This window comes from Dipodomys spectabilis, unplaced genomic scaffold, assembly GCF_019054845.1.
Source record: "Dipodomys spectabilis isolate Male_0828 unplaced genomic scaffold, ASM1905484v1 ptg000113l, whole genome shotgun sequence".
Classification (NCBI taxonomy): Eukaryota; Metazoa; Chordata; class Mammalia; order Rodentia; family Heteromyidae; genus Dipodomys; species Dipodomys spectabilis.
The window spans coordinates 2,586,333-2,874,690 of NW_024870790.1; the positions used below are offsets into that span (position 1 = coordinate 2,586,333).

General features: G+C 36.4%; 4 protein-coding genes across 4 annotated transcripts; 3 read left to right on the plus strand and 1 right to left on the minus strand.

Moving 5' to 3' along the window:
- Window positions 1-40,086: 40,086 nt before the first annotated feature.
- Nrk (Nik related kinase) lies at window positions 40,087-176,838 on the plus strand. The gene is made up of 27 exons (XM_042688214.1): window positions 40,087-40,219; window positions 48,027-48,092; window positions 104,367-104,423; window positions 106,924-106,995; window positions 109,459-109,584; window positions 111,495-111,605; window positions 113,381-113,471; window positions 116,391-116,521; window positions 118,120-118,174; window positions 123,147-123,225; window positions 124,238-124,413; window positions 125,202-125,262; window positions 125,683-126,985; window positions 136,622-136,689; window positions 138,865-138,947; window positions 141,517-141,614; window positions 142,769-143,130; window positions 144,440-144,758; window positions 146,751-146,928; window positions 148,055-148,210; window positions 150,266-150,409; window positions 155,081-155,239; window positions 158,012-158,112; window positions 160,594-160,743; window positions 164,754-164,889; window positions 170,123-170,262; window positions 173,645-176,838. The coding sequence occupies exons 1-27, from the start codon at window positions 40,163-40,165 to the stop codon at window positions 173,738-173,740; spliced, it is 4,575 nt and encodes a 1,524-aa protein (XP_042544148.1). The 5' UTR covers window positions 40,087-40,162; the 3' UTR covers window positions 173,741-176,838.
- Window positions 176,839-202,352: 25,514 nt separating this feature from the next.
- Window positions 202,353-207,447, minus strand: Serpina7 (serpin family A member 7). The gene is made up of 5 exons (XM_042688207.1): window positions 207,426-207,447; window positions 205,022-205,669; window positions 203,785-204,058; window positions 202,971-203,118; window positions 202,353-202,556 (listed from the first exon to the last, which is right to left on the minus strand). The coding sequence occupies exons 1-5, from the start codon at window positions 207,430-207,432 to the stop codon at window positions 202,353-202,355; spliced, it is 1,281 nt and encodes a 426-aa protein (XP_042544141.1). The 5' UTR covers window positions 207,433-207,447.
- A 19,419-nt stretch (window positions 207,448-226,866) lies between these two features.
- On the plus strand, window positions 226,867-227,411 carry LOC122114938 (golgin subfamily A member 6-like protein 6). The gene is made up of 2 exons (XM_042688208.1): window positions 226,867-227,302; window positions 227,407-227,411. The coding sequence occupies exons 1-2, from the start codon at window positions 226,867-226,869 to the stop codon at window positions 227,409-227,411; spliced, it is 441 nt and encodes a 146-aa protein (XP_042544142.1).
- A 52,104-nt stretch (window positions 227,412-279,515) lies between these two features.
- Pwwp3b (PWWP domain containing 3B) lies at window positions 279,516-288,032 on the plus strand. Its single transcript, XM_042688175.1, has 3 exons — window positions 279,516-279,640; window positions 283,192-283,358; window positions 284,339-288,032. The coding sequence occupies exon 3, from the start codon at window positions 284,547-284,549 to the stop codon at window positions 286,605-286,607; it is 2,061 nt and encodes a 686-aa protein (XP_042544109.1). The 5' UTR covers window positions 279,516-279,640; window positions 283,192-283,358; window positions 284,339-284,546; the 3' UTR covers window positions 286,608-288,032.
- The last annotated feature ends 326 nt before the right edge of the window (window positions 288,033-288,358 follow it).

The following is a 288,358-nucleotide window of genomic DNA, read 5'->3' on the forward strand; positions in this document are numbered from 1 at the left end:
ACTAGTCATGTCTATTCATTAAGGCTAGCCAAGCATATCTTTTACTTGAAAACCTTACCATAATCTTTATATCTACTATTTTATATCAAACAGAATTCTTTATGTTTCAAATTAGAATATGATTGAGGCATTTCACAAATTCAGCAAATAGATCTGATAACTCCTCCAAGTTAGGGCTGTATGACTGCACTTCAACACTCACTTCTCTCCTCAGATTAAACCAACTCAGGACATTTTTAAGAAAGTAGTTTTTCACCCTACCAAACTCCCCAAGTTTTCCACTCGTAAAGACTCCAACAAGTTTTAAAGGACAAAATAATAAAGATGAAGTTCACCAGGTCAATAAGCCATTGGGTTTTAGCTGTGAGTTTTAGGCAATCTCCAGTTAGATTGAGTCAATAGTATGATGTAGCTTAGAAACAACATGCAGCGATAAGATACAGCAATATGAGTAGAATGCCCAGTCCCAGGGAGCAACTCAGCACTCGTCAGATCACATCTGGTAGGCTTTGTGCATTTCTGGGCATCCACATTCTAATCAGAAGTTCATCAGTCTTCAGAGATTTAAGAAGAAGATGGTCCAGATGTTAAAGTTTCTCAAATGACAAAAGGGATGATTGAATGAATTGGAAATGTTTTCCTGAAAAAGAAGAAATTTAGCCAGAATGTGACATGGAAGCAAAGCTAGACATATTCAGTATAGTCCCAAAGGGAGAAGGAAAATAATAAGTACAACTCATGAGGAAGCAAATTTAGGCTCAGGATCAGAAAGCTCTGTCTAAGGATATAAACTACCTATAAACACAATGTACTTCCTTGCAAAACACTAAACTTTGTCCTTGCAAATCCTTGGGGACTAGAAAAGTACAGAAAGAATTTCTGTGTCAGGTTCAAATAGCTGATATCTAAGAATATTTCCCAATCAGTCCCATGATTAAATCTTCAGATTGTTGAACTATCTAGCTGGATTGGCTTCTAATTGAGTCTCACATTAATGCTACCCTAATCTTTCTACTTAGCTTTTACTGGCCTCTCCCTCTCCTTTTTGTCTTCTTTCCTATCCCCTCATCTCATCTTTCCTCCCTTTCTCACTTGTCTTTTCTTCGCATGCACAATCACATACATGCATACATACTTTATACATAACTGCATTAGGTTGAAATCTCTTTTCTGACTTTGCAAATGGTACTACCTGAAATTCTCCCTCTTGGCAAATTTATTCTTCCCTCTTATCCAAAGCATATTCTCTGTTGTCAATATCTTCCTAGCTACATCAAGCTTATATTTCAGCTGATGCAGTTCTATATGCACTTTTCCCTGAAATACTCCCAGCCCTTTGCTCCACAAAGTTCAATGGTACTCATCCTTTGAAGTCAAATTATAGTCCAGCTTTATCAGACAATTTGACTATTATTGCCCATTATCTTTTGTTCATCCTCGAAGTTTTTGTAATTTATAGATTTCCAAATGAAAAACTGGTAATGCTCCCAAATACAGTATCTTGTTCAACCTAACCTAGGAAAGTAGAATAATACCAAGTGATTAACATCTTCCTGTCCTCACTGTAGATACTGCCGAATGCAACAGTTTTTTAACCTGTTCACTTTCTCATGCTAAATTCTAAACTCATGAATAATAAAGATTGCTTCATTTTCAAAACTTTCTTTGTATCTTTGGGAAACTTCTTGTTTTGTTAGGCACATGGTCACTGCTCAGCAAGAGCTTGGAAAGTTTTGTTGAGTTCCTTTTCTGGAAACACTGTTTTAGTTACCAGGATACCAAAACAAATAAAATAAATATGAGTACGTGCCCCCATCGAGCTTATACTCTAACATATAATCAATAAACTACTAAAAATACTGACTTTTTTTTAAAAAAAGGAGTCTATATAAATTGCCTTTCTGTAAACCTCTTATACACCACCAAAGTCACTTGAGTGAAGCAACACTCACTTTACTACATGGAACAATTTCAGAAATAGCACTCTGGTCCTTGTGTTTTAATGTACCCATCAGAAGAGTCACATGACACCATGGTTAATGAAAGTAAATCTTGGAAGGTTGAAGCCTTGTCCAGTCTACTTAGATCCAAACTGAGTTAACAGTAAAATCAGAATGCCTTGAATTCAACTTTTCTAAGCAATATCTAACCAATAAGACCTAATCCTAGGCTTTTATACCTTTAAGTGAATATCCAACCCACCTGCCTCTTGGAGTTAGAGATAACATTTTAAGTTTCTAAAGGCCAGAAATCATTCATTAACATAAATATTTATATAATCAATAGATGTTGAGTATTCTATGTTCAACATCAGGTAAGCCAGAGTTAAGTCATGGTTCCTGATTTCACTAACTAGACAAGGAATACTATGTAGGGAAGCAGAAAGTTTGCTGAGTGAATGGTGAACAAAGATACAAGAATACCAAGAATGAACAATAAGGACTTCATATATAACTCCCCACACACAAGCTAACCCAAGTGTATGCACTGGGAGAAGTGCCAAGAGAGGTGATGACTTAAGAGCAGAAATGAAAGTTCCAAGTTGACAAAACAGAGTAGCTTGAACAGTTGAAGGAGCTCTTTTTCTCCCCACTCTTCACTTCCCCCACAGACCAATGCAGACTATGGAATGTAAGTCCACAAACCGCCACATCTCCTCTCTTTACCTTGTGAGGAGGCCAAAAATGTTTAGCTATGTCAGTGGGTCCAATAGCCAAACCTCATATTTTTATGCATAAATAATTGGGAGTATGTGTAACACTCTGTCCTCAGGGTTTTCAGGGACTAGGAGGGTGTAAATCATTTTAGCATGCTGAATAAATGCAGATTGATAAAGAAATGTACACAAGTTTACACATATAAATTCACAGATATTAATATGCTGGAACATTTTCTCCAGCAACCTACAAATAACAACTGGACCTCAAATATTCGAAAAAAAGATTTATAAGTCCAGCAACAGTTCCTTTGCTGTTTCTCCTTTAGGAGCTACAACTGGTGACTTTTCTGTGACTTCCAACAGCTCAGTTAGTGGTCTGTAAGCTTCAGCTGCTTGGTATGTTGATCAATATAATCACAACATAATCTAGAAAGTTCTAGACTCCTTTTATGACAACACCTTGAAGAAAGAGAAATCCTTAAAGGAAACTTCTTCTTCTATCAGACACCTTTATTTTGTTTTTTGGAGAATTGCACGTAAAGCATTTGATAATGTTTCTGAATATACTTTAGGGCTACTTTGAGAATTTAGTGGAAATTAAGGGCCCTATTTCTCATTAAAGAAGTGTACAGGAAGTGGCACTGTGGCTCAAGAGATAGAGTGCTCACCTTGAGCTGAAGAGCGCAGGGATAGCGCCCAAGCCCAGAGTTTAAGCCCCACAACTGACAAAAAAAATTTTAAAAAAGAAGTGTACATAGTTTTCCTCAGGTCACAACCTGAAATCTTCCATCACAATTTGAAGCCCATCTATAAATGTCATTACTAAAAGCCACTGATAAGCAAATTAAATGTGCTTCTTTCAGGCATAGAAAACAGAATATTGGTGAAGAGGTACATAGACAGAGGGAAAGGTAGGTGACAGAGCTCCATACTTTGAAATGAAGCTAAATTCCAAATAATGTGAGCTTTGTATAGTAACAGCTGTGTTAACCCTCTCATCCAAGGATCTAAACAAAAGCTAACATAAAAAACAAGGATCATTTGAGGAGTTGCAACAAGGTTATGAGCTTTTTTTATACTCTGCAAAAATAAAAGCAGAATATGCTTAAAGATATTCCTTCAGAATGTAGAAACTGTGACCCTTGGCTGCTATCATTTTTTTTCTATTTTTCCTGCCAAACAAATGTTATGAAAGAATATCTCCAGGCATTCACTCTACCCTGAGGGTTAAAAACATGTACAGGATGGAAACTGGCAGTGTACTAAAGTTGGCGGCCTCATCTGCCTTGCTAAAGCTTCTAGAGACTTTCAAGGACCCTGGGGATGAGGGAGTTGTCTTTTTTGAAGGAAATCAGGTCACAAAAAGTATCCAAGTCTTCAGAACAATTGAGCCATGGCAAGAGATACAAGTAGAAAAAAAGTTCTTCAGTGTAGATCCCATGATCTCAGAATGCTGTATTTTACATTAAGAACATCTACAGGAAATACTTTTGCCAGTACAAATAATCAGGAACCGTTCTTAAATGGAGAATCTGGGAACAAAACAGCAGAGACATTATATTTTTGGAAGAGATAAATGATTGAGGCTTGGAGATAGTATTTCTTGTGGCAAAAATTCTCAAAAAGAATGCTATGGCAGCTGAAAATACCTTCAGATATCACGAGGTTGCCAATGATATTTTTATTATTATTTTGCTTCCATGTAATCCAATATCATACTGTCATTTGTATTATTTATATAATTAACTGGGTAGGCTAATGTTTCTGAGCTCCTCTTGTAGGGTCTGCACTTTATTAGCCACTAGAAACATAGTCAAGAGCAAAACGGATATGGATTGTGTTCCAAAGAAGCTCACAGACTAGTGGTCAATATAGACATGAAAGCATGTCTTTGGAAATGTTCTAAGTGTAGTGAAAGATTTATGTGAGCCAGGTGTGGTGATAAATGCCTGTAGTTGTAGCAGTCAGGAGGATGAGGCATGAGGTTCATAAGTTCAAGGGCAGCCTGGAGCTACTGTCTCAAGTCAACAACAATGAAAGAGATATAGGTACAAGGTATCAAGTACAAAGAAGAAAGCTATACTAGGTTTGAGAAAATTACATATTGACATAGGTCATAAAAGAACAGTAATATTCAATCTAAAACTGTGAAACTACTACTAAGAAGCCTCAAAGACATAGATATAGGTAATTATTTTCTGAATACAACTCTAATTGTCCATGAAATAACAGCATGTATGGCTAAGTTGGACTGCGTTAAATGAAAAAAAAGTTTCTACACATGAAAAGAATAATTAGAACCAAGTAACAATACACAGAAAGAGAAAAATCTTTGCCAGCTACTCAGTGGATAAAGAATTCAGATAAAAAATATACAAAAAGCTCAAACAAATTAAACAGCATAAATAATCTATTAATAGGTGAGCAAATTACTCATTCTCTAAAGAAGAAATCCAAGTTGCTAATAAACACAAAAATGCTCGACATAAAGAAAATACAAATCAAATCTATGCTAAGATTTCATCTCACCAGTCAGAATGACAATCATTAGGAAAATAAACAAGAACAAATTATAATAAGGTTGCGGGGGGGGGGGGGGGGGAAGGATCCTTCATTCTTGTTGGTGTCAATGTTAACTAATGCAGCCACTTTGGAAATCAGTTTGATGGTTCTCCCCTCCAAAACTAAAAAAAGACTTTGTGACTTTGCATGCTATTCCTTGGGCAAAAATCCAAAAAAGTAGTAAATCAATATATCAGAAAGATACCTGTGTTTATTGCAGCTCTGTTTACAGTAGCCAAATAATAGAATCAACCAAGGTGACCCAACATCAGATGAATGGATAAAAATATCTATGGTATATTACTGTTCCATAAAAGATGAGATGATGTCATTTGCAGAGAAAATAACTAGACTTAGAGATGCCCATGTTGAGCAAACCATGCCAAGCTCAAAAATTTCATGCTTTTGATAAATATATTAATGACAATGGATCATGAGGTTATGATGATATACATATATAACAGCATAATATCCACCAAATAACATTTTAAAAAGAGGAGAAAGTGAGAAAAATGAAAATATGGTGGAAGAAATAAACATGTTCAGGTCCATTGTGTTCATGTATGTAAATGCCTCAATAATACATCCTCTTATATTACAAATATATCTAATTTTTAAAAGTTAAAAACTGGAATAATTTTTCTGGCTAGCCATGAGTAAAAAAGACATTGCAAGAACATTGACCAGGACAACATTTTAAAAAATAAATTTTTAATAACATGATTTTCTAAAGAACTAAACACAGTATATTATTATTATTAGAGTATAATGTGACAAATACAAAGAATTTTTCCCATTAAATCCATTGATTTTTAAAGGTCATGAACTTTTACACTGAGCAAGGGATTAGATTGATCTAGATAACCATTAAGGAAACATTTCACTTCATATCAGGACTGTCAAATAGCTATAAATACTTTATTTAATTAATGTACTTTTACTATAGGAAGGTCATTTTGTATTTCTTCTATTCCCTACAGAAATTTAGAACCCTCATTGCTGAAACAAACAGCATGAATGGTGTTTGTCCATTGTCTTTTAAACAAGTCAGTAGGCATCCATGATAAACAAGTAAGATCGATTTTTGAGTAATGTTTTTCTTTTGTGGTAGTGAGAATTGAACCTATGGTGTTGCAGTTGTTATAAGGGCTTTGCCACTGAACTATATTCCATCACTATTTCATACTTCTAAGATGAAATTAACCATTGTAGAATATACAACGAGGGTGCATTACATACATCTCTGCAATGTGTACGCTTAATATTTCTATCTAGTTTCTAAACATTTTTGTCACACCAATAGGTAACTTCATATACAAATTATTACAAATAGGAAATATGTTTCTTTAGGTCTTACTTAATATAATTTTTTCCCAAGACTTTCCATTTCCTAACAAATTGGGCAATGCCATTCTTTCTGAAGGAGCACAGAATTCCATTGTGTATATGTACGACATTTGTCTAGGATAGTCCTAGCAGATGAGCAGAATAGCTCAGTAGCTATGTACATATGACCACATAAGATGATATTAAGCAAAATGAACTCCAAGATAAGGAAACAAGAGTTTTTTCTTTGTCTTGTTATTTTTACTGTACTATGTGATTTCTTTTTTCTTTTTTTTTATTGTGAAAATACCATACAGAGGGGTTACAATTACAAGCGCAAAGAGTGATTGCTTTTTTCTTTTACGTTTTTCTTCCCATGGTTTATCTCCTGCAGTTACTGTATTTGATTTTGGTACCCTGGGTATTGATTGTATATAAGTTCATCTGAATTAGGGAAGGGAAGGGAAAAAACAAAATGGTGAGACAAAGGCCAAAGGGCAAAACAATGACACAGCGATACTCATAAGACAATATGTCAGAAATGAATTGCAAAATGTGGGGGTTAGGAGGAGGGAGAGTAGGAGAAAACTGAGGGAGGGGGGTAACAAGTTTGACAAGAAATGTACTGTAACCCCTCTGTACATCACCTTGACAATAAAATTAAATTTTTAAAAAAAAGAAAACTTCATAACCATTAGATGATTACTCATACTTCCAGCCCTTGTCGACTTCCAATCTTCATTTATATGAATTTGCCTATTCTGGATAGTACATATAAATAATACAATATGTGACCTTTGCTGTCTGTCTCATTCTATCTAGATCACATTTTTGTGCCTGTCCTGGGGCGTAAACTCAGGATTTGGATTCTGTCCTTGAGCATTTTAGCTTAAGGCTAGCACTTTAACACTTGAGACACAGCTACATTTCCAGCTTTTTGTGCTTAATTGGAAATTTTTAAAGTCTCAGACTTAATTGCCAGGGCTAGCTTTGAACATGATCCTCAGAACTTAGCCTACAAGTACCTAAGAATACAAGTGTGATACACTGATGCCCCACATTTTTGAAGTTCATAAATGTAGCATGGATTAGAATTTCATTTCTTTCTATGATTGATTAATATTTAATTGTGTACATATACATTGTTTAGTCTACTGATTAGTTAATAGACTTTGCAATATTTCCACCTTTGGTTAGTGTGTTACTGATAAGGAACGGATTTATTTCAATACTTTTAAAAAATATCTTTAAGTTGCCAGGTCCCAGTGGCTCACACCTGTAATCCTGGCTACTCAGGAGGCTGAGATCTGAGGATCATGATTCAAAGCAAACCAGATAGATGTGGCATTGTGGCTCAAGTGATAGAGCGCTGGCCTTGAGCTGAAGAGCTGAGGGATAGTGCCCAAGCCCAGAGTTCAAGCCCCACGACTGACAAAATAAAAAAAGTATCTTTAAGTCTTTAGCCCACTCATTAATGGGGAGGTTGTTTCTTTGAGGATTTGTTTTTGGGTGATTTAATTTTTTGAGTTTTTAGTGCATTTTAGATATGAGACCCTTGTCTGTTGTATGGCTAGTGAAGATTTTCTCTCAATCCGTGGGCTTTGTATTGATCTTGCTAGCTATGTCCTTTACTGTGCAGAAGCTCTGCAGTTTATGCAATCCCATTTGTCCAACCTTTCTTTGTTGTGTTTCTGAGTCTTTATTCAGAAAATTTCGTTCTGTGCCAAGGAACTCTAGTGTTTTCTCCCATTCTTTCCTGTAATGATTTCAGGGTGTCTGCTTTTACCTTGAGGTCTTTGATCCATTTGAAATTGATTCTGGTGCAAGGTGATATATAAGGATCAAACTTTTCCACAGGTGTTTAACCCATTTTGCCAGCACTACTAAAGGGGCTGTCTTTCACCCTGTGTTTTGTTTGTTGAGGGTTTTTTTGCTCACTTATTCAAGAATAGGTGGCCATAGGTCTTCGGGTTCATTTCTGGGTTTTCAATTCTATTCCATTGGTCATCAAGTCTGTACATGTGCCAGTACCAAGCTTTTTTTTTTTTTTTATTACTATAGCTTTGTAATAGAGTTTGAAGTTTGGTACTGATATTCTTCCAGCACTGTTTTTTTCTGCTAAGAATTGTTTTTGCTACCCAGAGTGTTTTGTTGTTCCATATGAATTTTTGGATTACTTCCTCTATTTCATTAAAAAATGAGGTTGGGATATTCATGGGTATTATGTTGAATTTGTAGATAGCTTTTGGCAGTATTGCTATTTTCATTATGTTAATCCTCCAATCCAGGAGTATGGGAGGTTTTTCCACTTCCTTAGTTCTGCTTTAATTTCCTTAGCATACATCCAGGATAATCTTAGCAGAATAGCTCAATAGTTATGTACATATGATCATATAAAATGATGCTAAGTGAAACAAACTCCAAGATATGGACACAAGAGGTATTACTTTGTTGTTGTTCTCAATGTACTGCGTTATTTCTTTTTGCCTTTGTGTTTTCCCCCTATGGTATATCCCCTGTTGTTACTGTATTTGATTTTGGTATCCTGGGTATTGTGCATATATTAATCTGAACTAGGGAAAGGAAGAGGAACAACAAAATGGTGAGACAAAGGACAACGGGGGAACCTGTGCAACAGCGATACTCACAAGAGAATGTTGGAAATGTTCTGTACAACTTGGGGGAAGGTGTTGAGGGGAGGGAAAGAGGGAGAAAAGAGAAGGGAAGGGGTAACAAGTTAGACAGGAAATGTAACCACTACCTTACTTATGTAACTGTAACCCCACTGTACATCACATTGACAATAAAATAAAAAATAAAAATCTTTTTGGATGAAAAACTCATTAGTGCAATTTCTGGGTTACTTGGTAACTTTTTAACTCAAATTTTTTGTAAATTTTTAAATTGTTTAAGTAAGATGGACTGAGGGATTACAGTTACGTAAGTCAGGTAAAGAGTACATTGCTTCTTGGACAATGTCACCCTTTCCCTCATTCATCTTAACTATTTGAGAAAAACAAAATGCCTTCCCCAGTACCTACGTGCACTGCTGAATACTCCTACCAGCAATGTATGAGAGTTCAAAATTCTCCAGATTCCTTATCTTCAGTCTTCTTTTTAAACCTAGTGTGCATGAATAAGATGGAATTTTCCACACAGCACAGACAGACAAAAGACTGATTTTGTGGAGGACAGTATCAATTGGAGTAAGGAGTGTCTACCTAGTTTTATTTATTTTTGTTGTAAGGGGGTTTGAACTCAGGAAATTTAGCCAATCACTCTACCACATAAGCTAACCTCCAGAGTTTAAAGGTTTGCTGTTGTGTTTCTGTTTTGTTGTCATAAGACTTGAATTCAGGACCACATGCTTGCTCCCTGGGGCTCTACAACTTCAGCAATGCTTTCAGCCCAGCTCTTTACCTATTATTTTAAAGATAGAGTCTCACAGCTTTTCTTCTCGGGTTGGCTTTAAACCATGATCCTCTGGATTTCAGTTTACTAAGTATCTAGGAGAAGAGGCATAAGCCATTGAATTATAGACAGTGCCCTTGATCAAAACCATATTCATCAATAATTTATCTAAATTAGTTTTTAAATGAGTTAACTTCATTCTGGTGTGTGTGTGTGTGTGTGTGTGTGTGTGTGTGTGTGTGTGTGTGTGTGTGTGTGTGTGTGTGTGTGTACACAAAGGAGAAATTAAGGGTGAAATATGCAGCAAGTTCTAAATTCATAACCAAAAATAGAAAGAAAATCACATTAAAAGCTCATTATGACAAGCCTGAACACCTTTCTCCTCTATGAAAAATATATTTCATCATTAACCTTAGGGTCTATAAATGCTTTTTGTTCTGTCAAAGTCTCATTTGTATAAAATATCTGAGCCTGCTAAACCCTGAGGCTAGTTCAGGATTTCTTTATCAACAATTAGAGCTACAATAATTTTCCAGTGATTTCCAATCTGATCACATCCCTGAGGGAAAAACCTTCTTGGGTGGGGTGAAGAGAAAAAAAGCTTTGTATGAATTTTGTTCTATTGAGCAGTCTCTGGCAAGCTAAAGCAGCTGGGTGAACAACATCCAGTGCTCATATGAACCTGAGACCAAATTATATGACTAGCTTGGCTTCCAGAAAACTAAGCCATTAAATGTTTGCCAAAATTATTTTAAAAATGAACCATAGCAAAACACAACATAAAATCCAGAGACAAAAATTTGAGTAGTATTTTCTCTTTAAATATATAAATTTTGTAACACGCCTGTAATCCTAGCTACTCGGCAAGCTGAGATCTGAGGATTGCAGTTTGAATCCAGCACAGGAAGGAAAGTCCATGAGATTCTTATCTCCAATTAACCACCAAAAAGCCAAAATGGATGTATGACACAAGTAGTAGAGCAATAGCCTTGAGCACAAAAGCTCTGGGAGAGCACCCAGACCCTGGGTTCAAGCCCAGGACTAACGTACAAACACACACACAAAGACACACACACAGATGTGTGTGTACATATACGTACATGTATATGCATATATATTCTACAAATAAGATAAGAAACATCTGTATATCTAGTTATTACCATATATCAAAATAAACAGTTATACTTAATAAACATAAATTTAAAAAAGAGCTTTATTTTGAGACAGAGTCTCACTTTCTAGCTCAGGCTGGACTCAAATTTGCAATTCTCCTGCTTTCACATCTCAAATACTGAGATTACAGAGACACAGTATAATGCTGTTAAGAAAAAAGTTAACTAAAACACAAGACACTGTAAATAGAAAACAGAAAAAAGGTGAGGTAGAATAGGGAGAGATTTTACTTGTGAGGTCTTCCAAAAAAGAAAACAAAATCTTGAAATATATATATATATATATATATATATATATATATATATATATATCTGCATATATATGAAGATACTCTCTGTGGATAGAAATATAAAGAACATTTCTTTTATTTTTTTGGGGGGGGGTCCGGTCGTGGGGCCTGAACTCTGGGCCTGGGCGCTGTCCCTCAGCTCTTCGGCTCAAGGCTAGCACTCTACCACTTGAGCCACAACGCCACTTACGGCTTTTTTTTTCTGCTTATGTGGTGCTGAGGAATCTAACCCAGGGCCTCATGCATGCAAGGCAAGCGCTCTACCGCTGAGCCACCTTCCCAGCCCAGCATTATTTACCATAGCTAAGATCTGGAACCAACCCAGATGCCCCTCAGTAGATGAATGGATCAAGAAAATGTGGTATATATACACAATGGAATTATATGCCTCCATCAGAAAGAATGACATTGCCCCATTTGTTAGGAAATGAAAAGACTTGGAAAAAATTATATTAAGTGAAGTAAGCCAAGCCCATAGAAACATAAGTCCCATGATTTCCCTTATTTGCAATATCTAGTATATGTATGAGTCAAGCAGAAAAGGTCAGATAAGGTGATGTTAGGAAAATGAACCCTAAGATATGTATTTTAAATGTTTTTTTTTCATGCATTTGTTTCTAACGCAATTATAAGATTATTTCTTTGTTGCTTTGTATGTCCCTCCCCCACAGTATAACCCCTGCTTTCACTATATTTGATGTCGGTATAATTTGTGGAGGGGAAGGGGAAAAACAAGTCGTTTAAATAAGGATACAGGTGGACCTGTTGTAACAATGAGAAGTACAAGTTGTCATGTCAAAAACGAACTTTACATTTGGGGGAGGGAAGATTGGGTGGGGGGGAGGGAGGATGGGAAGGGATGGGAAGGGGAAACAAGGGAGGAGGCTACAATGCTTGATAAGAAATGTACTCACTATCTTGCCCATGTAATTGTAACCCATCTGTACAGTATTTTCACAATAAAAACTAATAAAACATTAAAAAAATATAAAGAACAATGGGATGGTCTGGTACCTGAAAAATTATCTGTTTTCTTTATTTTCGTATTTTCTTTTTTTTATTGTGAAAATAACATAGAGAGGGGTTACAATTACATGGGCATGATAATGAGTACATTTCTTATCAAGCATTGTTGCCTCCTCCTTTGTTTCCCCTTACCATCCCTTCCCATCTCCCCCCTCCCCGCCCCCCACCAAAGTTAATCTGCCTCAGTGCCTGAGAATTTCAATGTTAGATTTAGTCTTTCAGTTTGTGTTTTTACAGAGAACCCCAAAGCCATCATATGACCATAGTCAAACCAGAGAAGGCCAGGATGGACACAAAATCTTTCTTTTAGAGAAATACACTAAGAATAACCTGTTGAACAATATGATAATTTTAGTTATCATATAATGTCAATTATATAGTGTTTATTTGTGTGGAACACTGTAATTCATAGTTTAGATGTCATTTAACTGAATCTAAAAGAAAGGAGCTTTTGTAATTCCTCTCATAATTTCCATTGTAATTTCTTTCAGGGACTAAGGCCCTGAGGTGGTAAAGAGTTTGACCAAGAACTAGGTGCCGGTGGCTCATGACTATAATCTTAACTAAGACCTGAGGGTCATAGTTCAAAGCCAGCCCAGAGAGGAAAGTCCATGAGACTCTTTTCTCCAATAAACCACCAAAAAGCCAGAAGTAGATCTATTGCTCAGGTGGTATTGCACTAAACTTGAGCAAAAATCACTAAGGGACAGTGTCCAAGCCCTGAGTTCAAACCCCAAGACTGCCATAGAAATAAGAACCTAGGCAAGTTCATACTGATAGCTAACAGCATGTTTACACATGTACATATAATATGTATCTTATTAATGTGAATATTAATGCTGTATTTTACCATTATATATGTGAAATTCACTGTACATAATGTTTTATATGATATAATGATCCTTACTTAAAGTGGAAGAAAAATGTTAAAACACCAATGTTTTTGACCAACAGAATTCAAAGTGAATATTGTTATAATAAAATAAATGTTTCCAAAAAAAAAAAAGAGGAGTCAATTTGACACTCTGCCAAGAAACTGGTATATTTATAAAGGAAAATGGAGAGTCTACTAAGAATGGTGCTATGTGAAAAAAATTAGATCAGCCACTAAAACCATTTTTAAAATCAAATACAATACACAGCCTTGAAAATACAAGAGAAACATCCAAGTTATTTTGTATTTATTCATTTTTGATGTAGGGTAAAATGACAACTAATGGTATTTTCTTTTTTGTTCTAATAATAGCACAATAATACAATGATCTAGTGTATATAAATGTTATATATGACATTTATTGTATATGATATTGTAAATATTCCATATAATATTCATGTGTAATTGATTATTATTTTTTGTCAGGTTTGGGGCTTGAACTCAAGCCCTGGGCACTGTCCCTGAGCTTTTTGCTCAGAGCTAGCACTCTACCACTTGAGCCACAAAGCCACTTCTGGCTTTTTCTGTTTATGTGTTACTGAGCAATCAAACCCAGGGCTTCATGCATGCTAGGTAAGCACTCTACCACTAAACCACATTCCTATACTATTTTTATTTTATTGTAAAGTTGATGTACTGAAGGGTTCCAGTTACATAATCCAGCTACTGTGTACATTTCTTTTTGAGTAATGTCATCTCTTCCTTCATTTTCTCCCAGGTTTTCCTTAACTTCCCACCCCTAAGTGTATATTTCATTTTCAACACAGTACCTAGTGTGTATCAGAACTACATTTGTTTACACTTTGTCTCACCATTTCTGTGCTATCTCTTACCCTCCCCCAAACAGATAAACGTATGTTCAGTACAAAATGTACAGAAAACAAAAACAAGGACAAAGGAGAAAAAAGCAAAATAACAAAAATACCTCTTGTTTCCATTTCTTGGCATTCATGTCATTGAAAACATCATTTTATATGAACATATTCACATAGCCATTGACCCTCTGACCCAGCAATTCCACTCCTGGGCATTTATCTAATAGACCACAAACAAGGTTACACTAAAGATACCAGCACAACCATGTTAACTCAGCATTATTTATCATAGCCAAGATACAGAATCAAAACATAAACCCCTCAGTGGATGAATAGATCAAGAAAATGTGGTGTATATACACAATGGAATTCTACTCATCCATCAGGAAGAATGATATTGGACCATTCATAAGGAAATGGAAGGACTTGGAAAAAATTATATTACTCAAAGTAAGTCAGACCCAAAGAAATCTAAGTTGAATGGCTTCTCTCATTTGTTGTAACTAGAATGTGCCTATAAATCAACAAGTAAACACACTGAATGGTAAAAGACAAGAAAATACACTTGGACATGATAAACTATGCAGGACCTTAGACATTCACACAGTGAGACCAAAGGAGGATATCTTAGGAGAGGATCACAAGGGCTCAATGACTAACGGTATTTCTTAAATACTCACCGAGTGTTAAGATTAGAACAAAAAAAGTTCTAGTCATTATATCCTTCATTCAGTTACCAAAAGAAATGTCACTTTGGGGAACACAAATGTTCCATACCTTGTATTCATTACCCATTACTACATTATAAGTCACATCAAAATTGAGTAGTTTTAAACAACTTTCAGTTGCATAGATCAAGCAGCTAGACATGATGTACCTGCTTCCTCACCTCACAGTCCTACAATGTTCTAATCAAGACGTCTGCTAAGTCAGAGGGCTCATGTCAAAGTCTACCCCTCACTAGAAGCAAACTTGCTTCTATATTGCATGACAGATAGCAGGGTTCAGTTCTTTACTAGTAATTGACCAGAGGTTGCCCATAGTTTCCTGCCTGCTCCATCTTATTTTGTTGTTCATAAATTAGGCAGACAGTTACACTCAGACACAAAACAGCATGGGAAATGAAGTCCTTGTTCCACCTGGCTATACAATATGCTAGGATAAAATTAATTATTCTATTATACAGGAAGGAAGTTAGTGCATAATAATGGCAACTGATCCACAATTTCTGGCAGATCTTTTATACATTTTGTCTGATCAGTTATTTTTGGTTTGGGGTAGGGAGGTGGAGGGTCCTGGCATTTTAACCTGGGGATGCACACTTGTTATGCAAGTGCTCTGCCATTTGAGCCATGCCTCTAGCCTTTTTGGCTTCATTTTTCAGGTAAGGTTTTAGGGTTTGCCTGTGACAGGCCATATACCACAATACTTCTATTTACATTAGAATCACAGGTAACAATCACTGCCCTTAGCTTCCTGGTTGAGTTGGTAATCTCACTAACATTTTCTGAAGCTGGCTTTGAATCATGGACCCAATAATCTCCACCCTTTCAGAGTTGGTAAAACATTCGTGAGACACCACATCCAGCTCTCATCAATTCTAATAAATGCTCTTTAAGGTAAATAATTATATCATAGTAATAATGAATCATGATATGAAATCATGATGTGGGTGAGGATTTTGAGGGCTAAAACATTAACATTACTCTGGTTTCTCAAAGTTCTGGTTCCAATCAATTTTCCTCCTTGGTACCAAAACCCTTTCATGACACTATAATTTTGGCTCCACACTCTTCTCCATTCTGCTTCCTGTTTCATTGATATTTTATTTACTTTATCTTCCTCTTATTTTTGTCATCTGCGTGACAATGAGTAACAGCCCATGACTGGTAATAGGAGAGGAAAATGGGAGAAAATTCTCTCCGGTGCTATTTTGATCTATAACAAATCTAGTACAAGAAGAATGTCCATTGTTACACCTATGAATATTGGATGGTGGAAAGAATTACCCAGTTCTGTTTAAATACAACATGATCTTTAGAGAATACATACTTTTGTGAATTCCTTGGGCTGTTTTATTTATTTTATTTTTTTAATTGTAAAGATACTGTACAGAGGTGTTACAGTTACATGAATAAGGTAATGAGTATATTTCTTTTTTTAGAAGGGGTGTCAGTCATGGGGCTTGAACTCTGGGCCTGGGTGCTGTCTCTCAGCTCTTCAGCTCAAGGCTAGCGCTCTACCCCTTGAACCACAGCATCACTTCCAGTTTTCTGGTGGTTTATTGGAGATAAGAGTCTCATGGACTTTCTTGCCTGCGCTGGCTTTTAACAGTGATCCTCAGATCTCAGCCTTCTAAGTAGCTGGGATTACAGGTGTGAGCACTGGCAACGGCAATAAGTACATTTCTTATCGAGCATTGTTACCCCCTCCTTTGTTTTTCTCCTACTATCCCTTCCTTTCCCACTTGCTTGACTGCTTGGGTTGTTTTAATGGTAACAAATTCAAAGGCTCCCATAATTAATCTTTTATACTCCAACATATTGTTACCACCACTAGTGACATACTTTTCAAAATCCCTCAAATTTATGTTTAATATTTGTTAGACATATAAGATCCTAGTATTTATAAGGCATCACAGAAAACTGTTCCTAACTGCTATGATGAAAGAAGGCTTAGATTGTAACTTCTGAGATATATTCTCATGTCAACAATGAAGCTATGTTTGTAAAATTTTGACAACCCCTTAGTTCTGGCAGAGTTTCCATGAGTACCTGAAAAGACAAAAGAAATCTGGAGTATCTGGAATACTTGCAAGTTTTTTCCCTAGTTAGAATGGCAAGGACAACATGGTGATATGAAAAATTGCACCTGTAAAGCAGTCTAAAAAGAAATTTTGAAAGATAATTCCTGTATTAAGGTCCACAATGCCCTATTGTACCGAAATACTGCTTTTCTAAGAAATGACCTATCAATTTTGCCTACATATATTAAAATATCAGGAGTTATTTGAAGCCAGCAGAAATGTCAATATACTGTGAAAAGGTTTTCAGAAATGCCTATTTGGAAGCTTTACACAGAGATTCCCAGCTGTCACAACCTAAAGCATGGGCCTCTGTCTTTGAAGGTCAACTTCTTTCAATAAGAGAACAGTTACAAAAGTGACCCATGATCAGGACTGAGCAATTGCTTCAGAGTCTGTTATTCTGGATTCCAGTAAAAGTTTACCAGCTTTTATGACCATGACCATAGTCAAAATACAAAATCTAGAAGAAGATACTTAGAAGATCTTTTCATTTTTAAAAGAGAGATTCAATACTGAATTGCATCCCATCTATGAATGAAGATGGCAAATGAAACTCACCAAAAACCATTGAATAATAATGAGTAGGGAAATGAGGAAAGGGAGAATAAAAAAGGTCAGTCTGACTAAAATACTGTGTATGCATATGAAAAATACCATGGTGAAACCCCTTTGAACAGTTAACATGCAGTAGAAAATAATGAATGACAGGAACGTAAAACAGGTCCTGTCCATGAGCTGGTAACTAATGGAAGAGAAGAAAGCAAAAATAGAGGGTGAAGGAAGTTTGAGTATGGTCAAAATACTTCATGTACATGATGAGAATGAAACTATGAAGCTATTGAGATGGGTTTGGAAACGCGAGGATAAGGGAAACTGATTGAGGAAGAGTTTGAACAAGATATAGTGTGTGCATATATGGACATGTCAAAATGAAAATCCCTGTACAGATAATTGACATTAATAAAAAATGTGGGAAAAATAAGTATAGAAAACTAAATATTCTACTTGAACAAAGTTTTCTTTGTGATTTAAATAGTTGCCTACAATGAGACTAGTACATAATGTACTGAGTACCTACTGTGTACCAAGAACTATAGTTATGTTTTTCATGCAGCACCTCATTTCATCATTTCAGCACTTAATATCACATGAATATTATTACCTATTTTATCCTAGAAATCAAGAACCATAGACGTGATTGTTCAATGACAACACAGAGTTAGATAGTGACAGGATTTGGAACCAAATGCAAGAAAATCCCACTCAGGAACCAGTACCTAACCTGAGAAATCCTCAGCCAAAAAGAAAATAAAACATTTTTTTCTTTTCTTTTCAGAGAGAATACCTGGAGAAAAACAGAGAGGCAGAGGCAGTGACAGAGGGGAGAGTGGCTTAATATCTTTCAGAATAGCATTTGTGTGGTTATTCATTGCCAAATGATTTTTAAAGTTTTTTTATTGCGAAAATACTGTACAGATGGGTTACAGTTACATGAGCAAGGTAATGAGTGCATTTCCTATCAAGCATTGTTGCCTTCTCCTTTGTTTTTCCCCTACCGTCCCTTCCTTCCCACCTCCACAACTACACTCCCCCCCCCCCCCACACACACACCTAAATTGTATAGTTCGTTGTTCAACAGTATCTTGTAGATCTCATTGTTACAATGGGTCAAACTGTATCCCTATTTAAATATTTTGGGTTTTTTTGGGGGGGGGTTCTGGTCGTGGGACCTGAACTCTGGGCCTGGGCGCTGTCCCTCAGCTCTTCAGCTCAAGGCTAGCACTCTACCACTTGAGCCACAGTGCCACTTTCAGCTTTTTTTCTGCTTATGTGGTGCTGAGGAATCGAACCCAGGGCCTCATGCATGCAAGGCAAGAGCTCCACCACTGAGCCACCTTCCCAGCCCCATTTTGGGTTTTTTTACTACAGTTCCGTTGAACCCATATGGTAACGCATGAAGCAAGTATATTGCCAACATGAAACTCAGAGTTAAATATAACATTACTTAGAAGATATCTCTACAGTGTTCACACCCTTGCCTATTAGTGTTATACTACACCTTCTGAAAAGTACTGCTCCCGGTTAGCATTTGAGCTTGCTTCTTTTTCTTATAACCACTTATTTCATTTCTAAACCATCATTAAAATGACCCCCAGGAAGATAGAAAGAAGACCACAATGTTATGAATAGTGAGAAATTGGAACTACAATACAAAACCAGTTATTGTAAGTTCCACTGGATGGAGGAAATACATGCACCTTTGAGGAGCGATATACTCTCCTGGTAGCTTTTGATTTCAATGAGATAAAAAGATAGAGCGGATTTTTTTCCCCCTGTGTGCTAGAGAAATTGTAAAATTAAGAAAATACATTGTTAGAAACTGAATGCCTCAAAATGGCAAAAGATAACCAACATTGTAATGCAAACCTATTTCCTAATTTTTTCTCAGAATGTCTTATCCCATCAGTAAACAAATTCCAACCTCATTGCCCTATATAAAATTTGTTTAGTTGACCTGTCTTAGAAGAGAATAGGATATTAATGTCTCACTAATATTGTGTTGGAGTCTATCAGTTCTTGTAAGTCTGAAAATGTTTAATGTATTTATGTGTGCCATTACTTGGTGCATATATATTGCCCACTGTAATTTCTTCTTCATGAATAATTCCCTTTATTAACGTGCAGTTACTGTCTTTATCTCTTTCTACTAATTTTAATTTGAAGTCTATTTTATTAGATATCAATGTGATTATTCCTGCATTCTTGAAGGATGCATTTTCCACCTCTTCACTCAGAATTTGACAATCTTTGATATTGAGGTGTGTTTCTTGGAGACAAAAAAAGAAATGGCTGGACCTTGCTGTTTTATCCAGGCTACTGCTCTAAATCTTTTGATTAGATAGTTGGGCCCATAAATAGTTAATGTTACTATGGAGAAATATGCCTTGTTTCATTCCACTTAGTTATTTTTGGGCTTCTTGCTTCTTTCCTCTTCCTATTTTATCAATCTAATTTTCTACTAGTATTTATTAATTGCTGTATTTGATTGTCTTTTTCTAAGACTACATTGTCTTTAGTATCCTTTGTAGTGCTGGTTTAGTGTCATGAATTCTAGTTTTTGTTTATCATGGAAAGGTTTTTATTTCTATAGCAATTGTGAATGATAGACTCATTGGGTATACTAGACTAGGTTGACAGTTGTGTTCAGAGGTGGAATTGCATCTACTCAGCCACTCCTTGCATTTAGAGTTTGCACTGAGAAATACACAGCTGTTCCAATCTTCTTTCCATTTTTATAAAATTCCCTCTTTGATTTTGCCACCTTTAAAATTAACTCTTTATTTTTTAAGTCCAGAGTTTTCACAACAATGTTTCTAGCAGTGTTTCTTCTCTGGTTATGCCTCTGTCCGATGTGTGGAAAGTTTACTACTATTGTTTTGTTGAATAGATTCTCAACACCTCTAGTTTTTAATTCTTCTACCTCAACTATTCCCATTATACATAGATTTTCTCTTTTTGGCAGAATGAACTATAGGAATATAATAGAGGAGATAAACATTCACAGAATCATATATGTGTGTGTGTGTGTGTGTGTGTGTGTGTGTGTGTGTGTGTGTGTGTGTGTATACCATGAACTTATCACAGTGAATCCCTCTATGTATTATTATTATATGCAAAAATAGTTTTTAAAATGATCATGGGATAAATGTGTATATCCATAATTGACTAGTCATTTAATAAGCAAGCTTCTTAACCTTAATTTAGTTGAATATAGAGTGCATTAGTAGTTCCTCCAGTAATCAATTAAATATTAAGTGAAATAATGCTTCCAAAAACAGTGTATTATAATAGTAATTAGTATGCTTGGCAAACCAATCTACATGTCAGGGTAGAGGTGCTTGTCAGTGACAAGCATATGGCCTTCAGAAGCAAAGGTTTCTTGAATTTCATTCTATTCATCTACAAAAACTGAAAAAATAGCATAGATCTCATAGAGCTATTATAAGAATGAAATAGTCTGGTTCAGGACAAATAATAAATGTCAGTTTCCTTCCTGTACTAGGAAAGAGTTACTTAGAAAACTTCTCTACCTCCATGTAAGAGAACTGAGTTTAAAGTAGGACAAAATGAATAGTAAAGTATAATTAGTAGGTAGAATACTCAGATAACTGTCGCCTTTTCTTTGAGACTTTTATCTGATTACCTTGAATGAGGTCGGTTTCTTTTCTTCCTCTTCTTGAATATGTTATTAGATTCTTTGTTCTGTTATTATCTTTGTAAGCCTGAGGGTAGATCTTAGTTTTTGCACTGATCTCCTTGAAACATCTTTTCCACTAATCTTGCTATGATTTTCTTGACATTGTTGTGTTTGTCTAATTGGTATATAAAATGTTCCATAAATGATCTTTAAGTGTTTGACTTCCATTTCCTGCAAAGTCAAGTAGTATCTTGTAATATTTTCCTACTTGACTTGATAATCTAGACTCTAGAATACTATAGGTAACTTTCTTGTTTTGCTTACTGATATAACAATCCCCCCCTCCGCTCCCTACTTATATTTTCTTTTCCATTATTTTTCCAAGCTAACAAAAACTTCTAACTTACCACTATAATTTTTGAACTTATCATAAGGTTTGCATTGAACTATTCACAAACTCTGATTGCCTTGCAGTGAGACATATTTACAACCAAAAGTTGATCATGGTTAGTACCAAAGTCTTAAGTTCTGGAATACAGCAAAAGCTAAAAGTCCCGCATGAAAACTATATTCAAAATATCAATCTTCACCTCCTTCTCTACATTTATTCCTACAACAGACCTCACAGGACACAAAGCAAAGCCTACAGTTCCTGAAAAATAATTGCTTTGCCATTCCTATTGCCAGAGTCAATTCTAGGTCATGCCTGATCTTCAAAGTATAAAGTAGCTTACAGGAGCCTCCACCATATCAGCAATCTGACTTCAGGTAAACAAGGCAATACCTCTCTCCAGTAGTTTCCTGGCCTACAAAACATTTCCCTTACAAAAAAATAGAATCCTTGTGTATTCATAAATTGCTTTGTTAAATGGCAGCTCCTTTACATAAAGATAATAGGGAGAAAATATATTATAAAACCATAAAAAATAGAATCATAGAAAATCTCTCATTTTTCTTCCACCCAGAGCTTCAGAAAATCTTTGATTTTATAGCTTTGTGAGGACCTATAAATCCTTTTTGAAGAGACTATTCTGATTAAATAAAAATATCAGGGTGTATGATTTCTAATGCCTGTGAACAGTTTCCAGCTAGCATGGGAGAGTTAAAGATGTATTCATTCAACAATGAATGATTACTGTACATCAGGCAATATGCTAGGCACTGCAGAGCAAGAACGGATAAAATTGTCCTGGATCTCACTGTTTCTATGTTGAAGATACAGGACAAAGGATAATGTTGACAAAGATCAGAAAAGAGCTAAAGGGCATCTCTTGGAATGTACTGCAATATCTCAGAGCTTTTAAGTAAAAATTTCTCTTGTGAAAATCACTGAAAATAGTATTATCCTCAATCACTGTAATATTTCAAAAGTTACATATTTGTTATATGATGAGAATCATATTGTGTAAGTGAGGACACCAGGCTGCTTCCATAAATATATTATGGAGAAATGTTGGCAAAGTGGGCCAATCTTGGGTGGGATGTGTGAAATAATGAAGAGCCAGGTTGGAAAAACATGGAAAGAATTCAATAAATAAGGGAAGGGGTAACAGTGATCAACAATAATGTACTCATTATCTCATTCATGTAACTGTAACCCCTCTGTACAACATCTTTACAATAAATAAAAATTTAAAAAGTATATTCAGTGAATGCTTGAATATTTGAATAGATCTTTAGAAAATGATTACTTTGTGTTACATAAAATCAGTGCCTATATGGCACTAAATTGAAAAATAGCTCCAAAAAAGGCTTAGATGTATGACTGGACTGACCTATATTGAGTTATTAAGAAGAAATAAGGGTGTTTAATGAAATCCTTCAGTGTTGTAGTTGATAATTTACATTAGGAATTGGCAAATTAAGGCTGCACAAACTAAATCTGTCTTGGTACCTGTTTTATGTTCATTTGTTTTTTCGATCCCATACTTTAAAAATAAATGTTCATTGTGCATTTTCAAATGGCTGAAAAAAATAATATTTCATGACATAGTAGTCCTGTGACATTCAAATTTCAGTACCTGCAAATAAAGCATCACTGGAACACAGTTGTCTTCATGTGTTTGCGAAATTTTTCTGGTTGCTTGTGTGCTATAATGGCACAGTGTATGCACACTGCAACAGAGCCTGTGCGGCCTGTAAAACCTGAAATATCACTATCTGGCCATTTGAACAAAAAGTTTGCCAAACCTCTGCTGCAGACCATTGTAACTTTGAAGTTTCACAGAATAAGGCCCAAATCCTCACTCTTATCTTAAACAAATCACTTAATGTCTGTGAGCTTGTTTTCTTCCGTAGCAGGGAAAATTCTAAGATAGCCATGTAGAATTAGTAGGCGATAACTAATGCAAAATATAAACGAACTGTCAAGATTAAAGCATTGAATAATTTAAGATTATTACAAGTGATATTATCTGGGTTTGTGATATAATACAGGAAAACAGGACAATGACAGAGTCCTAAGTGACAGTTCTGGTGATTTTTTTCTAGACTATATGTAGCCAAGAGGCTCTCAGTTGAACTGTCAATACTTGCTTTTCTTTCCTTTAGCCCAAATTTAAAATCAGATACGTTGAGCATTTCTTCATGTGTCTATTGGCCATTTTTAGTTCTTTTGAGAAGTCTCTGGCTCACTTCTCCATTTATCAACTGAGTTGTTGATTCATTGAGGATTTAGGTTCTTGAGCTCTTTGTGTGTTCTGGATATTAGGCTATTGTCTGACATTTGGCTAGCAAAGATCTCTCATTCTGCATGCTGTTTTTTAGGTTGCTAATTATGTCCTTTGCCATGCAAAAACTTCTTAATTTGATGCAATCTCATTTGTCAATTTTCTCTCTTTGATTTGCTGAGCCCCTGGAACTTTACTCAGAAAGTTCTTGCCTACACTAGAAGTTTTTATGTTTCTCCTACCTACTCTTTCATGTAATAGTGACAAGATTTCAGATTTTGCATTGAGGTCTTTGATCTATTTTTAATTGATATTAGTATAAGCTGACAGATAGGGATCCAGTTTCAGTTTTCTGCGTGTAGATATCCAGTTTTCCCAACATCACTTATTGAAGAGGCTTTTTACCCCATTCTGTGATTCTGGCTCCCTCATCAAATATTAGATGGCTGTACACCTGTGGGTTTATTTTGGGGTCTTCTATTCTATTGGTCTTCAGTCTGTTTTAGTACCAGTACCAAGCTGGTTCCATTACTACAGTTCTGTAGTAGTTTAGAAGTGGATTTGTTGCACTTCCAGCACTACCTTTTTGGATATTGTTTTTGTTTTTTCGTCAGAATTACATATGTGATTTGAAGATTTTGTGGTTACATATGAGTTTCTGAGGTGTTTTGTCTATCTCAATGAAGACTGACATTGATATTTTCATGAGTATTGCATTGAATTTGTAGTGCCTTAAGCAGGATTGCCATTTTCATATCAATTCTGCCAATTCAAGAACACAGGAGGTCTTTCCACTTTCTAATATCTTCTTCAATTTCTTTCTTCAAAATTTTGCAGGTTTTGCTCTAGAAGTCCTTCACTTCTTTGGTTAGGTTGATTTCTAGAATTCTATTTTTTATTTTTGAAACTACTGCAAATTGAATTGCTTTCCTAATTTCACACTCAATCTTCTCATTGTTGACATACAAAAAAAGCTACTGATTTTTGTGGTTTGACTTTTTTTGTCAGATGTGAGGTTTGAACTCTGGGCCTGCATGCTTTCCCTGAGCACTTCAGTTTAAGGCAAGTGCTCTACCACTTGAGCCGCAGTACCACTTCTGGTTTTCTGGTGGTTAATTGGAGATAAGAGTCTCATGGACTTTCCTTCCCAGGCTGGCTTTGAACCGCAATCCTCAGATCTCAGCCTTCTGAGTAGCTAGGATTACAGGCGTGAGCTACTGGCACCCAGCTGTGGTTTGAATTTATACTCTGCTACGTTGCCAAAGTTATTTATCAGCTCTAGAATATTAGGAGTGGAGTCTCTAGCTTCCTTTAGAAATAGGATTATGTTATCTGCAAACAGGGATTGTTTTACTTTATTCGTCCTTATTTGGATACCCTTTATGTCTTTTTCTTAACTTATTGCTCTCAAAAAACATTGAGATTCCATCTCACTCCAGTTATAATGGCCATCATCAAGAATACAATCTATAGATGGTGTCATGGGTGTGGGGAGAAAGGAGCCATAATATACTTCTGACAGGATTGTAAACTTGTTCAACCACTCTGAAAAGCAATTTGGAGGTTCCTCAAAAAACTAAACATAGAACTACCGTATGATCCAACAATATCACTTTTGGGCATATATCCAAAAGGCTACAAATCTGGATCCAGTAAAGCTACTTATACAACCATGTTCAGTGCAGCACTATTCGCCATAACCAAAGTGTGGAAATAGCTCCGGTGCCCCTCAATAGATGAATGGATTGAGAAAATGAGGTACATGTACACAATAGAAATTTATTTATCTATTAGGAAGGATGATGTTACTTCATTTCAAAAGAAAGAGATGGACTTGGAAAATATTTTAAGTAAATCAGGCCCAGAGAGACAAAGGACACATGTTTTTTCTCATGTGGAAGCTAGGTGTGATTTATAAATATACAAGCACAGACAGGGTTTTATGCAAGTATACATATTTTAACAAAAGTATATTATTCGCAGGGAGAATTCAAATAAATTAATTTCTCACAGTCAAAAATATGAATGCTAGGAAACGCACTTGAAAAGTATAGAGAGAGGTCAAATGGAGGTGGATAAACAAATGAACACAAGTATAACATTCAATACATATCCTATGAAACTAGGAAAATTGGGTAGAGGGGTTGGGTTGGGAGGGATAGGAGAGAATGAGGAAAGGGGTGACATTGAACAAGATGCATTATATTCATAAACATATTTATTGAATGGTAACCTCTTTTCACACTTTTGTGAAAAAATAAAGATGTAATTTAAAAAAGATTATTTTTAATAGGTTGCTAGCCTCCACAATAAACTTCATAAAGGCATGCTGCTTTAATAACAGCTTAATTCTTGATGATGCCCCAATCCTATGTGGCTGGGGAATGTGTGGCTGAGGAATGATGGCTTTGAATTTTATTTGGCATACTCCAGTGCTAATCAAAAGTCTTTTCATCAGCCTACTATAGATCTAAGATCAGATCATTCACTAAAGAACAAAGTGAAAGCAAGAATGCTGAAGGTAAAGTTGAGTGCCAGTGGCCTGTAATACTAACGACTCTAGAGGCTAAGATCTGAGGATCACAGTTGAAAGACAGCCCAGGCAGGAAAGTTCATCAGATTCTTATCTGCAATTAACCCACAAAAGCCAGAAGTGGAGCTATGGTTCAAGTGGTAGAGTATTAACCTTAAGCAAAATAAGCTAAGTGACAGTGCCCAGGCCCTGAGTTCAAGCATTAAAACCTGGGTACACACCCACCCCCCAACACCCCCACCCAGAATGCTGCAGGTAGATAAAATGAATGCATGATAGGTCTTGGTGTAATAAAGCATTCACTATGGTCATATCTCACATAAACTCATATACTTGAAGTTAAAAATATCACAATTGAAGATTATGTAGAATAATTTAAGCACATACAGTTGAATGGCATAGATTTGTCATGATCCTTGTTTTAAAATAGCCAATTGGTACATTTAAAATTATTCACCATAATCAAGTAGGCTTGTAGTTCTTCTGAATCCAGCAGCACACAAATAATTTTCATTAGAATTTTGAAACAGAAATGTGTTTTGATACAGAAATTTTAGTTTTGAAAATCCATCTATACTAAATAATATGAGCATTAGTGCATAGGTTATATCTATAATGATTTTTGGAAGTATTTGTAATGAAATGAAATCAGAAAGTAATTAAAAGTCAATCAATAATTTAAGTAAGTCATGGCAGATCCAGTCTGTGGAATATTATTCAGCTACTTAAAACAATGTATTGGATCTTTCCACAATGACCAAGAAAAATGCTCATAAAATTCAGTAAGTAAAAAAACAATTTTGAGCATATGTGTGTATGTAAATTTTATTTTAACTATCACTTACGCATTTATATATATTAATGCATAAATAATTTTACATTAAATATTATGGTTATCTCACAGGGAGCAAGAATACCAGTGTGAAAATTAGCCTGTTAAGTTTTTCTGTATAACCTTTATAATGTTTGACTGCTACTGTTTGTTTCATGAAGTTTGTTTGGTAATTTTTATTGAAATTAGCTTTGTCTGTGTCTGAATTTCCTTGACTATTAAGTTGAGTAAGTTTTCATATATTTATTGAGTATACATTTTTTGTGAATTGACTCTTTTTAGTTTAGGTACATTACCCATTCTGTGGTTTAATTTTTCAATTAATTTATAGGTGCTTTTGTTTATTAAGGACAATAATCATTTGTTAATCACATTGTTGCAAAGATTTTTCCATGTCCACTATTTTAGTTTTATGTAATCAAATCAGTCAACCTTTCCTTACAACTTAAAACAATAAGTTATCCATCTTATATCTGTAGCATACGAAGTAAAATAAAGCAAGCTGTTAAATAAGTTATACTATTATCCTGTCCTCCAACTCGTGAAAAATATAGAATATATATATGTTTCTGTTTTCATTTATATAAGCAATAAAGAAAAATCCTAAACAATTAATGTTGATTATCTTAGCAGGATGAGATGAGAAAAGGAAGAAACCTGCTTTTGTTGACAAATCTCTGTATGATCTAGCTTGTTACAAAAATATGTATGAATATGATATTGTCTCAAAATGCAATAAAGGGGAAAGCATAAAGAATACCACTAGTGTGCCTTCAATATCCCTGTTGGAGAACTCAAAACATGTGGATCAATCCCTGTCATAAATTCCCCTTGCAAACCCAGCTAGATAAATCATGTAATCATAACTGGATATGTCCCATAACTTATGCTTGGATGAGTATCGCAATCACTCAGACTTTCTCCGAAGTGATGCTCTACCCACCTCCTTCACACTGGCTTAACTGACCTTGAAGACCCTCCTTAATGCTCCCTCACTAGAAAGAGAAAAACACAGAAAATGGAAGCAGATATTTGCAAATTGTGATAAGAGTGCACTTAGCAAGGTAATTCCTTGGAGTGGGAGGAGGTTAAGGAGAGAAAGAAGGATAGAGGGAGGGAGGGAAGAAGCAGGGAGGGAGGGAAGGAGGGAGTGGTGGCAATGTCTGCATTGCTTGGCACTTGCTCCAAGTGTAAAAATAGCTAGTTATGCCTTTGCATTCTAATCAAGTGTAGCATTTGTTCTGTGACCTTATATAAAATGTAATCTTGAGGGTGTGACTTCAGGATAGTACATGTGCCTACATTAGAAACAGAATAGCCTTGCTTTCTGGCTAACTAGCCTGGGACTACAGTACATGGAGGGAAAGAATAATTATCCACAGTTTCTCAGAAACAGAAAATGAGTTGCTTTAGTTCAGTCTATCTTCTAACTCAGATCCTTGTACAAATCTGGAGTAGATGATTTATCCTCTACTTGAAATATTTCCAAGAGATCTATCCTTTAGAAAGCAACTACTTATATATAACAATTGTTGTCAGTGCATTCTTTAATTTCTCTGAATTTTACCTGTTTATAGCCTCTATCTACTGGTTCTTTTTCCTTATGGCTTCCCATTAAAGTATATAAAGATGACTTCTGTTTATTCCTAAGTCTTTTCTTCTAAATAGCATATACCCCAGTCCTTCAACTTTGACAAATACATCCATATTTCCAAATTATTCACTATCCTAATTCCCCTAATGTGGAGACTCTTTTAGTTTTTTAAAATGCAATGCTCTACAATAGTCACCTCCTTAGCAGTCTTTACTTGGGTTAAGGGGTAATTCATACAATTGCCCTTGATTTGAGTATTTTTTGAATTGTTATCTATTCAAGCTGGATTAATATTATCTGTTTACTTTCAGTTTCTCACATACCATGTTTATGGACTTGGTTACTTGTTTGTTTTTTTAAGTTCAGCTGCAATGTTTCTCATTTCTCTCTGTAAAATGTTGTCTGGCTGGTTTAGGCCAATAATTCCAAGCTCTTGTATGCTATGATTCACTCCAGAACAGACTAAAGTCTAATACTCCAGCTGAAACCCAGAGGAAATTTAAAAAAGGCCATGAGTAAAAACAACAAGAGGAACAAGAAGAAGAAAACCAGAATGAGCTACTCTTCCTCTGTTATTCTCTGCTCCATTTCAATTTGCCCTTGCATCCCTTGTCTAAGCCTTGCTCATTCATCATTCTAGCTTCCTGTCAACTCCAGTCTCATCTCTAGTTTTATCTTCTCAGCTTTTCTGCTTCACTGTGTTCCAAACCTGGGTTCAATTTATTGCTTGTCTCCTCTACCCTCTTCTGGCCTTGGAACCCTTTCCTTTAACTAACCCTAAAGACTACTTCATGTCTCAGTTCAATTACTTCTCTAACTCTACTCCCTTCTTTCTCTGACCCTGGTTAGAAAAATACCATCAACCTATAAATTAGTATTTCTTCGAAGTTTGGGCTCTATAAATTAGTATTTCTTTGAAGTTTGGGCTCATCAACAAAAGTTATATCCATGTCTTTTATATTGTCACTCAGAACATCAGTAATTTAATTGAAAACTGGATCAAGAATTTAAACTCTGAGCCATGTCTATTTTTTTCTTTCCATATATATTTTTATTGTAAAAATACTGTACAGAGGGGTTACAGCTACATGAGAAGGGTAATGAGTACATTTCCTATCGGGCATTGTTACCTCCTCCTTTGTTTTTCCCCTAACATCCCTTCCCTCCCCATTTGCCCAACTCCTCCCTCCCCACCCCGAAATTGTAAAGTTCATTTTCAATATAGTGTCTTGTAGATCTCATTGTTACAATGGGTCAACCTGTGTCCATTTTTTAAGAACATCTTTCTTTAGGTTTCTATTTACTTTTTTCACTAAAATGTAACAAGTTTGCTTTCTTAACTATAGAAAGTTTCACTGATCAATACAGTAGCCTACTAAAGGCATGTGTTTGTGTAAATTTATGTTCACTTTAATTAATGTAAGATAAATTAACTTGCAGTTCCTAACTTTGTCACATGACAAGCATTTGACCACATATTTCTAGTGGCTATCTCATTCATATATATATATATATATATATATATATATATATATATATATATATATATATTAACAGACCAAAAAGTTCCGTTGGTCCATTGGACAATACTATTCTAAAATGTGTATTTGATTATTCCCAGCGTAATCATATGTTAATATTTAAGTTCTCTTCATGTTGCTTTAATTAGTGAACTGCTTTTTTATCTTTAACAAATCATGAATATGCTTATTTTTACTTTAGCCAAATTCTTTTTATCTGACAGGATATAATAAAAAAAAACCCTTTGGTGAAATAAAAAAAATATGTATTAACAACAATAATAATACCCTGGTCTATTTGATGATCAGTTTATTTAGTTATATATTGTCTTGTAACAATTTATCTTCCCGAATTTTGATAGCTTAAAACAATAACAGCTCTTTGTCTCTGATTCTTTCTATGGGTCAGAAATTTGGGGATGGCTTGAGTCAAGGTGTGTCATTTCAGACATTGTCCCTCATAGCTTCAGTGGAAGGAGAAATTCACCTACAAAGGGATTCATTCCCACGACTCGTAAGTTGGTGGTATCTCTTATAGGCATTAGTTAGTTTTTTGTGTTTGTTTGTTTGTTTGTTTTTACATAAGACTCACCACGGTACAAGTAAAGTGTTCTCGAGGCCTGGCAAATAGTTTCTCTCATACTGTGCAACCTGGCAAACCTAGCTAGAAATGTCAGTGTTTTTGACGATCTAACCTTGTAAGTCATACATGATTTCTTACATATTCTGTTAGCCACAGAGGGACAGCCAGAATTGATTCAACTTAGATGGAGAGTACACAAGGGGAATTCCACGATGCTTGGTTCATTGGGGGTTACAATGAATGTTTACTATTATGTCATTGGAAACAGGAAGTGAACTAGTTTGTCATGGCTCATTATTAGTAAACCTTTAGGTGCCATTGTTATAATATTATGTTGTCGTTACCCCTACCTAGAGTCAACATCAAATTCCTAAGTTATACTTTCTTAAGCCTACGTCTTACCTCCTTTTAAAATTTGCCCATCTCTAAATTTGTGGCTGTGCTTCAAATATTACCATAATCACATGTACAAAATTCTTGCTACTTTTTAAATTTTGGGGAGGGGGGAACTGGATTTGAACTCGGGTCATTGTGCTTGCTAGGCTGACTAACTCTAACTCTGTCTGTACTATTTATTATTAGGATAGTGTCTCACTTCCTGTTAGAGTACACTATCTCTTGAATCTTCATGTAGTTCCTCACAGTAACTTCTATGTAGGATGGCTTTTTATTCAGATCTTGAGCTTTGGTTCTTCTTCACAATGTTTGGTATTTTATAACTTGAATATCATTCCTAAGGATAAAAAGGAAGTATATTAGGAATTAAGTCACTTTATTATTTCATAAAATACTCAATTATCACTATATCATATAATTACACCAAGCAGTGTGATTCTTGGTTATATTTCTGTTTTATAGAGAGCACATGTACACTCACACATAACCAAAACCATTTATGTTAATTTCTTAGCATTTTAATATTTTGAAGAAAATTAAGTTTCTTTTTCACCCAAGGAAAATTATTTATCTGAGGGTTTTGTGTGTGTGTGTGTGTGTGTGTGTGTGTGTGTGTGTGTGTGTGTAATAGATCAAGACTTCTATCACTTTTATATATTACGTTAAAGAGTATCAATTCAATATAGGATGGATGAAATTCTCACATGCACATATGCAGGCATGAATACATTCTGAATTATTTTTAGAACCATTTATTTCTTAAAGCCCTTTATATATATTTGGCTATGCTTAGAATTCATTTATTTATTAAAATATTCAAAATCATATGGAAAATTTACTCACATATCCAGATGCCAGATCACCATCCTGTTTTTTCCCTTCTAAGCAGAATGAAATCTAGAGTAACAGTTTTCCTCATTTTCTTCCTTTAACTTCAAAGATGAGATACTATAGAAATTTACAAACTTCATACATTTTCATATTTTTTAAATCTAGGCACAGAAGTTAAATTTATATATTTTAGTAGGGAATACATTGTTGAAACATTAAATTGAAAAGTAAAATGAGTGTATCAGATAACTTTTGTTGACAAGTACAAAGAGAATGAAAGAAGAGAGAAACAACTCTTCATGGTTGCCACTGTACCTATTGAGCCACACCTCTACTTTTTGCTGGCTATGAGGAGATGAAAATCTCTCTAATTTGTTTGCCCAGGCAGGCTTCCAACTGCATTTGTGAGATCTTAGTCATCTGAGTAGCTAGGATTTCTATGTGTGTGTTTTTTTTTGGGGGGGTGCGTGGTCCGGCCTTGGGGCCTGAACTCTGGGCCTGGGCGCTGTCCCCCAGCTCTTCAGCTCAAGGCTAGCACTCTACCACTTGAGCCACAGCACCACTTCCAGCTTTTTTCTTTTTGCTTATGTGGTGCTGAGGAATCAAACCCCGGGCCTCATGCATGCAAGGCAAACACTCTACCACTGAGCCACCTTCCCAGCCCCTTTCTATGTGTTTTATACATAGAATTGTGTAGAAGCAAATTGCTAACATTGTTTGGGAGAAAGGCATTGGTGATGGTCATATAGGATGGAGTAGAGAGGTTGAGATTATACCTAGTTATCAGTTGAAATTTTTTATTTATTGCAATAAGAACATGTTCATTGTGTAGGGCTTTTTAATTCAATAATGTAAAATGTTAAGAAAAACATACTCTTCAGTCATTGTTCCTTTTTCCCACCAGTGGGATGATTTGGATTTAGAAGTTTCTCCATGTAGTTCCTGTCATCAGTGTGCAGCATGAAACATAACATTAGGTCTGTTTCTGTTTCCAATCTTTTTTATCCCCAGTCAAAAGGATCTCCATTTTGTTTATGTAATATATTCTTTTTCTACATAGATGGGTGGTTTCTTGAAGTCCTGTACTAAGGCTCTTTTCTTCTCTGGGATTATTCTATTTTAAAAATATACAGTCTCTATTCTGTATTACTAAATTGTGACTTTTTAAGCCTACATGGTGTTATGGATCTATCCTTCCATCCCTCTCTCCCTCCCTACCCCCCTCCTCTCCCTCTCTCTTTTTCTCAATTTCTCTCTCTCTCAGTATCACACACATAAACACTTTTGAAGCTTAAGGTGCTTTCAGTATTTAACCCTGAATAGGGCTATATCCAAGTCTTATTGGATCTGATGTTTATATAATTTAGAGAAACTATTTAAAGGAAGAATATAAAATTATCAATATCTAATTCTTAAGCCATTCCCAAGGATTTGGAAGTACAAGTGGGGGGCACTGAAGCTTAAGATTAGTATTGCAGTAAATATGTTCCCGTGTATATCTATGGCAGGTGAGAGCAGGCTGAGAGCCTGAACATGCTGGGCTAGGAATTCAAGTATTTGGATGAGACTTCTGAAGACAAAAAACTAGGAAAATAAGGAAGCCACATAAGCAATCTCAGAAATCTCTCTGACCTTTGTTTTTAAAAATTCTCTTTATAAAACAATTGTCTTTTTTTAGAGGAGCATTCCAGTTTGCAAGAGCAATGAGACCCGTGTTCATACAGGATCAGGTTTCCTGGGCCCCATTTTAGAAACAGGCATAGCTCAAATCATGCCGAGCTTAAGAGCATTCCTTGAGAAGGAACAGAAGCTTTGCAAACTCCAGTCAGGAGATACATTTCATAACCTGTAGCTTGTTGCTTTGTTCCCAGGGGAGTAGCACAGAGGAAATATCAAAAGGTATGGTGTCAAGATTGCTAAGAACTGCTGCCCAAGTCTTACATTTGCTAACATGTTTTCAAAAGGAAAGAAAATTTCAAGGAAGGTCCTTAGCAAAATGGTTCCCAAAGAAATGTCCTCCCTCTGGCAAAACTACTTGAGTCTCTTATTTTCCCTCCCTGGGGGTACTAGAGTTTAAATTAAGGGTTTTGAACTTGCTGGTATTCCACTTGAGCCACACTCCCAGCCTGACTTTTTCCTTCTGATTTTGAAAATGAAATCTCCAGCACTCTTCTGCCCTGGCTGGTTCGAACACTGATCTTCCAGATCTGAGCCTCTTGAGTAGCTAGGATTACAGTCATGAGCCAAAGGAGCCTGTTTGGGACCCTCTTTCACATAGGCTACCTCAGCCACCTATAGTTGTATTAAAAACTATAAGATCTAGAGTGTTTGAATCAGATATAAAGGAATAAGGAAGAGTTCACTATCACTTTATTTCCCCATTCCTACCCACAATCCAGTGTTGTAAATAGAAAACTTGTATTAATAGACATTGATTTACTTTGACCTAAGAAATGTCAGAAAAGAAGTAATAAATGAGAGATATTTTATGTAAAAGTCCTTCCTAGTCCTCAGTAGTTGTCCATGGCTTTGGTTACGTAGGGTGATCTATGTTCTGAAAAATTAAGTGGATAGTTCTGGGAATAAATGATTTATGAATTTTTTTAAAAATTTGCTACTAAAGCTTTATGTGGGTGGCTCACACCTACAATCCTAGGTACTTCAGAGGCTGAGTTTGGGAGGATTGCAGGTTCAGTTCAGCCCAGACAGAAAAGCCCATACTTTATTTCTTTTCACTGGAAAAATCTAGGCATGGTAGAACATGTCTGTAATTCCAGCCTGAAATAGGAGGATCAGGGTTCAGTAGCTTGTTTTAGCAGGAAGTAAGATCGTATCTCAAAAATACCTATTGCCAAACAGGCCTGGAGGCATGACTCACTTGTAGAATACTTACCTAACAAGTATAAGCCCCTGAGTTCAAATGTAAGAACCAACATGAAAAACATTTTCATTTCAGTGTCAAATCTGCTGGCTCACACCTGTAATGCCAGCTACTTGGAAGGTGAAGATTTGGAGGTTCTCCCTTCAAATTTAGCCCCAGAAATAAGAAGACATCTTATTAACAAACCATGCAATCATGATAGTTCATATCTGTAATCCCAGCTATGCAGGAGGTGGTATGAATAGCTAGGAAGATTGTAGTTCAGGCTGACTCCAGGCAAAAACATCATAAGAACCTATCTGAAAAATAATTAAATCCAAAAGGTCTCAAGGTATGGCTCAAATGGTAGAGCATTTGCATAGCAAGTTCAAGATCTACAATTTAAACATCAATACTAAATAAAACTTACATTGCAGAATGCAATTATAATTATTCTATTTTATTATTCCTTATTGTTGTGAATCTCTTATCATGCCTAGTTTTCTTATAATGTATTGCCTCAATAATATAGGGAAGATACTGCATTTAAAAATTTTTGTATTACTAGGGATTGAATCTAGGGCATTGAATATGCTTAAGCAAGTGCCCTACCAATTGAGCCATACTCCTAATCCTTTTGTTTCTATATTACTGTTTTTAGAAAGAAATCCCTATTATTGCCTTAGCTGACTATGACTTGCTATCCCTCTGCCTCTACATGTTGAGTAGGTAGGATAACAGGCATTTGCCATCAGACTCACCATTGTACTTGAAAATTCTAATAAAGCATTTGGATTTGAATTTTAAAATAAATACATATTAAAATATATTTCATCACTATCAAATGTATACATGAAAATGGGTGAAAAAGTAAAAATGAAAACTTTATTGGTTGTTTTTTGTTGGATTTTTGTTGGTGATGGTGGTGGTCATGGCTTGAACTCAGGGACCTGGAGCGGTCCCTGAGTTTTTTCTCTCAAGGATAGTGCTCTTCCAATTTGAGCCACAAGGTCACTTCCAGTTTTCTGGTAGTTAATTGGAGATAAGAGTTTCATGGAGTTTCCTGCCCTGTCTGGCTTTGAACCATGATCCTCAGATCTCAGCCTCCTAAGTAGTTAGGATTATAGGCGTGAGCCACTACCAGCACCTTGCTGGTTGGTTGTTTTGGAGTCTGGCCTTGAACTCATGATCATCCTGCCTCACAGTACCAGAGCATCTTTTCAGAACATAGTTTTCATGACACATACATAATTTTGCAATATAATTTTTTCATTAGTCCTCCATTGGAAAAAAATAACATATATGTTGTTGTAGGTAAACAAAGATAGAAGTACTATCTTTGAAGCTGTTTTTCTAGTAAAAGTTATAATGTGACTGTCAAGAGAATATAGGTTTCAAGGGACAAGGAGGGGAGAGCTGCCAACTGTCCTCCTGGAGAATCAAACCTATGCTCCTCGCACCAAATTTACAGTATTCCTACCAACTAAGCTCTAACCTTGTCATTTACTATCTCAAGTGTGTTAAGTGTTATTGCTATTGCTCACAGACACTCCCTTCTTCAAATTCTCCCTGAATAGGATTTGCTCCCAAAGATCTCTCTAAATGAAATGGGAATAGATATTAACTTTTAAACACTGATTTTTTTTCTGGAAGTTTCTTAAGTTGCAAATTCATGAATTCCTTGGGAAATGATCTGCTCAGGCTGTCACTGACTACTTTTCAGCAGTCAGTGGGTTCCATTTCTTTTTATAAAGCTCATGTTATTTCTGTTGAGAAGGCTTGAGGTCTGAAAAGGGGGTAGGGGGAACTGGATAGCTCAGGGGCCTAAGGAATGTTATCTGATCTCTCTTACCCTTAGGCTTTTTTGAATTTGGCTCCTCTTCATACATTCTGAAAATATGCACTGGCCCTTCAGCAGTCATTGACAAGTGGGCTCTGGAGCCAGACAGCCTGAGTTGAAAGCCCAGGATGCTCCAATTACTACCTGTGAAGCTTTAGGCAAGTTAGTTCATCTCTTTGCCCCACTTCACTGACCTATGTAATGAATAGCTTAGAATTTTAGACAAAATTAAATAAGATGATACAGGTGAAGTACTCAGTCTGCTGTATGTAACAAGCAATAAGTTTTAGCTATTAAAATACTAACAACCAACAATTAAAAAATAACTTCTGCTTTTATGATAACAGAATGGATTGGAAGAGACAAGGATGGAATGAAGATGAAACATATAATATTGAAAGATAATTTCTGGGTAAAACACAATCTGACCAATTTTGGGGACGTAGACAAATCAGGATTATTTTTGTAGAGCTCAAGGTTGGGAACAAAACGGAGGGAAAAAAAGAACATGTCCAAAGGGAGTACTGGAATTGCTGCTTTTGGTGTGAAGGGAAAAGTAGTTCTGAAATTAGAAAACAAATGCTATATTTTAAGATTCTGCTCAGAAGTGAGCCTACCCTATTTGCTTTCTGGTCTTGTAGCTCCACCGACCTTCTCCTAGACAAGCATAAAATTTCCCATAGTTCCAGGTTATAAGGTAAAGTTTTCATCCTCTTCTATGCTTCCTTTTTCCTGAAAATAACATTTCAAAATGTATAGATTCACTGTCAAGTTCTGGTTAAACACCTACCTTCTCCCTCCCCCTATCCCAGGACAAGGTCCCACCAAGCAATGTGACTAATCCCTGTGGAGTCCTGAAGCCACTAGCCTCCCACCAAGTCTTGCAACTAGAGACCCCAATGATCAAGCCGGGATTCTTTTTCCTGGTCTGGACTTGTCCCCTTAAACAGACTGAAACAGTTTTCTATAGGGTCCATGGGATATTTCCCCACATTCTACGTTCAGCAAACTATATCGTCTTAAAATGGTATATCTGTAAACACTTCTCTCTTATAGTAAAGATTATTTTCACAGTGCATTTAACTATATGTCTTGACTCTGACTCGATTTCTAGAAACAAGATGTGTATATGAAACTTTAAATTTCTGTACGCTAACTACCCTTCTTAGTTAGGAAACGTTCCTTTTCAGACTCACATTTGAGAAGATAGGAAAGAGTTTTACTGATCCTCCAGAAATGTTGATATAGTTTAAAAGTGGCAAGATTTCGTGAGATGGAGCCATGAACATTTGAATTCATGGAAAATGTAGTTTCGGAAATGGTATATATAACACTTAGTTTGACGAGAAAATTCGATCCAGAGCGCCTAAGTTTGTATTTTGGGGCGACTTGGTGGCGGATTTTTCTCCGCAGTCCTTAAAAGAGAATTTTCTTTGTGTAACAAGCCTAAGTTCCTCAGGCAGACTGTGGCCATTACTGAGCTCACCGAAGGTTAAGGAATGTAAAAAGGTCAAACTCTGGCACTGAAACAGACACGAAATAAACAAAATCCAACACCATATACGGACAATAATTCCAAAAGCGAGAAGAGGGAGTCAGAAATGATGAACTCGAATTCAGTGGGCAGAATTATTCGTATAAATCTTGTCAGAGGAGGTTTTAAAAAGTAATTAAAAAAAACAACAACAAGGAAAACAAATCCCCTAATACGTCGCGACTAGGCGTTTGTTCGGGTGTGCGATCTCAGTCTGAGAGGTTCAAGCAAAATAAGCAGCTTTGGAACTTTTTGGAAAGTGTTCTTTGTAATGCAAGTGTTTCGTACGCGGTTCGTTTTACGCACGGACTCCTTTTTCCTATAAATGTTTCCAGGAGTGCCTTTCCTGAAGGCTAAAATCACATTTGTCCGATTTCAAGCCAGTGTAAGTCCCAGTGCGCTTTGTTGGATAAACGGAGATGGAGGTCTGGGGCGCCCGGGAACGTTTTGCAATGAATGGGAGAATGAATGAAACCCGGCCCGAACGTTGGAAACTGGGAAGCAGGCAATAACTTTTCTCTGCATTTTGCAACCAGAGCATCTGCAAACCTAGGAGTCTTGCCCGCCAGGGTCGCAGCCACTCTCTCAGGCTGCCTTAATACCAAGCACCTGTGAGCAGGTGCGATTCCAATGGAGTACCCAGATCCTAGTACCAACTCAGCCCCTGGGGCTACAAGCTATGCTGTGTGTGTGAAGGGGCGCTCAGGGCGACTCTGTCCCTGTTGCTCTGCTCAGTCCTCCGCTAGTCTAGGAGCTTCGCAGGCCAACCTGTGGCAGCCCCTGAGCTCCATTCCTCTGCTCCTACAAGGATTGCCTATTTCTGATCTCTAATCCGGTAGTAAGTAGTTTCTTCTCTAGCTTGATGATTGTGCGTGCGTGCAAGCCTGTGGTGGTGGTGGTGGTGTGTGTGCGTGCATGTGTGTGTGTGTGTGTGTGTGTGTGTATGCATGCAATAAACGGAGCAAGAAAATGAGAGGGGCATAAAAAGAAAATAAGACAACTAGAAAACTTAGCAAGTGTTTCTTGGGAAAAAGCGACGGTGCGGGCTGTTCAGACTGTGGCTGAGCTGTGGGGCCCAGGCTGGGAGCGGCGCGGAGCGGGACCGGTTTTCCGGGGCTGGCAGCTGCCTAGAAAAAGTTTCCTGTGGAACACTGGCCAGCGGGGGCGGGGGCGGGAGCGGGGGCGGGGGCGCTGGGCTCAGCCATGAAGCTCGGGGGAGGGGGCCGAGAGGGCGGGGGAAAGAGAGGAGGGCTGCAAAAGGCCAGTTTGCAAACCGTTAGAGTCCAAGAGCACCTCCCTCGGCCAATCCCCCCCCCCCCCTCCCTCAGCTTGCTTCCCCGCTGCGCGGCTGCCCACCTGGCGACGTGACGCTGGACCAATCGCCTTCGAGTTACTCCCCGGCCCCTTCTTGCACCGCCCCCCTCCTCACCCAGAAAGAGGCGCACCCTGCCGGGACAGACGCTGCGCTCTCGCCGCGGAGCACCCTTCTAGCGTCTTCCTCTCCAGGAAAGACGCTGGAACTCTCTCTCTTGCCTTAGCCTAACTTGATTTCCCGCCTCTCCAACTCCAGCTTCTTCACTTCACTCCCAACTTTTTCTCTCCACATTTCCCTCCTCCCCCACGCCACAAACCCTGTTCCCTTTTCCTTTCTCCCTCCCTCTCCCTTTCCTTCAGCTCCCTTCCACTCCACAACCTCCCTCCACCTCCTAACTCCCTAGCGCTCACCGCACTTGGTCGCCTAGTCGCCCGCTCCCGTTTGACTCTCGAAGCCATGGCGGGACCAGGGGGCTGGAGGGACAAGGAGGTCACAGATCTGGGCCACTTGCCGGTAAGTAGACGATGCCTGTCACCCTCTAAGTGCTCTCTTTTTGTGGGTTCTAAACTCCAGGGAAGAGACAGAACTCACGGTACCCGGGCTAGGCCAGGACTTCGATGGGACCACGGGCGGGTCGGCGGGCGCAAAGAATGAACCCAGGAAACGGGCACGCGGAATAGGTTCCTCTGGGAATCCGGGCTACAGCAAAATCCTGGGAAAACCAAAGGGATCTTGTGAGAGGCATTGGAGGTGGGGGCGGAGATGTACAAGGGGACCCCAAACAGTGGGACATTGCCTAATGTAGCAGACTTTGTCTGGAGCTGCTTGCATACCTGTCCTAGAGGAGTCCCAGGAGAAGCCACAAGGGCAAGGTCGCATGGCTTCTAAAGAGCATTAGCTGTTAACCCACTGCCCATGTTGTTCTTTTGTCAGAAGAGATGTCTACTCTTCGCGTGGGGGGGGGCATTCACTTTTAGACGGTAAAGGTTAAAAAAACTAATCAATTCTCAACTCTCTCGCTTTCTAACAGCGGTTTCTAAAACTTTATCCTCATCAGGACAATGTTCTTGATTTAATCATGAGGGAGCAGAAAGAACTCGACGCCACTTGGGAAAGAAGTGAATTTCACACACCCGCTCTAATAAAAAATTGCACACCTTAATTAACTAGATTTAGCCTACTCTCCTGGTTACCCGGTGCGGATTCTCCTTTTGCCTGGTACTTAACTTTTTTCAACAGTGGTAATCAATGGGTGAGATATTATCACTATCTTTATTAGCAGAATTCTTATTGTAGCAACGCCATTTATTTCATTGGCATCTGGTTTCTAGCTGATATTGGACACCACCCAAATCCATTTTTCAAGTTCCCTTTTTAGACTGGCATTTCACTTGCACCCTCTCTTGAATGCGAAGGCCCCCTGGACTCTACAAAAGGGAAATATGCAGGCACACTGCTGGAATGATCACCAGGCATCTGTAGTTCAGGGCAGTGGCTAGCCTGCTTTGGGAAAAGCTAAATATTAACCTCGAGGTTATAGGACTATTCAAAATCGCCTTGCCTTAATTTTACCCATATTTGATATTTACAGATTATATTTTTTATAATGACAAACACCTGTCTCCCTCACTTCTACTCATAATTTTACACCAGAGTGGTCTGTGTGAATAGGTGATGAACATGGGTAACATTTGGGCATATGGTTCTTAGCCATTAAAAAAACAAACCTCAATACAAATGAGTCGAATTACAAATTACTAGTGTTTCTTTTATTAATGCAGCTTCATAAAGTCTGGTAACAGGACTTTGTGTTTTAATGAAACCATTTTCCAGGTCGCATGCACTCGAATTCGTTTGCTTCCAATGAGATTTCTAGAATATGGAGGCCTCAATTGGTGGTTTCCTTTCTGAACAGAATTATTATATTCAAACTAAACTTGCTTCCAAGTAAGAGTGTAAAACCAAAGAATGAAATGTTACCCTCCTAGAACATTATATGAATATAATGGGGAGAAAGGAAGGGGAAGCAACCAGGGCAGATATGTGAAACCACACATGGGCAAACTGAAATAAACTGCTTTCTAAAAATGACTTAACAGGAATGGGAAAGACCTCATAGAAATAATAGGGCAGGGAATTCCAAGCCCAAGAAGAAAAATAAGTAAAAATTTTATTGCCACAAAAAAAGTGGTGGGAAATGGCCCAGACTCACTAACTGAGCCATAGCCTGGGTCATAAAAATTTGGTGAGAGCCTATGAGATAATCAAAAAACCCTCACCATTTACAATGCAGTTCAGTTGGGGGGGGGGGGGGCAAGGAGAGAAAGATAAAACTAGTCTGCAATGTAGAGTGAATCAGAGAAATCAAACCAATGATATTTATCCTTCTTTTACAAATATCATAAAAGTCGCATGAAGTCCTTAGCTTCTGAAAATTCTTAAATTTCTTATATTTAATTCAGGAACCATTTTGTCTTCACTCTCTAAGGAAATCATGCGTAATTCTTACCCCCTGTGTCCAAAAATGCAAATCTTAACCCCCAAAGGGCAAAAGATTAGCATATGCTTTAGAATTTTCTTTAAGTCTAATATTTACAGATGTTGAAAGTCCTGTTTGCTTTTGTCACTGAGGTATAGTTCAGTAATTTGGGATTTCTTTACATTTAACTTACTTCCTGAGCCTTTGAAGAAGTAAAAGTAAATGAGATGAATATACATCTAAGTTGGGTAGAAGTTTGCCTTTTGGAGAGATAATATAGCAAATGAAAATTGCATAGGAAGTTGTTCCTTACAATAATTATTCTCAATAGGACAAATGTGAAGGTCAGAATATTGGCATCTGTCACTACTAACTGTAACAAGTTGACAGCAGCCAGATAATGAGTGGAGATTCAAACTTTGAGCTGTCAAACTGATTAAAAAGCATTTTATAGAGCTAATGTTATTGCTCAGTGGTGGTAGGGCACTTCCCTAGCATATGCAAGCTCCTAGGTTTGATTCCCAGCTCTGGAAGGGACTGGGGGACCTTGTGGTGTATGGAGGTATAATTAAATATGGATCTAATTTAACATTGATGCATTGTGTTCTCTTCACTAGCCAGTTAAATGAGTGTAAGACTAAAAAAAATAAGTAAAAGTCTTTATAGAAAGCAAGTTCACTATGCTAATTTGAGTTTAGAAAAAGCAGTGGTGGGTTGAAACAGGAGGAACATAAGTTCAAGGCCAAACTGGCTACATAATAAATTCCAGGCCAGTGTAGATATAGCAAAACCCTATCTCATGAAAGTGGTGGAAAATTGTGATATTTTAAAATTACATAGATAATGCAATAAATATCAAGCAAGAATGAAAGCTGAAGAAGCAAAAAAGGTGGAAAATTGTATCATTTAACAATTTAAATTTTATTTTTGAATAATTATAAAACATTGCTTAATGCTCTAAAATTAGAGGCACAAAAGAACAGATCCAACATAATTATTAACAAACTGGGTAAATTCCAGCAAGCTAACTAATAGGTTGCTATAATTTTTCCTGATTTTCAGCTGAATAAATATTTCCTATAGGTGAAAAACAAAGAAATGTTGAGATTCATGGTTTCTACTTCGTTTTTGACAACAGAATTGCAAATTTTTATGCTTTTATATATCTCTTTAATTGTAAGTGTGTATATTGTATGTGTATATTTTTCACCTTATCTGTCAGCCATATCTAGGAGGTATCTGTGATCATACACATATACACATTTAAATGTATGCATATATAAATACATAAATACACTATATTTATATATATAATTTATATATCACATATACTTTATATAGTTTATATGTGTTAGATATGTAATTTCTAAATATATATTATACATATATAACATACAAAATATCTAAATATATATTATACATATATAAGATGTAAAATATTCTGAATGTATATTATACATCTATAAAATATATACATATCATTATATAATTGTATATAAGTCCCTCATGCAAGCCTGTGTCACACAATTTCTGAGACTGGAAACTATTTCTTCCCTCTCTAAATCTGGTATTTTTTCACTATGAATGTTCCTTTTGCCTTATGTGTCCAATATGACAGTGACATTCCTCACGACTGTGGCCATGATATTTGACACCTCCATGTATAGTTTTAATCTATATTGGGGTCAGGATTAGACAGGCTTTGAGGACAGTAGTGGCAGAGGTGGTCTGAAATAGTACTTGATCCCAAAAACTATATTTGAATTACATTAGGTTTGTATTTAAATTTAACTGCCAGCTTTCCTAATCTTCCACAACTAGAATGAAATCAGATTTCCGCATTCAGACACGGGAAACTTCCCACTTTACCAAGTTTTTAGCTTGTTTAAAAGCAGTTTTTACCTTCAAGTCCACCAAGACAGTAATACTCACCATGTCTTCCATTATAAGAAGACTATCTCCTCAGGTTGACATTGTACTTCAATCTGTTGTTTTAAAATTATTTTCCCCCAGTTTTTAAGAGTAGTGTTTTTCATGTTAGTGCAGGAAGAAAAGAGTACACGAGAATCAAGAATCATCTGGAGATCTTAGAGATTTATCTCAGGAAATTTTGATTTCACAATTTTATGTGAGGCCCAAGAAATCTGGAGATTTTTAATTTTTTGTTGTTTGTTTGCTTTAAAAAAAAAAAACAAACAGGATTCCCCAGATCATTCTCATGTATGGAGAAAGGGATTTTCTAAACTTTCTATTTTTAAGCCCATTTCTGCTCTGGATCTCATTCTAGCTTTTCTACTACCATTTCTACCATTCTGAGTGTCTTTCTCCATAAATTCTTTTATTCTAATATTAAAAAAAAGAGAAAAGCCTCTGCAAAATCCTCTTCAAGGTACTGTGCTATGTAATCTTTCCTTCCTTTTGTTGTCTGACTCTCACCCTTTTGTTCCCTCATTCTTAACATCCTAAATTTGAAGTTTATTACTGGTTAAGTATTTATTAATTCCTTTTTCTCCTCAACATCTGCCATATTTGCTTTTGTGGATCAGACAGCTTTTGAAGATCTTTCACTTGACCAGTAAACACTGCCTTCTAGTGGTTCTTTTTCTTCCTGTTACCCCCACCCTTACTAAAATTAGTCATCCAGGTGCTCATTCTTTCCCTCTCCTCCTGAATTCAGAAGACAGAAATAGTTCTGGATTCTGAGACTAGGGCTTTAAAATTGTAGGAAACAATTTAGATGCGTAAGAAGTTAGGACAAATGAAGAAATATTTTCTTAGCAGTTCTTGGTTCCATAATATTTTATCACTAACTTTTTTATTAATTTTTTGAAAATCTTTCAAAATTGGAGTTTCTTATTTACCAACTATTTTGTTTACCCAAATATGATACCAAAATGTAATAAATCTTAAATAATGTCCACATTTTTAGAACAGTTAGAGAAACCCTTTCTCCCTTTTCGTTTCCTGATCTCAGGTGAGCAAGGCATTAGAGAAGACAGAGATATATGGAGACATCTCTGATTTGAACCTTTAGTTTCATGGTAACCAAAGAGTCCTTTTCAATGCTTCCTCCCTTGGGAACTCAGAATAGACTTGCTCTGAATAAAAATGGAAAATGTAAGAAATCAGATGTCATTAACTTATTAATTAGCAAACCCCTTCCTAGTGTCTCTATTTGATAATAATTTATTCTTGAAATATAGTAACATGGAATGAGAAATTAAAAATAGCACAGAAAATGAAAACAATGAGTATATGGATACTAAGGTGAGTTGCATTTACAAAGAGGAAATATTTTCTAAGAACATGTGTCTGTTAAATGTGAGCATGACAATAATTAAGACGGCTGATTATTTGAAATAAGATAATTTGATTATTATTGAAGCTAATTTTCTTAACAATAAGAATGCATATCAATTATGACATCTATAATTTGCACAGGCATTTCATTATCCCAATATTGCGTGCCTAAGTTCAAATCTCAGTGAAGGATTAAAAAACAAGATTAAAGACATTTAAGACTGTGCGGAGAAATAAAGCTTGTATAACACTACAGTAAATCCCTAATCTGTCTTTTTCACCTGAATGCAGTGCAAACTATACTTTCCAGTAGGAATCAGCTAACATATTTGATTGTTTTCAATGTAACTGGAGGCTGTTTCTCCTTAATTACTACTGTATAAAATAAATCTACCAGTGGTATTCTTCAAAGAAATGTGCTAAAATTATGAGGTCTTTAGGGTAGACCTTCGTGGCTCCTTTATTGACTGACATTTTCACAAGTCATTCAATGAGTTATATAAAAAATGGTAGGCATAGTAGCAAGGGCACTCAACCTACTTTAATTCCCTAGATTTTAAAACTGTCATTTTAAATAACTTTCACATTTTAATTGGAAGTGTATTTCTTGACCTATTTGCTTATAATTATACCTTTATCTATTGTGACATTAACTTTCTAGAGCATTTTAAGAAAGCAAGTTGCTGGGTGGCTGGCTGCTTTACTAATAGTTCTATTGGCCTAGTGGGAACACTTGATTTTTAGACTGGTAGAATCTGATATTTTCCTACAGAATTTTGGAGCTCGCAAATCACCAACACAATTGCTTCATTTCATACAAGTGAAAAATGAATTCCAGAGAAAGTTTATAACTTACCTAGAGTCATATAGTTAATTAATGGCAGAGCTGGAGGTAACAATCAAGTCTCCTGACTTTCCACCCAGTTAACACTTGTTGACTGACGTAATCCCTGATGTGTCATTTTCCTATGACAGATTTGCTAGATTAAACCAACTATCATGCCATTTTAAAAGAATGTACAGTTTTACCCATACATGTTACAAATATTTAATATTTTTTCTGTTTAGCTTGCAGTTGTCAGAGTGATAAAAATGTTTCTTGACATTAAGCATTTGTGTTCTATAAATAATGTGAATTGCCAACTATTTGCCACTGTTTGTGCCATCTGGTATATTCATGCCTCATATAAGTGTTGCTAAAATTATGAAAATTCATTATGAAATAATAAAGAAAAGTGTCTGAGGTCAAACAGTGATACAATTCAAGAAATGATGTTTTGTGAAAAACAGAAAAATAATTTCTCTATATAAAGGTAAGGAAATAATGCTTGGGGATGAATATGGAAGCCTTAGGATTCCATAAATATATGTGTTTATTAAGATGTCATTTGTGCTTAAGTGTCAAGAAAGATCAACTCATGCCATGCAAAGGCCAATGCAAAGATTATGTTTAATTGAAGATAAATGTTTAAGAAATAAATGAGAATCTCATTTATATTTATGCTTTACATGTGCATGCTTTATGTGTACTACTGTGAAGTCTTCATATGTACATATGAAGTATATATAAAATATGTACATATAAATTATATATACATATATGCACATATAAAAAGAACATAATTACCCAGGCATAGGTAGCTCACAGCTGTAATCCTAACTACTCAGGAGGCTTCAATCTGAGGATCCCATTTCAAAGCTAGCCTAAGCAGGAAAGTCCATGAGACTCTTATTTCCAATAAATTACTAAAAATACCAGAAGTGAAGGTATGACTCAAAAGTGGTGGAGTGCTAGTCTTGAGCAATAGAAGCTCAGGGACAGCACCCAGACCCTGTGGTCAAGCCCCAGGACCAGCACAACAAAAAGAAAAGGAAAAAGGAAAAGGACATAATGAAATCATATTAAAATTTGTAATAACATTTTAGAAAATAGGAATTGGGATGATTAAAAAACAGTAATAAAGAGGGTAGCTATGATCAAAGTACATTTTATACATACATACATATTACAATCAGTATCTTCACTGTGAGTAATCAATATACATTAATCACAAAAATAATAAAGGCCTTTGGAAAAAAGACTCCAGTTCTGAAAACAATAAATCCAACACTATCTTACTTTTTAATGATGTTTTTCATGCCATTATCTGTGCTTTGTGATTCATACATAGAGTCAACATCTCTTTAAGAGTTTCTGTAATATAAACAAGGTATCTAGGTTTTAGATGCAATATCTAGTCCTCATTGTTGAATGTTGAACTTCCTGCCTGTCTGGTTAGCACTGGAAAATGAATATTAAAAAAGTACTTCAATAGAAAGTAAGTGAATTTATTTCTATTTTAATTATCTTTTAAATTGCATGAGTTTGTGTAATCATATGTGTTTTATAGTATTGAGATCATTGAATACACAATATTTAATGCCCATTCCACCATTTCTGATGATTGTAACATTTCAATTCTTTTCAGAAATGACACATACTTTCTAAGGCAAATTGGTATTTTCTCAAGTAAGATAATAGCTTTTATTCTACTTTTGCAGGATCCAACTGGAATATTCTCACTAGACAAAACCATTGGCCTTGGTACTTATGGAAGAATCTATTTGGTAAGTGATTTAGAAGATTTCTTCATTCTTCATTTTCTAGTAACAATAATTGTAAGTCAGAAATCCCACACTGCAAATCAAAAAATGCCAAAACGTGGCTTTTCACTTTGAGATACTAAATAAATTAAAATAGCTCATTAACATCTGTAAAAATTATTGTTGATTATTGCGAAAGGAATTCATGTAAGATCTAAAAATTATTAGTGAAAAACTAATGAAGGGACAGAGTGAATGCAATTAATGAAAAGAAAACTAATCCAAGTAAGATATACTCAAATAAAAATGTAACTTAATATATAATATACTATATAATATATACTATATAGTATATCAGTATATACTATAAATTATATCCAAACGATTCTAATTGTCCATGTTCAACTTACACTGAATGCTATAAAAAGGAAAAGTTTCTAAATGTTCTATATCTTACTCTGTATATGAATATATGATGGTTTGTTGAAGAATCTAACAAAAGATCAATGTCTCTATGTACTGATTATATATTAAACACTAATGGTATGTCAGGCACTGGAAATAAAGTGATGAATAAAACACACTAGATTCCAGCTCTTCCAAAGTTAGAATCTAGAAATATATAAGCGTTTAAGTATGCATTACATAAGAGCACATGTAGTTATATTATTTCAGTTATATTATCCTTACCAACACTCGATAATAAAAAAACACAGAATAGGGAGAGCTTTATTTAGATTGTAAGGTTTATGTTAATTTCCTGCTCTGTGGAAAGTAACAGTAAAACTGATACCCTGAAGATAAGTATGAAATAATCAAGCAATGGCATGATAGAAGAAAATGTTAGTATACTTTAGACAGAGGTCAGGGCTGGTATGGGATAAAGGTGCTTCAGTAGACTTATCACCCTTCACAAGCAATCTGACATTTTCTCAATCTGATATAGTATAAAGTTCTATACAAGTGTAGTGTTCCTCATTCCCCAGTCTGATCTGTAAAACTAAGTTTACTGTCCCTAGTCTGACCTTACTGTCCATCAATCATAATATATACACCTATGTATGTACATATATATGTGTGCATTTTGTGTTATATATAATACATACCATATATGTTACATGTTTTATATATACATATATGTTATATAAAATATAAAAACGTGCATAAAATACACAAGGATGTTTCTGCTTGCCAAGAATGGCACCTTTGAGGCTACAGATTCCAAGAGCTGTTTTCCTAATTTATCTACCCAGATTGGAGTGATGAGGCATTTTTTAAAACATTGAATATAAGGGCATATAACATAGAATTTAACAATACAAATAGTATGGAGATAGTTTGTATTAGCAGAAAGGTTTTCAAAAAGAATATGAATATTAATGAGGAAACTTTGTCAAACCATTTTGGCCTTACCTATTAATAGAATTAAGAAGCTATAAATAGTGATATTTGTCAAATATATTTTTACAGTATCTCAGGTACATTCCATACTGTTTAGTTAACATTGGTCAACTTTGCTAACTTGTTATTGATAACTACATCTTATGCATAGTCTTAGAATAAAGTTTCACTTCTTTAAGACAGATAAATTTATAATCTCAATTCCTGATGTGTGTGTATATATCTGTGTGTATTTATTGTGAGTTGAAGGTATAAAACTTTCACCATCATTAAATTCTGGAAAAAACCTCAGAAATAAGGTAAGATGCCAAAATAAGATTAGACAATGAAAGAAGGTGATTTCTCACCATCATTAATCAGTACTTTTGATGCCATAAAAAGAAGAAAATCAGGAGGAAAAAAGGTAAGTTATGCATGAAACGTTCCTTTTTTAAAATTCAGGGTTTTATTTAGGTATAGTATGTAGTTGGCAAAATTCACTTTTAAATTTTTTGAATTTTAACAAATACATAAAGTCATATAACTGCTATCAAATAAAGATTTTTCCAGATATATCATAAATTAATGTCAGTTTACCTTCAAAGAACATTCTTCCACTACCATATGTGACATTCCAGCTGGTGTGTTTTGGTTCTGATTTGCTTCAGTGTCACTGAATTTTCCTATATTTACTACAGTTATTTTTTTCCCTGTTCTCACTTACTATGTTTAAAGAAAGGTTGGACAAATAGGATTGCATGAAGCTGCAGAGCTTCTGCATGGCAAAGGACATAGCTAGCAAGATCAATAGAAAGCCCACGGGTTGGGAGAAGATCTTCACTAGCCATACAACAGATAAGGATCTTATATCTAAAATATACTTGGAACTCAAAAAATTAAAACTCCCAACAACAAATCTTCAAAGAAACAACAGCCTGATAAATAAGTGGGCTATAGACTTAAAGAAAAACTTCTCTGAAGAGGAAATAAGAATGACCAATAGACATATGAAAAAATGCTCAACCTCTCTAGCCATAAAAGAAATGCAAATCAAAACAACATTGAGATTCTACCTCACCCCAGTTAGAATGGCAATAACCAAGACCTCTAATAACAACAGATGCTGGAGGGGATGTGGCCAGAAGGGAACCCTACTGCATTGTTGGTGGAAGTATAAACTTATTTACTTACTCTTTTAGAGAAATTTAAAGTTAGTCTTCAACAATTTCTTGAATTTTCTTTTCTTTATGTAGATACAACTTTCTGTAATAAAGAACTTAAGCTTGAAGAGCTTTTTTTAATATTCCCATAGTCCAAAGTTTCTAGTAATGGGTTATCTGGCTTTGTGTTAAAAGCCAATATTTCTCCCTCATTCTTGCACAATATTTGCACTGCGTGTAGATCTTGGTTGACAATTATTTTTTTCTTTCAGCACTATAAAGATTATACTTCATTATCCTCTGACATGGTTTCTGAAATCTATATTTTTGTATTTTTAATCTAGCAGCCTTTACAAATTTTTCTTTGTTTTTTAGAACTTTAAATATGAAATATAGATGATTTCTTATTCTGATTGTATGTTTTCATGGAGCATTTATCTCACATTAGGATATAAGATCTTTGGGTTTCTATGATGCTTTTTGATACTGAGTTGATACATTTCACCAGCTTTTGGTATTCTTCACCTTTTATCTTTTCTGATATTTATTCTGCCATATTCTATTTCTTCTCCTTTTGTAAACTCAATTCCGTGTGTGTAAGAAAATTTGATATTATCTCTCAAGTCTTAGATGCTCTGGAGTGTGTGTGGGGGTATGGGGGTGAGTATACACACTTGTGTGTCCGTCATTTTTACTGTGTTTTAGTATGGAACATATTTTCTCATCCTCATCTTCACTGTCTCCTCTCTCACCTGTTTCAAGACTAATAAAAATTAACGGGACTCCCAAAGACATTACAGATTTTCCACTTGACTTTTTTTTTGGGGGGGGGTCGGTCATAAGGCCTGAACTCTGGGCTTGGATGCTGTCCCTCAGCTTTTCAGCTCAAAGCTAGCGCTCTACCACTTGAGCCACAGAGCCACTTCCAGCTTGTTCTGCTAATGTGGTACTGAGGAATAGAACCCAGGGCTTCATGAATGCTAGACAAGCACTCTACCACTGAGCCACCTTCCTAGCACTCCAATGGGCTTGTTAAAATATTTAACAATTTTATTGAAATTTCATTTGTTCATGTATGTTTCCCATATTTTTCACTAAAGACTACCATGTATCATTCCTAGTTCTGCTAAACCCTCTTTCTTATAATTGCAACAGCTAATTCATGTGTGAAGCAGATTATGTTGATTTTTTGTCGCTTGAAAATTGGCTATATTTATTGTTTTTATATGCAACATGGAATTTCTATTTGAATGCTAGACATATATAATAGTAAAGATTGAGATAATTAATATTTGCGCCTTGAAATAATAACATTCGTTCTCTGAGTTGATAATATGGAGGAGAGAAACAAGAGAGGAGGGAGAGAGGAAGAGAGAGAGAGAGGGAAAGAGAGGAGAGACTTTTGTCTGTTGTTTCTAGAGATTCTGTACTCTTATGCTACATCACAGAAGGCCTTTAGAAATTTATTTTTAAAGTTATTGATTTTCTTTTGCTGGCAGTCCTGGAACTTGAACCCAGGGCCTGAGTGCTGTCCCTGAGCTTCTTTGCTCAAGGCTAGTGCCAGACTACTTGAACCACAGCTCCACTTCTAATTTTTTGGTGCTTAATTGGAGGAGTATCATGGGTTTTCTTGATGGGACTGGCTTTGAAGTCCTCTGATCTCAGCCTCCTGAGTAGCTAGGATTACAGATGTGAGCCACCAGCACCCAGTTAAAGTCATTGAATTTTTGATATCCAATTTTATGATTACTTTGTCTTCTCCTTGCAGCTATAGTGATCTACTTTTCATGTCCCATCTACCTTTATAGGTGCTTGACTTCTTTTTAGCTTATTGGTTATTGTCTAGACTGAAAAGTTGTGGTTATTTGTGTATTAATTTTTTCCTGTTAGGGTGGCAGAAGTACTCTTTTCACCATTCCCATCCTCACCAGAAGTAAGAACTTTATCCAAATTCTTTTTAATTGAGTCTTCAAGAGCTATCTACTGCATGCAAGAGTCTGTACATATCTATAATTACTAAGAATTTTATGTGACACCTATTCAGATTCAAAGGAAAATGCAGATTTTTCAAAAGTAGATTCCTGTATTAGAGAGAACAGATGCTTGGAGCTTTATTTACACCATAAAGATTTCTCTTCAGCACTCATTGACTTGACCCCCTTTTATTGTGCCTCAAATTAATTTCCTTCTGTTAAAGGGCTGGGGATGGTGGTGCTGTACATTGACTCCACTATCAGAGAACATTCAAGAATATATAATAAACGTTTGAAAAATGTTCATCTTCTTTACACCAATACTTCCACTTTGGAAATCAATGAAATACATTTTAAATATAGGGAAAACTTACAGAGATATACATTGCATAAGAAGCATAACATACTGTGGCGGAGAATGACTGCTTTGAACCACGCAGATTTAATTCAGTCCTTACTTGGCCATTAATGAGTATGACCTTGACCAAGTCATTTAACCTCTCAGTATCCTTATTTATAAGGCGCTATTAATGCTTAACCTCATGATTTTTTTATTAAGATTTAGATGTATCAGAGATACATCTTAAAAGGTAGTTTCTACTATAATTACTGCTGCTATTTTAAAAAAGAAGTCAGTAACACTCTCTAAGTAAAGCAGTGCTCATGAAGTTATATAGCAGCACACAACTATGTTTTATGTGTTATTAAGTATTCCTTTTTCTGTATATACATACTGATTATAGTTATGTTTAAATATGCAAATAATTCTTGATGAATTTAATGGTCAGAATAGTAATGGTATTTTTTAATTCTGTGATTTACTGGCCTATTTTTTTAATATCTATATTATATTACTTAAAGAACATATGTGTATATTATGCATTATATATAACAGTACCAGATGCTGTATAAATAATGTATACAACAAAATGGAAGCATGATTCCATTCAAAATAGATGTCAGAGTGACTCACAGAGTCTTTTGCTTTCTCAGTGCTGGTAACCACACCCTCTGCTGGGGTTTATTTTGGTTAAAAGTCTCTCCTATATCTTCCAGCTTGTTTCCAAGGCTTGGTTCTTTTGCAAGTTTCCAGCTATCTGCTTATGTCTGTGCACATTGAAATGAGGACTGAGTCTCCCTCCACATTGCAAACCTTTTTGTTCTAATAAGACACCTATCCTCTGCCACCCTCTTACAATTCCTGCTAATCCAAACTCCATTTGAAATTGTGGGGATTTTTCTCTCCTTTTTCAGAGAGAGAAATACTACTTTTCCTTTTTTCCTCAGTAGAGTTAGAAAATATTGCTTCCTCTTTACTAGTCTCATAGCTCATGAGTAGTAATTTGAATTGGAGGACATTTTAGTATTGGGCCATGCAAGGCCATATTTGCAAAAAGAACCTAGGTGGGAGCTCATTTTTCAGTAATATGAGGGAAAACAACGTATTTCTCAAGGAGTGATATACAGAAAGACTGGCAAATTGTGAAATATTAAGAAAAAGATCAGTACTCTTTAGGTGGCACAGTGGGAGCTGGCAAATTGACTCTTCCACTAAGTGACCCTACACATGCCACTTGACATGCCTAGGCCATTTTCTTAACTATAACATGAACATAGTAGAGGAGATAAATTCCAAAGATAAAGTACTTCACATAGTGCCTGGCACTCAATAAAATGTTCTTCGTATACTTAACTCTCAACAGCATGATAATTCCTTTCATTGTATTTCACAGTGAAAGTTGATTATTACTTATCAGCTGCTACTAAATGGAGTAATAGCCCATTTCACCAAATAAATGAATTGCATCATATTCTTCTATTTTCCCTGTATCTCACCATTGGATAGCCAGACATGATATTTAGCTTAATACCTATTACTATGACATCCAATGCTAAAGTTGGGAAGCAGCTGTGCTCCATTCTATTTATTATTTATCTAACACTAGTTTGTTAAACATAATATTAATGAAGTGAAGCAAGGAACTAGGCTTTCAGTATGAACAAGTTTGCCTTGACCTTAGTAAGGTCTTCTCTGTATCACTAACATTAGTCACCTGCTCTTAATTGCCATATGCAGGAAGTGAGGACAAAAAAGCGAACTGGACAAGGTGCAAGGAAAGGAAAATTTTAAGCAAAGGAAAAATCCACCTGCAATATAGTAAACATATGGATGGCACTAAAGTTTAGCACATGTGATGCTTAGTTGGTATGGAATGCAATGAAATGTTTGTAGAAGAGTGCATCCCCAATATCATTTTGTTTCAAAACTTAGAAAAGTTCTGACTTGAGAGATTAGAGGAGTCATCTGTCCCTGAGTTGTCAACTGATTCATCTAGATATATGAAGGCTTGGCATTTCATTCATAAGCAAATTCCTAAATTGTGTACTCTCTGGATGGACACCATCAAACACTATGCAGTACATCACCCTTAAATTTGATTTTTTGAAAAATCACTTCTTGGTATATTGCTTTTACTTGCAAACCTCACCAGGCAGGTGAGATTTTGGTTTATTAGCTAAATTTTCTGAATTTAAAGTTTGGGCGGGGAATGAGAACAGAAAGGAAGGAAAGAAATGTCTTCAAAGTTGATGACATCCAATTTATGATATTTTAAATTAAGTTTTAGAAACATGGTGCTGACATTTGGGTTGCCCTAGCCACCAGGCCTATTGAAAGGGGGTTGAGTATTTTTCCTTTTAGTCTGAAATTATACTGTTTATTTGCCTACCAAATGTCTAGCACTGTGAATGCTTTCTTTTTAGGTAGGAAAGTTTCCTCACATCCTTGCCATTTTGCAAATATAGCTCAATTAAGTCAGCCAACAAATATTGCTTGAGTGCCCATAAAGCACATAACACTGTGTATTTCATTATATATTTTAAGCCGCTGAAGCTGGAAGCTTAAATGAAGCCATAGGCATCCTAGATGGTTGTGTCTTCATCATGTAACCCCACAAGCCTAAAGCTTTCTCTTGCTCCAACCTTCTTCTGTGACATTGCTTCTTTGTGAAAATGTGCCTCAAAAGTAAAGATTGATGTTTCTTCTGAAACCTCAGGCTGCTCTAGCATAGGAAACATTGATTTTATCCTTTGAATAAAGAACATTGTCTTGAATCTTTCCATAACAAATTTGAAAATATTTCCTGAATACATAGTGTCCCAAGTACTGTTAGTTATGAGGTGCTAGTTATGATAATCAGATTATTATCTCACATTTGAGAAAGGAGTAATGGGATATAAATAAAGAGAGAGAACTGGGTGAGATTAGGGAAAAGAAAGGAAGAAATAGGGATGTTATTTTTTCCTGGATACACAGAAACTAATGAAGCTTCTGATGGATGAGACTCCAAAAAAAGTTTTATTTTTTATCAATAACAAATCCGGGGTTGAATTATTTGTAGTGAGGTTGAGAAAAAACTGCATAGACTAAATAAATTGATACTCAGGGGACCAAATTAGTGGAAAGTGCTGAGTCTTAAAGGCCTTGGAGAAAAAGGGAATATTTCTACCTTGGCAATGACATATCTCCAACAGTGGAATAGAACCAAAGACTCTGAATGAGACTTCATTTTGCATCTGAATAAATCTTGAGGGAAGAAGAAACATTCTGTAGAAAGAGGAATGAAAGGTGAAAGCTCAAATTATATGTGGGCTTTCTGCTCCCAAGATTCCATAATTAAACTTTCCTAACAATTGATTGATAAGTTCTCAGATATAGATGTGGAACAATTCAACTTCTATATTTGATACATTGGGGTGACAAAAAATCATTTTCTGATTTCCCCAGATACACAGTCCAGTTGATTATAGAAAGTAGTTCCAGGAACAAAAAAAAACAAATTTAATGTTTGGAAACAAATACATACTTTTAAGCAAAAGTCCAAAACTAATAAATTTGTATAGCATAGGAGTTTTGAATAATAAGATAAATGTACTCCAATTAAGAAAATATTTATTAAATATAAGCATAAATCTCTACATAGGAATAATAGTTACTTAAAATACATATTAAAGCTTACCTAATTGATGCTTAGCGAGTTTTCCTTTGCTTCTGCATATATATGTAACACATGTATAGATAGATACACAATTCTGGCCATATTCTCAGAGCAAATTCTGTGGAAGTGGTTTAAGTATCAAGTGTCTTGCTTTCCTTTATCCTACAGTACTTTATTACGGATATTTAGTTATCTGTGTCCTCATCACAAATAGACACTTTGCAAAATAGCCTTTAGGAGGTTGAAATAAGATTCCTGAAATGAGAATGAGTTGTAATTTGATTTTGGAACTTTCCAACATTCTATCATATTTGCGTATCTATATCTAAAATAATTTTATGGTTGATGTCAAATCTGTATTCAGAAAGTATCACTATAGATCTCTTCGGTATCAAAGGAAAAGTGGCAGTTCTTAGAATTTTATCTCTCTGGAGCAACTTTAAAGCCAGGCTCTTCCAAAGAAACCTATTAGCAAAATAAAATTTAAAATATCAAAAAATATGAAAAGACATAAGTAATCCCTTATCCCACAGTCTTATTTTTTCCTTGATCACCTACATCTAGCTTATAATATGTTTCTCTTCTTCAAAGCATAAAGAGGAAGTGAGATATGAGATGAATTGTGTGTTATTTCAATTGGCGAAGTAATGTGGTGGTGGTGGATGGTGGCTTATATGCACTTTGTGTTAGAAAAATAGAAAGCTTCTTTTGAGTTTGTTCTTACGCAGAGTACCTTTATGACTAGGAAAAGAAGGTTGGATTGTTCTAAGTCCCCTTGGGGGGAAAAAGATTGATTATATTCTAAGCACTGCCAGTAACATTTTGTATAAATCATTAACTCTGAAGAGCAAAAAAAAAAAAAAACATAAACACCACCATAATCAAAAAGGACAAGTGTAGGAGTCCTCAAAGAAGGACAGCTTTTCTTGACTTAGGAAAAAATTAAGTTACTTAGTATATACATTGATGGAAGAAAAAAATGGGACTTATATAATAATCATTTTGGGAGTTAGTAATATCAGGGACCTAACACTTACTGAGTAACAACTTAGTGGGTAATATTTACTGAGTGTTTACAATGACTTGAGTGTTTAATTTTCATTGTTGCCTTTACTTCTAAATGTGACCTTAAGACTCAGACACCATTGTATTCACATCTTCCCATTCACAAATTAGGAAACTGAAGATTTAACAGCTTGAGTTACTGAACAAATTCACAAAACTAGGAAATTCCCAGGTTCACAGTCAAACCCAAATTTGCCTGGTCTGTAAATATGTGTCCTAAACCCTAGCATACTGTATTCGTCTCAAAAATTATGACCCAGAATGCAAAAACATTCAACAAAAATCACTGAGAATAAAAACGCCTCCCCATACATGCAGATTTGCCCAGCCTTACCATGCTTGGTGGGCTGAGGTCGGTGATGAAGATGTTCAATGTTTTTGCCTTCTAGAAAATTTCTGTGAGGCAGAAACAATATAGTCTTGAGTGCTCTTTTTCACAACTTAATAGAATTTCCAAAGTGGCTGGGAAAAAGCACATTGGCTCTAGAGTATATAAACACTTACACATTGCTACTTAGATTTCTGTAAGACATTATGGGAAGATAAAGAAATGCTTTCTGTCACCTATCTGTAGTTGTCTAGCAGACAAGGTACCATCTCCATTGCTAGGGACACTTTTCCTCAGTTACTGCTACCTCTGGGAGACACTGAAGGATCAGTGAAAAGAATTTTAAAATTTAAACACGTTTAAAATAAATTTAAAAATTATGTATTTTAGCTGGGCACCAGTGGCTCATGCCTGTAATCCTAGCTATGCAGGAGACTGAGATTTGAGGATCGTTGTTCAAAACCAGCCTGGGCAAGAAAGTCCGTGAAACTCATATCTCCAGTAAACCAACAGAAAACCAGAAGTGATGCTGTAGCTCAAGTGGTAGAGCGCTAGCCTTGAGCTGAAGACCTGAGGGACAGCTCTTCAGGCCCAGAGTTCAAGCCCCATGACCGACAAAAACAATAAATAAAATAAAATAATGTATTTTATAACGCTTTCTCATAACATGGGTGAAAATTAGTCTATATAAAACTTAGAGAGGACTTTGTTTTCTCCCAAAACACTGGAATAAATTTTGTATGGAAGCTAAGTGGCTATAACTTAGAAGGTTTAGATAGCAGCCATGGAAAGGAGTTGAGGAGGTAGATGGGTGTAGATGGTAAGTAAGACTTTGACATTGAGATGAGAAGAATCCCAGGTGTACTGTGTAAGTACAATTCTCCTTATATTGATCTGATCACACGGGGATGCAGGTTTTAACAGAACTAGACTTTGAGTTTTACCTAGTGGTTAACCTCTACAATAGTTTTGCAAGCAGCCAATTTCCTCTCACCTTGTCAGAAAAAAATGAATGTTACAATGATATTAGAAAACTCAATTATAAGGTTCATAGTGGATACCTAATGAATTAATTAGTCTTTAAAAGAACCACGCAAATTTCCTTAGCAACAAGGGACTCAGATATTTCTATTTCAACTATACCCCCAGATGCCTAGTAAAGTACATTGCACATATACGCACAAGGGTATTGAGGATACATTAGAAGCAATAATTTCAATGTACATTCCTTAATGTATCTTCTGTTACTACATTCACGTTCTCCTTTTATTGTAATTATTTGAGTAGAAATTAGGATAAAGATAGGTCTATCCAGAAAAAAATCTGTCATAATACCCTACACACATATGATATATATGGGGGTATAAAAGTGATATATATCGCATATATCGCATGCTTTATACTGGAACAAACAAAAACCATGCAAAAGCGATTTCCTCCCAAATGACATATTTTAATAGGAGCTGTCTGCAATATACCTTGATGGAAAGGGTTGACTAATGACACTCTATTAAGCCAATACTGGAGACAGATTAGGCTTTCAAAATTATACTACCTAAGTAACATTCTATTCTGACCATTTTAAAAAGGTGGCACTGTGTAGAGATAAATATTTCCAAAGGATGGAAATATTAGCCATTTTATTACTTTCTGCTGAATGAGTCATTTAGGAAGCTTGAAAGAGTATATTTTTTCTCAGGGTACTGTAGTTTGCTGTAGCGTTATTGGCATTGCCAAGTATAAGGATAGCTTCAAGAGAGCTTCATACCTTCAGGAAGATGTCTAGAACATGTACAAATATTTCCTGACTTGGAAAATTGGCAGCCATTGGAAAGAAAAACACATATAAATAAATAAAAGTCTACAAATGCCCTTGCTTCTCTGAGCCTTTTACCCACACTTTTCAGCCGCTGTAATGGTTTTTTTTAATTAACTTAAATTTTATTTTCAGAAGAAATTAAATGGCCTAAAATGTTAAACGCTGAACATTTTTAGTAATGCGCATATTGTAGGTTTGGCCCTGTCTGTTAATGTCTCTCTACTAGTCCCTATCTCTCTCCTTTCCCTCCACTCCCTCTCCCTCCCTATCACACACACACACACACACACACACACACACACACACACACACACACACACACACACACACACACACACACTCACTCACACGAACTTTTCCCGTTTTTGGAGGCCAATCAATCCAGGATAGTTGATCACCACATGAAGATGATGGATTTATGCCCTTTCATGCTTGAAAACTGCATCATGCTTGGTAAGAGGCAGAAGGGTCTGCTCTTCAAATGCACTCAAGGAAGAAGTAATAAACATGAATAGAAAGGTGAAAGCAGTGTAAAATAGTTTGGTGATATTTGTAGTGAGCAGAGCCTGTGTTTATTCCAGCCAGTACAATGTGAAAACTGGTTTTATTGATTACCACCACCACCATCATTCCCCCCACCCTAAAATATATAGCCAGAATTAAATGACTGGCTATTTGATGAATATTACCAAAAATGTATGGGTTTCTGGTATATTCAACCTTACTAAAATAGAAAATGAATCTCTTGCATTGCATTCACTATACTGGTAAAGACTTCTCAAACATATCTAAATGCCTAGACTCAAGGGAGGGAGATTAGAGAAATATAACTCACTGTCAACCTCCTGCCCTAAGGCTTTTCAGATAGGATACTATGGTATGAGGCCAGAACTTTTTAGAAAAACCTCCACCAGTTGCCTCTACTTTTTGGGATTTGGCAGTGTTGTGAGTGATAGTTAAGTTGAGTTTGGAGAGTTTACAGAAATCCTCTAGAATATTGCCAGTTAATTTACACAAGGTAAAATTTCTTTAGAGAAAAATAGCTGCTGTACTAACATTAAGGTTGGTTTGTAAACCCTTCCTCACTCTGCATAAATTAGGAGACTTTTGTGATTTAAGAGGCAAAATCTGCTTCTCTAGCTAGGACTTTTACATGGTTGTGTGCATTCAACTCCATTTGGAAATACTCATATCTTTGGATTCTGTTGGTGTTGTGAATTATCTTTCAATCACTTGAATTTTATGTATTATTACACACTTGGTAGAAAACTACAACCCATTCATTTTGTATGTTATAGAAATAGAGAGCCTAAAGAGATAGATGTCTCTAGGCTTATATAACTTGCCTTACATTGTCATTAATTTATTCAGAAAGAGATATGGGCCCATGAATGACACAAAGCTTCAGTTGAAACTTTCATTGTAACAATGCTATGAGGAGAAGACAATGTATATTACTTTGTTTATGTCCTATGCAAAAGATTGGTTGAATCAAGTTTTGCTGGTTAATTCTATATCATATGGTTTCGTCTATTCAAATCTTACAGTGCAAGCTCTTGATTATCAGTAAGTGAAGAAAATATGACATGGTAGGAAGGAGAAATAGAAATGAGAGCTGACAGATTTGGCAAATAAAAAATAGGATATCTAGTTGCGAATGAATTTTGATGAAGAGCAAATAACTTTTCAGCTTAAGTATATTCTAAAGTGTATAACTATGCTAAATACTCATTTTACCTACAATTCATATTTTACTGTGTAGGTTCCATACTTTCTCTGCCAACTTTATATGGAATCAACTTTACTCCAGTTATAGATTTACTCCTTCCATCCTGTTTGTAGAAAGGATACTTTCTCACCCACCTGCTATCCTGTGGCAGGGAATGCTATATCAGCTTATCTAAAAGGCTGCCAATGGGTGGGGAGAATTGGTCTTCTGGTCTTAGAACAGCTGCTACTCCTCCCTGTTTCTTCTAGCAAATGTTGTCTTTGCTTCTTTCACAGCTCCATAGCAAAGCTGCTTTATTAGCAGCTGTAGGGGTCACTAAGTCCAGGTAAGTAATTCTCTCCTCACTGAGAGACTGTGTCAAGGAGAGGACAGTTTTTTGTTATTCCAAGGAGATTTGCCTGCTCAGTCATCTAGGCTTAATAACAGTATCAAAGTTACTCTGGAATTTTTTCTGCACAATTAAAAGGGATCTAGACAAGCAAAATAACTGGATATTCTCCAGCTTATTTGTACTTAAAATAGGTCCAAACATTCAGTTTAATTGCAATGAATATCAATTAGCATTGATATACTGGCCCAAGATCATATATTCTGTCTCACTATTCAGACTGTTACTGGCTTTAGTCTACAACTGGTTACTGAAATACTTAATTGTATAATACAACATCAAAAGTGTTCCATTTCTGTGAATTGTATCATAAATCACTCATATTACCTTTACAAAAGTGCATAAGCCATGACTCAAAACTGGACTATATTCTTTATTTTGTAAATAATGCTGTCTCAAGTATAAATGACAATCTCTAAAGAAATAATGCCTCATGATTATTCTAAATTCTGAGATTCCAATAGAAACAATACTCAATTGGGAGTCTCTACTTGATATAGTATTGTTTTCTATGATCTTTCTGAATGTTGTAAGGGAACCAGGGGAGGGATATTGAGAGCTATATAGATGGATAGGCCACAGATCTATCAACAGCGTTACTTTCTCCAAGCCCTCTCATTGACTTTAATGTATAATCTCTCATCAATCATTCTCTAGTAGTTTGGAGAAAGTAATTCTTGGTTAAAAAATGGATAAGCCATATGCTGTAATAGATGTCTGTTTGTTATCTATCTATCTCTGTAATCTATCATCTATCTTCACAAACACATATAGAAAGTTAAATAGTGAATTCCGGCTAATTAAAAATTAAAGATAAAGTTGAATGATTACTACATATGGGATGCTCTTTTGTATACTTTGTAAGAATTAAATCATTTTCTCCTCATATCAATTCAATGAGGTAGATTTTATAACTTCTAAAGTCATGCAGTTGAGTGTCTGAGCCAACTTTGAAACCAACTTTCATTGGCCTGCAAACCCCTCCCTTTTTCTATGCTAATTACAAAATGTAGAAGATTGTGAAGTATGAAAAGAGTACTTCTATGCATAATATAGATCAGTGAAGACCTGGAAAATAAGTCCTACCAAACCCGGAGGAGTGTTTATAATGAGACTCCAAGGTATATAACTCTCCTAGTTTCAATAATATTATTGGTTTACTTCAGTATGGCTCAAACAGCCCTTCCAATAAAGATAGAACTCAAGAACTGTCTTGTTTAGTGAATTGACAAAGCCAATTTATATGGTACATTTTATAGAGAACATTAGAAACTATGTTGAAAATTTAATCATGCATGAAGTACCTATTCTGAATGCTAAATATTCAAAATTGGTCCAATTGAGTTTTCTTATTGAGAGCTAGCCTTTTTTTTTTCCTGTCATGGAGCTTGAACTCTGGGCCTGGGTGCTGTCCCTGAGCTCTTCAGCTCAAGGCTAATACTCTACTACTTGAGCCACAGCTCCATTTCTGGTTTTCTGACTGGTTTATTGGAGATAAGAGTCTCATGGACTTTCCTGCCCGGGCTGGCTTTTAACTGCAATCCTCAGATCTCAGACTCCTCTCAGTAGCTAGGATTACAGGTATGAGCCACCGGCACCGGGCTGAGCTAGCCTTTTTTAAAGAAAACTTTTATGTGAAAATTTTCAGCAGCAAAGTGTCCACTGCATAATGTACATTTTGGGACCAGCCAGAAACAACATAAGTTGGACATGCTATTGATATTGTGCTATACAATTTCAAGAGGGAATGCTCTTCTCGCAAAAGACTTAAACAGGAGACATATACTATTAAAATATTAATCCATTTGATGAGAGCCCAGCTAGGAAGGTATCAGCCTAGGTTCATGGAATACATTCTATATAGTTAGGTAAAAACTTATGTAGAAACTTATTTTGTCCTAAGTCTGTAGTATTCACCTTCTATCCTGTAATCAAGTTACCTTTACCATTGGCCATGCCAAAGTGATTGATAACCTGTATTTTGGTGTCTTGTGGGTCTGACCTTAATTCAGGGTTCCAGGAGGTGAATGATCTGAGGGTGGGGCACCCTCTTGGGCTCTGTTTCACAAAAATAATGGAGATAGTCAATCTATTATGTATTTCCAATGTTATCACCCCTATGACTTGCTTAAGGTCAGATAATTAAAAATGAAAAGCCTCTAAGTGCGATAGAAATGCCATGTTTTTTCCTTTCAAGATTTCCCAGATATTAACTAGTACTCTAATTTTAGATAGCAATGCCCTAAGTAGTGTCTTGTTCAAAGAAGTTGAAGGCAGAATATTTATATTTCTCTTTTATACCCCTAAAATGATGATGACAAAGGTTGATCATAATAGTTACTCTTTTTATGTCAATGAAAATATTTTTGATATTAGAGATGATAATTCAAATGTACTTCCAGAATCTTTTGAGTGAAAGCTGACTAAAAATATTTTTACAGGGCTGGGAGGGTGGCTCAGTGGTAGAGCGCTTGCCTTGCATGCATGAGGCCCTGGGTTTGATTCCTCAGCACCACATAAGCAGAAAAAAAAAGCCGGAAGTGGCGCTGTGGCTCAAGTGATAGAGTGCTAGCTTTGAGCTGAAGAGCTGAGGGACAGCGCCCAGGCCCAGAGTTCAGGCCCACGACCGGACCCAAAAAAATATATTTTTACAGGGATGAGATGCCTATAATCCCAGTTACTCCAGAGGCTGAGATCTAGAAGATCAGTTCAAAGCCAGCCTATGCACAGTGCAAGATTGGAGGTGTACCATTTCACATTTCTTTCCCTTGACAAGTTTTTTTATTTTTATTTTTAAAATATTTAATTTGGGGGCATGATACTTAGGCATGAACTTCAGCCCAGTCTCTAACTCTTTTTGTTTTGAGGTATTTTTATTTATAGTCTTGTATTGAGGCTGGAGTAGCTGGGATGCCAACTCTGCTTGTTTGTTAAGATGAGAGTCTCACTAATTTTTTCTCCAGGTTGGCCTAGAACTAGAAATCTCCCAATCTCTACCTCTCCTATAGTTGGAATTACAGATGTTACCTGCTGTGACCAGCCAAGTTCTTTCATTTTTTTAAACCTTCTCTCCCAATTCTTTTCTTTAGATAATAGTAGTTGTATGTGATTCAAAACTTGAGTGGGAGGAGTTTCTTCAGATTTTTGGACAGAATATGAGTAAATTATCACTTGACTATGTAAGTCAATTTCCACTCCCTACCAGTCCCCATGCTTACCTCCATATACTTTGTATTATTATATCAAAATGTCAATACTTAGTCCCAAGTATTGCCAATGATCTTTTGCAAGTATTCAGTCTAATGAAGGTCTGACCTACCTTGTGTCTTAAAATACCTCTCAGGATTGCTCTTCATATGTTTCTGAGCAGGTCAAATAAAGGCTAACACTAGATATGTGGTAATAGAGGAGAAATAAATGAAGAAATATAAAATGGCTTATAGATTTCAATATTACATTCTTTCCAGGAAAATTCACAATATTATATGAACTGAGAAAATATGTTTGAGAAACATTGTGTGAAGGGGAAATAGCAGGCCTGGACTTGCTGCCACTGGATAGAGCAGAGAATTTTTTTATTTTGCTAATTCCAAGGTTCTTGAGTAGGGGTACCTGACAAAATTCTCTGGAAGAATCAACATGCATGTACTTAAAACCAACCTGACAATTTTTTGATTGGGAAGCACTAATCAGCTGAGTTGAGATTTAAAGTATAAGCTAGACATCCCAGAGGGAGTTTATTACTTCAGAAGCTGAAAAAGTTAAGCATATGTGTTAAGGAGGCTGAGATTCAACTGAATATAGTATAGTTTGCAGGAAAGATCTCAGACAAAAATTGTTTCCCACAGACCAGCCTGCTACCTTACTCCAAATTCCTGTTGTTAGAGAGTGGCTCATTTGGACTTCTTAGGAGAAATCACCTGTTCATATGCATATTATAAATTAAGCAATGCATTAAGCCACTGATTAACACTTTAACACAGATGAGATTACTTCTCACCTTAATCCCAAGGGAAATGAGGCCCATGGCAGGTAAATTATTTCTGATGGCTGTGTAAGAGTTGAGAGAGAGTTTTGTAACAAGGGGTGTTGTTCCCAAGGAAAGCAAAGCCAGATGTAGCACCTTTGTAAAAGGAAAGAGCCTTAAGGGCTATGTGGGAGGGGTGAGGGATGAAGGCAAAGTACACTTTTGCCAGAGGTTATCCAATTGCCCTTGATGGAGGGAGCCTGCTTCTCTCATTCTTACAGGCTCAAGTCTCCCTTGCTTAGAATGACCCTCTACTGACCCTGGCTCATTTAAATGCAAAGCAACAGAAGGAGAAAGGCTGGAGGGACATAGTCCTATAATTTAGGTTACACAGTATTAAACAGCTGATTGATTTAGCCCATTCAGAGAAGACAAAACACACAGGCTATATATTCAAAGCGACTGAATTTTATTTGTCAATTCAGGAAAAAACAGTTAAACCATATTAAACCAATGAAGAGAAAAGTTTTTCAATCTGCTTGAAATACCATTTTATTTGTTAACCTGAAGTTCTTCCACAGTGGTGGGGCTATCTAATTCCTGTGGTGGGAAGAAAAATTGACCTTTGGTCAAAAATTATGTCCCCCTTGGTTGAAAACGTAGATGGAGAGGCAAGCCAGGGACCTAGACTGAAGGAAGGAGAGAAGGAGGGGGAAATGGTTATATTTGTCTAAGTTATTTGACAACTAAAGATATGGAGAAAGTTCTGGTAATGGATATTAATAAAATATCTTGATCTTGGGACATTGATAATGATGAATGCCATACTTTCTTAATTTATTTTTTCAAGATATCAGTAAGGTCTATTTCTCCAGATGGCTTAGAGTTAGCATGTAATATAGAGACAATGTTCCCTTTAACCCGTGGTTTTGATTCTTCTGTTGTTGGATCATTCATTTGGTATTTGGTCAATTAACTTGACCCTTGGGTTTTAATTTTTTTCTTTTTTTGTATTTGGCCCTGTGAACAGGAGATTAAAGCACATCTCAAATCTAAGCAGCAGACTGTAAACTAAGCTGACTGCATGGACTCTCCTAACTTCTCCCTTCAGAAGTTAGCATCCAGTCCATAAAGCAGTACCAGTGTTTTCAATTATGGAAGCCAGTTGAAGTGGCATGAGTGTGGACAACTTTCTTAAGGGAAGCCCAGAAGCCAGGACTTAAATCTTGGCAGATAATAAACTGGAATTAAAATCTAGTGACTATTCATTAACTGGAAATCTGCTCAAACTTCTTCAAGACTAACATTACAGTCTTGGTAGCACAGAAAGTGGAAATGCTCTGTCTTTTTAAATTTTTTGAATGACCTTATTACCCTCTAATGAACTTCAAACATGTCAATCAGATATTGAAACTGCTATCACGCTATATCTTTTCTCTTTTTACTGGCTTACTAGTTTCTTCCTGTAAAGCTCAGTGCAAAGTCCCAGTCATCCTTGGAATGATTCTTGAGTCTTTATGGCCTTTCAGAGTGGTTGATTCTCAAGAGTCTACATTAATTCTTTTCATATATTAATTCTCAAAGTAGACCTCTGTAATGGGATCAGAATCACCCAGAAACTTGTCAGAATGCAAAAGTCTTGTGGGTTATCCCAGAAATAATGAATCAAAAACTCAAATTCTGAGGCAAGAATGCCAAGTGGGGAAGAAAATCTGTTTTAACAGATTAGATCATTCTGGGCACTAACCAAGTTAGATAGTCATCACTTCAGTGCATTTCTTAGCTATATTCCTTTTTGAAGGTGATGTCTTCTACACCAATTACACATACTTTTACTTAGAATAAGGTACTAATAAAATATTGCATTTTTTAAGTTTCAATATGTTTTCACAACACTCAATTCATTCCTTTGCTAATCTCGTAAACAAGCATTTCTTGTATCTGTGAACATGCATAAAAGAAGATAGGAGACAAAAATATTCATTATTATTTAAATATTCTTGGAAGTGGAAAGTGAAATATCTCTTTTCCATTTGGGAAATCTCAGGCGAAGAGTGATATAGGCAAAATTCCCTCATACCAAGCATATCAACTTATGTAGATTATCTTCTAGATTAAGTTATTAGAATATATAGATTTAACATTTCCATTTTCATCTCTTAACTTTTCTGAGTTAAATTCTGTGTGACAATGAAGACATGAATCCTCCAACATCAGCTGAATTGAGTGCTGTTCCAGTGCTAGATGATAGTTTATAAAAATAAACTATCAACTATGAAAACATGTATTTGTGCACTGATAAAAGCAAATACCTTGACCAACTGTGCTCCCACACCACAGATCCCTAGAAGTTTAACAATACTTATGACCCTGGTTTTGATTATAGAATTAGTTACTTTTTTCTTGCTTTGCATATGTATCCCGTTAGTTAATTGGAAACTTTAGCAACTTGTTCCTTACATCTTAATACACAGTAGACTATCTCTGGGGCTGTTTTTACAAAGTTCTATCTTGGCAAGTGAGTGATGGAAGCTTAGTGGAGTAGTATAACAGATTTCTGCAGTAAATTTCCTCATGATGATGGCTTAAAATTCACTAAATGTTTCTGCAGAACTTTCAGATCTGGAAACCAGGGCAGGAGTTTTCAGAAAGGGCAGAAGTTGACAATAGTGATATAGAAAGCTGTAAGATCACCTTTCCTGATAGGCATTACGGAGTGACATACCTTGAGTTGAAGAATTTTGTTCTTTACCTGACAAACAGATTGATCTTTTATTCTAGTCAGCTTGGTTTCTCAATGTAATAGCAAAAAGATAGTGAATACATTTCACTTGTATTTCTTGCACTATGTTGACTAAATCCAGATTCTCTATGTTCTGGTATATAACATTTTAAGTGGGCATGTCAGGTGATGAGTGTTCTACTGTTTGTGGGCTTGGGTTTTAGTACTTCCTTTGGAACTAAGATCTGCTACCTATTTTGTTCTTAAATAAAACATAGGCTGACCTAGAATGTTGGAATCTCTTAGTCTTAAACTGTAGAGCCAGTCATAGACGAACTGTAATGTTAATACTACCACTTTATATGTGACCTTTACTGAATTACTTAACCTACTTGTAAATTTAAGGATGAAAATACTCACCTTATAAAATATAGTCCCTGATACTGAAGTAGTGTTCAGTAAATGTTAGTTTCTCCTATTCAGGGCAAAAAACTGAAATTGCACTTGAGAAGCTAATTAAGAGGCATAAACACTGAGCTATGCCAGTGACTTGGAGGAAGCATAATGTGTGTCATCCTGCTGGGTCATGAGCTATGGATATGGATAATAAATAAGCTATTGCACAGAGACTAAGAGAAAGTCCTAGGGTAAAGAAAAAAGTCAAAAGGAAAAGACCTACAGTTTTTGTCGACAGTAATATTTTTCAAGTTTGCTCCGAATGCCAGAAATCAGGTATCATGAGAACCATTGAACCACGTCTCTGTTTTGGGGAAATGATAATTATGGTGTGAAAATGTGTTTCACACCATAATTTTCAGTGTTTTTAATGCCATTGTAACATACCTAGCTAGCCTTAAGGGAATAACAAATTAAGCAAATAAATTAAGGATCATTAGGATGTATTAATTGTAACTCTAATTATTAAGTCTACCAACAGTATAGTTTTCCTATGAGCCATTTGATTTATGAAAATAATATTTTCTACCTATCCTATTTATTTTCAAGTTTACTGTTGTCAGACACACTCAAAGTGAAAGTTTGGGTTGGAAACACTTTCTGCTTTCTACTCATCTATTAAAACAAAAAATTTGGATAGCTTGCTAAAGCCTAGAAATAATACATTATGGAAATATGTCTGAATATGTTGTTTAGATTATTTAGTTACATTAATAGTTACTTGCAACAAATTTGAAGCACAATACATTTATGAGAAAGTTGTTCTGTGGAGGTCAATTGGTACATAATATATAATTCTCAGTATAATCTTTGTCCTTAAAGGAATTCACAATTGCGGGGCTGTGTTCATTCTTTGCTTTTGCCACTTGATCTTCAATGGTATGTAAACAGTCTGTAATAAAGTAACACTAATACTCTTGGAATGCCATGAAAATCTCATTTTAGCCCATTGTGTCATAGGGTCAGTGCCCTCTGTACCTAAGATGCTAAACATCTGTATATTTGACAACATTATAGCACTGCACTGATATTATCAATGTGCATGCTAGTTGTTTAAGAATATCCATAAGTACAAAAGTAATAGAGAAAAAGCCATTATACTTACATGGCATTGCAATTTCAGTAAAGAAGATCAAAATATACTGGACTACATTCCAACAGTTTCAACATGGTTCTGTCATTTTCATTTTCCAAATAAAGCTTCTTTTAATTTACTGAGAAGAAATATATATACACCTGACTAAGGACACCATTATCACAGGACTGTTGACTGTTTAGGAGAGAAAAAAGGGACTTTGGTGCTTGATTTTCTTGGAGTACACAAAGTTTAATATCATCATAGGAGACTGTTTCAAACAGATGCTAAATCAGATATAGTCAGTAAATAGACTCTTGGGGGTCAGTGAAGAATTTTTTTTTTATTTGAATAAACAGTGAAAGAATGTCTTGTACAATGGTTAAAAGCATGCGATCAGGAGTCTTGAGTTTATAGATTTATATCCTGCCACATGTACCTATGTGATCTGCTGCATGTGCCTCTTAGTCTTCTAATCTGCAAAGTGGGTATAGTATCTATATTCCATAGAATAGTGGTGAGGGTTGACTGAGTATAAATAATCATTTTAGAGTGATCTGTTATATAATAAACCATCATAACATTTCAGATAGTTTTATCAGTAGCAGCTATTTCAGTTCTAACAACTTGGACCTGGAATAGTTATGAGACAATGACTAGCATTTTAAATAAATCCTAGGACGTATGAATAATCAACATTTTACTGCAATCACCCTCTCCCACTTCTGTTGTTTCCCTCCTCTTCTCCCTTCCCTATAGTTTTGGAGGTTTTTAACCCCTTGGCCTCTTTCTGTTCTCTCCTTAACAAGGCAGCGAATGCACTGTGGCATTTTTAGAAATATTTTCAACAAAAATGGGATAGAAAAATGGGATTTTTCTTGCCTTTTGTTTAAGCCAATCATTTAGGCAACTGCTGTGTCAATATATCACTAAAGGATGTCAGTATAATTACTAAACTCACATTAAGGGATTTGTTTCCATATAGAACTAGGGGATTTCCTGATTGTCCTGGTTGTTACATGACTACATACGTTAAAACTCATAGAAATGGACTAATCATACTGATATATATCCCAGGAAGGCTAATCAAAGAAATGTGCACTATCTCTACATTTCGTATTAGAAAGTAGAGGTTTGAAGTATATATGGATTGATGACTGGCTAGACAAGCAAAATGCTATAGAGGTAAAATGCTCAAGGCAGCTGTGGTCATGTGCCCCTGTAGTCCACACTTCTGAGGCCCAGGAGTTTGAGGCCAATTTTCACAACAATAGCAATACCTTCTCTCTCTCTCTCTCTCTCTCTCTCTCTCTCTCTCTCTCTCTCTCTCTCTCTCTCTCTCTCTCTCTCTCTCTCTCTCTCTCTCTCTCCAGAGAGAGAGAGATGGGGGGGATTCTGTATGAAAACAGTTGATAGTGATGAGACTCCACAGCCATACAGGCTACACTCACAAGTACACTACTCCTCCAAATGACACCAATGAGGTTCCTTTCCCTTTCTGGAATTTGCCTCTCCCTCTATAAAGTGAAGGGACAGAACTAGAATTTCAATACACTCAGGCAGTTCTCTGCCGAGGTGGCCTAATTTTTTTTTGGGGGGGGGTGTGGGGACTGGAAGAAAGATTTGCTCAAGTGTCAGAAAGTAAATCATCTGTCACAAAACAGGTGGAAGGAATAATGTCATGTGAAACTGGAGAAACATCTGTTCGCCTATAGCAATGTCTGGGTCAAGATGGAGCCACCTGGGTTGAAATGATGTATCAGGTTGCTGAAATCAGAATCTAGTTGACCTAAAACATTTTGGCAAGTGTTAAAAAAGAAAAGACTATAATCATTCTTACAGTTTTGAAATCGTTTCAACTTCAATTTCTGGGGAACTTTTTAGGAAATAGTCGAGGAAGAGAGAAAATAAATTAGTGAAAGTTACTCTCAATGTGAGAGAATATGCTAAAAAACAAAGATGGTGCCTAAGATAGGTACATATTATTTTCTGCAACTGAATTTTTTATCTCTCTTTTCTCTTACACTTGCTCAAATAGATATCTTTTAATTGGAGAAGGGAGACCAAAGCATATTATTTATGTCATCAATATAGAACGTTAAAGAATAATTCAGTAGTACAGAATATTTAATTTAGTAATATATAATGTGAAAGGGGTTATATAGAATGTGAAATTATTTCCTTTTTTTTTTGGGTCTGGTTGTTGGGCCTGCACTCTGGGCCTGGGCGCTGTCCCTCAGCTCTTCAGCTCAAGGCTAGCGCTCTACCACTTGAGCCACAGCGCCACTTCCAGCTTTTTTCTTTTTGCTTATGTGGTGCTGAGGAATCGAACCCAGGGCCTCATGCATGCAAGGCAAGCGCTCTACCACTGAGCCACCTTCCCAGCCCCTGTGAAATTATTTCTTTCAGCAGGCTTGATATGTAGTGTATAATGTAGCTTGATTATGATGTGGGGAAATGGATTAACATTTCTAAGCACCAACAGATCTACTCAAAATAGTAAACTTCATGAAATTGTGGTTTTGAAAAAAAACAATAAAAAGATCCAATGCAAAGTTTGTTCGCTAGTAGATCTTGGCTTTCTTGGACAGATAAGGAACTTGTTTTTAATAAATGATACAACTTAAATGCAATATAAATTAAATCTTCCAGTGATAAAACAGAAACTGTCAGTGACTTTTCAAATGATGGTACATAGTAAGTATCAGTATTTTAGTGGCTCATAACCTACCAAGGTTGTGGTTAACATCATATGTATGATGAACAGGTGAGAGATGGGCATGCTTCTCAGAAATACATTGAAATATGTTCTCAACACATTCCACATCTACAGTAAAATATTTGCAAGAAATGTGCCAAAGCTATTCCCTTCTTTATGATGTTCATTAGCCACATATAAATGGAATTCTTTGTAGGACATCACCTCACCCCAGTTAGAATGGCTATAATCAAGAACTCTAATAACAACAGATGCTGGAGGGGATGTGGACAGAAGGGAACCCTACTGCATTGTTGGTGGGAGTGTAAACTTCTTCAACCACTTTGGAATGGAGGTTGCTCAAAAGATTCCACATAGAGCTCCCCTATGACCCAGCAATCCCACTTTTGGGCATTTACCAAATGTTCACAAACAAGACCATGCTAAAGCCACCAGCACAACTATGTTTATTGCAGCATTATTTACCATAGCTAAGATATGGAACCAACCCAGATGCCCCTCAGTAGATGAATGGATCAAGAAAATGTGGTATATATACATAATGGAATTCTATGCCTCCATCAGAAAGAATGACATTGCCCCATTTGTTAGGAAATGGAAAGGCTTCGAAAAAATTATATTAAGTGAAGTAAGCCAGGCCCAAAGAAACATAGGTCCCATGGTTTCCCTTATTTGCAATATCTAGTATATGTCTGAGTCAAGCAGAAAAGGTCAGATAAGTTGATGTTAAGGAAATGAACCCTAAGATATGTATTCAAATGTTTTTTTTTCTTTCATGCAATTGTTTCTAACATATTTATAAGATGATTTCTTTGTTGCTTTGTATGTCCCTCCTCCACAGTATAACCCCTGTTTTCACTGTATTTGATGTTGGTATAATTTGTGGAGGGGAAGGAAAAAAAAACAAATCGTTTAAATAGGGATACAGGTGGACTCATTGCAACAATGAGATGTACAAGTTGTTATGTCGAAAAATGAACTTTACAACTTTGGTGGGGGGGATGGGAAGGTATGGGAAGGGGAAACAAAGAAGGAGGCAACAATGCTTGATAAGAAATGTACTCGTTATCTTGCCCATGTAATTGTAACCCCTCTGTACAGTATTTTCACAATAGAAAAAGAAATGTTTCCCTAGTCATATATGGATAGCAGGGGAAGGGGTGCAAAAGAGGAAGACTTTTGAGAGTGAACTCCTTGACTGAATTTGTGCCTTGCATTGAATGAATTAGTTTTATTTGGCTTTGCCATTATTTTGGTGCTTAGTATGTGACAGGCATTATGTTACCCACATCCATACATACATAATACATACACACATACATACATACACACATAATCTCTAAAGCAATTCTTTGACTAAAGAATCATAATTCCACTTAATACTTGGGAAAACTGAGACTGAGAAATCTAGTAATTTGCCTAACAAGTCCATAATCAAGTAATAGTTAACAGCTAGGATTCAAAGACCAAATTGACTTTTCTATCATACCAGAACTTGTTTCAGTACCCAGATATTTTATTGTTTTTCTTAAATATATAGGTATTGTTATTAAAATGTGTTCATGATCTGGTCTGGGGAAAATTCATTCTGAATATCCCACACTTCTTAAATTTACAAAAAAAAATCCAGGTTTATTGAACTATAACTCCCATAACAAGTGCCCTTCAAAGTGTACAATTTGGTACTTTGTTTTTTTACTATATTCACCAACAGGATAACCATGAGCACTATTCAGTTGCAGAGCATTTTCATCATCTGAAAAGGAAACCCAGTATTCTTTAGAAACACTGTATTCATTTACTATCTTTCCCGGCCACTGTTAATAAATAATCCATTATCTGTCTTTATGGATTTGCATAATTTGAACATTTCACATAAAGTCAATCAAAATGTGACATTTTTTGAATGATTACCTCACATAACATTATTTTCAAGGTTTATCCGTGGTGTAATTTTGTATCAAGACATTGTTCTTTGCTTACAGCTGAATAGAATTTTGTTCTCACAAATAGACTACATCTTTCTCCAGTCACCATTTACTGGGAAAATTTGGGTTTTCAACTATATTTTTATTTATTTTTAATATATATTTTTATTGTAAAGGTACTGTACAGAGGGATTACAGTTATATGAGCAAGGTAATGAGTACATTTCCTATCGAGCATTGTTACCCCCTCCTTTGTTTTACGTCTACCAGACTTTCCCTCCCCAGCTCCCCAACTCCTCCCTCCCTGCCCCAAGTTGTAAAGTTCGTTTTTAACATAATGTCTTGTACGTCTCATTGTTGCAATGGATCAACCTGTATCCTTGTTTCAGCCTTTGGTTATGTCCCTTCTCCACCCTAAATTAGAAAAATGTATATACAAGGTGGAGTAAGCCAGGCCCAAAGAAACATAGGTCCCATGGTTTCCCTTATTTGCAATAACTAGTATATGTCTAGGATAATCTTACCAGGCAAGCAGAAAAGGTCAAAAGCTATGCACATATGAGCATATAAGATGATGCTAAGAGAAATGAACCCCAAGATAGGGACACAAGAGATTTTATCTTTGTTGTTGTTGTTTAACAAATGTACTTAAAATGTGCTATGTGATTTTTTTGTTTCTTTTGTATGTTCTTCCCCCATGGTTTAACCCCTTGTTTTCACTGTATTTGATTCTGGTACCCTCCATCTTGTATATACATTTTTCAAACTTATATACAAAATTTTGTGGGTGTGTATGTATGTTTTCAGCCCTTTAGCTATACACCTCAGAATGGTATTACTGGATCATATGTACTTTTTTTTTTTTATTGTACTGGGGCTTTGAATTTAGGGCTTCACGCTTTCTAGGCAGGTACTCTGTGATTTGAGCTACAGCTCAGCCCTCACTATAATTTTTTAAGGAACTCAAGACTTTTCTTTTATAGATACATCATTTTGCATTCTCATGAATGGTATATGAAATTTCTTATTCTTCCATTATTAAAAATTACTATGGCAATCTTAATGGATATGGGTTGGTATCTTGTGGTTTTGAGTTGAGTTTCCCTGATGTCTAATGATAGCATCTTTGATTTAGAAGTATCTCATTCCATAGGTTTTCTTTTCATGCTACTTTTGATAAAGTCATGTGTTTTCTTTGGTTGTTTGGGCTTTCTTGTCATATGTGAAACTGAATTTTTATTGTCTTTGTCTTTTGGTGCTTCCCCTAAGCTATTTTGTTGAAGGCTAGCATTCTACCACTTGAGCCACAGTTCCACTTGCAACTAATAAAACTGATATGTGATGAAGATTTACTCCTATGTTTTCTAATACTTAACAATCCGATCTTTGCTGTTTGTCTCAACATCATTTATTAAAATTATTTAATCCATTTCTATTGAGCTGTATTTGTGCTTTTGTCAAAAAATCAATGGAATATAAATGTAACTTAGAATATATTAAATATAAATGTAACTTAGAATATATTAAATGCATTTTATCTAAAATTAGAGGCTTATTATTAGTTATGTTTACTATGAATTTAGACATTTGAGCATTACACAATATGAGATAGCAGAAAGGTACAAATTGTGCTTACTTGCTGTAAAATAGTTTTGAAAGTACTTTATCATCAAAGAAGCAAGAGAAAACTGCTTCTAATCTTGAAAATAAATATAATTGAGTCTTTGTTGTAATAAATTATTATTCTCTATAATAGTTTTTCCCAAACTGTGAAATACATTTGTCAAGAGCTAGATTGGAATAATGTAATATATAAATGTTATCATTGGCCGCCTTCTATAAAATCCAAGACTTTCTCACTGATTAGCAACTAAAACTTCAATCAGGAAAAGTAAAGCAAGCCAGATAATTATCTGGCACAGTTTAAGCCTAATCATAGTATACTTTGGGAAAGAAGAATAGCAGAAAAGTCATTACTCATCTGTAAAATGCCAAAGAAAGAAAATTTCAAGGCTCAGAAGTACTTTCTTCCTCTTGGTTTTCCTTTGAGATTATCCAGAGATTTGTTTCAAAGAATAACAATAGGTGACAGAATATTTTGGTACCAGGATATGGATCATTTGTTGTACAAACAAACTAGAGAGAGAAAAATTTGGTTTTGAATTGCATATGTTTGTGACTTGAATGTTCCTAAGTCAACATTTATGATGGAGACAATTAGTGGCAGATGTTAAGAGCAGGGTTGAGAGGCTTGTGCTTACTGTGCCCCCAGTGCTTCTCACCAAGTTCATTAAGTTTATTTCCAGTGGATAACATGGCTGTGGCTGAGAGGCCCTGAAAAGCATTAAGAAAATTTATACTTTGTTCTTAAATCGTCCTAATAGTGAGTTGCTGGTTTGTAAATTAATGTTATGTATATTTTAAAGTTACAATGTAGCAATAGATGTTATATTCCATTTATCCTCTAGGATAAGTCCGGAAAATAAAAATGCGCATACAGTATAATTGATCGACAAGGAAAAATAGCCAAGCTATGTGATGGTATATAAAATATATGAACTTCATGTAACGTTAGTCCAGGCTTTTCCACAACATTGATTACATTTCCTGAAAAGCATGAAAGAAAGTCACTGTGAAGACACTAGGGATGGTTTTAAAGATGCTGATATAGCAGAAGTTGTATCATTGGTTACTCAGGGAATAGAGTTTCATGCAACAACTACTACTGTATTTAAACTGGCCAACGATCACACTTTTTGGTTAGTTGCACAAACATGCACAAATTTGTTTAAGGTTCCTTTGAGAAGTGAGTTACCTGTTACTGTGTGTTACGAAATTTAAATCGTGAAGAAATTCTTTCTGATAGCAAAGTTTTTCTCATTTAATTAAAGCTTGTTTCCTTTCAATCACTTTGTTATAATTTTTGTATGTGTGCAAGAACCAGGGTTTGAATTCAGTGCTTCCCATTCTTGTTTAGCTTACTTGCTCACCGCTGGTGCTCTATCACTTGAGCCAAATGTCCAGTATGTCTTTTTGCTGATTAATTAGAGACAAAAGTCTCATGAGTCTGCATGAACTGGCTTCAAATCACAATCCTCCAGGTCTTAGACTCCACTGTATCTAGGATTACAAGCAAAAGGTCCATCACCCTTCTCGTTTGCTATAATTATAGCAGCAGTTATAAATTTATGCATATTTGATGACATTCTTCCAAGTTATTGAACCTTACTTTTCTCAAACAACTTTAGTACCTCAAGTTTTTTAGAAAAATTCATTTTTATGTTACCTCAATGATTTCTGATTTCCTATGTAAAAGAGTATTCTTCCCTTTGAGGAATAATGCTCAAATTGCCATAAGTAGCGTGTGTTCAGGAAATTCTTCACTTTTTATGCTTTTAAGAGTTTTCTTTGTCAGATGAAAGAAGCAGGCCAGCAATCTCAGAATTCTATTTATAAGGCTTTCATTTCTTACACTCCCTCATATTTTTCAGGTTGCCTTTTCTTACCATCATGTGTGTGTGGTGATTTATATATTATGAAAACCAGAAGAAAGGCTTATGTCACATTATTTCTTTTTTTTGGGGGGGGGGGGGGGAAGGAGGTCCGGTCGTGGGGCCTGAACTCTGGGCCTGGGCGCTGTCCCTCAGCTCTTCAGCTCAAGGCTAGCGCCCTACCACTTGAGTCACAGCGCCACTTCTGGCTTTTTTCTTTTTTGCTTATGTGGTGCTGAGGAATCGAACCCAGGGCCTCAGGCATACAAGGCAAGCGCTCTACCACTGAGCCACCTTCCCAGCCCCCAAATGACTTCTTAAAGAAGTCATTTTGGTCATTAACCTATGAGGATGAATTGAGTCACTATTTGCAAAGGAACATTCTAAGCTTTCCTTCATATAAGGACATTCAATAGCAGGAATAAAAATATAAAGTTGTCATTTGGATGGAGGGTTACAGAAAAAACATTATTTCTTTTAACACGTGGATGGAGAAATCAGATTGTCCAAAAGTAAATGAATATAATAGACATATTAATCAAAACATACTATGTGTATACACATATATACAATATTCTCAATACTTGAATAATTTTATTGACTTAATTTGGTACAAACAAAATTTATCAGGTTTGAAAAACTAGTTTAATATTTACTTTCTGTAGTGCAAGACTTGCCAGAATTAATTTGGGTGTCTGAATTTTACTAAAGTACTAGGTAAATTTCAGGAATTATTGTCAAAAAGAACCAGTTACATGAATGTTCTAGCTTCATACTGCCCATTCTCCAGATATTAATTAAACATTGCTTTCATAGTCTCTGGCCTATTTTATGACTTAAACTAAGAGACTGAGTCCCAATCTCTTCTCTCTTATTCCCCTCCCATTGTGAAAGGCAGGCTACTTCCAGCTAATTAGCCATGCATTGCCCAGTCAAAACATATGGGAGCCCTTCTACATGGCTGTTTTCCTTCAGGCTTTTCATGGGAAATGTTTTCTCCCCTTCAAATTGTCCTTCTGTGCTTATTAAAAAATATGAGGGCTAGGAAGGTGGCTCAGTGGTAGAGTGCTTGTCTTGCACGCTTGAGGCCCTGGGTTCGATTCCTCAGCACCACATAAGCAAAAAAAGTCAGAAGTGGTGCTGTAGTTCAAGATGTAGAGTGCTAGCCTTGAGCTGAAGAGCCCTGGGAGAGTGCCCACGCCCAGAGTTCAGGCCCCATTTCCAACAAAAAAAAATATGAATACCTCTGTGTTGAAAACGCTTGTATTCTACCATATCAAGACAACTCTAAAATAATGTCTGTATCTTTTAAATCCACACCTGGGGTGGTAGGCTAGAGTAGTGTGAGTAGAGGTAGCTTAACTTTGTCAGGGAAAGAAACACCCTTAAGGGGACCCCTGAGCTCACATTCTTCAGGTGTTACCCTATAAAATGTTTATATTCCCTGACTTCTCATTGTTCACAATGGAGTAAAAGATAGTGCGTGATAAATAAAAGCAATCACTAAATTACCACAATGACATTGACTCTTTCAATAGCAAACACCAAGAAGCCAAAGTACTTTCCTTGTATGAAATCTCAATCTGGACTTAGATAGCTGGAATGCTGTCTTATAACTGTATTGCTAAAGTGGAAACTCTGCAATAAATTTCAATAACTGCTAAACTGTATAACAGAAGTATGAACCCATATAAGTGGTGAAGAATACCAGGCTGCCATTTATATAAATATTGTAATTGAGACCTAAAAGGAATTAGATTTGATGTATTCATCAATAAAATTGGTGTAAAAAGAGAAAATAAGCCATTTTTACCACCTTTCTATGTAGGCCTCTAGCTCTGTGTTTTTATCTGCAGAAGATTTATTTATGAAAAGATGTTGTTCCTGCAGCCTTGGTGGCTTTTCTTGTTTGGATTTTGCCAACACATCCATTGTCTGTCGATTTCTGGGGCAAAACTAGTTATTCTGTATTCAAGGTTTTGCTCAAGGAGTATTGCTTGGCCTTAAGAGTACTCTAGGTGGCATTGCTCTCAAACATTGCAAGTCAGGTGCATTAGAGAAAGGAAAGCAAAGAGTAAATCAAAGTTGCTACATTTACATGATAAATTTTTAATCTTTTATGAGGTCTGAAATGAGTATTTTTCTGGGATCAACTTTATTTTTGTTAGTAGCCAGAGAAGTTTATTGTATTGATAAAATTAGAATTCATTTGGTGAATATTAAACTATCTGAACAAGACAATTTATTTGACAAATTTTGGCAAAAAATAATAAGAATACAAATATCAATCCTAGCCTCATAGAAATATATAGAACTCTTTAATGAATAACTAGAGAATAAACATTCTTACCACAGCACATGACAGACATTCATTATTTTAATATATTTTATTGTAAAGATACTGTACAGAGGGGTTACAGTTACATGCGTAAGGTAATGAGTACATTTCCTATTGAACATTGTTACCCCCTCCTTTGTTGTTCCCCTACCATCCCTTCCCTCCCCATCTCCCCAACTCCTCCCTCCCTCTCCCACCCGAAGTTGTAAAGTTCGTTTTCAAGATAGTGTCTTGTACAACTCATTGTTACAATGGGTCAGTCTGTATCCTTGTTTCAGACTTTTGTTATTTCCTTTCCCTTCCCCAAATTAGAGAAATTGTATAAACAAGATTCAGGGCACTGGAATAAAATACAGTGAAAACAGAGGTCATACCATGGGGGAACATACAAAAGAAACAAAAAAAAATCACATAATACATTGTAAGTACATTAAAAACAACAGCAACAAAGGTAAAACCTCTTGTGTCCCTATCTTGGGGTTCGTTTCACGTAGCATCATCTTATATAGTCATATGCACATAGCTTTTGACCTTTTCTGCTTGTCTGGTAAGATTATCCTAGACATATACTAATTATTGCAAAAAAGGGAAACCATGGGACCTATGTTTCTTTGGGCCTGGCTTACTTCACTTAATATAATTTTTTCCAAGTCTTTCCATTTCCTAACAAATGGGGCAATGTCATTCTTTCTGATGGAAGCATAGAATTCCATTGTGTACATGTACCACATTTTTTGAACCATTCATATACTGAGGGGCATTTGCATTGGTTCCATATCTTGGATATGGTAAATAATGCTGGGATGAACATCATACTGATGGCTTTCATGTGGCTTTGTTTGTGGTCATTTGTGGAGAGTCCCATAAGTGGGATTGCTGGGTCATAGAGGAGCTCTATGTGTAGTCTTTTGAGGAACCTCCGTACTGCTTTCCGAAGTAGTTGAACAAGTTTACACTCCCACCAACAATGCAATAGGGTTCCCTTTTGGCCATATCCCCTCTAGCATCTGTTGTTATTAGAGTTCTTGATTATAGCCATTCTAACTGGGGTGAGGTGGAATCTCAATGTTGTTTGGATTTGCATTTCTTTTATGGCTAGAAAAGTTGAGCATTTCTTCATATGTCTCTTGGCCATTCTTATTTCCTCTTCAGAGAAGTATCTCTTTAAGTCTTTAGCCCACTTATTAATGGGGAGGTTGTTTCTTTGAGGATTTGTTGTTGGGAGATTCAATATTTTTAGTTCTAAGTATATTTTAGATATGAGGCCTTTGCATGACAGACATTCTAAAAAGATGAATGACTGCCTTTAAAGAAAATTTCAAATACCAAATAACTCATATCCTACAGAAAATACTCTCTGACCAAAATTGAAATCAATTTCAAAAGTAACCGTAAAGTGTAACAAAACTCCTTATGTACTAAGAAATGTAACATATTCATATTGGAATTATTTATAACCAAATGAATATTTTAACAACAAGGGAAGGAGTGATAATGATCAACAAGTAATGTACTCATTGCCTTACTCATGTAACTGTAACCCCTCTGTAAAACATCTTTATAATAATATAAAATAAAAAGAATTTTTATTGTTCTATCACATAGGTATATGATATATTAATGATAGCTAATAGTCTTAAAGAGGAAAAGAGTATTTTGTATCTTTCAACAAAATCTAATAGTATTCAAAAGGAATACTAGTAAAAATATTTAAAATAAATGAATACTCATTATCACAATTCATAAAGACTTGTTAATTGCTTAGCAAAAAGGATAGTTAAGCAAATTCATCTAATAGAGAAAATGATAAAGTGACTAATTAGGATAACAATTTTCAATTTCTTTGGTAGCATTAGATTTCATATACTTCCTAGGGCAATGTTTAATAAATAGGCATTCAGTAAAACTTCTATACCTTGGTGTAGTTTTGATAAGTTAATTGAAAATTATTCTTACTCAACCACTAAAGTGAATTTTCTAAGGTTCTTTATTAGACAACTTGGATTGATATACTGAAGTTTCTTCAATTTAGATATTGAATTAATTCAAATGGACCTTCCTGACAATATTGCTAAATAAATGAGGCAGAATACAGTGGCTTTTTTCTTTTTTTTTTTTTCTTTTTTTTTTGTCAGTCGAGGGGACTGAACTCTGGGCCTGTGCGCTGTCCCTCAGCTCTCCAGCTCAAGGCTAGCACCCTACCACTTGAGCCACAGCATCACTTCCAGCTTATTTCTGCGTATGTGGTGCTGAGGAATCGAACCCAGGGCCTCATGCATACAAGGCAAGCACTCTACCACTGAGTCAACTTTCCAGCCTACAGTGGCTTTTTTCACATAAACTAAGACTCAGAGCCATATCTCACTCATATTCTCTTGCTTAGGTCATGTATGGACTTTCTGGACTTTCATACTTTGGTCTGTAAACTACATGGGGATACTTTGTTTCTGAAAGATTGTGCCAGGTGGCCAGGTTCAGTTTGCTAAGTTTACAGATTGGCTACCTATACTTGTGCCTATTTCAAGGTAAAAGTGAAAATAAATGTCACCAAATATATTTCTATCATTCAGTAAGTCACAAAATTAATAGAATGTGAATTTGTGACAGTATTTGAATTCATAGAGACCTTTATAGATGAGTTTCTTTCTTCCATAATAGCTATAAATGAAAAACTTGAAATAATTAAAATTAAAAATCGCCCAGGTATGGGGCTGGGAAGGTGGCTTAGTGGTAGAGTACTTGCCTTGCATGCATGAGGCCCTGGATTCTATTTTTCAGCACCACATAATCAGAAAAAGCCTGAAGTAGCGCTGTGGCTCAAGTGGTAGAGCACTAGCCTTAAGCTGAAGAGCTGAGGGACAGTGCCCAGGTCCAGAGTTTAGGCCCCACAACCAGCGAAATAAATAAATAAATAAATAAGTAAATAAATCGCTCAGGTATTGGTATCTCAAATGTACCATCCTAGCTACTCAGGAGGCTGAGACCCAAAGCACTGCAGTTAAAAGCCAGCCTGGGCAGAAAAGTCATAGAGACTCCATATCCAAAATAACCAGGACTGGGGGCATGATTCAAGTAGTAGAGTGCCAGAAAAACAAGTAAGCTGAGTAAGCAAGCCAAGCAAGCTTGAGGTCCCGAGTTTGAACCTTAGTACCAGCCAAAAATAAAATAAATAAATAGTCAATTTGTTATATATCAGTTTTCCTTATAGCTTTCAAAATCATCACTTTGCTTCATGGTATTTAATTATGAATCCATTTTGAAGCTTATGGTTATAACAGTATTGAAATCAACATGATATCATAAAGACCTCTGATGTAACAAAATGTTGATGTTATGCATGAATGAAAGTATGTAATAAGGATTTAAAATGAACCATATATACTAGAATCTCACTTTGTTGGATAATGTTGACATATGTTTTTGAAGTATTTTCAATGGGAATTCAAACATAGTCCCAGTGCCTTCAAGAACCTTATAATTTTTCATTTGCATCCTTATGATGAAAGCTGCCACATTATATCTTTCATTATGGTAGTTTGTGTGCCTTTATTACTGCATTAAAAGTTCCTTAAAAATAAAAGCTCTAGCCAGGTGCTGGTGGCTCACATCTGTATTCCTAGCTACTCAGGAGGGCGAGATCTGAGTATTGCAGTTCAAAACCAGCCTGGGCAGGAAAGTCTGTGAAACTTTTTTGTCCAATGAACTACCTGAGAACCGGAAATGGCACTGTGGCTGAAGTGGTAGAGCACTAGCCTTGAGAAGAGCTCAGGGTCAGAACCCAGGCCCAGAGTTCAAGCCTCACGACCGACAAAAATAAAAATAAAAATAAATACAAGATCTAATTTTCACAGTACCTACCTTGTTTGTTAGACTAAAGGCAATATTAAATATAGAATTGTAGAAATGTCTAAAGTAGTGTGAAAGAAGCCCAGTGCCAGTGATTCCTACCTGTAATCCTAGCTACTTAGGAGGCTGAAATTTTATGGTTCAAAGCCAGCGTTGGCAGAAAAGCCTGCATGACTCCTTAATTTCCAATAACTAGCAAAATGTCAAATTGGAGGCATGGCTTAAATGGTAGGGAAACAGCAATGAGCAAAAAAATCTAGGATTAGGGCCTTTAATTCAAGCCAAGAACTGGCACGTACACATTCCCTTCCCCTTCCAAATAAAGTCATGTGAAATGGTAAAAAGAACAGAATAGGAAAGGAGTCAATGACTTTGTCTTGGTTCTGCTAGTAACTCTATCATTAAGTAGGAATAAACAAATTGGAGGGATTCATGGTAGAAAATATAGCAGGAAGAATAGTGGAACTATTTGAGGGAAGAAAGAATCAAAATTGTGAGAAAAGTTTCCTTGTCATACTCCCCTGACTGCTTAGATTTCTTCTCAACTCAGGAATTGTTATTGCTACTTGTACATACTTTAACCCCTCCCACATGTACATACGTGCATACTTTATTGAGGTAATCATATATTTTATATAAATGTGTGTTTTATCTAGTTACCTGCCTGAGTTTCCCACAATACTTTGCTAAATCTGACTTTCTTGCCTCAGTGACTTTTCTGGTTTTGGTAGCCCCAGCTAAGATCTTCTTGTAGCTAGATTCTATTTTCCTTTGCACAGGCATCGTTCTCCTTTTACACATTGCAGTTGTCAGCTTGTCGTTGGCTGTGCAGCTATATCCCACCATCTTCCATCCTTCCCTGCCCTCCTGCCCACCATGTAACTGTGAGGGATATTAGAGAGCTTTAATTTTTAGCCTTTCAGTTGATTTCACACACTTCAGATTTTACTTCTCTGGACTTAAGGGAAACATCCTGTCATGGGCAAATCCAGTATTATAGTAGCCAAAATGTGCTAAAATTCTCACTGCATTGGTAATTCCTTAGAATTAAAAAGACTTTAAAAATAGCAGCTCCAGCTAAAATGCATATTGGTACATTTAGTGCATTGGTGAGTAGATAGGTCACTAGACAAGGCCTTTGACAGGCATCTATCAGGGAAAATTTGCTATTGTTTTGAGTTTGCAAAGGCCAGAGAGGGATGCTGAAAGAATGGGACAACAAAGTAGAGTGTCCCATCATGGAATATGTGGGGCATGAAGTATCATCCAAAAAATGCTAATTTGAGGCAAAGACTGCCTACATGAAGAAGCAACTGTCGTTCACTTAGGAGCTACAATGAGGACTCTCACACTTTCTAAGGCAGGCAGGGGTTGAAAGGCTGTGATGATAACATCACTTACTTTTTCTACATCTATGCTTATGAGTATTTTCTCTACCTTAATGACTGCTGTTGGTCCTTCTTTGCCTATATTTACTGGAAACCACTTTTTCATTTCTTAAACTTTTTTTTTTTAACACTGCATCTTCCTTTTTGCTAATTTTTATTCTTTCCTTTTCATTTCTTCTGTGCTATTTCCTCTACTCATTGCATCCATCAAAATCAAGCTTACATGCTTTCAAGGTGTCTTTGAGAACTATAAATAAAATATAAATTCTATTTATAAATAATTTTCTTGAAGTTATAAACAGCCTCTTCACGTTAGCTTCAGATTCAGGACTGTTGCATTTGCCCCTCTGTGGACAGACCTGGATTGGGTAGATTTTAAGAATAAGCTGCTTCTTTTGGTTGAACCCCTCTCCTCACCCATCACCCATCTGTCTCAGTGCTTTTCCTTCAGCTAGTGGTGCTGTTGGATAGAATTGGAAACACTGCAATTCACATCTGTCTGAGCAGATGGAATACGTTTTCATGAGTGTTAACTGATTCATGCATTACACAAAGAAAGCAATCTGTGTTAAACATTATGACATTGCGATGAAGCATTAGCAGTTGTGTGCTTATAGAAGAATTGTTTCCTTGACTTTGCCCATTACCCCATGGTTAAGCCCAATCAAATCTTAAAGAAAAATAAAAATAGCATGAAGTTCATGGTGATAGGAAAAATTAGTACTAAGAGGTGAAAGAGCATCTAGATATCCAAGTGACTTTGTAATTATCTGAGTTCCTTTTAATTTTTATAGTGTACAGACCTTCAGGCAGAAAAACTATAATATTGTCATTGTGTGAACACACACACATACATGCATGCACACACACATGTGTGTGCACATAGAGAACTACCCAGCCATTTGGAAAAATGGTATAGCTATCTCTCACTTTATTTGAAAGTGTTGTCAGAGTGTTTGAGATTGTGTGCGTCCCTGCCTCATAGATTTCCTCTATACTTTGCTCACCATAGAAAGTTACAGCCTGTGATTTTAAACTTTGATAAGTGACCAGCATTGACAGTTTTACAATGTCCACCCATTTGTAACAGTGAACCTATCAGTGGCTTTGTATTTTTGTCTTCTGTAGCTCTGACTAATCACATAGCAGTATATTGAGGTCTCCCCTTAGTTGTCTACTAATAGTTACCCATTTTTCCCCAACAAATGTGTGTATCCTCCAGCCAAGAACATTGAACTTTATTGTTCATTTTGTGCAATTTGCCATTTGAATGCTGCAGCACAATAGACAGCAGCTCCATTTGCAAATGATGTTACTACATATTCTGACCTATTTTTTTCCCTGCAGAAGTAATAACAAGGGTAATAAAACTCAGTTGAAGCTGCTGTATAAGCACACATAACAGCCTCAAATTACAGGGCAGATTCTAAGCTACAAAGCCACTGAAACCACGAAAACCTTCTTCTGACTCCTTTCACAATTCTAATAAGCATGACCATGACTGTCCCAGTTTTCTAGAAGAGGAAAACATTATTCTGTTGGATAATTCTGATAGTTCTGTAGCTTTTTAGCTGCAAAATCTAGTCTAGTATGAAGTTTTTTTTTACTACAACTAGCCAAGATTTGGATAATTTAGGGACTTTGAAGAAAAGACAAAAGAGAGCTGACACATTTGGAATTTTCCCCATCTCATGCCTCAGAGCCAATAAAAAGCAAACACTATTGACTGCAGATATTTGCTGAAGAAGATTTCAGAGTAATATCTGGAGAGAGCATCAGTGAGAATTAAGTAATGTAACCTAACAAACCTACCTTGTTGCCAACTTGGTAGGAGCCTTGGCATGCCTATTATTTTTATTGGTTCTTGGCCTCTGTCCTTGATTTGTTCCTATCTTTTCCCCTGAGACTTTTGAACTGAAGAGAATTATGGGGAACTTTGAAGGGGTCCAGAGAGAACCACAAGGATTATGATAGGGTCCTAGTAAAGAAATGTTACCTATGGATAATGCCCTTGGAGTTCCTGGTGTACTGTTCTGTGCTACTGGACTTCATATTCCTTATTTGGAAGCATCAGTGTATGATGGAGCACAGTGTATGATGGGGATACCACTAACACTCCTCTCATTGTTTGGCATGAAAGTTGTATTTGGGCTCCCATGTTCATACACATATGTACACACATCCCTCTATAAATCTCCTCCATTTCACAGCTTTATATTCAGACTGACTTGGGTCAGTTCACCACAGATTTGCTGAGTTCCTTTGATTTGCCAGACACTTGGTTATACCATAAAGTTGTACACAAAACGAATTGGCCCATAGGGAGTTGCCAGTCTATTACAAGTAAATTAATTAGGTAAAAGGAACATAGTGTAGTAAATGATCATGTAATCTTTATTTGGGTTGCTTAAATAATGTGAACACAAATTTACATTCATAATATAAATGGAGATTTGACACATCTTCATAGTGACTTCCAAGTGTCAACTGTGTCATATGTGATATGTATAAAGTCTAAGCAACAATCTCTATGTTATAATCTTTAAAGGAAAAGGAGCTCCTTTTCCTACTTACCCCTTAAATTTCAATGCTTGTCCTGAAAGTTATAGCAGTGTGAGCTTTCTGCTTAAAGAAGTGCTGGTTAAAAAACTATCTAACTCCAGACTCCATCTGATCACAGCCACAAATATCTGCTTCTACCTAGGAGGAAATCTCCCAATTTTTAATATACTTGGCTTTACCAAAACTTTTGTGGAGATGGGATGCTCAAGAAAATAATGAGCCAGACATACATTTATGTTCTTTGGCAGCCAGATTTCTTCCCTTCAGTCTAATGCAAGCAATGATCACAGTATGTTCCCTAGTAATATGCTAGACTTTGTGGAAGTTTAAGAGGTGTGTTAAAAATACTGTCAGTTATCAGATATTACTCATCAAATATCTGAGACTATGAATCCCATAAAACTTACTAAAATAAATCTAAAATTTAAGCCTGTAAAATTGCTTTGTGGATTTCCCCAAACATTTCCTTTGACGATTGTCATAATGCAGTAAATGCTCCTATGATAGATATGATCGTAGATGGAGGATTATTGCTGTTTCTTTATATGTCTTCAGCATTATTTCTCCACCTTTTCTCCAGTCTTAGCCACATTGCTAATTCCTGATTGCTCTGAAACACATCTGCTTCTTTGGATTTCGTGATCTTGTCAGTGATAATGAAGACTAATAAGGGGAAAAAATTAAAAGACTGCCACATAACAAACAAACTGACCTGTTTGGGCATGTTGGTGCCCACCTGTACTTCAGCTACTTGGGAGTCAGAGATAGGAGGATTGAAGTTGCAAGCTAGCCTGCGTAAAATATTATCTAGACCCTATCACCAACAAAACAAAACAACTCAAGACCCCCACAAAAAAAAAAAACAAGCCTGGAGGTTTATACCTATAATCTCAGTTATCTGGGAGGCTGAGGTAGGAGGATAGTGGTCTGAGGGCTGGCCAGGGAAAATGCATAAGAACCTACCTGTTAAACTATAGCATTGTGTAAGTGGTGATGTACTTACCCAGTAAGCACAAAGCCCTAAGTGCAAACCTTTGTACCACCAAAATGAAAAAAAAAAAAAAAACCTACTTTTATTTCTCATCACAAGCCATGGTTAAGGAACAGCCCTGCTTGCAGGTAAGGATATGATTTGCTAATCTTTTAAAGCTATCTCCATTCCCATGCCTTTATTTTTCTGCGTAGACAGGATGCTAAAGGAAATTATGTTGACTCATTTCTTCTCAGCACAACACCAAGTACAGTCTCGATTACCTTAAAGAACAGCCTTGTTTGCTTGTGAGGCACCCAAACAAATTACTGTGTAACTAAAAAGCAAGGTTACAGAATGAACTTGAGTACAGTGAGTGGCCCAGTGGCCTTTCACTACCACAAATCCAAGAAAGAATGCTCTGGGGATTATGTGGTTCCTGTTTGCCAACAGAAAGTAAAACCAATAACTAGATGGACTGTTTACGAACTGCTCAAGAGTCAGCAGTCCTTCCACAATGGTTTCTTTAACTGCATGACATAAAAAAATAGCCTAATCAAAATTATAAGGCCATCAAGGACTATCCTGTATTCTTTCCAGGGAAAAACATGGTAATTAACTGTTGCAGAATGATGGATTTTTCCCAACACAGCTGTCACAACTGCTATTTTAAATCATTTGTTATATTTTAAAATGTGTAATCCCCAAGAAATTGATCATTACTGCAATTCAGTGCTGGTTTTTTCAGTGCCTTAACAACATTCAGTTTTACATCAGACTGTTAACCAACAAAAGCCAGTCATTAAGTACTCAACTACGAATGGCTTATTTTTCAATGATAAATTCTGTCTTCTTTTTTTTTTAATTCTGTCTTCTTTTAAACAAAATTTTACTTTAATTTTTTTACAGTGAATCTTCTGGCATAACAAAAACAAGTCCACTCTTGCATTCTTTCGTTTTCATCTCTGTATAGCCAGGGCTCCTTTTTCCTTGTCACTTTGTCTTTAATGGAGGGACCATCCTATTCAGTATTATCTTATGACTTTTGCTCATGAAATTCCATCTAAAGGGCTCGACCACTACCTCTGAATCTCTTTAAAAACTCTTCATGATCCAATTGGAATTCACATTCTCTATGAAGTTTTCTCAGTTACCCCATTATTTATACAATTCAGTGGTAATTAAAAGAGTCTTGTAGACCAGCCACAGGATATTACATGCTAGAGATACCAAAGTGGAAGAAATATAGTCTTTGATTTCCAGAGTTTTTATGTTTTACCTGATTTAATTGATGGAGTAACAGAATCTTGGATATAATTGATATACTTGAAATCTAGGCTTTCTTGCTTTAATGTATTTTTCTATTGACATGTTCTATATATAATAAATTTATACATACACACTCCCCAACACTGTCAGTATGGTATTGATTAAGGACCCACCTAAGATGACCATCCTTTCCATCCACTTAGGTCTATTTCCTATCTCATAGATCTGATTTCTGCTAACAAAAATTCATATTGAATAGCAAGGAGAGGTAGTTATTTCCATCTAAACAGGCCCAAGGCAGAACGCAGACATAAGGAACAAAAGTGGCGATCTTGAGATGTTCTGTGTTGAAAAGAAGATGGCACACTTGTTGGTCAGTTAAAAGTTAGGAAGTCTAGGTTTCTGATGACCACAACATTGATAATTCATGAATATCCTTTGCAGTTATTGGTCCAGTTCTATTTCCTTATTAATTCTCAATATATTACTTGACCTTGTTTTTTTTTTTTATCACTTTTGAGATAGTCCTCAAAATAAGAACTAATCTAGAATCTTATTGTTTGATTTTATAAAAATAAATGTGAGCCATTTTCTATTAATTGAATAATAGTACAAAGCCTTTTATGACGATCTCTATTTTTTGGTATATATATATATATATACTTTTCCTGCATTTCCTTCCTTCCTTCATTCCTTCTATACTGGGATTGGAACTCAGAGCTTCATGTTTGCTAAGCTGGTGCTCTACCAATTGAACCACGCCTCCAGGCTTGTTTATGTAGATTCTTTTTTTTATTGTGAAAATACCATACAGAGGGGTTACAATTACATGGGCAAGGTAATGAGTGCATTTCTTATCAAGCATTGTTGCCTCCTCCTTTGTTTCCCCTTCCCATCCCTTCCCATCTCCAAGCCCCCTGCCACACCAAAATTATAAAGTTCATTTTTCGACATAACATCTTGTACATCTCATTGTTGCAATGGGTCCACCTGTATCCCTATTTAAACTATTTGTTTTTTCCCTTCCGCTCCACATATTATACCAACATCAAATACAGTGAAAAGAGGGTTATACCGTGGGGGAGCAACATACAAAGCAACAAAGAAATATATTATAAATATGTTCGAAACAATAGCAAGAAAGAAAAAACATTTGAGTCCTCCCATGGTTTTCCTTATTTGCAATGACTAGTATATGTCTGAGACAAACAGAAATGGTCAGAAAAGTTGATGTTAAGCGAAATGAACCTCAAGATAAGGACTCAAATGTTTTTGCTGATTCTTTTGAGGTAGGGTGTTGCAAATTTTTCTTCCCAGGCTAGGATAGAAACATAATCCTCCAGATCTCAGCCTCCAATTAATTTAGAATCTAAAACCATACTCTTTTTTAGCATTCTGTGTCCTTTGCATTCTGTGTGTTTACACTAAATATTTTAACTTAATTTTGCTTAAAACACACTTGTAATTGAAATAAAAGGCACACCCTAAAAACTGGATTTATGTGTCCTAGTTGAACATACCATTTAGAGAGACAATTTGTTTATGACAATGGCCTTCATCTAAGATCACAAAATACCTTCTATATATTCTGGGAACCACAAGGTGGCACTACTGAACAATTTGAAGTCTCAAGATAACTGTTCAAGAGGTGATATTAAGATACTTGTTCTAATAAATTAACAAGTTCAATCCAAATCACTTTGTACAACTACTTGAAGATTAAATAATAAATTAGCTATTAGAAGAATACTGTTTCCCTTTCATAAGATTTTTATTATAAAAATACTGTACAGAGGGGTTACAGTTCCATGAGCAAGGTAATGAGTACATTTCCTATCAAGCATTGTTACCTTCTCCTTTGTTTTTCCCCTACCATCCCTTTTTAGAACCATTGTCAGTCACTTCTAATGGGTAGATTATGAAAGAGAAAAATAATGACTTTGCAGTGGTGAAACCTGACAGCCATTACCTTGATAAAGTGGTCAAAGTTGGTGAGTCATAGTTTTACCATGTAATACTGATATGATAACAAAAGCACATTTCTACTCTGTGATACCCTTTCCCCAAATCCCTAAACTCTGTATAATTACAAACACCAGCCAAACCTAGCCTGAGCAGCATTATACAAAATATCGGACCAATACTCTTGAAAGATGTCACAGCTATGGAAAAAAAGAGGAAAACTGAGAACCTGTCACATACTATAGTTAGATAGAATGTTATATCGCAGTTTGGGCACTGAAAAGAGAATATTCATGAGAAATGTGAGGAAATTAGAAGAAAATCTATAATTTAGATTGTGAGCATTGTACCATTCTTAACTTCTTATTTTTGACACTAGTACCATAGTTTTGCAATAGGTTAACATTAGGGAAAGCTAGTTAAAGAACATACACTAACTCTTTATACTGTCATTGAAACTATGCTTTAAGTTTAAATAATTTCAGAGTAAAAGTTAAAATGAAATGATAGGCTAGGTGCTGGTGCCTCGTGCCTATAATCTTAGATACTCAAAAGGCTGAGGACTGTTTTGAAGCCAGTCTGGGCAGAAAAGTCCCTGAGACTATGTTCAGATAACTAGCCAAAAGCTATAAGTGTAGCTGTGGCTCAAGTGGTAGAGCACTAGCCTTGAGCAAATAAGCTAAGGAACAGCAGGTCTCTCTGAGTCAAGCCCCAGAACTGGAACAAAAGTAATGAAATTAAAATTTAAGATGAATTCCTGGAAGTGGTACCTTCACAGCAACAATTCATCATTATCTAGTATCTGTATTCACCAAACTGCTAACAAACCATATATAATAGTATATTGGCCCATTACATGATTCCAAGATACAGAGTATAATTTATTTGTAAAAAAGTGAATATAGTTTTGAAAATCCACATTCGGATGTGTTGTCTAATAAAACAGAAATGACTTTGTGAAGTTTTTAAATGAGAATCAACTGCAGATCATGTATATCCAAATAAGCTATACAGATTGCCAGCCATGATGACCTCATCTTGATATAAATCTTCAAGTAACTAATTTATTTCCACATAAGTTCACAATTTGAAATTCCACAGGGACTTGAAGTCGGTAGGACATTGTTCAACCTGGTACAGCTAAACAATAAAATTTTCTGCTAAAGGACTACCAAATGAGCCATTTTGTTTAAATATAACATCATAACACCAAACTGAAAACTTTGTATTAACATACCTAGAATATGTTTACAAAGTAGCAACAACAAAATAAAAGCTCTGATGTCAAACCTGTATTGCTCAGTTTAAAAATTGTAAATCCATAATTTACACCTGACATTTAGGATAAAATAACTTTGCAAAAGCCATCATTTTTCTAATAAGAAAAAAATCTTCCAGAACTTATTCCTTTTATAAATATTTTACTTCCCTTATTCAGGAGATATTGACAGTTTAAACACTGTTAAATTAGTTATAAATCACTCTCCTTTTTATTGTGAAAATACCATACAGAAAGGTTACAATTAGATGGACAAGGTAATGAGTGCATTTCTTTTTTTTTTTTTAATTTAATTTTATTTTATTTGAGAACTTACTGTACAGAGGGGTTACAATTACATGGGCAGGATAATGCGTACATTTCTTACCAAGCATTGCAGCCTCCTCCTTTGTTTACCCTTCACCTCCCTTCCCAGCCTCCCCCCTCCCCCCCACCCAATCATACCCCCCCTCCCCCCCCCCCGACATTGTAAAGCTGGTTTTGACATGAAATTTTGTACTTCTCATTGTTGCAACAGGTCCACCTGAATCCTTAAACGACTTGTTTGTCCCCGTCTCCTCCACATGTTATACTGACATCAAATATAGTGAAAGCGGGGGTTACACTGTGGGGGAGGGACATACAAAGCAACAAAGAAATAATCTTATAAATGCGTTAGAAACACATGCATGAAAGAAACAAAAACATTAAAATACATATTTGAGGGTTCGTTTTCCTAACATCACATTCTCTGACTTTTTCCGCTTGACTCATACCTATACTAGATATTGCAAATAAGGGAAACCATGGGACCTATGTTTCTTTGGGCCTGGCTTACTTCACTTAATATAATTTTTTCCAAGCCTTTCCATTTCCTAACAAATGGGGAAATGTCATTCTTTCTGATGGAGGCATAGAATTCCATTGTGTATATATACCACATCTTCTTGATCCATTCATCTACTGAGGGGCATCTGGGTTGGTTCCATATCTTAGCTATGGTAAATAATGCTGCAATAAACATAGTTGTGCTGGTAGCTTTAGTGTGGCCTTGTTTGTGATCATTTGGGTAAATGCCCAAAAGTGGGATTGCTGGGTCATTGGGGAGCTCTATGTGGAGTCTTTTGAGGAACCTCCATACTGCTTTCCAAAGTGGTTGAACAAGTTTACATTCCCACCAACAATGAAGTAAGGTTCCTTTCTGTCCACATCCCCTCCAGCATCTGTTGTTGTTAGAGTTCTTGATTTTTGCTGTTCTAACTGGAGTGAGGTGATATCTCAATGTTGTTTTGATTTGCATTTCTTTTATGGCTAGGGATGTTGAACATTTCTTCATGTGTCTATTGGCCATCCTTCTTTCTTCTTCAGAGAAGCTTCTCTTTAAGTCTTTCGCCCACTTACTTATTGGGCAGTTGTTTCTTTGAGGATTTGTTGTTGGGTGGTGTAATTTTTTGAGTTCCAAGTATATTTTAGATATGAGACCCTTGTCCGTTGTATGGCTAGTAAAGATCTTCTCCCAGTCCGTGGGCTTTCTATTGATCTTGCTAGCTATGTCATTTGCCCTGCAGAAGCTCTGCAACCTTATACAATACCATTTGTCCAACCTTTCTTTGATTTGTTGTGTTTCCGGGTCTCTATTCAGAAAATTTCGGCCTGAGCCAAGGAGACCCAGGGTTTCTCCTATTCCATCCTGTAATGTTTTCAGAGTGTCTGCTTTGAGTTCAAGGTCTTTGATCCATTAGAGTTGATTCTGGTGCAGGGTGATATATAAGGATCTAGCTTTAGTTTTCTACATGTAGTTAACCAGTTTTGCCAGCACCATTTACTGAAGAGGCTGTCTTTCTTCCATTCTATTGTTTTAGCTCCCTTATCGAAGATTAGATGGCTATAGGTCTGTAGGTTCATTTCTGGGTTTTCAATTCTATTCCATTGGTCCTGAGGTCTGTTCTTATGCCAATACCAAGCTGTTTTGATTACTATGGCTTTATAGTAGAGTTTGAAATTTGGTATTGATATTCTTCCAGCAGTGTTCTTTCCGTTGAGGAGCGTTTTTGCTATTCGGGGTCTTTTATTGTTCCATATGAATTTTTGGATTGCCTCTTCTATTTCCTTGAAGAATGAGGGTGGAATTTTGATAGGTATTGCGTTGAATTTGTAGATAGCCTTGGGAAGTATTGCCATTTTCACGATGCTAATCTTTCCAATCCAGGAGCATGGGAGGTTTTGCCATTTTTTAAGTTCTGTGTTGATTTCCTTTTTCAAGATTTTAAAGTTTTCATCATAGAGGTCCTTCACTTCTTTAGTTAAGTTAATTCCTAGGTATTTTATTTTTTGTGGGGCTATTACAAATGGAGTTGCTTTCCTAATTTCAGCCACACCTTTCTCATTGTTGGCATACAGAAAAGCCATTGATTTTTGGGGGTTAATTTTATAACCTGCTACTTTGCCCAAGTTTTGAATCAGCTTGAGTAATTTGGGAGTGGAGTCTATGGGATTCTTTAAATACAAGATCATGTCATCTGCAAAGAGGGAGAGTTTTATTTCTTCTTTCCCTATTTGGACCCCCTTTATGTCTGCATCTTGTCTTATTGCTGTAGCTAGGCATTCTAATACTAGATTGAAGAGAAGTGGAGAGAGTGGGCATCCTTGTCTTGTTCCTGAGTTAAGAGGAAATGGCTTTAGTTTTTCACCATTGAGTATAATGCTGGCTGTAGGTTTGTCATATACAGCCTTTATTGTATTGAGGAATGTTCCATGGATTCCTAATTTTTCCAAAACCTTCATCAGGAAGGGGTGTTGGATCTTGTCGAATGCTTTTTCTGCGTCTATTGAGATAACCATGTGGTTCTTATTCTTGCTCCTGTTGATGTGATGAATAATATTAATTGATTTGCGTATATTGAACCAGCTTTGCATACCTGAAATGAATCCAGTTTGATCGTGGTGTATGATTTTTTGGATGAATTGTTGAAGTCGGTTGGCCAAAATTTTGAGAAGTTTTGCATCAATGTTCATCAAAGAAATGGGTCTATAGTTCTCTTTCTTTGATGAGTCCCTGCCTGGTTTTGGGATGAGGGTTATGATGGCTTCATAGAATGTGTTCGGTAGTGAGCTTTCTCTTTCAATTTCATTGAAGAGTTGGAGGAGAATTGGTGTGAGCTCTGCTTTGAAGGCCTTGTAAAATTCCGCTGTAAAACCATCTGGTCCTGGACTTTTCTTAGCTGGGAGGTCTCTTATTGCTGTTTCTATTTCAATGCTTGATATGGGCCTGTTAAGATAGTTTAACTCATCTTGGTTTAGTTTTGGGATGTCAATATTTGCTAGGAAGAGGTCCATTTCTGTCAAGTTCTCAAACTTATTAGCATAAAGTTTTGAGAAGTATTCCCTTATAATGTTCTGAATCTTGCTTGTTTCCGTGGTGATGTTTCCTTTCTCATCTCTGAGTTTATTAATTTGGGTGTGTTCTCTTCTTTTTCTGATAAGATTTGCTAAGGGTCTGTCAATTTTGTTAAGTTTTTCGAAGAACCAACTCTTTGTTTTGTTGATTCTTTCTATAGTTTTTTTGGATCCTAATTCATTTAATTCTGATTTAATTTTGATTATTTCTTTCCGTCTACTGGATTGGGGTTTATCTTGCTGCTCTTTTTCAAGGAGGTTTAGATGTGTCATTAAATTGTTAGTTTCAGATCTCTCCAATTTGTTGATGTAGGAGCTCAGAGCTATAAACTTGCCTCTGAGTACTGCCTTTGCTGTGTCCCAGAGGAGCTGGTATTTTGTGTGTTCATTTTTGTTGAATAGCATGAACATTTGAATTTCCTTTCTAATCTCTTCCATGACCCACTCATGATTTAGCAGTGTGTTGTTCAGCCTCCATGTGATACCGGACTTTCTTTGGTGGCTTTTGGTGTTGAGTTCTAATTTTATTCCCTTGTGGTCAGAGAGAATGCAAGGTATAACTTCAATGTTTCTGAATTTAGACAAGTTTGCTTTGTGGCCTAAAATGTGGTCTATTTTAGAAAACGTTCCATGTGCTGCTGAGAAAAACGTGTATTCTGATGCTGCTGGGTGAAATGTTCGGTAAATGTCTGTTAAGTCTAGTTGATCTATGCAGCTGTTTAGATCTGCGGTTTCTCTGTTGAGTTTTTGCTGAGTTGATCTATCTAGTGGGGAGAGTGGTGTGTTAAAATCCCCAATAATTAATGTCTTTGGATCTATATGGGATTTGAGGGAAAGTAGTGTTTCTTTGATAAATTTGGGTGCTCCATTGTTTGGCGAATAGATATTTAGAATTGTAATATCCTCCTGAAGGAGAGATCCTTTAATTAGTATGTAGCGACCTTCTTTATCTCTTCTCACGAATTTTAATTTGAAGACTATTTTATCTGATATTAGGATTGCAACTCCCGCCTGTTTATGCGGTCCGTTTGCTTGGTAGATTTTGTTCCAGCCTTTAACATTGAAAATGTGTTTGTTTTTACGGGCAAGATGTGACTCCTGCAGGCAGCAGATAGAAGGGTCTTGTTTTTTAATCCAACTAGACAGTCTATGTCGCTTAATTGGAGAGTTCAGTCCGTTAACATTAAGAGATAGGACTGAGAGGTATTTGGGAGTTCCTGCCATGTTATCTACCTTCTTGGGGGCTGCAAAAACTGGGTTCTTCCTATGGTTCTTGGATTCTCAGTTTGGGTGCAGTTTCTTGGCCTTTATTGCGGTCTTGTTGGTTTTCTATGTGTAGGACATCTTTAAGAATCTTTTGTAGGGCTGGTTTGGTGGAGATGTATTGTTTCAATTTTTCTTTGCTATGGAAGGTTTTTATTTGGCCTTCAGTTATGAAGGATAGTTTAGCTGGGTACAGTATTCTTGGTTGATAGTTGTTTGTTTTTAGGGCATGGCATACGTGATTCCAGGCTCTTCTTGCTTTGATTGTCTCTGCTGAGAAATCTGAGGTGATTTTAATTGGTTTCCCTTTATAAGTGATTACCCTTTTCTCTCTGACAGCTTTAAGGATCTTTTCCTTGTTCTGAGTTGATCCTGTGTGGATTATAATGTGGCGGTGGGATGTCCTATTCTGGTCTGGTCTATTTGGGGTTCTAAAGGCTTCTTGTATCTGGACAGGCCTATCTTTTTGCATGTTTGGGAAGTTCTCTGCTAGGATCCTGTTAAACAAATTTCCTAGACCATTAACTTCTGTTTCTAGGTGCTCCTCTACACCCATTATCCTTAGATTAGTCCTTCTGATGGTGTCTTCCAGGTGTTGGATAGATCTATCATATTTCTTGGACTTGTCTTGTATGGTTGTGTGTTCTTTCTCTATAATATCTAGGCTGTCTTCAATCCCTGAGATTCGATCTTCTGCATGGTCTCACCTGCTGTCAAGACTCTCTACTTTGTTTTTTTATCTCTTTTCCTTCTAGTTGGTCAGCTTTGATGGCTTCAAGTTCTTTGTTGAAGCTCTGGTTTAGGTCTTGTATGAATTTCTTTACTTCCTTGATTTGGTGTTCAGTGTTTGTCCTCAAATCACTTAGTTGATTGGTTATGGTTTCTTTGGGCTCCCATTCCTTCTGTTGGGTTCCATTCAGCATTCCCTTTGTGGTCTCCCTGACTTCCTTCAGCTCTTTGTTAATGGATTCCATGAATGCCTTTAGTGATCTTTGTGTATTCTCTACCTGGTCTCTCAATTCCTGTATTACTCTTTGATTAGCTTCTTCCCGTTCGTGGGATTCCTGCAGATCTCTTTGAGTGTTCTCAGCCTGCTCATGCCATTCCTCCCTTTCTCTTTGAGTATTCTCAAGTTGTTCACGCAAATCCTGTATCAGTTTTTGAGTAGCTTCCTCACGCTTATGATATTCCTGTATAAACTTCTGGGATGCCTCCTCTCTCTCCCTATCACGCTCATACAGAGTCCTTTGTACGTTGTCAAACTTTTCATTTATCATGTTTGCCAGCAGTGTTTGTAGAGCTGTTTGGGAACTCTCCTCTGGATTATTCATTATCTGTTCTAACCCCTGATTATCAAGATTGGGAATTGAGATACCCGAATTTGCCATTTTTCTTGTGTTTTCCCGGCTTACTCTGCCCATTTGAGATGAAGATAGCACCAGTTTTGTGCTAGAACACTATCTTAAGGCAACCATCAACCAAAGTTTGCATTTGTACAGTCAATAGTCTACAGATACAATCTAGTTCAACAGATACATCTATTCGACATCAAACAACTATATGTTAAAGGGCTTCGAACCTCAGAGAAGAATTTGGAAAACCAGAAATTATTAGGGTTAGGGAGAGATGTGGGTAAAAAATAGGAATAGATTGGTGTGGGGAGGCACAGGGAGAGTTAACTATGTCCTAATCACAATGCAGGAAATAGGTTGGGTAGGATGCAAGTAGAGAGAGAGAAAAAAAGAAGAAAGGGAAAGGGGAATGAAAAGAAACCAGAAGAAAAAAAAATAGAAACGTAAAAATTAATGTTATTTTAGAGATTAAAAGACCATCTATTTATAGAGGAATATGAATATGTTGAGAGAAAGGGAGGGACATAGAGGAGATGTGAAAAACTTTAAAAAAATGCTTAAAATATTATATAGGTATAAAGAGGTAGTACTGCTATTAATGAATTTAAGTCTCGGAGGTTTTGAATTGAGTAATAAGTTTGTGGATTAAGTGTGTACACAATGGGGGATAGGGTCTACTGGTTAACTACGGGTTTATCTGAGGATGTGCAGGACAAGAGTTAAGTCACATAAAGAAGAACAAAGAGGAAAAGATGGAAAGGATAGGAAAGTGAGAAGAAAAGATCAGAAGTTCAGTAGAGCTAGACAAAAAACAAAAAGATAATTAAGAATGAAAGAAAAAGAGAAAGAAGACAAGAAAAGAAAGGAAAACACACATTCACGTATTCCTAAAATAAAAATTATAAGAGGAGAAAAAAAAAAGTTAATGGAAAACAATTATTTTTTCAGAAGAGGCAAAAATTAAAGATCAATAAAAGTTTTAGAAAAGCAAAAAAAATTTTTTTTATATATATAAGGTAACAAAAAACGAAAAAAAAACAAAACAAAAAAAAGAAAAAAAGAAAAGAAGAAGAAGAAAAAAAAAGTTCTTTGATTTTTTTTTTTTTTTTGGGAGGGGTGGGAAGAGTCCTGTATCTCCCTTTTGTCTGTAACCAGAGTCTGGTTGGAGTCTCTGGTCAGCTTGAGGTCCTGTGGCTTGATTGGTTTCTTAAGTCAGTTTGTTGGAACAGGCAGAAAAATGCTCTGCTTTACCCAAGATTTTGAGATCCCCCTCCCAGGTTAGTTTACTGGGAGGCTGATCTGCTTTGAGAATCACAAAAGAGGGGGATGCAGTGATGAGGCTAGGTTCTGGGTAGAGTTGAGGCCTTTCAACAAACAGTAGCTTTTCCCTGGGGCTATTTTGTGAAAAAAACTCACAGCACCCAGCCTCTGGAGCCATTCTCAGGGTTTCTGTTTTTCAATTGATTGTGGTGGCTGCTAGAGGGAGGGGCAGCCTCTGGCTCTGGTTACCCGGTGAGGAGAGCCACTCCAATGGCTGGCGCCTGAGCTGGGTGACTTTTCCCTGGATGGAACTGAGTCTGTGAGGTCACTTCGCCGTTAAGTTCTTGTGACCTGCTAAATGACTAGTTTTATTCCAAGGCCTGAGCTGGAGCTAGCCGCTCCTCCGAGCTTTGTCGGTATCCAAGATGGAGATCACCGGTGCTGGGGGGGGAGGGGTGGCCTTCCCTCCTCTGCTCCCAGAGAAGGAGTGAGGAAGTGGGGCTTCTACTCACGCGGAGTCTTGGATCCCGGGTCGTCTCTGGTCTGCAAAGTGCAGGATGAAGTTGTCCGCTCCTTGTCGGTTCTTGCTGGTGTTGAGTAGAATCCGCTCGTCCACTGCGTCTGGCTCCTTCGTCCCGGACTGTGTCTCAGGTGTGCCCCCGCGGCAGTGGTCGCTGCCGCGACCCTGCCGCCGCAGCAGCAGCTGCTGGCAAGCGCTCAGATGTGTCTGCTTGGCTTCCCCTCTCTTGACTAACTCTCTGTCCTGTGATGGCACACTTGGTGTGATTCTCTGGCTTGGGACTGTTCACTGGAACTCTGAAACTGTTTTCTATGCAAGAGCTTGTTCAGATTCCAGCTTCTCCTCCGCCATCTTCCATGAGTGCATTTCTTATCAAGCATTGTTGCCTCCTTCTTTGTTTCCCCTTCCCATCCCTTCCCATCTCCAACCCCCATACCCCACCCAAACCCCCACTCTAGCCCCCATGCCAAAATTGTAAAGTTCGTTTTTCGACATAACATCTTGTACATCTCATTGTTGCAATGGGTCCACCTGTATCCCTGTTAAACAATTTGTTATTTCCCTTCCCCTCCACAAATTATACCAACATCAAATACAGTGAAAACAGGGGTTATACCATGGGGGAGGGACATACAAAGCAACAAAGAAATATCTTATAAATATGTTAGAAACAATAGCAAGAAAGAAAAAACATTTGAGTCCTTACCTTGGGGTTCATTTCACTTAACATCAACTTATCTGACCATTTCTGCTTTGTCTCAGACATATACTAGTTATTGTAAATAAGGGAAACCATGGGACCTATGTTTCTTTGGGCCTGGCTTACTTCACTTAATATAATTTCTTCCAAGTCTTTCCATTTCCTAACAAATGGGGCAATGTCATTCTTTTTGATGGAGGCATCAAATTCCATTGTGTATATATACCACATTTTCTTGATCCATTCATCTACTGAGGGGCATCTGGATTGGTTCCATATCTTAGCTATGGTAAATAATTTTGCAATAAACATAGTTGTGCTGGTAGCTTTAGTATGATCTTGTTTGTGATCATTTGGGTAAATGTCCAAAAGTGGAATTACTGGGTCATAGGGGAGCTCTATGTGGAGTCTTTTGAGGAACCTCCATACTGCTTTCCAAAGTGGTTGAACAATTTTACACTCCCACCAGCAATGCAATAAGGTTCCCTTCTATCCACATCCCCTCCACCATCTGTTGTTATTAGCGTTCTTGATATAGCCATTCTAACTGGGGTGAGGTAGTATCTCCATGTTGTTTTGATTTGCATTTCTTTTATGGGTAGGGAGGATGAGCATTTCTTTATGTGTCTATTGGCCATCCTTCTTTCTCTCACAGTTTGGCCAGAGAAGGATAAATCACTCTTTATATGGTAATTATGGAAAATTTCATGTGAATGTAGGTGTAGTGAAAGGATATTTGCATAGTACCACATAATCAGTTCAGAAAAGTGTTTGGTAAAATACCTCCTTTTATTATATTAAGGGAAGTACTTCAGACCCAAAGAAACATTAGGTTGCATAGTTTCCCTCATTTGTAATAGTAAGAATGTGCCTATAAATCTACAAGTAAACCCAATGGATAGTAAATGACAAAAAATTCTTCTTGGACATGATAAATTAAACAGGACTGTAAACATTCACACAGTGAGACTGGAAGAGGATATTCTTAGAAGAGGATTACAAGGGCTCAATAGCTATGTGCATATGATCATATAAAATGATGCATATAGAAATCAACTCCAACATATGGAAACAAGAAGTTTTTTATTTTACTTTTTGTGGTTCTTTTTTCAATTTTCCCATCTTTGTTTCTGTTTTTGATGTCTGTACCTTTTTTATTGTATGTAAGATCATCTGATTTGGGGAGAGGAAGGGGAAGCACAGAAATGGTGAGATATAGGGTGAACTAAATCAGCAGTGATACTAGAAATGACTTATACCACTTGTGGAGGAGTGGAGTTGGGAGGGAAAAACTGAGAGAAAAAGACTGAAGTGGTAACACTGTTCAAAAAAAAATATACTCATTACCTGCTTTTTGTAACTTTAACACCTCTGTACATCACCTTTACGATAACAATGAAAAATTTAAACAAAATACCTCCTTTTTTATTATTGTCAATTGAAAATTTACACTTTTCATCTGGAGGCTTTGGTGCAATCCATTCCTAGACAGAATACATTGAAATAGCAATAACTATAAATGGTCGCTATGTCCAACTTAATGCAAAGATAAAATCAAAATCCAAAGGCTTACTTGAATTTTGTTTTTAGTGAAATGGGATTTCTGCAAAATGTTGATAATTTAATATTTCTCCTTTTGGCATATGCCTATGTTTCTTCTGTATATAATCTTTGTTTGCAGTATATTATGTATTTGACTTCATTTATTTTTTATTTTTATATTTTGTCAGTCATGGGGCCTGAACTCTGGGCCTGGGCACTGTCCCACAGCTTTTAGCTCAAGGCTAGCGCTCTACCACTTGAGCCACATCACTTCCAGCTTTTTTCTGCGTATGTGGTGCTGAGGAATCGAACCCAGAGCCTCATGCATGCTAGGCAAGCACTCTACCAATGAGGCAACTTCCCAGCCTGTATTTGGCTTTATTTAATTTTAGGTTTGTTTGTTTACCTTATTTTCTTTTAGATAGGTTGATTAACAAGCTAACATTTGTCTTTTATCCCTGCTCTTGGTTTCAGGGACTCCATGAAAAGACTGGCGCATTTACGGCTGTTAAAGTGATGAATGCCCGTAAGGTAAGGCAATGGTACATTTTGCCTGTATTTTACTTCTTTAAGGGCCATTTGGAGATGAAACAGTTCAAAATACTTTGTTTTTAATTCATTGTTTTATATAGTTCATTATGTTATCTCAATTCATTATAATTATCATCTAATAGTTTTACTTATTAGTATATTGTATTTATTGAATATTATATTTCCATATTTAAAATACTTCACTGACACTAAAAGTTCTGTATATTTTGGTATTCTGTAACAATAGAGAAAATATCTGTATTCTTTGTTATTTGAAGTTTGCTTTTTTGTTGTTGGAGAGAGCAAAAACGGTATTTCCACTAATAGTGTGTTAATATTTCTGTGCACCAAAATAGTATTCCTCCTCCAATGATTCTTTCTTAGAATTGAGGCCACTAGATTCTCTATGACAGTTAGAGGGAAAGACGTTATCAGAGATTCATATATTTTAATGTATTTCCTGACAGATAAGCAAGAGACACCATTGAATTGGCCCTATCCAGGCTAATAGTCATAAAATTGTGCTATGATTCACAACATATTGTCATAGGATTTGCTAAATACTGATTCATGTCCTCTTACGCATGAGTAACTCATTTTCTCAAGAAAATATTAACATGAATATGGTAAAGCTCAGGAAATTTTTACTTCATTATATCCTAATGGAAAATTTTTGTTGGAAAAAATAGATTTCATGGAACTGTTGTCAATATCATAAACTGTTATTTTCTAATTTCTGCTGGAAGTGAATTGTTGAAATGATTTTTGTTTTGCCAGTAAATATCAAATGGTGCAAACCAATGGAAATTTCAAGGGTTTGGGAGTTTTAAAGATTTATTTTGCTTTACCAAACCACAGTTTCCAAATAATAGACCCTCTTTTCTTTGCATTTTGTTGTTTACTTTTTTATAGTGTGAAAATACTGTACAGAGGGGTTACAATTACATGGGCAAGATAATGAGTACATTTCTTATCAAGCATTGTTGCCTCCTCCTTTGTTTCCCCTTCCCATCCCTCCCCCTGTTCCCCTACCGAATCCTCCCCCCCCTCACCCCCCCACCAACCTTGTAATGTTCGTTTTTCGACATAACCACTTTCACATCTCATTGTTGCAATGGGTCCATCTGTATCCCTATTTAAACGATTTACTTTTTCCCTTCCCCTCCACAAATTATACCAACATCAAATACAGTGAAAGCAGAGGTTATTCCGTGGGGGAGGAACATACAAAGCAACAAAGAAATAATCTTACAAATATGTTAGAAACAATCGCATGAAAGAAAAAAAACATTTGAATACTTATCTTGGGGTTCATTTCCCTAACATCAACTTATCTGACCTTTTCTGCTTGACTCAGACATATACTAGTTATTGCAAATAAGGGAAACCATGGGACCTATGTTTCTTTGGGCCTGGCTTATTTCACTTAATATAATTTTTCCAAGTCTCCATTTCCTAACAAATGGGCTATGTCATTCTTTCTGATGGAGTCATAGAGTTCAATTGTGTACATATGCCACATAAATAAGTGGGCTAAAGACTTAAAAAGAAACTTCTCTGAAGAGGAAAGAAGGATGGTCAATAGACACATGAAGGAATGCTCAACCTCTCTAGCCATAAAAGAAATGCAAATCAAAACAACATTGAGATACCACCTTACCCCAGTTAGAATGGCTATAATCAAGAACTCTAATAACAGATGCTGGAGGAGATGTAGACAGAAGGGAACCTTACTGCATTGTTGGTGGGAGTGTAAACTTGTTCAACCACTTTGGAAAGCAGTATGAAGGTTCCTCAAAAGACTCCACATAGAGCTCCCCTATGACCCAGCAATCCCACTTTTGAGCATTTACCCAAATGATCACAAACAAGACCACACTAAAGCTACCAGCACAACTATATTTATTGCAGCATTATTTACCATAGCTAAGATATGGAACCAACCTAGATGCCTTTTGTTGTTTTCTAAGTGAGACTATATGTAATAATTTTTTCACCATTTTAGCTTGTAGGATCTAATGCCATACTTAATATATATTTTAAATATTACTTGTTTGAATATTACATTTTAAATATTACTTTCATAATATTTAAAAAGCATGCTCATAGGAAACTTGAGAGGATAGGTAGGGAGGGGAACAATGAAGGATGAGAATGATGAACATGTTAAACTGAACCCTTTTATACAACAATTTGAAGAAAAAAATTTAAAAAATGAAAATCATACTTATCCCATAGATGGTTAATATTAATAATTGGATTTTGTTTTTGAAACATAGTACTTTACTTTCATGAAATGTGATTTCACTATTAATAAAGCAGTTAAATACATTACTATTAATTTGGTGACATTTCCCTATATAATGTCGAAATAATGAAAATCAAGACAAGAACAGTATTGTCTTACTTTTCCATTTAGTAGTAAAGGTAGAAGAATAATCATAAATCATTTTCAGAGAATACTAATGGGCCTTATACAATTTTGTTCTTGATTTTTCAGACTCCTTTACCTGAAATAGGAAGGCGGGTGAGAGTGAATAAGTACCAAAAGTCTGTTGGATGGAGATACAGTGTGAGTATAAGAAGTCCCCATTAACACTCAAGTCGCTTTTCTTGTATTAATCACCTTTCTTAAATTTGATTCTTTGCATTTTATCATTAGTCCATATCTAAAAGGTTCTTGCCTGGAAGTTAGTACATCTTATATCTCCCAATATGCTCACATAGATTCAGTCTTCATATGTAAGTGCTAGTATCTGTGAAAGAACAAGTACTAGAAGAAATGGTTCTTTGAACAGTAAAGCTTTGACTACAGGGGCAGGATTGAGTACATTTAGAGTACTGAGCCCTCTCAGTAAGTGGCCACAGAGAAAGCATCTGTAGGGCTAAGAGCAAGTTTTGCTTAAAATTGGCTTTGGAAAGTCCATTTTAGACCTTTAGTAGTCTGGACTCAATGGCATTTCTCCCACTATGATTCTAACAAATACTGCCATTTCCTATGAACCAAGTTATGAGGACTCTTTTCATTGTAAAAGCAATAGCAGAAAATTAATAAGCTACTCAGCCCAAAGGTCTGTTGTATCTTAATAAATACAGTCTCAAGTACAGTATAAACAAACCATTCTATTCTATGCAATAACATTCAGAATTTTCCTAGTTATACTAAAACAATATTGTTAAATAGCTTCATGATTTAGTACATACTACTTTCCTTTTTGTTTGTAATGTATCATGAGGACAAAGCAATCCAAAACAAAGCATCTATTATAGACGTTGGTAGATAAAGATGCCATAAAACACAAGGTCTGAAAATAGAATTATTTGGTCAGTTCTGATTTCCCCAAATTAAAAAAAGAATTTTAAGGATCTTTCACAAAGCATTTATGCCATTCTTTCCATAGTAAAAAGAGTTTTTGACTGTAGAATTGGGTGAAATTACAAAAAGAGTTCTGGTATCTTTGAGCTGCCTCTTCTTGACAAAAAGCAGAGTACTTGGGCCAGCCTGGAATCAACTGGCTCTGAGCCAGGAAGTGCTGTAGTATCATATTACTGTGAGATGTGTGAGAGTTTTAAATTACCTACTTGGCCTGGTGGATATAAAGTACTTATGTGTTTCTCACAAGCTCAACTTCCTGTTAATTGAGAGTGGCAAACACACTAATGTTTTCTACATATATCTCATATATGTTTGTTTGTTTTGAGCGAGCTTACATTTATGTGGGAAACCTACTCTTAGAAGTTATTTCTAGTTGAGGACTTTGAATTCTCTGATTATGTGTTTTAGTAAGAAAAATCAGCACTAGCTAATCAGGCAGTTAGCATCTCTAAGCCATCTTGAATCCTCTGGGTTAAAAAGTGTGTATCTTACACATTCATCCATTGATGCTGGAGCTCTATAAAAATGGAAACAATGTGGCAGCTAAGAAACATGAGCTCAAATCTCAGGCCTACCAATAAATAGCCAAAAGTACTTGGAAATATGTTTTTCTTACATAGATATGTAAGAAATATGTAAGTCAAGTTTCTCAAAGGAAAACCAATAGCACAACTGTAACACTATAGAATCTTCTTGACATCACATAACTGATAGGTTAAAAGGCAATGTTGATCCTGCTTCTCGTTAACTGTTTTTTTTTTATTCTTAGTTCTATATCATCATCTAACATCTATTCATTACATTACAGAGTTTTTATTCCTCTCAGTAGAACTTTGCTATCTTAATACAACCAAGAATACATAAAGAATTACTAGTTACTGCTGTTTATTTCTAATGGCTACTCATATCGAAAGATCAATATCAAAGGACAGAAGGAAGTATAAGGATCTTGTAGAACAAAAGGAAAGTCATATAACAAACTTTTGACTTTCCAGAAAATGGATTAAAGGAATTTGAAGGGAACTTATTAACTGTGCTACTCTGAGAAGCTGAGAATCCTCATCTTCTGTGTAATCTCCATACTATAAGTTGGTTGTATATTTCATCAATGCCTTTATTTCACAACAAATTTAGAGAGGGAACCTATAATTAGGATTTCCTACTGGGCAAATCAGGCTCCAGACCTTACCAGACAAATAGGTATCTAGATTTCTATATAGCAGTCAATTAGAGCTAGAATATATGTATGGTAAAACTGGAGGTGATAATTAAAAGTATTACATTTTAATTTAGAATAATAAACCTGTTTCACAGTTGACTGTGATGATACAAAACTTTTTAAGTATCCTAAACATTGAATTTTACACTTTCAATAAGTGACATTGTATGTGAATTATATATCAATAAAACAGAAACAAACAAAATACTATGATTCCATTTAATGAGAATATGATTAGATCTTCATTTTGCCGTTTTTACTCTCATACCAAACTAACCAAAGATCTCGATTAGCTGAAAATTATAATTGATTTTATTATTAATTGCCGTAGAACATGAGTTTTCATAGAATGTTCCTTTATGAATCTACCATAGTTGAGAGAACAAGGTTCATTGAAATGCCCAGTGTAGAAGATTTTTCTGTCTGTTTTTATTCCATAGGACGAGGAGGAGGATCTCAGGACTGAGCTCAACCTTCTGAGGAAGTACTCTTTCCACAAAAACATTGTGTCCTTTTATGGAGCATTTTTCAAGCTGAGTCCCCCTGGCCACAGACACCAACTTTGGGTATGTTTTTAATTACTCTCTTCTTATTCCATAAGGAAAGTCTGACCCAAAGATTGATATTTTCAGAGCTAAGATATCACTTTTGTTCAGATGCTAGAAAGTTCAAGCATTCACCCCCACAAGGCAAAATCTACTGCAATGTATGGTAAAATGTACTCTGTTCCTAGAGATGTGAGTGATAAAATATGAAAAAAATAACTTATATGCCTAGAAAAGAGCGTATTGGTGAGATGAAGAATCAAATGGACACTGGCAGTATCTGACAAAAGTGTTTTAAATATAGTTTTACTCCCTTTCACTTTAAGTAGCTACTATTTTGCTGGCATAGAGATTGTCTGTTGGATATTAAAACATATCAATTCTAGTTAGCATTTGACATGAGCATATGGGCTCATTTTACATGTTTTCAAAATGTAAGCACTTCTTTATAAACACAACTCCCAGCAGCTCTTTCCTAAATGGTTAGTTTTATTCTTTCTTTAGTCATCATGGCTAGGATATCACAGATTTCAGATTAATAGAAATTTGAAAAACTAACCAGACCCTACCCAAAAATTTTGCTGTCATCCACTATAGTAACAAGAAAATGAGCGTTGGTCATTATATTCTTCTTTAAAAATGAAATATTTGGAACATAAACTTTTTTACTAGCATTATCGAAGTGTATATGTTGTGTCCATTCAATATAATCATCACTGAATTGCCCTTGTGAAAATCAGCCTGTTGTGAGTTATCTGTATAGTTGGTTTTGTTTGGCTGCCTCCTCTCCTTTTGGTACTAGCATACTTAGTACAAATAAATGCAATAACAGTATCAGTAATAAACAACTCTAATTGAGGAGAGTAATATTCTGAAAAGAAAACACTAAAAGAAATGTTATACTTTTCAAATAGATCTATTTCAATATCAATAGAGCAAAAGGATATTATATTTGCTTTTTTGAGAAAGCAGTTTTAAGTTGAACAGTGATGTTTACTAGTTCAGCTCTAATAGTTGTGTTTGCCTTCACGTTGACTTCCTTCAGTTAACTAATACTATTTGAAAGGAACTTTACCAATTGGTTCCTCAGTTTGTTGTGCCTGTCCTGGGGTCCTTTTGCCTGGTCAGGGCCTAGGCACTGTATCTCAGCTTTTTTGCTCAAGGCTAGTTGGTGCTCTACCACTTGAGCCACAGCTCCAATTCTTTGTGGTTAATTGGAGATAGGAATCTCACAGACTTTCCTGTCCAGGCTGCTTTGAACTAGGATCCTCTGATCTCAGCCTCCTAAATAGCTAGGATTATAGGCAATAAAATCAAATGAAATACTTTGAACAATGTTACCCTTCAAATAGGCCTTTCTTAACAATAATCCCATTTGGAAGAAATTATCCTACAGGAATTTAAATGGTAATTCCTCCTTGGAGTTTTTATTGTTATTTGCCAACATTTTGAGGAAAATCATCTGGAATTTAAAAACATAAAACAACAAAAACCAAGCTTAGTCATAATAATGAAATGTAAACTCTTTTGAGACCTTCTATATCCTACTTCTTCCACTTCTGATCAAGCTCTTTTCTCAAACCACCTTTCCTTTCCTCTCCAGTCATTTCTCACACTTGACCCATGTGAAGCTTCTTTGCAAGGGCATGTATTCAATGTTATCCATAAACCAACTCTTCTTCAAAGCATATTTGAATAGTTCCTATGATTCAAGGATTAGCTTAAAACCCTCCTCCTGGTTACATATCCCAGGTATAAGACTAGACTTTCCTCCGCCACTAATTCTAGTCTTTTTTAGTCTTCAAGGAGACAATGAAGTTAGTCTTTTCCCCAAACGTTACTTACAAATACATATTGTATGGACTGAAAATGTCCAGGTATTTTCAGAGACTTATTTTCTAATACTTGATACTTGTCTGGCTTCCTTGCAGATGGTGATGGAGTTATGTGCAGCAGGCTCAGTGACTGATGTAGTGAGGATGACAAAAAATCAGAGCTTAAAAGAAGATTGGATTGCTTATATCTGCCGAGAAGTCCTTCAAGTAGGTCTTCATGTAATCATCCTCTGATATTGAAAGAACCTTGAAATGACAGTATACCTTATATCTTATATCTGATTAAGAATTCTAAATATGAACTTTGGATTAGGGACTTAGAAGGGTATAAAGCTTTGGAGAAAGTTTTATTGGGATACCTTTCAATTTGCAATTAGATAACAAAAAGGTAATGCTAGGTCTTTCCAAAATATAGCCTTTCAATTCATAGTACTATGTTCAATGGATCATGGACAAGACCACTTGAATTATTTATTATGATATGATCATTTTAGAGTACTTTTGAAAAAGTACAGTGCAATCATCACACACACACACACACACACACACACACACACACACACACACACACACACGATCAATTTAAGAGTGGGTGACTTGCAAAATAGCCCCAAACCATCTGCAACCATGTTTGCTCATAGATATATTCTGTAAACACTGACCCACATTTTTCCTTATCTCTAACATACAATTGGATGAAAGCAAGAATATTCTTGATTTGACAAACTCCAATTTGATTTTTGGCTGGAATGCGTAAGTTCACCCAAAAAGTATATTAGTAGAAACAAATAAAACAAACAAACATAAAACAAATAATAGAAAGAAATAAAAACAAAATGTTTAAATAGGGATACAATGAGGTGTAGAAGACACTATGTTGTAAAACGAACTTTATAATTTAGGGAGGGAAGTGGGGAGAGTGTAGTTATGGAGGTGGGAGGGAAGGGATTGTAGGGGAAAAATAAAGGAGGAGGCAACAATGCTTGATAAGAAATGTACTCATTACCTTGCTCACGTGACTGTAACCCCTTTGTACAGTATTTTCACAATAAAAAACTTATTTAAAAAAAGAAACAGGCAGCAACATTCAACATTGTTAGGATATCATTTCCCCCATTTGGTATAACTCATTTGAGATAGTACTGTCAATGGCTAAGAGTGGGAATTCTAGACTAAAAATTAAATTCCCGTTTGCCATGTATTAATTAGATGTATGAACTTCAGTCAATTATGTAATAATGAGGTAAAATAATAATATAATTCCTGTGTAATATAAAGGGATATCAATATATTATTCAAAGGATCACTGTGAAAATTTAGTAACTAGTGCATTCAAAGCACCTACCATGATGTCTAGAAATTGTTACTTGTATTATTAATCCTCAGCTAATGTCAGGAGCTATCTCACTGCAGCCTAATACTGCTTCCCATGTCATAGTTTAACCAAGTCATGGGTTAGTTTTAATAGTGAATGGGCTGGAGCCAGTGTGGTAAGCCAACACAAATTGCAAATGCTTTAAAATAAATTTCCATACTCCCTCAAATTCTCACCCTACAAGGCTGACTAGAAAATATGTTGGACTTAACAGATGGTTGGATAAAGAATAGAGAAAAACCATCGCTGAGCTATGATAGAGTTAACATGTCCAAGTCTTTACTGTTAGAGTTAGTTGGAAATATGGAGGTTAGAAAGGAAGGTAAAGTGGCCCAATGTATACAAAAGTTACTTCTTGGTGTTCTTTCTCTTCCATGGGTGTCCTGATTTATTTTCCTTCTCTTATAGCCAAAAGAAGTATTTCTGGGAACTACTTGTAGTCATTCCAGCCTAAAGAATTTTGTCTGAAAAAATCACATGTGGGCCATATTTCTTACCACGAGTTTTTCCAAAAATATAAGTATCAGTACCAGAAAAGGGAAATTCTCTCTCACTTGCTCTCTCTCTATATATATCCCTTTAACATGTGTATATTATACATACACAGGGCTTAGCACATCTTCATGCACACCGAGTCATTCACCGAGACATCAAAGGTCAGAATGTGCTGCTGACTCATAATGCTGAAGTAAAACTGGGTAAGTATGCTCCAGTTGGACCTGGAGCATCTTAGTGGCTCTCCCTACATTAAGAGAACTTGTTTTTTCATCATGAACTTGCCAATGCCCTTATTTGAGGTAGATAGATGCTGCCTGAAAAATGAGTGAAAATTTGGTTCAGAATAAAGGTGGGATGAGAAAAACAAGTGAACCTAAGTTAGTTATAAATATATGTGTATGTGTAATTGGAATATGTAACAAATTTTAAATTAGAATTGGTGGTTACATTTTGATCATGACTGTATTCTGTTAAAGATAGCTAATAAATGTATTTTCACAATTTAACTGAGAGTTAATAATGTACAAGTTTCTGTGTCATAGGCAGGAATTAGAAAATAAAATCCTATGAGAGGTTTTCTATAACTTTGAAAGAATTGTTAGAATTTTTATTAGATTCATTGTCTGTTGATCTTAGCAATAAAAATATTTGAATTAAAATCTAAAATATAAATAAAATACTAGCCCAGCCAGTAGCTCACATCTGTAATCCTAGCTACTCAGAAGGCTAGGCTCTAAGGATCATAGTTGGAAGCCAAACGAGGAAGCAAAGTATATGAGACTTTTATCTTCAATTAATACCAAAAAACTGGAAGTGGAGCTGTGGGCTCAAGTGATAGAACACTGGTCTTGAGCAAAAAAGTTCAAGGACAACATTCAGGCCCTGAACTCACACCCTAGCACTGGCATGAAAAATAATAATAAATAATAGAACAACGTAAACTAAACATATCATAGTGCCATATTTTGCCAAGAATATCAAAGAACTTTTAAATTACTTCATAAGCACAAATTTCTTCTTTGCAGTTTTCCTTCAGATATTTAAAAGTAATGATGTCAATCATAAATGATGCTCTAATAATATTCAAATCAAATTTAGAACCAGAAATCCAAAGACCAGAATGTCCTTCCTTTTCTATTCCGAAGGTCGAAATCGTACACTTTTTTTGCAAAATTATCTCACATATTATCATACAGTACACAAAGAACATCTTTAAATACACCTTTAAATATTTAAAATATACATTGATGTTTGACTTTTAAATAATACCACATAAATTATTTTAGTACTATAAAATGGCAGACAATCACACTGGTATGAAACATAAATCATTTTTATTATTTTTATTCATGTTAACAATTTAAACATGTCTCAGTATGACCTTAAGATATTTCCCATTTTCTTGCTTAGGAAGTAGATTTACAGTAGATATTTTGATAATTTGATGGGAACACTTTTCACTGAACATTTGTAGTAGAAGTATGAGATAGCAATTCTGTATTATTTTTGTATCTGAAAACTGCAACAATAAAAACACAATTTTAGGAAACTATGTTCAAATACATGAGAGACACATAGATTCAAATGGACTACACACTATATTCACATATAGAGCAAAAATACCTAACACGAGTCAAGTGGATAATCAACCCAGTCATTTGCACCACAATATGGAAAATATAAGCAAAATGTCATTGAATTATCTGTCACAAAGCTCCTGTACTAAAGTTAATGTACTTTACTTTGGAGGAAAGACCTCTTCATACAGAATTAAACTTTTTATTTTCTTATTATCATGAAGTCATTGTACACAAGAGTTCCAGTTTGCATTAGAATTTAATCAGGCCAGTTTACATGTAGTGTTATACAGTTTGTCTTAGATTTCTCAGATCTTAGCCTGTTTTTAAGCAAAAGATTAAGATTTCAGAAAGCAAATCTAATGATTGCCAAAAGAAATGACAGCAAAAGGAGGAAATGCTTATATTGTGATTAGAATTGATCAATAATTGTCATATTCTGGTCCCTTAGATACTAAAGATTATACCATTGTTAAGGTTTCAGTTCTACCTTTTTATTGTAATTTGAGTTTTTCTTTCTCATTCCCTTTCTTATTTTTTCTAGCCTTTGCCCCTGCCATTTTCTTTCCTGGATGTATACTATACATCAGTTTATGTATGGCCTTCATAGGCACTTTCTTGGCACTTAACATTGACCATTAAGAATAGTGGAAATGTGGAGCTCTGCTTGATCGCATTTATTTAAAAAAAATCACTTGACAATGAGATTCTGTAACAATAATGGTGATCTTCACAAAACTGTTAATATTTTTTGTTCTTACTAAATCTTTCTTGAAAGACTGCCTTAAACTATTAGGTTTGTTTCCCTTTTCTTTACTTCCTCTAAATTCTTCAATCTGCTATTCAGTTTTGTTTGCCATCCTCTAGATTCCTGGAAACCATTCTAAATTAGAAAATCTACTTCATTTTTCATTCTTGTCTTATTTTTTCTGGAATAAATAACCCCAGTCTATTTCAGCCTTTTTTTCTCTGATTCTGGGGATACCGTATTAAGCATCATCTTTTAATGTATCCCACAGATGAATAGGAGTCTGAACTTTTATATTCCAAGCTAAGCTATGGGTATCACAGTGAATATGTGGTTTTTGATTCAAAAAAATCTGTGTAAGAGTTTAAATTCTAGAAGAAAACTTTTTTTCTTCATCAAGTGATAGGATGTTCTAATGTCATGAGTCAGACTTCCTTATTGTTACTGTTTTATATTTATTGAACACCATTTATAGTGCTGTTTCTCCAATTTGGTGTGATCATTTCAGAGATTCAGGATGTACTCATGGAGCTTTCTTTTTAATATTTGTGATAAACATTTAGCCAAACCGACTGTAGATTTATAATAGCTCTGTTGAATCTCATTCCAACATAAATAGCAGCACAAGCTTATTTCCCAGTATTCCTGGAGTAGACTTCATGGTAAAGTGTTCTGGGCTGGAATGAAAATCTGTTATCCATTGTGGCTTTTGTATTGGCTTTCCAAGTTAAAGCAATAATTTATTGAGCTTTTTGTTCTTGATTAATTATTTTGACATCTGCTGAATTTTGCAGTTGATTTTGGAGTGAGTGCTCAGGTGAGCAGAACTAATGGAAGGAGAAATAGCTTCATTGGGACACCATACTGGATGGCACCTGAAGTGATTAACTGCGATGAGGACCCACGGCGTTCCTATGATTACAGAGTAAGTGAAGATTCAAACAGAGAGAATCATTTGGAAAGGATTTTTACTGACATTTATTTTAATGAGAAAGTGAAAGAATAAAAGCAACCAGCCTTACTTTTGCATTAACTCTAATAAGAAATATAGTACTAGCCTTTATTCCTACTTGTGGTTTTGATAGTATGCATTAAAATAATATTTTCAACAAATGTAGACAAAGTAGGCTATTGGGAGTTATTCAGATTTGACATATAAGGTCTAGTTCATGTTGCTTGCAACTTGGAAAAATATATCATTTGGCTTTATTTGGAAACTGAACTTACAAGGGCAAAAGGCATTGTAAACTTAAAAAATGATTTAAAATAAAGGCAATTTTAAATTTCATAATAACTTAGCTCCAAAAAGAAAAAAAACTAATTCAAGAGTATGAAGAAAATCCTTGGTTCATGGTTCACTTCTAAAACCTCAGAAAATCATTGGAATAGACAAATTAATAGTCCATGCTATTTATTAAAATTTCCATTGAAGCTGCAATTTCAACAATATACATCTATGTACACATTTCAGAAAGCCAATGTGGAAAGGGAAAGTCCCCATTTGTTATAAACTGGAAGAAACCTCACTCACTTTCCACATCATAAGTCATCCAAACAATTCATTGTGGTCTCCCTGTGTGGAACCTAGGACTCAATATTCGAAGTTGATTAATTTAAGTTCCATCTCTTCCATTTCCTTAAATGCCCTTTCTAGAACTAAAAATTAAGTATTTACACAGGGCCTATTCCATGTTCTATACTTTATTAGGAGCTATAGAAACTGTGTCCTGTTGTAAAAATAGTACTTTATACCTATACGTTTTGCACCTACTAAGGTTTTTTACTTGTATTGGTTATTTAATTTTTTTATCCCCATGTAACTAAAAGGAAGGTTAATCTCCATCCAACTGAAACTAAGAGATTTATTTATAAACTGGATTTCCAAAACTTAAAATTAACAGCTATTCAGCCAATGTACCTCTCCCCTCTTCCCTCTTTCTACACTCTGAAAGACCAAGTGCAGTTAATAATGGTGACGGTAATTTCGAAGAGCTTGTTGATAATTCTAGCCTCAGTTTATGTTTTTGAGCAGCTGCCAAAAAGTGTGTGTATATATATATATAATGATAAATTATAGATATATATTTATATATGTAATGTACATAAATGTTTATCATATAAATAAATATACCTCTGTATGTTTAACATGTGTATGATGAATATATGCATATTATTACACACTGCACACTAGAACTATGAAATAAATATTATAATTTCCATTTACATAGAAAGAAATGGAGGTACAGAGAGTAAAAGCATTTGCTTAAAATTACACAGCTTGTGAATCTATATATTAGGACTTGTTTATAATGCGTTTTTTGATATTTCAGGTTAGGCAACAGTAACAATACATCCAATATGTGCTTTTCTTTCACTGAGCCATAACACCCTGCTGTATAATAAGACATTGATTGGTCCTAAGCACAGATAATACTTGTGATAATATCAATCAATAATGAAACCAGATTCTTAATGCTGCCAATGCACCATTTTAAGTAATTTTGTGATTCTTTTGCTTTGTAGAGTGATGTTTGGTCTGTGGGAATCACTGCTATTGAAATGGCAGAAGGGGCTCCTCGTAAGTAAAAATGTTTCCTGTGATTGGTATGTGCAAGGGGTTAAGGAAATAGAGTCTGTGAAAGATGCCAGGAGTTCTTCTTGCACCAATCAGCTTTAAATGGACATACAGGTGTCCCACAAATGGTGGCCTTTTCAGTGATTTCCAAAAGCTGTGACTCTATAAGAGTCACAAGATTTGGATATTTAAAATAGTCTATCCATTTATCTTTCTTTGATCCTTATTTTAGGCTGACTCAGCATTATCCTGACAGTGTTTAGCAGCTAGAATTTCAGGCATTCCAGTTTATACTGACTCATAAAATATTTGGGTTGGACCACTTCTATAGTCACTCTTTAATGTGATAGAATAATTGAGATGATCCTCCAGTGGTTCAGTGAAGTTAAACCAATGCTTACCAACACATACTTGGTTCCTTGTCATTGCCCTTCAGCCACCCCAATGCACTTAACTGTTTCCTCTTGTATTCTCCACTCCTCCATCATTTAGCCAACATAATCACATCCTCTTCTCGCATATTACTGTTTTCTAGTAGGAAAATAAAAAATGAAAGAAACTTGGGTACAAATAGTTGATATCAATCTAATATACGACTCCATAGCACATTTTATCTCACATCTGCTTTTTTCAGTATTTAAATCGAAGTATTTAGATGCCTCATATTCCTGTATGTTCTCTCTGTATAACATCTACCCACTGAGCTTTATAAACTTGAACTATCTTTTTTTTTTTTTTTTTTTTTGGTGCCCGGTCGTGGGGCCTGAACTCTGGGCGCTGTCCCTCAGCTCTTCAGCTCAAGGCTAGCGCTCTACCACTTAAGCCACAGCACCACTTCCGGCTTTTTTCTTTTTGCTTATGTGGTGCTGAGGAATTGAAACCAGGGCCTCTGGCGTGCAAGGCAAGCGCTCTACCACTGAGCCACCTTCCCAGCCCCTTGAACTATCTTTAGTATTGTGTTACAAGGTCAATGGGAGGAAATTCAAAGGAATCATGGTAACAAAATTGTTAAAAATTTCTGGTGTCTCCTGGGATTCCAAACAGGGGCTGAAATAAAGCTATGACAGATGTGGAGATCAATTTACTACTGCCTCTAGTGCCCCAAATTGCAAAGTCCCTAGGTTGGGTGAAAAAAAGTCATGTTGGGCCTTGCACTGGTGGCTCACCCCTGTAATCCTAGCTACTGAGGAAGCTGAGATATGTGGATTGTTGTTTGAAGGCTGCTTGGGCAGGGAAGCCTATTAAGACTTTTATCTCCAACTAACCACCAAAAATCCATAAGTGGATCAAGTGAGTAAAGGGCTAGCCTTGAGCAAAGAAGTCCAGGGACTGCACTCAGGCTTTGAATATTCATTTTGGAAAATGTTAAAATGTAAAGACTATTTCATAAGCTTCACATGTAAAACCGAAATCAGACTGAGGAGATAGAAATTATTCCTGATATGATTATTTCTGCTTGGAAAATATGCTACACAGAGAGCAGCAAGACTCTCCCTATCCTCTTCTCTTTTGCTTTCTTCTTTCCTTCACTTCTTATTTTTCCCCATTGCTCTTTCTTCCTCTCTCTTTAAATGTGCAATATATTTCATACTACTATCAATACATGTGTTTATTTATAATGCATGACTGTATCAACTGGTCATACAATATGCATGAAGGAATCTTTTCCCATTGTTTCTGAGCACTCCACAAGTCTTTTTTTAAATCCCAAAATAAAAATACCAAATCAAATCATAAAGGAGGACATAAAGGAATGAAGGGCAAACTCACAGAAAGGGTGCAGAATAGGCAGCTTGCACAGTATGCGAACAGCAAGCTGCTTTGAAAAGATGAGTGAAACCCAGGACATTGGGAACTCACAACGAAATAAGGCCTAGATAAGTCATTACAACAATGAAGCTTTGATCATGAGCAACACTGGACATAGATTTCATTGAAACCCTTTCTTTCACAAGTCTATTTTATTGTCTGGACCCTTAACTTTGCATAAATGTGGTTTTCATTAACATTAGCAACCCCTCAGGTTATGACAATTATCTTCTCAGAGGGGATGGTTCTCCAAAGCCACAGTTATATTATACTCTCCTTTCAGATTCAGACACAAAATTATCTCCCTCTTGTCTTTCTTCAGTGAATCTGTCCTGGAGAAACAAAACAAAAATATCTTCTCAATGTAAGGGTAGTATAAGAACTTTAAGAAGAGAGTCCTTCCATGCATGACCTTCTTCAGCCCTTAGGTTCTGGGTAGAAGTTCAAACAATATGGGAATCTTTATTACTTTTAGGTCATATTTTGCTAGCAGATATCAAATACCCAATAGTACACACTGATGGATGCTGAAGAGACATATTTCATACCCTCTGTTATTTATATAAATGTCACGTTTCCTTATTGAGAAGCAGGATTGGGTCAACAGCCCATCCTTATTATCTATACTAGTCAATTTACCTTAATCTAGACCATTTCTTCCCTACTGTGGCCCTCTTCCTTATACTATAGGAATTAATTTTAATATTGTGGACTGTACATATTCAGAGCTCTGTTTTTATTCCTTGTAGTATCCCCTTTTTACACCTCTTGTCAATATTAACCAAAGTGCCTCATGCACCCTGTCCCATCAGAAGATTCATTCCTTCAATATTTAGATTTCCTCAGGTCTCAACATGTTTTAGGAATAAATCACACTATTTAAACTACTTCATACTAAGACCTAATTTAACATGTGTCCAGCCTCTGAAGAGTTATGTTTTTAAAAGGAGATAGGCTATTTCAAAAGAGTAGACATCTAGTTCTGAATATTTAGGCAGTAATATGAGATATAGTTTAGAAAGGACACTTATATGCATTAGTAAAATTAGACCTATATTCCTATATAGGAAATGACCCAGAGCTGATGTTGAGCTTTTGCTCACTGTATTCTTTACTGTCTTATGACCTTTTCCCTTCCATTAATTAAAACTTGGATTCTCTGTGACCGCTGAAGATGTTGTCAGTTGACTGAATGATGCTCAGATGTTAATAAATGACAACTGTTTAGTATGGTACAAACTCATAATGTTTAAAGAAGAGTATCTTGTTACTGATTAAACATAGGAAAGGAAATAAGAGTCAAACATGATCCTGGTCTTTTGAAACTGAAGTTAATTCTGAGCTCAATTATAAGCCTGCACCTTCTATGAGGATATACCCAGGTAATTGAGAACAAAGCAAAACCTTTAAACAACATTCTTTCTTTTACCCTAATAAAAATAATGGTGTCAGGAGGCAGTGGCTCATACCTATAATCCTGGCTTCTCAGGAGGCTGAGATCTGAAGGAGCACAGTTCAAAGCCAATCCAGGAAGAAAAGTCCATGGAAACACATCTCCAATTAATCAACAAAAAGCCAGGCTGGAGGAAGTGGCTCAAGTGGTAGAAAAACAGCCATGAGTGAGAGAGCTAATTGAAAATGGGAACAGTACTTATGTCCTGGGTTCAAGTCCATGAATGTGCACCAAAAATAATATTTGTTCATATCAAACTCTCTTCACTTGAATGATATATTTGGGATATTAAATGAAATTTATTACATAGTTGCCTTGTAGAGATTTTTCTGCCAGTTTCCATTAGTCATGACACAAGGGGAAATAAGTGAAATAAAACACATATTTTAAATGATTACAGAAACCCCTAGAATTCCAAAAGCAATGTGGTTTGTTAGACCTTACATTGTTATTGGCTTTCTTTGAATGCCTGTATAGATGAAAAAGAAAATGAAAGTGTAGTAAATTGTCACAGACTTGAAGTGTCAGTTAAAAATCTTTAGTATAGATTAATAACTAATATTTTTAAACATCTGCTATATGAAAAACTTTTATTGTTAGGTTGCTTTTAATAGTCATAGCACCTTTTTAATAGTTCTGTGTATTTTTGTTTTGGTTTTTGTCGGTTGTGGGGCTTGAACTCTGGGCTTAGGCGCTGTCCCTGAGCTCTTCAGCTCAAGGTGAGCGGTCTACCACTTGAGCCACAGCATCACTTCTGGTTTTCTAGTGGTTTATTGGAGAGAAGTGTCTCATGGACTTTCCTACCCAGGCTATCTTTGAACTGTGATCCTCAGATCTCAGCTTCCTGAGCAGCTAAGATTACAGACATGAGCCATTGGTGCCCAGCTGGTTCTGTGTTTTAGATGAAGAAATGGAGGTGCAATATAGGTTAAGTAATTCACCCAAGGTCATAAATCAAAGGTAGGATTAAAATTCAGGTTTACTCTGGCAGTAGCTTATGCTACATCTACCTCTTTCCTAGGACTCTTAGCTCCCAAGAAAGATTCTACTCAGCTTTCAAGACTACTAAATTACACTTCTTTACAAATTACTGTGCATAGTTACTAGACTGGTTGACTTTTTCAGTCTATAGTTACATATGCCATTTTATACCTATAAATACCCACCGTACAAAAACGTTATAAATACCCACTGTACAGAAATATTAAAGAATATGTCCAACTGTAATGGACTTTTATGATATAATCCATCAACCAAGCAGTAAAAAATTGTGTGTCAGTACGGGGTGACTTGATTTTGGGGCCTGGGTACTGTCCCCACTCTTAATTGCCTCTCTTGTTCATAGCTGACCCTCTACCACTTGAACCACTGCTTCTGGCGTGGCTTTTTGCTGGTTAATTGGGAAAAAAAGCCTCACAGACTTTTTTTCCTGGGCTGGTTTTCAACCATGATCCTCAAATCTTAGCCTACTGAGTTGGTGTGACTGATGCCTGGATTCAAATATTTTATCTAAATTATTTGCCACACCCATTAATAGTGCTGTTATAAAATATTACCTAGTGCGGTGTTTATGTTTTTTACATTCTTATGTACATCTTCATCCCTTAGTGTTCATTCAGAAGACTAACTAGAAGAATAGACAATACCTCTTTGGTGAACAGTGTTCTAGTTGTGCTTTGTATTGTTGGTAAAGCTATCAATTTCCCTTTACAGCTCTATGTAATCTTCAGCCCTTGGAAGCCCTCTTCGTTATTTTGCGTGAATCTGCTCCCACAGTCAAATCCAGTGGCTGGTAAAGATAAATGTCTTAATCTCATTGGCTTAAACACATTGATTTTATATATTTGTATAGCAAAGTTTTCATTCATTTGGTCAGTCCTGCTTCACCATTTTATTGGAAAATAGTTCTGTTAATCCAGGAATCACAGCAGGAAAATTAACCAGTTTTCATCAAGAGCATTTTCATCAAGAGCTAAGTATCCAGCTAGAAAGAAGTAATGTTCCCCAAAGGATATGATATAGATATTACTTCCTTGTTATTAATGGGCATTTTTCAGATGCTTCTCAAGACATGAGAGGGACCAATACAAATTTGGGGGGATTTTTCTTACTGTGTTTAGATAGGCAGTGATTGTGATTAACAGACCATTAGTCTATTAAATTAAATATCCACAACCTAAAACAGAGTGCTAATTCTTCTAGAGGGACCAACTGAGCCAAACTTGAAAATTCTTGTTGATTTCATTACACTCTTGCTTATTCTTAGTATTTATTGCTTGCCTTCTGTGTGATGACTATGATTTGATTGCTAGCATTTGTCCTTGCAATTCAGTTGAATTCTCTTCATAAATATAAGATTTCTAACCACATCTGTTTCCATGGGCCATTTTTAAATGGCTTAGTTAAACCCCCTCCTTTTGAATCGTTGTATCTATGTCCCTGTGGCTAAAACTGCACATCATAAATGAAGCATTCAGGCTTCAGAGGATAACTGTTGTGTGAGTGACCAAATCTAACCTCACATACTTATATATCATAACTGTTTAATTGCCATATCACTGCATGAGGTTTTACCATGTGTATGCTACTGAATTCTTTCCAATTTCTACTGTCATGTGGATAGAGAATGTTGTTGATCTGGCTTCTTTTCTGAGGCTTAAATGACCTCTGCTAATTGAAAAGACAATATAACTGGAGGCAACTCTTTCAAAAATATTGTCTTCAAAGTGGCTTGTAGGTGGGGATGAAAAGACATGTGGCAGGCCTGAAAATTCTCTTCCATTCCTCTGAATCATTTGTTTTAGGTCCCGCAAGTTCCACAATTTCATGGAAAAGTGCATGATAAAGAACTTCCTGTTTCGTCCTACTTCTGCAAACATGCTTCAGCACCCATTTGTTCGCAGTATAAAACATGAGCGGCATGTTGTGGAGTCATTAACAAAGCATCTTACTGGAATCATTAAGAAAAGAGAGAAAAAAGGTAGAATGTGAATGTATGGAGTTTAATATCACTGGAATGAGCTCTCAGATGAAAGCAAAATTCACTCCTTTATTGTCTTGTGTGTGTGTATGTGTGTGTGTGATTGATGTTTTTTCCATGTGCAAAACTATACACATCATGTTTTCAAATGAAAAGCATTAACATTAATATACCTTTGCTGATAAAAGTATTGGAAGTACATCACAGACACAAGCTAGTCCATAATGAATGCAGAAAAACCACACATGGGCCTAATATCCAGAGCTATAAGATTTCCACAATGATACCTGCAGGAAAAGTTCCCATTTACATGACCTTTATGCTAAATATATAAATATAGTTGTCATATTCATTTTCATATAGAAAACTCAAAAGAAACTCATCAATTTACAAGCCTCTATTTGTCCATAATAGCAGCACAACTGATAGAAAAGAGGCTGAATGTTTTAAATATAATAAATGTAATATCCAGAATTAAGTTTTTAATCCTAAGCCATAAAGTCTGTGTTTTTGTTCCATTCACCATTTTCCCCATTCCCTTTTCTCTCTCTTTATAACTGAAGCTAGTATATTGCACATTTTCTTTCCAATGACCATAGAAATGAATCCTCTTGAAATACACTATTGTAGGCATAGAATACTGTTTGCATCACCATACCATTTGAAGGGCATTTGAAGGGCTACCTTTTTGCCCTTATGAATCTACTTTACATCCTGATAGTTGCAGGATGAAGTGACTATGGTGAATTAAATCCACCTTTGCTGACTCTTTCTCTTTCATAAAAAAGGGATCCCTTTGGTATTTGAAAGAGAAGCTATTAAGGAGCAATACACCATGAGAAGATTCAGGTGAGTTAAATAAATGTTCTATATAGTTTGATGATAGCAATTTACATAAAGTACTTGCCTCCATACTGTTGTCTTTCTATCAGAATAACTTAATCCTTACCTATATAAAATAACAGATATCTATTTCCATGAGATATTGAGGGAAAATACTGAAAAAAATACTAACCAAAGCCTGCTTAATATGTAGCAACAGTATGATCAATAGATTATCAGACTCCATTAACAATTTACTGTATTATTATTATAAATAATATCTGCAGGCTATTTCAGACATTATAGGAACTAATCCAGAAAAATTACTGAAATATCCTTTCTGCAAAAAAGAAAAAGGCCCATCTTTTAAAGTGACAGCAATTCTTCTGGATGGCTCTATTCCACTGAAAACTAATTGTATGGCAATCATTTGTATGTTTATTTCAGAGGACCCTCTTGCACTCATGAACTTTTAAAAATACCAACCAGCAGCAGATGCAGACCACTTAGAGTCCTGCATGGAGAACCATCTCAACCAAGGTGGTTACCTGATCAAGAAGAGCCACAGGTTCAGGCACTTGAGCAACTACAAGGGGCAGCTAGAGTGTTCATGCCCATACAGGCACAGGACAGTACACAAAGACCTCTACAGAGTCAGGTGCAGGCACCTCCACGATTACAAAAGGCAGCTAGGGTTTTCATGCCACTACAAGGTCAGGTGAAGGGTAAGGCATTTAGGCCTCTACACATGGAGATTAAGGCACCTCCACGACTACGGAAGCTATCTGGCATGATCATGCCACTACAGGCTCAGGGCAAGATGGCTAGGCCTTCACAGAAAGAGAGCTCCATACCCAAAGAACAACAGGCTCAGACCCAGGAAAAGAAACAAGCTAAGGCCCAGGAACAGGAACAGGCTCTGGCAGAGAACCAGAAACAGGCCCAGGCCCAGGAACAGGAACAGGCCCTTCTAGAACAGGCTCAGGCCCAGGCCCAGGAATGTACACAGGTTCAAGCCCTAGCATCAGAACAGCCACAAGATTTGGACCAGGTGCCAGAGGAATTTCACGGGCAAGATCAGGTACCTGAACAACAACAAAGACAGGGCCGGGCTGCTGAACAACGGCAAGGGCAGAACCATCTCCCTGAACAGCATCTGGACCAGAACCAAGCGCCTGAACAGCCAGAGGTACAGGAACAGGCTGCTGAGCCTGCACAGGCTGAGGTTGAGGCTCAGGCACCTGAGACATTACTAGTACATGCCCAAGTGTTCCTGCCCCTACTCTCACAGAACCACCATGTTCTCTTGCCACTACATTTGGATACTCAGGTGCTCATTCCAGTAGGGGAGGGAAATGAAGGGTCACCGCAGATACAGGCCTGGGCACTAGAGACCTCACAGGCAGTTGAGTCAGTTCAAGCTCTGATAGAAGGACTCTCAAGAGACTTGCTTCGAGCACCAAACGCAAGTAACTCGAAGCCACTTGGTCCACTGCAAACCCTGATGGAAAGCCTCTCATCAAACATATTTTACACTCAACCAGAACCAACTAGGAAGAAAAAATCAAAAGTTTCTAGTCTGAGGCAAGCATTAGCAAAAAGACTTTCACCAAAAAGGTTTAGGGCAAAGTCATTACGGAGACCTGAAGAGCTTGAAATTGAGGATGTAGAAGCCCGCAGAAGAAGGCGCCAACGCAGATGGGAGGACATCTTTAATCAGCATGAGGAAGAACTGAGACAAGTTGAAAATGTAAGAGTGTTTTTTTTTATATTTTCACATATGCTAGTTAATGCTTATGTTTTGCCTTCGAAAGAATTTTCCTCGTGTTTTCAGGTAGTCTGATCAAAAGTGGGAAAAGCTGCTTGAAATACTGTGGGTAATAGCTTGATGTATCTTTTTTAATTTTCTTTTTTAATTTTTATTTTTTTATTGTGAAAATACTGTACAGAGGGGTTACAATTACATGGGCAAGATAATGAGTACATTTCTTATCAAGCATTGTAGCCTCCTCCTTTGTTTTCCCTTCCCATCCCATCCCATCTTCTCTCCGCCCCCCACCCAATCTTCCTTTGGTGGGAACTTTGGTTTCTGAAAGAAAAAACATTTGAATACATATCTTAGGGTTCATTTCCCTAACATCACCTTATCTGACCTTTTCTGCTACATATACTAGTTATTGCAAATAAGGGAAACCATGGGACCGGTGAAAAACTAAAGCCATTTCCTCTTAACTCAGGAATGAGACAAGGATGTCCACTCTCTCCACTGCTCTTCATTCTACTATTAGAATGCCTAGCTACAGCAATAAGACAAGATGCAAACATAAAGGGGATCCAAATAGGGAAAGAAGAAGTAATACTCTCCCTCTTTGCATATGACATTATCTTGTATTTAAAGAATCCCATAGACTCCACTCCCAAATTACTCAAGCTGATTAAAAACTTTGGCAAAGTAGCAGGGTATAAAATTAACCCTCAAAAATCAATGGCTTTTCTGTATGCCAACAATGAGAAAAGTGTGGCTGAAATTAGGAAAGCAACTCCATTCGTAATAGCCCCACAAAAAAATAAAATACCTAGGAATTAACTTAACCAAAGAAGTGAAGGACCTCTATGATGAAAACTTTAAAAACTTGAAAAAGGAAATCAAAACAGAACTTAGAAAGTGGCAAGAACTCCCATGCTCCTGGATTGGAAAGAACAACATCATGAAAATGGCAATACTTCCCAAGGCTATCTACAAATTCATTGTGATACCTATCAATATTTCTACCTCATTCTTCACGGAAATAGAAGAGGCAATCCAAAAATTCATAGAACTTTACAACTTGGGGGGGGGGGAGGATTGGGTAGGGGGAAGGAGGATGGGAAGGGATGGGAAGGGTAAACAAAGGAGGAGGCTACAATGCTTGATAAGAAATGTACTCACTATCTTGCCCATGTAATTGTAACCCCTCTGTACAGTATTTTCACAATAAAAAAAGAAATACAACTTTATTAGTTTTCTACCTATTATCTCCTTAATCAAAATTTACTATTTTCCATCCTTTAACTTTATCTTTATAAATTTCAATGATATTTATAACTTCTCCAATTTATCACCACCTTTGCATAATTAGTCAGTGGTATGATTGCATAAACCATATACTATAAAAACAGTCATAACTTAATAAATGCCCATATTGAAGTGTGGAATATAATGTGATAACTTCTATCTTATTTAGGAACCATCACTAAAATATCATTTCAAAACCCTCTAATATAGATAGATATAATTTTTTTGCTAATAAGATTTCTTTTTTATTGTAAAAATGCTGTACAGAGGGGTTACAATTATATGGTCAAGGTAATGAGTACATTTCTTATCAAGCATTGTTGCCTCCTCCTTTGTTTCCCCTTCCCATCCCTTCCAATCTCCCCCCTCCCCCCTTCTTCCCCCACCGCACCCCCCATCCCACCCCACCCCACCTCACCCCCAGCCAAAATTGTAAAGTTTGTTTTTCAACATAACGTCTTGTACACCTCATTGTTGCAATGGGTCCACCTGTATCCCTATTTAAACTATTTGTTTTTTCCCTTCCCCTCCCCAAATTATACCAACATCAAATACAGTGAAAACAGGAGTTATACCTTGGGAGAGGGACATACAAAGCAACGAAGAGATCATCTTAAAGAAACATAGGTCCCATGGTTTCCCTTATTTGCAGTTACTAGTTTATGTCTGAGACAAGCAGAAACGGTCAGATAAGTTGATGCAAAATGAACCCCAAGATAAGGATTCAAATGATTTTTCTTTCTTGCGATTGTTTCTAACATTTATAAGATGATTTCTTAGATAGATATAAGTTATCTGGAGTTGTTAGATACAAGCTAGCAACACTGACAAATAATTTGCTTGATAAGAAAATTAATGAGGTCAGAAAAAGACTATGACAACGTTTGTTTTCTAATACTTTTCAGCACCTATTTACATAAAAGGAATTATTATGATGATACTAAATTAAGCATTATTATCTATGTCCACTTACTTAATAATAATTGATGGTGTAATTGCAAATGACCTTGTCTGAATTCTAGATAAAAGTTTGTGCACATTGAACCAATGGAATATATGGGGATTGCTTGGCATGCTTGACCTATGAAAAAGTAAAAGCATCAAGAAGGAAGGCCCAAAAGAGGAAATGAATGTCTAGCTCCCAGAATATAAAGAGAGGAGAAACCAGATGGAAAGGGGAAGATTTTAGTATGAAATGGTGATGTTTGTGAGAAATTAGGCCAGCTAGCATGTTAATGACTACTGTCAATGAGCTCTATTAACCAGTTAGGTCTAATGGGTTTTGCATTAGGGAAAATACTTTCATTTATCTCTCAAAGGCTCATTCTCATAGCACTATCAGCATATTATATTATTTTTTTTAAGTCAAGTGATATGAAAATGTAAAACAGTGATAGTTTCTAAACTGATTTTTTTCATTAAAATTTATGTTTTTTAATTAAGTTTTTATTGTGAAAATACTGTACAGAGGGGTTACAGTTACATGAGCAAGGTAATGAGTACATTTCTTATCCAGCATTGTTGCCTCCTTTGTTTTCCCCTACCATCCCTTCCCTCCTGCCTCCTCAGCTACACCCCCACGCCCACCTAAATTGTAAAGTTCATTTTTTGATATAGTGTCTTGTACATCTCATTGTTGAAATGGATCAACCTGTATCCCTATTTAAACAATTTGTTTTCTCCTTTCCTCTCCCCAAATTATACCAACATCAAATACAGTGAAAACAGGGGTTATACAGTGTGAGAGGAACATACAAAGCAACAAAAATATCACATGGTACCTTATAAATATGTTAGAAACAATAGCAAGAAAGAAAAAACCACTTGTGTCCCTATCTTGGGGTTCACATTTCGATTAACATCATCTTATCTGACCTTTCTGCTTGTCCCAGACATATACTAGTTATTGCAAATAAGGGAGTATATTCTTATTGTAATCTTTTTTTCGGTCATGGGGCTTGAACTCTGGTTCTGTCCCTCAGCTCTTCAGCTCGAGAGTGGTGCTCTACCATTTGAGCCACAGCACCACTTCCTGCTTTCTGGTGGTTTACTGGAGATAAGAATCTCAAGCACTTTCCTGCCTGGGCTGGCTTTGAACCTTGATCTTCAGATCTCAGCTTCCTAAGTAGCTAGGATTAGAGTTCAAACCAACAACGCCCAGGTGTAATTCATTATTTTTAATACATATGCAGGAAAACTACTTTAAAATAGAAGAAAGTGGTCAGTAAACAGAAATACTAGTTCTATGATCCTAAGTTCTTGTACAGACATTCCTAGCTTTATCTGTAATCCATAAAGAAAACATAATACAGCCATATTTGATATACCTGAATAGTAGAGTTTATAGACATTTTGGTGGGTCAGCTCATTACACATTCATTACAAATTACTATTACACTCCTTAAGCAGAAAAGATGATATTGATTGATTTAAAGAGAAGCACAAACTTTCTAAACTCCTTGAGGGCATTTAGGTAGGAATATTTACATCTCTGTATTACAGATCTTCCATTCCTCAGAAAGACAAAACTTATTGAATATAACAGTTTACTAAATGTGAAAAGTTGGTGAGGTTATGAGTTATAAAGCTTTAGACCAGATATTTTAATCCACTTCCCATAGATGAGCTTCAGGATGTAGCAATTCCCTTGACAATATATGTAAATACGTGCATCTATCTATCTCTCTCTATATATGTATATACAGTTTTCTGTAGACAATCTATAGTCTTCAAACTCTAAAAAGGACTAAGAATAAAAATCAGCCAAATATTACTGGTATAAATCATATTTTATATTTGGAAATTATTCTTTTCAATTATGCATTAGGATGATAGTTATTCCTATCATTTACACTCAAACCACAATTAAAATTCTTACAATCCTTTTTGTGTCAAAGGGCAAAGAAGATGAGTCATCAGACAGTGATGAAGTGTTTCATTCCATTCAGGCTGAAGTCCAAATAGAACCCATGCAGCCATTTGTTCCAAATCCTAATGAAGTTGAGGTAAACCTCCCAATATGAGTTGCTATGGCATTAATAAAGGCCTTAAGCAGTGGCTCCTAAAATTTTGGCTTCAAGATTTCTTCATAATCTGAAATGTTGAGGACTCAAAAAAGCTTTAGTTTATTATATGCACTGTCATTCAATATTTAACTTATTAAAATTAAAATTCCCAAATGATAAATATTTTAATTCTTTAAAAAGAATTTTAAAAACATATCAATATAAATTTTAATGAAAAGTATCTAGTTTTCAAAAGAAAAGTTTAGAAATACTATCATTGTTTTACATTTTTCAGATCACTTGACTTTATTTTTTTATTTTTTATTGTTTTTTATTGTGAAGATACTGTACAAAGGGGTTACAGTTACATGAGCAAGGTAATGAGTACATTTCTTATCAAGTATTGTTGCCTCCTCCTTTGTTTTTTCCCCTACCATCCTTCCCTCCCACCTCCTCAGCTACACCCCAACTCCCAATCCCCCCCACCCCCACCTAAATTATAAAGTTCATTTTTCGACATAGCGTCTTGTGCATCTCATTGTTGCAATGGGTCAATCTGTATCCCTATTTAAACAATTTGTTTTTTCCCTTCCCCTCTCCAAATATTGCTTAATAGAAAACAGCTGTATTCTCATATCTGCTTCAGCATTCAATCTGTGACCATATGTTGTTTTGGTTGAAGTCTATGAGTAAAAGCTGGTATCTCATATATAAGTAGTTTGAAAGGGAGAATTTGTATGTTTTTCAGAAAATTGTACATGTTCACGAATAATATACCACAAACTAGACAAGTGAAATCTAAAATTACATGGATGAAATTTTGTATAATTAGCCATTATAAAATCTATGAGGCTATCTTGTGTTGTGAATAGATATTTTGATGATGCATGACTTTTAACATCATGCTTTCATTTGTTAGAAAATACTGGTTTAGGTGCATATAGTTCTGTCCAAATGTTTATGTATTTCATTATTTGACATTAAAAAGCCACATTTGCCAATACCACTACCAATTAAAGCTGTCAAGTGCTCAGTGGCATATATGAGTTTAAAATTTTTGATTTTCCTTTGAAAGCTTGAATTTTTATCATTGAGAATGAACAATATATTTAACAGATTTACTTCATTTAAAATAAAGTATCTACCAAGAACCCATAGTTTAAATAGTCAAAGTTTATCATTCTTTAAGTAAAAATACTATTCATGAAAAATGTGGGTAGTTCATTTTTAGAATAATCAGATACATATTTTTCCTAGTTTGTCTATGATCTAGGAGGGTCTTGCTCAGCTAATATGTGGTTTATTATTTTTAAACTTATAGGAACAACTATGTCAAACCTACTGTCAGGGTACATGTCTCTTTTCATGATTACATTAATTTTATCCTATTTAATAAATGTTTTAATGGGGCTAGAATTGTGGGCTTGGTTGTTATGTTAGCATTACCATAGCCAACATTTCTTTTTTCTTTCATTTTATTGTAAGGGTGATGTACAAAGGGGTTACACTTATATAAGTAAGGTAATGAGTACATTTCTTATCGAACAGTGTTACTCCCTCCCTCATTTTCTCCCACTTTCTCTCCCCCCAATTTCCTTCCCTTCAAGTTGTAAAGTTCATTTCAACATAGTGTCTTTGTTGTATTGATTCACCCTTTGTCCTTTGTCTCACCATTTTGTTATTTTCCTGCTCTTCCCCAAATCAGATAACCATATATACAAGACATAGGGTAACAAAATAAAAAACAGTGACAACAGGAGACAAACTAAAGGAAAAACAAGGAAAAAAAGAACTAACTTCATACAGTAATCAAAAACAAAAACAAACAAAAACCCTTTCCATATTTTGGAGTTCATTTTTATTAGCATTATTTTATATCATCATATGTACATTCAGCTATGAGTACAATGAATTTTAAAATAAGAGATTTTGAGAAATCTTTGAGTGATCACGGAGCAACTAGAAACCATAAATCCTGGGACTGAAGATTGTTGGTTAATTCTAGCCATTTACTCAACATTTAAAATTAATTACTATTCTCTGGCCTATAAGTCCTTATCTCAACTGTTCTGGTTAAGATATTTTTCACTGATTCATTCATCTAAGTACATGTTGAGTACCTTCTTCATTCTAGGCTAACAATGCCTGATTTCTGTTCTTATTGCTTATGGATTAAATTTAATATAAAGAGTAAATGTGATGAAACATCTGTCACATAGCTACAGAATCTCCAGAATGTGAAGTGCTGTCATGAATATGGATCGTCAGGTTTTATCTTTTCTGAACTTGTATGCTGAAATAAGGATTCAGGATGACCCATGGTAATAATGAGAGTACAAGACAGTATGTTGAAAACCAACTTTACAACTTTCTGGGGGAGTTAGGGAGGAGGGGAGAGAGGAGCTGGGGAGGTGGGGAAGGAAGGGATGGTAGGGGAAAAGCAATGGAGGGGGTAATAATGCTTGATAGAAAATGGACTCATTATCTTGCTCATGTAATTGTAACTCCTCTGTACAGTGTTACAATAAAAATATATATTAAGGAAAAATAAAAAATATAATAGACAGTAGAGGATGTACATTTGCAGTGTTAGCAAAGTATTTAAAAGCATGGCCCAAAATTAGTACATGAATATGTGACTCAATCTTTGCTTAATATCTTAATATCTTTAGAAAACATTCCGAGGAGTGCATTTGTAAAGTGTCAAAGATATGCAAATTTTTCAACAGAATCATATCAATATGTTTCATTGGATTATTTTTAAGCCTTTACAATATGTTTCATAAGTGAAGCATTGAGAATCTGTGAAATGTGTACACTTTCAAGAATCTGCTGTGTATGGATGTCTGTTGTATCCATGTACCCCAGGCCTATCATTTGACATTATTCCACAGTTGTTGATGATAAATGTCAGCATGCCATGATTTGCACGACAGTTATTTTGCACATGTTTCTAGCCAGCATTTCTCACAGCCAACCATTTAAAAATTTTAGTTACTAAGATATATTAGTTGAATGAGTACATGAATTAAGAACACTAGCTCTTGCTTTACTGATGGTAGGTCAGAAGCCCTAATGTTGTACTTAGTCAGTACAAGTTATTAAGTAGCATAAAATGTTTCTGAGGCTACTATGAAGTCTTTCAGATAATTATTTTAAAATACAGTTTTCCCTTGATACTAACAGTCATCTGCAGTAAGTAACTAAACATATTGCTTTATAAATACTAGCCATTTGCAGGATCATAAATTAGACTGCATTATTTAATGAGAGGAAGCATCTCCACTGTAGTAAATAACGGTACTTGCAGGCAATAATTCTTACCTTAAGCATCACACTGTAATCAGGAAATGTAAGGTGCTGTATTTGGCTTGGAACTCATTATATCTCCTAGTATATTACTAATTGTTTCCCTTTTCCCTTTCTATGCTTTATCTTCGCTAGTTGTCCTCAGTGCCAATTCTTCTTGATTTTGGACTGTTTTATTATTGTTGATAAACTCTTCAGCAGGAGATCTTTAATAGTGCATACCTTTAATGGTACCATACTCAGCTATTTGGGGTCAAAGGCAGGAATATCACTTGAGCCCAGGAGTTCAAGGCCAGTCTAGGCAAAATAACAAGACCACATCTCTGAATAAAATAAAATAAATAAATCTTCCTGAAAGCACTTCCATAAATTGAGCACTTTACACTGGGTCGATGTGATGCCAGTTATCTGATTTAAAAGTAGAAAAAATTAGTCAGGTACATACTACCAAACAACTGGTTCTATTTAGAAACACTTGTTAGCAGAACATGTGAACATTGACAGTGTTTTTCATTTCTCAACAGTCTATCAGTAGTATGAAACAACCTGGATAAGCCATTTTGTCAAGAAAATAGTTATTAGAACCAGTACAGTTTGTAGAAACTATAGAGTAATTTTATCAGTATGAGAATTCTATATTTAAAAAATTATATCATTAAATTTCCTTTCTTTTTTTTTTTTTGTTATTTTTGTTGTGTCCATATGTTTTCTATATTTCCTTTCTAACAAATCTTGTTCTCAATGAATATCACAATGCCCTTTTTTTTTTTTTTTTTTGGGTCCGGTCGTGGGGCCTGAACTCTGGGCCTGGGCGCTGTCCCTCAGCTCTTCAGCTCAAGGCTAGCGCTCTACCACTTGAGCCACAACGCCACTTCCTGCTTTTTTCTTTTTGCTTATGTGGTGCTAAGGAATCGAACCCAGGGCCTCAGGCATGCAAGGCAAGCACTCTACCACTGAGCCATCTTTCCAGCCCTACAATGCCCATTTTTTAAGTAACCAGCATACTGTGAGTAGAAATCTAGGGATTCAAAACTACATGAGCAAGACAAAAATACAAATGTGAACAGAAACAGTTTTCCCCATTGATAAAGCTGACTCATTTTATGTGATATTTGTTGAGTGTTCTGTTGTAGTTGATACATGTATTATTAGAAAAACCCAAATTCTCTTATGGAATTGTAACCCCTTTGTACAGCTACATAGCAACAACAACAACAACAACAGTAATAATAATAAGAAAAAATCCAAAGTCCTTTGAGGCAGCAGGTCTTTGGAACACTGATTATAACAGTACAAATTGCAAACAAAAACTCACCTTTCTTTGACATGGGATATTTAGAGTATTGAGATTTTAATGATGTGTATGTGTTTATGACTACCTTTTAAAACCTAGAGTTGTCTTAAATATGTGATTAACATATAAAGGACAAACCAATGCAGCAGTGACACTCACAAGAGATGGAAATGAACTTTACAACTTGTGGAGGGAGGGGACTGGAGGGATGAAAAGTGGGAGAAAAATGAGGGAGGGGGTAACAATGTTCGACAAGAAATATACTTATTGCCTTACATATGTAACTAACCCCTCTGCACATTGACAATAAATTAAATTTAAAAAACAAAAAATATATTTAGCTTAAATCCTTAAATATTGAGTTCATTCTATTTTAGATCTTCTTTTGACTTTAGGTTGGAGACATGGCCTAAGTGGTAGAGCACTTTCCGAGATGTTCCTTTGTGTTGGTATAAAATTACTATAAAAGTCACTTTTATTACTAGAACTCCAATTTTTCAACAATACCATGGTTATATGATCTGAAGAATTTGTTCCTGTGCTAAAATTCAAATAAGTCATCAAAGGTTACATTACACAGTTCTAATATATTAAAAGTAACTATGAAAATAGGACATACTTAAAAATTCTATGATGCATATTTAAGAAAGTATAAATGAAGGCATTTCTAATCAATTAAGATCGAGATTTTTTTCTACCACAGTATTAAATTGTGTCTTTAAGGTCCAAGAGAGATCTTCTTCTATGCGTAACAACCACAATCATACACAGCGTGTGAAGTTCTCCTCAAGGTATGTATCTCTTGATTTCTGTTTACAAATTACTAGAGCTAATCACATGGAAAATGAAACTTTGTCCCTTTGACACAAATTTTTCTGTGAAGTTCAAGTTAGTTTTAATGGCAGAATAACCATCGGCATGATTGGTCCACATTTAACACCTTATGTGCAGCTGGGTGCTGGTGGCTCACACCTGTAATCCTAATGACTCAAGAGGCTAAGATCTGAGGATCACGGTTCAAAGCCAGACCTGGCAGGAAAGCCCGTGAAACTCTTTTTTTTTTTTTTTGCCAGTCATGGGGCCTGAACTCTGGGCCTGGGCGCTGTCCCTCAGCTCTTCACCTCAAGGCTAGTGCTCTACCACTTGAGCCACAGCACCACTTCTGGCTTTTTTCTTTTTGCTTATGTGGTGCTGAGGAATTTTCTGCTTATGTGATGCTGAGAAACCCAACCCAAGGCCTCATGCATGCGAGGCAAGCACTCTACCACTGAGCCACCTTCCCAGCCCAATCCGTGAAACTCTTATCGCCAGTAAACTACCAGAAAACTGGAAGTGACCTTGTGCCTCAAGCCTTGAGTGCTACTAGCCTTGAGCTAACTTATATTCAATGATTCAGTATCTAGAACTTTTGCTATTGCAATTTCCATGTCATTCAATTTGATAATTAGCAGCAAAACCTACATATAAAAGAATGAATCAATAATGATAAATTATTTGACAGTATCTTATAATTAATTGGTAATAAAAAGACTCACAGTTCGTCACTATATTTTACACTTACTATATTATAATACAAACACAAAGACACACACACACACATTTGCTACACTGCAGAAGCTAATGCTACAGAATTGGCAAGTCTTCTATTGACAAGTGTTCTATAGTTAAAATGAGATCTAAGACTCCATACTTGAACCATAAAAAAGCATATGAAATATTTACCTCAAACTATTTTTATCTTTATATTATCTGTAATCTTCAATGGTTTTCAAAAGTCATGCTCCATATTTTAGATGTTACGTGACAGTTTTTCTATTTGAGAGCCTAATTTTCAAGTAGGCTCTTTGAAAATTATACCCCCTCTTATTACAGCCCCCCAGTGGAGAGAATTTAAATTATATTCATTCAGCCGCTCAGTAAATATTTCTTTGTACTCCCTAGATTCAAGATACTGGACATTATGGTCACAGTATTGAGAGTTGATGTTTATGTAATAATGTAAATTTCTACCTTGTTATTTTTAAAGTCCATGTATTCATATATTTAAACTAAACTGATGCAGAGAAATCTTGAAAAATTAGAAAACAAGACTGTGGACTGTTATTTTACTCTGCATTATCAATAAATGGGTTCACATTGGGCTCCTAACCTGAAATGGAGGTTTTTGAATAAATTTTTCTAGTAACATGAAACATAACTTTAGTAAAATCAATATATAAAAATTCAGTTTAATGTTAAATGTGGAATGATTATTCACTTGACAAAAGGACTTTTAATTTATGAATAATGTGTTGCCTTTAAATATGTTAAAGTAGGGTCAAATTTATAAAATTTATGGAACAAAATTTTCTGAAAGTTTAGGCCATAGAAAAGTCTTCTGTCTATTCCAATCTTAAATTAATGACTAAGTCCTAGCATGTTGAAAACCAAAGGGAGTACAGAAAATAGCAATACTATTTTTTATTTGAACTGTGTGTCCTTTCTGTCTACGTATGTATTTAAATCAGTAGTGATATATTATAAAATATGAGCTCCAGGATAATTAATATCAGGCTAATAATAGAATTTTAATCGTTAAAATATTTATATATATTAGAAGCTTCTGGGTTTCATTGTGTTACCTAAGTAACAATATTGTATGACTATTACATTTAAGAAAATTTATACAAGTCTTAAACATTAACCTAATATTTAGGCTAAATACTTTGTAATATAAATTTAGATTGAAAATTTTATAACCTAATATATTTTAAAATTTCTATATTGGAGGGTTTTTTTCTGTGTTCCAGATAAAATGGGAGGTTTGGACAAAAATGTAAATTGGAAAGTGGTTCTTAAGCTCTACTTCTTTTGGGGGTGATATGTATTCATGTATTTAAGAAAAACCTTTTTATCCATTGTGTTGAGATGTACATGCTTCTTGTGAATGTTAGACGTCTAGACATGCTTTTCTGTCTTTTTGTTAGTGTTCCTCAGCAGTCTCTTTTGGAACAAGCTCAGAAGCCCATTGACATCAGACAAAATCCTGAGAATTGTCCTGAAGCATCAGGTGATTCAAAGAATACACAGTCTACATATAGCCAGTGTTTAATGGTTTCTATTTCAAAAGTCAAGAAAAAAAATAATTTCAAAAAGAAATGAATAAAAATACGTAAGGGAGATCAAATGATATTCAGGACCCAAAATCCATCACATTTGGCAATTGGGTAGTCAGAGCTGCAGTTGGAGGAATAGTTCAATTGGTAGAGCTCTAGCCAATGAGCAAAGTATCAGGGACTGAGCTCCAGTTACATTCTTAGACCAAAAAAAAGTTTCTTCTTCCAGTTGAGTCAACTGAGGATTAGTTAGGAGTATGTCTAAGGAGCTAGAAGAGCCACCTTTATTTTTGTTTCTATACCAGATAAGAAAAATATGTGAAAGGAGCTTGAGACATTCTTCTCTAACAGGATGAAATTTATAGCAAAATAAGAATATTGGACAGAGTAGTTGTGAGACTGTTTCACTTGTCAGTTTATTCCTTCTCAAAATACAATGTACACAGAAATGTGCACATTTCAGAAATGTCTGAAACTTTACACATTTTACTCAGAATACATGAAAAATTAATTGAATCATGAAAATATTTTCATAAATTCTGATAAATTTTGATTCATGTGTTTTAAGATGTGCTTTTGAGAGACTCTAAATATAGACTTGTAAAACAAAAGTTGTGCCATGAATCATAAAATCCTGTATTACACAATTTTAAGCAATGCAGGTAATGATCAAAGGGAAAATATCTGATCAAGTCTTCAAGTCATCTGTAGAAATGTAGCATACATGAGCATATATGCTTAGGTGCAGGTAGATGATGCCTGTAATTCTAGCTAATCAGGTGGCTGAGATCTGAAGACCATGGTTCAAAGCCAGCCAGAGTAGGAAAGTCTGTTGGAATCTCCAATCAACCACCAAAAGTAGGAAGTGGAGTTGTAGTTCTAGTGGTAGAGCATTAGCCTTGAGCCCAAAAGCTCAGGGACTACACCCAGGCACCAATTTCATACCCCAGGACTAGCATAAAAACATGTAGCATACAGATTTTATTAAAATGTTTAGAAAAATTCTAAAACCCTTATTCTTCAGGTTAGGGGACTTATATAATTAAGGAAGTATTTAAATAGTATTGTAATATCATGTAAAAATACCAGGCTACTAAGAAGTAAAATAACCCTCAGTGGTAAGTAATTTTAGGAATTATTTTTCGAAGAATTTGTGCTTTCTGCTTCAACTAGGGATAATTTTCAACTAGAGCTAATTTTAGTAATACTGGACAAATAAGTAAAATATTTAAGTTCTATTCATGTTACATTTATAAAATAAAGAAATCTGGATTAGGCTTCAAAATAGTCATGGAGATTAATAGGAGGAATCAGGGGATAACAACTGCACTCAGGTCTGAAATTCTGTTATATTAGTGTGCTTATTTACTACATTGACCATTTGATAGTCCCATGAGAGGACATCATCTGAGCACAAATTTGCCATAGAATTGCAAGACACTCATTCAATATTTTTAATAGCCCACTTCCACAGTAGTGATATATTATAAAATATGAGCTCCAGGTTAATTAATATCAGGATAATAATAGAATTTTAATTGTTAAAATATTTATATATATTAGAAGCTTCTTGAAAATGGTTTCCTATAAAAATAATAAATGGAAAATTACAACATTACCAGAAGAAGGAGGTACACATTTTAGAATGATATATTGTCCTCTAATGTCATGAGTGTTTTCAAAGACATGCTTTTTGGACGTGTAGTGTCCAATCTGGATAAATTTGTAATTTACATGGAAATATTTACAACATGGCATTGATCTGTCCACTGTGATATTACATAGCCATATGTTGCTATTAAAATGAAAGATCAAAAAAAAACTATCTCACTTTTAAAATTCCATTTCTCAGGTATATAGATCACATTCCAAATGCTCAGTAGTCATGAGTGGCTACTGTGTGGGAGAGTGTGTATATGGATCATTTCCATCATTGCAGAACTTTCTAGCATATAGCACTGGTTAGGAAGAGTCTACCTTTCCTAAGTTATGTCTCTTTCCAGTAGTTCATTCCTTAAATCGTTAAGAATACATCATTGGGTGAAAATAAGGGACATTTAAAATTACGGAGTCAATAATTTAGAACGTTGACTCATTCTTAATCTTCTTATCTATTGTTAGAACATTTTCTTACTTGTTATTATATGAGACCACTGATCCTCGCAACTCTTCCTGTTTTTAATACACTCTTGTAAAGGTGAATCTATCTAGCAACCAGTCTTAATGTGTGCCATCTTAAACTACAGGTAGAAAGAATTATTTAGCAAGTGTATATTAAATATTGAAAGCAAAAGTCATATAGGTCTACAGATTGAACAAACTTTGAACTTGCTACTGTCTGTGAAAATACAAGTTAATTTCTGTATCAGATGGTGTTTCCTGAATAGAAGCAATTCAGTTCCACTTGTAGCATTTGTGAAAAGACTATAAGAAAAACAACTGGGGATTGAATTGGTACACTAAATGAATGAACGCAATCTCTGTTAATTATCAGTTACTAATGCATTTTTTTATGTTCCATAGAATCTTCTTCTGAAGAGGAGAGTCCCAGGGTTGTGAGGAGGTCCCAGTCATCACCTCCTTATTCTACTATTGATCAAAGCTTGCTGATTGATGTCCATGTAGGTTTCCATCTTCAGACATTCATGTCTCTTTTTTTTAACTTTCAATTCTTTGTTTTTAATTAGATTCTTATTTTTAAAGTAATTGTATAAAGGAGTTACCATTCAACAAATCAGTTTATCAGCATAATGCATCTTGATCTACCTACATCTTCTCATCTTTACTTGAAGGGAAAGTTGAATTTTTTAGCTTAGTTACTTATCTTTATAAAATAAATTCCCATTGCTATGTGGGCCTCCAGAATTGAAAATTTGAAACATGTTTTGAGGGTTTTTTTATAATTTTAGCAAGTATTTATTATAGTATAATACAGTTAAAATTGGGACAAATAGAAAGTGAGAGACCAACTTCTTGTTCCCACAGGAAGTGGGAGGTAAAAAGTAGTTAAAGAGTCCTAGGAGTTTGAAGTGGGAAAAACTTTAATGGATCACACAGATTCTATTTTCACATCTTTGTGTTGGAACATATGGGAGAGAGGAGTGCTAAAGAGGTAATTGGGGAAGCTGATCACAGATTAAGGGGTAAAAGTTAGATACTCATTTTTTGCCCAATAGCATTCCTTATGTGATAAGACAATGTATAAAAATAAAATACTTGGTTGCTTCTTATAGCAAGATAAAAAGTCTTGTAACTCCTTGTACTGTTCTTTCAGAAAGGTGTATTTCATATTTTTGTTTATTCCTATCCTACCCATAAACTACAATATGGTATGTACCATACATAAGAGGTGGATTTATAGTAATTTGTTTTATAAGGGTTTGAGATACTTTACTAACCTATGGGTTATAAAGCAGAGCCATGGAAATGAACCTATCAGCTTCAAGTATACCCTATTGGATAAAACAACATCATCAAATCCCCTATTCTACTTTCCAGAATCAAATCAAATGTCTACTCTTTAGAAGACAAGGAATGGTAATAAACAAAAACTGTGTTAAATTTTTACTGTGGGATCTAGAACGTTCACTAATAATCACATCCTCATATTCAGGTTTTTACATCTCATCCTAACTCGATTTTTGGCTCTATCTAGTGAATGGATATCTTTGTTTCAACTGTGAATATATTTATAATTGTCATCTTGGAATCTTCCCCATTTCAGAAGAAAATGAAAGGCTACTAGATACTACATTAACCTTTCTTGTGCACACAGGTTCCAGATGGATTTAAAGTAGGAAAAATATCACCCCCAGTATATTTAACAAATGAATGGGTGGGCTATAATGCACTCTCTGAAATCTTCCGGAATGATTGGTTAATTCCGGCACCTATCGTTCAGCCACCTGAAGAGGATGGTGATTATGTTGAACTCTATGATGCTGGTGCTGATACTGATGGTGATACTGAATCTAATGCATATAGACATACCTATGACCATGCCAATGAAAATGCTGGCTTGGATAACCACTTTGAGCAGGCAAAGTATGTTTGTGAAGACCACAATAATGCTGATGGCAATGAGGAGTCTGTTGATGATGTACGTGGTAATCATGATGGTGCTTCTAACTGGCCAAGGTTGGTTTATCTTTCTATTTATAATACTCATGTGTTATAATTGCAGTACTATTTTAAGCTTGGTTTATTTTTAAAATGTATTAAGAAGGTGACTGAATTATACTTGTGCATTTTGATCTTCAATGACATATAATATATTTAAGTTGTTCAAATGGAACACTGCATCTAACAGTTCAAATACCATTTTAGTAGATTAAAGGTAAAGTATTCAAGTTGAGATATGTGTATATATGTACATAAATCTATATATGTACAGTATTATCTATATGCAAATATATAGAGAGATAATATATTTAATATTATCTTTAGCTGATGGATCTTTTGAATTTTTCCTTATCTATCATGAATCAATTCATTGTCACACCAACTTACTTTTTGTATTAAAAGATCCATGCTTCCCTATGACCCAGCAGTCCCACTTTTGGGCATTTACCCAAATGATCACAAACAAGACCATACTAAAGCTACCAGCACAACTATGTTTATTGCAGCATTATTTACCATAGCTAAGATATGGAACCAACCCAGATGCCCCTCAGTAGATGAATGGATCAAGAAAATGTGGTCCATATACACAATGGAATTCTATGCCTCCATCAGAAAGAATGACATTGCCCCATTTGTTAGGAAGTGGAAAGACTTGGAAAAAAAAATTTATTAAGTGAAGTAAGCCAGGCCCAAAGAAACATAGGTCCCATGGTTTCCCTTATTCGCAATACCTAGTATATGTCTGAGACAAGCAGAAATGGTCAGACAAGTTGATGTTAGGTGAAATGATCCCTAAGATAAGGACTCAAAATGTTTTTCTTTCTTGCTATTATTTCTAACATAGTTATAAGATGATTTCTTTGTTGCTTTGTATGTCCCTCCCCCACAGTATAACCCCTGTTTTCACTGTATTTGATGTTGGTATAATTTGGGGAGGGGAAGGGAAAAAAACAAATTGTTTAAATAGGGATTCAGGTGGACCCATTGCAACAATGAGATGTACAAATTGTTATGTTGAAAAACAAACTTTACAACTTTTGGGGAGGAATGGGAGGGCAGGAATGGTAAGGGGAAACAAAAGAGGTGGCAACAATGTTTGATAAGAAGTGTACTCATTACCTTGCTCATGTAATTGTAACCCCTCTGTACGGTATTTTCATAATAAAAAACTTATTAATTAAAAAACATAGATTTAATAATCCCTCTTATTCAATAAGAGAACATTAAAACATTTTAAGCCTTCTGTTCTTAAAAAACAAATCAGGTGACCTATACATTTTCTTGAGTGGACTTATTAATTTTATCTTGTTATCTGGACAAGATATAGAAGAGATGGAAGCTACAAACAAGTTGGTAATAATGGAAAAGAAGGAGCTGGCAGAGGCTATGGAAATGATAAAGCCAGGAGCGGCTATGGAAGAAGTGCTGTAGGTGGAGCCAGTGCAGCTTTTGGAGATCCAGAAGAATATGGAGCCAATACAGGCAGTGGAACACGTGGCAGGAATAATGGTGATATGGCAGTCGGTGGAATCAGTGCAGAGAATGGAGCATGTGGATTCAGTGAAGGAGAAAATTACTCAGCAATAGATGGACTGGGACTAGAGAGACATGTCTTCCAGGACGTGGAACCTGAACTAGAGGTAATGCACCATTTGGAAAGGAAAATCATCTCTTCTCATTGCAAATGTGTTTCTTCACTTGACAGGTAGAATTTTAACTATTTCAAAAGGATTTTACCTTCTATCCCAAGGCTTAAATATCTTTATTGTGTGACTAGACCTTATCGCCATCAAATTTGGTTAGTTACTATTTACTATTAGGTACAAAAATCCCTTGTTTGCTTATTTTGTTCAAGTTACATGTTTTAGAAAGTGTCTTTAACACATACAACTTTTGTGTTGAATAGCATTGTTTCTATGGCAAATGTATATAACAAAATTTTAACCAGATCAATGGCATTTTTAGTATATTTACTTCTGTCCTGTGATGGCACACTTGGTGTGATTCTCTAGCCTAGGATTGTTCACTGGAACACTAAAACTGATTTCTATGCCAGAGCTTGTTTAGCCTCCAGCTTCTCCTCCACCATCTTCCTCCCCATCACTAGTCTTTCTGTTACTTTAAAAAATGTCTTCACAAACAATCTCTTGTTCTTCACCTGCCCCCTAGTAACCAGTATTCTAGTTTCTAACTATGTAGTTTCATGCACTATTTGGCTTATTTTACTTGGCATAATACTTTCAATGTTCATCAGGGCATAGCATGTATGGCTTTCATCCCTTTTAAAGACTGAATAAAATTCCACCGTATGTCTATACCATATTTCATTGAGTTTCTATGAACATTAGTATATCTTTTAGAGTCTGAATTTCTTTTAGGGTATATACCTAGGAGTAAAATTGCTAGATCATATACTTAATCTATGTTTAGATTTTTTGGGAACTGACAACATATGATTTACTTTTACAGTGCTACATATGGAACCCAGTGTCCTTAGCACACTTAGCAAACATTGTATCACTGAACCACATCCCTAGTCTGGGTACATACATTTTTAAAGTGATGTCTTATGTTCAGATAATGATTTTCCAGTTCATAAGACATTTATTACTTGATAGATAAGAAGATTTTAAATACTTGAGCAGCTTCACAGATACTAAATGAACAGGAATTATCACTGAAATTTCCTGGAACACATGATATTTAGACTTATTATTGAAAAATGAAGATTATGTATCTGAAAATTCAAATAGAAAATGCAAAAGTCATTGTGTCAGTCAGTTTACTTTCCTGGCTTACTGGTCTATCTCACAAACTGGCTTTCAAGATGCCAGTCCTCTTTATCTCTTCTCTACTTGGTGAACTGCATGACATTCCAACCCAAGCACTGCCTTTCTCTTGGCCTGGTGAAATTATATATCCCTCTTTCTGTGCTTACAAACCTATTGAACATCATTGCTTTTTATTCTTATGACATTGTAGTTTACTTATTTGTTGTGTATTTTCTGTTACATACACTTTTGAATTCTTAAAAGGAAGTATATCTAATTCATTCTCAACTAATACTATTATTATTATTACCCCCAATCTTGGAGTAAAACTTAGGGCTTAGCCAGTGACAGGCACATAATAATTATGGGAGAAATCAATGAAAATAGAAAATAGAAGCTTTGAAATTATTTTTCAAGTGACTGTTTGGTATTACATACTTGTGTAGACTCTGAAATCAGACTAGTTTTCAACTCTAGTTCTCTATTTTTAATGAATACTGACCAAGAAAATATTTTCTAAGTGCTATAAACATTAGTTTGCTTATAATTAAATAGCAGACAACTACATTTATTTGTTGTATATGGTAAAAATTCATGAAAATATGTATATAAGATTCCTAGTACAGTACCTGGTACATTTGCACAAATCATAAGACTGTACAGATAAGGACTTAAACTTACTTATATATTTCTCCTTTGACAACAGTTGTCCCATTAATAGGTCCTATATCTCTCTTTTAATGATAGTTTTAAATAATTTTTAGTAAATGTGGATTTTGTACAGAAGTGATTCCTAGGAATATTTCTCCTGCTGTTAACTTACTTAAACTTTAAAAAAAAAATGGTTTTGGTCTCCTGTAGGAATTGAATGGTGAAAGTGATGCCTCAAATTCCATCGCCTCTGATATTACACCCCCAGGATTTGATGAAGAAATTGACATATCAGTATCATCAACCTCATTGGGATTTTCTCCCGCCCACTCATCTCCTTCCAAAGATTCTGAGAGGACTACTGATGCTGACTGTGACAGTGCCATCTGTAAGTATGTCTAGTATAGTCTTTTAATGTGGCTTCCTGTTCACATATAAATAGTATTCAGATACTTATTTATAGCATGCAAGGAATCAAAATACTCCAATATTCAGTTGATATGAACTCATGTTTATGTATGATTTTTTTCAAAAAAATTCTCACTGAATTATTATGGTGCCTAAATTTGAGCTACAGTTGACAGTTGGATTTTGTTTTACATTCTATCAATATAAAATATATTCATATACCATAAGGGGAAGAACATACAAAAGAAAAATATCACATAGTATGTTAAAAACAACAACAAAGAAAAACCTCTTGTCTTGGAGTTCATTTGATTTTGGTACCCTAGTATTGTGTATACGTTTATTTGAATTAGGGAAGGGAAGGGGAACAACAGAATGGTGAGACAAAGGACAAGGTGGAAACCAACACAACAGCAATATACACAAGGAAATATGTTGGAAATGATCTTGGAAATGATCTGTACAGCTTAGCGGGGGGTGATTGGGAAAAAGGAAAGGAGGAGAACATTGAGGGAATGTTTAACAAGGTTGACAAGAAATGTACTTATTACCTTACTTATGTAACTGAAACCCCTCTATACATCACCTTGACAATAAAAAAATATTTTGAGTATATAGATAAAAAAATCAAATAATTTACAAAAAAAAGCCAATTACCAAATATCAAAAATATGTATTCATGACTGTGTCTGGAGGCTCACACTAGTAATCCTAGCTACTCAGTAGGTAAGAATTGAGGATACAGTTTCTGAGCTAACCCACAAGAGAATCCCAGAGACTTTGACCTCCAATTAACCAATAAAAAGCTAGGAGAGTCCTAACTCAAGTGGTGGAGTACCTGCCTTGAACAAAAACAGTAAGCCAGAGCTCAAGGCCTTGCTCTTAAACCCTAGTACCCATACAAAGGAATTTATATTCAACAATATATTTTGACATCATGATTTATATTGTCTGATGATTTAAGAATTACTAAAATGATACTTCCAGTACAAAATAATATGCAATAAAAGGACAAAAACTTCTAGGTTATATCTCATATATTGAAATAATGAAGCAAGTTTGGGGTATAGACTAGTAACTTTCTTTCAATATCTTCTCCTTCACAGTATATGCTGGATTTGTTGAAGTACCTGAGAAATTACCTATGCTACCCTCTGAAGTCAATGTTAACCCATTCTATGTCTCTCCTCCATCTAAAAAACCACTTATCCACATGTATGAAAAGGAATTTACTTCTGAAATCTGCTGTGGTTCTTTATGGGGTGAGTTTATGTAATTTAAAAAATCAGAACTGTGACAAGGAATGTGCTCACTACCTTATATAACTGTAATCCCTCTATACATCACCTTGACAATAAAATTAAAATAATTTAAAAAAATCAGAACTGATCTTTGATAACACCCATCTTTTCATACTTTTTTCATTATAACCTGAATTAACATGGCTAAATTTTAAAATTGGTCTGAGCTATCTGAAATCTAAGCTTACTCTGTTCTAGTTTAACTGTGATTCTTAATGAGGAATTAAAAGAAAGTTTTCTGCAAGATCTTGTATTTAAACATTCATGAAGAATTAGAGAAAATTCCTCATAAAATGTCTTATGTTTGCCCAACTTTTCAATCCATTGTTTCAGAAGGATTCTGACAATATTGATAGTTTTGAGAATGGCTTTCTTCAGCCAGATTGCATCATAAAGGAAACAAAATAACTGAAAGCAAGGATGGGAGAAATGTAAAGTAAATGCCAAAATCCCACTTGCAAGCTTGTAGTTTTTACTTAACCTAATATTGAAGATAAGACAAGGTTTTAAATTAAAAGTAAATCTGGATAACAAACATAATTATATGGACTGAACAACTTAGAAAAACTTTGATAAATAAGTGTACCAGGCAAGAAAGAATGGACCTTTCTGTCTAGTATCTTATGCAGGAATATAGTTTATGTATAGCAACTCATAACATTTATTTTATATTTTGAAAAATAAAAGATTATAGAAATAGCGAACTATAGTGTCTTGGCCTTCTTTTGATTTCCCCATGAGATGAAGATGAAGTTTCTAAATGTGCCTTGACTATTAATACCTGGCAAAGGATAGAGCATAATGTAAAACTTTTTAAATCTCCATGAACATACAGCTACCAATTTTAAAAATTATGGGAGAGAATAATGAAAAGGGTGACACTGATCATTATAATAATAAAATTTATAATATTATAAACTGCTTTATTGAATAGCAACTCCCTTGTACAACTATTTAAAGACAATAGAAATAATTATTTCCATATAAACATTCAAAAAGTAATAAAACCTTTAGTCTTAATTAAAAATGAGAAGTGGATTGAATGAAGTGAATTGAACTCCTTATATTCACTATACTAGAATGTAGAAAAGTAGTTTCCAAAAGTGAATAACTTCTTTAAAACTTGGGACTACTGGGACTGGGAAGATGACTCAGTGTTAGAGTGCTTGCCTTGCATGCATGAGGCCCTGGGTTCGATTCCTCACCACCACATAAGCAGAAAAAAGCGGGAGGTGGCACTGTGGCTCAAGTGGTAGGGCGCTAGCCTTGAACTGAAGACCTGAGGGACAGAGCCCAGGCCCAGAGTTCAGCCCCCACGACTGACAAAAAGAAAAATTTGGGGACAACTGTAAGCAGTGCTAAAAGTTATACAAAACTCTGTCTGTGAGATGGCACACTGAACAGTAAGAGACCATTGCTTAAAAGCATTTTTATATATCTTTTCATGCATGTGAATGAACTTTGTCCTATTAGTAGAAAGAACATAGTTACAATATGTGAGGTTCAATACTATACTAAAATGGTAAGTTACCTTTACATATACTAGCATAGTTCAATAGAAAAGATAGTAATATAAACACATAAAAAATCAACACAAGAATAGATGAAGAAAATGTGTAATATATACACAATGCAGAATGATTTAGCCATAAAGAAGAATGAAATCACGTCATTTACAATAAAATGGATGGAACTACAGATTGAAATAAGCTAGACTTAGACAAATGTAGACATGCAGATTCTGTATGTTTAAAAGGCTTGAAAGTAGAAGTTTTTTGGAAGAACAAGTGGTTCTTTGAAAGAGGAAGGGATTTGGGGGTGAGAAAAAGTAGAGGATAAGAGATGATGGGGTGAATATCAAAATACATTATATCTATCTATCTATCTATCTATCTATCTATCTATCTATCTATCTATCTATAAGAGAATGTCACATGAATCCCATTAATTGAATTAGTATCTGTTAATAAAATAATCTGAGATAATATTGTACTTTTCTATTTTATATCTAAACAGGAGTCAATTTGCTGCTGGGGACTCGCTCTAATCTGTATCTGATGGACAGAAGTGGAAAAGCAGATATTACTAAACTTATAAAGCGAAGACCCTTTCGCCAGATTCAAGTTGTAGAGCCACTCAACTTGCTGATTACCATCTCTGGTTTGTTTAAAAGCTAAAAATATCTGAATAGCTTTGTAGATTAATTAGACTGCAAACTGGGTTAAAAACTTTTTCCAGTAAAAGTGTTCCAAAAAGCATATAAATATAACCTTTAATTGGGTCACCAGACTCTCCTGGTATTTTCTTACCTATTTACAGTTTAACCTAACTTCATTTCATTGTAATGCACTTTGCATAGGTTAGTGAAAACAACGCTATTTATATACTTAAAGGTTTCTTTCAGAGTAACCTACAAATCCACATCTTATTCTCATCACTTATTCACAAAGAATCTCACCAATACCTACCATCTGCTTCCCTAGTGATGTTTTAGGTATAATAAAAAATAGAAAAAGTGGACAAATAATTGTGTGAAAGGAGACTTGTCTCTTGCACAGCCTTATTACAAGAACCTACAAGTTAATTATAAGAATGGATCCCTTAAAGTCCTCTATACTTTTCCCACACCATAGTTATATTTCTCGTTTAATATGTCAAAGCCTGAACTTTTGTGAGAAAGTAGATGATATAGTGATTGTGATTATGAAACGATATGGTATCAGAAAAGCATTAGCATTGTTTATTGTGGCTATTTGTAGGTCACAGGCTAGTAAAAGAATTTACCAAGACAGGATAATAGGAAAAAACAAAGGTTAATTGACATGCTAGGTGAAGACAGAGGGTAGTTAACCAGCCAGAGGCACAGCAGAGAGCAGATAGGGTCAGAAGTAGGGTCTATGTCTTTGGTTAGGTTACTTTGGATTTGGTATTTCTTGCTTTCTTGGAATCTTTGATTGATTGTCTCTTTCTCACTCCATAGTTTCAATATCTTGAGCTCTGAAACAGTGTAAGCCATTCCTGATCATATACACAGTTCCATCTAACTCATTTCCTGGCCTTGACTTATTTCTACATTCTACCTGGACTTTGATACTTCTCTATCAACCATGTTACCTTAAATGTTACCTTAAACAGGGTTTCCTTCATTGCAATGCTGAATATAGACCAAAGATAAGTGGCCTTTGAAAAACTAAAAATTTAGTGGGGCATAGTGGCTCATGCCTGTAATCCCAGCTATGCAGAAAGCGTAAGTACATGGATAGCAATCCAAGGCCAGCTCTGAGCAAAAATGTGAGATCTTATCTGAAAAATAGCTATAGCAAAAAGAACTGTGAATGTGGCTCAAGTAGTAGAGCATTTGCCTAGCCAGTACTGCCATAAAAGTAAAAAAAAAAAGTGAAAAGAAGTTGGAAACAGATTAAGTTATCCTAACCACAGTTATATATGTTCATATATATGTATATATACAAATACATATGTATATATAATACATATGTATTTGTATACATATGTATTATATATACATATGTATTTGTATGCAAAGTGTAAATGTTATCATGTTGTATATGGGTTATTTATATTCTTAAATATGTTTAGCTATAAGATATTTTGTGTTGGTTTTTGTTTGCAAGTTTTAGCAAGTTTTATTTTAGTACTGCAGGATGAACGTAGAGAGAAATTGAAGAGAGAAAGATGTTCCCCATGAAAGGAATGGAAGTTCAAGACTACTTTTAAGCTTCAATTATAAGAGAAAATACTTCATAGGAATATTCAGACTGTATTATTTTGCCTATGTTTCATGCTCATTCACTTAATAATTATTTGAGGTCTAAAGATGCAATTTAAGCAATGTTTAGTGTTTTAAAAAAACATCAAGACAACAGATTTCTTAACTTTTTATCCAATTTGCCCTAGTCTAATTGTGTCCTTTTTAAATTCTTTAGTTTCTATCGAATATAAATTACTTTTACATGAAATAACACTAAAATGTCAGTATAGGAAGATACATAATAGTTTTGCCATTTAAAAATAACACAGCTCAACTAGTAGACCACTTGCCTAAGCACATAAAAATTTCTGGGTTCAATCCTCAGTAGCAAAATACATTAGAAACCTGGAGTTGTGGCTCAAGTGGTAGAATGTCTTCCAAGAAAGCAAAAGGCCATGAGCTCAACCCCAAAAACAACAAAAGAAAGTAAATGGCCATAAAATAGATGTCTGAATCCTAATACTGCTTCAAAAGAGTCCTTTAAAAGTATACTAAAGATTAATAATGCCCAGGCCTTGTGGCTCACACCAGAAGTTTGATATCTGTGGATTATGCTTCAAAGATAGTTTGGGCAAGAAAGTCTGTGAGACTCCTGTTTCCAATTAACTACAAAAATCTGGAAGTGAAACATTGGCTCAAAGCTCAAGGACAGTGCCCAGGTCTTAAGTTCAAGCCCCAGGACCAGCACAAAGAAAAGATTAATAAAATAATTTAAAAATCCAGTTTTTGAGATCAGAAATATTATAATAAATCCTGAAGATGGCTAAGAAAAATTAATATAAGGACATTATTTAAGGAAGGAAAAATATGTTTTTATTTATTTTTACTTTTTGTAATATATATTTTTTGTAAAGATACTGTACACGGATTACAGTTACATGAGTAAGGTAATGAGTACATTTCCTATTGAGCATTGTTACCCTCTCCAAAATATGTTTTAATAACCTGTTCTCTTTTATCTTTAAGTAGTTATACAAAGGAGGGGCCATTTAACAAAGCAGTTCATGACTACAAAGATTTTTAAATGAATTACAATATGATGGGACTGACAATTAGGAAATTCAAAATATGATCTCATTAATAAGTGGAATCTAAAAAGTTAATGGCATGGTACTTGCCAGAGCCTGAATTGGGTAGGAGGAGGGGCCAAAAAAGAGGGCAAGCAATGGGTACAGTGTTATAATCACATAGGATGAATTAATTTTAGTGTTTTATGACATAGCAGGACAAATTTAATTAACAATGCATATCCACCCTAAATACGTGAATAAGGAAAGTTTAAGGAAATGTATATGCTAATTAACTTGGATTTATCTACCAATATATACATGAATCAAAATATCATATTGTACCTTAAGAATACATTTATATATTATCTACCCATCAAAATCATTCAAAATAAACTTAAAAATATTCTGGGTTGATGAAACAGATTATATTATGTTATATTATGGAAAGACATAACACAAAAAGATCCATCTTACTGTTACTAAATTCCTAAACAGTTTTATTCAGATATCTCTCTTATATACTATGACCAGGCACAGCTGTCCGGTATCTGTTTCCCAGAGATGCTGTAACTTAGTAAAAACCCAATGTACAGATGGATGGATAACAATTATGTTTCCTGCTTAGTGGCAATCCTAATTTTTTTAAATTTAATTTAATTTTATTTGTGAACATACTGTACAGAGGAGTTACAGTTACATGGGCAGGATAATGCGTACATTTCTTACCAAGCATTGCAGCCTCCTCCTTTGTTTACCCTTCACATCCCTTCCCAGCCTCCCCCCTCCCCCCCAATCCCAATCCTTCTCCTCCCCCCCCTCCCCCCCTTCCCCCCCCCCCCACCAACGTTGTAAAGCTCGTTTTGGACATGACACCTTGTACTTCTTATTGTTGCAACAGGTCCACCTGTATCCTTAAACAACTGGTTTTTCCCCATCTCCTCCACAAGTTATACTGACATCAAATATAGTGAAAGCAGGGGTTATACTGTGGGGGAGGGACATACAAAGCAACGAAGAGATAATCTTATAAATGTGTTAGAAACACATGCATGAAAGAAAAAAAACATTAAAATACACATCTAAGGGTTCATTTTCCTGACATCACGTTATCTGACCTTTTCCGCTTGACTCATACATATACTAGATATTACAAATAAGGGAAACCATGGGACCTACGTTTCTTTGGGCCTGGCTTACTTCATTTAATATAATTTTTTCCAAGGTTTTCCATTTCCTAACAAATGGGGCAATGTCATTCTTTCTGATGGAGGCATAGAATTCCATTGTGTATATATACCACATTTTCTTGATCCATTCATCTACTGAGGGGCATCTGGGTTGGTTCCATATCTTAGCTATGGTAAATAATGCTGCAATAAACATAGTTGTGCTGGTAGCTTTAGTGTGGTCTTGTTTGTAAACATTAGGGTAAATGCCCAAAAGTGGGATTGCTGGGTCATAGGGGAGCTCTATGTGAAGTCTTTTGAGGAACCTCCATACTGCTTTCCAAAGTGGTTGAACAAGTTTACATTCCCACCAACAATGAAGTAAGGTTCCTTTCTGTCCACATCCCCTCCAGCATCTGTTGTTGTTAGAGTTCTTGATTTTTGCCGTTCTAACTGGAGTGAGGTGATATCTCAATGTTGTTTTGATTTGCATTTCTTTTATGGCTAGGGATGTTGAACATTTCTTCATGTGTCTATTGGCTATCCTTCTTTCTTCTTCAGAGAAGTTTCTCTTTAAGTCTTTCGCCCACTTATTTATTGGGCAGTTGTAGCAATCCTAATTTTTTGTAAAGTAATATGTTTTAGATCCTCTTCAGACAGCCACATTGGTCACTCATAGAGACTTTGTCTTGCAATTGAAAAACTAAGATAGTCTGTGTTATCATATTTCTAAACTCTGAAGAGACCTTTAACCAATGTAACTTTCACAAAGTGATTTTTACTCTAATGAAAACATTTGGCTAGAAGAGCATCATGCCCTTCCTTTTTTTGTTCTTCCACAATACAAAATAGAAAATCAAAATACTATATTTTTATTGTGTATTAGGCCGTAAGAATAGACTTCGGGTATATCATTTGACTTGGCTTCGGAACAAGATTCTGCATAATGATCCAGAAAGTAAAAGGCGTCAAGAAGAAATGCTGAAGACAGAGGAAGCTTGCAAAGCTATTGACAAGCTGACTGGCTGTGAGCACTTCAGTGTTCGTAAGTCCCATTTCATTTCTACTACAGCTACATGAAGTGTGTTTCTTTTCATATGAACCACACAATTAGGAAAGAAGACTGGAGAAAGGAAAGAATTTACAACTTAAAATGCAAAGATGAGTAAATTTATTTGATAAATCTTCCAGGTTATTCCTGCTGCAATCTTGATTGTTAATGAGAGAAATATTGATTAAGTTACTTTGGAAGCTAAATTTGGTTTTTATTGTCACCCTTCTTCTCTTCACAGTTAACTTAAATATAAAAGCTAAACCAAACTGCTGCATAGCCCCAATTACATAAATGTTTCTGGAGATATTTTCAACAACCTAGAGAGAATCATATGATATTCTGTAGCTAAAGCAGAGAAAATAGAATTCCTCTTAATACTGACCAGGAAATTTAATAAATGAAAAAGAAAAATTTTCCATAATCTATTTTTATGCCACTGCCAATATTAATGAGTAAAATCACTAATGTGTAATTAGAGAAAGTTTTCATAGCAATAACTCAAATTATGTCATATGAATTGTAACAGGGTATTCTTTTATGACTACTATGTTCTGTATAGAAGTGACTTTCTTAGGATAGACTTCCACATGTGCAATTGTACACATGTACCATTATAAGGTAAATTCCTATAATACAAGGCTATCTTCACATGTAGATATTACTACTTTCCTCCAGTCATATTATATAAATCTCACATCCCTAGAGGTGAATGATATCCCAAGATGTTAATTTAGGAGGTTATATTATTTTATATTATATATTTTATTATTATATGTTTTACATTTACCTTGTATAGTTCATGGAGATCTAAAAGTAGTCTTCTTCAAAATCTGTGCTCTTGATGAGGGCATGGACTAGTTAACTCCAGTTTTTCTAACTAGCTTTATTTAACCCATCAAAAATACTCAAGGGCAACCAAAACTTTCTCTCATTAACAAGTACTTTTCTATATATTTGTATATATGTATTCATTTTTATTTTATCTTGAATAGTACTGACACACTGTTTTGCAACTGAATATACCCTTTTTCATTACTATTCATAATATGTGAGTACCCTACTTTCTCTACATCCTTCCAAACACCTGCAGATGTTATAGGTATCCTAGGGAGTGTAACGTGGTACTTACTGTAGTTTATAATTACCTGATTATTAATTTATGTATTCCTTTGTTTATTGGTCATTTATATATCATCATTTGAGAATGACTATTAAAACCTTTGCCTATTTTTACTTTTTGTTGAGTTATAAGCCTTTTAAAAATTGTCTACTGGACTTTGGACTTACCGAATTTATGGTTTACAAATACTTCTAGTCACTGGGCACTGGTGGCTCACACCTGTAGTCCTACCTACTCAGAAAGCTGAGATCTGAAGATTGCAATTCAAAGCCAGCCCAGGCAGGAAAGTCCATGAGACTCTTATCTCCAATTAACCACCAGAAGTGGCACTATGGCTCTCCTTGAGCTGAAGAGCTCAGGGATATCACCCAGGCCCAGAGTTCAAGCCCCACGACCAACCAAAAAAATAAATAAAACAAATACTTCTAGTCAATAAATTGTATTTTTCACTTTCAATTATGTCTTTTAATGAACAGAAAATTTTTACTTTGAGAGCTAATGTATCTATATCTTTTGTCTCAATATTTGGGTCAAATGTGAGAATCTATTATCATATTCAAAATCATCAATGTTTATCACTGTTTATTAAGAGTTTTACAGTGTTAACTCAAGTTTATAACTTTGTTCCATTTTGACTTAATTTTTTATATATGATCTGAGATAGAAGGGTCTTTTTTTATTGTGAAAATGCCATACAGAGGGGTTACAATTACATGGGCAAGATAGTGAGTACATGTCTTATCAAGCATTGTTGCCTCCTCCTTTGTCTCCCCATACCATCCCTTTCCCTCTCCACCCCCCACCCCATACCCCCACACCTTCACCCCCCAACCCCCACCCCGCCAAAGTTGTAAAGTTCGTTTTTAATTTTTTCTTTGGCACATGACTTTCCAGCTGTGCCAGTAGTATCAATTGAAGACTTGTTCTTGTTTTTGTTTTTGAGAATGGTCTTGAGACTGATTTGTATGTCTATGCTTATAGCAATACCATGGTATTTTTATAAAAATAACACTGGGAATCAGGAGGTACAAGTCATCTAACTTTAGCTCTTTCTTTCAAATTTGTTTTGGTTATTGAGAAATTATAATTCCATGGAAATTTAGGAATAGCTTTATGTTCCAACAAACCAAGCAGTTGGGATTTCAATAGACTGCATTGTATCTGTAGAGATGTATTTTCCATTTACCTTTGTCTTTTGGGGAGATTTTTGTTTGTTTGTACTTTTTTCTGTGTTGCTCAGAATCAGACCCAGAGCTTTGTACATGCTATATCCCCATTGATTTTTTTTGAGACAGGATTTCTCTTATAATTCAAGTTAGCCTCAAAGTCACAATTCTTTCTTTCTGAGCCTTTGCAGTATTAACACTACAAGAATGTATCCAATTAGCTCTTTAAATTTCTTTCATTAGTGATAAGGTTTTCCTTGTACAATTTGAATTTTATTGAAAGGCTAACACAAACAGCACATAAAACTACAGAGCAATCTTATTACCATTTGGGAGGAGGGGGGCGAGGTCATCAAATTTTAACTAAGAAACTTTCTTGAAAATAGTTTGTGCTCTTGAATTTTTATTTCAATAGCAAATAAATACTGTGTTTTTAATTTTTCATCATTGTTATTTCTTTGTATTTTATCATTGTAGTCCAACATGAAGAAACAACCTACATCGCAATTGCTCTGAAATCATCCATTCACCTTTATGCATGGGCACCAAAGTCCTTTGATGAAAACACTGCTATTAAAGTGAGTGATCTTTTCTTTTGAATCATACCATTTTTATTTTTTAAATTATATTTAGATATTTAATTATTGCTATTGAAAAGGTGATATACAGAGAGGTTAGAATTACATAAGTCAAGTAGTAGTACATTTCTTTTTTTTAACTAGGGAGGAGATAACTGTTTAAAAAGAAATATACTCATTACCTTACTTATGTAACTGCAACCCCTCTATTCATCACCATTTTTCTTTTAAGAAGAAATTGTATGCAAAGCTGTATTTTATATTGTAAAAGTAGAAATACCATTTTTCTACAATTAATGTAATTTGGATATATCATATCAATAATGATCATTTAACCATTTTTTAGACAATCCACAGGCACTACATCGAGGGGAAATGTGAGGGAAATCCCTGACTCACCCCTTATAGGACATTCCCACAAACTCTTCACTCCCATTTCCTGTAGTCAACATGAAGACATTTTCTTCTAGAAGTCCAAACACAGGTGTCTGGTGTGACCCCAGTGACTTGAAACTGAGAAAGTCCTTGTTCTCTCTTAGTGGGGGGTGAAGAGCAGAGGGAAGATAAGGAGAGATATGGAAAGGGTACAGAGAACCCCACTGGAAGCCACAAGAAACGTGAGAAAACCTTTGCTCCAGTTACTATAGTTGGGTGTGGGGACGAAAGTGGTGGTCTCCATTTCTTCCAAGCTGAAACTCCAAATTCATTCCTCTGTTGAAATATTGTGAGAAATGTTGATTAAGCTTATTGGGGGTTTTCCATCTTCTTTGTGATATAACTGAAATTCTGTGGATCTGCCACAGAAGGGAACCATTTAAAAGTGTCCCGAAAGCTGAGAGGATGGGGGAACAGGTAAATGGAGAGAGGAAATGTGGAAGAATATAGTTATAATATTCAGTGTACATATATAAAAATGGAATTGGGTAACTTCAGAGGATGGATGGGGTTGTGATAGACAGAAGACTGACCTGACAGAAAGAGTATATTGAGCGCTGGGAAGGTGGCTCAGTGGTAGAGCAATTGCCTTTCATGCCTGAGGCCCTGGGTTCAATTCCTCAGCACCACATAAGCAAAAAAGAAAAGAAAAGAAAGAGTATATTGATCAAGATGCACTGTACTCATTAATTGATATGTGAAATTGAAACCCTTTTTACAACATCTCAAAAATAAGAAAAATATTAAATTAAGATATAAATGTCCCAAACAAGCTGTTGCATATTTTTTCATACTCTGTAATCTGAGAGCTGTAAGGACTTCATACGTATATAATTCTTAGTTTTCACTTAAATATGCTTATTGTATAGTGAGGTCTGATATACTGCAAGCTCTTAACCTTGGATGAACATCAGAATCAGCTGGACTATTTGTAAAAGCATTTATATCTCAAATTGAACCCCAGGCTGAATTAGGGTATCTGTACTGGGCCTGGAAATCTCTGTTTGTATCAAATGTTCCAGATGATATTAATCTAGCTGGTCTGTGGATGTATTATAGGAAACCATTCATAGGGACATATACAGATAGACTCTAGAAAGATATTTATAAAATACTTCTGTATCCTAGGTCAGGATCTGTGTATATGACCTATTTTGTAAGCCAAAAAGCTTACCTGTGAAAAGTAAACATGTCTAATTCTTATGACTATTTCTTAAGCATATTTGCACAATAACTATGTCTCTTTATAAATAGAGCACTCTGGGTCTATCTGGATACAAATCATATCCCTGATCTGATCTTCCTAAACTTGGCCCTGGCTCAGCTGTCAGTGTTTGGGTATGGGTTTCTTCTTGGGTGTATGCTGATTGGTTATGGCTACCTGGTATAGAACTGAAAAATGAAGAGATAAGTTCAGTCTGTCGACCAAGATACATAGTTCTTGTCCAAGTCCTCATCCTAGTTCATGAATCTCACCTAATGACTACAGTACAGTGAATCTTGTGAGGCTCAGTTCTCCACCATGACCATGAGTAGAAAGCATAGGAAACTAGAGTCTACCCAGTCTATGGTAGGTTAACATGTCTGGCCTTTTTCATTCCTTACTAAGTATGCACTGATCAATCAGCAGACTCCAAAGGAGACTATATGTCCTATGAAGCCTATATACGAATACTGGCAAAAATAAAAGCAGCTGATCCAGCGAACAGGTTTAAGAGACCAGATGAGCTCCTCCATTTGCTAAAGCTCAAGGCAAGGAATTTAAAGGCAGCCCATACCTTCCAGAGCCACATGAAGCAATTATGATCATTGGCAATGTGCTCTTTGAAGTCAAACAATGTTTAGAACTTAAATATAATTGCATATTTGTTGTAGTAATAGACCTAAGAAAAATTTTTGTACATGGGTCCTTAAATACAATATGGCACTGAAACAATACATCTGGATTTCATAAACTTGTACATTTGGGAAAAGAATATAGACACTTTTATTTTAGTCGGAATATCTTCTTGGCCTTTTGGCTATTTTTTAATTTTATATTTTCAGGTATTTCCAACTCTTGGTTATAAGCCAGTGACAGTTGACTTAGCAATTGGTCCTGAGAAGACATTGAAGATTTTCTTCAGCTCAGCAGATGGTTATCATATCATTGATACGGAATCAGAAGTTATATCTGACGTGACCTTGCCAAATAATGTAAGATTCTAGAAATTATTACATAATACTATTAATTTTTCTGACTTCCAAAAACTTGACTATTTGAAAATTATAACTAGCAATTCCTTTACTGGAGTGGAGATAACGTAAGAATAGAGTGCCAGAAAAGGGGCTATGCACAAAGAAAAATAACCAATAGTTTCATATTACAGAGAGCTGAGTCTATTCTATAAAATAGTCTTTGTCTCATACAGTGTTTCATTGTTTTGGTTTGTTTTTTTGATGGGGGTTGTATAAAATGAATGATGTTTACATTTCAAATTTGAACTTTTACTGATAAAGAGATCCTGACAACGTAGGCCCACATTACTATCTTGCCATTATTAGATAGAAGTTATATCTTCTGCATTCTCTAGCCATCCATAATTATGCATTTATAGTAATTGACCTCAGCAGGCATGAGTTTGCAGTCCTTGCTTTAGTCTGGCTAGACATAATACATTCAGAGATCTTTTTAGTGAAATAGTGGCATTGAAACATTATTATGAATAGCCTTCTTTAGTGTATTATTTTAACTGTAGTATATAACAAATTCTAAGTAATTATCTTATAATATTGATATTCAATCAATTATAGTTGATCTTTCTGAAAAAAGGATTCAGCATGCAAATACAACTCACTTTTTAACTCTTAAATGGTTATAAGTATTACAAATAAGGCACAGCCTTTAAAATATGGACAGTTCTAGAAATGCTGTAGATTATATATGAGCTTGAATGTAGCATAGTATCCCATATACGTGTGAAGTGTAAATATTCACTTTGAATTTAATGGTGACAATGATGATTGTCCTAAACATTATATTTAGAAAGAAGGCCTGAAACAACAATTTTTACCTTTTATCCATTCCCAGTTTTTAGACAAAATTTTAGCAGCTTACCATTATGTAAAAGTTCCCAGAAAAATATTTATATACATTTATATATACTTATGGGGGCAGATTAATACACTGGGTTTGAAGTCAGGACCTCCCACTTGCTAGGCAGATGCTCTACCACTATACTCACACTTCTAGCCCCTTTTTTGCATTGGTTGTTTTCTTTTTAAAATCTTTTAAAATCCTTTAAATACCTTTAAAAATCATTTTATTATCTTTAGTTTTATAAAGCAGTTTCTATTGAATATCTTTTTTATGTGTAAATGGATCTTAATCAGTGTCACTCCTTCCACTATTCCCCTCTCCCATCTATCCCCCACAGCTTCTCTAGTTTCCCAGTGCCAATTTCATATATGTACATTGAGTTTATTTTATTTATTTGTTTTGGGTAGTTTTTCTTGTTTTCATTTTCTTTCTTATTATTTATTTATTAATACATTCACTCATTGTAGATTATTATCAGTGTATTTGCCTACCATTCTACATTAGATACTTTCCAAATAGTCTCTTTATATCCTGGCTGTCCTAGGCTGTGGATTGTCCAACTTGAGCTTTCTATCACAGTGAATGATAGACACATGCCACTGTATCCAGCCGTTGATTGAAATAGAATCCAGTGAACTTCTTTTCCCTAGGACCCTCCATTCTGCACCTCCAAAGTAGCTAGAATGACAGACTTGACCCACTGTATCCATTGTGCTTTTGCTTCATGGTTAGAACTAAGGGGCTCATGCATACCTTGCTTACTCTGCTATCACTGTACAATTTCAGTCACAGTGCTAGCCTAGGTTTTTCTAAGTTACTGTAGAGATGGAGTCTTATGGACTTTAATGCCTAGGCTGGCTTTGAACTGTGATTGTCCAGATTGCAGCCTCCTGAATAGCTATGATTACAGGTGTAAGCCACCAATTCCAGGCTGGACTATGCTTTCAAACTATGTTAGTCTTCAAAATTTCTTTCAAAATCGATCATATCTCCAATAATCAGTTAAAACATAAGAAGTAATTGTCAAAAAAAATGTACTTGTTATCTTGCCCATGTAATTGTAACTCCTCTGTATGGTATTCTCACAATAAAAAAATAAAAAAAAAAGAATTCCCTAATCACCAAAAAAGAAAAAAAATCAGTAAATACAAAAAAAGCAATTGTCAGAACATTAGCAAAAATATCTTTAAAAATTATCTGGGTCATTCTGAAAAGTATTAGCTAATCACCCAATGGTTGCTTTTTATTCTCTACAATTCACGCTGTTTTGATATAGAATCACTAAACCTGTTCGCCAAAACCACAGACTAATTTTTAAAAAAAAACATTTTATTAGCATATATACTCATGCATTGTCTTCCATAGCCTTCTGCATCTTACTATTTGTTTAGTCATATCAGATATCTTTAATTTAGATGTCAGGAAAGACTGAATTGCAACACAGGTCCAAGTTTACATTTATTTGAATATCCACTGAAGAAGTTAGAACCCAGTGTTTGACCTGGCTAAAACAATGAGGAAAATTATTTTATTTTGAAACCATCTGCTAATTACTATGGAAGTTAGAATGAGAGATGAGTTTTGTGTGTGTGTGTGTGTGTGGTTTTTTTGTTTTTGTCAGTCGTGGGGCCTGAACTCTGGGCCTGAGCACTGTCCCTCAGCTCTTCACCTCAAGGCTAGAGCTCTACCACTTGAGCCACAGCACCACTTCCGGCTTTTTCTATTTATGTGGTGCTGAAGAATTGGACCCAGGGCCTCATGTATGTGAGACAAGCACTCTACCACTGAGCCAACTTCCTGGCCCGGAGAGATGAGCTTTTAAAAGAAGCATCTTCTGACCTAATTAGGGTATCATGTATATAAAAATTATTTTTAGCTGGATACCCCAGTGTCTTGACCCATTAAAAAAGACCTAATATAAGAGCATGACATAGTGTGTGAAACAGAATGTTCTAAACTCTTATTTTTCCAAGACTACAAGATTACAAAAGCTATAATGCTACAAAAGAGACATGTGTGCTAAAGAATATCTCATTACTTCAGGAATCATCTAAGAAGCAAGAAACCCCAGCGGCTGTCTGGACTTACAGCAGTCCAGTTTTATTGCAAACAGATTTTGTTCAGACAAGTTTATTTCTTGCAATTTGTTTTATTCTCTTCCTTCATCTCTAAATTTTCTGATTCAGTTGCTCATGCAAGTGCCCAGGGAACGTATTAAAATTGCTTTTCGCCTCTGGATCCCAATTTTAGTTTTAAGGATTGTTGTTGCTGAGACATGGCCTCCAGCACTTGGCCTGAGTACAGTGGGTTTGGCAAGTATAGTTTCTGACTGTTTTTCTCTCTGTAACTTGTTAATTTGGAGAAACTACAGAAGCACAGTTGTTCATTTCTCAGGGAATTATTGCTAGTGTGACAGTATCTCTAACTGTACTTTAAGGAATTTTGTCATATCACTTTATGTATCATAAAATATAAAAATGCTTAGACATTGCTTAGTATTTCTGGTTTATCACCTAATATGTCTCTGTGTGTACCAACTGTATTTTAGAGAAAAATTCAGCATCTTTTTGTAAGAAAAAGGAGATGGATTATGATTCAAGCTATGAAGACAGGATAAAGCTTTCCCTAGTGAGCATTACAAGCTCAAGCTATTTTTAGGTTTCTTTTATTTTATTTTAATGAGTTAACTAATACCCTAGAACTTTGTATTATTTGGTTCACACGTGTATTGCTAAACTATTCATTAATTGTTGAAATAAATCTTAAGTTCTTATCTTTAACAAGTAATGTTTCTTCCATTACCATATATATACTTTTTGGAATTTCAAGAATTCACTTATGTTTGAAATATATCTATACTTTTTCAGATGAAATCATATTAAATATTGAATTAATATTTAATTTTCAAGGGTAATTGTTTTAGAACATAAGGAAAGCAACTTTTTTCAAGGATGAGATGTTATGCTATTTAGTTCAGAATTAGAAGTTTCTTTCCTCCCTGCATTTTAAACCTGTTTCTGGTCTTTATTACTCAACTAAGCTGCTTCAATTAAAAGAGTAGAGATAAAATGTTAGACATAGTTTTTATGAAACATAATACCAGCCCATGGATATCATTCTACCACAGAATATCATCATTTTACCTGATTGCTTGGGGATTGGTGTGATGCTCACCTTCAATCCTGAAGCTCTCTCTGTGGAAGAAAATGAAGAACTGTTCAAGAAGGTCCTTGAAGTGTGGAGAGATATACCATCTTCTGCAGGTATGTATATTTTTTACTCTTCAAGATAATGCCAGTGAAGCTTAGAAGTTAAATGCATGTATGTATGTATGTATGCATTCATACATGTATGTATGTTCTAGGAAAACATTTGCCAGATTATTTCATGTTGTCAGTGCACAGAGGGTTAATTTGGAATCCTGGACACTGATTCTCCTTAGTAAAATGAAAAACAAATGTTTGTTATGTTCTTAGCAAATTCACAAGAGAATCAAAGAGACATTTATTTCGGTTATCATGGTTGTTCACTGAAATAAATAATTGAAATAGGAATAAACTCATTTCCATAATCTATTATCTTTCTTCAACTTTCTTTGCTTCCAGACTTCACACTGATGTTGAACTTGCTTCTTTCCATTACACTGATTGTGGTGACTTACCTTTATCTTAGGAGACTGTCAGAGAGTCATAAAAATAAGAGCAAAACATATTTGTTCCCTACAGTCAATGCTGTTCTGCTTAATGAATGCTATTCCTATGAAAAATAAAAACATTCAGAAAAAAATGATATGTATGACTTGCTAGAATGTCTGTCAGATACAAACCCAAAGGCATCATAAAGAAAACTTCCTTTTCATCTTCATCAGACCAGGACATTTTTTTCTTTCTAAGTAATGTTTGACTACTGAACTGGTAGATTCAAATAATTTGATATTCTTGTTTACTTCTGAGGCTTGGTGACAACACGGGCAATTCAAGATGGGGTATGCATATTAAACAGCATGCATATGAAAAGTAAAAATACTAAAGAAGGCAAGATGATATGGTGGAAGATAACTATTTCTGAAAGGAAGAGGAATATAAAGGAGCAAATAAAGGGCAAACATGTATCTGCAGCTAGAGGGTGGAGGGTGTATATAGCAAGAGAGAGACAAAGATGGAAAGAGAAATGTAGGAGAAGCCAGAAACATTAGAAATCTCTATAAAGTGACTAAAATTGACCTGTCACCCCACATCACTTTAAGGACCACTTTGAGAGAAATTATTTTTAATGGTAACTTTTTCTGTGGGATAATAGCAATTTGCACTCTATCACAGAAGCTTTTATGTTTGCATATGTAGTCAGGGCTGAGGAAAACCTGTGTCCTGAAAACCTGCCCCAATTTTTTCAAACAGTTAAGAACCTTCTAAGGATTTAAAACATTTTAAGTGACAGAAGATAAATGCTTTTGATAAAGTTGACAGATCTAAGGCAAAAGAAAATATCCTGTATCTTACATATACGTTTATCTGATTTTGGGGAAGGAAAGGAGAATCACAAAATGGTGAGACAAAGGACAAAGGCTGAACTAATGCAACAGCGATACTTACAAGACAATATGTTAGAAATGAACTTTACAACTTGTGGAGTGAGGAAGTTGGAGGTGAGGGAAAGTGGGAGAAAATGAGGGAGAGGGCAAACCAGCAAGAAGGGTACTCATTACCTTACTTGTGTAACTGTAACCACTCTGTACATCACCTTTACAATAAAATTAAATATTACTAAAAAACAAATAGAAATAACAAAGCTTGCTATATCTTTACAAAGGTACTTTGTTGATCAGTATGTTCATCAGAAATGGAAATAAGGAAATTCAGTTCAAATCCCTATGTTTATTTCCCTAGACAAGTACAGGAATCAAAATGGATCTCGAGAAATATTCTAGAGCCCTTCCCTTTATGCAAGACAATTTCTAACCTATTTTTATCCTAGAACAAAACATTATTTTAAGTTGGCAGAATTTGAAAGACATTCAGAAGTAAGTAAATTATAACAACACAAATAAATGATATATTTTAGGATCATTTTATTAGCATATGTTAATTATGCAAAGTGAGGGGTTTCACTGTAATATTTCCAGACATGCCCATAAAGTGCTTTGATCATATTCACCTTCTATATTACTATATCTAATCCCTCTTCCCCAAATCCACCAATTCTTAACTTTATTGTAAAAATTTTTAATGGGTTTAATTATGACTTTTTCAGGTGTGTATACAATGTCCTTTGAGCACATTAAGTTATATATGTGTGTGTGTGTGTGTGTGTGTGTGTGTGTGTGTGTGTGTGTGTGTGTGTGTGTGTGTGTGTGTATATGATAGTTTGAAAGATTATACTACAATTTAACACTGATGTTAAGGAAATCTATAGTCATAATTTGCTCTCTAGCAAATTATTTAAATCCAGCCCAGATCTAGATTTCTCTAATATAAATTTTACATTTCCATGAACTGTATGATAAACACTTTCAGTAATAAATTATCACTCTGCATTCTCAGGAGCATAGAGACTTAATAATCACAGAAAGTTCTACCAAGTAATCACACTTCCAAAACATAGAATCTTATTTCAGCAATCAGGTTACCATGTTAGATCAATGATTAGTGGCAGATGCTACAGGATTAAAGGAGAGACTGTGTGACTATATGAATTGGACACTTGGATTTGCTAAATTGCCTATACATTAGGTATACAAATTTTTATTCTGGGTAAATTATTTTTTACTTTTATTATAAAGGTGATGTCAAAAGTGGTTACAGTTATATACATAAGGTAAAGAGTACATTTCTTGTTGAACATTGTTACCCTCTCCCTTGTTTTTGCTCCCATTTTCCCTCCTCCCCTCCCCACCCCCGACTCCTCCCCTGCCAAGTTGTAAAGTTCATTTCCAACATAGTGTTCCTGAGTATCGCTGTTGCATTGGTTCACCCTTTGTCCTTTGTCTCACCCTTTTGTTGTAGTGTTTCCCTTCCCTTCCCCAAATCAGATAAATATATATATATAAGACACAAGGTACCAAAGTCAAGAAGACTGACAACAGAAGCTAAAACAAAGGGGGGAAATGAAGGAAAAAAGAAATAACTTCTCACAGTACATTAAAAACAACAACAACAACAAAGAAAAATTTCTTGGCTCCATATCTTGGAGTTCATTTCAATTAGCATCATTTTATAGATTCCATCTCACCCCAGTTAGAATGGCATTATCAAGAAAATAAATAATAGTAGATGCTGGTGAGGCTATGGTCAAAAGGGAATGCTGCTACACTGTTGGAAATGTAAACTGGTTCAGCCACTCTGGAAAGCAGTATAGAGGTTCCTCAAAAGACTAAACATAGAACTACCCCATGATCCAGCAATTCCGCTCCTGGGCATTTACCCAAATAAATACAAGGCCACACTAAAGGCACCAGCATAACTATGTTCAATGCAGCATTATTTACCATAGCTAAGATACAGAACCATCCCAGATGCCCCTCAGTAGATAAATGGATCAAGAAAATGTGGTATATACACACAGTGGAATTCTATGCCTCCATAAGAAAGAATGCCATTGCTCCATTTTGAAGGAAATGAAAAGACTTGGGGAAAAAATCGTATTAAGTGAAGTAAGCCAGACCCAAAGAAACATAGGTTCCATGGTTTACCTCATTTGTAATAATTAGTATATGTCTAGGAGAGTCCTAGTAGAGGATCACAGCAGTTCAATAGCTATGTGCATATGACCATATAAGATGATGCTAGTCATTACTCTGTGTAAAAATACTTTTTTTCATGGCAGGATATTGCTCCATAGTCCATGCTGGCCTTGAATTCATGGTCCTCCTGCCTCAGCCTATCAAGTGCTGGGATTTTAAGTATGTAGTAGCACACACCAGGCCAAAAATACTATTTCTGATAAAATGCTCATTTTGGTGAAAGAATTCAAATCTATATTAACAGTCTATTCGTTGTTCCTTTCAGTTGGGCTACTGATTCTCTTTATTTCCATTATAATCTTGGGTATTTTTAATTCTGGTCCGAACTGGACTTATTCATTTCTTTCAGAATGGACATTTTTGCAAGTCAAAATATAATTTTCATGTAACATTTTAATGTTAATTTCATACACATAAGTCATTCGATTTTTAATAGGAAAGAGAACAGGGCAGAATAAATGCTTCATAATTTTTTGAGGGTTCCATTGCTTACAGTATGCCTATGAAAGTGACTTTCATAGAAGTTTAAAAATTCAAGGCTAAAGGGATAGAGTTTTTACCTGAAAAAAAGTTAAATAATTCCTTCATGAGTCCTTTAATGTATATTTTATACACACAAACACATGTATTTGAATGGCAGGTAAATTTTGATTTGAACAAAGGCATCCAAGTAATTTAAAGATCATGAAAATTTTCAAGGACTTAGATGGGAAATATATCTACACAAAGTTTATTCTGTTCAAAATGGAAAATTAGATTAATGAATTCTGATTTTGATTATATATTTTAATAATATAGAATAAAACTGCTTTGTTTTTAAATTTTCTAAATTATAATAACATGAATTGCAATCTTTATATTATTTTGAATGTTGGGAGTTTCATTTACTTATAAGTATTTTCTTTCCCATAAAATGCACAAAGAACTGTAACTTGAAAGTTAGACATTAATGTTAACATGGCTCCCTGTGACAGAAAATATATTACATTAGCTTCCTATATGGCAATTCACATAATTAGGTTTTTCTGCTCTAAAAAAATTTTCATGATCTGTGTTGTCACAAAATGTTATAAAACAGGCCTTAAATTTAAGATCTTAATAAAGTTTCTCTGAACAGGATCCTTAACAAGAGCAAATTAGCTTTAGTTCTAATTATAAAATAGTAATTTATTTAATTGCATTCAGGTTACTAAAGTCATTATTTGAACAAGTCCTTTTGTACATTTTAATTTTTAAGAGTCAGGCTTCCATGTAGGTAACATGAACACAAATACAGTAGCTTATTAAGTCCTCCTATTGGAAGTAGCATTGTAGCTGATGCGGTAGAGCTCTTGCCTTGAGCTGAAGAGCACAGGGACAGCTCCCAAGCCCAGAGTTCAAGCCCCAGGACCAACAAAATAAAAAGACCTCCTATTTGAATGTAAGGTCACATGCTGCCATACCAATAAAATAAAGAATAGCTGTGGGTAAATCTTAATGTCTAAAAACATAGTAGAATGAATATAGACTTTATTTGTGTTCTTAGCAAATATAAATAGAAGAATTAAGAGACATCTAGCAATTCAATGTTGGATGCAAAGGTGCCTTCAGGCAGCTTATTTGAAGACACTCCAGAATGGAGAAATGACTAAATGATTGATTACTGAATAAGAGAAAACTACAAACTTTTAATAATCAAACCTTGAGTGTGGTTTTGCTTTTGTTACTCCTGGCAAGACTTTATGTTGTTCTGAGTTTTTTTTTCTTTTGTATTGAAGCTTTTGAGTGTACACAGAGAACCACTGGATGGGGCCAGAAGGCCATTGAAGTGCGCTCTTTGCAATCAAGAGTTCTGGAAAATGAGCTGAAGCGCAGGGCAATCAAGAATCTGAGATTTCTCTGTACCCGAGGTGACAAGGTATAATTTACACCGTTAAATTAGAGCAAAAATTAGGCAAACATGTGAATTAACTAAAGCAATGTATGTCCTTTACCTTCTGGCCATAAATGTATAAGTTATATATTTTTCAAAATAGCATAAAATTAATTAAAACAATATTCCTTTTTTATTAAAATACTGATTTGATAAATGACAATTTTTTCCAAAACAATCTCATTAGCAAAAATGTTATACTCTCTAATTATGTCTTTTTTCTCTTCTGTTTTTTAATATGTACTTTTATTGTAAAGATACTGTACAGAGGGGTTACAGTTATATGCGTAAGGTAATGAGTACATTTCCTATCGAGTATTGTTACCTCCTCCTTTGTTTTTCCCCTACTATCCCTTCCTGCCCCACCTCCCCAACTCCTCCCTTCCCCCCCACAAAGTTATAAAGTTCATTTACAACATAGTGTCCTGTACATCCCATTGCCACAATGAGTCAACCCCCATCTCTATTTCAGTATCCTGTTAGATTCCTTCCCCTCCCCAAATTAGAAAAATGTACATACAAGATGCAGGACACTGGAATCAAATACGCTGCAAACAGGAGTTATACCATGGGGGGAGAACATACAAAAGAAACAAAAAATCAAATAGTATATTATAAGTACATTAAAAAACAACAGCAACAAAGATAAAACCTCTTGTGTCCCTATCTTGGGGTTCATTTCGCTTAGCATCATCTTATGTGGTCATATGTACATAGATTTTGACCTTTTCTGCTTGTCCTAGACATATACTAATTATTTTTAATATATTTTATTCTAAACATACTGTACAGAGGGGTTACAGTTACTTGAGTAAGGTAATGAGCACATTTTCTATTGAGCATTGTTAACCCCTCCTTTGTTTTTCCCCTAACATCCCTTCCCTCCCTACCTCCCCAACTCCTCCTCAGCCCCCCAAAGTTGTAAAGTTCATTTTCAGCATAATGTCTCATACATCTCATTGTTACAATAGCTCAACCTGTATCTTTATTTCAGCATTTTGTTATTTCCCTTCCCCTCCCCAAATTAGAAAAATGTATATACAAGATGCAGGGCAGCAGAATCAAATAAAGTAAAAAACGGGTTATAGCATGAGGGGAGAACATATAGAAGAAGCAAAAAAATCACATAGTGCGTTATAAGTAACTTAAAGAGAGCAAAAAAATTGCATAGTACATTATAAATACGTTTAAAACAGCAACAAAGATTTTTTAAAAAGCCTCTTGTGTCCCTATCTTGGGAGTCATTTTGCTTCGCATCATCTTATATGGTCATATGTACATAGCTTTTGAACTTTTCTGCTTGTCCTAGACATATACTAATTATTGAAGATAAGGGAAACCATGGGACCTATGTTTCTTTGGGTCTGGCTTACTTCACTTAATGTAATTTTTTCCAAGTCTTTCCATTTTCTAACAAATGGGGCAATGTCATTCTTTCTCATGGAGGCATAGAATTCTAGTGTGTGTGTGTGTGTGTGTGTGTGTGTGTGTGTGTGTGTGTGTGTGTGTGTGTGTGTACCACATTTTCTTACCCTACCCCTTAAGCTCTACCCCTTAAGCCACCGTTCCAGTCTTGGATGCTGCTTACTAATATAGAGTCTCAAGGACTTTGCTACCCACTTTACTACTGTGATGCTTAGTGATCAGTCTCCTGAATAGCTATGATTATAGGAGTAAGTCACCAGGACCTGGCTCCATAGTAACTTTTAGATTTTTTTTATTAAAGTGATACTTTAAAATAAAAATGCTTTAATGAACCTTCCTTTAAAATGTTTTATGATTTTTAATTGACTTGTATGAATTGCACATATTAGTGGGATTCAGTGTGATATTTGAACACATGCATACAATTTGCACTCTGTGTTCAACTTTCATTTATCCTCTCCTCCTACATGCTTTCTATCTCTAGCCATCACTATTCTACATTCAGATCAAGTATTTTTATCTTCTACACATAACAAAAAAAGTAGTATTTTTCTTTTTATATTTGGCTTATAAACAACATATTATCTGGTTCCATCCATGTTGCCATACATGGCATGACTTCATTATTAATCTTTTTGCCATTATTTGTATGTACCATATTTTTATACATTTATCAGTAGATGGCTACCTTGGATGATTCCAAAGTTGTTGTGGATCAGGCTGCATTAACCATGTTTATGTAGGTATCTTTTTGATATGCTGACTTTGTTTCCTTTGGTTATATAATAAGTAGAGTTGCCAGAATAGTTGCCAGAATAGTTACCAGAATAGTTGCCAGAATTTTATTTTTTATTTCTTTTTTTTAATTATGAAAATACTATACAGAGGGGTTACAATTACATGGGCAAGATAATGAGTATGTTTCTTATCAAGCATTGTAGCCTCCTCCTTTGTTTCCCCTTCCCATCCCTTCCCATACTAATATTAGGAATAAAAAAACATTAGAAATTACTACACAAGACTCACGCTAATGCCAGAACAAGCAGGGTAAAGCACTGCACATCATCAGAGACGGCCAATTTTCAATATAACGTGATGGCAAGAATGACTGTTGGAGGTCAGATAGACCTAGGAAACAGTCCAGAGTCTGCAACCTAACTACGTACAAGAACTGGAGAAACGTGATTGGTCTTTCTGAGCCTTACTGAATTCTTTCGTCTCCAAGACTAGTAAAAAGCATTTTAGGTTCGAGCATGAAATTTTGTGTAATATGTATATAGTAAATTACCTTACAATTTGTTACATAAACTATGTTAAATCGAGGCTATCTTATCTTCATCAATATTATTTCTCAGACTTTCCTAATTAAAGCCGTTGTGAATATAAATAAGCTTATTCCTAAGAAGGGGGCATCTATTAGATAGTTATGTCTGTGTTCTCATCTAATATTCTTCATGGAACTACTCACATTGAACAATATGTCCTTGTAATCCTTTGGGTTTGCCTCCTTTTAACAATATATTTAGGTCAGTCAATTTCATTTAAATAGAAAATTGTGCCAAGGCAAAATTTGCAGTAGCTACTCAGACACCAGCTGCAACAGTAAACAACATCCAAATAATTTTATATGAAAAGAAAAGCCAATTAGAGTAAAAGTAGATTTTAAAGCAAGGAATTGTTAATCTAATCTAATTGAGAAATTCAGTAGTTGAATGCCACCTACAGAAAATAATTTTACTTAAATTAAGTGAATTGCAACTCTATAGAGCACAATAAGACCTTATTTGTAAATATATAATTTATACTGCAAACTAATTTAAACCATCATTCTCTGAGGAAAAAATAGCATTTTAATTAGGAGATGCAGATTCGTTGACATTATAGCTATATAGTAGTAACTCAACACTATTATATATCTGATGGTGTCTTTTTCTTTTTAAAGGTGTTTTTTACTTCTACCCTGCGCAACCACCACAGCCGAGTGTACTTCATGACTCTTGGGAAACTTCAAGACCTCCAAAGCAATTATGGTTTTTAAGAGGTTCCAGTGATTTGTTACATCTACATTTATGATACATATTCAATTGCATCTTCACATTTCTGAGATTAAATGAGCATTCTTTTATTGCTAGAGAAAAAATTAAATCAGAAACTTTCTTTTAATGTAGCACAGAGTAGTTTTAATGAGAAATGCAGCTTTATATATAAAATTAACAATAGCAAGCTCTATGTACTCCAATGATGTACAATGTCTTTTGCACAAACTTTGTAACTTTTGTTACTGTGAATTCAAACATTATTCTTAGGTCAGTTTGGACAGTATCTGTATTCAGACTTACAATACTGAGTAAAGAATCTTATTATGAGTTAGATTACCAACAAATGAATTGGCCATGAATAAAACTTCTCCAGAGGAGAAAAAAGTTAAATTTATCCATGATTTTTTTCAAAGAAACAAAGATTGTAATGACTATGTAATAGTCTAGACTATGGTTGAACAACCTGCATGCCCAGAGTACTTTGAAGTGATAAATGAGGACACATCCTCCATCTCCTCCCAAGTAAGATCATAGTCAAAGGCCAGTTGTATTCTTTTTTACTCCTTGTTCAACTGATTTTCTCCCTAAGAGAAGAAAAACGGGAGGGTTTATATGCTTGATTTTCCTCGGAATCCTCAAAGATGCGCAATAGCTATTTTTACAAATCACTAAATTATATACTTGTAAGGCTGAATACAGAACTGAACTTCAATACATATGTACTGTAGAAAGAGTTTTCTCTTTTTAATACTTAAAGTAGGCGTCAAATTCTGTGCCCAAAATTAGCCATTTTTTTCAAAATCATTACCTGGCCAATAATATGACATTCACACAGCACCAAATATTTACCCAAACCTAAATTCAAGTGTTTAAAATTTTCCACTTACTAAACAACAAAAAGTGATAAAACATAAAACAAAAGACTTCAATGATGAATACTTAAAATTTCATGTTTCAAATGCTGTAAAATCAGTAACTAAGATTATTCAAACCCAGATTTAGTGCTATAATGAAATGAAGATTTTGAAAAAACATATCTACATCTGTAAAGTTAGAATAGTGAAAGTCATGCTAGGCCCATCACTCAAAAATGGTATAGACGCCACAGATAGGTGATGTTTAGTCACCTATAGTAACTGCTACCTGGTGAAAAGCATAATTAATACATATCCATCCTCAGTGCCAAGGTTAGTTCTGGGGCAAGAAGCAACAGAACCACCACAAAGTATACCTCATTAAGAATTCCTCTAGCTCTGCTTCTAAAATCTTTAGATGGTGCTAGCAGGACAATAAGTTTTAAACTACCTTGTTACCCAGAAATCAAAAGCAGCTGATTACATGTGAATTCATGATAGCACATCATTTCTTGGCACCCAAGTGCCAAAACTGAAGATTTGGATTTTCCTAACAACTTTTATCAAGATCAAGAGTGTAGTAACTCAGAGTTGAGAATGTAGGAGAACTTGAATCCGTTAACTAAAGAAATAAATGTGAATCACGTTCTGTTACTGTGATACAATAATGTGATTCTCCAACTGGCTCATCCTTCAGTGTTTACAACACAAACGACTTTTTAAATGCAATCATTTTGCAAAGGAAAACAAACTTCTATTTCAAAATATTTTCATAGAGGTAGTGTACATTATTATGTTTGTACACCAATAGGCCATGGGGAACTCTGTGCAAGTACCTCATTGCTGAGCAAATGGAGCTTGCTATGTTTGAATTTCAGATTTTTTTCTCATTTATGTAGTATGTAGGAGCAAGTCTTTTAATTCTTTTATTCTTAATAATATTTACTCAAAGTTAAAATCATATAGTTAAAAGTAGTTTAGGAAGTCAACTCCCGTTGTCCTCTGTGGCGCTTATCCAGCAAACATAGGCAAGAGTGAAGAGAATCTTTGAGATGTTCTAAAGCAACCACACATGAAAGAGTGGAAATGTGTAACTGAGCTTTAAAGGACATGATGTTAATGAAGAAAGAAAGCTAGGCACATAGCAAGAAGGGAGGTTATGAAATGAGCAGCCATATAGAAAAGATTGACATTATTTGAAATCGTTCATAGGTAAAAGACATTTCCAATAGAGATGCAAATCAGTCAGGATTTACATCCTTTTCTAACTGAAATAAGAAAGTGAAGGGACAATGAAATCTTAAAAGTACCTTGCTGGGTGCTTCATAATAGATGGAAGAAATTATATCTCTACATCACTTAGAGTAACAACACCTGAAAGCTCTAGCCCTTCCCAGAAGGGTGGGATGAATTTTCTGGAAGGCAGTTTTCCCTAGTCATTTTGTTTGAAGCATGGAAGATTTAGCAGGTTGTGAGCAGCATTGTTTGTCTTTATTTTAGTGAAATTTTGTTTTGTTTTGTTTCTCACCAAAGCCATTTTCCATAATAAACTACATTATTGGAAATATATGAAAACTAGAAAATAATGGCTAAAACAAAGTTGATAAGAAAATTTTCTGAGTGGTTGAGTCAGTTAAAGGAAGGTAAGAGCCTGAGAGGAAACAGTAAGAAAGTGTAATCATTTAGATGGTAAAATATGCAGGAATCACACATGTATTCTTACTCTTTCTTCCTCCCTCTCCTTCTCTCTCTCCTTCTTCCTCTTCCTTCCTCCCTGTCTTTCCCTCCCTTCCTCCTTCTCTCTTCATCTTCCTCTTCTCTATTTCACACACAGTTACTATTTTCAGTAAAACACATTAGAATGCACACAATTTAATACTTTCAATAACACATTATAATACACAAATTTTAATGTATTCAGTAACACATTAGAGTACAAACATTGCAACATTTTTATTACTACCAGTTTTGAGATAAATTGCAATCACTAAGTAATTTTTTTTTACCAAGAGTCAACTAGTTTAGATGATATACATAAACTGAGGAATGCCACACACATGCAATGGGATCTTTTAAGTACTCTTCAATTTGTTTCTCAAAATGTATGCCTCTTTTCAACAACTTATATCCAACCTATACTCTTAAAAATATTGTGACAATCTTTGAGACTGCTAATTGTTTAATCAGAAATTCTGTAATGAACGTATTCTTCAATCTTTAAAAATAAAAATTTTCAAAAGTTATTGATCAGTGTCATTATTTCAATATAATTGTGTAATGGCTTGGAATTAGGAGTTATTGGAGAATATAATGTTTTAAATTATGTAATAATATTATTGATTAGAAGATGTTAGGAAATTTGCCCTTGTATTGAGAATTCTGACCAAGAAGAGATAACTCAGTGTTATATAAAAAATCTTCTAGAAAGTGGCACTGTGGCTCAAGTGGTAGAGTGCTTGCCTTGAGCTGAAGAGCACAGGGACAGCACCCAGGCCCAGAGTTCAAGCCCCACAACCGACCAAAAACAATCTTCTAGCTACAATGAGTATATTATAAACTGATAAATTTTTCTTAAACATATGAGACATGATATGGTTAAAAGCCAGCAAGTTTTACTGTTGCCTCACCTACCATCCTAACTAAGTCTAGTGGAAAGGAAAGAGGAAGAGCCCTATACAAAGGACAGGTTCTGTATAGGCTGATAGTAGAAACAGAAGGTAACATTACCATGCCAAGTTATCCACGAAGCTGATCCTTTCATTTGGGACCAAAAAAGCATCACTTCTCTCAGCATGAAGCATGAGAGGCATGATTCTTGTACTTCCTATCATTTCAGGACATTCAGGAGAAATGTTCATCATGCTGTTCCATTTAAAGCCTTCTGAACTTATACATAATGTGTTTAAGTATGGCCAGGTATCCAGAAGTTAGAATACCTACACTAACATGATACTTTTCCAGGCTTTTAGAGGGTAATTTCAAAGTGTTTCATTCAACCATATTGATTTATTCCACTTTAATTTCAACTTCTTTTAAGGGATAGTGTTCTGAGCCAAGGGATAAAAGTATGATCACAATTCACAATTAACTGGAACAGAATGAGGCCCAGCTCATTATCCTTGAAGGCCTTTACCAAAGCACAAGCACAAGACAGGACATGAGTAGACTCAGTGAGTTAATTTTTGAGTCACAGTGCTGAAAAAAAATCTATTGATTAAATACTTTTTTCAATGCTGATTCCCCATCTAAAAGAAACTTATTATCTGTTTACAAAGCCTTTACCTACACTTGAGTTATACTGAGATTCTTTTTTTTTTGATTCAACCACATCTATCACCAGCCACTGTGCAAGGTCAAATAGGGGATTTAATGGAGAAAAACAGAAGTAAGCAAACTGTTACAATAATGCATGTCTTTAAAAAAAAAAAACACCTAATATAAAGCTGTCTAAGTAAATAGATAATATAGCCAGGCGCTGGTGACTCACACCTGTATTCTTAGCTACTCAGGAGGCTGAGATCTGAGGGTCGAAGTTCAATTCCAGGCCGGGCAGTAAAGCCCATGAGACTCTTATCTCCAATAAACCAACAGAAAACAGGAAATAGTGCTGTAGCTCAAGTGGTAGAGTGTTTGCCTTGAGCTGAAGAGCTGAAGGACAGTGCCCAGGCCTTGAGTTCAAGCCCCATGACTGACAAAAAAAAATAAAAAAGGGGATGGAGGGAAGTATAGGGTAGAGTATATCCAGTCTAGTACAAATAAGAAAGTGATCTGAAGAAAATGATCACTTGCAGGGAAGTTGTTTTGGGAGATAAATCATTTCAGGTTATACTAAAATTCTTGAAGACAAGGACTGTGTCTCCTCTGACTCCAACAATTGAATGATGTTAGCTAATGAATTAAAGTCAAATATGCTCTAGAAAGTCTTATCATATGTCATGCCAACAGATGCAAAATAATGATCACTTCCATGTGTACTTATATTTTCAGTCTTATAGTAGAGAAAAGACTAGATAAATATAAGGTTAACCTTTTTATTCAGCTTTGCTACCCCATATGCCAAAATACCTCATTTGATGCTTAACATAAAGAAAATATTCAATAAAAATACAAGCTCAGGGAAAAATTGGGATCTTTTATGAGACTAGATCTCCTTTTATGCTGTTTTATTTAAAACCACTTAAAATCCCACAAATCCATTTGTTATTTCATGAAAGTATCACCTCTGTCCTTTTGACTAAAGAATCATGACATATATGTGGTAATTAAAGTGAAAGAAAGGGTGAGTCTGATCACATTGCCTGCAAGGAAAATGCCTGTACAACTAATTGATGATAATAAAAAACTATGGGGAAACTTAAAAAATAAACATAAAGCAAATGTCAGGGGAGGATTTTATTCCACAAATCTGAAAATAAAAGATATAGTGCACCATAATTCTGTCTTTTGACATTTATGTGCTTACCTTTTAAAGAAACACAAAGAAGCCACTATGAGCCTTTAGTTACTCCTCAAGGTTTATGAGTAATGGCAAACACTGCTTACATGAAAACCCCACAAGAATAAGCCACTCAACTGGAATCCAACATTTGGTTTTAAATGTGACTTTCCCCCCCCCAGGATTAACTTCGTATTGTAACATCTTCTGATATGATTATGGGTCTTCAAAGCTTTTTAATACACTGTCCTATATATTTGATATGCTTTCTCCCATAAACAATTATATCTCAAGCACTTTTCTGGCACATAGAAGTTTTTTTTTTTTGTTTTTTGTTTTTTTTACTGTGGATGGGCAGATAGACACACCATTAAGAAGATTCTCACAAAATGAGACAGTCAGAAATAAGTATCATGAAGTTCAAAGCAAATTGAAATACAAAAAATGAAAAGCTTCTCCCCACAAGTGAAATTAAAATTATATAACAAGCTGAGAAATGTGAGCTTCATAAAAGGTATTATGAAATATCATAAAAATAAAGTATGAGTTTTATTTTCTAAACACGAACATGCAAAACCCAGATATATATGTACAGTTATTTGGACTCCTGTTCTCATCTTGATAATCTGAGAGAAAATTGAAAACTAATGTTGTTGAGGCTTTCCTCTTTCATCTACCACAGTTATATAAAGGACATGGGTATCTTGCATACATTAGAAAACTCCATCACTGGTCTTCACTCACATACATTGCTATGGTTAATGCTTACTTAGTCTCTGTGACTCTAGAGCTTCCAAGACATGTGTTGTAATGGAAATCTTTGTTAAATCAGCACCCCTAAGGCCTTAGACAACTAACTTCCTTGATATTGATTGTGTGTGGTTCTGTCCTGTTTTACAAACCGTAATTCCTTCTATCCTTTCTCAGAGCTGCTGTACCTCTCTTTCTCCTCTAAGCCCTTATATTCCTGCCCCACTTTATCCCTTGTAAAATGAATGTACCTCTTTCCATTTCCTTTTGAGAAAGGCCAAATATAATCATGCTAAAGAAATTAGTTTTTTTTAAATAGCTATACATTTTGAAATAATTTTTCTTTAGCTTCTCCATAAAACCTCTTTACTCACAAGAATAAGGAATATTGTATGAGGTGGAGGGGGAAAAATTAGAACTAAAAGATTAAAATTAATTTTCCTATCCACCTGTGTTTAATAATCTAATATAAGCAAAAAATTAAATGGGAAAGCCAAAAATTCTTAATCATTTCCTACCACTTTCTATAATCTCTTCCTTAGTGTCCATATTCCTTCTTTTTCACGAAGTAGCAGCTTCCTCAAATCCCCTCTGCTAACCCTTTGCTCCTTTCTTCCTGATAGCCCCACCTTTAAATTTATTGCTATTAAATTTTTTGGTTTTTTTATTTAATTTTATTATGAAGGTGATGTATAGAGGGGGTTACAGTTACATAAGTAAGGAAATGAGTATGTTGTTGGCGAGAAGTGTTACCCCCTCCCTCATTTTTCTCCCACTTTCCCTCTCTCTCAACTCCCCCCATCAAGTTGTAAATGTTTTATTCCTCTTTATTGAAGTATGGTATAAACACACACACACACACACACACACACACACACACACACACACACACACACACACACACACCACACCATTTCTTCTTGTCTCAGTAAGCGTGTGCTGCGGTAACAAAATACCTGAGACTGAAAAAAAAAAACTTAAAAAGAACCAAATTTATTTCTCACTCCTCTGAAGGTTATAAAATCTAAGACCAAAGTATGAACAAAGTTGATAAGGGCTAATCTTTGATTTGGTGTTTTATTGCTGTGTCATCTGAAGAGAATGACCAGTGTCTTTACCAGGCAGAAAAGATGAAAGAGGGAAACTTGCCCGCTCAAGACCTTTTATAAATGCCATAAGTGAAGGAGGAGACTCCATAGCCTAGGCACCTCCTAAAAAAACCTCATGGCCTGGGGCTGGGAAGGTGGCTCAGTGGTAGAGCGCTTGCCTTGCATGCATGAGGCCCTGGGTTCAATTCCTCAGCACCACATAAGCAGGAAAAAAAGAAGCTGGAAGTGGCGCTGTGGCTCAAGTGGTAGAGCGCTAGCCTTGAGCTGAAGAGCTGAGGGACAGACAGCGCCCAGGCCCAGAGTTCAGGCCCCATGACTGGACCCAAAAAAAAAAAAAACCCCAAAAGGGCTGGGAAGGTGGCTCAGTGGTAGAGTGCTTGCTTTGCATGCCTGAGGCCCTGGGTTCGATTCCTCCGAGCAGAAAAAGCCAGAAGTGGTGCTGTGGCTCAAGTGGTAGAGTGCTAGCCTTGAGCTAAAGAGCTGAGGGACAGTGCCCAGGCCCAGAGCTCAGGCCCCATGACTGGCAAAAAACAAACAAACAAAAAACCAAAAAAACAAATAAATAAAATTCCTTAAAAAAAAAAAAAAAAACCTCATGGCCTAGTTGTCTACTAACACACTTAACCTCTTAATGATAAATTTGAACTGAATTTGAGAAATTCAAATATTCAAATGTTCTCTAAACATATTATTCAACAGTACACTTAAAATTCTGATCATGTTAAAACTATCTAAATGTTTTTTGGTTAACTTCTCTTCTGATCCGTGACTTCCTGCCCAATAACTTTGACCACATTATGCCATCGATACACTGTTATTACCAATAGCTATAACTTTTGTAAGCTCATTTTCAAGTGCCCCACTGTATTATCACTGCCTTCAGTTTTTCAGTGGACATCATCTTTTATTTTTGGACTGAGATAGATCCTTTTACCTCACAATCCATGACTCAACACATTTTTACTGCCCTTCACTCTCATTCATAGAGTTGTTGCAAAAGAAACACCAAAATGTTAAAATTAGTTATGTACCACCATGTGCCAATGACTCATGCCAGTATTTCTAGCTACTCAGAAAGCTGAGATCTGAAGATCATGGTTCAAAGCCAGCCTAGTCAAGAAAGTGTATGACTCTTATCTCCAATTAACTACCAAAAATTTAGAAAGGGAGCTATAACTCGAGTGGTACAGCAGTATCCTTGACACAAAAGCTCAGGGATAGTGCCCAGGCCCTGATTTGAAGCCCCAGAACAGGTGATCTTGCATGCATGCATACGCATACAAACACACAATACCTAGAAGTAGGAACACATATGACTCTGGTCATCATTATAATCTGAATTGTTTGTTGTGTGTATGTAGTATTTAAAATTAAAATAACAAAGGCCTCATCCTCCTCCACCAAAGCCCTGATAATGAATGTCATATGCCTCAAAGCTCTTTTATCCTCTTATCAGCTGTTCCTTTTACTTTGATGCCCCCTACTTTGATCTAGGTACTATTTTTTAGTGGAATAGAGCAAGATGAAATAGAAGTTACCTCACCTGGATGCTATCAGAAGGAACATGGCATTTCCCTGAGCTTTAATGAAACTGCCCCTACTTAGTGTTTGGTTTTATACTTCTACTGAAGTTAGTTATTCTATGTAAGTGTTAGACCAAATGCAGAAGAAAATAGAAGCAATATCTATTTTCCTATTAGTCTTAGGATCTCTTAAGCCAGCCAAAAACCTCTCTTACAACTGTTTGTCCTATGAAAAATTGTCTCCACTAAGTGGTGCTATAATATCAAATATAAGAAATACAGACCATGAGTTCAATAATTTTATTAAAATAACAAGGTATTTAGAGTTCTTCAAGAATAATTATGTAAATACAGGCTTATTTTCCTCCAAATATTTTACTGGCTTATTCAAAAATGAGTATTGAGAAAGTGAGGTGTTGAAGTGCTAGGGATGAGACATATAAACTACCCTTAATTTCACGACTCCATTTCATACCATATTGTCTCCAAATAGAGGATTAGAGTTTTAACTTTCTGAATTTTATTTCCCATTCCCCTAGGTAATTGCAAATATATAATAACTTGATATTCTAGTTCAAGGAAATGCCTGAATTTTAGGATTATATGTAATACAATTTTACTAACTGGGTTTCCAACTGTACTATTTAATTTTTGTATTATCATTTTATCTAGAGTCATGATGGAAATTGGAAGGCATTTTTGCACCCAGGGTAGAGGCTACAATGTCCAGTTGTTTCTTGAAGCACTGCTCTATATGTTGCTGTGACTATATTTGTAAGATATATTACTCTCTTTCAACCAGATTGCTTTAAGTAAATATTGTCATTCATAATGTAAGACATTTCAGTCAAAGGCCTTGAGATCAAAGTCTGAGATATTTCAGAAAAAGAAGTAATTTGGAAGGACAAAAACAAATCGTTAACAAGGGATACAGGTGGACCCATTGCAACAACGATATGTACAAGTCGTTATGTCATAAAACAAACTTTACAACTTTGGTGTGTGGGGGGGAGGATTGGGCGGGGGGAGGTGGGGGGACTATGGGAAGGGATGGGAAGGGGAAACAAAGAGGAGGTAACAATGCTTGATAAGAAATGTACTTGTTATCTTGCTCATGTAATTGTAACCCCTCTGTACGGTATTCTCACAATTAAAAGAAGAAGAAATAATTTGGTATCAAGACTTGAACATCAAATCTTTCACAAGTTTCTATCTTCTTTTTTTTCTTTTTTCTTTTTTTTGTCGGTCGTGGGGCTTGAACTCTGGGTTTGAGCACTGTCCCTCAGCTCTATCAGCTAAGGCTAGATATCTACTACTTGAGCTACAGCGCCACTTCCGGTTTTCTGGTGGTTTATTGGAGATAAGAGTTTCACGGACTTTCCCGCCGGGGCTGTCTTTGAACCCTGATCCTCAGATTTCAGCCTCCTGAGTAGCTAGGATTACAGGCGTGAGCCACCGGCGCCCAGCCACAAGTTTCTATCTTGTAGGCATTTTTTTTTAAGATTTCATACTTCTCATTCACACATTTGTATAAGCTAAGTCCTTAAACTGTGAAAGATGTTATACAGACACCGTTTGAAATGGCTCTGGATATTGGGGGGTTGCATAAGAATAAGGACCTCAACTCAAAAGAAACTCAGTAACGTTTACTTCTGCATAAAGGTGCACCATCAACCAAAAATCTGGCAAGCAAGCACTCAGAGAAGGCAGGATGCTCACACTTTTACCCATAACCCAGCAAACCCTGTCCATCTGTTCTCATTGGCTGAGCACAGGTTCACAATCTGAAAAAGGATGTGGCTTCATTAATAATGTAACTAAATTTTAAGGCGTTTCTAATAGGATGTCTTAAAGTGTAACAGGATGAGGATGTAACTAACATGTAATTAACAAGGGCCAAGACTCCTCACTTGGCCAAAGCAGGAACTTCAGAAAAACATTTCTCAAAATAATAACAGATGGGAAGCAAACTACTTTGATAGTAAAGGTACTTTTCTCACAACACAGACAGACACATACACATACACACATCATAAAAGCATAGTGAAACCCACCAAATGAAGTTTAAAAGAGGGATGAAGGAAAAATACACTGTGTACATGTATGGAAATATTATGGTGTAACCACCTTGCATTACAAATGTGCACAAATTCAAAAATAAAACAATTAAAATCTCTCTATAGATCTATATCAGCATATATTTATAGGCATTGATACCAATAAATACACACACACACACACACACATTAGGGAGAGATGGAAGAAATCAATGAAAGGAGTGACATTGACCAGTATTTATGAACCGAAATTGAAACCCTTTTGTACAACTATTTAAAGATAATCAAAAATATTAAAAGAAATTAGAAAAGATATGAACAAAATCTTATTACTAAAGTTGTCACTGAAAGCAGAGGTTTTCCTCTAGTCATCCTACTCTAGCAATAGGAAAAGAGGCATTTGAACTCTGAAGGAGGTAAAATTGGACCTACAAGATGCAAAACAGAGCCAACATTAATGGGAAAAGTTAAAATTGCTTCAGTCTTTTCAAAGTAAATACTAGTTAAATAATACTAGCAAAATGATCCAGTGTTCTGTGACAGTCCAATAAGAATGCTATAAGCTATAGGGAAAATGCAGGTCAAAATTTAACTATATAAATATTGGTGATGAAGATTTGATTACAAAAAGCAATAGAGAAATATGTATAGAAAGAGGAAGTATGAAGTCACCTGAAGGAAAATTTGTCCAGAGATATATTGCTGCAGAAAGATATATTGTTTGAGCCCATGCCATGTTTATATATAAACACCCTAAATTCTTTTAACTAATTCAACAAGAAACTATTGGCCTCAGAAAGTTAAATTATCACACTATAAATAAAATTCTTCAGTCCAAAAATAAAATATGATGAGGATGAGGATGAAGATGATGATGATAATGGTGAGGATAATGATGGTAATGATAATGATAATGATGATGATGAGGAGGAGGAGGAGGAGGAGGAGGAGGAGGAGGAGGAGGAGGATGTGCCTGTACTGAGGTTTGAACTCAGGGCTTCGTGCTCTCACTCAGCTTTTCTTTGTTTTTGTTTTTGTGCCAGTCTTGGAACTCAGGGTCTAGGCACTGTCCCTGACATTCTTTTTTTTTGCTCAAAGCTAGTTCTCTACAGAGCCACAGAGCTATTTCTGGCTTTTTGTTGATTAATTGGTCTCACAGACTTTCCTGGCGGGATTACAGTTTGAAGCTGCCTGCCCTAGACAGACACATCTGTGGAGTCTTATTTCTAGTTAAGTATTAGATAGCTGGAAGTGAGCTCCAGTCATGAGTTAAAAAGCAAAATAAGCCAGGTGCTGGTGGGTTACACCTATAATGCTAGCAACTCAGGAGGCTGAGATCTGAGGATTTTGATTCAAAGCCAACTGAGCAGGAAAGTCTGTGGCCTAGGAATGGGCAAAGGCATCATAGAATGATTGGCTTGATAAAGACACTTACAGGCTAATTGCTGGGATCTCACATCATTTCCATACACATTTAGTCTTTTTATCCCTATGATAAAGATTCAGTCAAGCAGCAGATTATCCAGACTCATGTCATGTGCCTGCCTCTTGCCAATAGAATCATTGATTTAAATTCCATTATTATTAAGGAAAAAATAGGTGTTGGAGCATAATTAGCAAAGGAAAAAGTGATGCTTTGGTTGTTGAAAAATAACGTACGTATGCTCAATTCATGTTTATAACTGCTTAGCAATCTACATACACTTATAGTTTTTTCCAAAATAATCCTACCTAAAATTTTACAATTATTTCTTACCCAATTCACAACAAATTCTATCATTCTAAACATTGCATCAGTTCCTTCATTGAACTCTACTTCTAGAATCTATAATATTCATGCACCTTTAAAATCCATTAATATTACTTTTCATATTCTCTAGTAATTGAGCTAAATTAACCACCAACTTTAGGAAGAAATAGAAAAAATGCTCATCAAAAGAAATTGCTATATATTTATGACAAGAAAGAAAGGATGCATTTGTATACTGCAATCCTCAGTTGCACAGTCTGTCTTGAGTTCATAGAATTTATGACTTATCCCTCTACATTTAATTTAATATGCCTTTTTCTTTACTCAGTAATGATGTATTCAAACTTTAATTCTTGGCAGATCTAGCTCCTTGAATGTTTTAACATGAGAAAAGTTGCTTTGATTTACATTCTGGGTTGAAACTCATAATCAAGATAACAATTCCTGGCATTCTCTAGTATTACACCCATTTCATGTTATTTAGGCATTAAGTAATTAGTGATTTCCAAGTACCCATTGCCAGGAAGTTGTCAAAACCAAGGATTTTACTCAGCTATCTATGACTTCAAAATATACACTTCTGATACTGGTCAAATAGGAAGGGCCTGGAACTGGAGACAGGAAGTAAGTGGAGCAACATCAGATGGAGTTGTTTCTCTAGTAGATTCACAATTAGCAAACAGCAGGCAAATTGATTTGATAGTAGCCAGAGAGAAAAAAGAAACTCAATAGCCATAGTGAGGTGGAGGAGGGTGCAAGGGGAGGTACAGATAGAAACAAGCCCTTGCAAAATCTCCCTGTGGAAAGTTAATAATTTACAGAGATGTAAAACAAATAAGTGATAGGAGTAGGAAAAATCAACTTAGACTTCATGGGGGTGTTTCGTTTCCGGTTCTGGGAAGTGTGATGTGTCACACATATCCACAGAGAAAGAGAGAGGGAGAGAAAAAGAAGGAGAGAGAGTGACAGTAGACAAGAAAGAAGAGGGAAGGGGATGTTGGAAAGATGGAAGAAGATGGAAGAGAAAGGATGTAAAAGGAAGGGGAAGTAAGGAAGAGGAGGGGAAACAGACAGAGAAAGGGGAAGTGAGAGGGGGAGAGAGAGAGCGTGCATCTTATTTCTCCAGGAAAGGACCTCTCTATCTCAACTGCTGTACATTTTTTCTCCATTTTATTCTTTTTGTTTTTGCCAGTCCTGGGGCTTGAACTGTCCCTGAGCTACGGTTAGAGCTTTACCACTTGAGCCACAGCACCACTTCTCGCTTTTTCTGTTTATGTGGTACTGAGGAATCGAACCCAAGGCTTCATGCATGCTAGACAAGCACTCTATCCCTAAGCCACATTCTTAGACCCTCCATTTTATTCTTGTCCATAGTACTTATCACAGTGTAATATCTGGTGCATTCTACTTAGTTGCTGTTCCTTTCTCCACAAGTAGAATATGAAATCCACAAGATTCTAGTACATAATGGGCTGTTCCATTGGTGTTTACAAAATCAGTCATCAAGGATCTGTAATGTCCTTCCTTCTGATGGAGATGTTGGGACTCAAATATGCAGTTAGGTCCTTCGAGACGTCCTCTTGGAAACCCATGACTCCTTAAAAGTAGGTGGCAATTATTTTGCCTTCTGTTTTGCTTATTGGCTTCTTGTGAGTGGCTTCCTGCTGCAACAGGAGCTTTCCAATAGGTCATTGGTCCTGCCATTAAATTTTTTTATATTACTGCTTCAGGAAAAAAGTAAGATCCTAGTTAAGAATAGATATTTTGGGGCTAGGAAGGTGGCTCAGTGGTAGAGCACTTGCCTTGCATGCATGAGGCCCTGGGTTTGATTCCTCAGTACCACATATGCAAAAAGAAAAAAAGCCAGAAGTGGTGCTGTGGCTCAAGTAGTAGAGCGCTAGCCTTGAGCTGAAGAGCTGAGGGACAGTGCCCAGGCCCAGCGTTCAGGCCCCATGACCAGACCCCCCCCCAAAAAAAATGGAGATTTCAGCTGGTCATTGGTGGCTCATGCCTATAATCTAAGTGACTCAGGAGGTTCAGATTTGAGGATAGTGGTTCAAAGCCAGCCCAGTCAGGAAAAGACCAAGAGCCCCTTATCTCCAATTAATAACAAAAAAAGCCATAAGTGGTGCTGTAGATCAAGTGGAAGAGTGCTAGGCTTGAGCAACAGGAGCTTAGGGACAGCACTCAGGCCAAAGTTCAAGGCCTAGGGCCATCAAAAAAGGAGAAGGAGGAGGAGGAGGAGGAGGAGGAGGAGGAGAGAGATTCCAGCATGAGACAATCCTGTGTTCATTCCTAAACATCCACATTCCTTTGAGAAAGTTTCTGCACCCTCTGAGCCTATATTTCTTTGTCTTATTTTTATATTTATTGTAAAAATGTTGTACAGAGGGATTACAGTTACATGAGTAGGGTAGTGAGTCCATTTCATAAAGAGCATTGTTACCTCCTCCTTTGTTTTCCCCTACCATCACTTCCCTCCCCACCTCCCCATCTCCTCCCGACCCCCCACCTCAACATTATAAAGTTCATTTTCAACATAGTGTCCTGTACATCTTGTCATCACAATGAGTCAGCCTGCATCCCCATTTAAGCGTTCCCCAATATCCCTTCCCCTCCCCAAATTACAAAAATGTATATACAAGGTGCAGAACCCCGGCATCAAATCCAGTGAGAACAGGGGTTATACTGTGGGGGAAGAACATACAAAAGAAACAAAAGAATCACATAGTGCATTGTAAGTACATTAAAATACTAGTAAGAAAGAAAAAAATCACTTGTATCCCTGTCTTAGGGTACATTTTGCTTAACATTATCTCATGTGGTCATATGTACACAGCCTTTGACCTTCTCTGCTTGTCCTAGACGTGTACTAGTCATTGCAAACAAGGGAAACCATGGGACCTATGTTTCTTTGGGCCTGCCTTACTTCACTTAATAAAATTTTTCTAAGTCTTTCCATTTCCTAACAAATGAGGCAATGTCATTTTTTCTGACAGAGGCATAGAATTCCATTGTGTGTGTGTGTGTGTGTGTGTGTGTGTGTGTGTGTGTGTGTCACATTTTCTTGATCCATTCACCTACTGAGGGGCATCTGGGTTGGTTCCATATCTTAGCTATGGTAAATAATGCTGCGATAAACATGGTTGTGCTAGTAGCTTTGGTATGACCTTGTTTGTGATAATTTGGGTAAATGCTCAAAAGTGGGATTGCTGAGTCATAAGGAAGCTCTATGTGGAGTCTTTTGAGGAACCTCCATACTGCTTTCCAGGGTGGTTGAACAAGTTTACACTTCCACTAACAATGTAGTAAGGTTCCCTTTTGGCCACATCCCCTCCAGCATCTGTTGTTATTAGAGTTCTTGATTATAGCCATTCTAACTGGGGTGAGGTGGAATCTCAACGTTGTCTTGATTTACATTTCTTTTATGGCTAGAGAAGTTGAGCATTTCTTCATCTGTCTATTTTCATTCTTATTTCCTCCTCAGAGAAGTCTCTCTTTAAGTCTTTAGCCCATTTATTAATCGGGCAGTTGTTTCTTTGAAAATTTGTTGTTAGGGGATTTAGTTTATTAAGATCTAAGTATATTTTAGATATGAGACCCTTGTCCATTGTATGGCTAGTGAAGCTCTCCCAGTCCGTGGGCTTTCTGTTGCTCTTGCTAGCTATGTCCTTTGCCTTGCAGAAGCTCTGCAGTTTCATGCAATCCCATTTGTCCAACCTTTCTTTCATTTATTGTGCTTCAGGGTCTCTATTAAGAAAATTTCAGCCTGTGCCAAGGAGCCCTAGAGTTTCTCCTATTCCTACCTGTAATGTTTTCATGGAGTCTGCTTTGACTCCAAGGTCTTTGATCCAATTGGAGTTGATTCTGGTGCAGGCTGATATATATGGGTCTAGCTTTAGTTTTCTACAAGTGTTTAACCAATTTTGCCAGCACCTTTTTCTGAAAAGGCTGTTTTTCTTACATTCTATTTCTTTAGCTCCCTAATCAAAGATTAGGTGGCTATAGGCCTGTGGGTTCATTTCTGGGTCTTCAGTCCTATTCCATTGGGCCTCAGGTCTGTTCTTGTGCCAGTACCAAGCTGTTTTGATTACTATGGCTTTGTAGTAGAGTTGATATTCCTCCAGCGCTGTTCTTTCTGTTAAGAATTGTTTTTGCTATTTGGGATCTTTTATTGTTCCATATGAATTTTTGGATTGCTTCTTCTATTTCATTGAGGAATGAGGTTGGGATATTGATAGGTATCACATTGGATTTGGCAGTATTGCCATTTTCTCGATGTTAATCCTCCCAATCCAGGAGCATGGGAGGTTTTTCCACATGCTTAGTTCTGCTTTAATTTCTGTTTTCAGGTTTTAAAGTTTTCATCATACCGGTCCTTCACCTCTTTTGTTAACTCTTAAGTATTTTATTTTTTGTGAGGCTAAAACAAAAGGGATTGCTTTCCTAATTTCAGCTGAGCTGTTTTCGTTATTGGCGTACAGGAAAGCCGTTGATTTCTGAGGGTTAATTTTATACTCTGCTACTTTGCCAAAGTTTCCTATCAGCTCTAGTAACTTGGGAGTGGAGTCCATGGGGTTCTTTAAATACAAGATTATGTCATCTGCAAAGAGGGAGAGTTTTACTCCATCCTTCCCTATTTGGATCCTCTTTATGTCTGCATCTTATTGCTGTAGCTAGGCATTCTAATACTAGGTTGAAGAGGAGTGGGGAGAGTAGACACCCTTGTCTTGTCCCTGAATTTAGAGGAATGGCTTTAAGTTTTCGCCATCAAGTATAATGCTGGCTATAGGTTTGTCATAAATAGCCTTTATTATATTGACGAATGTTCCATGGATTCCTAGTTTTTCCAGATCCTTCATCATAAAGGGGTGTTGGTTATTGTCAAATGCTTTTTCTGCATCTATTGAGATAACCATGTGGTTCTTATCCTTGTTCTTGTTGATGTGATGAATCATATTAATTGTTTTGCATATATTAAACCAGCTTTGCATCCCTGAAATGAATCCTGTTTGAGAGTGGTATATGATTTGTTTGATGAGTTGTTGCAGTCAATTGGCCAAGATTTTGTTGAGAAGTTTTGCATAGATATTCATGAAAGAAATGAGTTATAGTTCTTTTTCTTTGAAGAGTCCCTGCCTGATTTTGGGATGAAGGATATGCTGGCTTCATAAAAAGAGTATGGTACTGAATTTTTTGCTTTCAATTTCATTGAAGAGATGGAAGAGTATTGGTGTGAATTCTGCTTTGAAGGCCTTGTAGAATTCAGCTGTAAATCCATCTGGTCCTGGGCTTTTCTTGGGTGGGAGGTCTTTCATTTCTACTTCTATTTCGATCCTTGATATGGGTCTGTTAACTTGGTTTAAATCATCTTGGTTTAGTTTGGACATGTCAATATTTGCTGGAAATTTGCTCATATCTTTCAGATTCTCAAACTTTTTAGCATAAAGGTTTGAGAAGTATCCCCTTATTATATTCTGAATCTTGGCAGTTTCTGAAGTGATGTTTCCGTTCTCTGAGTTTGTTTATTTGGGTGTGTTCTCTTTTTATTCTCATAATATTTGCTAAGGGTCTGTCAATTTTATTAATTTTTTTGAAGAACCAACTGTTTTGTTAATTGTTTCTATAGTTTTTTGGACTCTAATTCATTTACTTCGGATTTAATTTTAATTATTTGTCTCCATCTATTGATTGGGGTTTAGCTTGTTGCTCTTTTTCAAGCTTTAGGTGCCTCATTAAGTTGTTAGTTTCAGATCTTTCCAATTTGTTGATGTAGGGACTCAGAGCTATAAACTTGCCTCTGAGTACTGCCAGAGTACTCTGAGTACTGTGTCCCAGAGGAGCTTATAGTTTGTGTGTTCATTTTTGTTAAATAGCATGAACATTTGAATTTCTAATCTCTTCCATGACCCACTGGTGGTTCAACAGTGTGTTGTTCAGCCTCCATGTGTTACAGTATTTCCTTTGGTGGCTTTTGTTGTTGAATTCTAATTTTATTCCCTTGTGGTCTGAGAGAATGCAGGGCATAATTTCAATGTTTCTGAATTTGGACAGATTTGCTTTGTGGGCCTAGAATGCAGTCTATTTTGGAGGATGTTCCTTGTGCTGCTGAGAAGAAGATGTAATCTGATGCTGCTGGGTGAAATATTTGGTAAATGTCTGTTAAGTCCAGTTGATCTATGCAGATTTTAAGATCCGAGGTTTCTCTTTTGAGTTTTTGCCGGGTTGGTCTATCTAGTGGGGATAGTGGTGTGTTAAAGTTCCCAACAATTAATGTCTTTGGATCTATGTGAGATTTGGGGGGAAAGTAGTGTTTCTTGGATAAATTTGGGTGCTCTGTTATTTGGTGAGTAGATATTTAGAATAGTAATATCCTCCTGAAGGAGAGATCCCTTAATTAGCATGTAGTGACCTTCTTTATCAGTTCTCATTGATTTTAATTTGAAGCCTATTTTCACTGATATTAGGATTGCAACTCCCACCTGTTTATGGGGGCCATTTGCTTGATATCTTTTATTCCAGCCTTTCATTTTCGGAATATGTTTATTTTTGTGGACAAGGTGTATCTCTTGAAGACAGCAAATAGAAGGATCTTGCTTTTTGATCCAACTGGACAGTCTATGTCCTTTAATTGGAGAGTTAAGATGATTAATATTCAGGGTTGGGACTGAGAGGTTTTTGTCTGTCCCTACCTTTTTATCCATATTTTGGGGGTTAAGCTGTGCCTTGGCTGTTCGTGTTGTGATTACCTATTTCTCTGTTTGTGGACTGCTTCATTACCTATATTCTGTTCTTGTTGGTTTTCTTTTTTTTGGGGGGGGGGGTCCGGTCGTGGGGCCTGAACTCGGGGCCTGGGCGCTGTCCCTCAGCTCTTCAGCTCAAGGCTAGCGCACTACCACTTGAGCCACAGCGCCACTTCCGGCTTTTTTCTTTTTGCTTATGTGGTGCTGAGGAATCGAACCCAGGGCCTAAAGCATGCAAGGCAAGCGCTCTACCACTGAGCCACCTTCCCAGCCCTCTTGTTGGTTTTCTATATGTAGAATGTCTTTAAGGATTTTTTGAAGAGCTGGTTTGGTAGAGATATATTGCTTCAGATTTTCCTTGCTATGGAAGGTTTTTATTTGTACTGCTGTGAATGAGAGCTTGCTGGGTAGATTATTCTTGGTTGGTAGTTATATGACTTTAGGGCATGGCATAGCTCTTTCCAGGCCATCCTTGCTTTTATGGTGTCTGCTGAGAAGTATGAAGTAATTCTGATTGGGTTACATTTACATGTGATTGTTCTCTTCTCCCTGGCAGCTTTAAGAATTCTTTCTTTAGTGACTATTGAGCTGGTACGGATTATAATGTGGTGGTGGGATGACCTGTTCTATTCTGGTCTATTTGGGGTTCTAAAAGCTTCTTGTATCTGGATGGTCCTGTCCTTTTGTATATTAGGGAAATTCTCTGCTAGGATTCTGCTGATTGTATTTCCTAATCCATTGGCTTCCCTCTCCAAGCCCTCTTGTATACCTATTATTTTCAAATTAGGCTTTCTGAATGTATCCTGTATTTCCTGCAGTGATCTGTCATGCTTCTTAGTTTTGTTATAAATAACTGTGTGCTCTTTCTCTATGGAGTCTGAACTGTCTTCAGCCTCTGATATTCTTTCTTCAGCCTCCTCCATTCTACTTTGAAGGCTTTTTACTTTAGTGTTTATTACCTTTACTTCTTGCTGGTCTTTCTTAATAGTGGCCAGCTCCTTATTAAAGTTTTCTTTTAAGTCTTGAATAGATTGCTTTACCTCCTGGAGTTGGTTATCAGACTTCTCTTTCCACTTCTTACTCTGGGTTCCTATCTATTTAGATTCTTTCTCCCTCTGCTGGAGTTCCTTTATCTCTCTATTTGTGGAGGCCATGAAGTCATCTATTAGCTTCTGGTTGGCCTCATCAGGTTCTCTGATAACCCTATGCAGGGTGTCCAATTTTTCATTCAGCAGGTTTACTAGCCATGCTTTTAATATATCTTGAGCATTATCCTCTAGGTCATGCTGGGACTGCTCTGTAGCTTGTTTATGTGAAGATTGTGTTGGGATTTGTTGATTGGCCATGTTGCTTGTCTTTCTTCAGTTAGTTCTACCCATTTGGAGACAAGAATCACACTGGTATGACAGTAGGACAGTCTTTTAGGGCTGGAGCCAATCCGGTGTCATGTAGATGTATAGATCTTAGGGTTTCAGAGTTATGGGTAGGTGTTTTCCTATTTAGCTCTCTTTTTCTTTGCTTGGAGAGGGATATTGTGACTTTGGGGTCGAGATTACATATAGTTGTACATTTTGAGACAATCTGGGTTTGGCTGATGAGTATTCTGCTCCTTAGAGTTAACAAGTCTGCCCCTTGTACTCAAAATAATCAAATGGAACCAATTTTGTAGTCAAATATAGAACAAACTATAAATTGGGTCAAATATAAACCATTAGGGATCAATGGGCTGGAGCAGATGGAGAAGTGAAGGGTTAGGATTGGAGAGATATGAATTTAAGTTCAGAAGAGAACTTGGGTATAATGATAGTAGAAGGGTAAGAACAGCTTAGGGGAGGGGTACGTGTAATAGGAGAATAAAGACCTTGTTACCGAGTGTAAGAGGTAGAAAAGAATTCAAAGTAAGGTTGTGTAGGGAGTAGCTTAGAGATCTAGATAAAGATAAGATAAAGAGGTTAAATATAAGTGTATTTGGGAGACTTTCTGAGATTAGAAAAAGATTATTCAGATATTATTGGAAAGTCATTTAATCTAAGTTAATTCCTGTAATTATTGTTTACACACATAGAAGGAGGCCTTACTTTGTGTATTGAACTAGACAGGGTACCTCTGATGGAGTAATAATATAATGTGGGGAGAAAGGAGAAGGGGAGAGTGAGAAGAAAAGAAAGAAGATAAAAACCTTACAAATTAGGAAATGGAAGAAGAAATCAAATAATAATGAAAAATAGAAGCTTTAAGTGGAATAGCAAATCCTAAATCACGATACACATAACACAAAGAAATAAAAACAAACAAACAATCAGACATAAAAACTAACAAAACAAAACAAAACAACAATAAAAAAACCTAAAGAATGATTTTTGGGGGGTTCTTTGGGGGAGCTTTAGTCTCCCGGTAGTCCTCAGAGCAGATTCCTGATAGAATCTTTTATGCCTTGCTGTAGTCCACTTTCCTTGTGGCTTGGTTGGGAGCAGATGGCCTTTTGATGGGGGAGGCTGCCTGCTATCTAGAGTCCCACTCTCAGGCCTGGTGGCAGGGAGTTTTGTGGGTTTCAGGTTTGTATACTGCTATCATAGGTCTGAAGCTGTGTTCCCAGGCTTTCCCAGGTAGCTACAGCGGCTTAGGAACAGAGCTTATATCCCTGTTCTGTTCTGGTGTGATCCCTCCCTTTTGGAAGAAGGTTTGGGACACAGGGCTTTGGAGTCCTGCAGGGAATTGCCACCCCCAGGGAGTGGACCCAGTTGGGTTACTCACAAAGTCTGTAGCTGGTGGTGTGCTGGACCACAGAGCCTGTGCTGTGGCAGGTAAGATGGAGTTGGCAGGTTCTCAGTCAGAGGGTCTGGGTGTTGGCAAGGGGTGGGGGGAGCATGGCTCTGCTGATGCTGAAGGGTCTCCTCTGTGGCAGCATGGGGAGTCCTGGTGCTGGGAGGACCTGGTGAAGGTTGGTGCAGCAGGCTGGTGTGGACTGCAGGGGTCCGTCTGCAGCAGAGGAGGTGAGAGGTTATGGGCGGTGGCAAGCAGCCTTGGGGGTGGCTGCCTGTGGCTGCTAGTTGTGCCAGCAGAGATACCTGCAGCAGCTTGATGGTGCAGCAGCTGTGAGTGCCTGGGGTCTGCACAGGGTGGCAGCAGGGAGGGAGCAGGTCCCAGCAGAGTGTCCAGCTAGCCTGTAGAGCATAGAGCTATGGATTGGCTGCAGCTTCGGTTTCCTGGGTGCCTTGTGCAGTTTTGGCAGGGCCCACTGGGACCTTGCCAGTGCTGCAAGCACGGGCTGACTTTGGGGGCTTACCAGGTGGTGCCAATTTCTAGCAATTGTAATGGTGGTTTTGCTGAGTTTGATAGCTGGGTGGGGGTTGAGGGGCGTTCACTGACTTGGAGATCTTCACCAGATTCCCTCCTAACTTTCCGAGGGTCTACTGTTGAGCGCTTTCTTCAGTGTTTTGGGTGCTCCTCTTCTTAAAGTCTGCAGAGTCCCCGCACAGATTGACACGGAGCCCAGTGGTGCAGCTGGTCTGCATGGGTCCCGATCACTGTTTCTCTTTTGCTTTTTCTTATTTGCCTGCTAGGATAGTCCACTTGTAGTAGAAAAAGTCTTTAGGTATTTAGAGTTTGATTGGAGTGGGTCTCTTGAGGTAATGGGTGGCTGTGCCCCTAGATCTTCTTTTGGTCAGAAACACATAGTGGGGCTACCTGTGAGGGCGCCGCCATCTTCTTCATTTCTTTGTCTTTATAATGGGTATATACATTACTAGATCTGGGTAATGTTGTAGAATTTATTTTTTATGGATTCATAAAATAGTTTGTTTCACTTTCATCCAAGAATCTGAAGCTGTTGTTCATGATAAATGTCTTCTTCCGCTGTGTCTTATAGCTCTATTCCTTCACCTTAGGCTCTTGAGTACCATGTATCCAATTAGCAGAATTAAAAAAAGATGAAAGAAAGGGAGTGTCTTAATTCTTAATCTCTTTGACACAGTTTTAACATAGATCACTTCTACTTGTATTACATTTCTAAGAATAAGTCATAAACTAAATTTAACAAAGCCTGGGAAATACAAACCTTGGTTTTTAGCTATTTCTCAATAACAAATTTGTCTAATGGAAGATAGGGTACAAATGTAATGAGGACAGTTACCTCTGTCAGCACTCTCTCCCTCTCCAAAGGAGATAACCCAATGTACAGCCTAGTTACTGTATATATTTCACAATCCATCTGACCCCTATTAAGCTGAAACTTAATTTATCTGTCTCCCTCATTTCCTATATGATGAAGCTTTTCTTAGTGGAGGCCATTTGAACTAGGTGTACTGAGGGCAAAAGAAGTTAACTTAATCAAACCTTTGATGAAGGACTGAGTTCATCTTTTAACTAATAAGCTTTAAAACATAGTTTTTTTGTTGCCCAAGATTTTTAATGCTGAACTTTTCCAGTTTGGGGTGGATTTTTTAAGTGGTCTGAGTTAAGGATCTGACTCCATTCTTTTGCCTATGGAAGTGCAGTTACCTGGTACTGCATATTTAACAGACCATTATTTTCCTTTGAAAGATCCTAGAAAGCTTGTCAGAAATCAATTCACTATGCATGCATAAGTTTATTTCTAGACTTGCACTTGCGTTCCATGCATCTACGTGTTTATCAGTGCCAACAAACCTGTCTTTATTACTGAAAGCTAGTTACAAGTTGAGAAATTGGAGAGTGTTATATGAAAATGAAATATGCAACCATAAAATTATATTTAGAAATTGGAAAATATGAGCCTAACAACTTTCTTTTTCTTTTTCAGTTCTCTAATATGTCCATATGCATTTTAGGATTACTTTTACGTTTCTTCAGAAGGAAGATTGGGATTGCATTTACTACACAGATCAATAGGAGGAGTAATGTTATTTTAACAAGATTAATCTTTCAATTCCAAGAGCCAAAGATAGCTTTCCACTTATTTAGACCTTTCTATAGTATTTTCATTATCTTTAAGTAGTTTTACAAAAGGGTTGCTATGTTACAAAGCAATATTTGAATACATACAATGTGTCTTGACTGATGTCACCCTTTCAGTGTTCTCCTTAGTTTATTTCAAACAGCTTTGTAGTTTCAGTGTACAATCATCCCTTTTTTTTGGCTAACTTAATTCTTAAGAATTTTTATCATTTTGATCATGTTATTAATTGAATTCTTTTTGGGAAGTGTGCCAGTATTGAGGTTTGAATTCTGGACCTCATGTTTTCCTTTGCTTTTGTTTGCTCAAGACTGGCATTCGACCCCTTGAACCACCTCTGTTTTTTTGCAGCTTAATTGGAGATAAGAGTTTCATGGACTTTTCTACCTGGGCTGAATCCAAACTTTAATTTTCAGATCTCAGACTCCTCAATAGCTAGGATTACATGAGCCACCAGCACCAGGCTCATCTCTGTCTTTTAATTGGTGATACAAATTTATTTATATAATGTAATTTTGACAAGACTTACATGTTTCATCTTTCTATTTAATTTTAAATGTAGCATATCATTTAGTTCTTCAGTTCCTTTGATTAATGTTTATTGTGTTAAATAAGTATTTTCTAATGTATCATTTGTTTCTCTATTTGTTTCTTTTACTCTATATTTTGCTTAATTTCTTAGTGGTTGCCTAGGATTATAATTAACATTTTAATTTATTACTGTCTAGTTTGAATTAATGCCAGCTTACTTGTAATAGTATAAAATTGTTCTAATATACTTCTGAACCATGGTTTCTGATGCTTCATATTTATTCTATACATTATTTAAATAACATACATGTGTAACATGTACTGATCATGCACAAAGATTCACAATTATTGCTTTAAATAGTGCAAGAGAATATGGGAGTTAAAAACAAAAAATACATTAGCATTGGATTTTTTTTATTTTACACTCTAGTTACCTTTGAAGATTTTCTTAAATTCACCATGTAGATTGAATTACTATCTGATATATTATATACTTTATATATTGTATATTACACATACAGAGAGATAGGAGATTGAGAGAAAAGGAAGAAGAAAGAAATTTTAATAATTTTGTCGTGGGTGTAACAAGTCTGAAATTAGTCAAGAAAATAGGATGTAATACCAAGATAAAAGGCAATGTTCCAGTATCAAGTCCAAAGTAATATGGAGGCATAATTGCTTTTTGTCTCAAGAGATATCAACCTTTTCAAAGGTCTTCAAGTAAAGAATAATCTTCATTCAAAGTCTCTTGATTCAAATGTCAATCACATAATAAAGGATTCCTTCACAGCAGCATCAAGTTTTGGTAGTCTAACCAAAAATTAAGTATATAATCTAGCTTATTGATACATAAAATTATCCATCACATTCAAAGAAAGGAGGAGAAATTTCAATTATGTATGACAGTATTTGGCCCCAGAAAGTATCTGTAATTTTCTCTAAGGTGATGATGATGTTAGTGAATGGCAGTCAAAACAATCAAAAGACCTCTCCCTACATGAAACCAGACCAGAATGCTCAAGGAGGTTACCTCTTATAATAAGGAGAAAAGCTGTGACTTACAGGACATTCTGGAAGGGTAGGCTGATGTCCCCAGGTCTGTAGCTGCTAGTGATTTATTTTGTTCCTTAATAGGCTTATGAAACAAATGAACTCAAGTTAATATTAACAGGAGCACCACAAGTTACTATTCCAGGATGACACAGTATAAGCCACCAGCTTTATTCCATTCTTTCTCATACATGTTAGAACACAAAAGTGGCAGGAGACATTGACTTAACTTTCAGGAATGCTCAAACCTAGAACAGTGAGAAGTTCTTACTATTGATTGTACATTAAAGTCACACAAGGTTCTTAAAAGAATACTCTTACTTTGGCATCACCTCCAGATACACTGATTAAGTTAAACTCTTCCATGGTAAACTCTAATGCCACCAGACTGAGTCGTTGATATGTATTCTTTTCATACTGAACTAATAGCATGTGAGCAAACTGATTATTAAAATAGATTGTGATATTCCAGTTGTTATTCTTTCTTGGTATCTTGGTTATTTGGCATTGTGTGTTATACCATGTAAGTTTTATAATAGTTCTATTTCTCAATCTGTAAATTACTTAAGTAATGCATTTTTAGTATTTAAAATCTCTAATGTATAACAATATTAAATCAACATGTAAATATGAGGTATTTGCATTCTTGTGTTTTGTTTATGTCAACTATATATTGTGATTTTCAAAAAGATAAGTTTTTCACCGATTAGTCCATTTTCTGTCACTTATGACCCAGTAATGCAGATAGACAAGTTATAAAGATAAAAGGCTTGTGCAGATTGATAGTACTGGTCCAAATTGGGGGGCTACATCTGATGATGGCCCTTTTGTTAGCAAAATCTCAAGCAGACATGTGACACTGACTAACAAAAGACAGGGAGCATGAATGTGTATGTGTTCTGTTCTCTTTTTTTCTTATAAACCCCCCAGGATTCAATCTTGTGGATTCCACTTTAAGAACATTCTCTAATCTTAATATCCTCTGCCCTCAGATAATGAATTAAAATGTGTACATTTTTCTTCAATATTTGGAAGAGTTTTAGAAGAATTGACGATAATTATTCTTTAAATATCTAATAGAATTTACAAATGATGCCATCTAGTCTTCACTTTGTTGAGAAGTTGACAACTGATTCCTCTTGTCAACAATTAAATATGTTTAGAGTTTCAAGTAATTCCTGACTCAATCTCCATAAGTTATATGTTTCTTGGAATTTATTCATTTCTGTTAGGTCATTAATTTTGCTGGACTGTGTTTATTTAAAATAGTCTCTTATGAACTTTTAAAAATTTTTGTCATTAGTTGAAATGTCTTGCCTTTCATTTCTGATTTAGAGTTTTTTCTCATTTTATTAATATAGCTAGAGGTCTGTCAAATACTTTCATCATTTCAAAAAATTATTTTCATTGATGGTTTAGCTTTCTAATATTATTGTGTACCATATAGTAACTTTAGATATTGTTTACTCTTCTTATTTTTAGTTTCTTGAGATATGAAGCTAGGGGATTTTGAAAAGATTTTTCTTCCATTTAATATATTTATAACTCTGTACACTAGCATTGCTTTTTCTGCATATTCTATGTTTTGGTATGATTTCTTGACATTAATGTTATTAGTATTTCAACTTTATAGATGAGGGAAATGAGTAACAGGGTTAGCTATCTTTACCAAGATGAAAATAGTGTTTATAACAGATACTGGGTTGTAATAGAATTGCAGTGAAACTAGACTCCATGTCAGCAATGATTTTCTATACCAGTAGTTATCACCCTTCTCTGCATTTGCAATTTCTTGTCCATAAAATCAATATTCAAACTATGCCAGAAATAATCAAAGCTCCAGTAAAGCAGATTTTACCAGAAAGAATGTTTTGCGTGAACATATTTTTCTGGACATATTTATTTTACTCTAAAAATCCATTTATTGCTGCACTTAGCATTTGTTGCTACTTTCAGTGAAACATTTCACCTGGAGGTACAATTTCAATCACTATATCACTACTACTCATTATCCTAGTTACATAAGCAAAATTCTAATATAAGACTTTGAACACTTGTCTGAGATGGTCAACTTTAGTGGATGGTGATGAGTTGACATTCCTAGACTGAGAAGACTGTTACAATTTCTGAAGATATAAGGCTATAAGCAAAAAGGACAATATAACCAGGTGATTTCCATTTGACCAAATGGAAAGAGGTAAAATATACGCAAGAGTCTGAAAAAGAGGGGTTATGGGGTGAGTGATTGACTTTCCTTCTGTATGTCCAGCTTATAAACTACCAACAAGAGAACTTCTGTGAGAAGGAGATGGACTAGTACAAGGGAGCTCATTGTTCTCTTGCACTACTATCCCATACTTAATAGTTCACACATGATAACTCCCTAGAAAAACCTGGCAGTCTATGAGTGAGCATTGTAATGGAAGAATCTTTTTTCAGTCTACCAATTGCTGGTTTTGCAAGAGATAAGATGGGAAGGAGGATGCATTATTTATTGTTTTATGTTCATTGACATATCATTGGAGAACTGTAATCTGAGAACCTGACTTGCAATTTTACTATTCTCCAGGGGGCAGAAGCCAGAGTATTTGTCACATCAGTCAAACTTTCTATAGTTAACTTATTGAGACATTCTGAGGAATATACTAACAGAGAGCCTTATTTTGTTTTATATAATAATGAATCACTCACTGACTATTTGAGTATTTGGTTATAGGATTATCCTTTTCCATGGCCAATGCAGTTTTGACAAAATCCAATCTTCACCCCTAAACAACAGAAGGAAAGCCCAAGTCTATATCAATCATATAAGGCTACATTATTTATTTTATCCATGGTAATACACACATGCAGTAATCCAATGGCTTCTTTCCCAACTATCCTTCTGTTGGGTCAAAAACTTTCCCAAGAAAGAGAACACTTCTGGTGCTTTTCTCCAAAACCATCAAAAGGAAAGTTCTATCAAATCGGATAGTAGGGTAAAATGGAGTGATTTCAGGCTGATCCAGGAATTCAACATCAGGGACAGTTACATCTTTGGTTCCCTTTTCACCAACGTGCAGCACAGCTTTGTGGGAAACCTGTGTGAGTAGAATCAATATTAACAGTCACCTGAAAAAATAGTGAGAATTAGGAATTAGGGAGGGATAGAGGAAAGATCGGTCTAGCCTTTTGCCAAACTGTGTTTATGATGCTTGAATATGAAGGTTTCTTGGATAATTGTAGTTAATGAATCTTTATGATTAAGGGTTAGTTATTAGGGTAAAACTTTTCCAGTCTTCTGCATCTAGAAGTATATACTCCTACTCTCCTCATGAATTGCACATCACTGGTCATTTCTAACCATTAATAGGAATGAATATGGCATGATTGTTTCCTAGAATTCATACTGCCTCTTAAAACACCAAATTCCTCATTGGTAAAATGTGAGATTTGAATTATTTGATTCAAAATGGTCCTTCTAGTTCATACATACAAGAACTCTACCAACTTACATAGGAAAGTTTCAGAGCATTGTCTTCTGTGAGCCCAGGAAAATAAGCCTTTACATCAAAGGCATCCTTAATGCCCATCTTTAAAAGTGTGGTTCCAAGGTCATATGTTGCAGAAATGGAAAACTTTGGAACAAACAAGTCAACCCATCTATGTGGAAAAAAAGAAGGAGAAATTTAGCAGTCATCATACAAGCTCATGATTCTCCCCCCCCCCCCCACCTCTCTCTCATGTTACCTGAATTTTCTCCTTCCTTGATCATGGATAACCATTGCTATGCAGATGAACACATGGTTGCAAAAACCTCAGAAGTTATACTGGATGGAATGACCTTAGTTCAGAAAATGTTTGGATATAATACTGGCCCTTATTACCAAAAGCAAACAGCATACACTTCTAGTCAAGATTAGAGAGCCAGGGGTATGAAGATAAATGGAGAACACACAATAACTTCATGTCTTGTAGTTCTGGTCCACTCAACTCAATATAAAAATGTTACTCATCCCCAATGTTTCCAAAGTTCCAGTGGTCTCTAAGAAGACATCCATTTACTAGCAAGTCAGAGTTGAAGAGCTTATTTTATCTTTCTAGGCAAAAAATTCCCATTATACTTCCTTTCATGTACCAGGATGTACTTATGTCAACTGAAGGATGTGAAATATTAAAAGGCTTGCTCGAAAAGTACCTAGCATACTCTAATGACATTCATATCACCGCTAGATGATTCCATATGATTCTCCTACTTTGACTTGCTGCTAAATTCAGTCTCATCTACAGTTATGCCCATTCCCACCCATCATTTCCTGACTCATTTACCCTTTTTTCAGTAATCTGTTCCACTTCTTCAGTGCTTTAGATGACATGGCTGCTTCCACCCATTCCATTTGTCCTTCATTGGGAAGGACAAAGAGTGCCAGTGCATTCTTGCTGTAGTCCATTTGTAGTACTGTGCAATTCAGCTCTGCATCCACCAAATAATAATATTGCTCTGTCTGGTGCATCATGGGTACATGCACTGTAGTGGTCTTGTCTACTAAAAAGCTTGAACTATCTTCAGTCTTTGATAGATGGAAAGGATTTTCCCATTGGGCTTAAAATATAGAGATAAAAGAAGTGTTCCTTTTAGAGCATTAATCATATCATTTTATAATAAAGACCGTTAATCAGTTTTACAAGTGAGTAACTGAGGATCGGGGAAGAAAGTCACTTGTTATGGTCTGCCAGCTATCATGTGCTAAAAGCAGGAATCACACCCAAACCTATTAGACTGCATGTGTTCAAAACCACTAAATTTAAACTAAAAACATTGGATCCACAGTCTTACTTTTGCATAAAATGGTATAAGTGCATCCAACAGACAGGGTTAAATGAGACAACAAATACATTATTGCCATTTTAGACACCTATATATGTATTGTTTGTGGCCAGAAAATTTCTCTGTCCCCCCAAATGTAGACAATATATGCTATAGAATCAGGAGAAATCATTTGGTCACAGTACCCTCCAAAAATGGTCACATGATACCTGCTGCTAGCATCAGGTTTCCAGTTAGACAAATCTGGCTCAAAAGACTGGTCTTAAAACACACTAACTGCATGAATTCAGGTACTTGTGAGCAATGAATAGAACAATGTGTGCAAAACATGTGTCTACTATGGAAGAATATATAATATTTTAAAGGTATTTATGTAACATGCTCAAATATACAGAGCAAGTCAAGGTCATAGCAGTACTTGGATACATATCTGTATACTTACCAAGTTCAGCATTATACAACCTTATCATGTATTTTAGAAACGTAATTTTCATCCATACATGAACAGGAAATTCATACCATTGTCACACCCCTCTCTAAAGTGTACTCTCCCTAGAAATTTCCTCATCTCATTCACAAAGCTGTGTGCCCTTCCTGGATGATCCAGCACTATGAACAGCTAAGGCAAACTAGTATGGTGTGAGGGAAAGCCATTAGTGCCAGTAATAAGAGGTCACAAATGTAAGCTACACCAAAGCATAAAAACACTAGAATTAAAATGGACATTTCAGAACTTACCTTTGAAATGAATATAGTTCACAAGGACCATGGTGGTATCCAGTTTGAGATCTTGGATTAGGCCTACAATTTTCCCTTTGGTTTGATTCTCCACATAGCAGTTGATTTCCTGCTGAGCTGCAGAAACATTGGAGAAGTCAGTAGAGAAGACATCAGTCTCATAGAGGGTTTTGACATCATCCAAGAACTTTGCCAATAATTTCAGCTGCTTCCCAATGAAAAGGGCATTTCCCATCTGCAATTCCAGTTCTGTCTTGGGAAAATTCAGTGAACAGATCACATGCTGGAAGCCCTGCTGTATCTCTGCCATTGGGGTGTTTGTGATGTTGAAACCCAAAACCTCCAGGATCTGAGTTTGAGTGCTAGAACCAGCCCCAAAAGAAAGCATGGCCAAAGCTGCAGAAATGCTCACAGGGGAAAAGAAGATGTTCCGATCTGGAGTCTCCTCACTGACCCTCCGGTACAGATTGAATGCAAAGTCAGCATTGATGGATGACATCTTATAAAGAGTAGCATTTTGCTGGGGCAAGTGGCAGGTAGTGATTTTGCCTTCAGAGCTGTCTGGTGGTGTACAATGGACTGTAGTATGATGCCCAAATACCAAGAAAATCATATAGAGGAACACTGACATTCTGGAATCAAGATGATCTATAAAAGATGAAGTAAGAGAACCATTGTGGAAACTTAGCTAGATGAAACACTTACTGATCCAGAGACACATAAAATCATCCACTTTGATCAATAAACCAATAGCAAATATTTGATTGTGTGTTCATGAAAGGATAGGAAGGTGAAAGTCTCTCTCCTGTAAAATAAACTGATGACACATCTACTAGGGACAAGAAGTAGGAGAAATAACTTTCCATAGCCACAGAAATAATGTCATGGACTTTCCTGAAGATGTAATAATAGCATATGAATACTGTGAATAAATGAAATTTATGTAAATCAAATCACCTTTATTGGAAAGAGAGACAGTCTTATGAAAAGGAAAGAATCTTTATAGAGAACCAGAGTTTCCTCTGTTTATATAATTATATGGAAGTATGAATTTTGGAAGATGTATGAGTGTGTGATTATATTTTGATTTTAAATTTTCTTAAGATAACATCTTAAGAGATGAAATGATAGAGCGCTGTAACCTTTTTAACTAAACGATTTAAGAAAAATAATCCTTTGAGAAATTATTAGTTAGAATGGATGATTAAGGGTTTATAGAGACATGTGTAAAGTCATTCATTAGCTACAATTCATGCATTTAGAAGCTGGAAACCACAAGAGAAATTTTAATAACCAGAAAGTAAAAGTATAACCTTCTGGTTTTAGATCTCTCTTAACATTTGTCATGTAAGAGTCATTTTTCAATTTTAAGATACTATTATTCATACACATATGCATGTTATTTTTCAATTATAAGAAAGGAAGACATTATGATATTATATAAGGATTTCTGAACCTGAAAGACTACAGAAAACAGAACAGAGGAATTCAGTTGTGGAGTTGTCAGTGACCATAGTCTAATGGCTAGAAAGATGTCAAAAGAATCGGGGCCAGCCTGGGCAGAAAAGCCCCTATGAAACTCTGATCTCCAATTAATCACTTAAAACCCAGAAGTGGAACTGTGTCTCAAGTGGTAGATCATTAGCCTTGAACACAAAGAGGCTTAGGGACAGTGCTTAGACCCTCAGTTCAAGCCCCACAACTGACAAAAAAAGAATCAGGGTGCCTTCCTTAGCCCTCTGTCTTCCTGAGGGACCCCACACTAAATACTAAATTGCTATCTCACAAAACTCTTTAAATTATATCCTTCTCTTGAGTTTTTAATCATCCATCCAGCTGTGTATTGGATATGACACCAGGATAGTCCACTCATACATCAGTTTCCATTGGGAAATCTCAAAGAGAAATACATCATTTCCACACCCTTCAAACCAGATTCTGTGTCTTCATTCTATATTTCATGCCATTAAATCACTGCATACAGAGAACCTCACTTCAGAGACCTGGAAGTCATTCAAAGCGCTGTTCTCATTCCTATTCCCCTCTTATAGTGATTCATGATGCCCTATTCCTACTACCAAAACACTATCTCCCTCTCTCCATCTCTATTGTCATTCCTTCAGTCCCTCACCCTAGCCATAAACTCCTAGCAAGTCACACTGCCTTCTGTCTCCTCCCTCTTAATGCCCTTTCTTCTATTGCCCTACGTATTACCTCACCTCAGATATCATTCCTAGACTCTTCTTTCTGTAAAAGTCACCAAGATGGCTAGAAGGTCAAATGTCAGGATGACCACATTTTGACCTTGGCCCCTGGACCTAGCAATTGGGCACTCACAGTTATTTGAAACTCTGACTTGCTAGTAGAGATGTTCAAATCTCCTAAAGAGGAAAAAATTACTTACAGCACATGCCCAAGAAGCCACTTGCATCTCTCATAAAGCAACACTTTTTCCAACCTTATAACATGCCCTCTATTGCAAAACTAGAGCACTCTTAGTTACAAATTAACCATAACATGAACCCCTGGGATGACATTTTCAAAGCTAAAGCACAAGACCAAGGCCAAGAGGTTAAAAAAAAGAGCAAAAGGTGATAAGATGTAAACTTTTGGTACTTTTTTTATTGTGAAAATACTCTATAGAGGAGTTACAATTACATGGGCAAGGTAATGAGTACATTTCTTATCAAGCATTGTAGCCTCCTCCTTTGTTTCCCCTTACTGCCCCCCCTCCCCCCGCACCAAAGTTGTAAAGTTCATTTTTTGACATAACGTCAGGTTCTCCCTAGGCAGTATCTTTTTAAGAGTCAGAATGTTTTTACTGAGTTTTTACTATCAATGCCAAATAGTTAGGACTGGTGTCCCTCTGAGAGAAAAATACACATAGGAAGAGGCTGAGTGGACCTTTCTACAGGGTACTATAGAGATGATTTATGAATTTGTCAAGAAACATATTCAAGGTAGCATCTAATTCTTGATTTCCAATGCTACACGTATATGTCTGCCAAGCAAAACCCAATCCTGCCTTCTGCTCACTAAATTCAGTATGCCCCATGATGACCAGAGGATACCAAAAGAAGATGCAGCAGGGTCCAAAGAGAGTGGTATAAATATTCCGTTCTCCAGAATTAACTATGTAGTGACTATATATAAAGAAGCACTGATAGCAAAGAGCACTGGTCTCAGTCTGGGGTCAAAACAGTATCCAGCTGTGGTGGTGACAGAAGTAACAGACAATCCTGCTGATTGACTAGATGCAAGGCATAGCATGAAGCACCTGATTCTAGACACTGCCAGTTTTTTGACTGTATGAAGGAAAGTTATTTCAAATCATGGGATGGGATAGAAAACCAAGGCTAGGTGCAGTCACTGGTTGCACTTACTTGGAAGCCAGGATAAACAGTGGAGATTTTACCTGGGACCATTTGGAAGGCACAGGGGATTTGACGAAGCAGTGGGGCAAACACAGACTTTACTCCTGCTATCCTGAAAGCTTCGGTCCTAGCACTGAGGTTTCAAAGGTAAAGCCTGAACATCAGTCCTGGATGTGATCTTTCTCACTACTTGTCATCCACTGCCCACACTGAATAGGAGAGGGAACATCTCACACATGTGATAGTTATTGTTGTGTCCATCCCACTGGTAAACAAAAGTTTCAACTTCAAGTTCAGTTCATACTCAGTCCCAGTAAGACAATACGTGGTCTACTCTAGGCTGTAGCAAGTCCCTGAAAAAAGTATCTACAAAGAAAACTTCCAAACCTGTGCCCTCTAGTGGCATAGTCAGACCAGACAGAAGCACAAGTTGTTACCTACTGCTTGTGATTCATCTGAGCTTGCAACCAAGTAGTAACTGCAGGGCTCATTTCTGACTCTCTTCCCCTTAATCCTCCTGCCCTCCTATGCTCTAGTATCAGAAGTGTTGCATCTGTGTTTCTCTCATATCTCTATATATACTAAATGTGAAATTTGACACAAGCTAATTAATATTGTTAACTTTCAGATTTCTCACCTCTAAAGTGGAAATAATAATCCCTATGTCATCTGGGTGTCATTTGGGTAGCAAAGGAAACTTAAAGGTATATATTTGTCAGTATTCTGTTCTATGACAAAACTCCTCAAGCTGATTAATAGCAAATTGAAAATAGATTATTTAATAACAGCTCAGGATGGTGAAGAACATGGCACCAGCAAAATCCCAACTCTGGTGAGAAATTTATGGTAGATAGTAATACAATAGTGGGACTACATACAAGCAATAGAAATCATGTAGTCACATCAGTAGCCAGTAGTGATACAAAGGTCAAGTTAGGCTTTTACATCAACCCATTGTAGTGAAATCTAACTCAGAGATTTCATCCTCACAATGACCTAACACCAGGATCCACCTTTTAACTTGTCTACTAACCCTACATTGCAACATTGAGGACCAAGCTTTCCAACACATGAGCTGTTAGAGGATAGATCCAAACAAAAGTAAGGTGGCACCCAGAAGCTGCTATCATACTGCCTAACATATACTGGGAATCCAGAAACTGCTGATTTTCTCCTCTTTCATTTGCTGTTATTGATTCTCCTCTTTCAGCCCAAATCTCAGTGCTTCCTGGGCTCCATCTCCATCCACCCAGCTCATGTTCAGCTAACATATACTCTTTAATAGAAAGAAAATTGATCTATAAAGTGTAGGATTCTTATAAAATTAACTTTAGTATAATTGTAGAATTGTGTAAATCTGCTGGATCTACAAAACTGCATATAGAATCTCAGACATGTTCTCATATTAATTAAATCATACTAAAATTATGAAATCCTTGTTTACATAAATGCCATCATAATTCATTCTCATAAATTCTTAATTTTGTTTTAGAAATGTTCAAAGTTCCTCAGTTCTTTTAATATGCAAAAGTTTTTCCCCCTGGTTTTGATAATATTTTATGTCCCCTTCCCACACACCTAAGTCTGGGAGAAAAGATAGTGCCTTACTTTATAAGTCTGGATAAAATGGTTGTGAACTAGCAAAATTCAGAAAATTGGCTTCTTCTTGCAATCCATATCTTACAGACAAGTTAACTGCTGAGTCCTTAAGCAAAGAAGAAACAATTCCATGAGACTAAGGAAAGGATCATTTCTGCTTCTGCCAGCAAGGGAGGCCCAGTGGGCATATGTAGTCAAGGTTCATTAATTCAATATTTCTATTTGTGAGTTTTTACTCTCTGTACTAGCCTTGATAATAATGACCCATCAATATTGGAAACCAACTAATTCTGTAATTTGTGGGCTCAAATACAGAATATAGGATTTGCATAATTTAGTCCTTCAAATACACTTCAAAAATTTCAATTTGTACATTGTCTAGCTTCAGTATATAATCATTGAGCATTTGAGTCAAAGCTTAGGGTTTGAGTATGGAATTATTTATTAAGCTTCTTAGTAATATTCAAAACTTCTATTTGATCTCACAACTTTTGAAATAATTATTTTCTTCAAAATTCTCTAGGGAAGCAATAAGGTCTTCCAGAGCCATGCTTTCCAAAGACTATTCATTTCAGAGGATTATTCAGTTAATTGCTTTGTCATTTAATTCCATGGGCTGTCATGGATTCTTTGGTCCCAGCAAGAGTCACTCCAGCTTGTCTCCAGCTACCATTCAGTTGTCCTACATGCCACACTTCAGCATAAGCCTTCCTTAAACATGGTCAGATATTGTCTGCTTTGAGCAAAAGAAAAAAAAGGCTTCAGTGAGTTTCAGGAGTGCACAAAAATATATTTTAAGGTTGGACATGGGACATTTACAATCTACACTCGTATGCTGTAAAAGATGTTCTCTGCTCTTCCTGACTTGCTTACTGGTGCCACGGTAGAGAACCAACTCAAAAGAGTTTTTTATTTTATTTTATTTTATTTTTTTCTCAATACTGTTTCTTATAGCTTCGTTACATACATCATTCCTCTCTGCTTTCTCTTTTTTAATCTCTCTTCACTCATCCCAATTGATATTGATTATTAATACTTTTGAAATTATTTTTAAATTCTTTCTATAAATATCCTGGCTCCTTTCTTGTCTATCCTAATTAGGGAATGTTTCATTGCTGATTCCATTGTATTTGAATGTGTTAGTGTGATTTACTTTCTCTTTTCTGAGTGTAGTGGAAAATCAAACACTATGAGAAGGCTGTTCGTGAAGAAGACTCCCATGTAAAGTCAACAGAGGTATGAGTCCCAACAGATATTCAAGTTACAATAGACACCACTGAAATCCAGAGTCTCATTAGGCAGTAATTTGAAGACATACTCTAATAAGTTGGAAAATTTAGAAATGTACAGATGATGATCTACCAAGGGATATAACTACATAAACAGATCTAATATGAGCAAAGATATTATAGTATTCTGTCAAAAATAGGAAAAAAACAAGCAAAGAATAAGGGAAGGAATAAAGAAAGGAAGGGAGAGAAAGAGAGAATTCTACCATATTTTCAGATAAACTACCAACAATCCTCAAAATTTATTCCATAGAATAAAAAATGGAATGAATGCTTCTAAACTCATTTTAAAAAGCCAGTATTACTATCATACCAAAACCGGATAAGAATATGCACAGAAAAACACTATTTACCAATTTGCTTAATAAATATAGACGCAAACATCTTAAACAAAATATTTCCAAACAAAATTTATTTTAAAAAAGATTACCACTCTGCAAAGCAGTGTGGGGGTATAACAAATGACTAAACATAGAGCTCCCCTATGATTCAACAATCCCACTTATGGGCATTTAACCAAATGACCACAAACAAGGACATACTAAAGCTGCCAGCACAATCATATTTATTGCAGCATTATTTACCAAAGCTAAGATTTGGAACCAAACCAGATGCCCCTCAGTTGATGAATGGATCAGGAAAATGTGAGATACATATATATATATATATATATATATATATATATATATATACATATATATATATACATATATATATATATATATATATATATTCTCTGCTTCCAACAGAGAGTATGATGACATTGCCCCATTTGTAAGGGAATAGAATTGTAAAAAAAAATCATATTAAGTGAAGTAAGCTAGATCCAAAGAAACATAGGCTCCAAGGTTTCCCTCACTTGTATTCATTAGTATTTGTCTAGGATAGTCCTAGCAGGTGAGCAGAATAGCTCAATAGCTATGTGCATATGACCATATAAGATGATGCTAAGGGTCTGGGAAGTTGGCTCAGTGGTAGAGTGCTTTCTTTGCACGCATGAGGCCCTGCGTTCGATTCCTCAGTACCACATAAGAAGAAAAAGCCAGAAGTGGGACTGTGGCTCAAGTGGTAGAGTGCTAGCCTTGAGCTGAAGAGCTGAGGGACAGAGCCCAGGCTCAGAGTTCAAGCCCCAGGACCAAAAAACAAAACAAAACAAAACAAAACAGATGACGCTAAGCAAAATGAACTCTAAGACCTGAAAATAGAGGTATTTCTTTGTTGTTGTTTTTAATGTATTATGTGATTTCTTTCGTGTTTTTTTTTTTTTTTATGGTTTATCTCCTGTTTGCACTGTATTTGATTTTGGTACCCTGGGTATTGTATATATGTTTATCTGAATTAGGGAAGGAGAACAAAAAAATGGTGAAACAAAGGACAAAGGGTGAACCAAACAACATGTTGGAAGTGAACGGTACAACTTACAGGGGGGAGGGGGGATACTGGGGGGAGAGAAAGTGGGAAAAATGAGGGAGGGGGTATCAAGTTCGACAAGACATGTACTCACTACCTTACATATGTAAGGTAACTGTAACCCCCTTTACATCACTGTGACAATAAAATTTAAAAAATAAATAAAAGATTAGACACCATAATCAAGTTAGTTAATACAAGAATGGTTTGATATACACAAATCAATAAATGAAGTATAGCTCATAAGTAGAATCAAGGATAGAAAAAAAAATCACAGAATTATGTTGATAAATGCCGGAAAGACTGTTGGCAACCAAACATCCTTTTAAAATAAAATCCCTAAAAGAAATTAGTAATAAAGAGATAATGCATTAACATTATAAAAATATATATGATAAACTAATATGCAACAGTGTATTTAATGGGGATAAACCGATTTCCTCTAAAATGAAGGATCTGTTACTTGCAATCTTATCTATAGAAATAAGACAAGAGAAAAATGTTTTAAAAAGATATGAAGCCAGGCTCCAGTGGCTCACGCCTGTAATCCTAGCTACTCTGAAATCTGAGGATCACAGTTCAAAGCCAGGCTGGGCAGGAACATCCGTGAGACTTTTATCTACAATTAATCACCAGAAAACTGAAAGTGGCACTGTGGCTCAAGAGTTAGAACATTAGCCTTTAGCTGAAGAGCTCAGGGACAGTGCTTAGGCCCAGAGTTCAAGCACCACTACTATTATGGGGTCCTGGGGAGGGGATTCCACATTCCTCCCAGTGAGGATTTTAAATCCCACTAAAGTCCACCACATAGAGACAGTCTCATGTAAAAAGATGAATTTATTGGGGAGGTGGATCACTGACCTGCCAGGGATGCAGCACAGACTTGGGAACTGTGACTGTGACCCCCAGCAGTCCTCAAGCTGAGGTTTTTAAGGGATGGGTTATATAGAATTACATAGACAAGCCATGCAAGGCAGGTTTGGCCCATTTTCATAGGTTATAGTTATATGACCTTTAAATTCATTTGTTCTTTATGGTAAATATCATACATAATAACTTGCAATAGGCTGCCCATAGTAGGACCACTCGGTGGTGGTCTTCAATTGATGGGCTTAAGGCCCTGTTACTTAGGCAAGCAAGCAAGGTTACAGAAGCAAAACATAGCAAAAACATAGCCTTGAGTCACAGGAGCATAGGCAAAACATAATCTTGACTTGGTCAGCATGACTAATACTATCAATGCTATTGACACAATTACAGAAATGATTTTTATTGCAAGTTCCTAACTAATACAGCAACTCAGTGCAGCTGGTGATAAGCACCAAGGTTGTCAGCTACTGGCACCCTTTGTCTGGGGATTTTCTAACTTTCTACCAGTGAATAGCATCTCCACAACTCAAATATTACAATGACCAACCAAAGAAAAAAAACACAGATATGAGCCAGCACCATTGGCTCATGCCTATAATTCCAGCTATTCAGAAGGCTGAGATCTGAGGATCACAGTTTGAAGCCAGCTATGACAGGAAAGTACATGAAACTCATCTTCAACAAACTATGACAAAAGCCAAGTGGAAGAGCACAAAAAGAAGTTCCAGGCCCTGAGTTCAAGCCCCAGGACAAACAAAAAAATCAAATCATATGAATGGAAAAGGAAGTCAAATTATCACAGTGTGAAGATGACCTGATCGCCATATTTAAAAGAGCCTAAAATTCAAACACAGGTGGCTCCCACCTGTAATCCTGAGATACTCAGGAGGCTGAGAGCTGAGAATGAAGGTACAAAGTCAGCCCAGGCAAGAAAGTCTGTGAGTCTCTTATCTCCAATTTATCATCAAAAACCCATAAGTGGAGCTGTGGTAGAGCACTAGCCTTAAGTCAGAAAGCTCAGGGAGGGTGTTCATCTCCGGACCAGCACATATACACAGAAAAAGACCCTAAAGACTCCATTAGAAGACTCTTAGACCTGATAAGCATTCTTTTTTTTGTCATAACAAATTTTATTAATGTTATTCTGAACATTGTATAAATACAACTATATACTTGAGTATAAAATATTATTCCAGTTAGAAAATCAAGAAAACATTTAGGGTTATTTTAGGAAATGTTGATAATAAGGCTTCCACTGTTATATCTATGAAATATGAAAAGTCATTTCAAAGAAACATTTCAATTGGTGCTATGATTTTGTTAATTAAACCATAAGGAAGAGATTATATTTAAAATACTCAAATATTTTTGAAGGACATATTCTCTTCAGTACTATATGTATACAAATTTATATGTATATAAATTAGTGGTCTGAAAGGTGGTTCTTTACCAATGCTTGGGACTCAATAAGTACTCATTGAAAAACAGAACTATCAATAGATAAGATCTATTACTTCAATTTGTGCTTCATTTTTGGCAGTACTGAGGCTTAAACTCAGGGCCTTATGCTCAAGCACTCTACTGTTTGAGACACTATACCAGTCCCTTTTTCCATTGGTCATTTTCAAGATAGGCTTTCTGGCTTTCTCTCTCTCCCTCTCCCTCTCCCTCTCCCTCTCTCTCTCTCTCTCTCTCTCTCTCTCTCTCTCTCTCTCTCTCTCTCTCTTTCTCTCTCTCTCTTTCTCTCTCTCTCTCTGCCCAGGGCCACCTGAATTGTTAACCTCCTACATGTGTTTCCCTTTTTCACTAGGATGACAGGTCTACACCATTTCCTCCAGTCATTGTGCTTCCACACTATGGAATGACAGGCACCAGCCATGATGACCATACACTGATTAAAATGGAGTCTTGTAAATGTTTCTGCTTGGCTGGCCTTGACTCCAATCCCTTAATTTCTACTTCCCTGTAGCTAAGATTACAGACTTGAGTTACTGCCCCTGTTTTGTTTTTCTGAGGGTTTTTTCAAGTATAAGCAACAGTAATCATACTGCAATTCTTGATTTGTTCAAGACCATACAGCCTATAGAGAAGTTACAAACATTATTCAAATATATCAAATTAATATGCATTCATCATCTTAGTAAGAAAAACTAATATGTAGAACTACTTTTCACTTAATTCATTGGGTTTCAACCTGTGATATGATTGACAAAAGGGGCTGACACTGCTGTTTGAATTTCATCTATGAATTCCTATCTTTTTAAGATTTCTTTTTTTATTACTATCTTTAAGTAGTACAAAGGAGTTGCCATTTAACAAAGAAGTTTATGAATACAATATATCCTATTTTTGAGAACTCAAGCACCTACACATCAAAACACATTTAAAATATTGATAAAACAGTAGCTATGGCATATATTCACCCTCTTGTTAAAATGGCTTAATAAATTATTTTAGGATCTAAGTTCAGAAAAGTCTTCCTAAGGAGACAATTTATACTAAGCTAATATGAGTGTGGGAATGAAAATAACTTCATGGACCAGAAGGAAGGACAGCTTTGTTCTTACCAACTCAAAGGACACATGATGAGAATCACATTTCATAAACAGACTCCTTACCAAAAACAACTTTTTTTGTAATTTTATTGTCAAGGTGATGTACAGAGAGGTTACAGTTACACACATAAGTTAGAGAGTACATTTCTTGTCAAACATTGTTACCCCTTCCTTCATTTTTCTCCTTGACTGAGTTTTTTAAATAGGATGATTTTTGTGATATATATATATATATATATATTGTATATATATATATATATATATATACAAAATGGAATTCTATTACTCCATCAGAAAGAATGACACTACCCCATTTGTTAGGAAATAGAAAGACTTGGGAAAAATTATATTAAGTAAAGTAAGCCAGGCCCAAAGAAACATAGGTTCCATGGTTTCCCTTATCTGCAATAACTAGTATATGTCTAGGACAAGCAGAAAAGGTCAAAAGCTATGTACATATGACCAGATAAGATGATGCTAAGCAACATGAATCGCAAGGTAGGAACACAAGAGGTTTTATCTTTGTTGCTGTAATTTTAATGTACTTATAATGTACTGTGTGATTGTTTTTGTTTCTCTTGTATGTTCTTCCTCCATGGTATAACCACTGTTTTCACTGTATTTGATTCCGGTGCCCTGCATCTTGTATATACATTTTTCTAATTTGGGGAGGGGAAGGAAATAACAAAATGCTGAAATAAGGATACAAGTTGAGCCATTGTAACAATGAGATGTACAAGACACTATGTTGAAAACGAACTTTACAACTTTGGGAGGGGAGGGAGGAGTTGGAAAGGTGGGGAGGGGAGGGTTGGTAGGGGAAAAACAAAGGAGAGGGTAACAAGGGTACTCATTACCTTACTCATGCAACTGTAACCCCTTTGTACAGTATATTTACAATAAAAATATATACTAAAAATAGAATATTTTTGAAATACAAACTATGTTTCAGGGACACTTTTTATGGTTAAATTGTTGCAGTATACCTAACACAAGGAGAAAAAAATCCAAAATGGAAGTTAGTGAAGTTTCAAATAAGCAAATTTGACCTACATAAAATAGATAATGCAAAATCCATTAAGTCCTATACAAGTTGTTTAATGATCTGATGGCCTAGTGTCCCTAAAAAGAAGCTGAGAATAGACTGTACTGACGTTTTCCTCTTAGGAGTTAGCATTTGTAGAGAAAAGGTGAAGAGGGTAATTTAAATTTCAGTGTTCCAATTCAACTATAATGAAATAAAGTAAGGTTGAATAAGTAATAGAGATTCTATTTTGTAAAACATTCACCTTTATCCACATTAAGTTTGTTCCATTATCAACTTTTCATGATAGTTAATAATTACTACTCGTAAGTTTAAATCTTAAATGAATTCCCAGCTAACCTAGAAATGTATCTTTATTTCAATAAGCTTAACACATATTAAATGGAGTATTACTTTGCTATACCTTGAAGGTAGAAAAGTCACCAATAATGAAAGCAAGTCAACAAAAGCCTCATACAATCTGCAATTCTCCCTCACAAGAAGGTACTGATTAGCAATCACCGAAGTCCTTCATCTAAGAGATTGGCTTTGGTAAATCACCCTGGGGCCTCAATATAGTCTCAATATTCAAAAGCTAACACCACTGTTACTACCAAAGAGTTATGAGCTATGGCTCCTGAGAGTTGCCACCAACTTAACTTTCCCAAGTTCAGAAGTTTCACCAATCCAAAAGAAAAGCAAAAGCAGTTAAACTTTCAACTGTACAAGCCCTTTGGTAAGAAAGGTCATACTTAAAATAGCCAAATTTGGAAACAAGAGTCATTGGAAATAGGCTCCGGAAAAGCCATATATTCTTCCTATATTCCTACTGAGAACTGGATCTCAGATGTGTGTTTAACCTGCAGAATTGCATCCCCTGTAGAGCACAATCTGGACACATCCTACAGAACTCACACACAGCCCCTAGCAGAAGCAGTCACTGGCTTTAGTGCCAAAATGTGGCAAGTCATGTGATTTCTGTCATATGATTGATATAAAACTGAAAGCAGAACTTTTTTATTATTCTTACTTTTTTGTTAGTTTTTTGTTGTCAGTCATGGGGCTCCAACACAGGACCTGAGCTAGCACTCTACCACTTTGAGCCAAAACATCACTTCCAGTATTCTGGTAATTAATTGGAGATAAGAACATCATAGACATTTCTGCCCAGGATTGCTTTGAGCCATATAGCTAGTGAAAATTTGTTTAGACTTTATGGACCTATGAAAAATGGGTTCTTGCAAAACCTAATTACATGATTCATTCTGGAAGTTCAAGAGACAAACAAATTGATTTTTCTTGTAATCTAAAAGTTATAAAATATATTCTAGATTAAATATTCTAGGTAATTTGAGGGGATTGACAGGGTTAGAATAGAAGAGGGCAGAATAATGGAAGGAATGATATTGATCAAGATGAATTCTACTGGAGCTGGGAAGGTGGCTCAGTGGTAGAGTGCTTGCCTTGCATGCATAAGGCCCTGGGTTCGATTCCCCAGTACTACATAAGCAAAAAAGAAAAAAAGCCAGAAGTGGCACTGTGGCTCACGTGGTAGAATGCTAGCCTTGAGCTGAAGAGCTGAGGGACAGCACCCGGCCCAGAGTTCAGGCCCCACAACCAGACCCCCCCCCAAAAAAAAGATGAATTCTACTCATAAATTGTCATGTTGACTTGAAATCCCTTGGTATAACTATTTAAATATAATAAATAAATTTAGTAACAAATAAACATACCCAATTCAAAAACCTGAAATCTGACATGCTCCAAAACCTAAAATTAAGAGATTTATTTAGCTTTCTATATTTTCTTTCAGATGCAAACCAATGATTTATGAGAACCGTTGTGCTCCTTAACTAAGATTGAACCTCCAAGACACAAAACTTAAAACTACGATTTGGTGAGAGTAATGAAAAGGACTTTTTTGTATAATTTTATGAAATGTGATATTTCTAAGTCATTTTATATTATTTTTATAGACAAATATATTTTCAATGTTATAAAACATTGTTCTTTCTGCAAAAAGTATGAAAGAAGTGTTTGGTATTTCTGTATCTTTAAGAATAATTTACAGTCAAGGCCAAAGTTTAGTGAAGCTAATTGCAATGCAAAGTATTAATTTGTTTACTCAGAAACAACAAAGGAAACTTGCATTATTTTGCCAGTCCTGGGGCTTGAACTCAGGGCCTGGGCTCTGATCCCTGAGTCTCTCTGTGCTCAAGGCTAGCACTCTACCCACTTGAGCCACAACACCACTTCCAGCTTTTTTTGAGTAATTTATTGGAGATAAGAGTCTCACAGACTTTTCTTCCCCCAATTGGCTTCAAACTGTGATTCTCAGATCTCAGCCTTCTGATTAGCTAGGATTACAGGCATGAGTCAGCAGCACCCTGCTAAACCTGTCATTTTTTAAATTTAAATTTAAATTTTTTAATTGAAAAGGTGATGAGCTGGGGAGACAATAAGTACATTTGTTTTTAATCTATGTTACCCTATTCTCTTTATCTCCCACTTATCCTTCCCTACCCCCCCCCAAGTTGTAATATTCATATCCAACATAGTATCAAGTGAGTATCAATAGTGCTATAGTTCATCCATTGTTCTTCTGTTCCTGTGATTCCCTTTTCCTTTCACATAGTGCATTGTCTATCACGTAAAACAGGAGGTACAAAAAACTAAGAGCAATGAAGAAAGAAAAAAAGCAATAGAGAAAAAAAACGAACTATATACAGGGTCTAATGAGAACCTCTTGTGTCCATAAGTTGTGGTTCATGTTAATATGCTTCATTTTATATAGTCCTTTGCAATAAGCATTTGAGTTATTAAGATTCCCTGTTAAGAATATCATATACATATTCTAATTCGTACAAATGAGGGAGATCATGTGACCTGCTTTTCTTTGGGTCTGGCTTACTTCATATAATTTTTTCCAAGCCTTTCCATTTTCTTATGAATGGAATAATGTTATTCTTTCTGATGGAAGCATAGAATTTCATTGTGTATATGTACCACATTTTCTTGATCCATTCATCTACCAAGGGGCATCTGGGTTGCTTCCATATCTTGATTATGGTAAATAATGCTGTAATGAACATTGTCATATTGATAGCTTTCATGTGACCTTGTTTGTGGTCATTTGGGCAGATTCCCAGAAGTGGGATTGCTGGGTCATAGGGGAGCTCTATGTGTAGTCTTTTGAGGAACCTCCACACTGCTTTCTAGAGTGGTTGAACAAGTTTACACTCCCACCAACAATGCAGTAGCATTCCCCTTTGGTCACATCCCTCCCAGCATCTGCTGTTGTTAGATTTTTTGATTATGGACATTCTAACTGGTGTAAGGTAGAATCTCAATGTTGTTTTAATTTGTATTTCTTTTATAGTCCGATGTTGAGCAATTCTTTTTTTAATATATATTTTTATTGTAAAGATATTGTACAGAGGGGTTACAGGTACATAAGCAAGGTAATGAATCCATTTCCTATGAAGCATTGCTATACCCTCTTTTTTTCCAGTACCATCCTTTTCCTCCCCACCTCCCCACCTCCTCCCTCCTCTCCTCTCTCACCCCCCCCAAAGTTGTAAAGTTCATTTTCAAAATACTGTCTTTTACATCTCATTGTTACAATGGATCATCTTCTATCCTTATTTCAGCATTTTGTTATTTACCTTCCCCTCCCCAAATCAGAAAAATACATATACAAGAGGCAGGACACTGGAATCAAATACATTGACAACAGGGGTTGCACCATGGGGGAAGAACATACAAAGAAACAAAAAAAAATCACATAGCACATTATAAGTATTTTTAAAAGAACAGCAACAAAATAATATATTATGTGATGTAAGCCAGACTCAAACATAGGTCCCACGGTTTCCCTTATATGCAATAACTAGTATATGTCTAGGACAAGCAGAAGAGATCAAAAGATATGTACGTATGACCATATAAGCTGATGCTAAGCAAAATGAACCCCAAGGTAGGGACACAAGATGTTTTACCTTTGTTTCTGTTCTTTTTGAGCAATTCTTCATGTGTTTCTTTGCCATTCATATTTCTCTTCAGAGAGGGCTCTCTTAAGGTCTTTATTCCACTTTTTAATTGGATGGTGGTTACTTTGGGGGTTTGTTTAGGGAGGGATTTAACTTCTTGAACTGTTGGTATATTTTAGATATGAGACCCTTGTCTGTTGAATGACTGGTGAAGATCTTCTCCCAGTCTGTGGGGTTTCTATATATTTTGCTAGTTATGTCCTTTGCCACACAGAAACTCTGTAGTTTAATGTAGTCCCATTTATCCAACCTTTCTTTGATTTGTTGTGCTTCTGGGTCTTAATGAAGAAAGTTTTGACCTGTGCCAAGGAGCCCTAGTGTTTCTCTTATTTCTTTTTGTAATATTTCCAAGGTACCTGCTTTTATCTCGAGGTCTTTGGTCCATTTGGAGTTGATTCTGGTGCAAGGTGATATGTAGGTATCTGACTTTAATTTTCTACATGTGTTTAGCCAATTCTGCCAGTGCCATTTATTGAAGAGGCTGTCTTTCTTCTATCCTATTTTTTGGCTCCCTTGTCAAAGATTAGGTGGCCATAGGTCTGCGGGTTTATTTTTGGGTCTTAGAATCTATTCCGTTGGTCCTCAGGCCTATACTTGTGCCAGTAACAAGCTCTTTTTAGTACTATGGCTTTGTAATAAAGTGTGAGGTTCGGTATTGAAATTCCTCCAGCATTGTTCTTCCTGCTAAGGATTGTTTTTGCTATTCTGAGTCATTTGTTGTTCCATATGAATTTTTGGATTGCTTCTTCTATTTCATTGGAAAAATAAGTTAACCTACCCTTTTTAATGTCTTTTAAAGAACTCAGGTTTGGAAGCTTATTACTAGAAAATAATATTGTCCCATACACAAGTTTTGGGGAAAAGAAAGTAGCTTTATTGAGGGTACTAGCCATCTGGAAAGGAAGCAGATTAATGTCTCATGTTCTTTATTCCATGTCTTCAGGTAAATGGAATAATTATATAAGGAACAAGTTGAGTGTATTCATAGAAACAAGCATTTCCCAGGAGCTTTCGTCTGGTCTTTTGTTGTTGGTCTTGGTCATGGCCTCAGCTCTGTCCCTTAGCTTTTTCACTCAAGGCTAGCAAGCGCTCTACCACTTTGCGCTACACTGCCATTTGCAGTTTTCTGGTGGCTAATTGCAGATGAGTGTAACAAACTTTCTTTCCCCAGCTGGATTTGAATCATGATCCTCAGACCTCAGATTCCTAGATAGGTAGGATTGCAAGCATGAGCCACCAACACTCTGCTTCTTTCACTGATGATGATGATGATGATGATGATGATGATGATGATGATGATGATGATGATGATGATGATGACGACGATGACTATTGTTATATCTAGAATTATACATGTGACTTTTCTATCTGGGCTGAATTCAAACCCCAATCCTCAGTTCTCAGTCTCCTGAGTAGCTAAGATTACAGATGTGAGCCACTGGCACCCTGCCTGTCTAGTCTTTTGACATGGACTAGGAGTGATCATCCCCTAGGACTGGCCTAGTCTTATCTGGAGGGCAAGACATTCTGCTATAGAGAATTAATGCTGTACCCTAGGAAAGAGAATGGGAATAATTCAAGATGAAATCACAGATAACACAGTATGGTTGCTTCAAAGTGATATTCCTTTATGCAGTTTTGAAAGCTTGATGTGAATTTGGGAACATTCATTAAATACTTTCCAACTCTTGGTTTTAACATTTTCAACCTTTTATTCTGACTTCATGTATTTCGATTTTTTAAAGTATGTTTAGTGATATTAAATTTCCAAATTATTTTTCTTTCCTTCTTTCTCTGGGAAGTTTATAAAGCTATTGAAATCTAGCTTAAAACATTTTTATCCCTCTAACTTTGCTGATATGAATTATTCTCCATTGGAAATTAGGAAGAAAAATTCATAGTTTCCATACCTCAGGGTGCCAGCATATAGGAACATTTTTTCCTGGCAATTGAAGAATTAAATGGACAAGACTTATGCAGATCTAAAGGGTAGCCCAGAGGTAAACAAGGCCTGGAGTATAGGAGCAGAGCACCTTCCTCATCATTTATTGGACATAGTGTATGTTAATCATCATTTCTCAGCAAATAAGCTTAGAACTTTTGAAGGAGCACATACTTTTATTTTCATTTTTGCATATATATGCACATACATATATATATATATATATATTCAAGATGGCAAAAGATAGTAGAGTCTGTGTATATATACATATATGTGTGTATATATGTGCATATATGTATATACACATATGCATATATATATGTGTGTGTCTTACATCTGATCATAACACCATGGGAGCCAATTCCAGCCCTGAAGTGCCCTAAACTCTTCTTTCTATGTGATATTCTGGTTCAGGTTCCACTGAAAGAGAAGCTCCCATGGGGAACTTCGGATTGGGATAGGAAGAAAGAGTACAAGGCCTTGGGTAGACAGAGAAGGGAGAAGGGAGACTCCAAGAACTTCACAACCCACCAAGGGCTACCTGGGAAATTTGTAGCCCCTTAGGAACCACATCTCAGCCCTAACCCTTGCAAATAAAAATGGAGGTCTAATCCCACCAACATCTACAAGCAATAGTAAGAAGTAAACTGAGACCACAGATAGGAAGGAGAAAAAAGGCTCCTAGGGATGGGACATTTAAGAAACCTTTGTTCTTTGGTGGGCAAGCAGACAAGGGAAGCCTAGTCACATTTAAGGCTCACTTCTCTATTTTCTGGGAGGGCCTGCCCCTAGTCTGCTATCAGTCCCAAATCTGAAGTCAAGGAGGGAAAGAGAGGACAAGTGCCCACACTGGACTAGTTTCTGTAAGGGTCACAGCAGATCCTTCCCTTGAATATCAAGCCCCAATTTCAACTTGGCTTCAGAGGGGTTGCTAGATGGCACCATCAACTCAGGATCTCTTTGCCAATCAGGAGAGCTCTTGTTCCTTTTGAAGAGCAGTTAAGAGTAAGGATGGAATCTTGAGCCTCATGTCTGAGGCTCAAGAAGATGAGCCAGGGCTTGTCAAGAAAAGCAAACAACATTTTCCACCATGAGATGTTAGAGAAAGAAGGGTCAAGAATGTCTCTCTCCTCCTCCCAGTGTGTGACAGCATGGATATCTTAAGAGTTGGCCATGTGCTGACAGTGAAGCAGATGTCCTCATAATGTTCCCCCATTTTACAAGTGGTCAAGTCAAAGGAATATGTCCATAGAGGATTGGGGTTGCTGTCCCCATCATACCCACTGTGGGAAAGTGCTCCAAAGGACTGGAAGTATGTATGGCTTCTGTTGCTGCTGCTGCTATTATCCCTGGGAAGCTTGAACCTAAACCTGAACCTGAACCTAAACCTAAGCCTAAATCTCAGCCTGAGCCTGAACTGCTAATGCTGTTCCTGTAAAGCTGCCCAGGGATGCCATTTGATATCCCTTGACTTGTTACAATAAGCCATTAATGCCTAGAAGATGATTTAGTCTCATGTCTGTTCCTTCCTGTCTTCCAAGATGAAGCCATTCTGTTTACAATTAATATACAAACAAAATGGAGACAGAGGTGTGTCAAGATTTTCCTAGGCATGGGAGTTTTTGCCTAGGCTTTCCAAAGTTAACTTGTGGTTAAAGGTAAGTAATCAGTATTTCTCAACAAAAATAACCATTTAGAATTAATATCAAGAATACATAAAGAGCTTAAAACACAAACAATAAAAGAACACGTAACTCAATTTAAGGAAAAATGAAAAGGCAGTTCTCAGAAGAAGAAATAAAAATGGTTAATAGATATGTGACAAATTGACAATATTCTTCACCAAAGATGCAGAGGAGAATGATTTACTTCCTTTGTGTCTAGCTATTACTCTATATTTATCTCAATGTTTTATAAGAGCAATATATTCCCTTCTTGAGGTGGGAAAGGAGGCAAAATTAATAAAATCTAAATTTGTTTCGATGTATTGGTATATTTTTCTAAAATTGGTATATTTTTCTAAAATATTTGAAAATCCTCTTAATTGTATTTTTAAATGAGTATACATTAATGATATGGTAAAGGGGCTGTAATTAATTCCATATATGTGTACAATGCACTTTCAACATATTTCTTTCTTCCATCCTTTATAATTCCATTTTCCCTCCCTCTCTTTTTGAAATGTTTGGTGGCTTTCATATATTAAGAGAATATATATGATAGAGATAGATGATCATCTGTCTATGTATATCATACATATATGTGTGTATAGATATATACGTATATAACATTTTTTGCTCAAGGTTAGTGGTCTACCACTTGACATACAGCTCCAATTCTTATTTTTTGCTGGTTAATTGGAGATAAGTATCACAAACTTTTCAGTGTGGCCTATGTTAGAATTGGATTAGTGAGCCATAGGCAGCAATCACTCTCTGTCTCTCTCTGTCTCTCTGTCTCTGTCCCTCTGTCTCTCTGTCTCTCTCTCTGTCTCTCTCTCTGCGTGTGTGTGTGCACGCGCGCATGTAAGTCCCTGTGCATGAACTCCTAACCAGCTTTTTCCACCCACAGGTGGCAGTGTCCCACTTTAGAGAAGTGTACCACTTTAGCACACCCTCAAATTCAGCTTTTTATTAGTTCATTGGCTATGAAGGTGTTATGGAGTTTTTTGCCTGGACTGGGACACAATGGATCCTGAAATCACAGTGTTCTCAGTAGCTAGGATAACAGTATGAGCCACCAGCGCACAGGCACCATGGCATGTTTAATAGGTAATTCTATTCTCTTTTGTAGAATGACTGAGACCTGAGCTATCCAATTGTTTTATGCCATTATTCCAAGAGGCTCATTCATAGTTTGTACATTATAGTTTTACTACCAATGTGAAATTAAAAGAACAAGACTTTGTATTCCCATAAAAGGTAAGGTCTGTGGGGCACCCGTGCTCCATGCCTATAATATTAGCTATTAAGAAATCTGAGATCATAGGATCACCGTTCAAAGCCAGCTCAGAGCAGGAAAGTCCATGAGACTGATCTTCAAATAACCACCAAAAAACCAGAAGTGGTGTTGTGGCTCCAGTGGTATAGTGCTAGACTTGAGCAAAGAAAGCTGAGGAACAATGCCCAGACCCTGAGTTCAAACTTCAGGATCAGCACAAAAAGAAAAAAGAAAAGAAAACAAGAAAGATAAGGCCTCAAAAGTAAGAGGAAATGATTCTGAGGAGTCTATGTTATACAGAAGAAACTTGGTCAGTTATTAGACATTGGGTTTGTCAATCAACCCTTGTCAGCAAATCAAGTTAAAGTCCTCGTGGAGGTGGGCAGTGCTTAGGTAACGGACTTTGAAGCACTCGCGCAAGCAGACGTGGCATGTGGCACTGTGACGCGCTGACGTTGTAAGCGTCATCCCCTTTGTGACCGTTTTTGCGTCCACCTCTACTGACCAACCGTCCGAGTAGTTTCTTATTGCTAGTCCTCCTCTACGGTTAGGTCAGACCTCTCGGGTAGCTCCTCGACAATTGCCTTTTCTCCTTGTTTTTCGCACTTCGCCAGATACCATCTTTGTACCATCTTGAACTTAACACCAGCAGAGACGACTTTGCGGTCGTTTCTGCCTCCCAGCGGGCCAGCCACCTCCTCCTGTTAGCCGTTGTCACCTCAGCAGCCTCCATCTTCAGCGTCGCTGTAGCTTGAAGCCTCAACTGACGTCTTGACTGGTAGCCCATCATACCATGTCTGCTTATAAGGAAGAAGACCCAGGCTTTCGAGACCAGGAACAAGCTGATAGCGACATGATCCGTGAGCCCAGGCAAATTATTCTCCATATGCTGCCGCTAGACGAAGCCAACGATGACATCGATGGCGCAGCTGCTCTTCTGGTCTCCCAGGCCGTGGCAATAGCTATCAGTGAGGAGGAGAGTGAGGAGGAGGAGGTTTGGCCCGAGGTTGATGAAATGTGGCCCGCTGAGGAGATCTGGCCTGATGTCGAGGAAGCGTGGCCCGGTGTGGAAGAGGTCTGGCCTGACGTAGAGGAGGGGTGGTATGTGTGGAGAGCTGAACAGGAGGATGAGAACGAGGAAGGCCAGGAGGAGGAGGATGAAGAGAGAGTTTACAACAATGAGGAACAGGATGAAGAACAGGGAGATCAAGGACATTTCGGGATTGATTGTGAGTTCCCTTCAGTCAGATTTCAGTCTTTTCCCCTGTAGAACTGGAGTTAGAAGTTGAGGCCTTGTCTTTGTAATTCTTATTTATTTTTATTCTTCCTACAGATTGAAGACATCAGAAGACACAGAGGAGAAGTTATAAACATCGAATCTGTTCTTCCCATAGTCGAAATAGTTTACCACCTTTGATAGCCCCTATGAAATTTATCATCACTTGATTTTGTTCCAAAGTTTGGAACCTCAAATATATACACTGCTAACGTCTCCTTTTAGGATAATATGTATCAGCATGTGTTTAGCCTAAAAATAAAAGTTGTTTGAAATTAATAAATAGAATTTTTTTCTATAGAAACAGTAGAAGAGATGATGGGGTTGGAGGGAGGGCCAAGGAGAGAGGGTTCAAGAGAGGAATGGGAGTTGAAGGGAAGAGGTGTTGCAGGGAGGGGCCGGGAGAGGAGGAGCTAGGAAGACTTCAAATTTGAGAAGCATGGCCTGGAATGGAGTGACCAAAGCGTAGAGACCAATTAGAGAGGTTCCAAGAGGAAAAGAAAAGAAAAGAGGATCCAGAACGGTAGGAGAACAGAAGGAACATGAAAAGGAGGAGAAAGAAGGGCTCAGAAGGGAGGAGTGAAGAGAGGAGGGGAAGGAGTGGGGCCAGACTGGGAGGGAAAGTGAAAGGGAGGGATCAAAGTGGAAGCAGGGCCAGGAATGGAGTAACCAGGAGAGAAGTGACCTGGAATGGAGTAGCAAAAGGGAGGGGCCAAGAAGGGAGGGGCCAGGGGGTTGGAAGGTGAAGGGCGGGGCCAGGAATGGAGGAACCAGGAGAGTTGTGATAGTTGGGGGGGGGGGCCTGGAATGGAGTGACCACAGGGGAGGAGCCAAAAAGGGAGGGGCCAGGAGAGGGTTAGAAGGTGAAGGGAGGGGCCTGGATGGAGTAGCAAGAGGGGAGGGGCCACAAAGGGCGGGGCCAGGAATGGAGGAACCAGGAGAGTTGTGACAGTTGAGGGGAGGGGCCTGGAATGGAGTGACCACAGGGGAGGAGCCAAGAAGGGAGGGGCCAGGAGGGGGTTAGAAGGTGAAGGGAGGGGCCACGAAGGGAGGGGCCAGGAATGGAGGAATCAGAAATGGAGTGACTGTTGAGGTGAGGGGCCTGGAATGCTGTGACTAAAATTGTAGGGGCCAAGAAGGGAGGGACTGGGTGGGGTATGGAAGGTAAAAGGTGGAGTCAGGAATGGAGCAACCAGAAGAGGAGTGACCTTGAGGAGAGGGGCGTAGAATGGAGTGGCAAGAAGACAGGGGCCAGGAAAGGAGGGGCCAAGAGAGAAGTGACCATTGACAAGATGCTCCTGGAATGCAGTGGCCAAAGGGGAGAGGCCAAGAAGGAAGAGGCCAGCAGACAAAGGGAAGCTAAGGGAAGACACCAAGAATTTAGGAGCCAATAGCAAAGGGTCCAAGAAGGGAAAGACATTTGAGGGGAGAAAGTTCTGAAGGGGCAAAGATTGGGTAGTGGCAGAAAAAAAAACTGCTAATTTGAGAAGGATACACTGATATACTAAGTAAATGAAGCTTAAAAAAAAAATAGCCGGGCACCAGTGGCTCACACCTGTAATCCTAGCTACTCAGAGGCTGAGATCTAAGGATTGCAGTTCAAAGCCAGCCCAGACAGAAAAGGCCCACCAGAAAACTCTGTGGCTCAAGTAGTAGAACACTAGCCTTGATCTGAAGAGCTGAGGGACAGTATTCAGGTATAGAGTTCAAGCCCTATGACTGCAAAAAGAAAATAATAATAATAATAAACACGGTGTGGTTGCTTATGCTTGCAATTCTAGTTACTGAGTAACTTGAGATCACAGAATGGAGGTTTGAACCCAACCCAGGCAGGAAAGGCCATGAACCACTTGTCTCCAATTAACCACCATAAAGCTGTAAGTGGAGCTATACTTCAAGTGGTAGCGCTAGCCTTGACCATGAAAGTTCAAGACAGTGCACAGGCTCTGAGTTCAAGCCCCGGAACAACACACACACACACAAACACACAGAATATCACTTTATACTTTTTTTCAGTTTTTGACATCTTCAAGGAAATATTTAAATAAATGTTGCAAACTTGGAGGAAAAAAAAATCTCATTTCAAATAACATTAAAATTATGTGGGGTCAAATGAGAGCATAAGGCCATGAAATTCCCTCCCAGAATATAATACTGCTTGTGGTTTACCCATTGATAGATTAAAGCTACTAATGCTTGGTTTCCACTTGTCCTTCCATGTCATCATAGCTTATATTCTATGGGCCAGAAAAGTCACATTTGGCATTCCATCAGTTTTTCGGTACATTTTTATCTCCTTAGTATTCTACGGTAGAGATGATAGTATGGAAACAAAACTGCTTCTCCAGGAACTAAGATGCTTCATAGTTAGTGTCTAGTAACTCTTTAAAAGATAAAAAATTTTCTTCCTGGAAAATGGTCAACTTGCCAGTAGCCCTAGAAAATAGATGCAGTTCTCTTAAGAGAAGACTAACATGAAGATTCACAATATTCATTTTGGCTAGTTAGCAGAGTACTTTTTCAAATGGTTTAGCTTCCCTTAAATTCATGAGGGTTTGGATTAGGGAGGTGACTTGTGTATGCAGTAATTCAAGTCTACAATCCACTTATAAAGATGAAGTTGAATCTAGTAGGTTATCCATCTATTTTGGTCCATGCTCACCTTATCATTGCCAAAGTTAACTGAGTCAGATAATACTACTGCTTAAGCTCTAGTACCTGTTAAGATAACCACACCTACCTTGATTTCTTGTTTTTTTGGATTTACATTTTTGATGTTTTTGGAAAAATAAATTTACCTACCTTTTCAAAAGAAGAATTATCTGGTTACAATATTAAGATCCATTTTCATATGCCCTACAGAATACTTCAGAGATGCTGGGGCTCCTTTATAAAAATGGGTTAGAGACTTTAGTAAACAGAGCATCTTCTAGACTTCTCTGAAGATCACAGTTGTGTAGGACAAAGTGTTATCTAATAAATCCATGCCATCATTTTCAACTCTTTTGTCTATAGTGTTATTATTGTCTGTGTACTGCTCATGGGGCTTGAACTCAAGGCATCACACTATTGCTTGGCTTTTTTTTTTTTTTTAATTTTATTTTATTTTATTTGAGAACATACTGTACAGAGGGGTTACAATTACATGGTCAGGATAATGCATACATTTCTTACCAAGCATTGCAGCCTCCTCCTTTGTTTACCCTTCACCTCCCTTCCCAGCCTCCCCCCTCCCCCCCACCCAATCATACCCCCCCTCTCCCCCCCCCCCCCGACATTGTAAAGCTGGTTTTGACATGACATTTTGTACTTCTCATTGTTGCAACAGGTCCACCTGAATCCTTAAATGACTTGTTTGTCCCCATCTCCTCCACATGTTATACTGACATCAAATATAGTGAAAGCAGAGGTTACACTGTGGGGGAGGGACATACAAAGCAACAAAGAAATAATCTTATAAATGCGTTAGAAACACATGCATGAAAGAAACAAAAACATTAAAATACATATTTGAGGGTTCGTTTTCCTAACATCACATTCTCTGACTTTTTCCACTTGGCTCATACCTATACTAGATATTGCAAATAAGGGAAACCATGGGACCTATGTTTCTTTGGGCCTGGCTTACTTCACTTAATATAATTTTTTCCAAGCCTTTTCATTTCCTAACAAATGGGGCAATGTCATTCTTTCTGATGGAGGCATAGAATTCCATTGTGTATATATACCACATTTTCTTGATCCATTCATCTACTGAGGGGCATCTGGGTTGGTTCCATATCTTAGCTATGGTAAATAATGCTGCAATAAACATAGTTGTGCTGGTAGCTTTAGTGTGGTCTTGTTTGTAAACATTAGGGTAAATGCCCAAAAGTGGGATTGCTGGGTCATAGGGGAGTTCTATGTGAAGTCTTTTGAGGAACCTCCATACTGCTTTCCAAAGTGGTTGAACAAGTTTACATTCCCACCAACAATGAAGTAAGGTTCCTTTCTGTCCACATCCCCTCCAGCATCTGTTGTTGTTAGAGTTCTTGATTTTTGCTGTTCTAACTGGAGTGAGGTGATATCTCAATGTTGTTTTGATTTGCATTTCTTTTATGGCTAGGGATGTTGAACATTTCTTCATGTGTCTATTAGCCATCCTTCTTTCTTCTTCAGAGAAGCTTCTCTTTAAGTCTTTCGCCCACTTAGTTATTGGGCAGTTGTTTCTTTGAGGATTTGTTGTTGGGTGGTTTAATTTTTTGAGTTCCAAGTATATTTTAGATATGAGACCCTTGTCCGTTGTATGGCTAGTAAAGATCTTCTCCCAGTCCGTGGGCTTTCTATTGATCTTGCTAGCTATGTCATTTGCCCTGCAGAAGCTCTGCAACCTTATACAATCCCATTTGTCCAACCTTTCTTTGATTTGTTGTGTTTCCGGGTCTCTATTCAGAAAATTTCAGCCTGAGCCAAGGAGACCCAGGGTTTCTCCTATTCCATCCTGTAATGTTTTCAGAGTGTCTGCTTTGAGTTCAAGGTCTTTGATCCATTTGGAGTTGATTCTGGTGCAGGGTGATATATAAGGATCTAGCTTTAGTTTTCTACATGTAGTTAACCAGTTTTGCCAGCACCATTTACTGAAGAGGCTGTCTGTCTTCCATTCTATTGTTTTAGCTCCCTTATCGAAGATTAGATGGCTATAGGTCTGTAGGTTCATTTCTGGGTTTTCAATTCTATTCCATTGGTCCTGAGGTCTGTTCTTAGGTGCTTGGCATTTTTTTTTCACTCAGGGCTGTAGGTAGTTCAACAAATTGAACCACACCATCACTTTTGGCTTCTTGCTAGCTAATTGGAGATAAGAGTTTCAAAATCTTTTCTGCCCAGGGAGGCTTCAAATTGTGACCCTCAGATTTCAACACACCAAGTAAGTAGTATTACAGACATGAGCCAACAGTGGCCAGTAAGCTCTGGTATTTCATTTAGTAGAGCATATCTTTGGTTTTGTGTTTTAGTCAAGCAATCATGAAAACTAATAACACCACTCCATTTACACAAGGTAACATTTAATATGGAGTTTCAGTTTAATAAGACACTATCAATAAAATTGTTCCAATCCAAACTAGGGGGTCTATTGTCCCACATTACCCAATTTTCCATTAATAAAAATTTGTAAAACTCATGTGATTATTTTGATGTATAACATACCTCTTCATGAGCCTCAACTACTTTAACCCCTGGGAGCAGGAATTTGTTTTCTAGTGGAGTGCAGAGTTGTTCGTAAGTTTCAAAGTAAACATGCATGATCTGAGTGTGCCCGGAGTAGTATCAGGAATCCCTATAAGTCAACTGCTAGGAGAGACTGATTTCCTCAGATGTGAACATAAAAATCTACGATCAGGGGCTGGGAAGGTGGCTCAGTGGTACAGTGCTTGCCTTGCATGCATGAGGCCCTGGGTTTGATTCCACAATACCACATAAGCAAAAAGAAAAAAGCCGGAAGTGGCACTGTGGCTCAAGTGGTAGAGTGCTAGCCTTGAGCTGAAGAGCTGAGGGACAGTGCCCAGGCCCAGAGTTCAGGCCCCACGACAGGACTCAAAAAAAATTCTACAATTAATAGCAAAAGTAGGTAGATAGAATGTAGTAGGTCAAGGATACAATGTTTGCCAGGATCGTTTCCCTTTCCCCTATGTAAATGTCTATTGCTCAGTTTCTTATCAGTATTCTAAGTTTAATGAAAGAGAATCACTGGGAAATAAAATTTGCATTGTATTTCTATTTTCCACAATATTGTTCTTTAGGGTTTCTTTTCACAAGTCTCATCTCCATGACTGCAAGAGATGATTGATTTCAGAGTAGTGATAGGTGTGGTATAGTCTTCTAATCAGAACTTGGTCTTGGAATTTAAACCTCTGAACCCATCATTTTCTTTCTCTAGTTCTTTGGAACACACAGAAGAAATTAATTCCCTTGTGTCCCCTATTTTTACTGTGATGTTCTATGGCTGCAAGTGTTGTTTTGTAACTCAAAACAGTGGTTCTTGGCTTTCCATTATGGTGTTGGATTCTGCACTATGAACCTTCTTCTTTTTTTTAACTAGTGGCCTCTTTTTGATGCTTAGTCTTCTAACTCAATTAAAAGTTGGAGTGTCCACATGTCTCTGAAAATTGCACCATTCATATCTCATTCAGATTACTGTGTCAATTCCTTTCCATTAAACATGCTTAGAAACATGTTTGCAACCCTAGTCTTCTGTGAGGCTGCTAGGGGACACACTTGAAATTCTAAGAAGCCCTGTAATACAGTTTAATGTATATTTTCATGGTGTTTAAAAGATGTTCTGCCAGCCTGACTATGTGTTTTCTTAGGTCATTACAAAAGGAGAAAAAAGGATCTTATCGGCAAAGTTACAGTTTGGATCTTAAAGGTTCTCTAAGTCTCCTTTGCCAGCAGCTAGGGTCAAACATGGTATTCTTGATGCTGTTGTTTTAGGAGTCAGATTATGTGATACTTCCATTAAAGGGATATTGGACTCTTCTCTGTCTCTTTGCTTCCTGGCCTACCATGAAGTGCGCAGCTCTATTGAACCATGCATTTCCCATCATAATGTACTGTGCCACTACAGAATCAAAAGTAATGGACTGAAACCTCTGAAACTCTAAAGCAAAATATATCTGTCCTGCTGTGCACTGATGGCTCAAGTCTGTAGACCTAGCAACTCAGGAAGCTGAGATCTGAGGATCAGGTTGAAAGCTAGCACAGATAAGTAAGGGCGGGAGACTCTTATCTCCAACTAACCACCAAAAAAAGTAGTAATGGAGCTGTAGCTCAAGTGGCAGAGTCCTAGTATTGAGGAAAAGAAGCTCTGGGACATTGGCCAGGCTTTGAGTACAGGACTCAATACCAACACACACAGACACACAAAAATCCTCCAATTAGTCTGGTAACCAGTGACTTATGGTTGTAATCCTCGCTGCTCAGCCACTTGGTATAAACAATTCTATATATGCAGGATCACTGACATATTAATGTTTTTGGAGAAATTTTACCTTACACAGGCTCATCAGAAGGCTGAGTGTCATACACTTCTGTATCTGCAATTTCAACTGTGGGACAAGTAATTTTCTCATCTTATCAGTTTACTGAACTTTTTTCTGTGTGATGGCTATGGATCAACTGATGCTGATCATTTCACTGCATCTCTGACTCACCTCTGATCAGTTAGGATGGTTGAGATTACTAACTTTGAGAGTCCTCACTTGTGATGCCCAACTAACTTGCTGTCTGTATGCTGGGAAGTTACCTTGAATTGCATTTTAATAGTAATTACCTTTCTCTTCTTACCAGAAGCAACAGGCAGAGGATCATTTTGTAGACATCACAGACTGTAAAAGCAAATAACACCATATCCAAGAAAACCCACTGGCATCACAGAACATTGTAGAATATTGGCTGTACACCTTTATGTTCCAGAGACTGACTAGAAGTTGGGCTTGCTGCGACTGCTCAGCATCATAAGAGATTATTGTACCTCCTGTCACTGGGACATTGATCTCCTTTGAATTCCTGACTCAATATTAGAGCAATGCTTTAAACAAGACTCTTTTGGTTTGGTATTATAGTCTTTTTCCTGGGAAAAGTTCAAACTGCAATCTGAAATAAGTAAATTGACTGAATACATACCACTTTGACATCATTGTAACTAGAAGCCTCCAAGTTGGGACTGTCTTTGTATCTTCTCATATCTTTGTATTTCCTGTAAAGCACATGTAATTATTTTACAGAAATAAAACATTGGCAATAAAATATTATAATACTATTGAGAAAGACAAAAATAAGCCAACTCTGAAAGAATAAAGCACTATAAAATACTTTTAAACCTCTGTTGAATGCTGTTAAATTGTTTTAATTATTAATGATATGCTTTTATTGAAAGTATTCCATTTAGTGTTTATTTTTCCTTTAAATAAGCTAAGCTTTGGGGGACTTAGACTTTAAACATTCCACAGGTGCCATGGGGAAGATACACAGAAATACTAGAGCTGATTGGTATCAAAGCACAACTCTAGTCCAAAAGGCACTGACACAGCCACAACCAGTTCAGTATGTGCTAGATCGTTTTACACCAAAAGCTTCAGTGAATTCTATAGTCATTTTTACCTGGGCCAGAGAGGAAATACTTCCATTTTCCATGGTGGTCCAGCAGAAGGCCTGTAGGTGAAACAAATATGATATTTCATTTGCATGAAAAGTTTTGCTGTGCTTAGTGCCAACATTGTCCTTTATTTATATTAAGAGGTCTCAAAATTAATGCAAACACTGTTGCCTCACCCCTTGCTGGCTACATAAGTAGGATATTTGGGTCATTTTGAAAGTCAGCCAAAAAAACCTGTGCTGCCCCCCAGTGGTATAATATTAAACCCAATAAAAAGCTCTCATAGTTTTGTCTTGCCTGTTTTTGTATTTCTCTTTAATAGAGTATGTTGTGCTGGTAAAATGAAGAGAAGATGGTGGAAGCAGCAGTGAAACAATAGCAAAGGAGGCACCAATAGTAGTGAGAAGCAGACAGAGGAAAGGTTCCAGGAAACAGAGCGGTGTTGGAGACAATGAGAGATGGAAGAAGTAGAAAGAAAATGAAAGAGGGTAAAGGGCCCATGACCAAAGAGAAGATACAGAGCCAGAGAATACAAACCATAGGGTCTAGTCCCTGAAAGAGTCCTAGAGAGTTGCAAAGGCCTAAGGACCAAGGGTTTCAGGCAGACTAAGCATGAGAAGTGCATTGGTAACTACTGTCAATGGCTGAAGCTCCCGATATCCTATTCTCAAGATTGGAAACACTACTCACTGTTGGGGTTGAGGATCCCAACATTCAAAGTCTATTCAGAAGCTCTAACACTAGTAGGCAATGCCTGCTCAGTGATTAATAATGCTGCTGAAAACTGATGACTACAGTAGTTAACAAGTGCCAGGGTGATATAAGTACACAGCAATAAGCCTCCAACATGACCATCCAGAGACACAAGCCTTTGACATTGAAACACTAAAGCAACAGACTTTTATCTCTCAAGGTTTGAATCTGAAAGCCTTGGGTCCTATAGACAAACCTTTAGGCTTTAGGCACTCAAGCATCTGGTACTTTTAGTACTAGAAGAAATTCTCCTTGTTTATTCACGATTTACACCTGGGCAGAGAAATCACCCAGCTAAGTTGTAAAACAATTTGATACTTTCCATTTCTTTGCTGCCCTTGTATATTACAAGTGATAGAAGATCAAGTTCATATTCTCCAGATTATCTTGCCAGCTTGATATCTGATATGTCAATGGAAGACGCTAGTAGGATATTGGAAGTTTTGGGGGGAAAGATGCTATTGTGTTCATTAGCCATTTTTCATTATTGCTAATGTTTCCTGTAACTTTTTATGGCTGCAGAGCAAGTAGACTCTTCAGCATGAATGTGAATTCCTTTGTAGAAGTATGATCTTCTGTGTTGCTTTTAAGGAGAAAAGTATTGGTTCTATTGGTAAGTCACAGATGCCCTGATAGCCTATGTAGCAACATGATCCTGACATATTCAATCGAAGAGCTAACAGCTCTTTGGTAACACAGTACTTTTTGTGTTCTCACAATCATAATTTTAGAGCATGTGTAATCTTTGGCTCAGATGACAAAAGTTATCAGTCCTATAACATCACTGTTGCTAGTGTACTTATGAACATAAACATAGATACCTATCAATTAAAACCAATTAACAACAATGGCAATATATTCATCATAGGGTTTATATTAGTAGTCATATAGTTCCTTTAAAAATTAAATTCCGAAAAGACTCCACATAGAGCTCCCCTATGACCCAGCAATCCCACTTTTAGGCATTTACCCAAATGTTTACAAACAAGACCCCACTAAAGCTACTAGCATGACTATGTTTATTGCAGCTTTATTTACCATAGCTAAGATATGGAACCAATCCAGATGCCCCTCAGTAGATGAATGGATCAAGAAAATGTGGTCTATATACACAATGGAATTCTATACCTCCATCAGAAAGAATGACATTGCCCCATTTGTTAAGAAATGGAAAGACTTGGAAAAAATTATATTAAGTGAGGTAAGCCAGGCCCAAAGAAACATAGGTCCCATGGTTTCCCTTATTTGCAATACTAGTATATGTCTTAGTCAAGCAGAAAAGGTCAGATAAGTTGATGTTAGGGAAATGAACCCTAAGATATGTATTCAAATGTTTTTTTTTTCTTTCATGCGATTGTTTCTAACACATTTATAAGATTATTTCTTTGGGGGCTGGGAAGGTGGCTCAGTGGTAGAGCGCTTGCCTTGCAAGCCTGAGGCCCTGGGTTCGATTCCTCAGCACCACATAAGCAAAAAGAAAAAAGCCGGAAGTGGCGCTGTGGCTCAAGTGGTAGAGCGCTAGCCTTGAGCTAAAGAGCTGAGGGACAGCGCCCAGGCCCAGAGTTCAGGCCCCACAACCTGACCCAAAAAAAAAAAAAAAAGATTATTTCTTTGTTGCTTTGTATGTCCCTCCCCCACAGTATAACCCCTGCTTTCACTGTATTTGATGCTGTTATAATTTGTGGAGGGGAAGGGAAAAAACAAATCATTTAAATAGGGATACAGGTGGACCCATTGCAACAATGAGATGTACAAGTCATTATGTCACAAACGAACTTTACAACTTTGGGGGGGGGAGGGGGGCTGGGGGAAGGGAGAGGTGGAGGGAGGATGGGATGGGAAGGGGAAACAAAGGAGGAGGCTACAATGCTTGATAAGAAATGTACTCATTATCTTGCCCATGTAATTGTAACCCCTCTGTACAGTATTTTCACAATAAAAAAGAATAAAAAAATCATCCCAGTTTAAAATAAATAAATAAATAAAACTGTGACTCAGAAAAAAATTAAATTCCGAGGATTTGTGTAAGATAGTGGAATGGTGACAAAAAAAGAGCTCCCTGTGATCAAACAGAAATACAGGTCTTTCGCAGGAAAATCTACCCCAAGAGAGGACACCAGACAAATTATAAACAGTGAGAGTTTAGCGCCAACAAGATGGAAAATGAAACTGAATCCACAGTTTTCTTGACTTGAGGGAAATGCCTAGCCACAGTTTTTTCTGCTCTTCTGTTTTTCCTCCTGAGATCTGCTTGCCTGTTGCACCAGTGGAGGGAAACAGTGCTACAACTCCAGATCTGTACACCTAAAGGCATGGAAAAGAACAGAAAATACCTACACACAGAATGGCTGCCACTCACTGAAGGCCCCACAAAGAACCTTCACACTGCTCCTTAGAAAGGCGATCATAAGGCCACAGAGAATTCCAGGAAGGCCCCAACATCTACCAACACAGGCACATAACACAGGTGAGTGTCCAGCTACCAAGTCCCACACAGGCAGAGAGCTGGTTGGCAGAACCTTGCCCCATGCACAAGGAGCCAGTGGCCCAAGTGAAGGTTCTGCAACCAGACTCCCAACCCCCTGAGTGCAACAAAGGCAGAGGAAAGGGCTGTGGAAATTTTCCCACATCCAGGGCACCTATTGCCTAATCTAAGGGTTAGCGAACAGACCCAGAGCCTAAGGGACAAAGGCTGTGGAAATCTGCAAGTACTCAAGGTAGGCCAATTGCAACCCATCCAAGCCACTTCACAGAGCTCATCCTCATACTGATAGAATAGTGACTCCTGAAAAGAGAACTTAATGGAAAAAATTACAGAACCTCTCCAAAGATCATATACTGACTGAATTTGGGGGCCTTTTTTCTTTACTTTTCCTGTCTCTCTTTAGAAGGTGTAGGGGTGGTTTAAGTGTATAAGTATCAATATTTGGCTTAGGTTGTTTAGAGTTGGCTGCACAATGTTTAAGGGTTGAGGCTTTTCTCAATTTTACCTTCTTTTCTTTTTATTATATTTAAGTAGTTATACAAATAAGTTGCCATTAAACAAAGTTGTTTATGAATATGATAGATCTTGATCAATTTTGTCTTCTTTAACGCAATTGGTTGCTTGGTGTCTCTTTCTAATTTCTCCTCTTTTTTCCTCTCATGCTTTGTACTCTTCCATTTTTCTTCTTCTCTTTATAAACTTCATTTTTTTCCTCACTGATCTCTGTGGAAAACTTTCCTCCCCACTCTTCCCTTACCTTAGAACTCTAATCTTTTCTACTTGTAGCTAAGCTCTCACATCACAGCTGATCTCTGTAGCTACACTGAATAGTCTTCACAAACCCTGAACCCAGATGCATAAATCATAGCAAAAGTCACAAATTCATGAATAAACAAGACAACATGCCACCCTTAAAAAAGTATTCCATGTACTAGCCCTCATTATATGACAACACTCTTTTCATTTTTTTCTGAAATCTCTACTGCATCCTTGTTCGCTCAATTCTTTCTTTGACATAACACAGTTCTTGCTGATTTTTTCATATTTTGTCCTTATTCAAGTGCCTTTAAGTTTTACCCATACAGAACAAGGGTTGCAGTTTTGAGAGGAAAAAGACTATAAAACCAAACCAAAAGAGCCTTATTTAAAGCATTGTTCTAATATTGAGTCAGAAATTCAAAGGAGATCAATGTCTTAAGAATTTTTCCCAGACTATAAAGAATCAATGCTCAATTTCTACTCTATATTCAAGTACACCAATGGTCCATATGTATCCTGACATACTGGATGACTAACTTTGGCTTTCCATTCCTGCTAATCTTGCATGTCTTCATTAGCTGCTAGCAATATACCTAGAGTAGTTCTAAGCAGTTTTAATCATTGTAATTTTGATTAGACTTCTTCATATACAGTCATCCCTCGATATATGCAGTTCACTTATTGAGCCTTCATTGTATCACACATTTAAAAAATACATAAATAGTGATCTCTCACCTACCGTAGGAGTTACATTCCAGAGACCTCATGATAGGTGAAAATCCTTGAAGTAGCAGTAAGTGAACCACAATATACACAGAGACAACTAACACTGCTAGTATTAGTAGGATTAGTTGTCCTTATACTTCTTTTTATTTGGTCAGTGGTGGGGCTTGAACTCTAGAATTTTTCTGCCTTCATGGCTTTGAAATGTGATCCTCAGATCTCAGCCTCCTGAGTAGCTAGGATTATAAGCATGAGCCACCAGTGCTTGGGTCTTACACTTGTTTTTCATGGAGAGGTTCACATGTATTAATGTCAAGTAGACTACAATGTTGTTTTCATTACTTCTTTCACTTTTAGAAAGAGGTTCCTATTAAGATTAGACACATATTAAAAATGAGGGAATTTGAGGCATGCAGCAGTTCCAGAACTTACTGAAGGTCATATGACTAGTAGTAAAGTTTGCCAATACATTCAGAGCTATGAAATTGACTGTAATAGTGAATATACCTAATATGCAAATATGTAGGCATCTGCTTCCCTGTTGATTGATAACACCTAAACATTAAGCCTTATGGAAACTCTCCCATATATCCTCACTAAAAATAATAGCATCTATTTGGAGTAGACCAGAAGAATTCTGATATTGGCTGTGCCTTCTCTTATGTCCCCCCAGGGAATATTTACTCTTGTTTTAGAACCCCCAAGATTGGTCACATGAGGTCCTGCTCTTTGCTTATCAATTCTAGAAGGGCTGTTTTATACTGCTTATGGTCTCAGTGTGGGAAGAACTAGATGATTTGCTCATTTGCTAATTATCCATGCACTATGATGATATAATTGTCAGGTCTTCAGCAACTTTAATTATGTTTTAAAACTTTTATTATAATATTGTTCGAAGTGGTCTAACTCATAGTTTTATTAGCCATTGGTAGTGTATATGTTTTGTTAATGACTCAGATGCCAAAAAACTCCAAACACGGCAAACTCAAACTTGTGTTCTATGTCTCATGTGTTAGTGGGTTCTTTGAGTAGGCCTGTCTCTCTTTACCTGGAGTACCATTCCCCTCTCCTATTGTGAACCATTTGACTGGAGACAGAGTCTTTGGTTCTACTGAATTAGAAATCATAGGTAGATGAGCAGGAGAAACTCTTTCTGTTAGATAATTCTGGGCCTTTGAGTGCTTAGATGCTTGCATGGCAGGTGCAGCAGCTTACAACTCCAAACCCTGAAAAATAGGAGTTTAATGCTCTAGGGGTTAGGAGCCAGGAAATTATGGCTCTAGGCACTCATGTTGGAGGCTCGTTTCTCTGGGCTTTAACTGCATGCATGCTAGCTCTTGGAAGCTCTTAGCTTCCAGCAGCAATGAATGTTAGAAACAGACAGCAGTAAGCAGCAGCAGGTGACTTTATTGTTACTACTCTCAAACAGGTCTCTGGTCCTGATATCCTCAGCTGTATAGATAAGTGTCCCAGCTCTTGGGCTGAATGTGTCAAGATCTCAAGCACTTGATGGTTTTACAGTTCTCAGTCCAAATACCTTAAGGCTTAGCAACTCCCTGGGACTCTTCTAGTAGCCAGCATTCCTATTTGCTCATTTTCAGCTCTTTACAGCCTTCATTGTTTCAATTTTCTCTGTCTCTCATTATTTCTTCCCCAGCTGTTCTCTGAAACTCTAGTTGCTCTCTTCTCAGTACTAATGTTGAAAACAGTGACTGCTGCCACTCCTGTTTCTCCACCACTACTACCTCTCCAATGCTGATTCCACCATCCTCTCTCATATTACAAGTTCAACTTGCTCTACTAATGATAAAAAAAACACAAGCAAAGACTACTGGGCCTCTTACAATGTCAGACTTGGACTACTATTGACAAAAATCAAAAGTAGGCAACAAGAGATCATTGGGAAGGCCTCTTACAACATCAGCAAGCCAGCAGGAAGGTATCTCTTGCCTGGTTCACAAAATGAGCTGAACAATATGTTTATATGGCCAGAAAGGGTTTTTGCTGGTTGTATCATGGCAAGCTTTCACTCAGTGAAAGACTCTATATGTACTAATGTACCGTCTCTCATGCAAATGTGGAACTGTGTTTACACCAGCTACAGGCCTGTTGTTGAGTTGCCAGGAAAGTTCCCCTTCTGACTTGAGTGGACAAAGCTACAGGGTCATCTAGAACTCAGAGTCTTATATGGCAAGATGAAAAAATCATACCAACACCCAACATCATAGGCTATTAAACAGAAGAATAAAGCATTAAAAGGGGTGCTTGTAACAAAGTCTTAACATTTACATCACTAGTAATTTGACAATATAAAACAGCACTGTAACAATGCTTAATTACTGCTCTAGAGCCCCAGGAAGAATGGAACTTTCAGATCTGACTCATCAGAGCTCTTATTTAACCAGCTGTTTCTAGTCCCCCTTTTCCCTGACAGTGACACAGATTAATTTGCCTTTCTTCATATACTGGAGATCAACCTTACTGTTTTTTTTCTTTCTCTTAGAGTTAAGGTAGGCTGACATTTGTCCGGTGTGCCTTATTATTATTAGTAGTTTGCCTTCAGTCAGTATTTGTATTGGTCAAGCCCTATGCCTTATGGATTGTTACATACTTTTTATAACCTCTGATATAAATGGCTTTAGATACATTTAATTCACCAGCATTGAAAACAGCAAGACAACAAAATATTTAAAGAGTAGAAGTGGCTGGGTAGAAAGGGCATTGAAATGAAAGGATTAGAAATTTGGAGACTAAGAATGCTTACATAAACAAGTACAGTTTATAGCAATTAAGACATTTTCCTTTCACAAAGCCTCAAACACATAATGTTCCTGCCAGTGATTACAAAAGATCAGGACAGTACAGTACATGCTGATTATAAGAAGATAAAAAAACAGCACACTCAAAGCGTACCATGTTAAGAATATCTCTGCTTGAGATAAGTTTTCTTCCATAATAGGAACATCTAAGTGGAAAGCATAAAACAAAGTTGACAGGGCCAAATAAAGAATTTACTTCTAGCTATGTTTTTGAAGCTGAAATCAAGGTTCAGAGGGTATAGCTTACCAATTTGATAAATTATCTTTTTGGGGTCTCTCCCCCCCACACAAAAGCAATAGTCATGTGCATTGTACATTGTTTGACCAAGCATTTAAAATGACTTACATGTAGATATAATTAGATATAGAATCACTTCACAAATTTTTATTAGGATCATATTTACCAGCAAATTTTACACTTATTCATTAATATTGCTCCTGTCTCAAACACATAGGCAAAATTTGCAAATAAACTTCCAAAGTAAATCAGTTGTAAAAATAAATTAGGTGAGATTGTTTGGAATCCTGTGTAAACATATGTGGAGGTGTAATAATGAAATACCTCCTTGCATAACTGATATAAACTGTTTTTAATGAAAGAGAAAACAAAAATTAATAAAAAGGAACTTGTTAAGTCCAGGAATCTGGGAGTTTAAAGTATATTTTCCTTAGGTATGTGGATTTATTACATACATATACATACATATGCATCTCCTTATGGCATCGTTACCAACCCTTTCATTCCTAGAAAATTCCTAGTTCCATTAACTTTTATACAACAAGGAAAACAACACCACATCCTATTTAAATGGTCCTGATTAATCTATAAATGCTCCTGATTAATCTAGACATATTCTGTGCCATTTTATGAGATTCCCTTTACCCAAACTAAAAAATATAGACCAAGAAATTCATCTCTGTTATCTATACTGATTACTGTGAGGCAATATCATATTTCCTGAGTCCCTTCATAATGTCCTTCTAGAAAAGAGACAGTCTTTGCTATCTATAAAACAAAGTATTAGTTTCTTGAGAGAAATTTTTGGACATTTTGATTAAGTAATGTGCTTATTCCTAAGTAATAGGCTTTTCAATTTAGAATAGATGATTTTACCTTTAAATGTAACATTTCTGATTTAATTACAACTTAAATTTTGACTCCTCATTAAGTATTTACTGTTTTGATTGCTTTTTTTAACTCCACAGGTAGATATTACAAATATCTATAGCCATATGCTGGTGGTTCATACTTGTAATCCTAGCTTCTCAGGAGGTTGAGATCTGTGTATAATAGTTCAAAATCAGCCCGAGCTGGAAAGTTCATGAGATTCTTATCTCCAATAGCTACCAAAACCCCAGAAGCTGGATTGTGGCTCCAACAGTAGAGTGCTAGCCTTGAACAATAGCACCCAGGCCCTGAGTTCAAGCCCCAGTACCAGCACACATAAAAAAATCAAACATGTGTCCATCCTGACATATAGTTGGTGCCATGGCAAAACAGAGATCAAATAATAGAGGAAATGAACATTCTTCTATATACTTAGTTATATTTAGTTTCTTTGATATTCCAAAAATTCAAACTTATTCTCTTACACTAAAATTTGTTAATGTAAACATGAGAAATTGTGTTTACAGTTTTTGATGGATTGTACCAATGCCATAATATCTGAAGAGTTTTATCTATGGATTTGGAGTGAGATGAGTTGGATTTTAACAAATATAAACAGTGAGGCATTTCTCTGAGTTTGAGAGTTAAAACTACAACAAAAAAAGAAAGTAAAAGAAGCAATAAGAGATCAGATTAGAAAGTGGATTAAAAGATTTTCAGAGTAGAGAATACCATATCCAGTACCTGAAACGTATCAACATAGTGTCTTCTCTTCACTTAACTTTGTTGAGTTTCTCTTGAGATTAGGTGTTTGTCTCTTTGAAATAATCTCTGAAATGTTGAATCTGGGTTCCTTTCTCAACCTGTTTATTGTACCTCAAAGACTAACCTTATATTCTTCTTCCATAATTCCTACCCCCTGACTTGTAGGTTGTAGCAGGTACCTTTAACATTAGAGGTATGTAGGAGTTACAGGAATGGACTAATTGATTAAGATTGTTAAATATATGATAATGTAGTAGCACCGACTCCCCTGTTGGATATAATACATAAACATAGGCTTAGCCATGACCTTTTTTTATTAAGGACTCAGGCAATAATTGTCATCAATACATATCAGAAAATTTTATGGTTTGGATTCACAAAACTCTAGAGCATTTAAATTTTCTCATAAAGTGAAGGCTATAATTATAATTAAAAGGAAGGAAGAATAACCTGGGAATATAAAATGTACATAAATTTGTAAAATCTATTTTGTCTTCCTGTAAATAAGAGCATGCTTTCCCTTCTAGTAAAATGATACAGTCAGTGAAATGTTTATAACAGTCACCCTTTAGCTATATCAAATTAATTTAGAAGTTAATTTTCCTCCTTTAGACAACTTTCCCACAAGAAAATTTAAAAGGTAGTTTTTCTGTGGATCTAAATGGAGCACACAAACCATACTTAAATGTGTTTTTTGTAAGTCAATGGAGTATGGCATTTGTATTGCTTTCTCACCATCTGGAAACTGCCAAAGATGATTTTAGTGTAAGAGACACCTCGACAGTTTTATTATTCTAAATTTAGAGTTGGATTTGGGGTAAGAAAATAAGAGGCTATTAGGAGAAACTGGCTGCTCAAATAAAATTACAACACAGGTTATCTTAGAGCAAAGAACAGTTTTATTCATGGTTACCTCATTGTTATGAAAATAAAATGTTTAAGACAAACATAGCAGAAAGAAACACAAAAAAATAGAAATCATGGCTTTTCCTGAATTTAGGGATATGTGAGTGTGATTGGCAATATAACACTATCAAAGGACACAAGGGGACTCCTGTGCAGTGAAAATCTAAACACAGCAAAGTAAATCTTATCCTGTGAGAATGAAGTACATGAAACATAAAAAATTTACGTGATTACATTATGAGAATTGATGGCATATTCTAAGATCATTTTTTGTTTCTTCTTTTCATTTACTCTTTTCTACTGTTCCTACACTACTCTATAATGTACCATTATATGTGTGTGTTGAAATAAAATGATCCACATAACAAAGAGTGGTTTAATATATAATTAATCTCTTTGCATATTAGAAGATGATACACATATGTTATTGATTTCTTCATTTTATTTTGAGCTTTATAAAAAGAAATTTCTTTTGTGTGCCACTACTAGGTCTTGAGCTCTAGGCTTTGTACTCTCCCTTGGTGGCTGATACTCTACTACTTGAGTCACATGTTCAGTTCCAGCTTTTTGCTGATAAATTGGAGATAAGTGTCTTGAGCTTGCTTCAAACAGGGATTCGCAAATCGAAGCCTCCTTAATAGCTAGAATTATAGGAATAAGCTACTGATTCTGAGAAGGGGAAAGAAAAGAAAAAAGAAAGAAAGAAAGAAAGAAAGAAAGAAAGAAAGAAAGAAAGAAAGAAAGAAAGAAAGAAAGAAAGAAAGAAAGAAAGAAAGAAAGAAAGAAAGAAGGAGGAAGGGTAGGAGGGAGGGAGAAAAGGAGGGAGGGAGGAAGGGAGGGAGGGAGGAAGGGGGAGGGAGAGAAAAAGAGAGAGGAAGGAAGGAAACAGGATGGAAGGAAGGATTTTATAGGTAAGCAAGAACCTAAATAAATATTGTTGTTCTGCATCCTGATATGCTTGATACTTTGTGTTTAAGGATAGACATTCTCCACAACAAATTTATGTTTCTAAAAAAGATAAATGGACATTCACCCCCAAAATTTGATTTTTCTGAAATATATTATGCTTTTCAGCTTATTGAATGCAAAATTTTTAAAACAAATGAAAATGTGAAAATTGAATGTTGAACATTTATTTCCTATGCATCAACAGATGGTCTTATGTACACTCTGGAGCAACCACAGGTTTCTCAGCTATCAATTTAGACATGCTCTCCTTCAACTTCAAGCCATAAATGGCCTTCGGTTGACTTCTATAATGTTTAGCTATAGGCAATAAAGCCAAAACATTTCCTGAAATGTTAGTTCTATTTTACACTCCTGTAATCATCATTGTGTGAACCTTATATTTGTTCCTCATAATTTTCAACATTTGCATTTTCAACATTTAAAATTTTTGCTATGCTTGTATTCAATGAGTTTTTAAATCATATTTTAAAATGAAAGAAGAGAAAAATATTAACAAACATAAAAAAACTCCTCATGGAAGGACCTTGTTGTTCTGAATGCCAGTGTTCCTCAAGGTTTTGTGATCTCTAAAAAAAAAAGTTCATTTGTTCTCTGTGGGTGGTATCACAATGTTTCAGTAAACCATGTATTTTCTTACTTTCTTGATACATATTTGCAGCACTGGTTTGACAATTTTCCAGATGCTCATGAATAATAACTGTTTGTTTAGAATTTCAGGAAAGTAATGAGAATTCTCTTTTTTCCCATAGAGATGTTTGAGCTAGGGGCCTATCTCAGTTTTGTTGCTTACTGGTGGAGCTTTACCACTTGAGCTGTGCCTCTCCACTCTGGCTTTTTACTAATAAACTGGATCTGGAGTCATGCAGACTTTTCTGCCTGTCCTGGCTTTAAATCACTGTCCTCTAGGACTCAGCATCCCAAGAAGCTAGGATCACAAGTCCAAGCCACTACCAATGCCTAGCAGAAACTTGCATTTTTTAAATAATATGGAATGTCAGGTGCTGGTGGTTCATGCCTGTAACTCCCAGCTACTCAGGAGTCTGAGATCTGGGGATCATAGTTCAAAGCTACACTGAGCAGGAAAGTCTATGAGACTAATCTCCAGTGGACTGCCAAAAAGCTGTAAGACAAGCTGTAGAGTATTGGCATTGAGTAAAAATGCTAGTTCAAGCCTCAGGACTGGCACACACTACTACTACTACTACTACTACTAATAATAATAATAGTAATAATAATAATATGGAGCTATGAAGGGAACTTTGTTTTAGAAGTCATGTGGATGAAGAAATGAGACTACATCAACTAAAACATTACTGCACATGGAAAGAAACATTCAATAAAATGAAAAGACTTCCAAAAACAGAAAATAATTGCAAACCATCTATCTCTTAAGTGATATTAACTCAATAGAATAAAAAAGAAAGCAAAATACAAACTAGTAACTCAATTTAAAATAGGTAAAGAAACTAAATAGATATTTTTCCAATGAAAACAAATGCCAACAGGCACACAAAAAGATATTCAACAGCACAAATCACTAAGGAAATATAAATCAAATATAAATCAAAACAGCTTTCCTCTGTAATCCTAGCTACTCAAGAGGCTGAGATATAGAGGATCGTGTTTCAAAGCCAGCCTGAGCAGACAAATCTCAGACTCTTATCTCTAGTAAACTAATAAAAAGCAGGAAATTTTGTGTGCTGAAAGTGATAGAGTGACAGCCATGAGACGAAAAGGCCAAGCAAGAGCTAGAACTATGAAAAGATGTTGGTCAAAAGGGACTAACTCTCACTTATGGGAAAATTAATAATATGTAGTAAGGTGACTCTAGTTAGGAATGATGTAATACTGTAGTACTACACACTGTGGTACACACTTGTAATCCCAGCCACTCAGGAGTATAAGATCAGGAAGATTACAGTTTAAGGCTAGGCCGGGTATAAAGTTTATAAAACCCGTTCTCAAGCTATAGCTGGTGTGGTCATGCTTCATCCCAGCTATGCATGCAGCAGAGACAGGAAGATCATAGTCCTAAGTCAGCACAGGCAAAATATTTCTTCAGAAGAAATTGGGGTTAGTTCTGTATACCTGTCATTCCAGCTATGAAAAGAAGCACAAAATAGGAGGACTACAATCCAAGCACATGCCTTGGCAAAAAGACAAGGTCCTGTCTCAAAATAACTAGTACAAAAAAGAGCTGGAGGCCTGGCTCAGTGAAAAACATATGTCAAAATATTATAGGCCTTGAGTTCAAGCACTATTATCACTATTATAGTGCAGTGGGTTTGAAATTTGCTGTGTATGGTGGTAGAATGTTAGTTTGATTGGGGTGATTATTTTGCATTATATACATATTCTAGATCATTGCATTATACATATTGAGCACATATATTTTTTAATGCACCACTTATACTCCAATAAGACTGTAAACAAGAAATTACTAAGTCACTGTGATGCCAAAACAAGTATCATGAAAACTGGGCATTGGTGGCTCATGCTTATAATCCTAGCTACTCTGAAGGTAGAGATTGTGGTTCGAAGCCAGCATGGGCTGTAAGTCAAGTGGTAGAGTGCTAGCCTTGAGAAAAAGAAACTCAGCAGGGCTGGGAAGTTGGCTCAGTGGTAGAGTGCTTCCCTCACATGCATGAGGCCCTGGGTTTGATTCCTCAGTACCACATAAACAGAAAAGGCTGGAAGTGGTGCTGTAGCTCAAGTGGTAGAGTGCTGTTTTGAGCTGAATTGCTGAGGGACAGCTTCCAGGCCAAGATTTCAAGCCCCACAAGTAACAAAAAATAATTTTAAAGAAACTCAGGGACCATGCCCAGGCAGAGTTCAAGCCTTGGTCAGCCAAAAAAAGAAAGAAAGTAAGAAAGAAAGAAAGAAATAAAGAAAGAAAGAAAGAAAGAAAGAAAGAAAGAAAGAAAGAAAGAAAGAAAGAAAGAAAGAAAGAAAGAAAGAAAGAAAGAAAGAAGAGAAAGAGGGAGGGAGGGAGGGAGGGAGGGAGGGAGGGAGGGAGGAAGGAAGGAAGGAAGGAAGGGAAGGAAGGAAGGAAAGAAAGGAAGGAAAGAAAGACAGGCAGGCCATGTGTGCTGAAAGAGCCCCAAGCCAGGCAATAGTTTCCATCACGGTGTTAGTGTTCATCTAAATTGGCTTCATTTCCCAATTAAACATTGGGAAATATATTTTGCTATTATACGTTTTGAGATAAGCTGGTGGCCACACAAAAGTTTACAATGGCTTTATCTGGAAAACAACAAATTGTGATTTTAAAAAATGGAACAAATATGCTAGCTTTAAGAGGGAAGGAGAATGACAGTGGATTGCTTACTGTGAAAGAGTGAAATGAGACTCATGGAAGTAAAGTTATCCATCGACTTAGTGACCTATCCTTCAGATGTGGGAGCATAGAGAGAGCCCTGAAGCTGATCTGCTTGAGCTTCCTTCCCAAGGAAAGAAATGGCAAAACTAAGGAAGAGCCTTCTAAATTCCTTGCTGTTCTAGTGCATTTCTTTCTCAGGAGTTTTTTTTTTCTGATCCTGGGGCTTGAACTCAGAGCCTGCACTCTGTCCCTGAGCCTCTTTGTGCTCAAGACTAGCCGTGTACCACTGGAGCCACATCACCACTTCCGGCTTTTTCTGAGTAGTTTATTAGAGATAAGAATCTCATGGACTTTCCTGACCAGCTGGCTTTGAATTAAGATTCTCACATCTCAGCATCATGGGTAGCTAGGATTACAGTCGTGAGCCACGGGGTGGGGGTGGGGGAGTGGGTGGGACTCGCATTTAGGATGTTTTTGTTTGTCCAATCAGTTGCACTTAAAACCACTTCTACATTTATGAGTGAGCATTCAATTTGGCTGTTACAGTCTTATGCATATTTATTTCCAATTTCAGTATAATCATACATTGAGGGGTTTTGTTTAGAAATGACCTGATTAGCTAGATGTGGTGGTACTGTCTGTCATATCATTTGGAAATGAAACAGGAAGATCAGAAGTTCACGGTAAGCTGTCAGCTTGGACAAAGTACAGAAGCCCTGTCTTTTAAAAAAAAATTAAGAAAGGAAGAAGAATAAGAAACTTCAACCAAAGGATAGGCATACTATGTCCTGAGCTTAACATTGTAATAATTATAATAATTCAACCCGAAATCGTTCATTGCAATCCTAATCAAGACATTTAGCATGCTTTTAATTTTTGGTAGAGCTTGACCGATAAGATTTAAATTCCCAAAAATAAAGTTCAAGAAAGGCCACAAAAATATGTGAGCAATTATTTTAACTGCATGTTTATTCTATGAAGAAGATATCTGCGGCTACCTCTTTTGCTTTTTCTTTTCCAGGAAATCCCACCCCTCTTGGGATCTGACTGGAAATTGAACAGACATACCTTGCCATTACGTTTTAAAGTTCTTTAAAAAGAACATTTCTTCCCTTTAACTGTGTGTTTGGTTTAACTTGGTGACTCTGCTCCTGCTAAGAAACGACCTCCAGCTTTCCCTATCACGGGGAGGGGGCGGAGCATCCTCCAGAAGCTTGGAAGCCAGCTGCACCGCGGGGCCAGACTTGGGGGAGGAGCTGTCTTATATACAGGCTCGGAGGCTTCGGTGGAGGAGACATGTAGAGGTAATGGCTGTCGTAAAAGCTAGTCATTTCGGAGACTTCTAGAGGATTTGTTGTAAAGGTGAGAGAAAGGGGATTGTTGTTTCAAGTAATGAAAAAAGTGTCTTTTCTGTAAGTCATTGCATTTTGTATTCCTCTAGTTATTTTAAAAGTCCAAAGTGGGGGAGGTGGGGATCAGATTACACCTGGGGGGGGGGGGGAGTGTGCAGTCTGAAGACGGCAAGGGCTAACTTTTAAAGAGAGTACTTTATATTTCACTGGCTGAGATAAATGAGTAAACTGAACTTAGAAAATTAATCTTTCGTATTTTGAATATGCAGCTATGATAATCATAAGTGAAAGATTAAATTGGAGGCTGGGCTTTCTATATCACTTTGATATGTTGATTGCATTTCTAATAAATTGTTCTGTGTTATGCATTTTGCAGAGGGATCTAAAGGAATGTATAATAGTGCAGATTTAAGTGCCTATGAGAATTAATAATTTAGGGATTTTCAGTATCTTCAAAGAATTATTTTTAATGACATGCAAAAGGTGATTTGTCTCTTCATCTCTTCCTATATCTCCAAAGAACGCCATGTTATTTCTACTAAAATATTTTTTAAAAAATAGATATATACCAGTGTGATAAGTTACATAAATAATGTTTCTAGTAACAAAGTCCAGAAGTCTAGACTAAGGTTAAAAGGAAATATTATATTCTTGTCTTGGTCTGCAGTTTTTTGTGTTTGTTGCCGGTCCTAGGGCTTGAAATCAGGGCCTGGTGGTGTCCCTGAGACTTTTGTTCAAGGCCAGTGCTCTACCACTTGAGCTACAATTCCACTTGTGGTGGAGAGAAGAATCTCACAGACTTCCTTGCCAAAGCTGGCTTCGAACCACGATCCTCAGATTTCAGGATCCTGAGTAGGTAGGATTATAAGGCAAGAGGCACCAGTGTCCAGCTCTTCCATATGCATTTCACTTAACTTGTAATATCCATGTTAACATAGAAATAAATGAGATGAGATGAGATGAGATGAGATGGGAAGCTATCTTCCATAAAGAGACATGAACATATAGAAGCATGAAAAGGTACTTAAATACATGGGTGAATAAATGTAATTTAGTAGTATATTCAAATATATGTGTGGAGGAAAAAAATTAAAAGCACTAAAATATTCAGGTTGAAGTTCTAAAGATGTATATTTTCTTTAGATTTTATGTACTTTTCAGTTCTCAGAATAATGAAGCAGAAAAAGTAGTAATCGATTTTGTTACAGACACTTGAACAGACATCCACACACATGCCATTGTCTTTAAGTAAAGACAAACCTCTAAATGGACTTCTAGATCTGAAAAGGCTGAGCACTTAGATGCTTGTGTTTTTCATAAAATTCAGACAGTTTGTAGTCTAGACTCTGATTCAAGCACAAGAAATATCTGTATGCTGTGTGTGTGTGTGTGTGTGTGTGTGTGTGTGTGTGTGTGTGTGTGTTCGTGCGTGCATGTGTACCCATACTAAGGAAGGAATTCAAGACATCAGGCTTTCAGTCAGCTTTTTCACTGAAGGCCGGCAGTCTACCACTTAAGCCACACCTTCACTTCCGGCTTTTTGCTGGTTTATTAGAGATAAGTCTCATGGACTTTTCTGCCCCGGCTGGCTTTTAACTATGATCCTTAGAGTAGCTAGGATTGTAAGTGAGAGTCACCAGCCCCTGGTTCTGTGTGATCTTTTTCTTTTAATCTATAGCTTCTTGAGAAAGAATTCAGAAAATGCTCAGGATATGTTCTGGAATAATGTAAAAAATAATGTACCTGGTTGTAAGTCTATTGTGCTAAATGTTCTTTAGTTATAAAAAGAATAGTCTAAATATAACAAACAGATGCCAAGGTATATTTTTTAAATAAGCAAATTTCAAAATAGCTTGCATCATGAAATCCTGAATCTTTTATTAAAAACATGTATGTATGATAACATAAATGCATAAACTGGACATATGGATAGTACTTTTAAAACTAGAAATATAATTGAATTGGACTATGTAACTGGGGGGGGAGGAAAGTTGGGAGGGGGAAAACTGAGAGAGAATGAGGGAGGGGTGACACTGTTCAAAAAGAAATGTACTCAATACCTGATTCCTGTAACTGTAATCCCTTCGTACATCACCTTTACAATAAAACTTAAAAAAACAATAAGTAAATTGGAGACATAACATTTTAAGCATTTTTGCCCCAATACTGGTGCTTGAACTTTGGGCACTCTCCCTGAGCATTTTCCACTCAAGGCTAGAGCTCAACAACTTGAGCCACACTCCTACTTTCAATTTTAAGCTTCTGATTTATTACATTTGTCCACTTATAAAACAGCAAGCTTGAATTGTTTTCATTAGGGAGAAAAAAGATCAAATTTTAGATGTGAAAAAATCTTGTAAAACACTTCACAAAAGATAATATGGACATATTTATTGATATAGAAAGATGACCAAATGTTTTACCAGAAGTATAGTCTCATGACAAAAATATGTGTATTTATAAGTATCTATAGGGAAAACATAAATATGTAGAGCAAAATTTGTTTTGTTTTTTTTTTTGTCGGTTGTGGGGCTTGAACTCTGGGCATGGGCGCTGTCCCTCAGCTCTTCAGCTCAAGGCAAGCGCTCTACCACTTGAGCTACAGCGCCACTTCCGGTTTTCTGATGGTTTATTGGAGATAGGAGTCTCACGGTCTCTCCTGCCCGGGCTGGCTTTGAACCGCGATCCTCAGATCTCAGCCTCCTGAGTAGCTAGGATTACAGGCGTGAGCCACCAGCGCCCGGCTGTAGAGCAAAATTTTTGAGCATTACTGTGAGGGTTTGCTTTTATCAGGAATCCAAAAGATGAATATACCATGCAAACTTTAAAATGAGTTATTATCCCAATTTTGTATAACATACTCACATAACTCTTAAGGTAGGATTGAAAGTTTCTAGAAGCTTGTGAGGACTACGATGCAGGTATGTTAAATCCTAGACAGTTCTAGATCCACAATCCTGATTCCCAGTCCCCATCAAGGATTTGAGTGTTGGAAGTTCTCATTCTGGCCACAAGATGGAGCATGCTAGGTTTCCTAAACTGTTTTCCAGGCAACCATTTTTATGAAGTAGACAAAGCACTAAAAGGTATTTTATGTTAGCAACCTATTAGAAGGAATACAGAGTGTGATGTAAAGTCTGTGACATTTTCGTGGATGTAACAAGAAAAACTTTACATGTGACTAATGGGAGGATTCACCACATAAAGTTTTTAAAGTAGCTATGCCAAATTTGGCTTATAAAAGGCATAAGGCAGTTGATACTTTCCTTCTCTCATGTCTCCACATGAGATCTTGAAAGATAATCTATTGTGCTTTCTGCTTTGTAGCTGTATAATTTAAAATTTAAACCATGTTTTGTATTGAAATTAAGTTCAATTGAGAATTTTATGTGGCTTCCTTCTCTGCAGTCATAATATTTTCAATTAAAATGTCATAAGATCTAGTTCTACGGACATATCACATTTTAAATCACCATGAAGAAATCATGCAAGGCAGTATCCACAGTTGTCCCACAGCCTGACTCTCAAGTCTTTGACAACTGTACCCGGCTGTTATCACCGCATAGTTGTAGAGGTTTCTTAAGACCTTAAGGAGGGTGGAAGGTTTTATGACCTTCCTTAAATAGATATCTGCATGCTCTTTTGAATAATACTTGTAGTGAGTGGCTTTAAACATTTTTTTACAGCAGCTATTGCAAATCTCTGAATGCTAAGATCATGTTCTTACTGAGGTTGTTCATGCAGAACAACCTTTCTCTGTGTCTACTCCATCATCTTGGATTGCCTTGGACAAACAGGACAACAGCAGTAACTTAGAAAACATTGAATACCAGCATACCTTATCATAACCAAAAGGGATCTAATCTTCATTTGTTCAGGAACACCCACAAGTTTCTTGACACTGCCCAAAACTGTCCTATAAACGTCCCCCAGAAAAAATAACAGATAAAGTATCCAGTTTCTTCTTGTAATACTTTGTTTTGTTTCCCTCCTTGAGAGTATGTTCCCTGTCTCTGACTCTTTCTGCCTAACATTGTTCTTCTTAATTATGTTTTGTCATCATTTTCATTTTCCACCCACCATCCTATATAGCAAAGGAAACTTTTTATCTGAACTTTCTTCTTTTTCTTGTTATTTTTTAATCTAAGCCAGTTATCTCATTGAAAATGTACTCATCAAGTTATTTGTGAGGTTTTAGAGGGGATGCTAACAGGGTATACAAAATGAGAACCATTTACTCGGTTAAGGATATAGAGTATGGCATATTTAAAAAAAATCAAACAACAGCAAAAAAAAAAAAACCCACAGCATTTCTAAAGGCTGAGAATTAGCCATCAGTGGTAGAACACCATCCTAGCAAGTATGAAGTCCAAAGTTCAAACGTCACTATTATTTCCTAGCTCAAATACTGCTTTCTCAGAAAACCGGATGGCTCCAAGCATACCTAATGGACAGTATATTGGAAATGAACTTTATAACTTCGGGCAGCAAGGAAGGGGCACGGGGTGGGGGGGGGGGGGGAGAGGGTGATAGGAGTGTGGGAGGTTGGGGAGGAAAGGGATAGTGGGAAAACAAGGAAGGGAAGGGGTAACAATGATCGACAAGGAATGTACTCATTGCCTTACTCATGTAACTCTAACCCCTCCGCACAGCATCTTAATTTTTTTAATAAAAATTAAAAAAATAAAGGCAGTTTAATACTTGATATTTTGACAAGCAAGGTTAACATCAGAGATGCACATGAGTCATCCATCTTCATTAACTTTGCTATCTGGGATGTGCAGATGATCACTTGAACAATCCTTAAGAGCTAGAATTTTTCCCTAAGGAGCTAATATAAATTTAAACTCACAACTGTCAGACTTCCGGCCTGTCTGGTGAGCCAGTGGCTCACATATGTAATCCTAGCTACTCAGGAGGCTGAGATCTGAAGATTGCAGTTTGAATCCAGCTCAGGCAGAAAAGTCTGTGAGACTCGAATTTCTAATTAACCACTAAAAGCTGAAAGTAGAGCTGTGGCTCAGGTGGTAGAGCACTAGCCTTGAACAGAAAAGCTCAGGGACAGTGCTCAGGCTGAGTTCAAGTCTCAGGACCAGCAAAAAAATAAACTTTTATAAAGCATATCCCTGCCATAATGTGTCCATCTGCAGTTCTTAAATGCTAGACATTGGATCCTATTAACTGAAATCTGTATTTCAGCAAAAAACCTTGGATGTGCTTATCAGAGTGCTTAAAGAATCCTTTTGGCCCTGCCTAACTCTTCTGTTTGGGATCTCTAGAGGAATGATGTTTTCTTTTCTTATCTTTTTCTGTAGAGTTCTCACTGCTGATCATTTTTTTAGATTGCATTTGTTCTTTCCAAATTTGAGAAGCAGAGCTGTGGCTCAAATGGTAGGGCACCAGCCTTGAGTAAAAAGGCCAAGCAAGAGTCTCTACGTTCAAACTCCAGTACTGACATAAGAAATAAATGAGAATTTTCCTTTTAAAATTTAGCCTAGCCTGATCTTAAGAGACCTGAACCTCAGAGTCATTAAATATTAGTAAGTTTTAGCATTTGGGGGAAGTTAATATCTCAAAGTTAAACAGAATAAAAATCGAAATCTCACTATCCCTTTGAATCTTTTGAAAAGGATGGAAGTACAGTTTGCCCACATGGAAGGTGGTTTCAAACCAGGATTCACAGGAACAGTGAATTGCCCATTGTTAGGAAGGGTGGAATGGAAAGGGCATTTCACTGTATGACAAATGATTTTCACTGCCTGTCCAGGTATAGGCATATGTGAAAGAGAACTCCCTGCCAAGCCCCAGACACAGACAAAATGTTTCTCATAACTGTTCTAAGGCCAAGCATATGCTCTCATGCAGCTAGGGTCACTGCAGGAGCACATAGCAGGCAAACCATTTTACATTTGTGTGGAAATGTAAATGATGAGGAAAGTTCCTGGAGACTTATATGGTTGCCATTGAAGGTGATTGTGGTTCACTAATATATTCACCAGTAGGGACAAGATTAAGCCGCCACAGTTATTCTGGGGTTATATTCATCTATTTCCTCACAATCTTGAAGTACATGACATCATTCTTGATTGTACCAAACTGTCTAGATCCCTCAGCCAGGAAGTATTGATGGAGACAAGGCATATCCTGATACTTCTGGAACCAGAGGGACTTTGGCTCTAATTTATCTTGCCTTCTGGCCTTGTGGTCTTGGGCATGAGTGAAATGTGTTATCTCACTGTTCATTGTGGAATTTGTTTTTTGTCAAGCTAGGTTAAAAAGTGAATTCTTGCTGTATTTACATTTTCATGTCTGCTTATTAAACACAGTAGATAATCTTTCAATGTATTGGGCAGTTTTACCTTTTGCTTCAAAACCACTCCCCTTTTCCAGTAAGTTTATATAAAGCAATTGTAAATGAAAGCAAGACAAAATAGCAGCTTTAGTACAAGGGAAAGGGAAGATTCAGTTCAATGATTATTGTAAAAAACAAACAGGGATTAGAAACCCAAATTTCATCACAAGTACCCAGACAGCTTAGCCCAAGGACAGAGATATCTGTAGGTGCTCTGCTCTTTAGTTTGCTATTTCTTATTAATATACAGAATATCATTATTACTGGATTAAAGCAATTGTAATTTGTCCATTCTTACCTTTGGTTTATTGTGTTTTTACCAAAGTTTCCCTCTTTTCATTTGAATTCAATTACAATTCTCTGAGAAATTTTACTTGATATTTTATATTTACAAATGAGTTTATCCTGGTACCATGGGGTATCCCTTAATCCCAGTTATTTGGGAGGTAGAGGCAGGAAAATCAGAAGTTATGGGTTGAAGCTTGAGGGTATAGTATGCAGCAAATTTAGGGAACCTCTGTGTTAGAAAAAACAAAGTCAAGGCTAATACCCTGGGGAGGTACATACAAAGCAACAAAGAAATCATCTTATAAATATGTTGGAAACAATTGCAAGAAAGAAAAAAAACATTTGAATCCTTATCTTGGGGTTCATTTCACCTAACACCAACTAGTTTGACAGTTTTGTTTGTCTCAGACATATACTAGTTATTGCAAATAAGGGAAACCATGGGACCTGTATTTCTTTGGGCCTGGCTTACTTCACTTAATATAATTTTTTCCAAGTCTTTTCATTTCATAACAAATGGGGCAATGTCATTATTTCTGATGGAGGTATACAATTCCATTGTGTATATATACCACATTTTCTTGATCCATTCATCTACTGAGGGGCATCTGGGTTGGTTCCATATCTTAGCTATGGTAAGTAATGCTGCAATAAACATAGTTGTGCTGGTAGCTTTAGTATGATGTTGTTTGTGATCATTTGAGTAAATGCCCAGCAGTGGGATTGCTGGGTCATAGGGGAGCTCTATGTGGAGTCTTTTGAGGAACCTCCACAGTACTTTCCAAAGTGGTTGAACAAGTTTACACTGACTGCCACCAACAATGCAGTAAGGTTTTCTTCTGTCCACATCCCCTCCAGCATCTGTTGTTACAGGTGGACCCATTACAACAATGAGATGTACTAGATGTTATGTTGAAAAACGAACTTTACAACTTTGGCAGGGTGAGGAGTGGGGGTGCGGATGGAGGTAGGGGAGTGTGGGGGTTGGGGGGTGGAGAGGGAAAGGAATGGTAAGGGAAAACAAAGGAAGAGGCTACAATGCTTGATAAGAAATGTACTCACTATCTTGCCCATGTAATTGTAACCCCTCTGTATGGTATTTCCACAATAATAAAAAAGAAAAAAAAAGGGCAAATATAAACAAAAGAGCATAAGCCCGAGAGGTATGGATGTGAAGTTCTTCCAGTGAGAAACCTTAGGTTCTTCAGGGACACTCCCCACCCCCACCCAGCACAACTATTAAAAAAAAGCCTTCATTACAAAAAAAAAAAAACCCTATGAAACTTTACAAGTATATATAAAAGAAGAGGCTGGAAGAATTAACTTTACAAAATAATGTATAAATTTAGCTCGATCACAAACAAGGACTTGGCGAGTCGTTTATATTATTGTTATTGTTATTATTCTCAGAGCTGGAGTCTCTAGATCTTAAAAAAATATGTAGAAATAAGATGTCAGAATAGGCAAGTGAATGTTTAAAAAGATATTCTTAAGTAGTTTTAATATAGTGTAGAAGCATCTACGGTTTTTTTTCCCCTTGTAATCACCCACTCTTGCGGTTTGAATGCAAATTTCCCAAGACACGTGTTGCCTTTCTGTTTTCAAGTGCTTTAAAAATGAACAGTTTTCCCTTTAAGTGCATTTCAGTTTAACTTGGCGATTGTCTCCTCTGCAATTGACGGGAGGCCCCCTGCTCGCCCCCTCCCATCGCGGGAGTGGGCGGAGCGATCTGGGTCTCGCAGCAGCTGGGAAGGAGCTGCGCGTGGCCCACGTTCTTGGGGGGAGAGGAGAGGCATTTTCAGAGGAGTCGGCCGAGAGAAGCTTCTAGGTAATGGCTGTCTTGGCGCTACTTTATTTTCTAGTCATTTCTTCGCGCGTTGTTATTAAAATCCAACATGAAAAAAGGAAGAGCAATTGTTATTTTGAAGTGGGGGGGTCATATAATGTTTGGGGTTAATTTACTGTTTGGCGGACTGAATTAACCCTGTGGAATTTTCGTTTCTTGGATTTTTTTTTAAGTCAGCGTGATCGGATTACAGCTTGTAAATGAAGACTTTGGGAGCTCTGGCTGTGGGTGTTCATTGTAAAACACGGTATTCCTTGTTTCTCTGTTCCTTGCTGATTTTCTTACATTTTGTCTTAACCATTTGATATTCGTCCTGAAATAAGTAGCAAAAATGTGAACATGTAAAGTGAGCGAGCCGCAATAAAGCAAATTGAAATGTGTATAAAACTGGAGAACAGATTCAGAGACGCTGCTCTGCAGTGACAACACTTAAAAAGCAAAGAAAATGCGTTTATCCTTGGAGGGGTGGGGGGGAGCAGGAGCTCTAGTGTGAACGGCGGCAGCGGGATCTCCAAGCTTCTGGAATGGCTTAGGTGTGTGTGTGTGTGTGTGTGTGCGTGTGTGTGACCCCCAAAATCTATTTTTAACTGTTTTTGGCATTCTCAGAATTACTTTATTTCATAATCATATTTCTAATGAAAAGAGTTCAGTGGTGCTGAAGCAGTTTGGGATGCCTAATGGTCGCTATACCCAGGGGCACACTTGTACCCTGCAACCATTAGGGCAGGGTTTCCTGCACCAGGTCCAGTAACCTACTTGCTGTGTGTCCTGTGTGCCCTTTCGGAACTCATCCTGTTGGGCCACAGGTACAGTTTGTGGTCAGCAAAGAGGCCCCCCCGCCCCCCGCACCCACCGGGCCCCGTATTGTCTTAAGTTTAAAAGTGATATTGAAAGAGGATTTTGATTTATTTTTAAGCACTTCTAAAAGTATTGTGTAACCTGGGCATTTGTTTAATGGAATGGTATAAGTAGCTGAAACGGTCCTGGTTTCCAAACATGTCTTTGGAGTACCAGGTTAAAATCAAGGCAGTTTCAGAATGGCAAACAGCATAGTACATACCTTAAGAGACAAGATTGGTAATACACTATGTGGAACAAAACAGAAAAAAAAAAAAAACCAGCTAAAGGAATTGCTTGTATGAATCAGAGACAAAATAGGTTTCACTATCTTTAAAAATAGTGCTTAATATCGATTAAGTCATCCGCTAGCAGTATCAAAAATCATTCAAATAAAGTGATGCTAAGTAGGGCAGGAGTATCATTGAAGAGCATCCCATTGAAAATACATATTAATAACTTAAAATGCCCAAACTACAAAACTAAGGAGTATTAACACTCTATCTTCAAAGATATACATTAGTATGTATGTTAAAATATGAAAAAATGCCTAGGATATAATAGTTGTCTCTATAAAACTGTACTTAACATATTATTCAGATATTTTCAATATCCACTAGAACTTGTATTTTTTTACAGTTAGACCACTGGACATGAAGATATTTGTATTCCACTTTTTGTATAATGCATAACAAAGCTCTAAATCTGAGCGTGTTATAATCTAGAAGCCTGAGAAAACTACAGGGTCAGACAGGCACAACCTTTCAGGCACAAGAATGTGGTACTGACACTTCTATTTGGAGTCGCACGGTGGCGCTTGCCAGCTAGTCTAAATTTTCTCCAGGCAACTATTTTTATGAAGTGAGCAAACAAAGCAATGAAATGTATTTTGAATTAGACTCTGAGACAGCATGACTGGTATGATTGAAATTCCATTGAAAAAAAATGGGCTGGATGTATCCACAAAACAAAGGCCTATCCAAGGACCGACACATAGATTCAAATAGGAAACCTACAAGACTCTAAAGAATCTCAACCACAGTACCTACAACACAATTGCTACTTCCTTCTGTCCTATTATCATCTCCCACTTTTCCAGAGGGAGATGATTTCATCATCAACTAAATAATATAATTGTGCCCCAAAGAGTATTTCAGAGTTTCAGAAAATGAAAGAAGATAAACATGAGATTTCACCCCTTCCCTATATTTAAGAGTGACAGGTCTGATAGAATTTTTGCTAAGGAAATTGTTTTGCCACTTCTTCCATGTGATTGGTTTGATTATCTGTCTTCCTTTGGACAGCCTAGGTAAACAACCAAGGTGCATGTGACTTGGGAAGGCTGCCATGATGCCAGTTTAGCTCCTGCAAAGCAGTACAACCACCTAACTGAACCAGCAGTTGAAGTAATAATCAAGCTAGCCAGCTCCCATCTACACGACAGAGGGTGAGACATCACAAAAAAAAAATCTACATTTAAGACAAGTTGAGAATAAGGAGTACAGTTCGTTTTATTTCTGCTGTGGTAGCTGTCAAATTGTAAATGAAAACTCAAATATTTTATTTTATTTTATTGCCAATTGATGGTTAAGGTGAAGAAATCAGATGGTTAAACCATTTTAATGGGCAAAGTGTTAATGTGAAAGCACATGGAGAAAGTAGCAGGCTACACTTAGCCAGTGTCCTTCCAGTATTCCTGATTGCCTTGAATATAGATAATCCCCAAGTGGTGATGGTTCAAACCATTGAAATTCAGTAGAAAGCATGCTTTAAATTTTGAATTTAAATCTTTCTCCATACTAGCAAGTATGTAACGCTCACATTTCTTTTCTCCATATTGTGTAGTAGCAATATGTCATGGCTCACAGGTGGTCATAGGAACAATATCCTACAATAGGCTGTGTTGCCAGTAGCTTTTAAGGTATTATTCTCTGTTTAATATCCCATCATATATATACAATATACTAAAAGTATTTTTCCTTTTTTGTCTTTTTGTAACAGTCCTAAGGCTTAGACTCGGGGCCTGTGCACTGCCCTTGACCTTATTTGCTCAAAGCTGGAGCTTGCATCAACAGCTCCACTTGTTTTTTTGTGATAGTTTGTTGGTGATAAGAGTCTCAGACTTTCTTTTCTTTTTAAATTCTTAATTGTAGAAGAGATGTACTGAGGAGTTATACTCACATAAGTCAAGTAATGAGTACATTTGTTTTTGAACTGTCTCCTCTCCCTCATTTTCTTAGATTTTCCCCCTTGACCTCACCTCCTCCACAAGTTGTATAGTTCACTTTTCCTCTCCTCCTCTTCCTCCTCCTCTTCCTCCTCCTCTTCCTCCTCCTCCTCTTCCTCCTCCTCTTGCTCCTCCTCTTCCTCCTTCTTCACATTTTTTTAATTGTAAAAATACTGTACAGAGGGGTTACAGTTACATGAGTAAAGTAATGAGTACAGAGACGGAGGCAGACTTTGTTGCCTGAGCTGGCTTTGAAATCCATCCTCAGCTCTCAGCCTCCTGAGTAGCTAAGATTACAGGTATGAGCCACTGGCTCTTGGCCTGAAAGCAGTTTCAGCTTTAAAATTTTTATATGTATTTTATTGCAAAGATACTGTATAGAGGGGTTACAGTTACATGAGTAAGGTAGTGAGTACATTTCCTATCAAGCATTGTTACTCCCTCCTTTGTTTTTCCCCTACCATCCCTTCCCTCCCCACCTCCCCAACTCTTCCTTCCCCACCAAATTGTAAAATTCCTTTTCAGCAGAGTGTCTTGTACATTGTTAGACAATTGTACGTTGTATATTGTTATAATGGGTCAAGCTGTATTCTTGTTTCAGCATTTTGTTATTTCCCTTCCCCTCACCAAATTAGAAAAATGTGTGTGTGTGTGTGTGTGTGTGTGTGTGTGTGTGTGTGTGTGTGTGTGTGTGTGTGTGTGTGTGTGTGTGTGTGTGTGTGTGTGTGTGTGTGTGTGTGTATGATGCAGGGCACCAGAATCAAATACAGTGAAAACAGGGGTTATACCAGGGGGGAAAAACATACAAACTTGGAAAAAATTATATTAAGTGAAGTAAGCCAGACCCAAAGAAACATAGGTCCCATGGTTTCCCTTATTTGCAATAACTATTATACGCTGAGGAGCCGAGGATAATCTTACCAGACAAGCAGAAAAGGTCAAAAGCTCTGTACATTTGACCATATAAGATGATGCTAAGCAAACTGAATCCCAAGATAAACCACGAGAAGTTTTATCTTTGTTGCTGTTGTTTTAAATGTCCTATCTGATTTTTTTTGTTTCTTTGGTATGTTCTTCCTTCAACTTTGATATTTTAACTTTACTGGGACATAACTTTATTAAAGTCAAGGAACGTGTGTGTGTGTGTGTGTGTGTGTGTGTGTGTGTGTGTGTGTGTGTGTGTGTGTGTGTGTGTGTGTGTGTCCTATAAAGAAATGAGGAAAAGTTTCAGTATAGTTCAAGTGGTAGAGTGCTTCCTGTGAGGTCCTGAATTCTGTCCCCAGTACTATAAAATAAATCAATATTAATAATAGTAAAAATAAGAAATGAGATAAGTAGGGCTGGGAAGGTGGCTCAGTGGTAGAGCACTTGCCTTGCATGCCTGAGGCCCTGGGTTCGATTCCCCAGCACCACATAAGCAAAAAGAAAAAAAAGCCGGAAGTTGCGCTATGGCTCAAGTGGTAGAGCGCTAGCCTTGAGCTGAAGAGCTGAGGGACAGTGCCCAGGCCCAGAGTTCAGGCTCCACGACCGGACCCCCCCCCAAAAAAGAGAGAAATGAGATAAGTAGCCGTGATGTTGACTACTTATGGAAGACGAATATGTCCCACGAAATTCTTGAAAAAAGATTCCCAAAATAGGTGTCCATGACAGTCACTCTGAATCTCTGACTCTCATCTTCCTAATGATATTATGTTGTTATTTTTACGTTGTTACCTAGGCCAGTGTAGAAGACATAAACCCACTGTGTACACTGCTTTGGTAGGCATAACTAGCCTACCAAGAGGCCTATAAATTCCAAAATATTCAGTAACAAAAATGGTATTCTTAATAGATTCTTTCTTGTCCTTGCCCATAGGAACCATCTGAAACATATTCCTTCCTTTTACACTTTTACATAACTACAATAAGAGTTGTATAGTGGGACAGTACAAAACTACATTTCTTTGTAAAAAATTTCTTTTTCAGATTATTTCTCCAATTACAATATATTTCTGGCTCTGATTCTAAATATTTATTCATTCTTTTGTTTGCCTTTTTCCATTTTCATTGTTCATCAGAAGACGTTGCTTTGCTTATTCTTGTTTTTCTTGTCCTTTTTTTTTGACCAGTCCTGGGGCTTGAACTCAGGGCTTGATCCCTGTACCTGAGCTGCTTTCTGTTCACCTGAGCCACACACCACTTCCAGCTTTTTCTGAGTAGTTTATTTGAGATAAGAGTCTCACAGACTTTCCTGCCTGGTTGGCATTGAACTACAATCCTCAGATCTCAGCTTGCTGAGTATCCAGGATTATAGGCATGAGACACCAATGCTGGCTTTTTCCTTGTCCTTTGAAAAAGAAGTATTTTGTAGTGTCACCTATTCAAAATCATTTATTTAAGTTTTCTTAGGAATTTTCAAAAGCATATGAATAAGCCACAGAAGGAGAAAACTCTTTATTTTTTCCTAAAGTAATACAAGCCTCCAAAAATCACTACTTTTCTAGTTATTTGGGCCAAGCAGTCACACACACCAACAACCTAAGTCCCCTCCACAATTGAGAGTTTGCTGATTGATTTCTAGTCTATGTCTTTATGTCACAATTAATACACATTTTCAGATTACCTGAGGTTCATTTTGAACATCTTTTCATCTTCTTTCCAATGTCCAAATAACCTCTTGTATACTCTTGAGCTGTCAGTAAACTTTTTTCTAATAAGTTCTGTGATTTGAACTCCGGATTTTGCACTTGTTACACAAGTGCTCTACCACTTGAGTCACATCTTTAGCCCTTTATTGCTTTTTTCCTGGGCCATCATGGACAGCAATCTTCCTATTTACATTTCCTGCAATTGCTGGTATGACAGGCATGTACCACTAGGCCCAGCTTTTTCTAGTGACGTGATCTTACATTTTGTTTTTGCTGGGGTTGCCCTGGAACTGCAGTCTTCCTTATCTCTGCCTTCCATATAGCTGGGATAACAGGTATGTAGCACTGTGCCCAGCTATTAGTTGAAGTGAGCTCCTACAAACTCCTCCCACCCACTCCCTGCTGGCCTTAAATTATAACCTTCCCTATCTGTACCTCCAGAGTAACTAGGATTTCAGGTGTGATCTACCAGCACCCAGTGTGTTTTGTGCATATATATATATATATATATATATATATATATATATATATATATATATATATTTCTTAATTTGTTTTTGAGACAAGGTCTCCTATATAGACCAGGCTACCTTTGAACTCCCTGTAAAGCCTAGGATGACCTCACATTCATTATTCTCCACCTCAGTCCTCCAATTGCTGGAATTATAAACATATGCCACCATACCCAGCATTGACCTGTCATTAAACTTTAAAAATTATTTTATGCTTATAATATAATTTGATGTCTGGTGGTACCAATTATGCCTCCACACCACTAGTAAAGTTAGAACTGAACCTCAAAGCCCATGTCTATGTATCTTATCAATCTATTTGATAACTTGAAATGCACAGAAACATTTCCATAATGTTACCTGAGCAATGTTGAAGCTTAGACGTTTGATTTGGGAATTGAAGTAGTACTAGGAGTTTGAACTCAAGACCTGCTGCTTTTTAGGCTGTTGAGATACTACCAACCCACACCTCCAGCCCTGCTTTTTAACTGGTCATTTTAAAAATAGAGTCTTGCCTGAGTGTGCACCTGAGCCATGATTCACATAATTTAGACTCCCCGTCATTTCTAGAATCACAGGCATGTGCTACCACATCCATCTTCCTTCTGTAAAGATTGAGTATCACAGACTTTTCTACCCAGACTGGCCTAACACTGTGATCCTCTCTGTCCAGCTTCTAATGTAGTTTGAGTTGACATACACTACACCAGTTATGGGTTGAGAAAGGGGTATCTGGAACTTGTCTGCCAACCTTGGCCTTGAACTCTGATACTCCAATTCTTAGTTTCCAATGTAGTTTCAATCTTGAATCATGGGAACTTGCCAAGATATTTGATACTTTTCAGTCTCTTTTATCTTTTTTCCTAAAGGACAAGGTATGGCACACTTACCAGAGGAGGTGGTGAGAACAATTTATATCCTGCCTAGGTTTTTATGACCCCATGGGGGCCTCAGGGAATACCAGAGTTGTGGACCTACTCCCTTTCTCTTTAAATTTCCAAGAGCAAAATTAGTGTGCTTGAATACAGAAAGTGTGTGAATGCTTAGAGCTTTATGTGCTGTGATTTTAGGGGTCCTCATAAATCTTTCTTTCATTTTATTTCTTTAAAAGTGTTTCCTATTTGGCTTTCTTGAGTTTTGATTCTAGTAGTTTAATCCATTGGCATTTTATAGGTTTAATTATTTCCTGGGGATCACAGAAACTACAAATGTGGTAGATTTATTCCCTTGTGACCTAGGTCACTAGGTGCTTTTACTGTTGTATCTTGTCTGTCTTGTTATATACACTTGGGCAAACATTATAGAGTCTTTTGGGCCCTGAAAATACTTTACTCTGGCTTGTCTTTTTCTGTACTCTGAAAGCTCATCTTTACTAGGTTTATTTGAGCTCTTCTGCCTCTTCATATAGATATTCAGCAAATGAACATTAATTGAACTCTGTGTGTGTGTGTGTGCGCACACGCACGTGTGTGTGCATGAGTGTGCATGCCCTAGGCTTGAACTCAGGGCCTAGTCACTGTCCCTTAGTATTTTGACTCAATCCTGTCACTCTATCACTTGATCCATACTTCTACTCTTGGCTTTGTCTTGCCAGTGTTGGGACTTGAACTCTCTGAGCCTCTTTGTGCTCAAGACTAGCTCTGTACCTACCACTTCAGCCACAGCACTACTTCTGGCTTTCTCTGGTAGTTTATTGGAATTAAGAGTCTCACAGACTTTCCTGCCCCGGCTGCCTTCAAACTGCAATGCTCAAATCTCAGGCTTCTGAGTAGGCAGGTTTGCAGGCATGAGCCACCTGTACACGGCTAATCCTGCTATATTTAAAGAGTTAGATATTCTTTTTACAAATGCTTTATCAGATCTGTGTTTTGCACATATTTTCACCAATTCTGTGAATTTTCATCTTATGTTTTTGTTGGACAAAAAATTTCAAATCCACAGCTTACTAATATTATGATTATACTCTTCGTATCTTAAGCCTTTGCCCCATTCAGGATCTCAAAGGCTTTCTACTTTGTTTTTTTAACAAATTTTTTCAGATTTTGGGTTTGCATTTAGTTCAATAATATTACCTTGCTCATGTAATTTAACCCATCTGTATGGTATTTTCACAATAAAAAAATCCATTGGAGTAATTTTTGTTCATAATCTTAGCAAAAGGGTCAAGATGAATATTTTTGCTTATGATGTCCCTTTGTACCAGCACCATTTAGTGAAAAGACCACCATTTTTCCATTTAATTATAGTTGTCAAAATTGATTTATCATATTTACTGGTTTGTGTCTTATTGATCTGTATGTCAGTTAAAGACTAGTACTAGACTGTCATAATTATTGTAATTTCCAATCATATAACAGAACTCTTACAGCTTTTGTAATTCATTCTCACTGTTACCCTGGCTCTCCAAGCTACATTGTTTTTCCATATACATTCTAAAATTATCTTCTCAATTTCTGCACAGTGTCTACTGAGATTTTGATTGAGATTGCAGTAATTGTGTAGACCTGTTTGGAGAGTTGTTGCATACAAAATTAGTGATTCAATTAACATGATATATTTTCCTATTCATTTAGATATTCATTGATTTGAATCTTCAACAAAAAACTTTTACACAGACATTTGGACTTATTCTCCATTAGTTTGCCCTGGGTTTTGATGACATTGCAAATGGTAATTTTAAAATTGAACTTTAAAATGTTATTATATTTAAATAAAATCAATTATTTTATATTACTCTTGTATCTGGTGAAACTGTAAAAATTCTTTGATCTAATGCCTCTGCGTACATAGATTTAGTTGGATTTTCTACATAATCATCCTATCTGAAAATATAGTTGTACTTCCTGCTTTCAATCCATGTGCTACTAATATTTTCCAAATCTTTTAACTTTTTTCTTTCCTTTCTTAAAGTTTTCTGAACTCCAAAAGATTACATTAGAAGTTACAATTTCAAACCTTATTGTATTGGCTTGGGTCTCCAGTATAATATGTACTACAAATAGTAAATACATACATTCTTTATAGCTTCCTGATTTTAGGGAAAATCATTCTGTTAAAACAATAAGTGTGATAGTAAGTGTGGGCCTTTTTTAAGATACTTTTTATTATTTATTCTTATTATAAAGGTGATGTACAAAAGGATTGCAAATTTATGTGTCAGGTAATGAATATATTTCTTTTCTTAGTGTCGTCTGTTCCCTAATTCTCTCCCAGTCCCTCCCTCACATCTCTGCCTTCCTCCCCCACCCTTCTGAAGATATACACATGAATATAACCTGACATAAAGAAAAGAGGACAGAATCATCAAAAATAAAAATTAAGAAAGAAAAAGAGAGAGATCTCTTGTTTCCATACCATGGAGTTCATTTTCATATATTATTTTATATAAATATAAAGAGGGACATAGGCATTGCTTCTTTGTTTCTCTCCTAAGAGTATCCCCTTTTGATCTCACTGTATTTAGAATTGTATATAATTTTCCATATCCTACTGTATTTTAGATCAAATTTCTGCATATCAGAGAGAACATACACCATTTGTTGCTCTGAGCTTGGCTTACCTCATTTGCTGTATGATTTGTTTTAGTTCCATCCATTTCCCTGCAAATGACATAATTTTTTTCTAATGGCTATATAAAATTCCATTGTTTAGGTACCACATTTTTTTTGATCCACTCATATATTCTGGGGTATCTGGACTGTTTTGACATCTTGGAATAGTGTGATATGAACGTGGAACTGCAGGATAGATAGATACCCAGGAGTGGTATGGCTGGGTTGTAGGGAAGATCTATTTTTAGGTTCTTTGAGAAACCTCCACATTGCTGTCCAGAGTGGTTGTACTAGTTTATATTCCCAACAATGCAGTAGGGTTCCTTTTCCCCCACATCTTCGCCAACATTTGTTGTTGCTTGAAGTCACACTGTTGACCAATCTAACTGGGATGTAGTGAAATCTCAGAGTTGTTTTGATTTGCATTTCCTTTATGGCCAGGATGATAAGCATTCCCTCATGTGTTTCTTTGCTATTCTTACCTCTTCTGAGAAGAGTGCCCATTTAGTGATTGGTTTAAGTTTGGGAGAGGTTAGTCTCTTGAGCTCCTTGAATATATTGAATAATAGGCCTTTGTCTGATATATTGCTGTTAAAAATCTTCCTCCCAGTCTCATTGGCTGTCTTTCAAATTTGTAACTATGTTCTTAACTGTGCACAAACTTTGTATTTTGATGTAGTCCTACTTGTCAAGTCTCTCTCCTATCTGTTGTGCCTCTGGGATTCTTCAAGAAGTTTCTGCCTATAACTATAAGTTCTAATGTTTCCCCTATTCTCTCTTATAGTAATTTCACAGTTTGGGGTCTAATATTGAGGTCTTTGATCCACTTTGAATTGATCCTAGTACATGATGACAAATAGGGATCCACTTTTGGTTTTCTGCATATGGATGCCCAGTTTTCCCAACACCAACTTTTTTTTCCATGATGTAACTTGGCTCCCTTATTAAATATCAGATAACTATAAATGTATGGTTTTATTTCTGGGTCTTCTAATCTGTTTCATTGGTATTCAGGTCTATTTTTGTGCCAGTACTAAGCTGCTTTTGTTACTATAGCTCTGTAACAGTGCTTGAGATCTGGTTTTGTGATACCACCTGAATTAATTTTTTTGCCTAGAATTGCTTTGGCTATTCTAGGTCTTTTGTTGTCCCATAAGAATTTTTGGATTGTTTTCTCTATCTCAATAAAGAACATCATTGGGATTTCGATGGGGATTACATTAAATTTGTATAACATTTTTGGCAGTATGGCCTTTTTCACAATGTTATTTATCCATGAACATGGAAGGTCTTATATTTCCTGATCTCCTTTTTGGTTTTGTTCTTCAGATTTTTATACTTTTCCCTATAAAGACCTTTCACATCTTCAGCTAGGCTTATACATAATGGGTTTTTTTTTAGGCTATTGCAAATGGAGTTGTTTACCTAATGTCCTTTTCTGCTTGTACTTGTACATTGTCAGCATACAGAAAGGCTACTGATTTTTATGAGTTAATTTTGTACCCTACTACATTGCCAAAGTAGTTGATCAGTTCTAGGAACTTGGGGGTAGAATCTTTTTGGTCCTTTAGATATAAAATCATGTCATCTGCAAATAGGAATAGTTTTACTTCTTCTTTCCCTATGTCAATCACTTTTATGTCCTTTTCTGGCTTTATTGCTCTGTCTATGAATTCCATAACTCTATTGAAGAGGAGTAGAGTGGACATCCTTGCCTTGTTCCTGATTTTAGGGAAAATGGTTTTAGTTTTTCTCTGTTTAGTATGATGTTGGTATTGTCATATATAGCCTTTATTATTTTAAGGAATGTTCTTTCTGTTCCTAGCTTCTCCAAAGTTTTTAACATGAATGCATATTGGATGTCAAAGGCTTTTTATTCATCTTTGAGATGATCATGTGATTCTTGTCTTTGACTCTGTTGATGTGGCAAATTACATTTATTGACTTAGGAATGTTAAACCAACCTTGCATCTGTAGGATGAATCCTACTTGATCATAATGCATGCTTTTTTTATGTTTCAGGATTCTGTTAGCTAGTATTTTATTGAAGAACTTTGCTCATCAGAGAAATTGATCTATAGTTCTCAATTTTTGTTGAATTCTTACTTGGTTTTTGGGATAAATATGATACTGGCGTCATAGAATGAGTTTGAAATTTATTCTTCTGTTTCTGTTTCACTGGAAAGTTTGAGGAATACTGGTGTTAGTTCAACTTTAAAAGTCTTATAGAATTCAGCCATGAATAAATCAGACAGAACCTGGGTTTTTCCTTGTTGGAAGACTTGATTACTTCCTCAACCTTGTTGCATGTTATAGGACTGTTTAATTGGTTTATATCTTCTTGGTTCAGCTTAGGCAGTTTGTACATCTCTAGAAATTTGTCTATTTCTACTAGGTTTTCTATCTTATTATATGGTTTGATAGTAGTCCTTTATATGCTTATAATGTTTCCTTGGCATCTCTAATTTTATTGGTTTGAATAGCCTCTTTTCTTCATCTTTCTGGCTAGCGGTCTGTCTAGCTTTTCTTTTATTGATTTTATATATAGTGTTTTTGGTCTCTATTTCATTAATTTTTTTGCCTAATCTTTGCTGTCTTTGTTGTTGGGTTTTGAATTTTGTTTGTTATCTTTATTATTCATGAATTTTGTAATCTTTTGTTGTTGCATTGGTTCACCCTTTATCCTTTGTCTCACCATTTTGTTATTCCCCTTCTCTTCCCTAAATTAGATAAACGTATATACAATCCAAAGGGTACCAAAATAAAATACAGTGACAACAGGGGCAAACCAAAGGGGAAAAAAAATATCGAAAGAAAAAAGAAATTACATTAAAAACAAAGAAGCAAAAAAAAACCCTCTTCTGATTTTGGGGTCAGGGATTGTTGGGATCATTAAGATTGTGTGTCAAGTTCAGTGGTGGCAGAGTATAATTCACTGCATGGATTTCTGTCAGACTTTGGGTTTGACACCTTTTAGCTCAGGGTGATGCAAACAGTGTAATAGGTGCTGGCCAGTTGTAGGGCTCTGAGGTGAATGGGGCAGTCTGGTGTCCTGCCCTGGGTTTAGGCCCTGTGGCATGTTCCCATTATGTTGTGCACGGTAGTCTAGTTTACTGGCCCAGATCTGTGTCTGGAGTAGGCCGGTTCCCACTAGTCCTAGTGAGGAGGTTGTCCTGGCCTGAGTCCTGGAAAAGTGTCTGCTGCGGAAAAGACCAGAAGCAGCATTCCAGCTCCCTGTCCTCATTTGAGCCCTGGTACAGGGCCGAGGAGAGGGGAGTGCACCATGAGTTAAGGGAAGGTTGCCCCACCTAAGTCCTGAACTGTGGTCTGTTCCCATGATGTGGGGAGGTGTGTTTAATTCTCTTATTCAAGTGTAAGCCTCAGAGGGAACAGGTTTCCACAGGGTGGTGCAGGGAAATCATGCCCACTCCAGTCCTGGACTGGTGTCTACTTCCCACAGAGTGGGGAGCTAAGTTCAACCTTCTGGTATGAGCTCAGGAGGGGGTGGGTTCCCTCAGGGTAGCATGGGGAAATTGTTCCCACTCAAGTCCTGGATTGGTGCCCACTTGAATCCTGGACTGGCATCTACTTCCAATGTGGTAGAGGGCTGCATTCAGGCCTCTGGGAAAGGTGTGAGCCTCAGAAGGGGAGAGCTCCCACAGGTATGGTGTTGCTTCTCAGATAGGAGGGAGTAGGTCTGGGCCAAGCACTCTAGGTCATCCCCAGTGCTGGTCCACGTGGGATGGGTCGCCGGCTTCATACTCATGGTTCATGGGGTTGGTTTGGAGCTGACCAGCACCATTGTGGTGAAAGTTTTTTGCATCTTGATTCATTGGTGTCCTATTGCTGATCTGTAACTCTGGATCTTCAGGCGTGTTGCTGTTTGCTCTGGTCGGGGTCACCACAGGTACACTGTGGCAGCTTAGCCATGTTGGTGGCCCTGCAATGGGGGATGGTGGGAAGGCACTTCACAGTTTTCCTTCCTTGTGTGTGTTAGGTATATGTTCTTTTTTTTGTGTGTCTGGGAAGGTGGCCCAGTGGTAAAGTGTTTGCCTTGCATGCATGAGGCCCTGGGTTCAATTCCTCAGCACCACATATGCAAAAAAAAGCCAGAAGTGGTGCTATGGCTCAGGCCCAGAGTTCAGGCCCCACGACCGGCAAATAGAAAGTTCTTTTTTGTTCTTGTGATTCTCTGTTTATATTTTTCTTGTTGTCATTTTCTTTTTTGTGGGGGGGGGGGGAGGGGGGGATTCAGTCGTGGGGCCTGAACTCTGGGCCTGGGTGCTGTCCCTCAGCTCTAGGCTAGCGCTCTACCACTTGAGCCACAGCACCACTTCCAGCTTTTTTCTTTTTGCTTATGTGGTGCTGAGGAATCGAACCCAGGGCCTCAGGCATGCAAGGCAAACGCTCTACCACTGAGCCACCTTCCCAGCCCTTGTTGTCATTTTCTTGAAGTGAAATCTGTGTTAGGACCCCGAATCTCTGAATGGAGAGAGCTAGGGTGATTCTGTTCCTTCTGGGCCATCTTCCCCAGCAGTACTTGTAGATATTCTTGCTTAGGTTGAGGATTATCCATTTGTTTTATAGCATGTTTAAGTGTTTTTGTCTTGAATGCTTCTGAAATGTTGTCAGATTCTTTTTTGCATCAATAAGATACTTTTGAATCTTTTCTAGTCTGCCAATAGGGTGAGTTACTTTGATTGATTTGCATATGATGAATCATCCTTACATTCCCAGTATAAATTCCACTTGCTCTTTATATGTTATCCTTTTTCTGTGTCATTGCCTTTAATAGCATTTTGCTAAGGATTATGTTCCTATGTTTATGACAGATACTGGTATGTTGTTTTCTGTTCTTACTATGTGGAGTATGTGTATGCTTGATTTTGGCATCAGGTTAACGGTGTTTTATGTTGGAAATTGTTTTGCTCACTTCATTACCATATGGCTTGCATACCTTTGCTTTTTTGAGTGACACTTGGAATGCTAGAGGACATTTCTGCATGATTCTCCACCCTAAGTTTTCAGTAGTCCTTTACAGAGGAGGGTCTGTCTTTAAGCTGTGACCTGTTTTGTAACAATAGGCTGCCGTTAGTATGAGGCGTTAGACCAGAAGTATTGTCTGTCATCCTGTGTAGTCATAACCTTAGGGAGGCCCTGTGCACTCAGACCATGAGAGTTGAGGATTTTTCAGCATCCTTTCCTCTCCTTTTGGGAGTTAACTTCTCATTTAAATCTGCGATTGGTCTTTAATGGGAAGTATTTTCATGCCCCTTCCTCAGAAATAGCTGCCCCCTACTTTTTTATTTCTATAAGATCCCCTCCCTCCATAGTGGAGATTTTTTTCCCTTCTAATTCTCCTTCAACAGCAATGGCTGTTTTGAGTGTTTCCTGTCTCTCCCTCCTCAGACAAATGCATTTTACTTCTGTTCCTCCCCCAGAAACACTAGATTTTTGCCTGGGTCCAAGAGATTTACTGCTGCACCCTAGTGGCTTAATCCCTTGGTTCTCCATGATAAAAAAATAAAGTTTAGATTTAAGGGTACAGCTGGTTTCACATACTTGAACCAGTGATATGAGCTCTTTAGGCCTCTTGTTTTGTCCCTACTTATTTTTGTGACCTTCCAGTTAAGGACCATGGAAAAGAACTTAGCAGTAAGTGTATGAGTGTCACAGGCCTCAGATAATAACTGAAAAACTAGACCCTGCTCTTTACCATTTAAGATTTTACAACATCTCAGATTTGTTTGGTACTGGTACTGGGGCTTGAACTCAGGACTTGGTTGTGTCCCTCAGCTTTTTCTCTCAAAGATGATGCTCTACCACTTGAACCACATTTCCACTTCCAGCTTTTGTACTAGGATTCACAGATATCAGGCATGAGCCATCCGCACCAAGCTTACATGATTTATTTTTACTTGTTCCTATGATAGCAACTATTGTCTCTGCTTTGGAAAGTGAAATGATAAGAAGGTCCTGTCTTTCTGGAAAGAAACTTCTTATCCTTTGATATTTTACTTAGTTCTCTGGTAGACTGAAGGAAATTAGAATTTGTAGGTTACCCAGAGATTTGCTATTGTTATGGCTGACATTCTCTTAGGCCTTTTTGTATTCTAAATATTATATATGTATGAGGGTCATTTTGTGGTTTTTATTAAATATGCTATAGGAAGAAAATAATGGATTCAAAAGCATACTTTAAAAGATTTGTTTTTTAGGTAATGGTTATTACATTATATTCAAACATTTAATCTTGAATTATCATATGTTAAAATCACATGTAAAGTGTCATACACTCTACTTAACATTTTTGTATATATGTCTATACTCATGCAACTACCACCACAGTCAGAAAACAGTAGAATTCCGTCACCCAGAAAACCTTCTCCCACATGTATATCTGATAAGTCTGATCTTGTCAGTATTGTTTACTCCTAGTTAAGGTAACAGACACAGTCGAGATGGCTGTCCTTGTAGGTGGGAAGAACTTGTGCCTTATTTGCAATCAGTGTAATTGTCAAAGGGGATGGGATATTACTCACTGCCATAATTACACTGTATCATGTTAAACTCTGACAACAACAAAGGAATGAAGGAAGGCAGATTAGGTGCAACATTGGATATATTATGTCATGTTCTGTTTAAATTCCAATGACTCTCAGTAATACCAATTTTAGATTCTTTCAGTTACTCATCCATTCATCCCATACACATTTGCAGAGTATTTTCAGTTTGCAGTGAAAGAAGGGCAGTGTGTCTTAGTGATTAACAATATTGACTCTGGGGTAAAGAAGACCTAGATCCAAATACCATGTGCCAAATACTCTCAGGATATCCTTTTTAAAGTGCATTAATATCTCATCTCACGTCCAAGATGAGAATACTCTTAATATCCACTGTCATTTTGTGCTGTTACAATGGAATACTTGAGACTGAGAAGTATATAAACAGTAGATACTCATTTAGATCACAGTTCTAGAGTCTGGGAATTCCAAGATTGAGGATCTGCATCTGGTGAGGGCCTAATTGCTGAATTAGTAGCACATATTGCATGGAGAGACAGAACAGACAAAGGGGGACAAATGCATCCTCTTATCAGGAACCCACTCCCATGGTAACTATCTCAGTCCTGCTGTAATGACATTAATGTTTTCATGAGGAACAAGCCCACGGGATCTAATCAACTCTTAAAGGTCCTACCACTCAACATTTTTACATTGGGACTTAACACAGGAATTTTGACGATCACATTCAATCCATAGCACCTATTAAGCAATATTTTGTAAGAATCGGGGATAACAGAGTACCTGGTACACAGTGAGAAAACACTTTGGCTTGTAACATTATTGTTATTATTATTATTATTATTACTGTTTTCATACTGAATGAGCAGTTATATGACTTTTGTGCATGTAATAACCATGGAGTTATTAAATGAGATAAAATATCATTACTAAGAATAATGTCTACATGAAGGTATTAGACACTGTTTCTGTATTACCACATATGTTCACTTTAATATTAGTACTCTAATATTAGCATTTATTATTTGGCTATCACTCCCTATCTCCTGTGGATTTGATCTGTGTGTGTGGCTGTGTGTGTGTGTGTGTCTGTGTCTGTGTGTCTGTGTGTGTGTGCATGCGGCTTGAACTCAGGGCCTTGGCACTTTTTGAGTTTTCTTTCTCAAGGCTCTAGCACTCTAACACTTGAGCCACAGCTGAACTTCTAGCTTTTTGCTGGCTATTTGGAAATAAAATCTCATAGACTTTCTTACCTTAGCTGTCTTCAAATCAAGATCCTCAGATCTTAGCCTCCTGACTAGTCAGGATTATAGGTGTGAGACAGTGGTGTCCTCCATGGAGTTGACCTCTTACTTTGCATTTTGTTTGGAAAATAATGAAGGGGTATAGTATTTCCTGACTTACATGCTACATAGAAAATCAACAAAAGAGAAAGAAAAAATATACTTTTTAAATACAGTAATTTGTGTGCCTTTGTGTTTTTAAATTTGTAAAATGAGAGGACTAAATGAATATTGTAAAGCTCATTATCAAATAAATCTGTTCATTTAAGTGAAACCATATATACATAGATCTAATAATCCTTTTTAGATTCTATAGTAACATGTTAATGCTTTGAAATGATTTACTTCAGTTGAAATTAAATACTTTTAAAGCCTTGAAAGGATTAATTCTACAAGAAGAATGATTTATTTCTATTGCACGCTGTAAGATCAACTACTTTCTGCTATAACTAGGTAGAGAGACAGCAAAACACAGTGACTTCAGTAAAAGAGAAGTCCATTGTTCCAATAAGTTGAGGGATTCATGTCCATCCATCCCTAGTCACTTCTTAGTTCAGGGTGGCTATCTAAATAAATTCTATGTGTTGTGGTGAATTTTTAGGATGTAAATAAGGAAAATGAAAAAAGACAACTCTAGCTGTTTATCCACCCTTGAGAGGTACTTTCTCTAGTATCTTCGCAGCAGTTTGTATTTTCATTTTTGGGAAGAAATTCCATCACATAACTATGGATTGCAGAGAGGGAATATGAGAAAAGGAACATTTCAGGAGCTCCCACTGCCACCCTAACTACAACTGAAGTAGGCTTTGAGTGAAAAACTTGAAGTTTCTCTCAGGTTCATCATAAATATGATACACATTTATTTAAAAAGCTTTATACCCAAGTCTATACAAACTGAAAAGGAAAACTTCCTGTGTTGGTGAGTGTACTACATGTTCACCAAACTCTTCATTTTCACCCTAGGATCACAAAGAGACTACATTCCTTCCCTCTATGGCAGTTGGGTTGGGCTTCAATACCTGTCCAGAGTTGTGGCTATTAGACTATGGCCAGTAGTGATGTCTACCAGAACTGGCTCTTAAAACCATCCACATGAATTTCAATCCTCCCTCTTCTTTAGACAGCCAGATGTAGCCAATGCACTATACAACTTCAAGGCCCAAGAATTTGTTTGATACATAGGTTGAGTTGCTTAATCACTGCTAGGACTTTCCTTCTCTTGGCCACTTGATTGGCATTTGACAGTTTGGGCATTTGAGGTTTGAAACTTTGAGATTTAAGGGTTGTTTATAGCATGAACATTACATTATGTCGTTACTTAAGCCCCACTCCCAACAACATATCAGCTGAGAGATGCTATTCATTCATTTTGTGTAATTTTTCATTCTAACTTTAATGCATATATAAATGTGAATTTACAAATGCAGTTATTTGTATATGACTAATACTATATATTATGTGACACTAAGGCCAGTAAAATACTTCATTCTCCAAATTATCAATGATAATGTTTTAGATTGGCATTTTAACTTAAATCAGAAGATGAAAATTAAGCTTAAAATAAGAAAATTCTAATAAACAATATGCATAGAAATAAAGAGGAACATATAAATTAAAAAATAATTCTCTCCACATTAATTGCCCAAGTAAAAAACAGCAAAATGTATGAAAAAGGAATTTCCTGTTCTTGATAAGAATATATGAGATGGGGACTTCCCCAGTGAACCAGTAATTTTCTGCTTCTCGTCAGAAATAGACATATATAAGAAGAAACCTCTAAAACTTTCCTGAAGAAACAGAAAAGGCAAGGAAGAAATGTTTGAGGTATTTTAACTGGGTTTTATTATAGATAAAGTAATCTGCTACCTGTTTTCTTGAAGAAATTTCCTACCCTAAGGATTTAGAGGGGAATTAAACACACCCTTATTGCCACTACACTGGAAAGGTCTTTTTTAAAAGGAGCATTTCCACACTACAACCTTACTGCGGTTTCTTTAGCAAATTCTCTCTCCTCTAATTCAGGGCGGGGCATCCTGCTCCTCATCACAGCTGGGGGGCGGAGCCTTCTCTGAACAGCTTGGCAGGCAGCTCTGCCTGCCCAGTCTTGGAAGAGGAGCTGCATTTCACCAAGCTGCAGCTGACAAGAAGCTTCAAGGTAATGTCTGTCTGAAATTTATTTTCTAGTGACTTTTCAGGGCCCTGGAGTAAAGAGACAAAAACAGGTTTTGGAGTGGCAGGAAGGAACGATGTGTGGTTTTGTGAGAATCGTTTCCATTTTGAAGGAATTAATCCTCTGGAATTTTTCTACCTCCCAAGGCTTTATAAGTCTACAGTGGGAAAGGGGGTGATCAGATTACGGGCTCTAAATTAAGGCTTCACTGCAGCATGGCTGTTCATGATAATTTATTGCCTTGGAATTCCATGTTTATATTGCCAGGCATTGTGTTCTTTTTTTTAAAGTTTTAAACATTATTGATTTGCACAAAATTATGAACTGATACAAGTAATTGACAGCATGAGGAATTACTTCTATAAATTGATATGTGGATCGAGTGTGTGTCACATGGAGAAGAGATCAAAGATAGTTGACTGAAGAAACTGCACAGTGTACATGTACCTATATGTGTGATTAGAAAAAAATCTAAAAGAAATTAACCCCTCTGTCAGCATCCAGCATTTCTGGCTAATCAGATTGCCATTTTAATATTATTCTAATCTGTTGCAACATCTTTCAGAGTAGAATCCCTCATGATCATCCTTACAGTCAGAAGAAAATGCAGCTGAAAAAACATACACATTTTGGTTTCCAACACATATACACTTACAAGCATACATGTATACACACACATACACACACATACACACATATACACATTCATGCTCCTGTGTCTCTTGTCTCTTGCCTTTTATTAGCAGTGGAAAATTTCCTCAACCCAAGCAAATGGGTAGCCTGGTTATCTGTTTTGACTATAACCCTGTGTGTCCTCTGTACAGTGTGTCATTTCAGTCATCAGAAGGAGCCAATTATTTGTATCACATAAGTTTATGAGTGAGATGGAGTATTTAGTTTGTTTTTTATTCTGTAAGCAACTGAAAAAATATTATATGGTATATCCATACTATGGAATATTGTATATTTAGTGATAGAAACATGAACCTTTTCATACAGTGATCTGAAGTCTGAGAAATAGCATAAGATAAATAGAATAGCACATATTACATTCTCTTCTTTCAGAATATATATTTATGCTAGTTTAATATAGGTAAATACATAATATTAATGTATATTTGATTAATAATGTATCTAGTCAAATCTGAAAAACATATTTACCAAACTACAAATGGAATCATTTGTATGGTTGGGGAGACAAGGTTGACTTTATTATTCTCATTTTTAAAAAAATATCACTTTAGCATGGGCTGATGTCCTATACCTATAATTCTTGGTACTAAGGAGGCTGTAAGACTGGGATCTGAGAATCTCAGTTCAAAATCAGCCCATACTTGACATTCTGTCTCCAATTAACCACCTAAAAGCCAGAAGTAGAGCTGTGACTCAAAGTGATAAAGTGAAAGCTTTGAGCAGAGAAGCTCAGGGACAGCTCTCAGGCCCTGATTTCAAAGCCCTAGGACTGGCGCACACACACACACACACACACACACACACACACACACACACACACACACACACACACACACACAAAGCATCACTTTATTTGTTCTTTGATATCTTCACAGAATTTTCAGGTAAGTGTTGAGAAGCTGTGGGATATCTCAGTTAAAATAACTTATGAAATCATATGAGGCTGAGTGCTGGTATCTTATGCCTGCAATTCAAGCTGTTCTGGATGCTGAGAACTGGTTATCACAGTTCAAAGGTGGCCCAAGGCAGGAAAGTCTGTAAGACTCTTTAATTGATCACCAAAAAGCCAGAAGTGGAGCAATGGCTCAAGTGATAGATTACCAGCCTTGAGTGAGAAAGCCAAGGGAGATCACAAGCCTTGAATTCAAGCCAAAGTACTGGAAAAAACTAAAATCATGAACAAAAAGCCATGTAGAAAACATTTAGGACTGTGTTTAAGCCATTTCCTTGAATGGTTCACTGAAGAACAATCATTCAAAGATAGATAGATAGATAGATAGATAGATAGATAGATAGATAGATAGAGATTAGAAAGATATAGCGATATATATTATATATACCTATACATATATATATCATTTACATTTCTAGAAAATATGTAGAAAATATGTATAGTGGTTATATATAGTTGTGCTTCCTTTTTTTTCTTTTTCCTATTTATTTCTCTCCTCCTTTCATCCTATCCTTTTCTTCTATCAGTATTATTTCTTTATACTTAAATAATTTTCAAGGGCTTCATTTTTAAATTAAAATTTTTTTTTTTGGGGTCCGGTTGTGGGGCCTGAACTCTGGGCCTGGGCGCTGTCCCTCAGCTCTTCAGCTCAAGGCTAGCGCTCTACCACTTGAGCCACAGCGCCACTTCCGGCTTTTTTCTTTTTTCTTATGTGGTGCTGAGGAATCGAACCCAGGGCCTCAGGCTTGCAAGGCAAGCACTCTACCACTGAGCCACCTTCCCAGCCTCTTAAATTAAAATTTTTGTTTTTTCATTTTTTTCTTGTTTCTTTCTCTCTCTCTTTTCATTCTGTTCTATACATTTCCTCTCTCGGAGATGAGGACTTGATTAAATTCATTCTTTCCTTTTTAGTTGTGCTTCCTTTTGTATATTTTTGGTAGCTTTTCAATTTTAATAAGCTTCTTATGTTTTCCTAATCACATTTTGGCTGATGATATGATCATGTTATAATCTCATACCATAAAATCCTTTAAATCTAAAATAAGGAATTGTAAAAGCCTGAAAGGACTCTGGGTGGCTAATGTAGTTTCTATACTTCTCCCATAAGATCTTTTAGTGATTAAGGTCCTGTGTATTCATAATGAGCAGGCTGTAGCTCCAGATGTAGCCACAAGATGGCACCTGCCAGATAGCCAAAATCTCTGGGCAATCTTTTTTTGTGTGTGGGGGGGGGGGTGGGGGGGGGGGAAGGGGAGGTGGTGGTGGTGGGGGTGGTGGTTGTGGGGCCTGAACTATGGGCCTGGGCACAGTCACTCAGCTCTTCAGTTCAAAGCTAGGGTTCTACTACTTGAGCCACAGTGCCACTTCCAGCTTTTTCTGTTTCTGTGGTGCTGAAGAATCAAACCCAGGGCCTCATGCATGCGAGACAAGCATTCTACCACCGAGCCACTTTCCAAGCCCCTGGGCAATTATTTTTTAATGATGTAGATCAATAAAGCAGTGAAATAATTTTGTATTAATAGATTATGAGACTGCATATACTATAATTGTGAGCCCATTAAAAAAAATTGGAAATGTAAGGAATAAAGACATCCACATTGATGACTGAGGTGAGGATTCAAATAGAAAATTTATCAAATGACTCATACTAAATACAAGGTAATTGTTACTTCCTTCTCTCCAATTGCCCACTATTCTCAGAGATGACTTCATCATGATCTCAAAAATATAATAGTGTCCCAAAGAGCATTTCACAGTATTAGAAGATGAGGGAAAATAAGCATGGGATTTCATCTCACCCCTGTTTTAGAATGACATTCCTGGTAGAATATTGGTATGGAAATTTTGTTCTTACTTCTTCCATGTTATTGATCCCATGTCTTTGTTTTAGACTGCTTAGGTAATATCTCAGGTGCACGTGACTTGGGCAATCTGTGTGTGGTGTCAGGTGAATCCCTGTGAGGCAGTGCAGCCACTGAAGTGCCCCTCAGGGTGAAGGCTCTGTTGGACTAGCACGTAGAGTGAAAATCAAGGCAGTTCTCATCCACATGACAGAGGGTAAGACTTTTCTCATTTCATAAAGAGGTAAACATTTAAAACAGTATGAGATGTTAGAGAATAATTTCTTTTGCTACAGCTTTGGAATAGTAACATTTTAAATTTAACACTAACTTAAAATTATTCACTTGAGAATTTGGGGTGCAATTATTTAACCCCCATTTTGTAGCCAAATGTTTGTAATTAAAAGTCATAATACCTAGTTTTAAGAAAATTAATGTTTTAAATAATTATAAAGAAATATGAGGCTTTTCACATGTCTACCTAAAGTTCAAACCAATGACTCTGCTCTAAAATTCTCGATAAGTACACTATCCAATATGTGATCATAGCAGTCTTTCTCAATTATGCTTTTTATGAGGCCACTTATTTTTGAATGGGTCAAGGATATACATATCCCATTGTTTTTTGTCTGCTTGCTTTTTGGAAGAATAGCAAAGCACATATGGCCTAAAAGTTATAAAGCTGTGGTTAGCTAGCACTCAACTTTTCAATGAGATCTTCATGAAAACATAGCATTAGAATAATTAACCTTGCTCAAAATACACAATTTTTGAATCTCAGAGATTCTCAAGTTGGAGCCCAGAAATTAAAGAAGTCCATCAGAAAAGTCCTCCATATGATTCTGACACCTGCTAAGTATGGAGTTCCACAGGTATAACAGTAAGGACAGAAAAATATCAACCTATCTAATAACCAATTCCCTGACATGTTACCATGAGCTCTCTCTTCTCTGCTGATACGTATATGCTCCTTCCTTAATAAGACTGTAAGTTCTTAAATTTGAAGAACTATAAAACAATTTTCCAGTTTCTTTATCTTCTTATGTTATGCTATATTTGGTCTTTCTTACTTCTTACTGAGTGTTGTTTTTTAGTTTATCTCTTAATGTGTTAAAACTTGGTAGTATTATACCTTGACAAAATGATTTGGTTTCGTTTATTGATACTTTTCCTTTCCCTTGTTTTATTATTTTCTAGAACTATCCTATTCAAACGTGCTCAACATCTTAGAGAAATTGTAATTGAAAAGAAGAGGCCCCATAAGTCATATACCGTTGGTGGTCCAGCCTCAAAAGAGACATTTGTAAGACTGGTGTTTTTGGTAGTATTTGTGTTGGTAGAGGCAAGGACAGTCAGCCACCTCAACTTCTGATAGTAGCTACCTGGTATACAAATCTAAATCACAATGAATGCCGAGTATGTCCTCTGCAATTGGAAAGATCAGATATGGCCAGCAAAAGTTTTGTCCAGATCTGAGATTTCATCAGATGGTAAGAGAAAAAGCACATTTGCACTAGAAGTCCAAATCCTTTCACTAGATGAAAAAGTTACAGTGGATAGCACAGAAACAAAGATCCTAAGTGAATCTGCAATTGAAATTATCATTTCTTCCCTAACAATAGAGTCAGAAGTCAGTGTTTCCCCTAGGGAGGAAACAGCTTATGAAAGATCCCTAAAAATGGCACTGGATATCCTGAATGAAAGAGCAAATTTGAGTCAGGAAGGTATTTTGAATGAACAGGAGACCTCTACACTGTCTGAGAATGTACTGCAAGAGCTGTCTGAGTCCCCCCCTCATAAAAAGTTTCGGCAGCATGAAGGGGACTCTGTGAATTATCTTGAAGAAAGTGAAGGCCCAGCAACGCTGGTAGCACCTACAGAAAATGATGACTTCCTGTCTGATGATAAATCACAGGTGAACACAGCTATTGAAGATGAACTGGAAACAAAGCCATCACCAAACTTCTGTTGGAATGCAACTTATGCTTCATTTTCAGATGATGAAAAAGAAGACAAGAAAAAGATTGATATCACAGCAATTATGTCCACAATCAAAGAGGAGAATGTAGATATTAAAGATGAAAAGTTCGTTCCATTTTTGTCACATGACTTTGTGGTGCCCAAAGCCTTGAAAGAAGAGGAGTCAGATAGCTCCCCAGAGGACCAAGCTGTTTCCTCTCAGTGCTCTAACATTGCAGAGAATATTGATGATCCTGAAGAGGGTCCCTCAAATCCAAATCCAAGCTCAGATGCCAGCCAGAATCAGCCTCCTGTGGAAACAGACATGGAGGCTGAGCCATCTTGTTCTACTACTTCAGGGGAATATCAGGTTTCACTTAGTGCCTCTAACTCTGTCCTGGATTATTCACTTTTGAGGAATGAGGAAGGAAGTCTTCAAAGACTAGATTTTGAACTTGAGGGTGAAGCTTCAGCTTCAACCAGCTCACTGAGTGTGCAGCATGTTAGGACTCTTGCATTAGAGGACACTGACGAAGAAGAAGAACTTCCACGCTTAGTTCTTGATTACAAGCCATGTGCATTTGAAACTGGGATCATTGTCTGGTTTAAATATCAAAAATACCCATTTTGGCCAGCAGTAGTGAAAAGTATCAGGCGAAAGGAGAGGAAAGCAAGTGTGATTTTTGTTGAGGCAGACATGAGCTCTGAAAAGAAAGGAATTAGAGTGCCTTTCAGAAGATTAAAAAAATATGACTGTAAAGAGAAGCAAGCACTAGTGGATAAAGCCAGGGAGGAGTACAGGGAGAGCATTGATTGGTGCATTTCACTGATTTGTGACTACAGAGTTAGAATAGGGTGTGGCTCTTTCGTAGGTTCTTTCCTTGAGTATTTTGCTGCTGATATCAGTTATCCGGTTCGGAAAGAAATCAAGCGAGACACCTTCAGAAATTTATTTCCAAAACTGTACAATGACGATAGTGGGGAACAAATGAGTGTGACTTCCCCAACCAAGAGATTAGCCTATCAGAAAATTCTTCCTGACCGAATGAAGTCTGCTCGGGACCGAGCCAATAAGAACCTTGTGGACTTTATTGTGAATGCAAAGGGAACAGAAGACCATCTTCTGGCCATCTTAAAAGGCAAAAAAAGGTCCAGATGGCTGAATTCATTTTTGCATGCCAAGAGGTTCATGCCATGTATTGAAACATACTTTGAAGATGAAGATCAGTTGGATGAGGTGGTGAAATACCTACAAGAAATATACAAGCAAATAGACCAAAGAATGCGCACTCGGATAAAAGATGACAAGATTAAATTTGTCCTAGAAGTTCTTCTGCCAGAAGCAATTATTTGCTCCATTTCTGCTGTTGACGGGTTAGATTATGAAGCAGCTGAAGCAAAGTATCTGAAAGGACCAGCTCTAGGCTGTAGAGAAAGAGAATTGTTTGATTCAAAAATTCTCTTTGAAAAGAGACGGAAGCCATTACCTAGTACTGGAACGCAGTAACTAATGCAAGAGTTGAAATTATCACTGGGAGCTTTCATAGATCATAGTTTAAAAAATCACATCTCTCAAACATGGGAATATTTTCTGAAAATGGGAAATGGGGGGATTTGGCCAATGTGTTCAGTTTAGGGAAAGGATAGTCTAGATTTCTCAGTTTGCCATGCTAAAAAATTTTTTTGCACTTCTTCAAAGCCAATTTTGCCAATATACATCAGCAGTTTTACTTTCACATACATTTTTCAATTCATAATTCCTAAATGACTTTATAGTAAAGTACTGTTTATTTTGTAACATTTCTATATCTTTGCTGTATAGTTAGATACACTGTGCACAATCATTTGAATATTAAAATTGCACTGGTAATAGATATTAAGCAAGATAACTAGGAAAGAAGAATAGAAGAAATGGCAATTATATTTTTTGCTCCAGTTTTATAAAGGGCTTAGTTTTCTCTTAAGATAGCCAAATTATTTTTCCTGCCATGCCTATTTATTTTTTGAAAAATTATATCTCTGAGACATAGAACCAAAGATAGATAAGCTTTGCTATATCTTGTACCTAACAATAGTTACTTTTGCAGGAAAACAATCTAGAGCTCTAAAACAAGTGGCTTATCTGCATGTTGTCTGTGTGTGTGTGAATACAATTTCTGTATGCAGAAAAAATAATCTGGACAGGCTTGAAAAGACTTGTTCATTCAATACTTCCTTAAAATTCCATTTTGAAGAGTGTCTAGCTTTCAGTTGTTGAGCAGTTTCTTAAAACAGTCTCCTATGTTCATAACTAATAGTGAGTGGCTCTTCACATAGCGGTTTGATAACATAGAAGGCAGCTAGAGTTATTATATGCACACTCAATAGTCCCGACTTACTGCTGACCAACACAATCTCCTTTGATATAAGCTGTAGAATAAGCAAACATTATGTTATAAATTTTATCTCCATATGTAGTCATTGCCTCAACTTAGTTTTGGCATGTGGTTATTCCTAGAATAATTCCAATTAACTCTAGTAAGATCAGTGACAGCTGGTAAATCATTCCAAATAACTCAAAGAGGGTGGATTCACCAGAATCTGATAATTTGGGAATGGGTCAGTAAAGTCACTTGATGTGGAAAAAAGTGCTAAAACTGAACATGAGCTTGTTACATATTTTAAAAGTGAATTAGCTTTTCTAAAATTTTATCTCACAAAAAATCTTATTTTAAGTAAGAATGAACAATTTATCAACTTCAACTTCTCATTGTGTATATGTAGCCATACTTGAATAATTGTCCTACTTAGCCAATGGCATTTTGAAATTGACAAGTAACCATCACTCTAGGGTTCTTCTCCTATGTAGATACATGACTACTTGTTGGTGTAAAATCTGCAGTTTCATATTTGTTTTGTTATATTTATCTAATTTGGTGAAGGGAAGGGAAATAAAATGCTGAAATAAGGACACAGGATGACCCATTGTAACAATGAGACAAGACACTATTTTGGAAATGAACTTTACAACTTCGGTGGGGAGGAATGAGGACGGTGGGAAGGAAAGGGATAGTAAGAGAAAAACAAAGGAGGGGTTAACAATGCTCGACAAGAAATGTACTCATTACCTTACTCAAGTAATGGTAACCCCTCTGTACAGCATCTATACAATAAAAAAACATCATATCCTTCACCTTGATACACACTACAGACTAGATTCTGCAGCAGCATAATGATGTTTGTGAAAATTAAAATGTGTACATGCATATATATGTACAC

Excerpts from the sequence above, each read along its gene's own strand:
- Serpina7 (XM_042688207.1), bottom strand. Across the intron at positions 203,119-203,784 it reads AACAGATTACTGAAAAAAGG|ATGGGTTGACTTGTTTGTTC; the intron begins GTAAATGAGTCA and ends TTTTCCACATAG. Across the intron at positions 202,557-202,970 it reads ATGCTCTGAAACTTTCCTAT|GTTTCCCACAAAGCTGTGCT; the intron begins GTAAGTTGGTAG and ends CTACTCACACAG.
- Pwwp3b (XM_042688175.1), top strand. The coding sequence starts at position 284,547 with ATGAATGCCGAGTATGTCCTCTGCAATTGGAAAGATCAGATATGGCCA.
- LOC122114938 (XM_042688208.1), top strand. The coding sequence starts at position 226,867 with ATGTCTGCTTATAAGGAAGAAGACCCAGGCTTTCGAGACCAGGAACAA.
- Nrk (XM_042688214.1), top strand. The coding sequence starts at position 40,163 with ATGGCGGGACCAGGGGGCTGGAGGGACAAGGAGGTCACAGATCTGGGC. Across the intron at positions 104,424-106,923 it reads AAGTGATGAATGCCCGTAAG|ACTCCTTTACCTGAAATAGG; the intron begins GTAAGGCAATGG and ends TTGATTTTTCAG. Across the intron at positions 141,615-142,768 it reads GCTTGCTGATTGATGTCCAT|GTTCCAGATGGATTTAAAGT; the intron begins GTAGGTTTCCAT and ends TTGTGCACACAG.